At 50.3% G+C, this 243,113-nt stretch overlaps 5 protein-coding genes, 3 long non-coding RNA genes and 2 pseudogenes across 53 annotated transcripts; 7 read left to right on the top strand and 3 right to left on the bottom strand.

Moving 5' to 3' along the window:
• Positions 1 to 6,862: 6,862 nt before the first annotated feature.
• On the top strand, positions 6,863 to 10,344 carry LOC101701730 (neurofascin pseudogene; annotated as a pseudogene).
• Positions 10,345 to 28,419: 18,075 nt separating this feature from the next.
• Etv3 (ETS variant transcription factor 3) lies at positions 28,420 to 43,250 on the top strand. Of its 2 annotated transcripts, none has more exons than XM_004871264.3 (5): positions 28,420 to 28,701; positions 30,463 to 30,518; positions 31,190 to 31,427; positions 32,655 to 32,770; positions 38,659 to 43,250. In XM_004871264.3, the coding sequence occupies exons 2-5, from the start codon at positions 30,473 to 30,475 to the stop codon at positions 39,795 to 39,797; spliced, it is 1,539 nt and encodes a 512-aa protein (XP_004871321.2). In that variant the 5' UTR covers positions 28,420 to 28,701; positions 30,463 to 30,472; the 3' UTR covers positions 39,798 to 43,250. The 2 variants fall into 2 exon arrangements, with proteins under 2 accessions (XP_004871321.2, XP_004871322.2); XM_004871265.3 differs by having other exon boundaries at positions 28,563 to 28,701; positions 30,460 to 30,518; positions 38,659 to 40,456.
• Positions 43,251 to 54,172: 10,922 nt separating this feature from the next.
• Positions 54,173 to 66,152, top strand: Etv3l (ETS variant transcription factor 3 like). Of its 2 annotated transcripts, XM_004871263.3 has the most exons (6): positions 54,179 to 54,700; positions 61,375 to 61,471; positions 61,544 to 61,781; positions 61,970 to 62,159; positions 62,480 to 62,597; positions 65,083 to 66,152. In XM_004871263.3, the coding sequence occupies exons 2-6, from the start codon at positions 61,411 to 61,413 to the stop codon at positions 65,556 to 65,558; spliced, it is 1,083 nt and encodes a 360-aa protein (XP_004871320.1). In that variant the 5' UTR covers positions 54,179 to 54,700; positions 61,375 to 61,410; the 3' UTR covers positions 65,559 to 66,152. The 2 variants fall into 2 exon arrangements, with proteins under 2 accessions (XP_087059502.1, XP_004871320.1); XM_087203376.1 differs by lacking the exon at positions 65,083 to 66,152 and having other exon boundaries at positions 54,173 to 54,368; positions 61,970 to 62,724.
• Positions 66,153 to 85,958: 19,806 nt separating this feature from the next.
• On the bottom strand, positions 85,959 to 89,093 carry LOC110347029 (uncharacterized). The gene is made up of 3 exons (XR_002391363.2): positions 88,905 to 89,093; positions 88,639 to 88,732; positions 85,959 to 86,253 (listed from the first exon to the last, which is right to left on the bottom strand). It is a non-coding gene; the product is annotated as an uncharacterized LOC110347029 (long non-coding RNA).
• A 273-nt stretch (positions 89,094 to 89,366) lies between these two features.
• Arhgef11 (Rho guanine nucleotide exchange factor 11) lies at positions 89,367 to 207,451 on the top strand. Of its 15 annotated transcripts, none has more exons than XM_087203413.1 (42): positions 89,368 to 90,636; positions 155,877 to 155,909; positions 157,393 to 157,484; positions 158,420 to 158,518; positions 161,355 to 161,404; positions 162,156 to 162,213; positions 162,950 to 163,122; positions 163,838 to 163,909; positions 171,324 to 171,443; positions 173,803 to 173,848; positions 174,422 to 174,498; positions 175,517 to 175,654; positions 179,888 to 179,962; positions 180,162 to 180,263; positions 182,169 to 182,267; positions 183,404 to 183,446; positions 184,784 to 184,880; positions 185,016 to 185,138; positions 187,042 to 187,065; positions 188,274 to 188,418; positions 188,729 to 188,828; positions 189,593 to 189,622; positions 193,453 to 193,579; positions 195,956 to 196,135; positions 196,221 to 196,268; positions 196,384 to 196,571; positions 196,823 to 196,969; positions 197,223 to 197,302; positions 197,424 to 197,549; positions 197,970 to 198,087; positions 198,789 to 198,967; positions 199,472 to 199,547; positions 199,807 to 199,974; positions 200,683 to 200,773; positions 201,372 to 201,497; positions 201,925 to 201,986; positions 202,944 to 203,165; positions 203,335 to 203,694; positions 204,486 to 204,581; positions 205,342 to 205,547; positions 205,754 to 205,937; positions 206,399 to 207,451. In XM_087203413.1, exons 1-42 carry the CDS (start codon positions 90,605 to 90,607, stop codon positions 206,455 to 206,457), a joined length of 4,671 nt encoding a protein of 1,556 aa, XP_087059539.1. In that variant the 5' UTR covers positions 89,368 to 90,604; the 3' UTR covers positions 206,458 to 207,451. The 15 variants fall into 15 exon arrangements, with proteins under 15 accessions (XP_087059541.1, XP_087059539.1, XP_087059546.1 ...); XM_087203420.1 differs by having other exon boundaries at positions 202,947 to 203,165; XM_087203418.1 differs by lacking the exon at positions 89,368 to 90,636 and adding an exon at positions 93,966 to 102,662.
• LOC147820816 (uncharacterized) lies at positions 102,670 to 143,019 on the top strand. Its single transcript, XR_015448140.1, has 2 exons — positions 102,670 to 102,859; positions 110,902 to 143,019. It is a non-coding gene; the product is annotated as an uncharacterized LOC147820816 (long non-coding RNA).
• On the top strand, positions 176,500 to 176,632 carry LOC147820817 (U2 spliceosomal RNA; annotated as a pseudogene).
• Lrrc71 (leucine rich repeat containing 71) lies at positions 207,310 to 217,793 on the bottom strand. Of its 30 annotated transcripts, none has more exons than XM_087203427.1 (15): positions 217,487 to 217,766; positions 216,918 to 217,256; positions 214,496 to 214,865; positions 214,223 to 214,298; positions 213,747 to 213,824; positions 212,274 to 212,342; positions 211,961 to 212,120; positions 211,770 to 211,853; positions 211,601 to 211,690; positions 211,063 to 211,203; positions 210,829 to 210,901; positions 210,384 to 210,472; positions 209,113 to 209,224; positions 208,711 to 208,832; positions 208,230 to 208,486 (listed from the first exon to the last, which is right to left on the bottom strand). In XM_087203427.1, exons 1-15 carry the CDS (start codon positions 217,496 to 217,498, stop codon positions 208,370 to 208,372), a joined length of 1,932 nt encoding a protein of 643 aa, XP_087059553.1. In that variant the 5' UTR covers positions 217,499 to 217,766; the 3' UTR covers positions 208,230 to 208,369. The 30 variants fall into 30 exon arrangements, 25 of the variants coding, with proteins under 25 accessions (XP_021105033.2, XP_021105030.2, XP_021105029.2 ...); XM_087203426.1 differs by having other exon boundaries at positions 209,113 to 209,227; XM_021249383.2 differs by having other exon boundaries at positions 209,138 to 209,224; positions 210,829 to 210,928.
• Positions 217,794 to 217,922: 129 nt separating this feature from the next.
• On the bottom strand, positions 217,923 to 228,402 carry Pear1 (platelet endothelial aggregation receptor 1). Its single transcript, XM_013067966.3, has 22 exons — positions 228,249 to 228,402; positions 227,618 to 227,722; positions 227,043 to 227,143; positions 226,144 to 226,236; positions 225,713 to 225,956; positions 225,060 to 225,180; positions 224,763 to 224,899; positions 224,471 to 224,683; positions 224,214 to 224,388; positions 224,021 to 224,141; positions 222,828 to 222,991; positions 222,636 to 222,738; positions 222,368 to 222,514; positions 222,039 to 222,164; positions 221,094 to 221,222; positions 220,855 to 220,983; positions 220,525 to 220,737; positions 220,255 to 220,343; positions 220,038 to 220,158; positions 219,783 to 219,857; positions 219,451 to 219,696; positions 217,923 to 219,020 (listed from the first exon to the last, which is right to left on the bottom strand). Exons 1-22 carry the CDS (start codon positions 228,347 to 228,349, stop codon positions 218,869 to 218,871), a joined length of 3,105 nt encoding a protein of 1,034 aa, XP_012923420.2. The 5' UTR covers positions 228,350 to 228,402; the 3' UTR covers positions 217,923 to 218,868.
• On the top strand, positions 224,001 to 226,291 carry LOC147820818 (uncharacterized). The gene is made up of 3 exons (XR_015448139.1): positions 224,001 to 224,102; positions 225,397 to 225,524; positions 226,113 to 226,291. It is a non-coding gene; the product is annotated as an uncharacterized LOC147820818 (long non-coding RNA).
• Positions 228,403 to 243,113: the final 14,711 nt, after the last annotated feature.

Below are 243,113 nucleotides of genomic sequence, written 5' to 3' on the forward strand. Positions count from 1 at the left end.
CAGGCAGCCGGGGTTCCGGGGAGGAGAGGACCCCGCCTCAGCCTCTTCTCCTGGGGGCTCCTCAGTGTGAGCAGGGCTCCCCTTTGGAGGATCTGTGGAGAGAGAGCAGCAGGCACTGAGTGCTGTGCCCCTGCCCACTCTGGCCCCGGCCGCCCTCCCAGGGCTCCACTCACCACCCTCCACGGCTGCACCGGCAACGTTCTGGGTGACTGTGGGCCCTGCAGTGGGCTCCTCACCATGGCTCTGTGCAGCGGCCCCAAACTCTCCGTGAATGGACCTGGGATCGTCCTCCAGCCCCAGCTCCACGTCCTGCAGCACAAACAGCTTTACCCAGAGGGCCAGGGGCTCAGTGTGCGCCCTGATGCTGCCCGGGAGATGTCCAGCCCTGCCTGCGCTCTTCCTGCACTGGGAACAGCCGGCTGCTCCAGTGCTGCTCCTTCTTCTCCTCCTCCTCCTCGTCCTCCTCCTCCTCTTTCTTTTCTTCCTCTTCTTCCTCCTTCTCCATCATTTTCTCCTCCTTCTCCTCCTGATGCTCTGCTTTTGCTACTACCAACTGTATGGGACACATGGCAGTGAGCTCTGCAGTGGGGAGCAGGACAGCACTCAGCCATCCCTTGCAGGGACCCTGACCCCACACCTTCCAGCCTCTGCTACCTGGCCCTGGCCCGGCTCACCGATGTCGCCTGTGTCCCCACAGAGCTCCAGCCACTGATGCTTCAGGTCCTCTACCACCTCCTTGATCACTGCCTCCTCCTGCAAGACCTCCAGCACAAGGAGCCAGAGCAGCAGGGTCAGGGCTCTGTGCCCACCTGCCCTGCCCACCCTTCCTGGCCTGGCAGGACAGACTCACCAGCAGCTTCCCCATGGACACACGGTCACCGCTGCTCCTGGGGGTGCGAGCCTCATCCTCAGGTTTGTCCTGGGTTGGGCTGCTAGGTGGGTCAGGTAGCAGCGTTGCCCCTTCTGCTGCCCCAGGTCCCTGGGCAGCAGAGCCTGATGTTCCTGGACCGGGGTAGGACCAGCACTAAAAATGCCATCTAGGCCAGGGATTTAGCTCAGTGGTTTCACCACCTACTGGGCAAGTGAAAGGACCTGACTTTGCTCCCCGGTACCAACAGAAGAGCCATCTGTAGAAGTGGTGTGCCTTGTGGGGGGACTGCTCCTGACAAAATGGGGAAAGGAGCAGAAAGGAGCTCCCCTCTGTCACTGGCACCCGAGGGTCCCAGGGGACAATGTCTGACCACAGCTGGCCAGGGAAGCTGTGAGGTCCGTGGAAATAAGAGGGTGGGGAAAGCGAGAACCTGGGGTGTCCAAAGGGACCACAGAGGGACACAGGGAAGGACACACGGAGAAGGGATGAAGTGGAGACCTGCTCACCAGGGCCTCTGAGCTGCCCGAGTCTGCAGGGGTGGTGTCGTCAGACGGAGGAGTCTCCACACTCCTTTCCTCCACATCGCCTTCATTTCCAACTGGGAGCAGCCAGGAGGTCCCCAGTGAGCCACACGGGAGGCAGAGCAGCCCAAGGCCCCCTCTTCACCCTCCTTGCCAGGGCCCCCTGGACCACCGCCCTCTGCCAGAGAATGAGCAGCACTCTACAGGTCTCCTCCCCCTCAACTCTCTGTTTCACAGCTCTGCTCAGCCCACCCTGCCCTAGGCATCTCCACTCACCTTCCCTGGGCTGGGCCAGGACTCTCTGTGGGGTTGACTGCTGATCTTGCAGCCTGGAGGCTTCCAGGCCCTCCTGTGGGCAGCATGGAAAGTGAGAAGTCAGAGGCATCCAGGGGAATTAATACTGCAAATACAGCCAGCCCCAAGACCCACCCTCATTGTCCCAAGGGCAGGCACAAAGGAGAATCATCCCCTGTCCCCAGCAGATGCTCCAGCAGGGTTCTGCCTCACAGGACACCTTCACAATTAAGGTCTGCAGTGCCCCCATTGAACTGAGGGGGTAAGGACCCTGAGGGCTAAGTGTTCGGCTCTGCCCTAAAGGACCTGGCAGGGAGGAGACCAGTGAGCAGTGGCCACGCACCAGCCTCAGGACACTGTCCTGCGTCTGGGCCAGCTGCTCCGCCTGTTCCACCATTCTTACACACAGGCTGCAGTTTTCTTTCTTCTATGAATTTAGCTCTTCCGACACAAGTTCCAGCTAGTGTTTGAGCTGCTGGAGCTCACACTTTAGCTGCAGTTCCCCCTCAGAGGGCCTGGCTGGGGGCTCCAGGGCTGGGGCCCAGCTGAGAAGAGAAGTAGTAGTAACGGTCTGGGCCTCTCAGTGCTCAGCCCCCAGTTCAGGCTCCGCGCCCCACCTCGGCTTCCTGATGAATGATTTCCCCTACCCAGATGAGGGCCAGTCTTGAAGCCACTTTTCCCTGAGCTTCTCAGGGGGGTTGGCAGTGGGCACAGCACCCATCTCTCAGATGGGGACAGGAGGCTCAGACAGATGAGAGGATTGCCAGCTCCTGTCACAGACTTTCTCTCTGCCCCATCCTTTGAGTGTACGTCACTCCTTAGGAAAGTGCAGGCCACAGCCACAGCCACAGCCCAGAGACCGGGCCCAACTCCCAGGTCAGCCTTGTGCTCGCTCACCCATGTCTGCCTTCAGGTCCATCAGGCTCCTCTCTAGCTCCTGGACCTTCCTGTCCTGCTCCTCCTTCTCTTATTTCAACTTTGTCAGCTGCCCAAGGCACAGGGGACAGTGGACGGGGGGGACTGGTGACCTCAGGTACATCTATCACCCAAGTGTCCTTCCCTCTCCCCACCTCTGGCCCCAGTCTGCAGTATCTCCTTCAGGACACTCTGGATCTCGGTTGCAGAGGACTTCCTAGGGATGGAGACACAGGGTCAGGGTAAAGGTAGCTGGATGGGGAAGAGGCTCGGGGCAGTGGCCGGCCCTGACCCCTCAGCCTAGGGACAGCTGCCCCAGTAGGAGACACTCACTTGTTCTGAGCCAGGACCTTGGGGCCACTGGTGGCATCCTGGCTCTGCTCAGAGAGAAGCACAGGAGGTGGTGATTCCTCTTCCACTAAGACTCCCCCACCCAGGGTGGCCTGAGCCAAGCTCCCTGCACACCCTGCCACCTCCCAGACCTCACACCCTGGGCTCGGGCAGAGAGCCTGAGCATATGTGGCTCTTCTCACTGGCCTGGCTGCCCTTGAGGCTGAGCAAAATCAAACAGCAGCTACCATTTACTGAGTGCTTGATCTGCACCAGGCCCGAGGGCATTCACATAAAAATGTGTCATTCAAACATCACAATTGTACATAAAATCCTCCCCACATATTTAATTGCACTGCTGTTGGTCAGACCCAGGACTTGTCATAAGCTTGTCACACACCAGACCGCTAAGCTATCACAGATCCGGCCCTCCAATGCAGATTTCTTGTCCTGCACCTGACCCTATGCTCATGTGAACCCTGACCCCCCCCCCCCCACTGCCATGAGAGCCCCAGCCCCAGCAGCCTGGCCAGCTCTGACTCACCTCGTCAGGTGGGTGACATTTGCCACCAGTGGATATCCCAGGATTTATGCTTTTCTTCTCATCCAGAGAAGGACCCAAAAGAGTGTTTCTTTCTTGAAACTCTCACAACTGCATAAAGGAAAAGCAATAATACTGATGACAATGATGAGCCTCTGTGTTCACATCCTCCTGCATAGCTTCTACAGCACACTCTTAGGCACACCACCTGCTCCAATGCAGCAATGACCGACACAGTGCTGTGATGAGCAATTAATGCCTGAGCAACGGAGCAGTTACGTGGCTACACGAAAGAAAGAAAAAAAGAAAGAGAAAGAGAGAAAGAAAGAGAGATAGCACTGTGGTGCATGCCTGTCATCCCAAGTACTGGTGACACTGGGGCAGCAGGAGCACAAGACTGGGACAAGCCTGAGGTAAAATAGCATTAAAAAGTGTCTGAAAATAGAAATAATAAACTATAAAAAGTATTGGGCATGTAGTTCTGTGCCTCCTGGAATCAATCCCTCAGGCTAACACAAGAAAAAAGCAAGAGGGCTGGGGTTCAGCTCAGCAATGGAGAGCTTGGCCCACTGATGAAGGCTGTTTGTGTAATCAGCACTACACACACACACACACACACACACACACACACACACACACGAGAATTCAAACGTGAAGCAGAGAATTTAGGAGATATTTTGAGTCTCTCTGGAGACAGAATGCTGGGAGAAAACCAACCCAAAGCTGGGGTCACCAGAGACACTGTCAACCTTTCGAGTTCTCTGATAATGGTTTCCTGTTTTCAGTGTCCAAGTTCAGCAGCAGGGAACCTAAAGCCTCGCTGCACCCCTTCCCATGCTCCCACCCCTTCCGGGTGGAAATCTGCGTCTCCACCAGAGAAATTGGACCGTGGCTAAGGACACTTTAGGGCACCCGGTGGGAAGAGCGAGGGCCAGGTGAGGGGTGGTGATGACACTGTGAGGGGACTGGGCCTTCAGCACATCCTACGCCTGCCTCCCTGTCCCCCGAATCTGACTGTGCCCCTGCCCTCCTCTGTGTTCAGAACAGGGAAGCGACGAGGCAATCTGAGGTAGGGCTCAGGGAGGAATGGGGTGGGGTGACAGGAGGCCCCAAGAGTGATCGCAAGGGTCCCCGAAGCCAGGAGGGGGCTGGGCTGTGAGGCCCGGGTCTGTGGGAGGACCTGATGGGGGCACTGGGGCAAGGAGGGTCCCGCCCCATGTGCCTCAGGGGCGCCACAGACTCTGACCGAGGAGCGGCCATCTGGGGACTCAGTCCGGGCCCAGGGGCTGGGATCCTCCCTGTGTGCTTTACCTTTTGCCTAGCTCTGGCCAATTTCTGCCTACGGGTTTCTTCTGAAATCCCGGGGCAGGGAGAGGGAAAGGGGAAGGGCCACTTGTGCACAGTGCCTTCCATCACTTGGAAACGCTCTCCAAGAGTCTCAGTGCCGCTCCGCTGGCCGCCTGCAAGAGGCGTAACCAGGGCGGAACTAAACTCAACACAGAGGGCGTGGCCTCAGCCCCCCAGTCCCATTGGTTGAGAACGTTGATGACGTCATAAGGGCCCTGGTGAGGCCGCCTCCGGGGGGTGGGGGATGGGTGGTGTCCCACGCAGGCTGCAGGCAGCTGCTGGTCCTGGCAGCTACGATAGGAGCTATGATAGGAGGGTTCCTGAAATGCCCCCGATAGCGGTGGAAAGGGTGTGCATTCCATGGAAACAAAAACGCCATAGTTTCCCAATTAAAATCATTCTAGGATGAAAAGTCTAAGGAGTGTTTCTTAAGTACAGGGAAAGGATTCTACATAGCCTTCATCTATAGGCAGGACTAGAGTGCAGTGATGAATACGTGCTTAACTCTAAAGAATCAGTTAAATAAAAGCACTAAAAGAAGTCACAGAGCAAATAGAAGTGGAAAGAACATATATAAAAGGAGAATTAAGTAGAGAGACCAAACTGGAATGAAAAAATCAAAAGCTTCAGTGTGAAAATTAGGAAGAAAGGGAGAGTTAAACAGAAACAAAGAATGGCAGCAGAAATAAAACAGACAGAATCAAAGCCAGATGAATCAGTGAGCACTGTAGATGTAAGCTTCTCAACTCCATGTGGAAAGGAATCATTGTCCAACCTTATCTTTGAAAAGTGAATTCACCTTCAGGAGGAGCTGCATCTGAACTAAACTGACTACAATAGGACTGAGAGGAACAGCATGGGAAAAGAAGTGTGGCCCACTTAAGGAACGGCCACGAGGCAGCCATTGACACTCACTCAAAACAGGCTTTGGCCAAGGGAATAACCCCTCACAGGGCCACGTTAGTTCAAATGGGAATCTCATGAGGCTCTTAGGGCAATGCTACGTCTCTATGACCTTCCTGGTCTCTAGATGAATCCTCGTCTCCTGCCAAACCTAGAATGTCTTGGGACTTGGTTCCTAGCGTTTCTCTGTGATGATTTTTCTCCCGGTAGTCACATTCACTTGCACAACACGACAATCCAGGTGTTCACTAACTCTAAAAGTTACATCTTCAGCCAGCACCCGATGGTGAACTCCAGACTCATGACATCCATGGTCTGTCCATGTGACATTCCCCGTGTGTGTCTAATCGTTTCTCCAGCCTCCTAGGTCCAGCGTCCAGCCTGCAGTCTCACTTCTGCCACAGGTTCTTCTCCTAGGCATCAGCATCTCACATACAGGAGACCCCACCTCTCCATGCTTAGGCTGAAAACAATGGAGGCATCTGACAGATCACTTCCCCTCATATCCTATATTCTACTGGCAAGTCTAGTAAAATTTCTTTCTGTCCTTCTTTTTGTCTTTTTCTTACTGTGGGGCTGAGGATTGAATCCAAGGCTTTTATACTGAACTACTGAGTTCTTAGCTTACTCATTTATTCCTTCCTTCCTTTCTTGCCTTTTTTGTTTGTTTTGTTTTGGTCATTGGATTCCTTCTGTGAAAAAAAGCCAGAACCTGATTTCTCTCCACCCCTACTGTGGCCACCCTGACCAAGCTACTGACACCTCTCCCGGGGCTATTGTGTTTGCCCCTGTCACTGATATCCCTGCTTCTGCCTCTGATTTCCATGTTTGCCCAGATCCTCCTAGAAGTTGATGCCTGACAGGATCCAACGTACACACGATTTATTGTGTAAAAATCCTGTGGGAGGAAATGACACCAGGAACGGGAGAGACTGACACAGCTTCCAGACTGTGAAGCAAGGGAGATGTCAAATGAGGGAGGGGAGGCAGGTTAGGTGCAAGGTCATAGGCTTCTGTGTGCTCATGAAAAGTTGAGCAGGGCTGCTAGAGGGTCCTGAGCCAAAGCCACCTGCAGGGAGTCCTGTGATTCCCGGAGTGGGCTGCCTTGGTCTCCCTCCTGGGCTCTGCCCTGACTTGAGAATGGCCAGTGGGAAGCAGGGCCTCAAGCCCTCCCTCTGGGCCTGCACTGAGTTCTACCTCCCGCACATGGCCATCCGGAGTGCTACCACTGATGCCATCTCCAGCCCTTCCATCTGTTCTTCTGTTGTACTCAGCTTTGTTTTCATGTTAAGAGAGGCTCTTGCTATATTGCCCAGTTTGAGCACAGCCTCTAGAGCCTCCTGCCTCAGCTTTCCAATATTGGGTTCCATGTGTGCAGCACCACACCCTGCTCAGTCAAAGAGTCTTAAGGCTGATGTCCATTAAACTTTTCTCCTGGTCTCCCAGCCATCACTCCTAAAGGCAGTAGATGATTTTCTCTGGAATCAGTGATCAGAAAAGTAAAAGCAACAAGCACTTTATGGAGCAGTGTGGGGCATCACGGTCACGTGTGTGGTGAAATGGCAGATTAAAGCACTCAAGCTGATGTTCCTACTGCATGAGGGACCGTGAATGTTGCAGAAGGAACCTGTTCTGGCATTTCCCAGATTCAACTGAACCTTCCCCTCTCCTCCTTTTTCGAAAAGTGTCTCTCAGAATACATGTCCACTGGGTCATGCTGAGAACTCCTATGTAGGCTCTAATGGGGTGATCAGTTTGATGACAGAGAGGCCAGAACTGAGCTATGTTCTGTTTTAGTGTGTCCTCATCTGCCCACCTGGAACAGATCATCTGCTTATTGTCACCCTCAGGGAGGCCCTGTTTCAGTCACAATGGCTGCGCCACATCTCCACACTAAATACCAGCTACTGGGGTGGACCTGTCTTTCCCCAACCCAGACCCTCCACAATGGTGTCCAAATAGTTAAAGGAATCACACAACCCCCTGCCCTCCTCATTCCATTAAAAGGAGAAGGGCTCATCACAATAATCACAGTAAAGAAGGAACGGTGAGTCCCACCCCTTCCTTCCCTGCAGCCCCATTTGAGAAGCTGGGTCTCTAGAGCAGGGTCTTGTGCACACCCACTTGCCTGCGTGCCCAGGGGCTCTCTAAGCTCATGATGTTAGTGTCCCCCAAGCCAGGACCGGGACAGGCCGAGAGCCTGACCACCCCTAGCTGCCTGTCACAGTGACCCAGGCTCCAACCATTACCACGCAGTCAGTGAAGCACCACGTGTCACCCCGTGACAACATCCTGACTGAGCGTAAAGCAAAGGGGAACCCGGCCCCCAGCTGCCCGGGACTTGAAACACCAGATTCTTCAACACTGCCAAGGACCCATGGGTGTCCATGAGCAGGAGATCTGGGACCCCGTGATCACCTTCCAGAGTAGTGGGTGGCCCGAGGATCACAAGGGCGGATACGAGCCCTTTACCCGAAACAAATAAGGCACAGCCCTGTGCAACAGGATGCACCTGCAGGTGTCCAAATCTCCCCTGGGGCCCAAGAAAACCTGGACCCTGCTGTGGTTCAGGACACGGCTGTGCAATCCCCCTCCGGGCCTCCCATCCGTCATCATCGGGATGAGCAGCCCCACGGAGCCCATCACCCAGAGCAAACGTGTCTCCCGGGGCCACACAGGAGACCTGCACTTCTCCAGTGCGATGCTGTGGGACATGCAGACTGACTACAGCTGCAACACCTGCTTCCATTTCACCCACACCATCCAGCAGAAGGACCCGTTCACTCTCAAGGTCCTCACTACCCCGACAGCTGCAGAAGGGACACCCAGCTTCGCGTGTCCTCAGGGTACCTCAGGCAGTCAGGTGGTGCTCTGAGGCATGGACCCCTGCTGGAGCGTGACGCTTCTGGGGTCCCAACACCCAATGCTGCATGGTACATGAAAGGCAAGGACCTCCCATGTGACAGTGTCAAGTTTCAGAACTTCAACACGTCTCTGCATGTCACCAGTGTCTCAGGGAAGACTCTGAGGAGTGTTTCTGTCTGGCCTCCAAAGAGGGGGGCCGCACCTGGCACACGATCTCAGGTTGAGTAAAGCCTGCTTCCTACTGGCTAGATGAACCGAAGAGCCCGATCCTGGCTCCTGGAGAGGACAGAAGAGTGTGCAGGGCCGATGGGAACCCCAAATCCAGTGGATGGTGAATGGGAAGGGAGCCTTTGCAGTCAGGACCACCTGACCCAAAGCGTGAAGTGTCCGGTGACACCACCAACTTCCAGGACAGGCAGAGCAGTGGCAGGGCCCTGAGCCAGCGCAGCATCTCCAATGAGCACGGCCACCTGCTGGCCAACGCCTGTGTCGGCGTGCTCATGCTGTCACCGTGGAACCAGCTCTTTCGGTGAGCTCTACAACCAGACCCAGCTGCACTGCCCTTTCTTTGTGTCTCTCATTCCCACCCTCCGATGGCTTAAGAATGGGCAGGAAGCAGCCAGAATGGTGGCAACTACCATATCTGTGAGACTGGCAGCCTGGAAATTAAGAGGATCCGCAAAGAGGACCAAGGCACCTACACCTGTGTTGCCACCAACATCCTAGGCAAGGCTGAAAACCAAGTCCGCCTGGAGGTCAGAGACTCGGCCAGAGCCATCTGATGTCCGAAGACCAGGAGGGGCACCACAGTGCAGCAGAGTATCATGTGAAGCACGGCCCCTGGCAGAGACTCAGCGTCTCCTGGCTGTAGGACACTGACCAGCTCTCATTGGAAGCAGCCTGGAAGAAGCAGATGACTCCCTGCCTCACCGTGCTAGCTGATCAGGCCACTGGCTGTCCTGCCCAAGGGACGGCCAGACCCCCGGTGACCTGGAGCAGGGACCTGGCTGAGCAGAGCGTGAGGCTGACCTGGATTCCAGGAGAGGACCACACAGCCCCATCAAAGACTATGTCATCCAGTTCCAACCAGGGTCTGGCCCGACCATTCCAAGTGCAAGACAGTATCAACCCAGCTGTCCTCAGCCTTCCCCGTATGTCAACTACCAGTTCCAGGTCATTGCCATCAACGAGGTTGGGATCAGCCACCCCAGCCTCTGTCCGAGCACTGCCAAACCAGCAGAGCTCCCCAAGTCTGATCCCAGCTATGTGAAGGAAGAGGGGACCAGGAAGAACAACGTGGACCAGATCACATGGATGCCCGTGAATGCCGCCTCCACCTCTGGCCCCAGGCTGTGGTACACCAGCAAGCGGAGGTGGAGACTCGAGAGACCTGGAACAACGTGGCGGTGTGGGGCTTTCGCTGTGTGCTGGGGCAGACCCCGCTGCGTGCCCTGTAAGATTGGAGTCCGGGCTGAAAACGGCATTGGGAAGGGCCCAGAGCCTGACACTGTCATCGGCGACTCTGGAGAAGACCGTCCCAGGCTGTGCCCACCGACCGTGAGGTCGCAGTCGTGAACAGCACAGCCATCGGCCTGCAGTGCAGCTGCATCTACTCCGACGTGGTCCAGGGCCAGCTCCAGGAGTACCGAGGGAGGAGGCCGCTCCTGACCCCCTCAGGCCCGCCGTGCTAATGCGGGTGAGGGGTAACAGAGCTGGGACACAGGGCACTAGGGATGTCTAGGATGAGCTGTTCAAAAAGTACCCAGAGGAAGATATGGACACAGCCATGGATCCCCTAACCACAGGCGTGAGTCCTGAGAAGTGCAGCATTAGGCCATCTTGTCATGGCACCAACAGCAGAGTGCGCTGATCCAAACCTCCCCAGTGTAGATGTCACTCAGGGCGGCCTCGGTGCAATCAACAGACACAGTAAACACAAGCTATGTGCTGCCAGGTCACACAGCACACTGTTGCACAGGAAATGCTTTTTAGAGCAAACGGATTTTTTAAAAAAGAAGAAGAAGCAATGGTGTGGTGTGTTAGAAGGAGTCAGGGGCATGGGAAGGAGTGGGGAAGGGAGGAACAGCATGGGGGATCAGAACAGGCTCCAGGGAGAAAGAGGCCTTGCAGCAAAGAGGGACCTCAGCAAGCGGCCAGCCAGACACGGAGGGAGCAGCGTTCCAGGCAGAAGCGCAGTCCAGGTGATTGTCCCAGGCAGGACACGGCTGGTGTGTCCCAGGAACAGGCGCCAGGACGCCAGGAGAGGTCAGGAGCACAGGAAGGGGAAGGAGTCTGAGATCAGGGAGGAAGCGGAAGCCAGATCAGCGCCTCCTGACTCAAAACCTCAGATCCCAGAGCCAAGAGGCGCCTCAGAGACAGTGTGATAACCATCACTTGCCGGGCAGAGGCGCTAACCAGGGGGGCAGGGTGGGGCCGACTTCACCCACACATGGGGCCCTCGTCAGCCTCTCTCCAAGCCACTCCCCCCAGAGTGCACCTCGCTTGGGCTCGCGCAGGCTGTGCTCTCTCCTCCCTCTGGACTCAGCCCCCGGCCGCACTACTCCCTCCTTCTCCATCACCACCACCACCAAGACTTCCACCACCTCCCACCCGGTGTGTTAGAGAGGGAGCTCAGGAGACCACGACAGCGGGGCCGGAGGCCTAGCTCCTCAGACTGCCACTGCAGGAGCATCCACCAGAGGGCGGTGACGCCACACACAGCTTCTCCCTGCAGCCCCCAAACTTGCCATTGTGGACTCTGCCTTGCAGACTGCGCACACTCTAACCTTGTACCCAGTGCATACAAGGTCCTCTCCCACCAACTCCTGCCCACTACCTCGGTGTCTCTTCCCCTGTGCCTGGAGTAGGAGGTGGGAGAGCCCAGCCCTAGGAAGAGCCCGGAAGGAGGGTCCCCAGCCTGGGTTTTGAGGGCAGGAGAGTGCGGGGTAGGAAAAGGCAGTCCTGGCCTGACGCCCCGGGAAATGTGCCCATCACAGGGCCCCCCGCTGTCCTCCCTGGGGGCTGCTCTTGCTCTTCCCTTGTTGTTTGCTGCAGAGGTTCCCCGGGGGCTCGTTTGGAGCCAGGGAGCTGGGGGCCCAGGCGAGGCAGGGGGAGGCTCGGGCAGAAGGAGGAGCCCATGACCCCTGTGAAGCCGGTGCCAGGACAGGGGTCCTGCAGCAGGACGAGTTCCTCCACAGCCCGTTCGCAGCGTTAGCCCTGCCGCAGCAGCGACCCCGGGAGGGGAAACAGAGGCATAGATGACGGACGGCCCCTGGACACGCTCCTTCCTGCCCCTGAAGCCCCGGGGTGGGACCCCCTGTGGACTGTGCCCACAAACCTGCTCTCGTCTAGGGCCGCACTGGGGATCCCCTGGGTGGGGGGGTGGGGCTGTGGAGTCCCCCCATCAGCCCCAGGATGAAGGCGCTGTGTGCCCAACCACACGGCCTGGCACGTGTGCCCCACGCAGGACAGCAGGGACGGTCCCGGGAGCCACTGCCCCGACCTAGGCCGGGCTCAGGGACAGCGAGAGCGAGGTCTGGGGTGCGGCAGGGGACCAGCCTGGGTCCGTACCCCACAGCGCTCCGTCGGCAACCCTTCCCTCTCCCCTGGACGTGACCTTGCTCTCCAAGTGCAGAGACCTGAGCCCCGGGGCCTGGTACACAGGGCAGCAGGAGTCCTGGGCGGGCCAGGGCACAGGCTCCACCTGAACTCAGGACCGCTTCCTGGCTGACGCGGCCGAGAATAAGGCTTCGCCCATCCCAGTCAGACTTCCCGGGGCTGAGCTGGGCAATCCCAGGAGCTGGGCGGCCCCTGCCCCAGGGACTCTGGGCACCCAGGCATTAGTACAGTTGCTCTGTCCTCCTGGCCCCAGAGATCCCATTCTGGCCCTCAGTAGCTGCCAAAGGCTCCTCCTCCCGTGCTCCCCAGTGGAGGAGGGGACAGTGCCAGGCCCGGCCCAGGGCAGCAGCCTCATCTTCCCCCAGTGCGCAGCCGCGCCTCTCTCTGCCCTCCTTTGCGGCTGCACCGCCCCCTCCTGGCCAGAGCCAGGCCTCCCCTCCTCCCCTGGAAGCTCCGCCCTGACCCCTCCAACCCAGCTCACCCCAGGGCTCCCCATCCTCACCGCCTTGGCCAAAGCGCTTCTCCTGCTGGGCACCACAGGAGGCTGCGCTAGAGCTCCCCACAACGCGGGTCCCGGGGTGCGCCCAGGCCTCTCCCTGATGTCGGGTCACGAGTGAGAGCGGGGCCGCTGTGGGCGGATTCTCACAGTACAGACCCTGGGGACCTGGCCCCATGGCTCCACCAAAACTGCCTGTGCCTGACCTTCCCGTCCTGCCTTCCCACTCCCCGGACGCTGCGCCCCGGTTCCACCCCTCTCAGGGCTGCCAGACTGGAGACCTCAGAGCTGTCTGTGTGAGTCGCCCAAGGGCGGACTCACAGGGGGCCCTGCCTTTGGCAGGCTGCGACCCCAGCACCTCACTGAGCCCCAGGCCCTCCGGCTCCTGGGCACTTCCGGGGCCTGGGTGAGTCAGGGACGGGGTCACAGAGGAGGAGTGAGACACCAGCCTGCCTGGATGAAGTCCCAAGCCTCAGACTGAGGAGCACTGCACTGGGGCGCAGGGCTTTGGAAGTAGCGCTGGACCTAACTCAGGCCAGGGCAGGTGTGCTGCTCCTGTGTCCTCCTGGAAGGAGTGGAGCTCTGGCTGTCTGGGTGCAGCTGGGTGGCCTGGGACAAGTTCCCCAGCCTCTGGGCCTCTGTGTCCTCAGCAACAAGGTGGAATGACAACAACCGTGCAGGGTCTGGGAGGATTCGCTGTAATATCTAGCATTTAGTAGCTGGGGTTATGCGCCAAGCCCTGTCCTGAATATTTTACACATATCCTGTCATTTACCCCTTGCAACGCCCCTACAAGTGAGGTGACACTGTCATTCCTGTTTTCAGATGAAGAAACTGAGACTCAAGGAAGTTAAATAGATTGTACTAGCTGGCCCAGTTAATAAGGATTAGAGCCAGGATTTGATGCAAGGCAGTGTTTCCTAACCTGCTCCTATTCACCCATGCAACCTTACTTTTGAAGCATTTGTAATAATAGCTAACTTTTTTGAGCACTACTCTGCGTGGCTTTCCCATGTCGATTTTGCTTTACTTGCATTTAAGCCAAGAACAACCCTGATGGTAGCTGCTATGATATTATGAGGGGAAGGGGCTCAGAAAGGGCAAGTAACGCCCGGTCTGGCAGCTAGTTCCCTGCAGAGCCAAACAGACTTGAGTCCGTGGACTGGGCAGCCCTCTCCTGCTGTCACCTCCCCAGTTTGGCTCACTTTCTCACCTCCCAGGGTCACACACACATCTCCAAGGTGTTCGCCCACTGCCTGTCCACACCTCCTCTGAATTTCCCCTCCCCTTCTCCATGTGCCACCCCCATTCAGTGCCCAACAGAAGGGTCCCGGCTCAGGAAGCATGCAAGCTGCCTCCTGCTACTCAACTCCAGCTCTTCTTCCTCCTGCCAGCACAGGTCCGGCAACACTGATGCTATCTCTTTTGATCCTTCATCATATTTAATTGACAGCATAATTATGCATTATTTGGCTTTGTCTTCTAATTAAGTTTAGAAATCTTACATCCCCAATCAGAGCACAGAATTCTTTTGGGGTAAGAAGAACCTTGACTTTTCCTTTATTCATTCTGCCTCCTCCTCCATCACTTGGCAGAGTGAGAGCACATAGTATGTGTTCCTTACTGTAACAGAGATGTAGAAGGCGTCGCTGGGCCAGGCAGTCTCAGAACCCCTCATGTCCCTGTCTTACCGTGCATGTCTCTCCCTTTTCAGTGTGGCTCTAACTTCAGTGCAGATTTCACCTGAAGGCAGCTCCCTCCTCATCCTCCATCCTTATCATTTACGAGAGTGCTGAGGGGTTTGCCTGCAAGAGGAGAGAGAAAACAGTGGAGCAGGGAGGGAATACCAGGGATCACCGGCAGCACAGTAAGCCGAGTCTCTGCAGCGGCCCCATGATCGGGTCCAGCTTCCAAGGCCAGCAGCACATCCAGTCACACAGGGCCCCTGTGTCACACTCAGACCTGTGCTTACTGTCACCTTATCAGAATTCTTGGTGATTTGTAGCCCAAAGGACTCACTTTCATTTTGCACAGGGCTCCACAATTTATAGAGGTGGTCCTGCATAAGACCCTTTCCATAAGCCCAAAACCCTACAGATGCAGGTGAGACCACAGCCTGGTGTCCAACAGTCTGGGCCGTTACCACTAGCTCTGCCTCTATGAGCGATGATGGATTCATGGGGCAAATTCCAGATCTCTCTCAGCCTGGGCCAGGCTCTGTCTCAGTTGCCTGGATTGCTCATCTACAAAGTGCAGGCTCCCTCCTAGCATGAAGAGCTTCATACAGTGCTTGGCACAAAGTCAACCAACACTCCACAAAGTGTGGCTATCATCAGTGCTGTTACGGTCACTGCTGAGGCGGGACATGCAGGTGGGAGTGGGAAGTGTGGATGGAAATGGGAAGTTCTGGACACTCGGTCTTCAGGTCAGAGGACAACCCGGTCCATGCGGAGGGGAAGTCCAAGATTCAGGGAAGGAAACAGCCTGAAGAACAGCCCTCCTTCGTTATTAATAACCCTTTCTTTCCCTCCACTTTCCTAATCCTAGCTCATCCAGCTCCTCTGCTCTATCTCAAGCAATGTTCTTATCACATCCTGAACATGACTATTGCTTGTCTCAGCTTCTGGAACTTTGCACATTTGCTCCCAGAATATTTTCTCTCACTTCTCCTTCTCTTTTCATACCTATCCTCTGCTCTGAGAGGTCTTTTTAACATGCCCCTTCTCTATTCATCGCCTAGATTGTGATGCAGGGTTATATTACAGTTGCTCAGGCCTTGCTTAGTCACGGCTTCCTGCCTTCCCCCACTTAGAGGAAGCCTGTGCTGTATCCCTAACTTGAATGTAAATGCCTGAAGCCAGACACCTGACCCCTCAGAAATTCTCCCCACCACGCCAGACTGCCTCTTTCTCAGCTGTAAGTTCTTTGTAAGCCCACTTCTCTGTGTTCAGTTTCCATCTTTGTCAAGACAGTGGAACGTGCCCACTCTTGCTCAGAGCCCTGGAAGGTAACCCCTGGGTTGAACTGCTAGGAATCAGGGTTCCAGAGAGCTAACCACAAGAACATCCTCACTTAAATGTGCTCTGTGATCCACAGCATGGGTAGAGGAAACACCACTGTGTAGAAGAAAAATCTCTCAGCCAAAGAGCCAGGAAAGCCAGCATCTGAATTCCAGCTCCATTATTTGACAGGGTAAATGACCTGAACAAGAAATTTCTCCATGACTCAGTTTCCCTGATTTTGGTCCTGAGCACTGGAATAGGTAGACACAGCCCAGGACAGACAGATAGATAGATACCCCTCCCAGGTGCCTTTTTATTTGTCTACTTATAAAGGAAGGAAAATGCACCTGATCCTAGGCAACACTGCCAAGGTCTAGAAACAATTTTTCAGTCCTTTTTCCAGTCCCTTCATTGCAGGTCCCTCCCTTCTTCTTCCAAGATTCAGTGGGAAGAGAGGGGTGAGTATCCCCATCCAAATAGTCCCTTAAATTTTTTTGTTTTGTACTGGGGATCAAACTGGGGTCCTTGCTCTTGCAAGGCAGGCGGCAGAACCACTGAGCTAAATCACCAGCCATCCCTTAAATTTTTTCATATTCACATGAGTAGCCTGCTCTTGCATGAATGAGTTTTAATCAGCTGCTCTTCCCCATTCATTTGAACTTTGGGTCTTTTATCTGCAGGATTCATGTTATTGACTATGTTTCTTTCGTCAATAATTATGTCTGAGGATGTTTTTGCTAGAGACTATGGTGGGGCTCTTTTTCCCTGAAGTTTCCTTGTTCCCACCCCAAAAATTGTAATATACCTTATTTTGTTCTGTTAAGAGTGGTGGCAAACTTATGGCACGTGTGCTGCAACCAGCTGTTTGTTATCATTGAAAGCTCTAAAAGGTTTGCCATTACTGCTTTATAATAACCCATCTCTGAACTTAACTGCCTAAAACAGAAACCAGTTTATTAGATTTTATGATTTTTTTTTTTTTTTTTTTGTGGTACTGGGGATCAAACCCAGGTCCTTGCGCTTGCAGGGCAAGCAGTGGAACCACTGAGCTAAATCCCTGGCCCTAGATTTTATGATTTTGTAGGTCAGGAATTTGGAGTAGGCTCGGCTGGATAATTCTTCTGCTCCTTGTGGCCTTGAATGTGGCCTTGAATGGAGTTTCCCAGTGGAATTCAACTGGTGGCTTAGTCGGGTATGACAACCCAAGATGGCTCTGCTGTTGTGTCTGTACCTGGCCTGCAACAGCAGAAAGGCTGGGCTCACCTGGATACCCTTCCCTTCTCAAGTAGTTGTGGGGTCTTTGTAAGTGTTTCTCTAGCAGGAGGAATGGACTTCTTAGATGTCAGCTCAGGGTTACAAGAAAGTAAGGTGGAAACTGTGAGTCCTGTCAAAGGTAGGCTCAGCGCTTGCACCAATCCCCTACTGCTGTATTCTATTGTCAGAGGCCAGCCGAGATTCACAAGAAGGGGAAATAGATCCCACTCCTCAAGAGAGCCCTAACACAGTACTTGTGGCTATCTTTAATCCATCTTACAGGGTCACCTCCTGGATACTTAGATGGAAAGCTGTGTTAGAGAACAACAGGAATGCCTGGTAAGAAGGCTAGGAAGAGTTTCTTGATGTGAAGCTCAAAGTTTCAGACCTAGCTGGGATTCCTGGCGAATGTACTAACCACCTCAACTCCCCCTTTCTCTATACTCCAAACCTGGCTTAGCCTGGTCAGATCCCATGATAGTACTCACTAGATAATTCAAAATCCAGCCTGTGATCTAGATCCCACTCTATTCAATACCTAACCCTCCGCTATCCTACAATTCCTGTCTTCCCCCTTTGGTCCTAAGGAACCCAGACTCTTCTCCCCTTAGCTTTACTATCTTCCAGAACTGATTTCTCCAGGTATATGGTCACCTTCCACTTAATGGGCATCTACTTTGTGCCAGGCTCTATGCTAAGTGCTTTACATACATTAATGCATTGACCCCTTGGAAGAAGCAATTACTCTTATCTTCCAGATGAGTAAACTGAAGCCCAGGGAGTTATGCAACACACCCAAGCTCCAGTGGTCAAATGTCCAAGTTCTAAACCCTACTCTGTACATCTCACATAATTAACAAAGCACCCATGTACTTATGCCTAGGGCTTATTGGCAAGGCTCAAACAGTCAACATGCGGCCTGAGAGCCCCTCAACATGCTGGCAAGGACCCAGGCCAGTGGAGGGGAGGAAGGAACTCAAGGATCCTAAGTCCTTAAAGAAGGGAATACAAGAAATCTCTATCAAAAGTTATAGTTTCTGTCTTAATTTATGTCACTGTGTGTGGGTCAGTGGTGAGGATAAACCAGTATATGACATCATTGCAAATGATTACAAAGAGATAAAAAGAGAAGTAACTAAGCAGGAAGAGGGGAACTGAACAGTTCATTGCTGTATAAAGTCACCTTAGGTACACCCCAATTAACTGGAAGTTAGGCTCTGACAACCTCCAATCTGTAAAATGCAACACCAAATCTGGAAGTGAAAAAGACCTTGAAGGACCAAAAATAGCTGACACAAATTGAACCAAAGGCCAGGTCCTTAGACCTCCACCTTGCTGGGTTCATTGGCCAAATCATTTCAGAGGTTTGAGCTCTAGCTTCCCAGCCCATGGCCCTTGGAGAAAAAGGTGGGGTGTGGGTGGAAGTCCTTCTAAAGAGGGAAACACGTGGGGAGCAAAAGCAAAAGGGCAACAGACAACCTAGCAGTAAAGGACAACAGGACTTAAAAATAGACAAGCACTGGGCACGGTGGGGCACACCTGTCATCCCCGCTCCTCAGGAGACTGAGCCTGGAGGATCGAAAATTTGAGACCACCCTGGGCAACACAGTGAGACCCTGGCTCAGGAGAAGATTTAAAACTAAAAGGACTAGGGACAGTGGTAGAATACTTGTTTAGCATATGTGAGCCCCTTGTACCACCAAAAGAAAAAAAAGGCAGATAAGCATGTGCCGTGTGTCGCTTCACCGTAGAGACAGACAGTGCTGTAACGGCTCATTGTGGGGTGCCCTTGCACACACGTCATCACACCTCCACAGGAAGCCTGGGAAATAGGCAGCCAAGAACAAAACAAACACTCAGAGAGGTTTGTGACTTTTCCATGACCACACAGATTAGCAGGGGTGGAACTGGAAGTAACCCGATCTCAGGATGTCCAGTGCGGGCCTTTCCCTCCCAGCCACGGCAAGGCCTTTCGCTCTACACGGGAACATGTCTTGTTTTCATAATGGTGGACATGAGTCATCAAGAAAAGCTCATTTTATGTCTAATAAACTTTGTTGAAGAAGACAGAGAAGTAGCTAGTAGGTTTTTAATTTTTTAAAATAGAAAAGTCTGGCATTCAGGATAAAGTTCAGGCTTCTGGTCTCCACTATTGTATAAATGAAAGGCATGCACCTTTCATGCCCAGTCTCCATACAGCACGGTGATACTGGTACACAGCAGTAGCCAGATGCTTCTACTGGATTTTCTGGCATCAATCATTCCTCCCTAGCTCTATCCTACTGCCTTAATTCTATTCCCTTTGCTGTCTCCTGAACTCTCCTAAAATTCCTGATTGGGCCGGGCATGATGGAACAGACCTACTATCCCGGCACTCAGGAGACTGAGGTAGGAGGATTCCAAGTTCAAGGCCAGCCTAGACCACATAGCAAGACTCTGTCTCAAAAAAAACCCAACAACTTGGGCTGGGGATTTACCTCAGTGGTTCTGGCGCCTGTCTGGAAAGCACAAGGTCCCGAGTTCGGTCCCCAGTACCAAAACCAACAACAACAGCAACAGAAAAATCCTGATTGGGTTCTCTGCCTCCAGTTCTGACCCCTTAAATTTATACTCCATACCCATCCAACAGGAAGAAAGGAATAGCTCCTTCGCAGCAGTTAAGGCCTCACCCCACATCCCACCCTGCCACCTTCTGTAGCCTCCTGTCTTGCCACTGCCAGATCCTACTACGTCGAAGGCTTGTGACTACTATGTTTCTTCCACATATCTGGTGGCCTCTGCTCTTATTATTCTCTCTTCCTGAAATGTCCTTTGTCCAGCCTTTGATTGATTTCTGCATGTCTTTAAAGACCCCACTTAGTTGTCATCTGTCACCTTTTCATGGTGTCCCTCTGGGATAGCAACACCTCTACCTCGCATGTATCAGTTAGGATATGTGAGCTTGTAGCAGAACTCCCAACACCTAAAGCAGTTGAAGCAAAAGGGCTGGCTATGTTTTCTTTTTTTTTTTGGTACTGGGGATCGAACTCCGGTCCTTGTGCTTGCAAGGCAGGTGGCAGAACCACTGAGCCAAATCCCCGGCCCCTTAGCTATGTTTTCTTGTCATGAGACATCTGGAAGTAGATGGTTCTAGGGTTGTCTTAGTGGCATACATGTTCTTAGTTAGCACTGGAATTCTCTTAGTCCTTCTGCAAGATGCTGCAGCACCTCCAGACTCCCATGACAACATTCAAAACCAGGGAAGGCAATTAGCCTGCTTGGGCCACCGTAACAAAGTACCTGTCTGGGTGGCTTAAACAATCAGGATTTTATTTTCTCAAAGTGGTGGAAGTTAGAAGTCTAAGACCAAGGTTGACAGGGTTGGTTTCTTCTGAAGACTCTCTCCTCACCTTGTAGCTGGCCATGGTCTCCGTGTCCTCACATGGTCCTCCCCTGTATGTGTCACTTTTCAATGACTTCTTTTTTTTTTTTTTGGTACCGGGGATCGAACTCAGGTCCTTGCGCTTGCGAGGCAGGCGACGGAACCACTGGGCTAAATCCCTGGCCTAAAGTATGTCATATTTAGTTTATTTTATTTGTTTTGTTTTTTGGTACCAAGGATCAAACTTGGGACCTTCTGCTTTCAAGGCAGGCGCCGGAACCACTGAGCTAAATCCCTGGCCCTCTTTTTTTTTTTTTTTTTTTTTGGTGGTACCAGGGATTGAACTCAGGACCTTGTGCTTGCCAGGCAGGAACAGTACCACTGAACTACATCCCTGGCCCTTCAATGTCCTCTTCTTAAAAAAGACACCGGTCATACTAGATGAGGGCCCACCTGAAGGGCCTCATTTTAACCTAATTACCTCTTCAGAGACTCTGTCTCCAAAACACTCCAACTCTCAGGCACTGAGAGTTAGAGCTTGAACAATTTTCGGGGCGCACAATTCAGGCCATAGTAGGGCATTTGAGGATAGAAGTCCCCTTCTGAGAATAGCTCTTTTCAGGTGAGAAATCTTTCCCAGAATCCTCCCAACAGACTTATAGGCCAGAATTTGCTAACGTGCCCCTTTCCTAGTTATAAGGGAGGCTAAGAAAATATATTTCCTTTATAATGGTAAGAAAGCTCTGACAACCAGAACGAAAGGGTAGGACAACTACTGGGTAAGTTACCAAACTGTCTTTTACACTGTGCTCCTGCACTGTGTCATGTTTACCTCTACCTCTCCCGGAAGCTCTTTGAAGCAGAGAGAAGTGTTTCAATCATCTGTGTACCCCTAGTGACCCAAACAGTGCCTGGCTCACAGTAGGTGTTCAACCACGGTCTACTGAAGGAATAACAAATAGAACTTAATGAACTAGATGAACCTGTTTGTGTTATATTTGATTACAACATTAGACTTTGTTCATATGTTTGGCTTGTAGTCTGTGGTTCACACCTTGAAATAATTGTAGGGAGTATTGCCCATGGAACTGTTATTACACTCAGAGGAGACCAAGCTCCGTGAGCTTCGTCTCCCCAGAGTATGGCAGCATGCAGTGCATGGCACACAGTAGCTGCTGCATGAATTTTTGTGGAATGAATAAATTAACAATGGATGAATGAGTGTCAAAAATATGTTGGACAATATGGTTATACAGATCTAAAGGGTTGTTACATTTTTGAGAAAAATGTCTTACAGAACTGGACATCTGCTCTCATCTGCCAATACTTGCAAAGGTGGTGTATCAGCGCATAACTATATCACCAGGCCACTCCAGTTTTTCTTCCACTGCTGAGGATTTAACCCAGGACCCTCACAGTGAGCTACATCCACAGCCCTTTATTTAATTTTTTATTTTGAGACAGGGTCTCACGTAGTCACTCTGTTGCCCAGGCTGGACTCAGTGTGCTGGGATTGCAGGTGTGTGCCACCACGCCCAGCTTCACCAGGCCATTTCTGTGCTAATAGAGAGTGATCTACATGTAGTTAGCCAAGAATTCCACAGTGCTCTGTTACACTGATAGTAATTTTAGCTGAGAAGTAAAAATACAATAACAACTACAAGACTGAGCTATCTGAAGTAGTTTTTTACTTTGGTACTGTGGAGTTGCAGAAAGCATGTCACAAATCCACACACAACACTATTAATGTATCACTTTTAACCCACAAAACCCCACTCATCTGACCTTCCAGGTTCCACAGAATAGGGAAGAACTAAGCACCTAACAAATGAAAAGGATTAGTTGTAAGGATGAACGACTGGTTTTGTGGTGTTCCCAAAATTCGGGCCACCCACCCCCATAGACTCATGATGTCTGTCGAACTCCTACTTCTCCCTCTGCATGTGGATGAGAGGACTCAGCCATGTGGGGTAAATAAGGAGCAGGAAAGGCAAAAAAAAAAAAAAAATCAAAGTTGCCATAAGTAACTGGGTTCCCAGAGGCAGTGTATTTTGGCACCATGAGACAAATTGTGTAAGCGAGAGCTGAGTCTCCTCTTACCCTACTTCAGACCCAAGGGACCAATGCCTCCCTCACACAGTTCAAGTAATGAGGTTCAATTAAAACGTTCAGGTTCAATTAGTGTTTCAGGGCTTCAGGGCCAAGCTCAGGGCAAAATATTTTCTACAAAAACCTCCAGAGAAACTAGCACTGTTCTGGACCAGCTTGACATGCAGGGGCAGGAGAGGACTTGGTCTGCAACCAACATCTGCATAATGGAGAAGCTGAACAAGATGGCACTTGTGTTTGTGCTGCTCAGAGCCCTCTCTCAGTGCCCCAAGTGCTTCCCTAGCAGCCAGGAGGAGTTGAATGCTGGGGTGTTTTCCTCACAGCTGTCTTTTGCTTCTTTCCTTAAAGCACTGACAGCCCAGATTTTTGCTGCAAAAATCAAGACCTGTTATTGTAATGGTGGTGATTTTCTTTTTATTGTGCCAATAAACCTGGTTTTAACACATTATTGCAAGCACATCGGGCAAACCCATTGCAATAATCTATTGTTGAGAGAAAACTATCCTGGCATCCATGTACCTAAAAGTTCCACCTTCTGAGTTGATGCCAAAATATAATAGATTGCCAGTTCCTTGTCTAATTGCTGTACGTGAACTCCCACCCCCTCTGCCTGCTGCCAATGTAGTGACTAACTTTACTTTGATGTTCCCTTTGGTCTACGGGCTTCACCTCTCTGACAGCCTCACACACTCAGCTCTCTGCTATTTTGAATCTCATCACGTGCAAAGCTACTAACTTGCAGCTCACAGATCAAAGGCACAGCGACTGACGAGATCCTGTGAGATCCTGCAATGACTTCTGCACCATTTGGAAAATATTTGATTATGTTTAGAATAAATCGACATTAGTGTTTTAATACATATCCTGTAGAAGTTGTTTTCATGACTGCTCCAAGAAGAGTCTATCAGTAAGTTACACAATAATACATTCTAATAAATCAAGATGATGCAGACAGCCTGGAATGAGTAATAGACCAAAATCAACAACAAAAAATAGATAGGGATTAATGTAACTAATGTCAAGCCTTGCATTTAGTATTAAAAACTACTTAAAAGAAGAGACCTGGATTAATAGCTGTTATAAGAAAGTCATGGGGATTTTGACTACCAACTTAGCAGTGTACAAAGGCCTCTGAGACACTCGATCCTATCTAAAACTATCCTTTTTTTCCAGTACTGGGGATTGAACCCAAGGCCTTCACATCAACCTACATCCCCAATCCTTTTTTTTATTTTTTACTCTTGAGACAGGATCTCAATAAGTCGCTAAGTTCTCCAGGGTAGGCTCAAACTTGTTATCCTCTTGGCTCAGCTTCCCAGAGTGCTGAGATTACAGGCCTGTGCCACCACACCTGGCTCAAGGCCACCTTTTTTTAAAGTGTCTAAATCAAAGAGAAAGTTTCACTCTATACCTAGCTAGTCAAACCAGGTCTATAGAGGACTGTGTTTGGTTATCAAGGCCACATTGGAAAAAGAAAGGAACTAAGAACATTCATAAAGAGAATACAGTGAGAGCTAGATACGAACAGTGAATAAATACAAAAGAAAGTAAAAAGTGTTTTGTGGTAAGCAGGTCAAGGCTGCAGGTATTACAAGGGTAGGAAGTGAATGCCAGGCCTGGGGAAACGAATCCTGGAGAGGATAAGATCCGAAGCTAGCCCTCTGCTCCAATTAACTTCAGCAGGCTTCCTGGAAGATGTGAGCCTTCAGAAATATATAGGTTCTGGCAACCAAACATTTGGTTAGGGGAATCTTTCTCCTGGGCTGCCAGGAAAAAAAAAAAAGCCAAAATAGTTTAAGTAGTCATTTCCTCCTGTTAATCCTGTTCTCCCATTCTGTTCCTTCATGATCTCTCATCACTGCTCCTCTGTGCTGATCTGAGACAGAGGAACCAAGACCCAAAATAGGGAAATGAGAGGAAGGGGCATTTGGGGACTGTGATAGATGTGGAATCTGGGAGAGTCCTCAAGTCCCCAAGTTGCTGCTAGGTAAACAGCCAAGCTCCCTGCTGCCTCCGGCTGAGCTGTAACTTTGGGTGAAGTTACTTCTGCTTTAGACTCACTTAACCTTTAATCTGGGGATTCCCAATCATGTTACTGACATTAATTCCTCTATCCCACAACAACTGTAGGTTGATGGGAAAAATAAACCAAAACACAGGATCTTCCCAGCTATGGAGTCCCATGTGGGAACATGCAAATAATATTTACTCGTTGTTTATTCTTTCATAATTTACCTTCACTTTACTGGACGGGAAACCAAGTCATAAAGGGTGTAAATAAGGCAATTTCATATATACTTTTCAGTCTTTGAATTCATCAAAATCAATAATGTTTTAAAATATCTTTCTTCCTAGAAATCCTCATAAATAAATTCAGAACTTGAGATGTGGCCATTTTACACATGGAGAAAGTAAGATGTGGAATGATTAAAATGCATCACCTCAAGCTGAGCCTCATAAAGTAGTGCCTCACCAAGAAAACCAACAGCCCTAATTTTCAGGACAAAAATGTTCTCATTAGAGTCCTATCCAACTTTGAAACATTGAATCCACTTAAAGTCTGAAATAATGTGGCATCCGCTGTCAAGTTGGAGTTCTTGATACCAAGAACAATGACGAGTCTGGGATGGTAGCATGAGTAATCATGATCCTTGACCTTTGCCTAGGGTTTTATGGTTTACAAGAGCTCCACAGCCACAATTACTGTCTTAAACAAGGACATCAGTTGTGTCCCTTTTAGATACGAGGACAGGGGAACTCGGGGAAGTTTACTGGCTTGTCAGAGAACAGAGTTAGCAATGGGCAAAACCGGGCCTGAAAGTCAGGTTTTCTAAATCCACGTTCAGAGAGAACACACTTTTCAGGAAAGAGACTACCTGCCTTTTCCTGAGCAACTTGAAGAAGGCTGAGACAGGGGAGAATTCACTGTTGTCAGCGCCTTGGCAGATGATAGCAGAGAAGGAAACTCATCACTGGGCACTTCAGATGGTGACACAGAACTGCTCTGGGCACCGTAGGGCCTGTGGCTCTAACCTCTGACAGCCTGCTGTGTAAGACAAACACACCAGAAGAACAAATATGTACATAACATACAAATGATGGAATAAGAACAGTCAATTCCTACAAGAACAGACAGGAAAGCATGTATATCACACCCGTGGCCAGGTAGATTTAGGGTGTGGAGAACATAAGTGCATAAATGAAAAGGGGAGCAATAAAGAGCACAAGTCAGGGAAGAGACACACACCCTGATCCAGGAAGTGTATTTGGAGGAGGAGGGGATCCAGAGTTGCTTCTCTTTTCTTTTCTTTCTTTTTTTAATTTAAGAAAAAGTGAAGTGGCTGTACTGAGGTGAGAGTAGAGTTGAGACTATGAGATTTGGAAAAGAAACTTATCCTAGATCAGAGATGGCTCGGGCTGGGGATTTAGCTCAGTGGCACCGTGCCTGCCTTGAAAGCACAAGGTCCTGAGTTCGATCCCCAGTACCGCAAAAAAACCCAAAACAACAACAAAAAAACAGAGGTGGCAAACCTTCTACAGCTTTCAATACATACAGCCAGCTTCAGCACACATGTCATAGGCTCACCACCACTGTCCTAGACACATGGAACAACTATAAAGATGGGTGGGAAGGGACAAGAGGGCAGTGTTAATGGACAAAGAGGGCTTTGAGCAAGTGAAATTCAAGACTGATTACAGCCCGTCTTGACTCCTCGGCTGTGTCTGTGTCTCCACCCCCGTGTTTCAGAAGGCACATGCTCCCATTTCAAAGACACAAAGGATTTCCCAGCTATGAAAGCGTTTTCAGCACGTGGAGAAGGCAATAGCTCATGGTGACAGAGAAAGTAGACAGGGATTTCAGAAAAGCTGAACTCTCCAGATGTCTCCAGCCAGGCCAAGCTCCCCAGGTTCCACCACCATGGGAGAGGTTCCAGCACAAGCTCATTTCCCTAGAAGAGAGGGAAGTTCCAGCTTGCTTCGTCAAACCCAAATTTACCCGCTGAATTTCAGGCCAGTGATTAAATAGATTCTTAGTGTGAAAACTCTGTTGACTTCTGCTGGGATATAAACATTTCCCAATATATCAATTCAGACACCAGCCAAGTAGAGAGAGACCTGTTTATCGCTGTTAATTGTGTTTACTCTCGAGTCATCCTTTGTGGCCTTAATTAGAGTAGCAGCAGCCAAGAACCATGAGGAAACTGGGCAGAGGAAAAACAGGCAGAAAGTGTCCTTATATCCTGTTTCCTGGCCCTTTGAGGAACGCCGGGTCCTTGGAGTTGATAATGCTAGGTCTAACCATGACCATTTAAGTTGTAAGCCAAAAAATTAGCAATTTCAGACTTTCCCATGGAGCTGTTCATTTCATTCCTACCCATCCTGGTTCCTGATTTGACACAAGTACAAGGATTTGTATGGGTGGTATGAGGATTTGCGGAGTTTAGTGATAATGATTCTTATGATTATTTTGCTAACATTTATTCATCTGACACATTTACAATGTGGCATCTTTTTGGCTTTAAACTCTCTACATATATCAACACATTTAATACAACAAGACACCTACAGTGTCTATGATACAATGAGATACCCATAGATAACTGCAGGTGTCCACATAAGTAGATTGCATAGCTATTTTGCTTAGACAGATGAGGAACTAACACAGAAGTAACCAAGATAACAAAGCCATAATCAAAGAATGAGGACCTAAATATAGTCTCCATCATTTATCTAAACCCCAATTTTTTTTTTTTTGGTACTGGGGATCAAACTCTGGACTTTGCGCTTGCAAGGCAGGTGGCGGAACCACTGAGCTAAATCCCCGGCCCTCTAAACCCCCAACTTTTTGATCCATTCAACCAAACATCTGACATTTATATTTAAGACATTGTTCTAGATACTGCAGAAGATACAAGATATGTACAGGGTTTCCACACTCAAAGGGCTCATGGACTATTTGCATGTATCAGTAATCCTCTCTATGGCACTTAAAGTTAGCTTATTCACCAACATGGTTAAGATTTTTCTAACTACACACGACCTTGTATCACCAATGCTATTCTTTGTTTTTTAAACACGTAAAGCAACTTCAGACCAGAAGAAAGCAACTTACTAGTCACTTTATCAACATCTAGAGAATGGCTAGCAGCGTGTCTGAGACTGGAACCCAACTTTTCCAACAACTAATGATATTTTTTTACGTGGCAGACAGGATGTAAGGTGCTACTAAGGCAGTGGTACAAACTTTTGATCACAACTGATGGTCAATTTTCCTTCAGTCTCATCTCTCATCTCGACCATCCCCCTGTTCTTTTTATTCCAACTTGTTACTGAGCCTCATTTTCTGGACTGAAAAGTACACCTGGACACCACTTGGATGGACTTACGGGGATACAGGTATGACTAAGATAAAGTTGAACTGCTGGAGGTCTTTTATTACTAAGCCTTAAAGATAGAAAAAAACCCCACCAAGTTTCAGTCAAGATATTTTAAGTACTCAAGAAGGAACAAAAGGTAGAGAGAATGGGATATGTGTTTGAACGACTTAGGGGAAAAAGACTTGCTAGACGCTTGGATCAGGACAAATTAAGACTAAACGCAGAGTGCGCTCAACAAGCAGGGAGGCGATGCTACCCCCGGGTTTGTACGGGAGGACCTGGCGGAGGCCACGTGCAGCACAGGAGCCCCGGGCCCCTTCGCTAAGTGTCAAAGGGCCCCGTCCCGGGGGTAGAGCGCCTTGTCCAGTCTGCGGGCCCCCTCTGGGAAAGCCCGGAGCCCTTCCCGGCGAGCCGTGGCCAGCTCTCCCCAGAGCCGAGCCTTCCCGGCGCTCCGCCAGGGCCCGGCGGGCAGCAGAGGGCCCATCACGCGCAGACGTCCCGCGGTCCACCCGGCCTCGTACCAGCCCCACGCTCCGAGGCCTGGCCCCTCCTCCTTGCGTGAGAACCCGCGAGCGAGCGTGCGTGACGTGCCCCAGCAGCGTGACGCACGCGCCGCACAGCGCGGGGGTGCGCTGCGGGCGGAGGCCCAGGGCGGAGTGCGGGAGGAAGTCAGTGTGTGCGTGTCTGCGGAGAAGAGAAAGGACAGAGCGGCGGCGGGGCGCGGCACGGCACGGCGAGGCCAGCAGCCCGCTGGGGGCGCCGCCTCCTCCCCGCCCTAGCTGGAGGATGGAAGTGACGACAGCGGCCGCGGAGGTCACTTCCTGCTGGGGTGGATGAGGAGGAGCTGGAGACGCCGCGGAGGAGACCCGACCGAACGCAGACCGAGCCGGGCAGCGGTGAGTCCCCGCGTCGCCCGGCCCCGGGGGCCGCCGCCACGACCACCCCGACGCGGATGGCGTCCCGAGGTCGCGCCGCCCGCGGGCCGGGCCTCAGCCGCTGCGGAGGGCGGGCGGCGCGTCTCCGCGGCAGGCAGGGACCTGGCTGCGTCTTGCGGTGGCCCCGCGGAGCCTGCGGCGGGCCCGGCGGGAGGCGAGGGCGGCGGAGCTGCGGGACTGCCGCAGGGCCCTCCGTGCCCGACTCTGCGCACCTCGCTCGGGGAAGAGTCGCGACCCAAGAAGGGGCAGGGGCGAGGCGTGCAGAGAGGCGGGGGCCTGTTTGGACCACGCGTCCTCGGCCTGAATTTATGGAAACCCCGCAGGGCTTTTGGAGCGGAGGCTCCGTGGGGCCCTGGAGTATCCAGAGAGAGCTTCCAGGTCAGGTCGTCGCTGCAGCAGGTAGAAGTGTATTCCTGTGGCGGGGGAAAGGGCTCGCGACCGGGCAGAGCAAGCCAGGAGTTCGAGTCCTGGACAGCTTCCTGGAGCTGTGGGGAAATGAGTGTTTTTCCTCTCTTATTGTCACAGAAATGACAGGAAGCTCCTGCCTCAGCCCTGGTGCCCAGTTGTTGTATGTCGTGTGTGTGTGTGTGTGTGTGTGTGTGTGTGTGTGTGTGTGTGTATCTGTATCTGTATCTGTTTTCGCCTTCCTTTGAGTTACTTATCGCCTCAACTTCTGGTAGTTTTGTAGACTGAAACTTACTGGTCTCCTGAATGTGTACAGTGAGAAAGAAAATTCAAAGACTGCAGGAATGATTAGGAATTTGTCCCCTCCCTACCCTGGGGCCACTGAGGTACCTACCTTCCCTCCAGCCTCTGGCTGATGTGGGTGCTGAGGGCCTGTCTTCTACCCCCAGGGAACAATGAAGGTAGATCTGCCCTCCTACCCCTATCACCCTCTGGCAGTTACACACACACACACACACACACACACACACACACACACACCCCTTTCCTGAAGGACTGACACAAAGCTGCTTGCTTCTGGGAACAGGAAATTTACTGAGGAACCATAAATATGAATGGATGAATTCAGATCATAGCACTCGTTGGCCAGAAGGATCCGAGAGATTTCATACCTGACCCGTCATTGTGTTAAGGGATAACATGTAAAGTTTTCTTAAAAAAAAAAATAGTATGTGTCTTATGTAGAATGACTGTATGTATGTTGTGTTTACTTCTTGTATCCCACAGTATGGGGGAGGCATTTTCTGACTAGGAGGCGTTTTTCTTCTCCCAGCTCACGTAATTCAGTAAAATAAATCACATGTCTATTCTTCAGTGGGAATCAGATGGATTTTGTTCTCCCTTTAAACTGGTACATCTGGAGAAACTCAGGCTTGTGTATCTTGGCATCTGGGCCTGTCTAGTAAGAAAAAGCAAACTGTTTGACTTGTTTTGGCTGCCTTTTTGGACTTGTTTCACTGTACCCTTCCTTTTTTACGTTTGAGGGTTGGTCAGGAGGAAGAAAGCAAATATTAAGGACAGTCTTTGCACTTTGTGGTTTGAAGTCAGGTGAGAGACAATTAGGGCTTTTGAAGCTAATGGCCTGAGGACCTGCAATCATTTGATGACTTGGGAATTAGCAGTTTGGAAGTGACATGTTTGAGAGACAGAAGGCTATATAAGGAAGTAGAGGTAAGGAAAGGTTGTGCCAGAAAACCTTGCGAGGATAATAAATAAATAGCATCTTAAAGTAATTGTGTGGCTTGTATCTCTCAGCAGGAGGGCAAAAATGAAAGCAGGCTGTAGCATCGTGGAAAAGCCAGAAGGAGGTGGAGGTGAGCAGAAGTTAATCATCTCTGATATGCCTGGAATGTCCCTGTCGGATTCCTGTTCTCTCCATTCTAGCTTTGTTCATAACTGACAGCCTCCTGACCAAGCAAATCTCGCTAAGACTGTTGTAAGGCTGTTTCCTATGGATATGTATTTAATTTTCTGGTCAACACACCTTTTCCTACATTTTAGGGACTCTTCCCTGTTAAGAGACATAATTCCAACCTGGAGAGTAAGGAGTTTTCAGCTGTATTTTCTTGAAACACTAGTTTATCTTACCTGTTTGTGCCATTTGGAACTTTCACACCCTCATAGAAAGCAGATGTGAGGGTTGGGAATGTGGGTTAGTGGTACAGCACTTGCCTGGCATGTGAGAAGCCCCAGGTTGAACACTCAGAATGACTGCCCAAAAAAGAGAGAGAGAAAGTATGAAATTTAGTGATGTATGAAAGGGTAGGCAATTAGGGAACCTGAGCATTGCTGCCCAGCTCTATCAGATTGCCACAAGGATAGTTCAACTCCCCAGTTGTGGTTAGCCCCAGCTGATTAAAAGGGCATCTGTGGCATGTTTGCAAAGCACTCTAGAGATTCTGAGCTGTGGAATGTGAAGTTGAGGCTGCTGGTATGTGTGCATCTAGCTCCTGACTACTTTGATCTTGCCCTTTTCACATTAAAGGGTATCAGTTTCCTGACTGGGCCTACAAAACAGAGTCCTCCCCAGGCTCCCGGCAGATCCAGCTGTGGCACTTCATCCTGGAGCTGCTGCAGAAGGAAGAGTTCCGCCATGTCATCGCCTGGCAGCAGGGAGAGTACGGGGAGTTTGTCATCAAGGATCCAGATGAGGTGGCCCGCCTCTGGGGCCGCAGGAAATGCAAACCACAGATGAATTATGACAAGCTCAGCCGGGCCCTCAGGTGAGGGAAAGGATTCCTGAACCTGTGGTGTTAACAGATTAGAAGGAAACTACATGTAGAGTTTGGTGAATGTCAGATTAACAGGATATTAGGTGATAAGAGACTACACTATCTAAATGAATCATATGTAGCTGCAGAGTGGCAGTTGAAGTTGAATTCTAGTAGCACAGGCACACAAGGAGAAAAAGCATATCTTTGGTTATATGTGGGAGGGAATTCCATTGTGGCTGGTACTGGGTCCTGACAGCTGACTGCTCTGTAGTAGGTGAGAGCGTATGGTGAAACAGGACTTGGAGCTCATTTATAATCTGAAGGATTCGTGTAGATTTTCTTATTGGGAGCTTATCAGAATTTCTCTTATTTGGGGTCCCCTGGGAGAACCTAGAAAAGAATGAAGCAAGCACAGAAGGAGGGCTTTCTGAATGGTATTGAGGAGCTACTCTGAACTGTATCTGTGAGCTTGGGTGTCAGTCCATGGCTTGCTTCAATATGTATAAAGAATGATCACCATGAGTTTCCTCAGGTTCTCTTTCCCTTTGTCAGTCTTTAAATTTTATAACCCTTAGTTCACAAGGACCAGTAGAGACTTTATGACCCATCTGCTTAGCAGAAGCCAGGGTAAAGGTTCTAGGTTCATCAAATTTCCCTGCCTTTCTTCATTCTTAGTGACCCTGAATGGAAAATCTGTGCAGTATTTTGCTGGCGCCTCCCACATCCCTTTGAGTCTTTGAAGTTGAAGCAGGCCAGTTTGGCTGCTGTTTCCCAGATCAGGGTATGCCATTGTCTCACTGGCCACTATAAAACAGTTCTGCATTCCTCTGTGCCTTGCACATCAGTTCTCCTGGGAGACTTGTCTGCCTCTACCTGGGCAAGACTGAAAGAAGCTAGGCAGTTTGTGACATAGAGTGGGGCAGGAAGGAAGTGGACTACAGAATTGAAATTGTAGAGAGAAGAAAAGTGGTTAGAGCTAGGGCAGGTGTTTAGGATCTTAAAGTGAAGATGTCTTTGTTGAACTCTAGCCAATGACTAAACCCTAGTAGAAAATTGAATGAGCGAAGTAAGCGCTCAGATCTCCCAGCTCTACCCTGGCAGCCAGGCTACAAAAAAAATAATAGTGATGTTTGCAAGTAATACTTAAAGCAAGAATTGTTATGCTTACTGATTATCTAAGTATACTGAAAGCTCGGTTGCTGGAAGATAAATTGACATGTGTTCCTGTCTTTACAGATACTATTACAATAAGAGGATCCTTCATAAAACAAAAGGGAAAAGATTTACTTATAAGTTTAACTTCAGCAAACTGGTGATGCCCAACTACCCGTTCATCAACATTCGATCAGGTGGTAAGTTGCAGACTCCTTCGGTTGAGAACGAAGTTTGAGTTTAAAAGTAATTTAAGGCCGGAGATTTAGCTCAGTGGTGCCGCCACCTCCCTCGCAAGCGCAAGGTTCCGAGTTCGATCCCCAGTACCAGGAAAAAAAAAAAAAAAAGTAATTTAAATGGGCTGAGGATATAGCTCAGTGGTAAAGTGCTTGCTTAGCATGATCAAGACCCTGGGTTCAATCCCTAGCACACAAAAAAAGAAGGGGGAAGGGGCTCGGGGGAAGAAAAGAATTTTAAAAACCAAAATCTAACAATTTGGGAGGCTGAAACAAGAGGATCACAAATTGGAACCCAGCCTGTGCATCTTAGGGAGACCGTGTCTCAAAAAGAGCTGGAGATGCAGCTCAGTTTGAAGGCCCTGGGTTCAGTCTGCAGTATCCCTTTAGAAGGTCTAAAACGTGGCCTGTTAAGAGGATTTAGAAACATGAAAGTAATATGATCCCTTGAATTGCCTCCATATTCTTCCTCAAGTCTTCCTATTCATCTCATAAAGAAAATTAGTAGGCTGTGGGATACCAAGATCTGTTTTGTTCATTTACCTGGTTCCCTTTTCTGCATATCATTGGCAATCTTCTGTTAAACTGTCCTCTTTGGGACTGATGTTCTGTAGTATCCTGTTGATTTGTTAAGCTCTTTGGGAGTCAGTTTTAACGCCTGCCCCAGTGGCTCTTCATAGACAAGAACCTGTTCCTACAATCACTTCCGATTTTCTATGAAACTACCACGCTCTCCCGTATCAAGCGAATATCGTGAAAACCACAGCATCCTTGATCGCAGAAGGGGAGGTGGTTCACATGTTTGTAGTGAAAAGCAGTGCCTTTGATCTGTGCCAGCAGCTCCTCAGACAGCAAGACTGGGGTTTCTTAGCCTTGTCTCCCTGTAAGTTGCACCAGGGCTTCCCCTCTGCACTCTGAGTTACAGCTTCCCTCACAGCCATTAGGCCTGCCTCTCTCTGGGAGCGGGAGGCAGTCCTTGAGAATTTTTGTTATTCTGGGTGCGGTTGTTTTTTTTTTAAGATGCAGATTATTCCCCTGGTCAAGAAAATAGATTGCATTTAATTACTTTCTGAGCAGTTCCTCATTGCTTTGTCTTTGTGGCCTCCTGTGTTAAAACAAAGAAAGCTGATTGTGATTCTGTGGTAATATAACTTTTCAGAGAAAAGTTTGAAGAAGGAGAAATTAGAGTGGGGGTGTCGTTGAGTACAAAGCCAAGATCCATTGCAGATATGTAATTACTACACACAACAAGTTAGGGCAGTTTTAGCTTGACTCTGCTATCATTATAGTTCCATCTCTCCCTCTCTAGCCACTCCCTCCTGTCCCTGGGGCATGCTTTTAGAAAAAAAAAAGTCTTACTGGAATGCATCTCTCTAATTACAACCTGTTTTCTTTCCTTCTGCCGGAGGGAGCGGCATTAGGAAATCAGACCTGTTCTAGCCACTGGACTCCTGTTTCCTCTGTTTCCCACTCTGGCCCCTTCCCTGAGTACCTACCTACACGAATTGGACTTTAGGTGGACATTCTAGCAACTTTGAAGAATGTATTGGTGTTCACACCTCTCGACCCCACATCCAAAATGCTTCACTGGTCTTGTTCTTCTGTCTTTGATCCATGTTTTTCAAGTTTAAAAAACCCCAGCCACTTGGACAGCCTGAAATGGAGTGTCTGTCTGTCCCTAGGAATGGAGTCATTGTGGTATTCCAAGGAAGGAAGGAAGTCTAGACTCTCGCTCTGTCAAGATTCTCTTAAATCTGACCTAGCGGCCTGGCATACCTGTTCTGCACGAAAGCTATGGACCCAACACTGATCCTAAATAGCCTCCAGATCTTAATCAGAAAGTCTCAGGGAACGCAAAAGTGTGCATTTCTTTCAGGCATGCTATTTGGTTGCTTACATCCTAGATGCTGATAGTGCCAAAGAACTGAGGTCATTTGTTTATAGACAGCTTTTACTCACATAGGCCAGGTGTGGGAAGGTTAACTTTATGATGACCAAGGTATGTAACATTTTCCAAACATCCGTCTGATTGTGGTATGTGCTTTTGCTTAGTGGTTTGGCAAGTTACCTCATTGGACCATTGTAGGCCAGTAAAATGTGTATCTTGATAATCACTGTATAAAGGTAAAATTAAGGATGAGTACTACAAAGACTAATCAGGCTAGATTGAATAGTAATCCGCTGAACAGTTTCTCAGGAAACAACTCTTGAGGGTTTGAACTGTTGAAATGTCTTATTTAATAGGTCATACATTCCAGGCCCCTCTTTCATTAATTCATTCATTACTTTGCTTGGTAGATAATGTGTTAAGCCCTACAGACAAAAAAGATGTTGGAGAGTTCTGTACCTCAAGGTACTTAGAGGTTAGAGGAGAGATAAGATACCCTATGCTAGGGTTAATACAATCTAAAGTGAAGTAAATGCTCAAAGAAGTAGAGCTGTGTGGATTTAGATCCTGTCTCCATTGTTTGTCGATATGGTGGAACTGTTTCTGTCTGTTTGTTTGGGGTTTTTTATTTTTTTAATTTTTTGGTACCGGGGATCGAACTCGGGACCTTGTACTTGCCAGGCAGGCGTGGTGCCACTGAGCTACATCCCCGGCCCTGGATGTTTATTTTTTGAAAGAAAGGAAATACATAGCCGATGGTACCATGTCTAAATAATACAAAAGTTGTAACATAACTAAATAATACAGTAAAAGAATAAATATTCTCTTTTCCCTTCCCCATAGTCATACTCACTGTTAACAATTTAGGATAAAATACTTAACATTTGGATAGTGCTAAAAGTACCTCTACATAGAGTATCTTATTTTTATCATTAAAAACGTTCTATAAAGTATGTTATTAAATATTTTAATATTTACTTACATTTGCATACAAAACATTGGAAAATACAGAGGATAAGTAGTAAAAAATGATTCTCTCTCAGTGGTAAGGGCTGGGCAGACTAGTTCAGGGATGGATTTGAGTCCTCTTGGTCTGTGCCTCCCTCCTTCCACCCGCGCCTCTACCGCTGTTTTTTATTTGGGAAAACTTCAAACCCACTGAGAAATTGAATTAAGGAGAGTGAACACCCCCATATCCTCTTATGTGGGTGTGTATGTCACTAATGGTTAACATTGTTACCACATTGCTTTATCTCTTTCTATTTATATGTACTTTTTAAATCTTTGAGATTAAGTTGCAGACATCATGGCACTGCACTCCTATGTACCTCAGCTTGTATCTCAGGAACAAGGACATTCTTTTCCATAACCGCAGTAACATTACATGCAGGAACTTGAACATTGCTCTCATACTATTATCTAGTATGTGATTTGTAGTTGATACATGCCTTTGTAAGTTTGGTTTTTGAGTTAAATTATCATCTAATAAAAATGTATTTTAACGAATACATCCATTTGCTGTGTTACAATACTATAAGGGCTTTATAATATAAACATCTATTCGTCACCACATTGGGTTTGTTACTACCTATTTTACAAATAAGGAAACTAAGGCACACAGAGATGACTGGTCCAGAGGCACACACCGAGGGCTAGGGTCGAATCTAAGCAAAAGCCCTTGTTATTTTCACTTTTGTCAGAGGATGGTTGAAAACTCATTTCTGACTTGCACTAGCTGCAGGATAGGAGGTACCAGCGCCAAGATTCACAGCCAGACTTCCCAGCCCTGCCACTCACCGTGGTTTCAAGGAGGAGGTCTCCTTCCAAAGCAACCTGTTGGGGAGCAGCACTTATTTTTTCAAGCAAAATCTTAGACTTGAAATCTCCATATAACATCTACAAGTGGGGTGACTCCAGTTAATCGGAGGGAGGGCCAGTGCCCTAGTCTCACCTTCCTTTGCTCCATGCAAATGCATTTGGGAGTGATGTGTGTCATCTCTCCGCACAGACTCACAGTACACCTCTGTATGTATCAAGACTCAGATACCTGCTGCTTTAAAAAAAGAATGAACTTGGGCCGGGGATTTAGCTCAGCGGTTCCACCGCCTGCCCTGCAAGTGCAAGGACCCAAGTTCAGTCCCTGGTACCAAAAAAAAGAAAGAATGAATTTCATTTAAGCAGTTTCCTAAATTGCTTAGGAGACCAGACTTTTACTTCCCTCCCACCTTAAGCTTATAATTTGTTCTGTCCTCCAGTGCATAAAAGAGATCTTCTGCTTTTGACTGGATTTAGTCTTAATAAAAAGCCAGGAGCCGAAAGAAGTAAAAAGGATAGAATTGTAGATGCTGTAGTACTCTGAGAAGTCTTTTGGCCAGGGACTCTCGGCTCTGCTCAGATCACACGCAGGGCGGTCCATCTGTTTTTCTCAAATGAGATTAAATCATGAGACTTAAAAATAAAGTCCCAGGGCTGGGGATTTAACTCGTCACAGAGCCTACCTCGAAAGTGCAAGGTCCTGAGTTCGATCCCCACTACCGAAAACAAAAAAAGTCTTGCTGAGGAGTTTTCTGTGGAGCCCCAGTTTGGGAGCTGCCTCTCTGACAGTGTCAGCCACATATACCTAGACACCCATGCCCTGCACATTTCAGCCGGCCCCAGAGCCTATCTGAGAATGACCGTGCTACCGAGAACAGAAAGTGGCAGCCACTCACTACACTGTAGCTTGTGCCATTTTTCTTTCCTTTCCTGGACCACCATACTTTCACTGACTTTGATTTTTCCTCTTTCTTCTTATCCCCTTTTTCCTTCTCATCTGTGCCTTAGGGTGTTTATTTTTTTAAAAAATGGGCTGGGGATTTAGCTCAGTGGTTCCGCCGCCTGCCTCGCAAGCGTAAGGACCTGAGTTTGATCCCCGGTACCAAAAAAAACCCCTCCCGACAGCATCTTCGTAGGCGCACTGGCGCCTCCCAGGATCCCACTTGTCCCGAGACTTCAGGTGGCACCCCATTGTCAGGCCTTCCTTATGACCTTTGAGGGAACCTGAGAGAGAGCTTCTGAGCCTCTCAAAATGATGTGCTTAGTACAATGTTAATTTCTGTTTAAAGCTTCGAGTTTTAGCAGTTGCACTTGTGACAGGGAGTAGGAGGTCCAGGATTTTCTTCTAGCCTCCTCAGTGCTTGAAAACAGAACAGGGATGGAAATCATTACATAGAATTTAGTAGGGGAATATAGATTTGGAGAGTTTGAAAAATATTTGAATCTCTGAAGTATATCCAAAATGATAAGAACCAATCTTAACAAATGTCTTCCTTGGGCCAGGGATTTAGCTCAGTGGTTTCGCCGCCTGCTGCGCAAGCGCAAGGACCCGAGTTCGTTCCCCGGTACCCAAAAAAAAAAAAAAGTTCCAAACAAATGTCTTCCTTTTTAGTACTCATCTAGTTCATGTCTGAATATGTGGGCTACAGGGTCTCGGGGTGTTGAATGCACTGCTTTACATACATGCTGTTTCCAGATTTGTTTTATACATAAGGCCAAAGTTACGAAAATAAAGGCTGTATGCAAAGCTGAGGTTGAGACAGGTGATGTAGGCCCATTATTTAGAATGGAGAGGAGAAGGCCGTTACACCCGTGCAGTCATTCACCTGATACTCCCTGAGCGCCGGGGAGTCCTGAACTGCTGAGTGTGGTGGTGAGCCACAGGCGGCCCCTGCCACGTAAAATGTGTATTTTAGAGTCCTGGTAAACAAGTGAATGATATTATAGGCAGTAAAGCACACTCTGGAGACAAGTGTGTAAGATGGCCACTCCGCTGAGTGGAAGGAGGAAGCTGAGCATCATCCCTGGTAGGACGGGCAGCTTGGGGTTCGGCCCCGTTGCTGCTTGCTGCACTAAGCCTGGTGCCAGTGACATGCCGGTGGTGAGTGACCAGACCTCCAACGCAGCTCTTGTCTTCTCCGCCTCACAGGTGTGGTTCCTCAGAGTGCGCCGCCAGTGCCGACCGCATCCTCCCGCTTCCACTTCCCACCGCTGGACACCCGCTCTCCCACCCGTGACATGCAGTCGGGCCGGTTCTCGGCCAGCTCCCTGACGGCGTCTGTCCAGGAGTCCAGCAACGGCACAGATAGGAAGGTGGAGCTTGCGGAGCTGGAGGACAGCTCCACTGCTGACTGGCGCCGAGGTGTTGACCTCGTGTCCTCCCGGAATGCAGTCGGAGGAGGAGGGATCGGCCGCCAGAAACGCAAGCCTGACATAATGCTTCCTCTTTTCACGAGGCCAGGGATGTACCCTGACCCGCACAGTCCCTTTGCTGTCTCTCCGATCCCTAGCCGAGGAGGTGTCCTGAATGTCCCCATTTCACCGGCCCTGTCTCTGACTCCTACAGTCTTCTCCTACAGCCCTTCACCAGGCCTGAGCCCCTTCACCAGCAGCAGTTGCTTCTCCTTCAACCCAGAAGAAATGAAACACTACCTTCATTCTCAAGCCTGTTCGGTGTTCAACTACCATCTGAGTCCCCGGACTTTTCCCCGCTACCCAGGCCTCATGGTTCCGCCATTGCAATGCCAAATGCATCCTGAGGAGTCGACTCAGTTTTCTATCAAGCTGCAGCCTCCACCTGTTGGGCGCAAGAACCGGGAAAGGGTAGAGAACAGCGAGGAGCCTGCACCCACCATGGCACCAGTGCCACCACGAATTAAGGTAGAGCCCACCTCTGCCATCTCTGAGAAGGATCCTGAGAGCCTCAGGCAGTCAGCCCGAGAGAGGGAGGAGCGTTGCCAAGAAGAGGGTGCTGTGCTGAGCAGGACCACAGAAGAGGGGCAAGGCGCCATCTTTGCCCGCCCCACTGCCCCGCCCGCCTGGCCCTCTGTACCCACTAGCACCCCAAGTGAAGAACCCCTAGAGGTGACCGAAGTCAGTGAGGACAGGCCTGGCAAAGAGCCCAGTGTGCCTGAGAAGAAAGAAGATGCTCTGATGCCCCCCAAGCTTCGGTTGAAACGGCGCTGGAACGATGACCCTGAAGCCCGGGGGCCTCCAAGTAAGAACAGCAAGTTCCTCTGGAATGGATCGGGACCCCAGGGTCTGGCAGCAGCAGCCGCTGATGCATAGAACTACAAGTGTGTTGGGAGCTGTTTCTGTTCTCATGAAATACATCTGTGTATTTATGTGGCAGATCTGGTGGCGGGGGGAGGGAGTTAGGCGGTTTGAGCACCCTGGGACGTAGACTTGTACCTTATGTTGGGATGGGATAGGCATCTTCTGTTGTGAATTAGGTGGGATGTGAACACACCTTTCCTGGTGAATAGGAGACGAGGCGGGTATTGAACTGAAAGGGGAAGGAACCTGTTTCCTGTCTGAGGCTTACATTTCCCCACAAGGAAACTCCTAGAAGACCCAGGTACTCTGCTCCTGTGGTAGTTCAGGTTCCAGACTTTCTCTCTCTTTTTTGTATTTATATATAAAAAGCCATTAATGAGTTTGTTTTGCTCTGAGGGAGATTCCTAAAAGGGAAAAGGTCATGGTCGGGAGGTTAGCAGTGAGAGGCCATTAATACTAAGTATTTTGCCTGAAATGTTTCATTATAATTAATTATTTCGGGGAGGAATAAGATTGTGTCAGTCCTACTGGAGCAGAGGCCTGTTCAAATGTTGGTCTTTTTTCTTTTTTTACTTTTTCTTTCCTTTTGTTGTTTTTTGGCGTTTTTCTTTTCTTTAAAAAAAAAAAAAAAAAGTGAGTCAGGACACAAGACACAAGAGCATCCTGCTAATTAGAGTAGGTAGGAAGACAAGGAGCTGCACCCCAGGCTGCAGAGCCGAGGCAGGAAGCCTGCTGTGCATGCCTTGGACCTTTCACTTACTTCACCTACTAAGCCATGAGGAGTTATAAACTCCTGTTCAGGGAAGAAAGAAGAGGGCAGGAGGAAGCAACCCAATGCCTTTAAAAACATGAAAAAAAATGATCCTCATTTTTCCTTTTCCATTATGGGTTTGGGGAGCCAAACCAAAGTGTGACTGAGCAGGCTCATCCAGAGGCGCGACAGTGTTGTCGAAGATGTCTGTCCATCCTGTCTGGGTCTCTCCTCGTTTTCTAAAGTCGAGCCTTAACTATGAACATACTCAAAGATGATACGGGTCTGTCAGCGAAAACCTGTACGGGGCATGGACAGCTTCTCAGATAATCCCGGAGCGCTGAGACATGGTTAAACTCCTAGCCGACACTTAAGTCTTTGCCTCTTGATGTTACTGGGATAGGTAGCAGAAGGGCAGGATTGTGGGAGCTCCAGGTGGATGGAGCTGGGAAACATGGAAGGTACTGGGGGAGCAAGTGGATGTTTGCGGAGCCTGAAGGGGGGCTGGAAAGAAGACACGGAGGCACCAAGTGCCATGAGGCCTGGTGTGCGTGAAGGGGTGTCCTGCTGTGGGGTGCCAGTTTTGCCATCCCCATTGGCCCAGGTTGTTCCAGTCTCCTGAGCACTTGACTGTCTTGCATAAGACTCCAGTTTACAAACAGCGAGGAAGTGTTTCTTCATGGGAAAAACCCTTCTAGCAACTTCAAAGAAGTGGGAAAGTATTGATCTTATGTGAAGCAAAAGACTAGGACTAGGAGCAGAGAGAAGCAGCAGCCACCGCTCTTCTGTGTGTGTGCACAGCTGTGGAGTCACCTAGCTGCGGCTCAGCTCCGCCTAGCGGAGCAGCAGGGGAGAGAAGCAGCTGCACATCTGTTGAGGGCAAGGCAAGGCATGAGAGTGGTGTCTAGGGATTGGAGAGGCTCCTGCCTCCACCTTGGCGTAAGAGAACTCCATAAAGTAACGTCCGAGGGTTATCCTCCAGTGGTGGGGTAGGTTTTGGTTTTTGTTTTAACTGGAGTGCATGCATAAGAGAAGGGCTCAGGAAGGTGAGAACAGGTGAGAGAGACACTGGATGGCCTGGGATGACTTGAGTCCAGCATGCTATTTCTTGGCAGGTGTCCTCCCCTTGGCTTGATCCAAATTCCATGAGTGACTCATCTTTCCCCAGGAAAGGGACTGAGACAGTGGTCCGTAAAGACTTGGGCTCGGTCAGGCTGCCTTGGTGGTTGTGGTTCTTTCAAGCCCCGGCAGGTGGAGGAGGGCTGTGCTTGGCATTGCCTGATCTAACCAGGGAGGCCAGCTGGCCACCCACTGCCCCCAAGGGGAGGCCAGCAGGTGTCGGTATGAACTCAGGAACAGAAACACGAGGCCTTTAAAATAGGAAGAGAGAAATCCATGATGCGTACCTGTAACCCCCTAGAACACAAGTGCCAGAATAAATTCTTAGATGCTGCTTCTGTTTGAACAAAAAGTCACTGCTTTTACACTTGAAAAAACACTCAAAAATTGTTCAACTCCATGAAAAATTGTTTTTGACTTCAAGAAATTGTTTGGTATGTAACTGTTTCCTTTGATTGCCATTCCACCAGTAATGTTGGCTGATTTGCACTGCGCCTGGGGCTGGGGTTGGGAGGAGGGTCCTCACAGGGCCACGTGGGCCTGCTCGGGAGAGCCAGCCGTGTGGAGGTCCTGGATACTTCATGGGTCAGAGGAGAGTTTTCCTTCCCCCAGCCCTCTCCTGGTGCAGAACCAGGCCTGTCTCTTCCGTCCGACAGCAGGTGGAAAAAGGGGGTGAAAAGTGGACCTACTTTGTTTCCTCCATTTTTTTCTGAATTTTGCTGTGCCAAATGTTTAAAACTTTACAAATATAAAATCTATTGAAATTTCGTTAATCATGAACTTGTTTGTGTAAACAGTTTGTTTTCTTAGCTGTAGAAAACAGCAGAGATCTCTTAGTGGCATCCAGCCTTGCTGACCTCCCCTTTTTCCCTAAAGGGTGAGTAGGAGCGGAATACAAACAGTTCACCGAGCTCCTACACCCTGGTTCTCAGACTGTACTGCATTAACCCCGCTCACTACGACAGGGAAGGACTGCACCCCAGTGACCCGTGGGCCAAGACACCTTCAGAAGCATTAAAAGCACCACTTCTCACCAACTGGTGAGAGTCAGTTGGCTGTTGGTCCCTTGTTTATTTATTCCATAATTATGTTTCTGCTTTTTCTTTTGCAAGCTGTAATGGAACATAGTTTTATATGGTTGGGAAGAAAACTTTGATTCAGTCTTTAAAGAACTGTTCCATTTTTAAGTTTCTTCTTTGGGGGGAAAAGTTAGCAGTAATTTGTTTTTAAATATTTAGGCATTCTTTGAATTATAAAATTGTGATGCAGGGATATCCGAGTGAGACATTCACATGTGAAAGACGACTTTGCTAGTTATCCGCTTAAGCAGAGTAGTGTGTATATGTAAATAAAATGTAAGTAATCTTAACTCCATTGTGCAGTGCCTTTTAGATGTTCCGCTTTCTATAAAGTCTTCAAAATTTTGCATATATATTATATATATGATGTAATGTTATAGAAATATATGTATAATATACATATTTTTTTCCAGGGGTATCTGATAGCTCTGTATTTTGTTATGGAAGTTGAAAGAAAAAAGTATTTTACCTCAGAAATTAAAATTAAATAAAAAAGAAAAAAGTACTTTTACGTAATGTTTGCTGAGTGTTGGTTTTGTTCACCACACCCTGTGCCGCAGACCGTGCCTGGCCCTCTTGACAGCTCCCTCTCCATGCTGCTGCTTCCTGTCGTGCTTCCCACTGTCGTGAAAAGTAGGCCTCCAGCCCGGAGAGCATGGCTGCTACTACGGGGAAAGGAAATGAGCCAGGCATGCGAGTTAGTAGGAGGTTTCTGTCTCGGCGTTGTAAGGTCTCATCAAGAGTAGAGGGCAAAGCTGAGCATGAAAGACCACACACTGGTTCTTTTTATGTGAAAAGTCCAGAACTGGCGGGTCCTGCGGACCAAGCAGGTCGGTGTTGCCCGGGGGTGGGTTGGGGAGTGACTGCTAATGGATCAGCTTTGGGATTGACAGATGTGCTCTGGATTTAGGAATAATAGAGGTACAATTTGAATGTCACAGAAACCACTGGGTTTCAACAAAAGCACGAACATTATGGAACGTGAATTGTATCTCAGTAGAAACAAAGTTGAGGTTGAGATTTCTTGGTTTTGTTTCCCAGTACAGGACAAGAATCCAGAAGGAAGGAGGGGCCTCTCCCCACCCCCACAGTACTGGGGATTGAGCCCAGGGACTTTGCCCTGAGTTGCATCTCTAACCCCTTTTCATGTTTTATTTGAGGCAGGGTCTCAGTCACTAGTCGTTCAAGGTGGACCTGTGTTAGTTACTTTTCTCTCCTTGCTGAGACAAAATACCCAACAGTCAGAGTTAAAGGGAAAGTGACTTATTTGGCTCACAATTCGTAGAGGTTTCAGTCCATAATTGGCTGGCTCCAAGGTGGGGGTGGCAAACAGGCATCAGAGAGGAGAAACAGCATGGCAGGCCACAAGGCAGCGAAAAGCAACGAGACCTTAACAGCATCTTTTTGCTCCTATTCAGACTACTGGGATCAGGGCAGTGCCAAAGCAATCACTCAGGTGTAGTGCTTTAGTAATCACATGCCCTTAATCTCAGCACCACACACTATACTTCACCCACCTATGACTGCATGAGGCTTTAGGGGGACATCTAGACCCAAACCGTGACAGGACCTCAGCTTGCAGGGCCGCTGATGGGAATGTCAAAGGGTGTTGGTCGTCATGCAACACACTCAGAGCCTGGCAGTCATCTTCCTATGGGAGACCCCCACGTGATCTGAGTGTCCCAGCGTGCCCATGTTGTTCCAGAAGGGTGCAGTTGAGTGATGAAGAGGCGAATGTATTAAGGCTCTTGGAAACCTAAAGAATGTGCACTTTATTCTGCTAGCCTTGGCTGCCCCATGTCTTAAAGGGGCTGGGCCAGCCCAGTGAGGAGTGTGGACAGCCCGAGCCCTGTGAACCCATCCTGTCCAGTCCCCACCATGTGGGCGGGAGAAGCAAGGTGACAGGCAGACTGGTGGGCTGGTCAGGAGGAGGGGATGCGTGTGCATGAATCCCTCCTTCAGGGAGCCTCACTGCAGACCACCCAGGGGGAGGAGCTTGGACCTTGCTTTGAGATCAACATCCCAGGCAACAGGCTCTGCCAGACCAAGCCATACAGTCAGTGATTAGACTGAGAATTAAACATTCACATTCTGAGCAGAGAAGAAAGTGACATGGAAGTTAACTGGTTTGAGCAGGGTGAGGCCCAGCACTCTGCTACAACCCTGGCCTCCTGTCCCTCGATGGCTGAACAGCCCTTTCCTCTGCTTCTCTTGTCCAGTGGTAACTTTAGACTTCAACCGGGACGTCTGCTCCAGGACAGCACGGGGCTCTTATCCGTGTCCCACTGCAGCCCTGTTTGCCTCTCAGCCTTGTCCACACCATGCTGCCACCGCTCCCTAGTCTGACTTCTCAGAGGACAGACATGAAGCCCAGGGCCAGCGTGGGGTTCACTCCATCCTCCTTTCTCCAGTGCCTGGAATATTGACTGGAGCCTACAGACGCTTGATCAGTGTTTCTCGAAATAAATAGCAGGAAACGTGAAGGGCATTTGGCCACTGAAATGAAAGATGCACGAGGAGAGAATGACCCTGCACGTGCAGTGTCTGCTCCAGCTTCCAGTCCCTGTCCAGCACAACCTTCTCCCACATGCAGGCCACCCTGCAGTCAGCCCTTTCTCCCCTGCAGCCTTCTCCCCTCTTTCTGCAACTGTGCTCGCTCCCTCCTGCAAAGCTCCCTCCCCTCCGGGGACTACAGGACATGTCCACAGTTTTCATTTACTCAAATATGATGTGGGCAAGAAAATAGGAACTGAAGCCATGGAGAACCTGCCTCTGAGGCTGTTTCTGCCTCTAGTTCTAAACAGCGCCACTGGGGATGTTCCCTTCTTGCACAACCTTTCTAGGATTCAGACTCATTAGTCCCCCTTGTCCTGCAAAAAGTAAAGTGAGCAGGAGCCCAACAGGAAGCCCAGCCCTGGCCCTCTCCAGCTGGTGGGGGGAGAGAGAGACACCTAGATGGGGCTCTGGTCTGCGGTCCCACCCTGCCACTCTGCTGGCTGTGAAGCAGTGGGCAGTTACAGAACCCGTGTGCTTCAGCTTCCCTCGGTACAGGGGTGTGAGGACTCCGTGATGCATGTGAAGCACTTTGTGACACAGTCATTCCTAGTGACTCAAACGCCTGGGAAGCACCCTGTCTCGATGACTGTCCTCAGAGGCCTTGTGTCTTCACATCCACTTCTCCCCTCTGGCTCAGGGGAGGTAGATACTGTGGAGAAAAGTGAAGCCCAGAGTGGATGAGAGTTGAGGGGCCTGAATTTCTCCCCCACAGCACCCAAGAATCAGATTTCGAACGAGAGCTGCGGGAGGCCAGCCCTGAGTCTGGCTCCAGGCCTCAGGTCCCAGGTCTCAGTCGGAAGTGTTGAGACCTTGACAAGAGCCAGAGGGGGAGGGGAGTCCGGCAGGCTCCAGGGGCTGCGCCTCAGGGCAGAAAGAGGCAGATCAAAGCATTTCCAGAAAGCAGAGGAGCCCAAGTCCCAGACTGCCAATCCCAGACTGATGGGGGCTGAAGGGAAGAGAGGAGCCCCACCCCACCGGCTCCAGCAGCTCCGTGATCTGGGGACCTGATTAGGCAGACAATGGGGAGTGAGCCGTGGATCCCAGGGATGCAACCCCATCCTTGGGAAGCGAAGGTTTGGGGCCGAGTAGCAGCAGCAGGCCTCCTCCCATCTCAGTCCTGGGTCCCAGAGAGTGCGGGCAGTGAGGCTGGAAACTGTGGCCTCTGACCTGGAGTCCTTCGGGGCCTCATGTGAGTGGGGAGGATGGAGACTCCTGTCTGCAGGGACAGAGGTCAGCCTTGCACAGGTTCACCCACAGGGGAGGGACGCTCTGTTCCAGTGTGTCCTTAAGACAGTTTGCTGTTTTCTTCCCAGGATTCCTCAGAGAGAAACATAAACGAGGAGGGGGGGAGGGTTTCATAATCTGGGAGTGCTTGAGATTGGAATGTCTTTTTGTATCAGTTTTGTCTCTTTAGTAGCCAACTCTGTAAGAAAGGGAAGGGGAAACTGAGGTACACAGGTATAGGCTATGGTTCTACCTGCAGAACAGGGCAGATCTAGGTTTGTTTTCGTTGCCCCATTCATTCGTGGCCTGGCTGAAAGAAATCTTGACCTTCTTCTCTGCTGACCCACCCCTTCTACTCCTGGGTCGAAAATGAACATTTCTGTGTTCTTCTCACCTAACTTTCATTGGTTTCCTGGATCCACAGTTACCTTCTCCAGAAGATGCTATTATTGTCCTCATGTTGCAGATGGAGGTTGACAGAGATGGATTTGCCCAAGGCTGACACCTGGAGCTGCCCACTCAGGACTCACTCGGCTCTTCCGGCTCGCATGCTGGCATTCCTAGGAGAGGTGGAGAGGATGGGCAACAGAGTTGCTTTAAAGAGGTCCCTGATTTCACGAGGAGGCTTGTGGGAGCAGTCGGGTCTAAGCCCCCGGAAGGACCTCGGGGCCAGGGAGGGAGAGTCGCACCTTCTCAGCCGTGAAGCAGAGCTGGCCAGGTGCCCGCCGGATGCTGGCCTGTGCTGAGTGAAGGACTCCCTGCTCTAGGGGGCTCAGCGGGGTTTGGGAACAAATCAGCAAATGAACTGAAAACCTGTGAGGATGGCCCTTCATTTATGCAACCAGGAGCAGCCCTGCAGTTGGAAGTCAACTAAGCACAGCCCTGCTCTCCAGGCTCCGTCAGTCAGCAGGCTCAGACTCCTCCAGTGCTCTTCCCGCAGCAGGGCTCTGCAACCCATCCTCCTACCCTTGGGAAGCTGTGGCTTTTCTGGTTGCCTTAGAATTTTCAGTGCTAACCTGGGCCCACAGCAGCTCAGGTGTCCCCTCCCTCCTGGTCAGTTCAAAGCCCCAGACTCCTCCTGCATTCAGGCTCCCCCAGGCGGATAAGTGCCCCTCACTGGGACCCAGCCCTGGTGCCACCACACAGCCACCTGGGATCCGCAGGAACCAGGGGCCTCCATCTAGTCCCCTGCCCTCCCGGGCTGCTGGGCCAGTGCTAGCACGGCATGTATCCATATCAGAGCAAGCACAGCGTCACGGTTATGGACGGAAGCAGGAGGCGCAGCCCCCTTTGGAGAGGTCCTGCGACCTCCTTGTGGCCCCAGCCAGCTGGTGCTGTAGCCCCCAGTGAGACGGGGGAGAGGGGAGGCCTCCACCCTGATAGCCGATAGCAAGCGGCCCACTGAGGAAGGGAGGGGGTGCACAGGGCAGCTGTATGGGTGGGGGGTCCGAGCAGCGGCCTGAGCTCAGGACGGGGCTGGCGTGGGGGGAGACGGAGAGAAGAGGGGGGGAAGCGGGTGGTAGGGGCGGGGGCTGAGAGCAGGGAGCACCCCAGCCTCCTGCCCATGCTATTGATCTGCTAGATTACTCAATTTCACCCGTATTGATCAGGTAATTGCTTTATCTCGGTTCTCATTTGAGGTCTGCATTCTCCTGGCTTCCCCTTCTCTCTCCCTCTTGTTTTTTCCAATCAACCTGACACAGGGCTCCTTCACACTCTCTCTCTCTCTCTCTCTCTCTCTCTCTCTCTCTCTCTCTCTCTCTATATATATATATATATATACACAAATATATATTTGGTTGGGCTGTCCTGGGTTGGTGTTGGGGGCAGAAGAGGAAGGGGCTAGGGTGGAGGGAGGAGGAGACCAGCCTCTCCTTCCGGCCCCAAATTCTCCTCTTCCACGAAATCCCCCCAGTTCCAGATGGTAGAAATGCCCAGAGGTCCGGAAGAGTGAGGGACACAGAGCCCTGGAGGGCCCCAAACTCCAGGGGCACGAGCCTCAGCCTCAGTCTGCTTTTCTCACAATCCCACTCGTCCTGTGCCCACACTGTGAGCCCTGGAGGACCTGCAGCTCCCCCTGGACCTCTGGGAGTCCTGCCTCGTCCCTCTTGTGCTCTTTTTTTTTTTTTTTTTTGGTACCAGGGATTGAACTCGGGCCCTTGCGCATGCGCAGAAGGCGGTGAAACCACTGAGCTAAATCCCCGGCCCCCTCTCGTGCTCTTCCCGGCCCTCTTAAACACGTGTGATGGATGCCAAGGCCCCTGTCGCCCCTGAGTCCTTCCTGCCCACATTCCTCACACTCCTCATCCCTAACACCATCCAGGAACCCCAGGTGCCCAACACCCACCGGGAGGAGCTTCAGCTCTGCCCTCAGAACCCCATTCTGAGGGAGCATATGCTGTTCCTCAAGAAGCCCCTAATCTGAGAAGCCACCGCTCTTGGCTCCTGAAAACCCCCAGTCTGAGGGAACAGTCAAGACCCACTGAGGACCAGACAACACCACGCCAAAGACAGAAAGACAAGGCCCAGAGGGAGGGTGAGTGGTGTCAGATCCCCTGCGTCCGGACAGCTCCGACAGCTCGCAGGCCCGCAGCTCAGAGGGGCCGGAAGCAGATTTGGTTGGTAATCCTCAGAGAATTCCTGCCCTCCGCCGGAAGCCAGGAAAACGGACCCAGCCCCGAGAGGGCTCTGTGGGCCAAGGGGAGGTGCCACCGGGAGCCAGGCCTCCTTCTGGGTCACACTCTGAGTCCCTGGCACCTGGCCTTCCCTGCCCGAAGGGGGCCACATCCAGGAACACAGGCCTTGCCGCCAAGCCGCGATCTGCCTGTAGTCTCGTGGCGTCTGTGAGGCCGGGCACAGTGTTAGCATGCCTCTCTGTTGTCAGAACTCCTCCTGAGCGTCCCCTCAGACTTCCGGCTGCTCCAAAGGGTCAGTGTTCAAACAATTCAAAAATTGCCTTGAGACAAAACCGCAGGAGAACGCAGAGATGGTCCTAGGCTACAGACAAGTCCCGTCTGGCCTTCCGGGAACTCCTGCAGTCTCGCCTGGGAGCTCCAGCCCAGTGCAGGAGGCAGGAGTGGGAAGGAGCAGAGGAAAGGGGCTGAGAGAAGAGGCAGCCAGAAAGCCACGGGGCCCTTTCTCAGCCCTCACCCCAGAGCAGAGCAGCAAAGCGTCCCGGGGTGGGGCTGGGCGCTCACTGTGGGCAAGTGAGTAAGGCTCAGTCGGGTCCTGCTCCTAATCCAGCTCCCTCCCCAGAGCCACCTGACCTCGCCCTCAAGGCCTCCCCATCCCAAGGCCCTGGGGCTCTGCTCTCCCCTTGGAGGAAGGGAGCCCACCAGGCCGAGAGAGGGAAGGACTGCAGGCCAGGGTCGAAGCTCAGTCACAGCACCAAGGGTCCCCATCCGTGTCCCCTGGGAAGTCCTTGCTGCAGTCTAACATTCCTCCACTGCCCCACGGCAGCTTCTCCCCCACTCAAACACCTTTCCCCTCCACCTTCTCCCTCGGCTCTTGGGTGCCCGCCTCCCTCGCCTCTCCCTCCCTGACAGCCGCGCTGCCCTCCTGTCTGGCTTCCTTGTGGGTCCCATTTTCCTGACACGCCCTGGTTTTAGCGCTGAAAGCCCTGCGCTGAGCACAGCCTGCAATCCCGCTCAAGGGGCCAGATTGGGGCAAGCACTGAGAGGCCGGCAGCATTTCCCACGCACGCACGCACGCACGCACGCACGCCCGGGGACACCCACTCACGTCTCCAAAGCGAAGCACAGCCACACGCCTAGCCCCGACCGGCACACACATAGGCCCGCCCATTTACACGCAGACAGGCCCCGCCGGGCTCACTGCCCTCAGGCCCGGAGACAGAGGGCACACACAGCGCGGCGGCAACACACCCTGCAAAGAAAGAAGCCCACCCACACACCTGCAGCTGCCAAGCGTTCTCAGTCAGACACCCCCGGGACAGACAGACACCCGCGCCCAGACACCAACATGGAGCTGCTTCCCAGAGACTGGGAGTGCAAACTGCATCCGGTTTGCTGCGCTCGGGCAGTCAGTCAACAAACACCAGGCTCTCCCCGTCTGACTGTGGACACCACCGGGTGTGGGAGAGGGGAAGGGCGAGGGTCTCAGACACAAGCAACAGGCCTGCCCGGTCCCAGCGCAAGGACAGTCTTGAGAACCACCTCCCCGGACAGCAGGCTGCTGTCGGGGCGGGAAGCCCTCTCCCTGTCTCAGGTCGGGTGCGGGGGTGGAGAAGTGTGAGTGAAATGGGTTTATTACTGGGAGTCTGTTCCCTCGATTGGTATCGATCCCCACATGTCACCTTCCATTGCTACTAATGGGACATGAAGAGTCTGCATGGCCACCAGCTACACACATCCGTGCACGTGCGCGCGCGCGCACACACACACACACACACACACACGGCCTCCCTCCCCTCCTTCAGCTCCTGGATGCAGGGTTCCGGCTCCGGCCACACACCCGGCCATCTTCATCTCCTTCAGTAAGATGTCCCCTCCTCCCAGTGTCCGCCAGGTGGCTCCTTCCCTCCCCCTCTGCCTCTGCCACCTGGAAACCCACCCTCTGCTCAGGAGAGCCCTTTCGCCCTTTCCTGCCCCCCCCCCAATCCGACGGGGCCAGAACCACTGCCTGGACCCTGCCCCGTGATGGGGAGCGCTGCTCCCGCTGTCTGCTGTGGGAAGAACCAGTGGGAAGGGCGTTCTCCCCTCTTCCTCCAGCCTCCCTTGCTTATAAACAGGTCTCTGTCGCCTGCACTGGCCAGACCGGCCCTGCGGGAACCAGCCAGGTCCCCAAAACTTCACTGCACCAGCTGTGACCAGGCCAGACCCTGGGGGAAGAGCAGCCGATGGTGGAGGAGGAGACTTGGGAGCCTTATTTTTGAGCCTCCTTCCTGTTCTTCCCGGAAGAGGATGGCGCCACCTTGTCTGCACCCCACCTGGCCACCCCCTAAGGTCTGAGCACACCTGTGGTCTCTCCAGGCCCTGCCTTTTTTTCCTTTGCACTAAGCTTCATCCCCAACCTTTCTTATTTTTTATTTTGAGACAGGATCTTGCTAAGTTGCCCAGGCTAGTCTCAAACTTGCAGTCCTCCTGCCTCAGCCTCTCAGAGGCTCACACCTGGCATTACAGGTGTGAGCTGCTATACCCGCCAGTTCCTGCCCACTCTAATGTCAGCTTGCTGTAAGACACAAGTGAATCCCAAAAGGACCCTTCAGGTGGTGAGGTCTCCACACAAAGCTAATAAGCTGTGCTCTTTACTCGCTGTCACAGGAAGGTTCTACACGGGGCTCACACAGAGCACTGTTTGGTTTCTCCCCAGAGGAGCCCCTGCCCGCCTGAGCCTGTGCCCACAGCCCCGGGGGCCCAGGCGGGGCTGAGCCACCCCAGGCGGGGAAGGCTGCACTCGGCCACCTTGGCCCAGGCCCGGGGCGGCTTCACTGTGTTAGGAAGGCTGAGAGGCTGCACAGGGCCAGGCCCCGGCAGGGGCGGGTGTGGGGGGGTGCTGGTGCCACCGCCTGTGGAGTCAGAGGAGCTGGGCGGTCTGAACAGGGAGCCGCCTGGGGCAGGGATGCCCTTGGCGTCCTCACTTAGCCATCCCTGGTGGGGAGGCCACACCCAGGCCGGGGTGGGCACTGGGGGGCCAGCTGCACACCAGCTGCCGGGGCCGGTCGGGCCTGAGATCCCGCCCCACACCCTCAGTGCCCCAAAGGCCCTCGGCCATTCCTTCACGTCTGGTGGAAGAAACAGGAGTGGCCCCCGGCCATCCCATGAGCCAGGCGTAAGTCAGGGGCCAGGCCTCCTAATCCAGGCCCAGCCGTGTCTGCCAGGACAGGGACTGAAGAGCAAACCGGACCACAATGGGGCAGAGGGGAGGACCACTGCAGGGGCACGAAGGGCCCTCTGGGGCCCGGTGACGGCAGAACGGGGACAGCAGGACAGCCCGAGCTGCAGCCTGGACGCCTCTCCAGGGTGGCTCTCCAGGGTACAGGAGGGCAGGAGGGCAGGATGGAGTCCAGGCCCCATCTCGCCCCACTCTGCTCCTGCAGGTTCTGCCTGCTCCTCAATGAGCAGGGCTTTCGTGGAGAGGAGAGAGGAGCCGTTCCTCCTGAGTGGTCCCCGTGGGCTCTGGCGTCTCCAGCTGCTCTCTCGGATGGTTCTGGAATTCGAGACCAGATGGGGTGAAGGTGAGCTGGGGGCAGGCCAGGCTCTCTGGAGGGGAAGAGCCAGGGACTCCGGGAGCAGCACCTAATGTGCTGGCTCCTGGCGCTCACCTGAGACTTTGCTGCATACCTGCCTTGCGTGGAGACCGTGTCTGCTTGTGTCCCCCACCGTGGGCCTTAGCCCCTGACACTGTGTTACCTCTTAGCCCTCTTCCCATGGCCCTTTCCTCTTTGCCCTCCTGGTCCCTTGGAGCCCTGTCCTGCCTGACTGTCCCATGAGCACCCAGCTCCTGTATCATCCAGTCTCTCTCTCTCTCTCTCTCCTCACCTTTCTATCACGTTAGCTTCGGTTGATTTAACCAGAAAACAACCCCAGAATTTAATTCCATGGGCCTCCATTCCCATCTCCATCAGCTCAGGGCCGGGGGAGGGGGCAGTGTAATGAGGGGGAGTAGAGGCAGCAGGAAACTTGGCCTCTGGGAGTCAGGGGGGGAAAAAGAAAATCATATTGATCCCCCCATGACATCCATCAGTCTCCTCATCCCTGCCGTGTTCGGGAGGCTGGACATGGGCTTGACAGCTCTGCGGGCAGCTTAGAAGGCACTGTCTTTGGTGTCCACTCCACTCCAAGGTCTCCCAGAATCCCACCCCTTCTCTTTCCTTGGCAGGCTATCTGGTGGCCTTAGCTGCATTTTCTTATTCCCCTGGCTTCCGTTAGTTGGAAGTTCATCTGGTTATCCAACTTCAAGTGAAATTCATAAGGAAAAGGAAAATTCATTTTCTAGATTTTTTTTTTCAATACTGGGGATTGAGGGGCTGGGGATTTAGCTCAGTGGTTCCGGCGCCTGCCTTGCAGGCAGAAGGACCTGAGTTCGATCCCCGGTACCAAAAAAAAAAAAATACTGAGGATTGAACCCAAGGCCTTGCACTGAGCTACATCCCCAGTCCTTTTTTGATTTTTTAGATTTTGAAACCCTAAGCTACCCATACTGGGCTTGAGCTCACACTCCTGCCTCAGCCTTGCAGAGTGCTGGGACTAAAAGGCATGTGCCACCATGCCTGGCTTCATTTGCGAGAATGCAGGGAGGCTACAGATATAATAAATGCTTAAACACCCTTTGAAAAGGAGGCCAAGTAAACTGTTAGTATCATTTTATTTGAGACTAAGAAGAAAAGTTACAAATTGCCAAGACCCAGTGCCAGTGCTGAGCAGAGTAGGGTAGGGGGTTTGGGGCTCAGAGGAAAAGCACTCTCGGTGTGAAGCCAGAGCCGTGAGGGGAACTGCTTTCAGGTGTGCCCTGGATCTGCAGGGAAGAGCTGACAGCGCGGGAGGACAGCTAGCGGGGAGGACTTCCCAGCAGGTCCGCTTCCCCTGAGGGAGCTGAGAAGAGAGCCGAGCTCCCTGTTGGTCTGATGCTTTAGGAGCATCTGCCCCAGCTGCAGGCTGTGGATGTAAGAGACCCAGAGGAAGACCTCCCCTGGCCCCCGCAGGCTGGGGTGCAGGCAGTGGTGTGCCGGGCCCTGAAGGGTTAATGCTATTGTCTGAAAAACCACCCCGCTCCCCTGGGAGCTTGGAGATCCTGCTCTCATTTTAAGTAACCCTAACGCGATGAGCACAGGGTAGTGGCTGGGCGAAGAGCGCACAGAGGAAGCAGGCTGCTTGGCTGCCAGAAGGGACTCTGGTAGGTCTGCGGCAGGGCTCTCCTGTGTCCCCACCCTGCCTGACTGTGGAGCCTCTTGTGGGGCAACTGGGAAGGGGAAAAGAAGGGCACCCCAGCCCCGAGTAGAGAGGGGAGTCCTGGGCCACCCTGACGCTGCCTGAGGAGTAGGGGGCAGCCGCAGAGGCAGCACCTGGGCATCTGCAGGAGGACATCGGCTGGGCTCGGCCACCAGCTCTCTGGGGCAGATGGACTCGGGGCTGCGTGCATGAAGGTCTTAGCATCTCCCTCTCCTGTGGTCTGTGGCATCCCCGTGTGCTCCCTTCCGCCATCCATTCAGCTGAAGCTGGAGAAGAGTAAGTAAGGACTGGAAGCAGCTGGGCACAGGGAGGCAGGCAGGGCTGTGGGCATCACTGCATGGCGATAGGAGGAGCAGGGACAGGAAGCGGCCACCAGGGCGGGGAGAGGGGAGCGCACTCCCACCTGAGCCAGGCTGGCACAGGGTGAACTGAAACCTGTGCCCACCCACCGCCTTCCTCCCTTCCTAGGCTCCCAAGAACCAGGACCAAGAAGCCTGAAAGCGTGGGTCCCCGCGCCCCGTCCCCCCTGTCTTCCCCACCCAGACAGGGTGCCCAGTGGCCCACAGCCCCAAGTCCTTCCCGAGGAAGGGAGAGGGCACGGGCCAGAGGAGCGTGGGAGCCGCAGCCCCTCACATGCCAGCCCCTTTCTGGCCCTGCCCAAGGGCGGCAGGACCCCAGGGGCCCGAGGGACCAGGGTACATGGAGGAGTTGGGGCTTGGCAGAAATCGAGTTTCATGTTCAGTCTGAGCGAGGACATGGGGACTGAGGTTGATTACTGAGTCAGAAGGTGCCAGAGGCCCGGGTTGGTGAGGGCCACTCAGGTGCTGGCTGCTGTCCCTGCGGTCCTGATCCTTATGACTCAGCCCCAGGCCCTTCAGCCGACTCATCCAGCTCAGCTGTTTGCTAGAACTTTCACTTCCTCTTCTTTGGGTCTGGCTTCTCAGCTACCTCAGCGTCCCCTGGAGGGGATTTCTCCTCCCGAGGAGGAGACTAAGGACGGGGCTGCCCAGGGTGCTCCCCCAAGGCACAGCTGTCGGGAATGCAGGGAAAGTTGAGGCTGCCCCTGGGGAAGGGAAGGGACACTGGAGGGTCTGGGGTGGAAGTGAGGGAGGGGGAGCCAGGCCAGGGCCGGGAGAGAAGTGGGAGGCTTTGGTTTCCACCTCTGAAGCCCAGGAGAGACCAGAGAGGAAGGACAGGAAGGAAGAGAAGAAAACAGAAAGTGACGAGAGCCAGCGGCAGCAGAAAAAGGGGTTGGGCAAGAAGCCTGAGACAGAGGCCACGCTTGACAGGAAGGAACTAGGTGACCAGAGAGACAGTCAAGTCAAGGGGAGCAGGGGAAGAGTAGGAGGACGTGCCCCAGACGAGTGAGGACAAGTGACAGCAGGGGAGAAAGAAAACCGAGAGGAGGAAGGAGGGAGGCTGGAGAGAGCAGAGCGGAGGGAAGGGGGGAAGGGGAGAGACTGGCAAGGAGGGGGCAGCAAGCAAGGAGGAAGGTCAGCGTGGGACAGGAGACCTGCAAGGGCCGCGGGAAGGCCCCGAGCCTGCCGCTGGACACATGACCGGGATCTGGGGTGGGACGAGGGGCCTCAGCTTGGACTTCTGCTCCGTGCAGGTTCACAAGCTTTTGGAACCCCACAGCCCCCGGAGGTGCAGAGACAAGCGTCCCTGTTCGGTGGGCCCCAGGGGACTGAGGCTGGTGCAGGACCCCTGGGGAGCCTCTCCCTGGAAGCTGAGGCTGCAGGAGGGAGCTGAGCTGAGAAGGGGTCCTCACCACCCCAGGCCTCGGCCCGCAAGCCCCTCGGTCAGGGAGGAGGGAAAGGAGCCCAGGGAGAGGGCAAAGGCGCCTGTACTCCCACCCTCCTGCCTGGCCCAGCCCCCCGGAGGAAGAGGTGGCTGGCTTTGTCCTTCCCAGACCCCAGGCCCCAGCCCCTCTGGCTCTCCTACCTCAGAGGCTTAGTCATAGCATTATGGAGGCCTCAGGACTCACCACTCTCCTCCCGGGCTGAGATCAAGACAGCAGCAGAGGCTTCTGTGCTCTGAGACTGGGGTGTGAGGGAGGGGAGGGGCGTGCACCTGGCCCAAAAGTAACAAACGTGGGGAGGCCAAGCTGCGAGGGCCTTCGCTCCCCTGTAGCCTGGCTGTTGGTCCACTCTGACCTTAAGGAGCCCCCTCACCCCAAGCTGTACCCCGAACCTCACTGGTGCCGGACTCTGGCATCTGAGTCACTGTTGCGGCCTCGCTCTCTGATCCACTGTCCTCGGACTGGACTCTCCTGGCCTGCTCCCTCGGCTGCCTCTGTGTTCGTAACAGTTCTATTTTCCCACTGAATCAATCAAGCGGTCGCTGAGAAGACCTGGTTTGTCCTCTCAATCAGATTCCGCAGTCAGCCGACACTGGTCGCCTAGAGGCCCACAGCAGCAAGGTGACTTCCATACAGCTCTGCTTTGCATGAGGGCCACACTGGGCTGAGCGGGCTGAGGCTCTGAGCCCTGTGCTTCATGTATGTGCGCGTGTCCCTGTCTTTCTCGGCCTCTCTATTGGCCTCTGTCCACCTGGCTGTCTGGCTTCTGGCTGCCTGGGGTTTGGCTGACATTTTCTCTGGCAAGGAGCCCACATCTGAGGTGCAGACCACCTCCTCTGGGGTCCAGGGCCCTCGGCCAGCCTCACCTCTCTGCTCCAGAAGTTTCACCCTCAAATCTTCTACCCTGATTGGCTGATTAGAGCCGGGTGCCCGGAGTCAGACAGACCTGTTTCCATCCGGCTCCACCACTTGGTGAGGATCTTATGCAAGTCTCTTAATCTTTTGAGCCTTAATTTCCTCACTTTGCAAAATGTAGCTCATGCCCACCTGGAAGGGCTATTGTGAAGAATTGATGAAGTAACACGTGAAAAACCTGCAGCACCCAACGTGGGGAGCGTCGTGGGGGCCCCACTCACATCAGTAAAAATCTTGGAGAGGTCAGGTCTGCTTTGCATGTTTCTTTAGACTCCCAACCTGGCTTAGGACTTGCTCTCTGTTGTTATCCTCATCATCTATATTGCCTTTATTAAATAATGACCTAAAACCTACATGTGTTGTAATGCGCTCTTCCCCTGGCCGAGGGGATTAACCTTATTAGTAGTAATCTGAATGGTGCTGCTGATGACAGTAATAATCGCCTGCTTCCACAGCCCTTCCAGAAACACAAAGTGCCTTAGAGAAATGGCACTGATCATTCGAGATTGAGTTATGACCTCTTTTGATTTATGATCTTCGGTTCCGCTGTGGGTCATGGGGGCTGAAGGGGCTGTACAGAGCCAGTGCGTGGAGCCTCCCTCAGAGGCCGCGTGGGACTTGCCCCACTGAGCATGCATAGAGTGCACACGGGGTTAAGGTTCAATGCCCAGGACAGGTCTCAGGCACGAAGGCGGAACTGAAGCCCGCTCTTCCCTGGGGCACCCAGGGGCTCAGGCAGAAAAGAAAGCACTTGTGGGTGGGTGTTTGGCAGGACTTCCCAACAGCAAGGCTTTCCACACCCAGAGCGCAAGCTTCTTTGAGAGCAGAGCACCTGCCAGGGTGCCCACAAACCTGGGGGCACTGGGGGAGGAGGCTGTTCCCTGCCGCTGACCGCACTTTGGGTTTCCTTTTCAGGCTGCCTCGGTGGCCAAATCCCATGAACATGGAGCCAAGGTCTCCCTGCTCTTTCACTTAGTTGTGCAGCCACTCTGGTGGGAGGTTTTGCTGCATTCAGTCTTAGGCCCTCAGCCTGTGCTGGGCACAGGGCAAGTCCGGGCTGGTAGGAGGCAGGTGTTTGTCATCTTCTTGCAGGATCCTAAATCTAGGCTGGGGGGCCAGGATTTAGCTCAGTGGTTCTGCCGCCTGCCTCACAAGCGCAAGGTCCCCAGTTCGATCTCCGGTACCAAAAATAAAAAACCAACCCCAACTAAATCTACACTGAGAAGCAGCATCAGATCCAGCAGGCAGCAGGAATTCTATCAGCTTAGTCCCGGAACATTCCTGCCCAGAAACCTCTCCCCTCGGCGCACACTCCTTCATTTCCCAGCCCACCACGTTCAGAGGCTGAGGCAGAGCGCTCCCGAGCTGGCTGAGGTTACACTAAGGAGCTTTCTACCGGGTGGGCCTGAAGGAGGGCGAGACAGGAGAGGGCCCTCTGCTTCAGGAGAGCAGGGAAGGTGGATTCCAGAGGACAGCTGTCAGTTTAGGCTTCTTGCTCTCTCTCTCTCTCTGTTTCTTCTTCATGGTGCTGTGGCTAGAACTCAGGGTCCAGAGGCCCATGCCTGTAATCCTACCACTTGGGAGGCTGAGGCAGAAGAATTGCTGCAAGTTTGAGGTCAGCCTGGGCTACATAGTGAGTTCAAGGCCAGCCTGAACCACATAGCGAGACCCTGTCTCAAAACAAACAGACAAAAAAAGAACCCAGGGCCACGGGAAGACTAGGCCAGTGCTCTAATCCTCCATCACTGAGCTACTCTCCACCCCAGCTGTTGGTTTAGGAACTGCAATTTCGCGTGGAGCCGTACTTTCCAGAGATGCTCTTGGCCCAGGCCAAACGGGACTTCAGTGGCCTGTCAGGTTCACTGACCTCATGGCGCAGAGCAGGCCCGGGGAGGAGAGGATCAGCAAGAGGCCACAGGACCTTTTGGTGCTGGGAGTGGGAAGAGTCAGGAGGCTCCTACAAGCTGAGGTGTTGGTGGGGCTTTAATTTCTAACGCCTATGGCTTTTTTTCCCTGTAGCCCAGGGGTTCTTACCATGCGAAGTATGGCCCAAGGAGCAGTAGCAGCAGCGTCTTTAGAGCTTGTTAGAATGGAGAGTCTCGGGTCCACCCACTCCACCTGAATCCAAATCTGCATTTAAAGAGACTCTGGATGATCACTGTGCACATTGGATTAGAGGAGCCCTGGATGATTTTTGGTTTGTTTTGGTTTGCTTGCTTTGAGTCAGGGTCTCTTTAGGCAGTCCAGCCTTGAACTTGCTGTGTAGCCCAGGCCAGCCTCAGATTTGTGATCTTCCTGCCTCAGCCTCCTAAATCCTGGGATCACAGGCTTGTGCCACCACGCCAAGCCAGCAGGTGACTTTCTAAAATGGGTGCTCCAGACACAGCGCCTCGTGTCCTCCACACACAAGAGCCTCCCGAATCCCTGCTGAGAACAGTGCTTCCCTCCTGCCAGCTGCCCTGGAGAGGACAGCCTGGTGCCTGCGCCTGCTGCTGCATGGTCCTACGCAGCCAAGGATCTCCCAGCCCAAGGGCACCTGAGTCCCGTGTCCTCCTAGCAGCCTCTGTTGTTGCTTCCCATGGTGACCGTGGAAAGCAACCTCTCACCCCAGCATCCTCTCTTCCACTTGAGGGTTTTACTGCTCCTTCTGTTGCATCAAGCAAGTCTACCTCAGTGGGGCTCCGTGCAACGCCCTTCCCTGCTCCCCGGGACAGAAACCGCAGGTCCCCTCTGCCTTGCCTAGGGTTCATTAACTGAACGAATACTTCCAGAGCACCTGGGGGTACAAGGCCAGTGCCAGGGGACTCCGGGTGCCAGCAGGAGCAAGATGCCAGTGCTGCTGCCCTGGAGCTGACTTGTTAGTGGGAGCCACAGTCAGAGTGACACCAGCGATGAGCTCATCGCTGTTCAATTACTCTGCCAGCCATCATTTGTGAAGCACCTCCTGCCACATTTCCTCCAAAGTAAGGCCAGGTCTTATATTAGTTTTTGCTCCAAAAGATGCAATAGGGGGCCGGGAATGTAGCTCAGTGGTTCCGCCGCCTGCCTCACGAGTGCAAGGTCCTGAGTTCGATCCCCGGTATGAAGGAAAAAAAAAAAGCATGACAGTCCACACAAAATCGACAGAAAGTTACAAGCACCAAAATTCAGAAAACACTTCTTTATTTGACACGAGGGCCTTAAGTACGTCCAATACACATGACGTATGGAGTATGAAGATGCCTGTTAGACACTGCCATGTCTCCTCATTGTCAAGTGCACACGCTACTCATGCATTGTGTCCGTGCTCCCACTGGTCACCTGGCAGTAAGTCTCAAGTTCATCTGTTTGAATGGGTGTTTTTAAGTATTTTACAAATACTTAACTGTAATCTAGGCTATCATTTTAAGTATTAATGTCAATATTATTTATTTATATTATATTATATTTATATTAAATTATATATTGATAATATTCTTTTAATGCATCCATCGTGTGTTGCAATGCACATCCTAAATGCACCCACGTGGCTGAATGTCTTCTCTTTCTTGGAGGCAGGATCTCACTACGTAGCCCAGGCTGGCCTCAAACTCAGGGCAATCTTCCTGCCTGAGCCAAGTGCTGGGATTACAGGTGTGTGCCACTACACCTGGCGCTGGCTGATGATCTTAACTAGGGCTTATTTTGGGGGTAAGGTTTATATTATGAGTGTCCTGAAAAATCATGCTAGGGCTTATTTTCCAGTTAGGTCTTATTTGGGGGGAAATACGGTATGTGTCAGACACTTGGGACTCACTGGGGAAAATAAAACACAAAAGTCCTGTTCTTCGCACATGTAAAGTTATCCTAAGGTGGCTGTCAGGTAGCAGTGCTTAGATGTCACCTTCTCCCACTCAGGATTTGGAAAGACCCAGTGATTAGTTGCATTTCCTCTTGCCTTTTCTTGGGGAAAACGCCAGTCCTGCCAAGCCCTAAGCAGAGATCTCCCTCTTTGCCTAAGTCCCCCAGCAGGGCCAGAACACGGGGCCCTGGTGTACTTCTCCCTCTGTAAAGTGGCTCGTCCCCAAGCTCCAGGCCTGGGTCAGCCTCAGGACCGTGAGGTGGTCCCCAGAGGAGGCTGAGCCCTGCGCTGCGTATGAGGAAGCTTCCTGCCTCCCTCCCCTTTTCTCCTCTGCACTCTGTTCTCTTTCCCTCCTGGCCTTCTCTGTTCCGTCTTTCTTTCCCTTTCCCTTAAGAGGTGACTGTTTCCCCCCAGGACTCAGCCTCAACCCTCCCTCACCTGCACTGGACCATGCACTGTAGCTGCTTGGCCGAGGGCATCCCGGCCTCCCCTGGCAACTACTGGATCTCAGGTGAGCCTGGCAGCCACCTGGGTGGGGCCCTGGAGCCCCAGGGCAGCCCTCACACTCCCTTCCCCATGCCAGGCTTGGCCTTCCCTGACTGGGCCTACAAAGCCGAGTCCTCCCCAGGCTCCCGGCAGATCCAGCTGTGGCACTTCATCCTGGAGCTGCTGCAGAAGGAAGAGTTCCGCCATGTCATCGCCTGGCAGCAGGGAGAGTACGGGGAGTTTGTCATCAAGGATCCAGATGAGGTGGCCCGCCTCTGGGGCCGCAGGAAATGCAAACCACAGATGAATTATGACAAGCTCAGCCGGGCCCTCAGGTGAGGCGAGCCAGCCCCACAGCCAGATGGGCGGAGTTTGAGGCAAGGGCTGTGGCTCTGGTTCCCTGGTGGGGTTGGTTCCCACTCCCCCGTCCTTGGGAAGGGGGCCAGCTCAGGTGGCCTTGCTGGCTGGGGGTGGGGAGCCACTCTGACTCTGTGCCTGCTCTACTCTAACCTCGCTTCTCCAGGTATTACTACAACAAGAGGATCCTGCACAAGACCAAAGGCAAAAGGTTCACTTACAAGTTCAACTTCAGCAAGTTCATTGTAGTCAACTACCCGGTGTGGGAGGTGCCGGCACCACCCTCCCCCTGCCTGCTGCTGGGGGGCCCCGTCCGGGGCGGGCCAGCCCTTGTGCCCATGGGTGTGCACAGTGAGGTAGGCAGTGAGAGTGGCCCCTGTGCCCAGGGCCCCACCAGCACCTGTCCCTCTGTCCAGGAGGCCCCAGCCCTGCACTCCACCTTGAGGACCATCTTCCTCCAAGGGCTCCCACATCCCAGCCCTGAGCAACCCTGGGCAAGGGTGCTCAGCTGTCTACCTGGCACACTCCCACTGCTGGGCAAGGGACGGTTCAGCACTCTGCATCCGTCCCTCAGTGTGGAGCCAGGGAGCGGGGGCTTGTTTAACCCGGACATGGTATGGGTGTGCTGGAGGACAGATGCCAGGGAGCAGACCCCACTCCACCTCTCGCTCCTCAGCTCCTGCCCAGCATGCTATTCACCCATCAGGCCATGGCAGAGCAGCTGGTCAGACAGTGGACCCTCCGGGAGCCCCCAGAGATCTCTGGGGAGAAGAAGGGGAGCAGCGGCCACTACCGTGAGTGTCTAGGATGGGCGGGACAGAGAATCCTTTTATAAAGACTGTGGAAGGCCCCAACTCATGATGTTCTCCTTCAGAATAGTTTGACTCCGCCAGAGTCCAAAAACAATCTGTATTCAGTAGAAAGCACACTTGCAATTTTGTATTTTGATATTTCCCTGGGCTGGATACAAAGTACACCGGTGAGCCTCCTTTCTGGTCCTTTAGGATCACGTGAGCATTCAGTTGATACTTTCCAGTGTTCTGTTCTGTATGCTAAACTATGATATTCTGTAGCTTAGGTACAGAATAGCTCACATACTAAGGGGGTGGAGCTCAGGCCTCACACATGGTAGGTAAGCACTCTAGCAGTGAGCTACATCCTCAGCCCTTTCAAAATTTTATTTTTAAAAGAATCTCTCGAAGTTGCCTAAGGCTGGCCTAGAACTTCCGGTCCTCCTGCCAGGACCTCCCAATTAGCTGGAATTATAGGTGTGTGGAATTAGAGGAGCCACACGCCTGGTGTCACAGGCTTTAGAAGACTATTTAGGCAGTGATGATGAGGCCAGAGCCAGGCAAGGGTCACAGGTGAAGAAGGAGGCTCAGCTGGAGAGAGATGGGTAAACGAAGTTCGTCCTTATTCGCTTAGTCATTTCTTTCATCCAACGTTTAATGTGCCCAGCATTGTCCTTGGGACGGGTTGCCACCGGGAGCAGGACTGCCTGTAGTCCTGTAGGCAGACTCGGTACTAACAGATCTGCTGCTAGAGCTGCACCCCTGCTACTGAGGGGAAGTGGAGTGCTGAGGCATCAGGGAAGGAAGACTTCGTTGACAAAGTCACGTTTGAGCTGAGACTCAAAGTACACACAGCTGAGCTCAGAGGGAGTGGGAAAGCCCCTGGGACAGAGAGAGGCGCTGGAGGAGGGCCAGGATGGTGGCATGTGGGACGGAGTGGGAGAACAGGGTGGAAATGTAGGCAGATGCCAGTCAGCTTCTACAGCAAGGCAGAGTTCCTGTGGCGAGATCACGGGGCCCCTCCACCCCCTAGGCTGCTGAGCGAAGCCCCAGGAACTTCACTCCAGCCCATTCACAGACTGAAGACCCTGGCCTCCACCCGGCCTGCATGCAGCTGCGGCCCAGACCCTGCGCCCCTCTGCGTGGAGCTGAGGCCGCGGGTGTGGGCAACCAGGGGCAGGCTGGGGCTCGCTGTGCCACCAGTACGGCAGCTGGGATCTGAACAGCCGCTCAGCGCTCCTGGCCCTCCGCCCCAGCACCCCTCCCAGCTCTGGGAGTGTCCTGGGCACCCAGCGCTCCTCTCCGGGAAACCATGAAGGGAGGAAAGTGCCCCTCCCAAGTCCGCACACGCACGCACGCACGCACGCACACGGCAGCCTGTGCTGCGGCCCTGAGGGACGCAGCGCAGGTTTAGGTCACCAGCTCAGCAGCCCTCCAAGCTCCCGGTTGAGCACTGAGGCTCCAGAATGCGGCGGCCGCCCCTCCATCCTGAGAGGCAGAGCCTAGGAGACTCGGCCTTCCTGGGAAGCCGCGCCCCACCTCACGAAGGCCCAGGGATGCGCTCGGCAGGGGCCGCACCCGGATCCTGTTCCTCCACCTGCGTGCGTGGCCGAGTCCTAACTAATTTCCTAGGGGCGCTCACCACGGCCCCAGGGACCATATTAGGGTGCCATTCGCTCTCTGAGTCCAGTGACGTGGTCTCACTGAGGAAAACGCGGCTTGAGGGAGGATTCTGGGGGTGCAGAACGCGGGTTGGAGCCCCAGCTAGTGGGCTCGGGGATCCGGGCAGGGGCGGGCGGCAAAGGGGCGCATTTGGAAGGATGGGAGCAGGCAGCCTGTGAAGGGCCCACGGCGCCTCTCCCGCCGGAGCCGGAGCCAGAGTCTTCGCTGCAGGGCGGGAGTGAAGAGTGGGCTCATGGCAGGGAAGACCCTTCGTTCCTCCCCCCAACACTTTCGTTTCTCTCAGTAGTGGGGACTTGAACCCAGGGCCTTCTCACTCACCTACATCTCCAGCCCTCTTTTCATTTTTTATTTTGAGACAGAGTCTCGCTAAGTCTCCTTCGCACCTGGGCCTCCCCGAGTGCAAGCACCACCACGTCCAGGTCTTTGTGCTGTATTTATTTATTTATTTATTTATTTATTTATTTATTTATTTATTTTTGGAGCAGTAAATCTGTCCCAAGGTGGGCTGGATTCAGGTGAGAAGGGAGCAGATATAGATCCTGCCCCCGCAGAGCTGCGGACACAGAAACTAGGTAAACAGCGCAGGAGAGACTGGGGAGCCCGCAGAGCAGGCGCGGAGGGAGGGCGGCAGGCAGCAGCGGTCCCAACCGGCCGCCGAGTCTGGAAAGCTCCCCCGAGAAGGACACTCCGGAGCGGCCGCGGAAGGAGGGTCAGCCCGGGGATGGGAAAGAGACTGTCCGCGGGAGGCGCAGGGCAAGGCGCAGGGGCGGCGCGCGCTCCTCACCCTCCCTCTGTCTCTCCCCAGGACTCGGCTCTGCCCCCGGCCCCTCCTGGCTCGGCCCATGCTGCCATCTCGGGGGCCTCCGAGGCGAGCTGCCTGGCTTTGGCTCCTGGGCCCCGGCCCTCCCACCCCTGCCCTCCCCGTGGGCCCGCCTCTCGGGGCCCTTCCTGCCTCTTCTCCCGGCACAGCAGCAGCTGCCGAGCATCTCAGAGCCCGACACCCTGCTCCCGGGGCCAGGGTGCTCCCCGGGGCCCCAGCAGGCTCCAGGGCTCCCCCTGACGGCCAGGCTGGGACAAGGCGAGGGGGAGAGGCTTCCGGGGCCACCGCTCAGGCCCGGGGAGCTGGAGGTAAAGCCTGACCCCCTGGCGGGGGCTAAGGGCTGTCTGAACCCCAGGGAGGGCTTCTCCCCAGAGACCTACAGACCGGAGCTCCGGGAAGAGAGCCCCGCGCCCCCCAGCCTGGAGCCCCTCAAAGCGGCGTGGCCCTCGCATCCTCCCTAACTGGCGCAGAAGATGGAGGGGTCTCCAAACTCCACCCTCCCTTGCCCACCTCTTCTCCGGTTTTGTGCCTCTTGGTGACTGGACGCAAGCTGAGACTCGGAGGATTTGAAGAGGTGACTTGCACCGCTACAGAAAGGCACAAATGTGGGGGTGGGGGAAACTGAGGCCAGGCCCCTCCTCTCCCACCGAACTGCTCGTCAGACTACGAAGCCTTGGTCTCCATTTTCTGAGAGAGAGAGAGAGAGAGAGAGAGAGAGAGAGAGAGAGAGAGAGAGAGAGAATGAATAGGGTTTTCATCACTCGAACCATCCATCCCATAACCTACCCAGGTGAGGGAGGAATCAAGGGCCTCGATGGGGAGGGGCCCGGGGCGCCCCTAGCAACGCCCTTCTTCTCTGGGCTCCTTTCACTGTCTAAGTTACGGTCTCCCACCCTGAGCCACGCTCCAAGCCCTTTCTTCTTCCCCTCTGACGCTCCAGTCCCCTTCAGGAGCTTCCTTCTACCTCCTTTGCCCCAGGGATGTGGGAGGAAGGGGCTGCTTCCTGCCTCTGTAATATTCCCCGCTGGCCAGGAATAAAATCCCCTCGGCAGACAGTCCTCTCGGCTGCTGACAGCCTCCCTTCCTCCTGCCAGTGGGTCCCGACCGCCCACCGACTGCCGGGAGCTCCTGCTTCTAGTCCCAGACAGAACTGAGCTCCACCCACGAGTACCGGAAGGGGTTGAGGGCTCCAGGGAGGGCCTGGGCTAGGACTGAAACAGCCTGTCTCCGCCCTGCCATCTCTTTGAGAGCGATAAGGGCTAACGCCCTGGCCCCAGGAGCTCGGAGAGGGAGGGAAACCAGCCTGGGGAACTTCAGAAGAGCAGGGGGTCTTTGGGAGCCCCCGGGCCCCTGCTGAGGACTGCTGAGCAGTTCTGAGGGCTGGGGAGAGTAAGGAGGTCACCAGACACCCAGGCCCTAAGAGTAATAAGCTGAGCAGACCTGAGGTGGCAGGTGGTTTGGGGAGTGGGGACACGTGAGAGAGAGGTTATTGCTCAACCAAGGACGTGCAGGCAGCCAGGGACGCTGCAGGAGCCAAGGCCCGGAGGCACACTGCCCTCCCTCCTCCAGGTGGCAAACCACATGCTAGGATTTCTCTCCAGTCCTTCCTAGGGAGGCACAGAAGGTCCCTCTGCCCATTCCTTGTCCCTGTCCCTCCAGTCCTCTCTCGGCAAAGGCTCCCCTTGCCTTTGCTTGCTGCTTGCTTTTTTGCTTTCTTTCTTTTTGTATTTTTTTTTCTTTTTTGATACCAGGGATAGAACTCAGGACCTTTGGCTTTGGAGGCAGGCGAGGTGCCGCTGAGCTGAATCCCTGGCCCTGTTTTTGCTTTTTGAGACAGGGTCTCACTATGTAGTTCAGATTGTCTTTGAGCTCACTGTGTAGCCCAGGCTGGCCTCGATTTTGGGGCAATCCTCCTGCCTCAGCATCCCGAGTGCTGGGATTACAGGTGTGCACACCCCCCCCCCCCAGCTGCCTTTGTTTTCCTAGCTCCTCAGCCCTTCCTGTGGTGGACACGCTCACAGAGAACTGATGGGCGAGGAGAGACCCAGAGTCAGGTAGGGGGAGGCCCCGGCCCACAGGAGTTTAGAGACAGGCAAGGAGCCCAGCCCTGGGTTTCCAAGCTAGGCCGAGGGCAGGGGAAAGGCTCTATGAGAACGCTTCGCTTCGTCTCAGCCTCCCTTCCTCAGCCCACATGCCAAAGGACACCCCAGACTCTTTCCTGGTAGTTCCCATCTGTCCCCAGAGCCATAGCCCCACCTCCCTCCCCACAGGAAGGACCAGCCCCAGGGGCTTTGCTGTCACCCTGCTAGCGGGGAAGGCAAAGACCCAACACTGTGACCTGCACCAGGAAGCGCTGGTGCTGTCCTGGGGCTTGGGTCCTGCTCAGACGGGCGAGCCCCAGGGCCAGGGTCTTCTCCATAATGGGGACCCTTGCTCGCCCTGGGCCTGACCCTACATCCTCCTCAGTGGCCGTGTGGTGTCTGTGACCCCCGGCATTTTAGGCAACGAAAACGCTTTGAGGTCACTATGCTAAGATTTCCCTCCAGGCTAGGTGCACGGAAGCCATGGCAAATTCATCCGGAAGGACTTGCTTCCAAGTGACTGTCTCTGTTTTAGGCGACAGATCCCAGTAGAGCAGATTTCCCCAACATCCTCAGAGGCTAATTCCTCGCTGCCCTGTGCTTTCCTGGATTTCAGCAGCATCCGGGGCCTCTCCCCGAGTTGTCACAACCCAAAATGTTTCCGGACACTGCTAGATGTCGCCTGGGGGAGGGAGATCACGCTCAGCCGAGAACCTTTTCAGTCGAGAATGGCTTCGCAACCCTCGATGTTCCGCACAGACCGACAGCGGTTCGGCGTCCACATCGCAAGAGTGCCCTCTGGTGGCCAGAGTCAGCCCCGGCGCTCAGCTCCGGAGCTGGCTGGGGCGCAGAACCCACGGGGGCGCCGCGCGGAGTGAAGGCGACCACGCGAGGGAGGAGGATGGGGAGGAAGGGAGCTGCCGTGCGCGGGTCACCAAAGGACCGACTGGTCTGGCGAGACCGCAGACGGGCTCCGGGCGGTCCGGCCCGACGGCGCACCCTCCGGCCTGTGGCCAGCGGCCTCACCTGGGGACAGCGGGCGAGGGGCGGGGGCCAGGCAGGGCCGCCGGGGACGCAGACCCAGCGACCACCCCAGGGCCTCACGGGTCCCAGGCAGCCGGATTCCCGGGCTGCACGAATCTGACACCGTTGAGAGCAGAGCGGTGTCTGCGACCGAGTTCAAAACCCCTAATTTGACGGGCCTGGAGAGAAGGGACTTTGTCCAAATCATACACGGAGAAGAGCCAAATTTAGAATATAAATTTCCTAATTATCAGTTAATGTTCTTTCCACCTCACCATAATCACTCAGCTAGAGAATTTAAGAGGTATTTAAAATTCCTTAGAAATAAGAGTATATTATATGTAGGCAGGGAAGTTTAAAGTTTTTTCTCCCCTCCGGTACTGGGGATTGAACCCAAGGCCTTCACACTGAGCTACAGCTACAGCCCTTTTTATTTTTTATTTTGAGGCAGGGTCTCTAAGTTCCCAGGCTCCTGAGAAAGTGGGACTAGAGGTGTGCACCACCAGGTCCACCTTCTGTGTGACTATTAGTGGCCGCAGTGGGAATCATTTTCCCTTCTGTGTGCATTTGGCACCCAATTACGTACTGTCTGGTGCTGACCCCTAAATGTCTGGTGGGCATCACAGTCCTGTGCCCACAGAGCTGGTACTCTCTTGTGAGAGGGAAGGAGTTTGGTCACTAGAATACTTGATTAGCAAGTGCAGGAGGCTCGGAGAGTCAAACACTAAAGCAAAAGCAAAATATCGTTGTCCAGAATTACTGGCAGTGAGGATAATCCAGCTGTCCTCCATTCCTGAGTGAGATCCTGACCAGCGAGGAGGGAAACCCAAGCACTGCGGGTCACGTGTGTACAGTCACCCGTCGCTCGTGCCGGGGTGGGCGTGCACTGCTCAGCAACACCAGCTTGGTTCGAGCACTGTAGAGTGCAGTGCGGGAAGCTAGACCCAGAGGCTGGCACTGCCCTCAGCCCTGACCCTGATGCGAGAGACAGGCTGAGCTGCCACCAGAGCAGCCCGCACACTGCCCTGCTGTCCACTTTCTTTGTAAATAGCAGAATCCACGGCAGAAGGACCAAGAGTCTAGTGTCTTAGTATGTGACCCAGTGACACATCCGTTCACTATCATGGTTCTGTGCATGCTGTGCATAAGTCTGGGCTGTACTGTGCTCCACACGATTGGAAGGCATAGGTCAGTGCACACCAGTGTTACCACAGACACGTGAGCGATGCCTGGCATCATATGTCACAGCATTGTCAGCAGGCGAGAGGACATTTCCAGCTCCTTTATAATCCTACCAGACCACCACCTCACATGTGGCTTAGGCTGTATGTATATGTAGACACACATAGGAAAACATATGCATAATCCAACAAACATTTATTAAATCCCTACTCTGTTTAAATGGGAGCGATGCTGCCAGGTGCCAAGGGGCAGAATGAAGTGACTGGGTCACAATTTTTGACATTTTAGCCAGGTGTGATGGTACACACTTTCAGTCTCATCTACTGGGGAGGCTGAGACAGGACGATGGCAAGGTTGAGGCCAGCCCGGGCAACTGAGTAAGACCCTGTCTCAAAATAAAATCAAATAAAATTTAAAAGTTTCAGGGAAGTAGCTCAATGATAGAGAACTTGCCTGGCATGCATGAGCCCCCGAGTAAAACCCCTAGTACTGTAAATATATATATATATATATATATATATGACATTTTAATGGCTTTAGATACGTATCACTCAACTGTCCTCCAAAAGGATTATAAAATTTTTTTTTCAGTACCGGGAATTGAACTCAGGACCTTGCACTTTCGAGGCAGGTGTGGTGCCAGTGAGCTACATTCCCGACACAGGATTATAATTTTATTTACTTATTTATTTATTCTGATACTGGGATTGAACCCAGAGCCTTCACACTGAGCTTCTTCTCCAATCTTTTTTATTTTTATTTTTATTTTTGGTACCGAGGATCAAACTCAGGACTTTGTGCTTTCATGGCAGGCGCTGGAACCACTGAGCTAAATCCCTGGCCCTCCAGCCTTTTCACTTTTTGCTTTTTAGACAGGGTCTCCCTAAGTTGCTAAGTTGCCCACGTTGGTCTCAAACTGGTGATCCTACTGCCTCAGCCTCCCAGAGTGCTGGGGTTATGCTTATATTACTTTAAGAACTGCATTGACACACCAGGCATCTCCTAAGTGCTTCAATCTGTTGGACAAGTACAACAGCTTTGGGAAGCCACACGGTTACCATCACACTACAGAGGAGGGCGTGGGTGAGAGAGAGGTGGAGCCACCTGCCCAAGGCCACCTTCCTTCAAGCTCAGGAAGTTCAGGCTCAGACTCAAGCAATCTGTCGCCACCATCGCTGCCCAGGTGCTGGCCTATGGTGCCAACCTCTAAACACCAGTCCACAGGGCCTCAGCAGCTGTGGCCTTTCCCTGCCTTTGGCCTCTTTTATTAATAAGAGTAAACTATTAAGTCATTACTGTCTTTTATTGGTGTGTTTTAAAATAGATGGTGAGAGAAACAAAACATTTTTGCATCCATTTGCTATTTATAATTTGGACTCCCCTGTTTTAAAATTAGAAACCCTGGTATCTCACTAATGTAACATTGAGAAGCTGTTTTAAACTTAGGGCCAGGGGGGGATGGAAGAAGGAAATAGGGGAGTGGGCTCTCTAGAAGGTTTGAAAACCATTCCAGCCACTAGGCTGAATGTCACTCACGTCATTTCATGTTGAGAAGATAAATGATGTTTTTAGGGTCCCCTTCTGGTCACTTGGGCCCGAAGTTATAATTTCATTTAAATATTAGTACCATAGCTAATGAGTCACTGTGATAACTCTTTCATTGTTTTTCCTAAATACTTCATAGGCTTATTCTGGACAGGGCAGCCACCAGAGGGAAACTGAGCAATGTGCTAGTTAAAGTTTAAGGCATTCAGCCAGCGGGCAAACAGTTCCATGAGCACCCTAATGTGACAAGGCCACAGCACGAAGTCACTGGACCACCGCCAGGAGCTCCTAGTCTGAGCCACTTGTTTTTCAGTTCCAGGTTCAAGGGTTCCTGAGAGAATAAGTTTTTGGAGTCACGGGGAACCGCAAAACCTGTACACCCACCCCATATGCCAGTCACACACACCTGACTGAGGGGAAGAACCTCACAAGGCCAGCTTGCTGCTCCCACAAAGCAACCTCACCTTTTGCTAGTCTTGGTTCAGCTCCAGCTTCTCTCTATTCCAGGCTTCACTCTCCCACTTCCTGCTCCTTCCTCTGAGGCTCCCTCCCCTGCTCAAGTTCTTTCTCCCTGTCCCAGGAGAGGTCAGTGCCTCCTGCCCGTACCGACCCAGGACAGTCATCAGGTGGCTGGGCAGGTGGGTCTCTTAGAAGCAGCTCCAGTTAATTGGGGCCGCAACTGTGGAGAGTAGGGTTGAGAAGGATTTCAAACTGTACTGCAGCCTAAGAGTGGTGCCATATTTTTCCATGACTTCCATATTTTCAAGTCCAGTGAGGCACCTTTGGGTTCTGGTCTTACTGAGCCCCTGCTATGTGTGACATTGTTGATAGTCCTCTGTTCCAGTAGTCACCAAGACCCATCCTTTCCCACCTCGCCCATTCCTAAGGCTGTTCCTTTGCAAACTCACACCTGGGCTTCCCTTCTCTGGAACTCTGACCTGCCTAGATACAGTGGGCCCTTGAGTTACAACCGGCCTGACATACAACCCTGGGTTATGACCGAATGGGTGCCGCTTGCACTTCCAGATGGTCTCAGATACAGATTTTACCCTTAAAGAGTTCTGGAAGGAATGTTGCAACAGCCTTTCCTCTGTGGGATTAACTGAGAAATCCTGGGCCAGTGTCTGTCTAAGGACACTGAGATCTGTCTGAAAGAAAATGTGACCTAAAATTAAACAGCAGAGAGACTTTGAAGGCAATTGACCAACTTGAGTTGCAACTCTGAGTGCGTAAGTCCACTGAATTTCACAGGAGCTTTGGCAGCAGGAAGGCAGGGCATGGCTAAAACTAGCTGGGGAGGGAGGCCTGACAAAACTCCTGGACACAGGTGCAGAACCAGTCCCAAAGCCCTGCACGTGGACTTCCCAGGAGAGCTCCAGCGTCTGGTAGGGTGACCTGGACCGGAGGCCAGTGTGGGAAATATGAAAAAGGGGCCCTGGCCATTAAGCGCTCGCTGTCTGACCCATCACGGGAGCCCACCCCACGCTGTGGGGGGTGTTTTGTTTTGTTTTTTCTCCTTTCTCCTGCTTTTACTTGCCCAAAACTGGCTCTGCAGAGCCTGGTTGTTTTCTGTTTTTTGTTTTCCACTGCCTTTAATAAATGTGAAACTTTGGCACTGTTCATGCTTGTTTCGATCAATTCTTCGTTTGGGACAGAAAGAACCTCGAAATCACCTCTAGGAGAAGACTCCAACACCCTCAAACTCATAACAGCTTCAGTGTTCTCTCCTTGCCCAACCACAACCCAAATCCTGATTCTTCCCAGGTTTGCAAGACCATCCCTGACCTCTGGCTCAAGCTTCAGGGTCATTGATCCAATGGCCTAGATGTCCTGTACATATCACAAACCTCACCTGCCCAAATGGGGCTCCCTGTCTCCACATCTGCTGCCTTTTACTGCCCTTTCCTTTCTGTTTTCTTCACTAGTTAATGAAACCACAACATATCCAATTACAGCCACCTGGGAACCAACGGCTGGGCCCTTGGGCAGGCTTCTTCTCCTTCACCTGCTGTGCTCGCTCCCTGAATCTTGTCAGTGGCCAAGTCCTAGCCATTTCTCAGATCCCTCTTCTCCTGGACAACACTACCCTGACCTAGTTTAGGCCTCATCAGCCTCTTAGTCTTGTTTTGTCTCCTCCCAAGCCCTATTCTGCAGAGCCAAGATGTTCTGTTTAAAATGCCAAGCCGATCACATAACTCAAAATGCCCCAGTGGCTCCCTGAAGGGAAAAGAAAATCTGCATCTCCCCATGATGATCATTTGTTTGTCTGTACTATAATGTCATTTAATAGATACAGGGAGAAAACAAGGAATAGATCTCTATTCATGCCACATAAAACTATAGAAAAGCAATGACAATTTACTGTTCACATAGAAACGGAACTATCAAACCAATACACTTTAAAATAAAAACATTCATTCGTTGTGGCAGATGATGTCAGCTGAGACCAAGCGCTGCCTACAATGTGCTCCGGAGTAGTGTGTCCTCTGGCGTGTGTTGTGTGAGGACTCAGTGCCTGGCTTCCCCACCAGTCTCTCTGGAGCTTCCACCAACTCTTTGTTTGTCAGCCTGCTGGGAGGATGTTTGTTTGGCCTCCTCCAGGCAAGCGCATCATTTACATATTAAGTCCCGATCTGTTCTCATTAGCAAGACGATTAAAGCAGCACTACCCAGTGCCAACACCCACACAAAGGCAGCACGGGTGCTGGCATCATCGGGAGGCTCTATGCAGTGCCTCCCAGGTGATCCAAAGCTTGACTTTCTCACATACTTTTGAGATGAGCATCAAAAGCAAGACACAAAAGTGAATGTTTGCCCAGACACTCCATGGCCTCCAGAGCAAGACCAAAAGAACCACGTCCAAGCCCCACAGAGCAAGGATGCAGAGCTCACCACTGCTCTGCGTCTGCCTAGAGACCCTCTGCAGCCTCAGGCGGGCTGCCCACTCCATGCCCTGGTGGCACCAAACTGCTGGTGCCCTGAGCTTTGGGTGCCTGCCCCCCCTCTTCTGGGGCTGTGCTCAGAACCTTCCCCTGCCAGCGTGGGGGCGCATGACTATAATCCCTGCACTCCAGGGTCTGAGAGAGGAGGATCACCTCTAGTTCGAGGTCAGCCTGGGCTGCAGAGTGAGTTCAAGGCTGCTTGAACTACATAGCACAACCATGGGCCCGCCTTCCCCTATCCCTTGCATTCTCAGACCACGTGGAGATGACCCTGCTGCGGGATGGACCAAGTCCCATCAACCTCTAAAGAATCAGGGCCTGGTGAGTGGCAAACGCTGCTGCTGACTGAAGCCAGGCTGCATGCTGTGATGGAAGGAAACTATAGAGCTCGCTTTTGTGACCTTACCCACATCACTCCTTTACCGTGAGCCTCAGCTGCTCCAACTATGAAACAGAAACAACGAAAGCACACTAGCACTGCTGCAGAACTCTGAGGAAATGCACTGCAGCACTGCTTTCAAAGCCCACCCTGACACTCTCACAGGAACCTCAAGGCTGTAAAATCCAAGTAGCAACCTGCTGGCGGGCTCCACACCAATGCCCCGGATACAGACCCCCAGGAACACGAGGCAGCCCTGTCATCAGGATGCGTCACTACCTCTGATGACCTTCCTGCTTCTCAGCCTTGCTCTCTTTTGTCAACTGCTTCCAAGAAAGCAAAGCAAGAAGGGAGAGGTGTGAAGATTGGCTTTTGTAGAGCAGCCAGGAAATAGGACAGAGATACCCCAGGAATGTCCATATGGGGTCTCCTATGGTAGGGAATTCTGCAGTGATCAAGTCAAAATGCAGCTGAAGGGACCTTAAGAAACTGATTAAACACATGGTCTTTGGTATTGTGTTAGCAAATGTTGACTGAATATCTACTAAATGCCAGGCATTATGCTAGATAATAGCATGCTGCACCTTGAGCTCCACAAAGGAAAAATTTTAAGTGCTTATTTGAAGTGTTTGCCAGTTATCGTGGTGTGAATACTCTTGCCACAGCCAGTATTAAGCTGCATAAATGTGGAATCGGGAAAAGAGATCCACAACTGGCTTTCCCAAGCCAGTACAAATGGGCTCCAACACACTGCCAGACAAGGAACAAAACACACACAAACTACAGTCATGAGCTTAGAGCAAATAACTTTTATTCAGTGCTAACTACATGCCAGATAATATTCTAGACCATTACAGTTATAAACTATACAAGGTAAGCTGGGCATAGCAATGCAGACCTGTAATTCCAGCACTCTGGAAGGCTGAGGGAGGAGGATTGCAAATTCAAGCCCAGCCTGGGCAATTTAATGACTTAGCAAGGCCCTGTCTCAAAAAATAAAGAATAAAAAAGAGATGGGGATGTAACTCAGTGCAAAGGCCCTGGGTTCAATCCCTTGTACCACAAACAGTATGCGAATATTATAATCTGACAATAGAAGTTTAGACAGAATCTCAAACTGTGATCAAGTGCTGTGAAGCAAACAAACAGAGCGGTGGGAGAACTGTTTGACAATTTTCACAGTGTAAATACCTCCACTATCGCTAACTTCAAGCTACCAATGTGACATCTCCGGTGTGAAAATTCCTGGAAATTTATCATCGGCCCTCATGAGCCAGTGTGCTCCAGGAAAAGCCAGGCCAGACACATCCATGGAGACTGGAGGAGAAGCGGCAGGAGAGGCCAATTTGGAATCACGATAGGCCTCTCTGAGAGACAGAATTTAGGCAGAGGCACGAAAGACAGCAGGGAGACAACCATGAGCAGAGCCAGGCAACACTCAGGAGAAGAGGCATGAAATGAGGCTGGGGAGGAAGGGTGAGCCTCACTGCAGTGTCACGTTGACTGTGGGCAGAGTTGGAAATTTATTCTAAATGCCCCAGAGAAGTCTTACATCTCAGGGCTGTTTGTTTGTTTGACACAGAGTCTCACTGTGTAGTCCCCACAGGCCTTGAATTCACTGCATACTGAGGGCTGGCCTCAAACTCATGACAATCCTCCTGCCTCAGCTTCCTGAGTGCTGGGATCACAGGCCTGTACCTCCGGGCCAATCCTCTTCCCAGTGTTCTGAGAGAAGCAGAAAATGAAATGACAAAGACCCTGGATCTCTCTCTGCAGGCCAGAGCACACATAGATCCTGTGGCCTGACCTCAGTAACCTTTTCTCCACCCCATGAAAGGTTCAGGTTCAGAATTTAATCAGAATGAACTCTGGGACAGGAATGTCTGCCGGAAGCCCCTGAGATGACTCAGCACCCTGTCAATCATTCCTGTCAACCTCACCCAGAAACTCAATGAGAGGCTCCTAGGCTGGGGTGAACATCTTTGAAAATCCAAAAGCCTGATTTATCTGTGTGCTGTGCTTTTTAGTTCCCTGTCGTCCCAGCACCACTTTTCTGTTCATCCCTTTTTTTTTTTTTTTTTGGTACCGGGGATCGAACTTGGGACCTTGCGCTTTTAAGGCAGGTGCTGGAACCACTGAGCTAAATCCCCGGCCCTGTTCACCCCATTTTTGTTTCTGATGGCTCGGATCTGCCCAGAGCACATCTTCCTGTTATCTTCTAATGCTCTTTCTTTCACCATTAAATGTCTGCTTGCAATTCTTTACTGGTTGTACCCAAGTCCCTGGAATCTACCTGTCAGATGGATCACTTGGTATCAAGGCAAACAGCTACATACGTATTGGAGCTATTATTATTACTGAACCAAATGAATGAGCAGAGAAGAGCTACTGGGTCACCAACCCTGACTGGGTGGCAGTACCCTGCTCTAGGACTTTCCAGCCTCAAGAACTGTGAGCTAAGTAAACCTCTATTCTTAGTCTCAGCTCTTTTCTAATAGGAAGAAAAAAATGGACTAACATACTCCCCCCTCTCTATCTGCCATGTTTCTTTCTCCTTCTGTAGGCTAAAAAGGTTTTTTTCTGGCCAATCTTCTGATTGAGTCACATCTGTTATTAATTTGTCCCTGAAGTTCTAGAATTTCTATTTGTTTCATTTTTGGGCCAGGGATTTAGCTCAGTGGTTCCACCGCCTGCCTTGCAAGCGCAGGGACCTGAGTTCCAGCCCCAGTACCAAAAAAAAAAAATTCATACTCTGTTTCTTTTTAAATCTTATCTGTCACTGTGGTTTTCAGTTTCATGCTGAAATCTTCAAGCTTAATTTTTTTGAACATAGTGAGCATGACTGCTTTAAGGTGCTTTATAACCCCAATAATTGAAGCTTTTAAGGATGATTTCTATTTTAAGGACTGGGGTCTTATTTCTTTGTGTGCCTGTTAATCTGTTCATGGGACATGAAATCTGAAATTTTATTTCTACAAATAACGTCAGATCTAAGATTTTAGTTTATATAAATATTTCGAGGCCTAGAATCTTAGTTTACTCTGCCAAACATCTGGCCATTTCAACATAAGTTCAAGTTGAGGATCTCCTGGCCAACCTAATGGAACTGGATTGGCTCACCCTTACCTAAAGATACACCCTAGAGACTCAGTTCTAAATGGAGGTGGCCTGTCAGCACCTCAGCTCTGGAAGGTCTTGGGCTTTGACCCTTGCAGTTTTAGCCTCACATGGTCACAAACCATGAAGCTCAATCTAGGGGTAGTCTTTGGTCCTAGCTACTCAGGAGGCTGAGGCAGGAGGATCACTGGAGCACACAAATTCAGACAAGCCTGAGCAACATAGCAAGACTCTGTGTCAAAAAAAAAAAAAAAAGAAAGAAAGAAAGAAAGAAAGAAAGAGAAAAGAAAAGAAAAACAAGAAAGTGCAGTTTAGTTTAAAAGCTAGGAAATGGCTTCAGGGCCAATATGGCTTGAAATGAAAGGCATCTCTTCCTGGCTTCTCACCTTCTCCTAGATGCTGGCCTATATATTCCTATCTTTATTACTTCCTTATGCTTTTTAAATATTTAATTCATTTCACTTCTATCATCAGTGGGAAGATGATTCTGAATACTTTCGTCTTCATTACTGTAAGGATTCATTTTCTTTAGAGCGCTTTTCCTAACCAATCCTCACTCCACGAATCACATATACAACTCTAAATAAAGCCAGGTGTACACGCCTATAATCCCAGCACTCAGGAGGCTGAGGCAGGAGGATCACCTCGAGTTCGCGTTCAGCCTAGACTACAATGAGAGGTCCTGTCTCAAAAAAACAAAAACTCTCAACAGTCTGACCTGAATCTACCTCTACAGCTCACTACCTGCCCCAGTGACCGGCATAGTCAAACCCACAGACTCCTCTCTCCTCTGACACTCTGCTCTCCCCACTTCCTGGCCCCCGCACAGACTGCCTGGTCAGAACACCTAACTTCCTCCAGTAATGATTAAACCCTAATGATCAAGCTCCCTATGCTCCCCAAATATTATACTCGTTCCTCCATTTCAGAAATGTGTGGTGCTGTCTACAGAGCTGTGCTGCACAGTGTGGAATGTCACAAAGGAGAATGGCGGTCACAAAACCGTGCCTCCTGGATCTGGCCAGGTGGTGGCCCTGGGCAGCTCAGCAGTACAGCGAGGAGGAAACCCAGGCAAGAGCGTGGAGGTGAGGAGCCTAAAATACTTCTTCACAGTGCTTGGCAGGAAAGAGATGCTGAAGTGAGAAGCTTTTGTCCTTTGTAAATGGAAGGTATTCCTGAACATGAGAGAGGAAAGAGACAGTAAGGAGGGGAGGCAGAAGACACAGGAGGCAAAATGATTTTTGTCACAACTGAGTCCTCGCTGAGACTTGAGGACAAAATATAAAGTGGAGAAGTGGAGAAGGAGAGAGTAAGCTCAGGGGTGGAGGTGGGTAATGGGGGTGAGTTAGGGCTTCATCTTTTTTATACAAAAAGAGAGTGAGAAGGTAATGGAGGGGACATGTGAAGCAACAGCTCCTGAGAAAGGGGAGTGGGCGCCGAGGCCTGTCAGGAGCACACAGTGTCACGGGAAATCAAGCAGACCACGGCTTTGTGGTGATATTAAATTCCATGCTTGGGTTCCTGTCCCAGAGTCCTCAGCCACACACATGCAAGGTCAGAGAAGGTGAACAGGTTGACTTCCTGGGGCTGAAGTTCACAAGGAAGCAACTGGATTCACGGCTTCCTTCCCTCCCCCTTCCCTCCCTCCCTCCCTTCCTTCTCTCTTTCCTTCCTCCCTACTCCACCTGCCCTTTTCCTTCTTTCTCTTCAGCAGTGAGGATTGAACCTGGGACTGCTAGATGATCTGGTAAAGCACCACTTCAAATATGTGGTGATACACATGGGCAAAACTATGATTTGCTTCAACTTCTTGAGTACAGGAGTTTCCCAACAGATAACAACCATCTGCTTCTTGGGGACTAGGTAGGCAGAGGGAAGCAGTCCTTGGAGATTATCTGCGTCATACTAGCCTACAACATCAAATATCCCAAGAATTCTTTTCTTCTCAGAGGGAATGAATGTGCTGGCATCAGTGGAACCAAGGACTATGATGAATGTAAGAAAATACAACATTAAACTGCGGGAAACTCCCACAGACTGAGCGCACGCCTGACGGCAGCCATCACACTGGGAACATATTTGGCTGTCATGGAAGCTTCTCACCAGATCTTCCACCTGTGGAACCGATCTGGAGAACTCTGTGACCACCCGACACGCCAGAACAAGGTTGTCTTTGTGACCTTCTGGGTCTGGATTGGATATGGCCATTAGGCTGGAGTAAAATGACAGGAGTGCCCTTCACATTTGCTGTAGAACTCATTGCAAAATTTTTCCCTCAGCCCAGTCTGGAGCTTCATGTTGAGTCCATCGGGCGCTTAAAGATGGAAATGAGGGGGCCAGGGATTTAGCTCAGTGGGTTTTGATGCCTGCTGCGCAAGCACAAGGACCCAAGTTCCATCCCCGGTACCAAAAAAAGAAAAAAAGATGGAAATGAATTATTTTGCAAGAGGCAGCTGGTCATGCTGCATGCTGCACCCAATTATTGTGGAGAGTTTGATACAAGTGCCACGATGATTTGTGGAGAAACACTTGTTCCTTTCAGATTTTGAAGCCTCCAGAGAAAGAGAAGCCAAATGCCACACCTGTAACACATCCCAAGACTATGATCATACAGCGAGCAAGAAACTGATGTCATCTTGACACTGCCTAACTGGGACGTGTAACACAGGATATAACCTTCTTTTTTTGAAATATTGGAAACTGAACTGGGCCTTCTCCCTAAGCTACAGCCCCAGGCTGTTTGTTCTTCACTTTTTACTTTGAGATGGGGTCTTTCAAAGAGATGGGGTCTTGCTGGCACTAAGTTGCCCAGGCTGGGTTCAAACTTGCAATCCTCCTGCCTCAGCCTCCCAGAGTGCTGGGATCACAGGTGTGCACCATCATATCTGGCTTGTTTTAATTTTTAAATTTTCTGTTCTTTTTTGAAAACAACTTTAATGATGGTGCTAAAGCTGTGTACACCCCAAGATATATCCCAAAGGGTAAGTGTACAACTGATCTTTTAAAAAATTTAGTACAAGTCATGAATAAAGTAAATGCTTATGTAGCTCAGTGGTAAAGTGCTTGCTTAGCACGTATGAGACCCTAGGTTCAATCCCCAGTATGGGAAGAAAAAAACAAGAACGAATGAAGAGAGAAAAGAGAAAGAACCCTAAAATGCTCTGAATGTGTACATGTTATTGTTATAAAATGCCTACTGTTGAGAGGAACACAAAAAAGAGTCCAAATTAGACTGAAAAAGCCTCCCTCCTAAAATGATAGTGTGACCAGTCTGCCTTTAAAATGTAATTCTACCAATGGGAAAAGACAGAGTTTCTGCTTCTGGCCAAGATGGAATAATAGGGACTGGATTCAGTTGTTTTAACTGGGACAATTAAAAAAACGTAGAAAATATATTTCATAACAATTCTCAAGACACTGGGCCCCAGGCAGGAAGGGCAGTGAGATGGTCTAGGTCTGGAGGGAGGTGCCTGGATCATGTGACACTGCTCAGTTGGGAGTCGGGGCCTCGTGAGGAGGAAGCAGCTCTCTCCCTAGCTCCTCCCTTCTCCCTGCTTCCTGGGTACCCTGAGGTGAGCAGCTTTCCCTCTGCTGAGCCCCTCTGCCTTGCAGCCGGCGACTGCTGACTACTGTTGCCAATCAGTTCAAGGTTCTTTTGCTTAATTCAGAGAAAAATCATGAACTGGCAAAGTCCAGCTCTGCTAGTGGCCCTGATGTCGCTGGACAACACAGGTAATGCTGCTTTGCCTTTGGTCACGCAGCCGGCTTCCAGTCTCTGCTTCCGCCAGCTGCCACCATCAGGAGACCCTGCTGGGTGCTGGTTGGGGGCTGCCAGCCGCCGCTGCTCAATGTCAGTTCATGCCAGACCCCGTGGGTCCACTCTGCTGCTCTCTGTTGCTGATCTTCACTGGCTGCTGGTCTCTGGAACTCTTCTGGGATAACAGCCCCTAGGGTTCATTGCTAAAGTGACTGCTCTCTCTACATTACTTAGGACAATAATCCTGGGTAGATTTATAGGACATTCTGAGCTCATACTACCTGAGAAATCATGGGCAGATTTACAGGACCTTTGGAGTGAGTCTTTATTTTAACAGGACCTGTATGGCAGCACAGGGAGGTCAGCACAGCAGCGGGAGCCCTCTAAGACTAACTTAGGGAGAAGTGTGAAGGGAGTGCTACTTAGAGCAGCTGCAAGCCTGTCATTGCTCCTAGTGCAATTCTGTGATTGGTTCAAATTTGGGCCTGCTGATTGGCCCAAATGCAGGTCTGTGAGTGGTTCAAATGGTGCAAGGCTGCAGGACACCTCTAGCTGTCAGGGTGGTGAGTCAATGAGAGGACAGAGCAAAACCAGCTGTTTGATTGGGAGCTGTCACACCTCTACGAAAAATGGCAGGGCCAACCAAAATCAGGGAATCTTTGGGAGGGCTAGCTGTGCTCATTACAACTTACTGGGGGTTGTAGAGGTTGGGTGTGTTAATAATGAGCCCAGAGATGCACACAAGCAGACCTGGGCTAGACAGGCAGACCCCGCCCCCCCCCCCCAGCAAGCAGGCCCACACTGTAACGGAGGGTGCCCTGACACAGCACCCCCCACCAACTCCAAGGCAGCTCTCTATTTTGCTCTTCATAGCACAGAGCAGAGGGGTGAGGAGTAACCAACTGATGGATTCCGGACAAAGACAATTCCTGGAGAGGAAGACATTAGGCCAACAGTCTACTTGAACCTCTGCTTTGCAGCCTACATCCAGCAGAGACCAGAAGGCTAAACACACTCCCCACCTACCAACAGATGCAAGGACAGTGACCAGTCTGGGGAGACAACAAGGGCCTTGGGTGCAGGGAGGGCATCTCAAAAACCCACGGCTCTGGGGCTGGGGATGTAGCTCAGTGGTTCTGCCACCTGCCTCACAAGCATAAGGTCCCAAGTTCGATCCCCAGTATATATATATCTGTAGTTAGAGTGGGAGAAAAAATTACAAACACAACATCAGGAATAAAAGAGGAAATATCAGGTTTATACATATTAAAAGAATAATAGAGGAATATTATAAACAACTTTATGCTAGTATGTTCAATAACTTAGATGAAATAGACAAATTCTTTGCAAGACTGAATCTATGAGAGCTCATTCAAGAAAAAACAGATAGCTGGGGATTTAGCTCAGTGGTTCTGCTGCCTGCCTCACAAGCACAAGGACCAGAGTTCGATCCCTGGTACCAAAGAAAAAACAGATAATCCAAATAGATATACATGTATTAATGAATTAACTTGTAGTTAAAACTTTTCCACAAAGAAAACTCCCCGTCCAAATGGCTTCACTGGAATATTAAGAAATAATGCCAATTTCACACAAATATTCCAGAAAATTGGAAATCGAGGATCCTCACAACCTGCTGTATGAGGCCAGCATTATCCAAACACCAGGCAGACATCACAAGAAAGCAAAAGCTTCCAGAGTGACACCCCTTCTGTCCATAGATATAAAAGTGCTTAACAAAAGTTTAGCAAAATGATATATAATAAGGTAAGTACATCATGACAGGTAGAGTTTACCCTAGAAATAAAGTTTGGTTCAACACTAAAAATTCACCGACCACATCAATAGACTGGAGAAGGAAGGCCATATGATCATGTCAGCTGATATAGAAAAAGAATCTGATAGAGTATGTATTTGCGATAAAATCTCCAGGTAAACTAGGAATAGAAAGGCACATCCATGACCTGAAAGAAGGCCTCTGTGAAAAACCTATAAAATACATCACATTTAATGATGAAAAAAATGCTTTTCCCTTAAGATTAGAAATAAAACAGGTGGGCCAAGGGCCAAGATTTAGCTCAGGGGCACTGTGCCTGCCTCGCAAACCCAAGGTCCTGAGTTTGATCCCTGGTACAAAAAAAAAAGAAAGAAGGCAGGCATATCTGCTTTTCTGTTCTATCAGCTTTGCACTGGAGGTTCAAGCTGGTGAAATAACACGAGAAAAAAAATGAAACAATGCAGACTAAAATGAAAGGGATAAAATATTTCCTTTATTTTCATACAAAATGATTGATGTATTCGAATTTTGTTTGTTTGTTCTTTTGTGGTTTTTTTTTGAGACAGGATCTTGCTATACAGTCCAGGCTGGCTTTGAACTCACTATGTAGCCCAGCCTGGCCTCCAACTCTCAGCGATCCTCCTGCCTCGGCCTCCCAAATCCTGGAATTACGTATGTGCATGCCCACACCCAGCTTGAACATGATCAATTTATATAGAAAAGTTGAAGGAATCTATTATAAAATACTCCCTAGAACTAAAAAGTGGGTTACATGATTGCAAGATTCAAGATCAATATAAAAAATAATTATAGTTCTATGTTCTAACAGTAATCAGAAATTAGAAATTTTAAAATACTAGTCAGCAATAAATACTCTATATTCAATGATATAGATGAATCTAAAAATAATTATGTTGAGTAAAAAAGTCATACCGGGCCGGGGATTTAGCTAGGTGGTTTTGGTGCCTGCCTCGCAAGTGCAAGGTCCCGAGTTCAATCCCTGGTACCAAAAAAAAAAGTCATACCAAAAAAGTACATATTATATGATTTATATAAAATTCTAGAAGATGCAAACTAATCCACAGCAGCAACAACAAAACAGATCAGTTATTACCTGGGGACCAGAAGTGGGGAATGAGTCTCCAGAGGGAAGGGCCAGAAGAGAAGAATTAGAAAGCAGCAAAAGTAAACTGTGCAAGATAATAAATACATCATTCTCCTGACAGTTTCATGCAGGCATAAGTTTCAAACTTATCAAATTGCACATTTTAAATATGTGTAGTTTATTGTATGTCTGTAAATTTGTTTTTTTTTTTTCTTTGTATCGGGGATCGAACTCTGGTCCTTGCACTTGCACAGCAGGCGGTGAAACCACTGAGCTAAATCCCCGGCCCAATGTCTGTAAATTTAAAAAAACAATTTAAGGACATTTTTCAATTTTCAAGGCAGGTTTAGGGCAGTTTTTGTTTTTTAAATTTTCCTACTGGTGTCTGTTAGGGTTCAGATCTAAAATGTTGCCCGGAAGTCGTTTGGAGGTGGGGCCTGGCCCAGGGGACCTTGAAGACTGTCTCTGCTCTCCGCTCCCTGTGAGGGTGAGAGCCACTCCTCCGCCCAGTCCCTCCTACCGTGGAGCCTCTGCCTGGGAGTTGGTGAACCCTGGGCTGAGCCAAAAAATCGAGGACTGAATCCTGAGAAAACCACAAACCAAAATAAACCTCTCCTTCTTGAAGTTTTGGGTGTCAAGTATTTGGTCCCAGAGATAGGAAAGCAACTAACATAGCATCTCACCTTTTTTGCTTCTCACATTTGACCTTGGGAACTTTTTCTTATTGGGAGGGAGAAAAACACACAAACACACCCAACTTCCCAAAATATCAGTCTTCCATCTAAAACAGGTTTTGTTTCACACGTTTTCCTCACAATTTATCTTGGCACCTCCACTGCTATTCAGTGCGTCTCAGCCACCGGGGGTATGTCAGTGGAGAGCTGGTTTCTAAGGTAACTACAGACAGGAAGGTGAGGCTGAAGCTACACCTGGCCTCGATGCGCACCTCTCCTCAGCAGGGGTTAGGTGAGAAGCCCTTGAGATCTTCAGGAGGGAGGAGGGGAGGCCTCTCTGGGGGAAATGACTGAGGGACACAGAGAGGAGTCAAGAACTGAGAGCAGCACAGACAATGTGCTGGTCACAGCACCATGGGAAAAAGAACTCAGGAGGAGGGGCTGCGATGCTGAGCCGCTGGACTGCTCCTAATTCCATCCACCCCAGTCTCCTCGGTCAGCCTGGCAGCTCCTCTGTCTGTCTGAGAATCTGCCCATGCACTGTTCTCTGGCTCTCTCATTCCTCCAGTGCCTGGACCTGTAACAGAAGTGGGACAGCTGGTGGTCAGCACAGGCGCAGGCTCCGTGACTGGGACAACTCACTTTACCTCTCTGTGCCTCTGTTTCAACAACGTGGAAATGGGGATAACAACAGTACCTACTTCAACAAGTTGCGGTGGGATCAAGTGGTGATTACTCGTAGTTTGCCTACAGAAGTATTTTCGTAGCACTATATATGTTCAGGGTATTATCATTTAAATTTTATTGGGAATTCCCAACAGGTTGAATGAAAATATTCTGAGTGACAATGAAATGAAATCTGTATCAGAGATTTTAGCATTGGTTATCCTGCTACCCAGAAGTATTCTGGAAAAATCTAATTCAGCTAAAAAATAAAGCAATAAAAATGTTTTACCTGAGGAATAAATACTTTAAGTCTGCCACATCATCTTTGAAATTGATGAAGGCTTAAAGAGTAAAAGATCTCCAGTAAAGCCAGGTATAGTGTTATGTGCCAGTAACCCCAGCTACTCAGGAGGCTGAGAAAGGAGTGTAGAGAGCTCCAAGCTAGCCTGGATAACTCAGCCAGACTCTGTTTCAAAAACAAAACAACCAGGGCCAGGGATTTAGCTCAGTGGTTCCGCTGCCTGCCTCGCGAGCACAGGGTCCCAAGTCCCATCTCCAGTGCCAAAAAACCCCCACCAAACCAAAATGACCCCTAGTAAACAGAGGCACAATCTCTCCAGTAGCAGTTTTATTTTGCCAGGCCTGTCCCTGAACAGCACCCTGGAAGGAGAATGATAATAACTTAAAGAGTCATCTTTCTAGAAGAAACAACCAGTTTGGTCTTGGGATTTCTGCCCACAATTGAAAAGTTGCTTCTTCTGCTTCCTCCTCCTCTTCTTTCTTCTTCCTCTTCTTCTTCTTCTCCTCCTTCTTCTTCTTGCTCCTCCTCCTCCTCCTCCTCTTCTTCTTCTTTTTTCTGGTGCTGCTGCTGCTGCTCAAGCACAAGGACCCAAGTTCGATCCCCACTACTAAAAAAAAAAAAGAAAAAGAAAAGTTGCTTCTGTAGAAGTTAAACTGTGAACCCCCTCACGGTTCTGCATCAATCTGGCTATTTAGTCAAATACTGAGTTTCTAGAATCCCTCCCAGAAAATGAAAGCCAACCAGACCTGCCTTTTCCTCTGCTTCTCATTGCTTAAAGATGATCAGGTATGAAGCCTAGCCTCAGTCTGTCAGTTCATGGGATTTTAGGCAAATCTCCCCAAACCTTCTTGGGCCAGTCTCCTTAACTGTAGTGACCGGAAGGGCTGGTGCTCACCTACCACACAGGATGTAGGCGGAGGGAAAGGATTCATCTGCAGAGTCCTGCAGAGATAGTTACAAGGACCATGTTGATTCAAGGTATCGCTTCCTAACCTTAATTGTGATTTTCCTGCCTACTGTAGTTGACAGAGCCCAGGCCTGCTCTTATTAAGTACTCACAACCTGCAAACAGCAGGTCCAAAGCTAGTAAGAAAAACAGTCTAGAACAAGCTTAGTTCTTTGGACTCTTAGTTTAGTGCTGTTTCTTTTCTTTTTTTTTGGTACCAGGGATTGAACTCGGGTCCTTGCGCTTGTGCAGCAGGCGGCAAAACCACTGAGCTAAATCCCCGGCCCTCTTCCTGTTCATCAACAACTACTACACTAATACATAGTCTATCTTGTGCACAATCTCTTTTCCTCTCACTTAAGTGGGCCACTGACTCCTCCTGGGAAAGCTACCCCTGCGGTCTTCAGGGTGGAGTGTGCAACATTGCTGAGCATGAGTGAAACAGGTGAGCGCTGGCACTCTGAATAGTATTTAACCACAGCAAAATAATTACCTAAGCTTTCCTCATATGAATGACCTGGCATGGTCACTCGGACACTGTGTCAGAAGTCACCTGTCACATGTAGTATGTGAGGAGTTTCTAGGAAACAAAGGTAACATCACAGTTGCCATTCATTTTCTTCATAGTTATGCCACCCACTGCACAAATACAAATCTGTTCATTGCTACAAATTTGTAATTCTTTGCAGTCACAGAAAGAATGAGTATGAAATCTTTGCCCTGTCATTTAGCAGTCTCCTGGAAAAGGCCTAAAATGAGACGCTGTATTGAACACATAGGAAATGGCCATTTTTATTTCCCAATGTTCTACAAGAAATAACTGTCAAGATCTGCTACCTAGCACTTATTTCCAAAACCAAAAACAAACCATAACCAAAGAGCCCACTACATCTGTGCCTTCAAGTCTATGAGTGAGAGTTACTGCTTTTCTAAAGAAACAAGAGAAATCAAGCGCAAAGACCTGAGTTCGATCCCCAGTACCAAAAAAACAAAAAACAAAAAACAAAAGAAACAAGAGAACCCATTTTGAAACTGGATTGTTGAAAATGGTTCTAGCATTGCGATTTTTAAAAAAAATTACCCACTATAAAAACTTTTGTCTGCACACTTGAAAAGCTAGGAAGCAGCATTTTAAAACCTGTTTTTACAGTCTAAATGAAACTCCTTGGTGGGTTTTAACTTTTGTTACACCTTCCAATCATTCAAAAAGGACCAGTCGGCTTCAGATGTAAATTTGGGTTAATTTGTTAGTTGAATGTCCATTAAAAGCCTTTGCATCATTGGTAAATGGGATGGAAAATGAGTATCATGATTTAAGGACTGCAATCAAGGAAGTATTGTACTTCTGTTTGAATCTACCAATCTTTGACAAGTATCTTTTGTAGTTAAGACAGCCATTAACTTTCACTTAAAAGTGACTTTTAGCTGAGTGTGGTGATGAATACTTGCAATCCCAGCATTCCAGGAGGCTGAGGCAGGAGGATCCAAAATTTAAGCCCAGTCTGGCCAATTTAGCGATTCAGCAAGACTGTTTCAAAATAAAAAATAAAATAAAAAGATCTGGTTGGGGGTGTAGCTCAGCAGGAAGATCCTAAGTTCAATTTCCGGTATAGCAAAAAAAAAAAAAAAAAGGTGATGAAAAAATTTTTTGGCTTAGTTTTGGAGGTTTCAGTCCTCATTGCTTTGCGTCTGTGGCAAGGAAGAGCATCGTGGTGGGAGCCCATGGCAGAGCAGACCACTCTCCCGTCACCAGGGAGCAGAGAGGAAAGGCCCGGGTCCCACAGTCCCTCTGAAGGCCGGCGTGTTCCCAACTCTCTGGAGATCTTCCACTAGGCTCCACTTATTTTCCACCGTGGGCCGGCTCTGGGGCCCAAGCCTGCACTCCACCGGCCTGCGGGAGAATTTAAGATCCCCGTCGAAGGGAAGTCTATTTGCCAACCTGTACCTGATTCAACTGAGGGGCAGCTCCTGTTTCTAGTATACGCTGAATAAATGCTACTTGCACACGTAGCACACCCAACACAGGCAAGGCCACTCAGAACTTACCTGTGTGTGTGTGTCTGTGTGTAAATTTGCAAGCTCATACATCGCTCTCCGGGCAATCCAGGTGGTGCGGGAGACCCTAAGCAAACACCGCCGCCTGCAGAGGAAGGTTTCACCTAGGTGCAAACACAAGGTCCACCTCCCCCAGCCCCCCATTCCCCTTTTATCTTTATTTTTAATCCTAACGCTTGGGACCTCCTGGCTAAAGCCGCGTTACTTCGAGAGATTTAGAAACTGCGACTCTCCGAGAGGGTCACGGACAGACTTGCCCTGGAAAGGCTTTCGCCGAACTCAGGCGCGGCGGCCGAGCCGCAGAGTAGGTGCGCGCCGAACCCGGGGGGCGCGAGGGGCGGCCCCCAGCCACAGACACGCGAGGAAACCGCCTCCGCACTCCCGACTCCGAAAAGGGGCCACGGCGACCGGAAAATGTGAGGAGAGAGGCGGGGCAGGCACGCGGGACGCACCCGGGACGGCGCGGCCGGGCAGGTCGGGAACAAAGGTCGGGCCTCGCGGGGAGACCCGCGCGCCGGACCAGCTAGGCCGCTCGGCCGCGGAGGGCGGAGGGGCGGGGCGGCCGAGGCGGGAGGCGGAGCGAGGGCGGAGCCGGGGAGGAGCGCGGCCCCGCCCGCCAGCGGGGAGGGAGCGGACGGCGGCGGGCGCGGAGCAGCGGGGAGGGGGCGGCCGGCCGAGCCTGCGCCAGCGCCAGCCAGCGACGGGGGGAAGGGGCCCGGAAGCGGGAGCGCGGCCGCGACGCCGGCGGACCCGCCTCCAGCAGCCGCGCTGCGTCCGGGCCGCGGAGGCCGAGGGCGCGGGGCCGGGCGGCCGGGCCGGAGCGGCGAGAAGAAGCCCACCTGAGCCGGCGCCACCAGGCTTGGCGGAGCCGCGCGCGTCGTCCCCACCGAGAGCAGCGGCGCCGCCGTGCGGGCCAGGCGCCCAGCGAGGGGAGCGGACCCCGGTTCATGGAGGCTGAGGCGAGGGAGGCTTTCGGAGCCTGGATGTGGAGGAGAGAAACGGCAGAACTAACTCAGGAAATTGGCTGTCGGAGAAAGGCCGAACGAGGTCTGGGGCTCAGAACCAGGCTGGGGTAGGTGTGGGAAACCTGCGAGTTTGAAGGAAAAAGCAGGGAATATTTTCAGAGCTTCTCTCTGGTTTTGGCGAATGCTCTCATTTTAAAGGTAAAAAAACCACTGCATTTCAGGTGTTCTGTGATTTTTTTTTTTTTTTTTTTTTTTTGGTGTGAATGGCTCATTTCAGAATTTCAAAACCTTTAACTCTTTAATGTAAAAGCTTTTTTTTTTTAAAAATCCACAGATTTTGTTTCCCGAGGTTGCACTGAACCTGGGAGGAGTGCTGTTGTGTACATACTATTGTATGGTTTTATTTATTTATTTTTTTTACCGTGCGGATCAGCTGGAAGATTTTTTTCCAAGTGCCATTTCGGATTTATTCAATTTTTTTTTTCTGATTCGCTTTCTTGAACATATTACCTGCTCTTGTCATTTTAAGCATTGAAGACCAGAGAATTATTCCCCCACCCCACCCCGTTTGGAGCTTGAGGCTCCATTGCCAACAGAAGGACAGCTGGGAAAACTGGATTAAAAGGATGGTTTTTATCTGTGTTTTACAGTTAAGACTGATATTTTGAAGGCACGTTCTTTTTGTGATTCATTTTTTTAGCGCATAGTGCTAACCTTGAAGAGATTTGTGGTTGGGATTTTGGTTTCCAAGAGGTCATAGTTTTTCCTCTTTCAAGAAGGGGGAGGGGAAAGGGGGCTGAGGAAGGAGACCATGTTAATTGGTAGAAGTAGAATGGAGCTTCAGTTGCCCGGGTCCTGAGAGCTGGAAGAAAAAGGATTCAATCTGCAAGTTAGGAGGTCCTCCTCTCATCTTTCTTAAAAATTGCAAGGGATTCAATTCCAATCAAGACCAAAGCCACAAGATTCTGGAACCGTGAAGACACTGAGAAACCATGAGTGTAAGGTTACCCCAGAGTATAGACAGGTAGGTGTGCTAATAATTTGGTTTTTCACCACTTACTGAAGGAAGGGCTGGGAGGAGGGTGTTGCGTTTTAATGAAGGGTTACAAAAAAAGTCGGGGTGGGCTGTGGAAATTGGTGAGGTAGGAGCATTGATCACTGAGGATTGTTGGCATGTGTTTATGTGGCCTCTGTATGTGTCCATGTTCAAACAAACCTCCTGGTGCAGTGTCTTTTTAACGTAAGCAGTAAGCTACGAAGCCAGAGCGGGGAAGGAAGGAGAAATGCTTCCAGTGGCTTTTGACTTGTCAGGCGAGAGGCTGAATTTGGATCCCCAACTTGCCAGCCTAGGGCCGGGAGGCAGGAGCAAGCCTGGTCATGTGAGCTCGCAGGGGTGGGTAATGGAAGGGCTTTAGGTATTGGAGCTGCTGGGGGAAGGGCCCTGGAAGGGCTGTGGGCCTCCACCAAGCTGGTTGGTGGGGCTTGGTAATGGGGAAGCTCCCCTTTCTAGAATGAGGAGGATGTTTTTGGCCTGAATGGTGGGATAGAAACGCCCTTTGCGCCCATACAGGGCTGTATTTTTGCCGTTGACTAATATGCTTCAGTCGCCTTTGAATTTCCTATGCTCCAAGCTTAGAGTTTGAGTTTAGATCTGCCAAATGGCTGTTGCCCTGGGCATATTCTTCCAAACTGTTGTTAATAAGCTTGATTCTGCAGAATGGGCCTTCACTCTGCCTAGAGCTGGGAGCAGTTGTTTGGGGCTCTTAGGCCTGCCTGATGGGCAGAGGCGCTGGCCCTCAGTCAGAGCACATGATGCCCCTCCCTCTGGGAGCCAGCCCAGCCTCCCGTGTCATCGGCGGCATTACAGTGTGGTCGCAGTTCTTTCCTCTAAAAGATTGTTACAACTTTGTAAGGTGCCTGCCTTTTCCCTTCCTCCTGCTTCTCCACCCTTCCCTCCTTGAGACTCTGAGGGAGGTGTGTTTTGTAGGTGTGTACATAGCCTAACTAAATACGTGGGTGGTTGGAGGACTGAGCAAGCAAATGAAAGGGCCAGTCCTGGAAAAAATATTGGAGAGATAGGGAAGAATATTTGCCTGAGAGCAATTGTTCTCTCGCTGTCCGATTAACCTTTCGTTATCCATGCTAAGAATAATTTCCTTTTGACTGCAGAATGTGACATAACATGCATGTAATCTCTCTCGAACATTAATCTCCATATTGCTTCAGGGTCCCATTTAGATTTGTTCAGCAGTCCCCAGATAGGGAACCGACTTGGCAGTGGAGAAGAGGAGGCGGCCAACCAAAGGTTGTAGGACTGGATTGGACCTCTTCCTCTTTCCCTTGACCCTGGGAAAGGGGTTACTGAGGCATGTCAAAGCACAGAGTCAAAATGGTGTACGTGGCTGCCCTTCTCCCCTTTTTGTCTGTCAGTGTGACCAGGAATTGTGAGGAGATAGAGGCCCAAGTGTTAGAGAAAACGAAAAGGAGGAGGAGGAGGCGGTGGCAGCGGTGGCGGCCTTGAGGGTTCCTGAGTTGACGTGAGATGCTTCTTTGGGAATTTGGATGTCTTCATAGATACAGATCTCAGACTCTGTCTCATTTGAGCTTTATGATGTTTCTGTGAGGTAGACAAATCTGAAGTCATTATTCTCATTTTGTAGAAGTGGAAACAGTCTCAAGAGAGGATTCCTGGTTTATCCAGTGCCATCTTGACTGAGTAATGTCAGAGTCTGGAGTGAAACGTGGTTTTCTTTGGATTCTGGGTCCCTGGCCCTTTCCATTGCCCCATCCTGTCTAACTAGGTTCTCAGACTCGCCCTGTAGATTGTGGGAGGTGCCTTTTTGCTCTTCTAGCAGTAGATAGGGTGCTCTTCAGCAGTCAAGGTATTCCCTGTACTTCATACCTGTAATTTCAATAGTTAAAGCACTGTTGTCTCCTGTGGGATTATATAGCTTTGCAGGATCAGGGCTTTCCTTGCCTTCACCCCTGCCTGATTCTGTTCCCTGCTCAGAGGATCAGTTCTGGGACCTAGGCCCCTTTCTGGGCATCTCCAGCTAGCTGTCCTGGGTGGTACTGTGCTCCCTTAGCTACAGGCTCATTCTGTTGGACCTTTTGACACCCTAGAACAGAGCTGGCGAACCTTTTGGAGCTTTCAGTGATAACAGACAGCCCACTGCAGCGCCCGTGCCATAGGTTCACCACCACTGCTCTAGAATTTTAAATAATTCACGGTTTTATGCTATCCTGGAGGGACTGATTGGAGGGAAATACTGCAGATTATGGAGTGAGGGAAACTAGTCTTGTTTAGCTTATCAGTTTGCTGTGTACAGTCTCATGTAACATGCTTTAAGACTGTTTTTGATTTTTGGTTTGTTTTTTGAGACAGCGTCTTGCTATGTAGTTCAGTCTGGCCTTGAACTCACAGTGTAGCTCAGGCTGACCTGGAACTAACGGCAGTCTTCCTGCCTCAGCTTCCCAAGTGCTGGGATCACATGCAGGCATCACCACACCTGGCTACATAAGAATGTTTTTTGGTTTTGGTTTTGGTTTTGTTTTGGTACCAGGGATCGAACTGGGGTCCTGGCACTTGCGCAGCAGGTGGCGAAACCACTGAGGTAAATCCCCGGCCCTACATAAGAATGTTTTAAAATTAAAATATATGGATCTGGCTCATGAAGAGTACACAGTCTAATTGGGGACCTAAGCAACACAGTAAGATCCCCAGAGACGACATACTGTAAAAGCAACGCTAGTCTCTTAAGTTCTGTGAAACCAAGGCTTGTATTTGGTTTGCTTTTTTATTACTCTTATCATTATTATTTTTATTATCATTATCATCATCATCATCCTGTGTGCCCAGCTTAGTGCTTTGTAGGGAATAAGTGCTCCAAAATATTTGACAAATGATGTTAGGATGAGTGAACACATCATCAAGTGTAAACTCTTCCATTTCAGGTTGTTTCAACATTCATGTGTTAATTTCAAATGTAGTCAAAATAAAGTCAACTAGAGAAGGTTTCTCAGGTGATATGTAGTTTCCAGAAGACAAGCAACAGCGTGGAGGACTATGCTTTTGGGGTCACTTCAAGAAGACTTTGGAATACCTATTTGGCAGTCTTTTGCCCCTTTCCTCCTGTTGGGTATTGACTCCTAGGGCCATATAAAGCATGCAGTATTTGCAACTAATGTTTATCTTTTGGTGTTAATAAATTGTTACTGAAAGATGAGCTAATGTGTAGCTGATGTGTAGCTCTTAATGTCTTTTTTAGGTTTTCTACATGGACAACTTAGCATATATTTATATATATATGTTATATATGTATATATATATGTTATACATATATATGTTTTTTAAAGAGTTTCTAGGCTGAAGAGTTTTCGGGTAGAGTGCTTGCCTAGTATACCCTGAGTTCAATCCCCAGCCCCCTCCAAGTTCCTAAACAAATTTTTTCTGGTACAGAGGTTATTTTCTAGTACTGAATTATTTTCACAGAAAGCATGAGTTGTGCTAGGCCATCTATATCTGTTTGCCTAGTTCCCCATGGCAAATGTTTCTAAGATGGCCAGATGGCTCAGGAGTTTGTTTCCATGAAACAGTTTTCCTCTTCACAGAGTTAGCTCACGTTAGCCCCAAACCAGAGAAGTGTTACCAAAGTTAAACCAAAAGTTCCTGGTGTGAGCCCTGGCTTTCCCATTGACCTTTGGCAAGTCACCTGCCTCCTCTGCTTCACCGTGTGTGAAGTGGTAGCAGCTCATTCACATAAGATACTTTTCAGTTCACAAATACTGTCCTTTTCTTTGGTACCGGGGATCAAACTCGGGACCTTGCACTTGCGAGGCAGGTGCCGGAACCACTGAGCTAAATCCCTGGCCATACAGATACATAGACCAGGCTTTATTGTTACCAAAGTACACAAGGTTAGAAAGAAGGAAGCCAGGTGTGGTGGCACACACCTGTAATGCCAGCACTAGGGAGGCAGGGGCAGGAGGATTGCCCAGAGTTCAAGGCCGGCCTGGGCTACATAGTGAGTTCAGGGCCAGCCTGAACTACAAAGTGAGACCCTGTCTCAAAAAACAAAAGGTTAGAAAGAAGAAATACTTTTCCAGTGGTCATCATTGGAAGATGATACTGAAGACTGTGAGAAGACAAAAGTGATTGAATTTCCTTCCCAGGAATTTGATAAATGGGAGAGACTGCTCACCTTCATTCACCTATATGTCATTTACTTAGTGGCCAGCGTGGAGGGGTGGGTGTCCTGGAATTGAACCCAGGGCCTGATGCATGCTAGGCAAGTGCTCTACCGCTGAGCTACATCCTGAGCTCCAGAAAGGATTTATTTTGTGATCTCTGGCCATTCTTTCTCATAGGACCATATGACTTTCCTAATTCAAAATAAATCCAGACCCACCAACTGTTCCCTGTCAGGGTCTCTTCCCACCTGGATTCTGGTCTCTGTTGAGCTCTGAGACAATCCCCAGGCATTAGCTGAGCTTCTGTCTAGGTTGAAGGGTGACAGGGATATAAAGCTACAAAGGTTAGATCTTGAGTCTTTCAGAATATATTCTTATTCCCATCTAAGGCTGAGATGAGAGATGGCAGTGGATTTGCAAATGAAACAGTTGGAGATTAATCACCGTTATAGAGCAGAAGCAGGCTCAGCTTAACTTCACATACTCAAAAACATTTCTAGTAGCACACTCTTTGCTTAATAAATTTTTAAAGCTTTTTTTTCAGAGTGAAAATACTGGCAGGCAGAGCTCTGTTCTCCTGTTCAGGAGCATAGACAAAAAATAAAAATGACTGAGTTCACCAGAAATAAAAGATTTTGTGCAGGGCACATACCTAATCTCCACATGAGTATAAAGAAAAACGAGGAATATTTCTCTATGGAGTAGAGTTTGGAAACTATGGAGTTTGGAAGTTTGGACAGTGTTCCTTACTAGATCTAAGGGTTTTTTTGTTTGTTTGTTTTGTTTTATTTGGATCTAGGATTCTTATGTATGTGTGAAAGGATTTGTTAACTGTAACCTTGTATAAAACATGTTATTTTAATCTATACTGACTGAGTCTGCTTCACATCTTCACAGTGGCATTGCCATTAAATATACTTTATTGGTTTATTGTTTTTAAAACTTAATTGGAAGATTTACAATGTGGCTTGGAAGCTTTTCCCTGTGGACTGTGCGTTCTTCCTTCTTTTCTTAATCACCATATTGGGAAAAGACCTAAGCACAGACCTTCAAGGGCATCCAAGGTCACCCCCACCCGTACAGCAGACGGGCTGAAATGTTTCGGGTCTGGGGGGCATCTTTAAAAGCTATGTTAGATTTCTTGTGAATGAGGGTTTGAGTTCAAAATACAGACATTGGTGTCTGCATCAATAGATCTGGGTGCTGGACCAGCTTGGCCGCCAGCTGAGTGAGTGAGCTTGGAACGAAAGGTCCTTACCTGCTCCAGACCTCAGCGTCCTTACTGGGACAGTGAAGTGGTTAGGCTGAAGTCTCTTCAGATTGGACTCTTCCTAGCTAGCTGTTACATTGGTTGGTCCTCTGGAAACAGAAGACCTTTCTTTCATCAAGCCAGAACTTTTTTTTTAATCATCCGGCTTTCCTGAAAACCAGTGAGAATGAAAATTTAAAAAGACCAATGAACAGAGCTGCCCGATGAGAGGGAAGTGGAAGTACAGGGATGAGGAGACTTGGGGGAGCTGGGAAGTCTGTAGCCCCCAATAGAATTGAGATAGAATTTGGAAAGTATTTTTAAGGTCTAAAACACCACAGATTTTTGGTACTGAAAAAACAACAAAACAAATAAAAAAAAAACTGGGTAGATTTGAGAGGAAAATGACAGGAGTCTGATAGGACCTGAAGGAATCGCCTTGCGCCTGCCTCTTGAGTCCAAACACAGTAAAGATAGTTTGGCATCGCTCCCATCTCCGAGGGTCTCTGCAAGGTGGTTCCATGAGCTTAACAATTACAAGTCCTTTTGGACGCCAAACTTTCCTTCACTACATTGAAGACCATCTTACTGTCTTTAATTCTTTTTTTTTTTTTTTTGAGTAGGAAAAATTTATTGGGAGAAAAAAAGCTCCTGCCTAAGAGAGACAGAAGGGCGACCCGAAAGTGGGTTGCCCGCCCACCCCACTTTTCAAAGATGTTTTATACAGCAAGGCCATGTGGTGAGGTGGGTACAAAGTGGGATGAAACTATAAGACCCAGTGGAAATTTACAAGGTGGGCATGAGGTAGGACAAAACCACAACTAACTAATAAAATTACAAGTTACTGTCTTTAATTCTGACTTCAGTGTGGGCCCTAAAGTTATAGTATCCCTCTTGTTGTCTTTATTTACTTCTTCAAGATTTTCCTCCACATTCTAAAGAACAGTAACTTAACACATGCATGTGTGAGGAAAGACCTTGAAAAGCTGGAATGAAGTCCTTTCAGCATCTTGGTTCCCAGCCCTTTCTTCTTTGTCTCCAGTATTTGGGGAACAACAACTACAGTGTTGTGTGATAAAATCTATAGTCCCCAGTAATGGCTTGGCCTAACATCACTCAGGAAACCAATCTGGTAGCCTTGGTGGTCAGTTGATTGGACTGAAAGTTTTTATCAAATGGGCTCCATGTTCAGTTCTTGGTGTTCTGGTAGATAACATACAGGAATGTGGCACTTGCATTCTTGTTGGGAAACGTTATCAATGAAACAACACAAAACAATAAAAGAAAAAACCCTAAATTGCTGAATATATAATCTGTATGTATAGCAAGAAGGTGCATTTAGAAAAGATGGAAGAGAATAGCCAGGGAGGGTAGATACTCTTGGGGGTGGGGGACTCAAACAGGAACCACTTGAGGGAAGCTAGAGTAGGGCCAAGCGTGGCAAGGGCTGGAAATGGCAAGACTGTTGGCCTTGTAGAGCAGAGAGAGATTACGCTGACAAAGTGGGCATGGTAGGGGACAAAGGTATTCAGACTACGCGGTAGGAAAAAGGAAGAAAGTAGAGGTTTGTGTATTGCAGGGTGATTTAAAAACCAGTGTTCAAAAAGAATTCTGTTGATCAGTATGGAGCCTGGAAGAGAGCTTGAGGTCTGGAAGGCCAGCCAGGAGGTTTTGTCGCAGTCTTGGCAAAAGGTGGTGAATGTCTGGATCGCGGTGTTTATAGCGGGAACGAGGAGGAGAGGCAGGATTCAGAAGACATTTAAGAGCAGAATCCACAACATATGTTAGGGCTGAATCGAACTTGATTCGCAAGAGTTTGAGACTGGTTGATGAGGGGAAAGGTGTTATTAATAGAATAGGATTTTCATTAAAAGCCATTTTGTTTCCCACTGGTACCCAGTGATTTTCTTAATGCAGCATATTGAATGATACTATCTTCTAAGAATATTAGGTTAGGCCATTTTTACCAAGTAGTGTTAGAGGTCTTCAGTGCAAAGAGGGGAAGGAGAATCTCTTCTAGGAGAGCTTTTAGGAATTTGGGCCATGATTCGAGATGATCAGGGTATATTTGATGGATCTGATTCATCAGTGATACTCCATTCCCACATAACAGACCAAACTCCAAGAATTTAGAAACCATTCTAGTATCATAATAAAGAAAATACTGGACTTTAAGCGTGTGAGCCCCCATTCAAGCCATTAACTACCTGCAATCAGGAAGATTTCTGTAAAAGTATTTTGTGCATTCTATCGTGCCAAGCATAAGGGTCACTGTTGTTGAGGCATTTGGTTTGGCAAGGACCCCAGACCCCTGAGTTCTCCTCAGCTGCCACTGGAAGACACATGTTTGGGTTACCCACAGCCCTGTGCTGATTCTCCGCTGAGGACCGACAGGCATGGCTCTGGGGACATAGTGAACAAACACAGGACAGTGGTTAAAAATTAGGTGCCTAAAATCTCAGGCCAAGGCACATCCTTGCTTTGCTCGAAACCCATGGTGTCTTTGCTTTCCAGCCCCAGATGCCTTCTTGGGATTCACGACTTCTTTCTTCAGCTCAGCCTACATCTTGCTAATTGCAGATGTTATTACTGCCCCTACCTCCCTGCTTCAGAAAACCGACCTGTTTTCTGGGCCACATCATCCTCTCCACACCTTTGTGTCAGTGTTTTCTGTCTCCCCTCAATCCTTTAGCCTTACTTCCTTCAAGGAAGCCTTTTCTGGTTAACACCAGAAGACTACACGTTTATATTACTCAGCCTTCCTTTGGCACGCGAGTATAGCAGTTTGACTCTATTATGTTTTGTTTATATAAAATAATTTATATAAAAGTTCTAGCAGAATTTATATAAATATTCTAGCACATGGTAGGCCATTGAAATAAGTGGCCTTGCTGTTCCCCTTTTCTCAAGTCTTGTCTGGTTATTGAATCTCATCTTATTAGTCAGGGTTCAATAGCAGTGCTGGTTTTCTAAGCCTTTCTCTAGCGGCCAGTGTAGTTCTCTTTCTATGAGGTATTCTCTTTATGCAGGGTTTCCGTACTTGAACTGTAGCTCACTCTTGATATTGCCCAGCTAAGAGGTTTCAAGAAAGCAGCTCTGCACGCTGCTGCCAGGAGCCGAGGCCAAGGCTTCCCCTTTCTCTTGGGTGCTAGGTCTTGGGCACTGGGTGTTTCTTCCAAGGGACAGAGCAGCCTTGTTGCCTTCAGCGCCTGGGAGTTCTGGGGATTTCCCCACTGGCGGCTGGGTTTCCGGGCTGCCTTTCCCCGAAGGGGTCTGAGGGCACTGGGCCCACCCTGCTATTGTCCTGCCTGCCCCAGCCTGGCCCCATTCATTTCCCAGAGCAGGGCCCTCAGAAGCTTCCCTCAGAGAGACTCCTGCCTCAGAGAAAGGCCACTGTTGTTCTGGGGGAGGGTGCTGAAGAGAGTGCGCTGAATAGCTGTGTGAATGGGACCTTGTTTGAGGCTAGAACCACAGACCCTCTTCTCTGAGCCCTAGAGGCGAGGGGAAAAACCACTAGGGTTCGTGTGTTCCCGCATACAGGGTTTCAGGTTTAGGAACCTTCATGCTATGCCTCAAATAAGGTTGATCCACTTAACAGATGTTCACATGCTGTGACGCCACACGTTTGGACTCAAGGTAAATGAGTTATGTTCCATCCCTTCAAGAACTTGTGGTTTTGTTGAGGGACACAGAAGTCACCAGGAATTGTATGACAGCACTTGAGCTTCCATGATCAGAGTGCATGGTCGGAACATCTGAAAGAGGTTTCCAGGAGGGAGGGACCTTGAAATGGAGGCCAAAGATCGGAGCTGGGCAGGAGAGAGGGAAAGTCCAGGCAGAGAGAGCAGCAGGTGCAGGAGGAGCCTGAGGCAAGAAAAAGCTCATTGGAGTAAGAGTTAAAGTAGCTATGCGTCTTTGTGAGCCCAAGGAACAGTTAATTAAATCACCCAAGGACCATGAACCTCTAAGTTAGGGGTTTTGGACTTCTCCTGAGGGCAGTGGAAGACCATTGTGAGATTTTCAGCAGGGGTTGACATCAGGTTTTCGTTGTTGCTGCTGCTGCTGTTTGACACAGGGTCTCTGAACTCTCTGTCAGTGATGGCAAGCCTTTTAGAGCTTTCAGTGATAACAGACAGCCCCCTTCAGCACATGTGCCATAAGTTTGCCACCGCTGCCTTATGTGTAGCCCAGGTTGGCCTCAAATTGTGGTTCTCTTGCCTCAGCCTCCTGAGTCGTGGGATTATAGGCCTTGCCATCAAGCCTGGCTCACATAAGTGCTTACCGAAACAAAATCACCCTGGCTGCAGTGTAAACACTGGGTTAACAGAACAAAAGAGTGCAGTGAGGGAAAATGGGTTAGGAGACCATTGTTGTAAACTGGTTAAGAAGTGAGTGTGGGCTGGGGATTTAGCTCAGTGGTTCCGCTGCCTGCCTCGCAAGCGCAAGGTCCTAAGTTCGATCCCCGGTACCCAAAAAAAAAAAAAAAAAAAAGAAGAAGTGAGTGTGGCCTCTCCTGTGATGAGTGACACTTCAGAGATGGAGAAAAATGAGGGTTTGCGGATAAGTGGTTGTTTATAAGGAGAGGGAGGAATAAAGAGGTAAAGAGAACTCTTATTCTTGGCTTTGCTGGGAAGTATTATTCAGTGCGAAAGAATGTAGCGAATACAATTGAAGGATGAGATGGATCAGCATCCTTTTTAGCCATATTGATTTGAAATATTTGTGGGAGACCCAGGCTACAGAAAGTGAGGAGCATGTTCTGGGATAAAGAATCTCAGTGGCAGCTCAGCATCTGGACAGAGCAGTGGGAGCAAAAGACTGTCTGGGACAGGCATAGAAGAGGAGAGGGCTGGGGCCGGATCCTGAGAGGCACTGTATTAGCCCACATCACCCAGCACGCACAACTTAAAGGAGGAGAGGTGTAGGGCTTGTGATTTCAGAGGATCCATTTCATGGTTGGCAGGCTCCACGGCAGGAGCGCCATGGTAGGAGAACATGGCATAGCAAAGCTGGTTCCCAGCAGCCAGGAAGGGAGCAGGGAACAGCGCCAGAGAGGAAGGGATGGGGAACCATATACAGTCCTGGAGGTCGCACCTCGTGACCATCCCAGACACACCCAGAAGTGTGTTTCACTAATTCCCCAGGCCTCTCCCAACCCAATTAAGCTTCATCACTATATCACTTTTATTTACTTTTGGTTTTGTTTTGTTTGTGGTTTCTTGAGACAGGGTCTTGCTATGTAGTTCCGACTGGTGTGGAACTCAAGGATCCTCCTGCCTCATCCTCCCAGGTGCTAGGATTGCAGGCATGTGCCACCTGGCCCAGCTTACTATATTATAGTTAAAGGTCAGGAAAAGGATCCTCCAGGAGACTGGCAGGGAGTCACACGTCACAGAGGGGAAAAAAAGTCAGGGCAGTGTGAAATCTTAGAAATGAAGGGCACGAGTAGCTAACAGTTCCATGCTCCCAGAAGTCAAGGACAGAGAAATGTCTGGATATCGTAAGTAGGGGGGCGTCCAGGGCCTCCGTGAGTGATTTCTGGCCCATAATGATGAGAAGAGGAGCCGGTTTGCAGTGGGTCAGAGTGAGAAGAGGTGAGGAAATGGTGATAGTCTCTTCTGTGAAAGTCAGTCAGAAACCAGGAAAATAAGCACCGTTCCTGGTTCCTGTCAGTAGGACTTTGAGTTTTATTTTTCCAAGGTAGGACTGTGTTTACCTAGGTCAAAGGTTCTTAATCTCAGCGCACATCAGAATCACCTAGAAAGCTCATTACAACAGGAATTGCTGACCCCTCCCCCCAAAAAGTTCTGATTTAGTAAGTTTGGGTGGAAATCTGGGCCTGAGAATATGCATTTTTGTCAGCTTCCTCAGTGAGACTGACAGCCAGCATCCCACACTTTGAAAGCCACTGCATTATGACATCTGTGCTCTTAATTAGCTGTGTGTTCTGGTAACAAAATTTTCATTGTTAACTGTTCCAAAACTTACATATCAGGGGTTATACTGTTTTGAGTAAGTTTCCTAAAATGATTCCGCAAACTGATCCCAGGTTCTGAATTTCCTGGTGTCAAGGGTCTCTGGAATGTGTTACTGCATTGAAAGAGCCCCATCTCTAGAGCACCCTTGCATGGAGTGGTTTATCATTCTACCCTGTGGTGACCCACACAGCTACCTGTGGTTCCTGAGCTCAGAGGTGGCAGTGGGGTCCCATGCTGCGCTGGGGTTCTGCCCGAGGGCCTGTGTCTGTTCCCTTGAAATCGGGTTCAGAAGCCACACAGCTGGGTTTCCAGGAGTGCCTGAGTGTCTATCTCTTCCTCTTCCTCTGCTTTTCTTTTTGCCCTGTGAATCAGTGGGAAATCCCCCTAGAATCTCCAGACCAGTGGCCCTGTGTCTGAGCTGTAGATGCGGGTCAGAGATAATGGTAGGTTCAGTGCAGGGCCTGGCAATTCCCGGGCCAGAGGGTTTCCTAAACATCACTCCAGGCCTTAAGATCCTTAATTAAGCCACCAGAGGCCCAGAAGACATGGCAGTTTTCCCTGAGCTCTCTACACTGAAGCTGTAACTACACTTCTGCTTCTGCCTGGGGACGCATTCCTTTGCTAGTCCTGAAGGTAAGGCCTGGCTGCTTGGGAAAGGGCTGGACAAGGTATGTCAGGAGAGACCATTCTCTTCGAATCTGTTAGTCTGGCTTGCGGGAATTCCTTATTCATTCAACAACACATGTATTAAATACTAGGCAGTGTTGTGGGCAGCCTGCAACTGGGGATACACCGGAGCTTACATTCTGTTGGAGCAAGACAGGTAACAAGTAAGTATAAAGTATTATTTATCATTATTAAAAGTGCTTGTGATCCATAGTGTGGATTTATTTATTTATTTTATATATATATTAATTGGTACATTTTAGGTATACAATACATTTACATTTATCATTGGGTGTTTGTACCTGAACATGATGTATCTTGGTTCTTATTTTTTCCCCATTACCTGTGCGCCCTTACCTATTTACGTAGACTTTGTTTCCATTTTTTTTTTCTTTTCTCATCATTTTTCCTTTCCCTTCTTCCCTTTCCCCTTCCCCTGCCGCTACCCCCAAACCCTTGGACCTTTTCCTCTTTCAAATGATCAGTTATTCATTTTAATCCTTTTCATCCTTATTTACACTTTCAGTTTCTCACACTAGAGAAACTATTCGGTATTTACACATGGGTGTCCTGTTTATTTCACTTAAGAGGATGGCCTCAATATGCATCCATTTAGCTATGAATGTCTCTAGTTTCTCATTCTTTATGGCTGAGTAGTACTCCATTTTATAAAAAAACCACATCTTCTTTATCCAGTCTCCAGTTGATGGGCACTTGGGCTGTTTCCAAGCTTTAGCTATTACAAATGGTGCCGCTAGGAACATGGGTCCACATATATCGCTGTGGTGTGATTCTTTTAATTCTTTGGGGAAGATTCCCAGCAGGGGAATAGCTGGGTCAAATGGGACCTCTAGTCCTAGTTCTTTGAGGTATCTCCATACTGATTTCCACAGTGGTTGGACCAGTCTGCACCCCCACCAACAACGGAGAAGGGTTCCTTTCTCCCCACACCCCCGCTAGCACTTGTTATTGGTCGATTTCTTGATAGCAGGCATTCTTTGTGGGGTGAGGTGGAATCTCAGCATTGTTTTCATCTGGATCTCTCGGATGACCAGTGATGTTGAACATTTCATATATTTATTTGCTGTTTTTACTTCTTTGTCTGAGAAATGTCTGTTCATTTCGGATGCCCATTTTTGAATTGGGTCTTTGAATTTGGGGGGGGTCTGATTTTTTTCAGTTCTTTATATATTCTCGATAGTAGACCTTTGTCTGAGGTACAGCTGCTGAAAATTTCTTCCCACATTGTCGATTGTCTCTTAGCTCTGTTGGTAGTTTCTCTTGCAGTACAGAAGCTTTTTAATACGTTGAGATCCCAGTTTTTGATTCTTTGTGCTAGCTCCCGTGCTACTGAGATTTTGTTCATAAAGTCTTTTCCTATGCCAATGTCATCAAGAGTTCTACCAACTTACCTTCCAGCAAGTTTAGTGTTTCTGTCTTAATATTTAGATCTTTAATCCACTTTGATCTTAGTTTAGTGCAGGGTGATAGGTATGGGTCTAGTTTTAACCTTTCGCAAGTTGAAATCCAGTTTTCCCAACACCGTTTATTAAATAGGCTATCTTTCCTCCAATGAGGGTGGTTGGCTCCTTTGTCAAAGATGGGGTGGCTGAGTATGTCTGGAGTTGTTTCATAGTGTGGATTTATAACTGCTGTGGGAAGGGCAGGAGGGGAGATGTGACAGAATTTACGGAAAGATGACACCCAGGAGGAAAAGTCAGGTTTGTTTTTTGTTTTTTGTTTTCGTACCGGGGATTGAACTTGGGTCCTTGCGCTTGCGCAGCAGACGGAAACCACTGAGCTAAATCCCTGGCGGAAAAGTCAGTTTTTAAATAGGGGAGGACATGATTGACAGGGAAAGAGGGAGGAAAACCTTCGGACTAAGACAGGAAGGCGATGATGAGGTGCGCCTCTGTCCCTGTGTGCCAGTGTGGTTAGTGAAGCATTATTGTCTGTATGTGACTGGGGCAGAGTCAGGGTAAGGGTTTTCAGTTCTGTTTGACCAATGGGGAAACAAAGTGCAGGGAAGCTTTAGCTTCTTGCCTAAGGTCTGGAAACTAAGAGGTGACAGAGTTGGGATTTTTTTAAAAATGTGTGTGCCGGGTCAGGGATTTAGCTCAGTGGTTTCGCCGCCTGCTGCGCAAGTGCAAGGACCCGAGTTCGATCCCCGGTACCAAAAAAAAAAAAAATGTATGTGCCTACAAACCCCTAGCCTAGTGCTGTTCCATTTTCCTGTCCTCCTGGTAAGGCTTGGGGTAAAGTGTGTAAGACTGTGAGGAGCCAGAGATCGTATTTGCTTGATGGTAGTGAGGTGACACTTAGGAAAGAGACAGGTAAACCAAGAGTCAGGTCTCGCGAGTTTTCCTGTCCCTTCCCTGTAAAATCTCGTCCACATCCCCTGAGGACCTGAGGTTTGGATTCACTATCCAGGAAGAGGAGAACTCTGGTTTTGCCTCCCCTTTGGTTAATGATGGGAAAAACTGGCACTCTGAGGCCTGGAAAGTTTGATCAAGGTTGGGAAAAATAAAATCCCCCAGAAGCAACTCATTACTCCATCACTAAGGAGTGTGGTATCTTCAAGCTGCCCAAGGGCTTCCTCTTTGTGTACAGTACCCTATAGTGCCTGGAACTGTGCAGTGGATTTAGTAGATGTTCAGTAAAGTTTTATTGAAAAATAGACACCATTTGTTAGGAACAGCTTTGACGAGATACAATTCACATAGCGTAAAATTCACCACTTTACAGTTTGGTGCATTTTTAGTGTATTCTGAGTTGTGTAGTCATTGCCACTAATTCCAGAAGATTTTAATTATGCCCCCAAAACCGTGTGCCCATTAGCACTTACTCCCCATTATCTTCTCTCTGTAGCTCCTGAAACCACTGATTTACTTTCTGTCTCTATGTGTTTGCCTTCTCTGAATATTTCATATAAATAGAATCAAACAGCCTAGGCTTATTGTGTCTGACTTCCTTTACTTAGCTTATTTTTAAGTTCCACCCATGTTGTGGCATGTGTCAGTACTTTTCTATGGTTGAAGAACATTCCCTTGTATGAGTCAAGTGTGGCAGCACACACCTGTTATCCCAGTACTCAGGAGGCTGAGACAGGAGGATTCTGAATTCAAGGCCAGCCCAGGTTACATAGCAAGTTCAAGCTAGCCTGCAGTACACAGCAAGACCTTGTCTCAAAAAAAAAGTATTATGTGGATTTGCTACCTTTTGTTTATCCATTCACCAGTTGATGGGCTCTTGGGTTGTTTCTACTTTTTGGGTACAATAGGTAATGTGACTATGAACATTTGTGTACAGTTTGTTGCATAGATAGGTGTTTTTATTTCTTTTAGGGATTTGGGTAGGAGGGGAGCAACTGATCATGCAAAAACTTTATTATGTTGAGTAATTGCCAAATAATTTTCTAAAGTGATTACATCGTCTTACATTTCCACCAGTATTCTGCAAGGGTCTGGGTTGCCATAGCTCCATCAATACTTGTTACCATCCTTTTTCTTTTTCTTCTTCTTCTTCTTCTTTTTTTTTTTTTTGGTACCTGGGATCAAACTCGGGACCTTGCGCTTGTGAGGCAGGCAGCGGAACCACTGAGCTAAATCCCCGGCCCTCTTTTTCTTCTTGATTGGTATCTCACTATGTTGCCCAGGTTGGCACCAAACTGCTGTGTTCAGGTGGTCCTCCTGCCTCAGGCTCCTGAGTAGCACCCAGCCTCTGTTTCTTTTGGATAATAGCCATCCTAGTGAATGTGCAGTGGTATCTCATTGTGTTTAATTTGCAGTTCCTTAGTAACTAAAAATGTTTATCTTTCTATGTGTTTATCAGCTGTTCGCATATCTTCTTTGGAAAAATGTCTGTTCACATCTTTTCCTTATTTTTCTCTGATTTATTTGTGTTTCTATTGTTGAGGAATGGGTACAGATTTTAGCTAAGTCATTTAATCTTTGTTGGCCTCCATTTCACTGATCATAAAGTGGGAAAGTTGGATTTGATCTCTGAGACCCATCTGACTCTAATGTTATTTCATCTGTGCTCACTCTTTTTAGCTTGTACTCCTCACCACATTTTAGTAGTTTGGATGTTAGACGTATCACTTTGTGTCAGATTGTCCTAGCTTTCTTATTATTCAAACCTTCTAAGCCTGTTTCCACCTTTAGAGGATGAGACAAATACCATTTCTTTCATAGGGTTCTTCTAAAAATGAGTTGAAATAATGCACACAAAATACTTAGCAAAATAGCCGACATAGTTAAGAATTCGGCACTGCCGGCTATTACTGTGATAACCTTACCTTGTGGTCTCCAGTTGAACCAGTCAGTTCCCCATCCAGTTTACCTGTCCTCATCTTGGAGCCTTTGTGCCTGGCCATTGGCAGGTGGTGCTAAATACAGTGCGAGACTTGCTTTCGAAGGAGGTCTGCCCTGCAGTTGCAGTCTGTAGGAACAGGGCCGGCTCCAGTGCTACCTCACTGTGATACCTGTGCAGAGAGGAGCCAAGATTCGGGGGCTTGAAATACCTGGCATCTTCAGGCATCTCCTTTTCTCTCTCCCTTTCTCTGCCCCTCTTTCTCTAGGATCTCCAGATTACTTTTCTGCATGGTGGCTTAGAGCAGCTGGATTCTTATGTGGTGGCTGTGAGCTCCCAGTTTCCCAGGACCCTGGCAGAGGTGACAAGCAGTCTGTTAAGTTACGGGAGTTACAGCAGTGGCCAGGGACCAGAGAGGGCATAGAGCCTCCACTTCGTGGTGCAGGGCGACCAGAATGGGAAAGTTACTGTGGTTCCTGTTGGATGACTCAAGCTTTCTCATTTGTCCTGTAGAGATCCCTGTGGATTGCTTATGACTGCTGATGGGGGTGGGGGCCTCTCCTCTGTAAATACTCCCAAGGTATGTGCTGCTGGGCTGTGTGAAATCCTTCACTGAAACCTCCAGTCAGGGCTTTTCCAATAACTGATCGGCTAGTGTTCAAGTGTTGACTGGTTCTCTTTGATTAAAAGTTCTTGGGGTTTTTCAGGCTGACTGAACCCCTAACCCTAGTCCATTCCTGCACTGTGGAGAAGCCCAACCACCACATACCTTTGCTGTCCTGGTGATACTACACCCAGCCGTAAAAGCTGCTAGCAGGGCAGGTAGGGAGAGACCCACAATAACCATCTGCCCACCGCTTTGCTGATCATGGGAAGTGCCGTAGCGGCCATGCTGGTACATAGCTGTGCAGATGCTATCCTTATAGGTGAGGAAACTGGGGTCATAGGAATTGCGTCTGGAAGCCAAATGGTAGTAAGCTCTGTGCTCTGACTGAGTCCTTCTTTGAGGAGGGATCTTCTGTGGCCCCTGCTCCAGCACTCCTATCAGCCAGCAATCCGAAGTGCCCCATAGTACTTACCTCAGAAGTCGCATTCTGCCTTCTAGCCTCAGCTGAAGGAACTGAGCCCAGATGAGGTCGCCGTCTGGCACAGTTGTGGCCTTGCTCCTCTGTACTCGTCCTTTTGGTGGTGTGGACCTCGGAGCTCCTTCCTCCCATGGTCCCGCTTTGCCTGCTTTGATTATGTTCATCAGAGATTGCGTTGCTTAGGAGCCCTGTGAGCTCGGTTACTTTGGAAAAGTACACTCTTACTAAAGGCAACTCTGTGTGTGTGTGTGTGTCTGTGTGTGTGTGTGTGTGTGTGTGTGTGTGCGTGTGAAGGGTCTGAGAAATAGTGCTTGGTAGGATAAAAAAGCACAAAATGAGCAAGAGGATGGGAAGGTAGCTAGAGAAGAGAATCTCCCAAAGTGGTAGCTTTCAATTCTCGTTTCTTCATTTGATTATTTTTGGCGGCGGGTGTGTGTGTATGTGTATGTGTGTGGTACAAGAGCATCTCACTATGTAGTTCAGGCTAGTCTGGAACTCACTAGGTAGCCCAGGTTGGCCTAGAACTCGCTGTGATTCTCCTGCCTCAGCCTCCTGAGTGCTGGGATTACAGGTGTGCACCACCTCTTCGTTTTTGAGAAGAGCACTGACAGATGCAAAACTGATGTTCTCCCAGCTTCTGCTCCCCTGGAGATCTGCTACTACTTTCAGATCGATACTTGTGATACATGTGTCATCAGGCTCCTCACAGTCTGCTCCTTTCATTTTCTCTCCTGGTGATCACTTTCTGAGTTCCTTTAGGTTCTGTTGCAAGGACCAGGGTATACCAGGCAAAGGATAAGAATCCACTTGCTCTAAAAACGCTTGCAATTCTGAGCATTATACACTGCTTTTGTCCTTCAAAGCCCTCTCCATCTGTTGCACTTTATTCTCATCACACTTGTGATGCTGAGGGAGGCAGGTCTCTCCAGGTAACTTAGTTTCCCTTCCTCCTCACCTTCCTGTGCCTGGACTCCCCTAGGACACTGTGGCAGCTCCTCCTTGCCCTGTGCCGACACAACCTCTCCGCTCCACCTTTCCTCCCACGTTGGAGTGCCTTCCCTCCCTGGTAGCAGCGAACAGCAGAGCTCCTCACCTTTGTGGCCACCTTTTTTTTTTTTTTTGGTACCGGGGATTGAACTTGGGACCTTGAGCTTTTGAGACAAGCAGTGGAACCACTGAGCTAAATCCCTAGCCCTGAGCAGCCTTTTATATAAAAGCTACAAGATTAGAACATAAATTGGCTAGGACGGAAAGATTACTAGCTCTGAGGCTAGGAACCTGGAGATTTAGGATGATGTGGGGGTAGGGTGCTGAGGGAGAACGGAGGAGAAAACTAGCTGGAAACATGAGTCCTAGTGGAATCAAAGGTCCTTTTAACCCTCTGGCCCAGACTTACACAGTGGCTCATTTCCACAGCCATCGTCTCCCTCTCACCCTGAATTGGGTGCTCCTTGCTCTTCTGCATGTCTTGGGAAAGATAACTGAAGTGAGCGTTCCTTGCCTTTCCAGTACCCGAAGGCGAACTGGGAAGCAGCAAACCCCAAAACCTGTAAGCAGCATAGTGCTGTACTAGAAGGGTAAAGGCTCTCAGCCCACACCCAGAGTGCTTACTGGATACCCCATCAATTTGGAAGAGAAAAGGAACTCCTCTTCTTTCTGATTTTACTTTCAAGTCTTATTTGACAATTAATTGGTTTTGATAAGAATGTTCTCAAGTTGATTGGCCAGCTAGAGGTTGTGGGAGTTTAATATTTATAAGCATGTGCTTAGCCCAAGATACGTGTCCAAAAAATATGAAATAGCAGTCACACAAGATGCCAGAGGAATGATGCAGCTGACACAGTTTTTCAAAGTTTTCCCTGGTGTGAGGACTTGTATTAGTTACCTTCCTGATGCTAGGGCCAAATACCCAACACCGCGACTTAAAGGAGAAGTTTACCGTATTATGGCTCGGGGTTTCAGTCCATGGTCAGCTGTCTCCAAAACAGAAACGGCGTGCCACAAGGGCCTGGTGTAGGAAAGCTCCGTGCCACGCCATTTCACAAGTCCACCACCATTTATTTTGTGTTTTGCAGCATTTTACAATTTTATAGTTTGGGTGTTTTTAAATATATTTTTTAAACAGCTTTATTGAGATATAATTCACATACTATGAAATATACCCTTAGGATTGTGTGTTCATTACTATCTAATTCCAGACATTGTCATCACTCCCCAAAGCAGCTTTGGGCCATTAGCAATCACTTCCTAGTCCTCTCTCTGTACAGGCCCAGGCAACCATGCATCTATTTCCTGTCTCTGTGGATTTGCCTATTTTGGACATTTCATAGAAATGGAATCGTACAATATGTGGCTTTTTGTGTCTAGCTTCTTTCACTTAGGATGATACAAGTTCTTGTGTTTAGCATACTTTGTTCTTTTTGTTGTCAGTTAATATTTTATTGTATAGATATACCAACTATGTTTATTCAATTCATGAGTTGATAGATATCTGGGGTGTTTCCAATTTTTGGCTGTTATGAGTAATACTGCTGTGAATGTTTGTGTAAAAGTTTTGTGTGGACATTGTTTTTATTTTTCTTGGATATGTATCTTGGGGGGGGAATTGCTGGATCACATGGTAGTTCTGTAATTTCTCCCCATGCTCTCCAACACTTGCTATCTGTCATTTTTATTATAGATATCCTCATGAGTATATAATAGTATCTCTTTATGGTTTTGATTTTCATTTTCTTAATGATACTAAACATCTTTTCATGTGCTTATTGTCCATTTGTATGATTTACATTTCTTTTTTCTTTTTGAGATAGGATCTTGCCATGTAGGTTAGGCTGACCTTGAACTCACAGTCCTTCTGCATCAACATCCGCCTGTAGAGTGCTGGGATTACAAGTTTGTGCTACTGTGCCCACATCACCATTAATATATCTTTTGCAAAATAGCTTTTTTATCTGGGTTACATTTCCTTTTACTATTGTGTTTTAAGAGGTCTGTATAGACTCTGGATGCTACACCTTTATCAGATATAAGATTGACCATTAATTTCTCTTATTTTTGTGGATTGTTGTTTTACTTTTTGGTTTTTTGAGATGGGCTTGCTATGTGTTCCATGGTGGCCTTGAACTCACTATGTAGCCCAGGATGCCCTTGAACTCATGGCAATCCTCTTGCCTCAGCCTCCCAAGTGCTGGGATTACAGGGATGCCCCACTGTGCCTGTCCTGTTTTACTTTTCTGATGGTGTGCTTTGCATGTACAGTCTAACTTGATCCTTACAACAATCCTGAGATTCTGGTCCAGGTATAAATTAGGCCACTGCCTCTGGCTACATAGTGTCAAGCCTGGAAGGGGAAGACATTTGGGTTCAGTCTTCTTTCCAGGGCTTCAGTTTGCATTTATGCAACACAGGTGGCCCACAGCTGAGTTCACTTATTTGGCTATTTCCATTTTTAAAACACTGTCATCGTCTCTTACATTGAAAGCTCCCAGAGGACAGCCTTGCTGGTGTCCTCATCACAGCACCACACAATTAGGAGTTAAAGCTGGCGCATTTGGGATGATCATGAAATTTACACCCCTGGTGTTTGCTTATTCTGTGTCCTTGTCATTGTCTCTCTCTTTTTTTTTTTTTCCGGTACCAGGGATCGAACTCAGGTCCTTGCACTTGCAAGGCAGGTGGTCTTTTTTTGAATAATTAGCATTACAGGACTAGGACATGTGTGTGATTCTGCTTTCGTTTAGCCCCCGAGTAAATGCTTGATAAAAGCTTTAGGATGTGGAAGGCTGCGTCTCTGTAGAGGTGGCCTGAGAGGATCTAAGCGTAAGTGTAGTTGCGTCATCTCCCCTGGAAGCTGCTGTTCTCTCGAGCTGCCTTCAGCTGGGACACCCGGATGGTTACACAGATGTCCATATCATACATTCTCTTTCCCTCTTTCCTACACAGCAGCTGACTTGTCAGAGGTATAATTGCTGAACCAAAGTCTTAGCATGGAATCTTTCTCCTTTCCCATCTCTTCTGATGAGTGCTCAGGCAGGCTGTTAGATACTTCATGTTGTAATACAAGCATTTGGAGACCCAGAGAAGCTCCTTGGGGCAGCTGGGAGGAGTAAGGGAGAACATATGGGGACAGGCATATGACTTTAATTCATGTATATGAATTCTCCCTGTCTACGTGTAACACAATTGCTTTATCAGGATCCACGTTGAGGCCACGCTTGGTAGTGCAGGCCTGTAATCCAGTTTCTGCTTGTGAGAGGCAGAGAGGCAGTAAGATCACAGGTTCAAGTCCAATAGGTAGCTTAATGATTTAGTAAGAGCTTGTCTCAAAATAAAACATAAAAAGGCTCTGAGTCAAAACCCCAGTACCAGGCTGGGCGTAGTGGTGCATGCCTGTAATCCCAGTACTGTGGAAGCTGAGACAGGAAGATTTCTGCTGAGTTCAAGGCTATCTGGCTACATAGTGAGTTTCAGGCAAGCCTGGACTAGGTAGTGAGACCCTGTCTCAAAAAAATAAACCAGTACCACCAAATGAAAGAAAGAACAGCACTGTAATTTATCCTTGCCTAGTACTTTAAAAAAAAGTTTATTTTAATGTTAGTCACATCCCCAAGAGAATGTCTGCAAAACAAAGTCACATATTTTATTACAAAGGCAAATGAACATGCTGTTTTATTAACTGTTTTTGTGTTGGCTCTCCATTAATAGGTGTGTTTGGAATTTGTGCATTAGTTGATTAATCACTGTCTGTACAAACAGATAAAAGGCAAGTGTATGTGAACATAATGTGCTTTTTTACCCCATTTTAAATTCAAAAGCCCCATTTTATGATCCAGCAGCACTCTGGCTTGGACAGGAAACAGCAGGCATGTACTGCCAGTAAAAAGTGCGTGTGCCTGTGTCTCCCTAATTGTGGAGGGGAGTTTTTAACTTCTGGTGTGGGCCCAGGATACTCTTTTGTCCTCAATGCCTTTTTTTCTTTTAATAGCACTATTAAGGTACATTTAGTATATATACAATACACACATTATATAGCTTGATGGTTTTAAGTCATGCGTGCATCTATGACACTGTTCCCACAAACAAGGTAAAGAACCCAGACTCCCAAAAGTTTCCTTGTGCCCCTTTGGATTCCATCTCTCTTTTTCTTCCCAGTCCCCAGGTAATTTGTTATCTCCTTTCACATTTTCTGTAAGTTAATGTAAATATAATCATACAATCTATACTCTTTTTTTTTTTGTCTTCTTTTATTTCCCAGTTATTTTGCAGTTAATCCATATTGTGTATATCAGTAATGTTTGTTTTCATTGGTGAGTAGTATTCTGTTTTATGGATGATATGCTTACCATTCATTCACCTGTGATGAATATTAGTGGTTTTTTTTTCTTTGTATTGGGGATCAAACTCTGGTCCTTGCGCTTGCGCAGCAGGCAGCAAAACCACTGAGCTAAATCCCTGGCCCATCTGTGATGAATATTTGGATACTATACATAAAGCTGTTATGAGCATTCATGTACAAGTTTTTGGGCAGGTATATATTTTCTTTTGGCTTGTTTAGATCCTAGGAGAATGATTGGGTCATATGATCATTGAATGTGTAGTGTTAAAAGAAATGCCAAATTAAATGGGCATAGTAGAGCATGCCTGTAATCCTAGCACTCAGGAGGCTGGGGCAGGAGGATCACTGCAAGTTTGAGGCCAGCCTGAGCTACATAGTGAGTTTAAGGCCAGGTAGGACTTACATAGTAAGACCCTGTTTCCAAAAGAAAAGCCAAATTGTTTTCCAAAGTGATTCATCATTTTACATCTACACTGGCAGTCTATGCAAATAATAGTTATTGTTTGCTATGGTCAGTCTTTCGTTTTAACCATGTGTGTGTGTGTGTTCTTGCTGGGGTTCTGCTTTGCATTTCCCTGGTGAATAATGATGTGAAATACTTTTATGTGCCTGTTTGCCATGTGTATAACCTTTTTTGATGACATGTTCAGATCTTTTGTACATTTTTAATTGAATATATTATCTAGTTACTGAGTTGTAAGTCTTCTTTGTGTATTCTAGATGCAGTTTCTCTGTCAGATATACTTCTGCTACTATTTTCTTCTAGTCTATGGCTTGCCTTTTCTTTTTCTTTTTTTCTTGTTTTGGTACCGGGGATCGAACTTGGGACCTTGAGCTTGCAAGGCAGGCGGCAGAACCACTGAGCTAAATCCTCGGCCCTGCCTTTTCATTTTTTTGATAATAATGTCTCTTAAAACTTATTTAGGGGCCGGGGATTTAGCTCAGTGGTTTCACCGCCTGCTGTGCAAGGGCAAGGACCCGAGTTCGATCTCCGGTACCCAAAAAAACCCAAAACTTATTTTAAATTTGCACACAATAAAATGCAGTATCTTTTTTTTTTTTTTGGTACCGGGGATCGAACTTGGGACCTTGCACTGTGAGGCAGGCACCGGAACCACTGAGCTAAATCCCCAGCCCAAAATGCAATATCTTTTGAAGAGCAAGTTCTTAATTTTGATGAAGTCTGACATACCAATTTTTTTCTTTATGGTCACTGAGATTTTCACTTTTGCTTTCTTTTAGAGAGTTTATGGATCCAGTTCTTAACTGTAACTCATTTTTAGTTACTACTTGTTAGTGTATGAAATAAGGATTGAGGAGTTGGCAGATGTTGTTCTTTTTTGCATGGGATGTCCAGTTCTAGCACCATTTGTTGAAAAGAGTGTCCTTTCCTGATGGAATTATATTGGCTCCTGTATGAGCTTCAGTTGCTCGTGTATGTGGACTCTACTCTGTTCTGCTGCTCCGTGTCAGTCAGTAGCACACTTTTTGATTCTTGTAGCTGTATAACACAGATAATGCATATTTTGAAGTCAGATGATGCAAATCTTCCAGTGTTCTTGTTTTCAGCAATATTTTGCTTATTCTAGGTCTCTTTGGTTTCCATATAAATTTTAGAATCATCTTGTCAGTTTCTACAAAAAAGGCTTCTGGGCCGGGTATAGTGATGCCAGCCTGTAATATCAGCTATTTGGGAGCCTGAGGCAGGAGGATCAGAAGTTTAGGACCAGCCTAGGCAGCTTAATGAGGCACTGTTTCAAACTAAAAACATTTTTTTTGTTTTGGTTTTTATTTTGAGAGAGGGTCTTGCTATGTAGTTCACTCACAGAAGTCCTGCCTCAGCTTTCCAAGGGCTGGGATTACAGGCATGTGCCACCTCGCCTGGCAAAAAATAAAAATTTTTGAAAAGGATTGGGTATGTAGTTCAGTGCCAGAGTACTTGCCTGCCATGTGTGAGCCCTGAGCTCATCACCAGTGCTGCCAAGTAAATAAATAATTAGATTTTCAGTTATTTTTGTTGATAACATATATATCACATTGATTTTTATATATTGACCTTGACTCCTGAAGCCTTGCTAATCTGTTTTGTAATTTTTTTTGTTAATTCTAGAATCAGCTTGTCTGAGTCTAAATCATTTTATTTACAAGTAAGGACAGTTTTATCTCTTCATTTCCAATCTATATGTTTTATATGAGTTTGGCAGAAAAATCAGGATTTTAGAACTTTTTGCTAGCCTTGTGGGGCAGATGTTGGATTCTCACTAGAAATTCTTTAAAAATAAAAACAAAGGAGACTACTGTGTCTTTCCATCCATTCCTTTATTCATTCAGTGAATGTTTAGTTTCTGCTGTGTGTCAGACGCTACTTGTGGCTACTGGAAGACAGAGTGAACAAGTACGGTCATCAGAACCTCACAGGTGAGTGCAGGTGCTGCATAGCTGTGACCCAGCATGCTCTGGAGACCTGGAGGCCTGCTCGGAATTGGGGAGGAGCTGGTCTCTGCATGGCCCTGTAGTCCTGGAAGGACACGGTTGACAAAGAAATGCATGGAGGTTGTTGGTAGGTGACTGTTGTGACTGAGGTACTAAATGCAGAGCAGTTCTACACCTTCCCCATCCAGCTTATCCCTGTTTACTTTATTATTGTGGAGAGTCTGAACAGAACACATCTTTTCCTCCCTCCTTTGCGCCTGTCTTTAAATCTCTGACCGGAGGCCAGGAGCAGTGGGAGCTGAGTAGTTGACATTAAGACCTTGTGAGCTGAGTCATGGCCCCATTTCTTCAGTGTTTTGTTTGGATTTTAGAATCCACTTTAGCATGTATTCTTTTTTTGGTTTTTCATAGCAGTCCATGAGGTCCTCACATTTCTCCCCCATATACATTTTGGGGGGAAACATGCATTAGATTTCGTACCCCCATCGTATTTCCCGAATCTGGTGAGTGGGAAGTGCCAGATAGTCATGAACGTGTGTTGGTGTAATTTCTCTTTAGCTAGTGTCATGCCTTGGGTTCCTCCAGATAATGAGATCAGTCCCATTTTACAGATAAGGAAACTTCAGGCCACCAGAGAGCAAATTATAGTAGGTCTTTAAAAAAATATTTTTTGTAGAGAATTTAGGATTTTATTGGTTTATAAAATTATATAATTTAGGAAATAGCAGTGTAGACCAGCACACTTCATTTTAGAGGTGAGGAATCTTGCTGTCAGAGAGAAATAGCTTTTAAAACAGTAATAGTAAAAGTAGCCACCTTTGATTGATTGTTTAATGCTTGCCAGGCCTGAAATAGGTGCTCTGCTGCCTTATCTCCTTCAGGCCTGGGGGCACTGGGTCTCATTTGTGGATGGCAAGCATATTTACTGTTTTTCTTTTGTTTAATGACTGAACACTCAGAGATAACCACACTCCACTTTGTTTCTTTTTTTTTTTTTTTTTTTGGTACCAGAGATCGAACTCGGGTCCTTGAGCTTGTGCAGCAGGCGGCAAAACCACTGAGCTAAATCCCCGGCCCTCCACTTTGTTTCTAAGACCCTACTACTCATCACCCTACCACACACCCTGCTCCCTCTCTCGCTGAGAATCCCTGAGAGCAGGGCCCAGTGTAGCAAAGCTGCGGGCCTGCGGTAGGAAGTGCTTCTGACTGAGTGGAGGAGTGTCTGGAGGAGTGTCCAGCCCCCCATGGAAACAGTCCCAGCAGGCAGGCCCTCAGAGTCCAGCACTGGTCTCCACCCCCTGCTCCTTCCTCTGTAGGCTGAGACTAACTTGCACAGGCTCATGCTGCATGCAGTCGCAGACATGCACTCCGCATCGCAGGTACCTAGAGTGCAGGTATGGCGTGCTCTTCAGGCTACAGAGGTGAAGGAGACAGTCCCTGCCTCGAGGAGCTCATGGACCATGAAATAACCACAGTGCAAAGGAGGAAAGTACGCACTGTGAGTTACAGGTGCAGTTACAGAACTCAGCCGTGTTACTTGTTTAATATTTATATAATGCTAATGACCCAGGCAGTGTTCTAAGCACTATACACATAATTAATCCCTTAATCCTCATAACAACCCTGTGAGGTACTACTATCGGTCTCATTTTACAGCCTAGGGTTATGAGACATAGTTAATTTAAGTGTCTTACCCAAGGTCACATAGCTGGTAGGTGGTAGAACTGGAATTCATATCTGGGTGGTCTGGCCTCAGAGTCCTTTTTCTTTTCTTTTCTTTTCTTTGTTTTGGTACTGGGATTGAACTCAGGACCTTGTGCTTGCAAGGCAGGCGTGGTGCCACTGAGCTACAACCCTGGCCTAAGTCCTTTTTCTAGATCACTGTACCATGCAGTCTCTTAGAATTCCTGAAGTACAGACAAAAATGAGAAAGCAATGTTTTAATCAAATTGGCTGTATTAATTGTTGAAATGACTGTGTGGCTAGAGAAAGGGAAGAGTCAGATTGTTTGCCAGTCTCTACCTTGGGGGTAAGAAGGAGTGCAGGAGGGGCGGAGGCAGGCTCTGTGGAGGTGGTGTTTTGATTTATTGAATCTGAGTATCTATAGTTCAAGATGTCCCTCAGGAAGTTACACAAAGGGGAAATGAGAGTAGTCACTGTGTCTTAAGAAGGGAATGAAGGGTAAGAGACCAAGCCTCAAGGTGAGTGGAATCAGTATTTGTGGATGTACAGAGAGGTCCAATTAGCTAAGATCTGAAATAGAAAATCCCTTGAAATTTTCAGTTGAGAGACTAGCTACTAATGATCTTACCGGAAAGTCACGTCCGAGTTCTGGAGGCAGAGGCCAGGTCACATTCGTTGAGGACTTGGTAAGAAGTGAAGAAACAGGGAGGGCAAATATGGAATATTCTTTCTGGAAGTCCGGGTGAGAGTGGTTGGTAATAGCTAGAGGGGCTTACGGGTCAAAGAAATATTCTTCCTCAGGTTGAGAGGGATTTGGGTAAATCTGTGGGCTGAGTAGGTAAACCCAGTAGAGGATAATGGGGTCAGGGTCATGAGTGGGATTTGAACTTAATTGAACTAGAGGAGTAAAGCTGAGTGTGTCAATCCCCAGTACCCCCCCCCCCACAAAAGCTGAATGTGATTGTAGGGGAGGAGCTCGTAGGAATGGATAGAAAGTTGAGGCAGAAAAATGCATAGGGCTCCAGTTATTTTGATGAGATACGAGGCAAGACAATCCTAACAGTAGAAAAAGGGCAGGTTATATGTATCAAGTTGGGGAGAGCTAGGAAGTTCTGGAGTAGTGAGAAAGGTTATGGAAGAGAGAATTGACCAAGCCTGAAGGCTGGAGACCTTGGATCTGCCTGCTCCATTGCACAGCAGTGTGATTTTTTTCCCTAGCTGGGTGCAGCTAACTGGAAGTCAGCAGTGCCTGAGAATGGGAGCTTCGATGCAGTGTTAGTTGGTTGGAGGAAGGATTGGGCATGCAAAGGAATCAAGAACTGTGATAATCAACTGTGGAATCCAGGCTGGAAGGAAGAAAAGCCAAGAAAGGGCTGATGTCTGGGAGGAAATAAAAGAATGATCTGATGAGGTCACCAGAAGTAGCAAATTTAGTGAGAAGGCATGTATGAGGGAGGGAAATTGGTCCGTTTTTGAAGGTGGAAGTATTCTGAGCAATCCCAGGACCCAAAGTGTAGATCTGCACCTGAGTAGCAGGGGTGGAGTAGAGATACAAATCATCAGAATTGAGAGAGGAAAAGACATGCTTAAGGAATTCAAGGAGGGGTGTGAGAGAGACCCATAAACAGACCTGCTATATACAGAATGAGAGGTTCTGTAATAGAGGTAGGAAGAGCACAAAGAAAACCAGGTCTACAAGAGGACCAAGAAGTGGCCATGGTGGGAAGGAGGCAGGGGAGTCTTCACCAGGGTACTAGTGCTTGATCAGAAGCTTGAGCAGTGAGCAGGAATTCACCATGCACACAAGAAGCAGGCACAAGAGGCATGGCTGTGGCACTTAGAGCAGGATAGAGAAATACAAATATTTGTATTGTAACATTTGGATTTTGAACTAAACCCACCGACTGGAGAAAGCTGTTGTGGAATGTGGGATAGAATGGGAGGGAGGAGTTAGAGAGAGGTGCAAGTCCAGGTGATGAGAGGGAAACGGAATCCCACCTTGCAAACAAGCTAGGTTTCTGTGGGGTAGAGCAGCCCCGGCCAGCAGTCCAGGCAAGTGGTCCGTTTTCATAGGCATTCAGGGCTAGATAGCAGAGCAAAGGTTGAGGAGCACCCAGGAGCATTGTACCCCTTCCACATCACTGACCTGTCAGCCACCGAACTCAGAGAGCCCTCATCTAAAGACCTGCTGCGACTGCACCGGACAGGAAAGGAGAATCTGATGTGGCTCTTTCTGCTTTTTCCCTAAAACCTTTATTGACAATATGTTTCACGTATGATAAAATTAGCCATTTAAATTGTACAGAAAGTGAGTTTTGGTATAGTCATGTTGTGCCATTACCACTACCTAGTTCACAGAAACTAGGTACTAGTTACCTAGTTTTCAGTACCCCAAAGAGAAACTTTGCTCTTTCCCTTTCCTGCTCCCCCAGCCCCAGCCCCAGCCAGCTACAAATCTTTGTCCCTGTGAATTTGCCTATTCTAAGCATTTCACATACATGGAATCATACAGTAAAGTCTTTGTGACTGACTGCCTTTATTCAGCATTATGTTTTAAAGGTTCATCTAGATGCAGTGTGTTTCGTTACGTTGTTCTTTTCTATTGCCAGTTAATGTGTCATTGTAGGGATATAGCTTTTGTTTTATCTGTTCATCAATGGATAAAACATTTGGGTTGTCTCTACTTTTTGGCTGGTGTGAATATTCACGTACAAGTTGTGATTGGTTTTCAGTTCACGTGGGTGTATACCCAGGAGTGGAATTGCTGGTCCATATAGTATCTCTGTATTTAACTTTTTTTTTTTGTTGGTACCGGGGATTGAACTTGGGTCCTTGTGCTGTATTTAACATTTTAAAGAACTGCCTGTTTTCCAGAGTGGCCACACTAGTTTACATTCTCACTAGTGATGTATGAATGTTCCAGTTTCTCCACAGCATCCATGACATTTGTTATTTTACATTATGTATTTTTGTTTTAGCTTTCTTTCTTTTTTTTTTTTGTACTGGGGATCAAACTTGGGACCTTGTGCTTGCAAGGCAGGTTGTTTAGCTATCCAAGTGGATGCAAGGTGGTATTTTACTATCTTGATTTGCATTTCCTAATGACTAACAATATCTTTTCAGATACTTATAAATCCTTGTACATTTTCTTTGTCAAAGTGTGTATATAAAAATTTGCCCACTTTTTGGTGTTGGGGAAACTGGCTTTCCAAGTGCCAAAAATTGAGCCTGAACCCATGTCTGTCACCATGCACTAAACTAAAATCAAAATGGATCAAAGATTAAATATTAAAACAGAAACACTTAATCTGCTGAAAGACAAAATAGGTAAAACTCTTAAAGACAGGTGTAGGCAAAGACTTGATGAACAAAACCCTGATTGCACAAGAAGTATTCAAAGAATCAACACTGGGCCGGGGATTTAGCTCAGTGTTTCCGCTGCCTGCCTCGAAAGCACAAAGTCCCAAGTTTGATCCCCGGTACCAAAAACAAAACAAAACAAAAGAATCAACAAATGGGATCACATCAAATTAAAAAGCTTCAGGGCCAGGAATTTAGCTCAGTGGTTCCACTGCCTGCCTTGCAAGCACAAGGACCTGAGTTCGATCCCTGGTACCAAAAAAAGGAAAAGCTTCTGCACAGCAAAAGAAACAAACAACAGAGTGCAGAAACAACCTATAGAACGGGAAAAAAATTTTGCCAGCTGTTTCTCAGATAGAGGACTAATATCTAGAGTATATAAAGAACTCAAAAAATTAGGACCCCTCCCAAATTTAAAGAACCAATCCAAAAATGGGCATCTGAAGTGAATAGACACTTTCCAGATGAGGAAGTACAAATGGCCAGTAAATACATGAAAAAGTGCTCAACATCACTGGCCATTCGAGAAATGCAAATTAAAACAACACTGAGATTTTATCTCCAGAAAGAATGGCTGCTATCATCAAATCAACCAATAACAAATGATGGCGAGGCTGCCAGGCAAAAAGGAACCCTTTTCCTTTGTTGGTAGGAGTGTAAATTGGTACAACCACTATGGAAGTCAATATGAAAATTTCTCAAAAAACTAAAACTAGAAGTTCCATTTGACCCAGCTCTTCCCCTCTAAATATCTTCCTAAAAGAGTTAAAAGGCATCATACCAAAGTGATACACACACACTTGTGTTTATAGCTGCACTATTTATAATAGCTAAATCCTAGAAGCAACCCATATACCCATCAACAGATCTGCGGATAAGGAAAATGTGATATTTGTATACAATGGAGTACCGCTGTACTGTAAAGAAAAATAAATAATTGGGGAGGGGGTGAGACAGGGTCTCACTGGGTAGTCCAGGCTGATCTTGAACTTATATGTAGCCTGTGGTGCCCTCAAACTTGCAGTATTCCTCCTGCCTCAGCCTCTCAAGTGCTGGGATTGCAGGCATGAGCCAGCACACCCAGCTTCGAGACCATAATTTTAAGTGAAATAAATCAGACATACAAGTTGAAATACTGCGTTGTTTGACTTGTGTGACACACTCAATGTATAAATAAGGAGAAAAATGGGGGATAGATATTAGGAGGAACTTGTTTAAATGGGAGGGAGAACAAGAGTTGGGGCGAAGGGGAAAGGGAAGAAAGGGAAAAGAATTGAAAGAAAAAATGGAAGTAGACCTTTTGTAAAAGGGAAGGAGAAGAAAGGTTGGAGAGGGGAGGAGAGGGCCCCCAAAGTTAAGATGTGTTATGTCCCTGTACATGTCTCCATGATGAATGTGATCATTGTGTACTGCGAACACGCATGAATGAAAAATAAAAAATTTGGCCATTTTAAATTGTTTTAAAATGTATTTTAGTGCATATTTATTTTACAAAATACTGGATTTCAGTGTGGTGTTTTCATACATACAGATAACATACTTTGGTTATTCTACTCCTTGGTATGCTCCCTTACACGCTCCTTGCCTCTCCCCCTTCATTCCTTTTCTCTTGTCTAATAATAGAAACCCTTCCACTTTCGTATCTTTTTTTTTTTGATACATACCTCTCAGAGTCTGGCGTCTTTTGCTTAACATGATGATCTCCTGTTTCGTCCGTTTTCCCACAAATGATAAAATTCTGTTCTTTATGGCTGAATAATACCCCACTGTATGTCTGTGTGATTTTCCTCATCCATTGATGGGCATCTAGGCTGGCTCCACATCTTGGTTGTTGTGAATTGTCCACAATACGCATGGCTGTGGAGGTGTCCCTATAGTGTACTGGCTTTAATTCTTTCCGACTCATGCCTGTGAGTGTATGGTTCAGGAGGGTCATATGGTAATGCTATGTTTAGTTTTTTGAGGAACTTCTATACCGATCTCCATAGTAGCTATAGTAATTTACATTCCCACTAACAGTGTAGAAGGGTCCCCCTCTCCCCCATCCTTGGCAAGATTTATTTTTTGTATTCTTGATGATAGCCATTCTGACTGAGGTGAGATACAGTTTTGATATCCATTTCCTTAATGACTAAAGAATTTGAACATTTTTTCATATACTTATTAGCCATTTGTACCTTTTCCCACCAGTACTAGGGGATTGAACCAGGGGCTCGCCTACTGAGCTATATCTGCAGCTCTTCCACCTTTTAAAAAATGTAATTTTTTTTTTTGAGACAAAGTTTTACTAAGTTTTCTCAGGTGGGAGTTGCAGTCTCCCTGCTTCAGTCTCACAGTCTTTAGTGTTGGTGTTACAGGCGCGCACTACCATGCCCAGCTCTGTTTGTGCTTCTTTCTTTTGAGGAAGTGACTGTTCAGTTCATTTGCCTATTGATTATGTGCACAGGAGTTTTGTTTTGTTTTTGGTGTTCTGTGATCTTTTTTTTTTTTTTTTTTTGGTACCGGGGATCAAACTCGGGTCCTTGCGCTTGCGCAGCAGGCGGCGAAACCACTGAGCTAAATCCCCGGCCCTGTTCTGTGATCTTTATGTATTTTGGATATTAGTCCTCCGTCTAAAGAACGGCTTGGAAAGACTCTCCTATCTTGTACTATAGGCTGTGTCTTGATTCTGTTGTTTCTGTTGCTAAATAGAAACTTTAAAAAGTTTGGTGTTGCTTCAAATGTTGATTCTTGCTATTATTTTCTGTACTGTTGGAGTTTAATTCAGGGAGCCTTTGCCTGTGACTGTGATGTGTTTTTTTTTTCCAGTGGTTTTAAAGTTTCACGTCTTATACCTGGGTCTTTGATCCATTTTGAGTTGGTTTTTGTATGGCATGAAAGATAAGGATCTAGTTTCAGTCTTCTACAGAAGGATACCCAATTTTCCCAACTGAACTGGATAACAGCTAACAACTGGATACCCAGTTGTTAAACAGGCTATCTTTTTCCAACATATTGTATATTTTGGCTCCTTTGTCACAAATAAGATGGCTGTGACTGTGGGTTTGTTTCTTTGTCCCCTCTTGTTCTGTGGGTGTACATGTCTATTTTTTGTGCCAGCACCATACTGTTCCTATGGCTTTGTAGTACAATTTGAAATCAGGTATTGAGATGCCTTCAGCATTTCTGTTTTTGCTTAGAATTGCTTTGGCTATTTGAGGTCTTTTGTGTTTCTATATGAATTTGAGGATTGTTTTTTCTGGTTCTGTGAAAAGGGCACTGAACCTATGATTGCTTTCAGTAATATGGCAGTGTTAACAATATTAATTCTGAAATGGGAGGTTTTTCCATCTTCTAGTGTTTTCAGCCTCTTCAGTGTTCTGTAATCTGTGTATTTCATTGTAGAGGTCTTTCACTTCCTGGGTTAGGTTGATTTCCTAGGTGTTGTTTTTTTTTTTTTCTTTTTTCTTTTTGGTACAGGGATCGAACTTGGGACCTTATGCTTGCAAGGCAGGCAATGAGCTAAATCCCTGGCCCTTCCTAGGTATTTTTAAAAAACTATTGTGAATGGAATGTTTTTCCTGATTTCTTTCTCAGCTAGTTCATGATTGGTATATAGAAAAGCTGTGTTTTATTTTTAATGTTGATTTTGTATCCTGCTCCTCTGCTGACTTTATCAGATCTATAAGTCATTGGTGAAGTCCTCTAAGTACTATATAGGATCAGATTGTCTAGGGCTAGTTCAGCTTCTTCCTTTCTTGTTTGTATCTCTTTCTTTTGTCTAATTGCAATTGGACAAAAGTTCAAGTGCTATATTGAATAGGAGTGGTGAATGTGAATATCCTTGTCTCATTCCTGATTTTAGAGAAAATATTTTTAGGGTTTTTTCCCATTCAGTATGATATTGTTAGTTATGTTTTTTGTCAATTTATAAGTTCTTTATATAGTCTGGCTATAAGTTCTATATCAGATACATGATTTGTAAATATTTTCTCCATTTTATGGGTTGCCTTTCTAATTTCTTGATGGTATCTTTTGAAGCACAAAAGTTTTTAATTCTTATGGAGTTCAGGGTTTTTTTGGTTACTTGTGCTTTTGATGTCCTATATAGGAAACCATTGCCTGACCCGAGAGCACAGATTTATGCCTGTCTTTTCCTCTAAGAGTTTCATGGTTTAGTACTTATTTAGGCCAGTGGGCCATTGTGAGTTAATTTTTGTGTATGATATAAGGCAGAGGTCCAGTTTTATTCTTTTGTATATGGATGTCTGTCTGTCCTGGCACTATTTATTTTAGTGTTTTTGAGGCAGTCTAACTGTGCAGTTCAAGCTGGCCTTGAACTTGCAGTGATCCTTCTGTCTCAGCCTCCTGAGTGCTGGGAGTACAGGTGTGTACACTACCATGCCCAGCTTCTGGCACTATTTATTGAAAAGACTGACCTTTCTCCTTTGAATTGTCCTGTCACCCTTGCAGAAACAATTGACTCTGGATGTGAGGTGTATTTCTGGGTTCTGTGTCCTTATACCTGTCCCATTCTGAGTTGTTTACCCTCTGTGTAGTGTACATTTTTCTTTTTCTTTTGTGTGAGTGTGTGTGTGTGTGTGTGTGTGCGTGCGTGTGTGTGTCTGTAGTAGATTTTGAAATCAGGAAGTATGAATCTTCCAACTCTGTTCTTTTTCAAGATTGTTTTAGCTATTCATTTTCATATGAATTTTAGGGTAAACTTATCAGTCAATCTCTGGGGGGGAAAACCTGGAATTTTAATAGGGGTTTCACTGGATTTATGAATCAATTTACAGAGTTTTGCCACCTTAATGATCTGTCTTCCACTCCATGAACATGAATATCTTTCCATTTAATTTCTTTCAAATGCTGTTTTGTAATTTTCAGTACACAGGTCTTCACATTTTTGTTAAATTCACTCCTAGGTATTTTATTCCTTTTTGCTGCTTTTAAAAATACACTTGATCTTAGCCAAAAGGCTGAGAAGCGATTGCTTTTAAAAATAGGACTGTTGGGCCAGGGATTTAGCTTAGTGGTTTCGCCGCCTGCCTCACAAGCACAAGGTCCCAAGTTCGATCTCTGGTACCAAAAAAAAAAAAAAAGGACTGTTTTCTTAATTTTACTTTTGTATTGTTCATTGCTAGTATATAAAAGTACATTTTCATGTGGTGATTTTGTACCCTGCAATCAGGTAAATTAAAAACCTTTTAATAGTTTTGTGTGAATTCTTTAATATCTTCTGTGAACAAGATCATATCATCTGTAAGAAGAGACTTTTCCTCCTCCTTTTCAATTTGGATGCCTTTTATTTTCCTTGCCTAATTATCCTGACTAGAACTCCCCAGTTCAGTGTTGAATAGAAGTGACAAGAATGCACATTCTTATCTTGCTGATCTTAGAAGCAAGACAGTCAGGCTTTCCCGTTGAGCTGTTTCAGTTAGCTGTTGGTTTTCCCTTGTTCTTTTTTTTCCGTACTGAGTATCGAACTTGGGACCTTGCGCTTGCGAGGCAGGCACCGGAACCACTGAGCTAAATCCCCGGCCCTTTTCCTTTGTTCTTGAGGGAAGAGTACAAGATTGAATTTATAGGTGTTCTAGGCAGCAAGTTCCTGTTGAGAGAAGACAAGAGAGGTTCCAATTGAGATCCAACTACTGCACATTGAATATGGGGGGTTATGATTTATTGAAATGGCTGAGAGCTATGATAAGTCCTGGATAGCCTAATGTATTTCAGATATTCCAGCCAGGTAACTGGCTTCACCCTCTGCAGAAGTTTTCAACAGCTAGCTTAGATGAGCTTATGAATCTGTGTTGATGAAGGTGTACTGTTTTTAGGTCAAATCATGGTTCAGACACAAGTTTAGAAACTAGAAGAAATAAAAGAAAGGTGTTCATCCTGGGAACCATGTAAGGGGTTGGCTGAATACCACTAACCTTAGTATAGTTCATCTTGATGATCCTGGTGACTTATTCAGTACATTCTGTGTGCACTTGACGCTGCGTGGAATTGAGTTTGATTTCTTTCATCTGTACACTGCACATTGAGGTGGTTTTGCCCATTTCTTAACTTTTCAAGACTGCATTTCCCAAGGACATGTTTGTACCTTAAGTTATGTTCCAGATGTCCAAAGCATTTCTTTGTACCAATAAATAGTTGTTAACTATTAGTAAAGGTAAATTTGGTGATAAATACAAAAATCTCTGAGCCATTTGGGAGACATATTAAGTATAAATCTTTTTGTATTTGATAAACAGACATTTCACAGAGATGAAGGCAATCACCTGAAAGTCATGATTTTAAGGTTAGAAACAGGCACATTTGAATTTTCAAAGGTGTGCAGGAGTGTTAGTACTAAACTAGAATTTATTCAAGTTCAATCTTAATTATGTACAGATAACGTACCATGTAATCTGACTTCCACTTCCTGCAGACTTGATCACTGTCTGAGTCCTACAGTGCAACCGTATGGCTCAACAATAGGTAGGAGGGAAGGCCTGGGAAAACAAAGCCATGCTTGGTTTTCTTTGTGATGGTTAAAGCACGACTTAGGGGAGTAGCTCCCCTTTTATCCCTCTCAAAGGTGAGGCATGAGGCTCCCAACAGAGTGTGGGAAACTCAAGCTGAATAGAGTGAGATAGAGACACTCAACCCATTTTCCGACTAGGTTGTTACTTCTGGAATCACTGACAGCCTTCACTGGCAGATAAGCACACTCCAGGCCCGGCTTCTCACTCCGCCACTAGGGGACCTTACAGGCTGTCCTAGTCACCTTGGACTCCTATAAAAGAACGCTACGGACTGGATGACCTAAACATCAGACACTTATTTTTTACAGTTCTGGAGGCTGGAATTCAGACTGTGTGTGAGCATGGTTGGGTTCTGTTGGGGACCCTCTTCCTGGCTTGCAGATGCCACCTTCTCATGTTCAGCAACCTTTCCCCAGCGTGTGCCTGTGAAGAGATACAGCAGGCTCTCTGGTGACACCTCTAGGGCACTAATCCAGTCATGAGGGTGCCCACCTCATACCTAACCTAATCTGGTCACCTCCCAAAGTCCACTTTTCCAAATGCCATCACACTGGGTCTTGGTGCATCAGCACATTGTGAATTTAGGGCAGGGGTACGAAGATTCATTCTTTAAGAAAGGCTGTGGCCCCGAGTTTCCTCATCTGTGAGTTGAGGATTTTGAGGCTCTCTGTAGCTCATAACAGTGATGATTCCCTGAGAAGTGGATTTGCATTCTTTTCTGGTTTGAGTTATATGAAATGTTCTCCCCTACATCCTCTCAGGCAGCTAAGAATTAAATAGGTTTGGTCTAGAGATAGATTTATTCTTCCATTTAATAGGTCCAGTTCAAGGAACTGTTGTAAGCACTGAAACTATAGAAGTAAACAAAAAAGACCAAAGTCTTTGCTTTCCTGAAGCTTATGTTTTAAACAAATTAGAGATTAAATTATAATATATTAGATAATAATGGCGAAGGAGACAAAAATAGGAAGTATGACCAATGTGGGGTTGTAATTTTAGATAAAGTGATTACTTTAAGTGGTATATGAGTCGAAGGAGGGGAGAGAGTGTTTAATTCTTCGTGGCCACGTTTCTGCTAGGGAAAGTTCCTTAATCCAAAGTCTCACACAAGCCTGGCTGCTTCTCCAGATGCCAACCGCCCACTTGTCTCTACACTGACTCCTCTCCCCCACCTCTCCATCATCCTGTTTTGTGCCACACACTGCACTAATTAATGATTTCACAGACCTTTTATAAATCTCAGCTGAGAACTGTAATAAGAGTTCCATTTAACGTGCCTGCTGCCAAAGTCTGGGAGGATCTGGCTGGTCTAGCATCTACACCGATGCCTCAGATCATTTGATGTTTAGTTCTGCAACTCCTTCCTGTCCTCTTCTCAAGGCTTACTCACTTTTGCCCGTCTCCCCTCCTTTCCACATAGTCCTCTATCCCAGTCCTTATTCTCATTCCCTTGTTATTGCTCTTCCTTTTCTTTTGTGACATGCGTTTTCTCCCCATTTCATTTTGTGTTTTCGTCTTACATCTGTGTTTATTTCATCTCTGGCTCTTCCCTCTTCCTGTATTTTTTTCTCCTCCTTCCCATCCTGTCATCCCCCTGTACCCTGTGATGTGTGTCAAGGGTGACACAAAATAGGACCTGTCTGGATGTTGCTGCTGCCTCCTCCTGACGCTGAGCTGCCTGTGCGTGCAACACCTCTGGGAGAGATTCGTAACCAGCCATTTAGGGTTGAAGTGCTGCTAATCCTGGCCAGCCTCACTCTGCAGAGCCACGTCCCCGCTGGGCCTGTGGCACAGAGCTCAGCCCTACATCTCCTGGCTCAGGCCCTTGGCACACTCACCCTTACTGGATTATGGAGGTGGCATCACATATCAGTCAAGTCATTAAAGGTTCAGTGTAATCCAGGGAATGATGTGCCAGTGAGTGGTGAAACTTCATCAGTCATGCTGTCTTCTCACTGCCTCTCCAACTTGAGCCTTGTCCAGCTGTGCAGAAAATCAGAATCTCCGGACTTCCCCTCCTGTTAACACAAGAATCAGAATATTGAGTCCCAGTCCAGAGCAGCCTTCTGCACAGGGGCACACAGGGTCCGAGAGGAATTCTCTTTTTGCCTTCAGAATCCTGTTTTCCTTGGCCCTGGAAAGAGACAGAGAAGTAGATTTGTGCACGTGGTTGTCCTGTGTCTGCACTGCTTTCGGTGGGATGCATACTGGTTCCTTCCCTCCTCCCTCCGTTCTGTTCCACCTCACTTCAGAGTCGGAAGGACTCTTTTAGTCATCCAGTTAACTGACCTCGATCCTTAGCCCATGTGAGTGTGTGCTTCATCTTCAGTATGTCCAGTTTCTCTTTGGCTATCTGGTCTCCTAGATTTGTGACTTGTGCTAGTTGCCATTTGTCATCTTGTTTGCCAGACAAATGGATTGGACAGTTCTGTGCTGAGTCCTTTATCTTACGACAGGTGCACTTTGGTAAGAGTGTGTGTGTATGTAAAAGAACAAACAAAAACACAATAAACTGCAAAAAATACCTGTTTTCATCCAGCTAACCAGTAGAGGAGGAGGGGTACGGAGATATTTCATAAGTGGAAGATGCATCCTTTTCTTTCAAGGAATTTAGAACCTCATTGGGAACACCAAGAGATGCCGAAGTATTTTGATTTAAGAATATTTAGAAAAGGAGTGTCAAGCAAGTGCCCTTAATAGTCAGAGCAGGTCTTTTCAGAGTGAACTCCAGGAAATGTTCATAAAATGATGTGCGTGTGTGTATGTGTGTGTGTGTGTTGTCTCTTTTTCATTTGATTTTGTTGTAAGAAACTAACCAGTACTACAAGGGCCAGGGATGTAGCTCAGTGGCAGTGCGCCTGCCGAGAAAGCGCAAGGTCCTGAGTTCGATCCTCGGTGCCGCAAAAAAAGAAAAAGAAACTAACCAGTAGTACATAGTAAATTCCAAACATTGACGTTATGTCATCCTAGAGGTAGAGGTCAATCAAGATGCTAAATCAAGGGAAGTCTTGAAGGATTAATGTGTTTTAAGTTGGGTCTTGATGAAATTGTGTCACTACCGGACTGCTGGAGAGCTTTTCTCCAATTGCTGTGTCAGGCACAATTCTGGGGGCTCTGGAATGGCCTCGCAGAACTCCCCTGCCAGCTTTCTGCTCTGGCCTCCCAGCCATCATTGTTCAAAAGCTCTTCACGATGTTAAAGTCCACCTCCTACTTTGGATGCCACTCCATCCTTATCTTTCGCACCACCCAACATTAACGTTGCTTCCTGAGAGTCCCTGGAGGTGATGGGGTACCCAGCCCCACTGCAGCTCTTTAGTATTGTCTAGGAAGTAGGGGGAAATGGGACAGCTCTGAGCATACTGGCAGCAATGGGGAACTGTAGTCTCTTGTCATGATGTATGTGAGGCAGGCATTGAACTAAACTGAGCAGGCCAGGAACCCTTTAAGGAAGAAGGAAAGTACTGCACAATGCATCAGTGCGCTGTAGTTTCAGATAATGGGGACATCAATCCCATATTTCAGGACAGAAGGACAGCATATTTAGAAAAGAAAGGAGGGCCCAGTGTTCTTCAATGAGCCAAGATTAGCAGAAGCTGGGGGGGCGGGTAAGTTTATGCCAGGGTCTCCTCAGTCTTGGAGATAATAAGATCCTAGATTCCTTTGCCTTCTAGATATCATCTTTTCCACATCCTGTCATTAGCCAAGACTGTTCACTTTCTGTAGAGATTAAAGTTGCTGCTTCTTATTTCCTGAGATCCTTTTTATTTCACATTTGGTTATCTTATCCAGGGAACCCCTTTCTGATGTGATCTTTGTAGGATATAAGGGACAGGACAAGGGAAGGGGCCCCGGCATGCTTTTCTTCCTGGGAAACTGTTTTCAGTTCTTGCTGCCATTCAGCATTAGTTCTGTCTGTGTGATGGTTTCTTTCTTCCCTCATCCCACCCTGTTCAGTTTCCTGGAAATGGAGTAGGGGCTGGAAGAGAGAAAGGGTGGAAATTCCCATTGCATCTCTCTGCTGTGCAGTGACTGACATTGGCTTGGGTGAGGGGGAGGGAGAGGGAGAAGCCAACAGACTGCTGAGCTGATGGTATGGGCTTAATTACTCCTCTGCCTTGAGCTTGCCTGTAATTGTGGTTTCTGGGAGCCAGCGTGTCCTGGAAATCTGCTAGAACAGCAGAGATTTCGGGTTTCCGCTGGGATGGAGTTGAATTTTCCACTTGGAATAGCTTGCCTGGCACCCGTTTTTGGTTGGGGGGACAGAGTGAATCCCTAAAGCTCAAAGGGGGCAATTAGAAAGTTGTGGGGTTGTAGGCCTTCCCTTGGAACTGAATGAAAGGTTGTATAGCCTGGAATTCTAAATGTTTTTCAAGTCAGTAGTAGCAGCAGGTGGCAGGGTCTGGTGAAGAGCTACATGCTGAAAGTTAGATTAACTCTGTCCTTAGCCTTTGTCAGTTGACTTAATCTGTCTGGGCCTTAGTTTCTCCATCTGTCCTTTGATTTGAACATCTGTTTTTATGGGGATGTTCCTAAGTAATAGGTGGGAGAAATGTTAGACCAATGTAAAGGAGCGACGTAAGTCCCCCTTTTGTCTGTGGTGGTAGTAGTGATAATAGCTAACATTTTGAGTATTTATTATGTGCTCTGTGCTGAACACTTTAATGAATTTCATCATTTAATCTCACAACAGTCTCGTGAAATAGTTGCCTCTGGTATTGAAGAAGTTGAGAGGTTAAATATCTTGCCTAACGTCACAGAGCTACTAAGGGTTAGTCAGCATCACAACTATGATTCCAAAGCCTTTGTGTTTGGCCAGCAGATGTTTAAGTGTAGCTTGCACCGTGCTTTACACTTGTGCCAGGAAGCACCCAGATCCAGGCTGGCTTAGTGAGTACACATGGTCAGATTTAGAGTTAGGGAATCTGAGTTCGAGTCTTAGCTGTAGCTCTAACCAACCCTGGGACCTCAGGCAAATCCTTCATCCTGGAGTTTACCCATTCATAAAATAGATATTCTTAGAGCTTCTCTCAGGATCAAAAGAAATACTACCCGGCGCAACACTTGCTGCCCAGCAAAGACGTGGTAAATGTAGGATAACTCTGAATTTGAGTACAGAGAAATAAGCAGCTAATTCTTGCCCTCCTGAATTTGAGATCTGAGATTTCAGAATATTGAAGCAAGGACAGATCTGTGGTGAAGTAAAATCGGTGGTGAGGACTCTTAACGATGCACTAGCAGGGGAAAGGCTCTGAAAGTAAAATACTCAGATTCAGATACCAGCTCCATCTAACTTGCTGGGTGCATGAAGCTAAGCAGTTACTCGGCCTTCTCATAAGCCCAGTTTCCTCATCTATAAAATGGGAGCACTAATAGTACCCATTCATGGAGTTATTGTGAGGGCTAAGTAAAAGAAATAAGAGTGACTAAAATTTATTGAGTTCTTACCAAGTACCAGACCCTGGTGTGAGGTTTGTTTTTTTTTAAACTAGTTTTATGTAATTCATTCCTAACAGTTCCATGAAGGGGTACTGTTACCCACATTTTGTGGATGGGGAGGCTGAGGCAGAAGGTTAAGTAACCTTCCTAGGGTCAAATGGCTAAATCAATGGCAGGGCGTTTGTGCCAGGAGGTGGCTCAGGAGCCGACACTCATAACCACACTGTTTCGTCTCAGTGTGGTTTACAGAACATGCAAGACCTCACGTCTGTATCATCTTTGGAGACCCATCCTCAGTCACAAGTATTTATTGAGTACCTGCTTAGCACAGTGGTAGTATTAGTGGACTCTTGTCTACAAAGTATGTGACAGGGTTTCTCTTGTTAAGGAGTTTGTTACCTGGTTGGAGGGAGACATGATCAATACTGATGAAATAATTTGAAAACAGTTAATTGCTAAGTGGTACCGTAAAGACTCAATGCAGTAGAAATGAATTTGGTTACTGAAAAGGTCTTGGGGGCTGGGGATTTAGCTCAGTGTTGCCACACCGCCCTAGCAAGCACGAGGTCCTGAATTCGATCCCTGCTACCAAAAATAAATAAATAAACAAGCAAATAAATAAATAAATAGATAGATAGATAGGATTTGGGAAAGTTGGACTTGTTAGGAAAGTTTATTAGAGAATGTAATATTTCAATTCAGCCTTAAAATATTGGGCTGAAGAGCAAGGGTGAACTATTGGAGCACTGGAGTTTGGAAGGAGTTCAGATTTCAAGTTTGATCATTCATCATTCAGCATGTTTTTATTATGTGAACCATCATGCACTGTATAATGACATTTTGGTAATCCATAGACCACTATATGATTGTGGTCCCATAAGATTTTATTGTCTAGTGACATTGTATAAGCAACTGTGTAAGTATGTAGTGTGACATTCACACAACAGTGGAATTCCCTAATGGTGCCTTTCTCAGAATGTATCCCAAGGTAGGTGACAGGGGACCATATCCCATGTGCCTTCCCTCGGTGGAGACTTAAGATCTAATTTGCTTGCTCAGCTTCCATTGTTTCTGTCCTGGTCAGTCCAGATTTGTCCCCTACAGATTATGCTCTGCAAATTGGCATTTTCCAAATTGAAATAGTGTTGTTGCCTACTCAGGGTGCCTGTTGTTGACATAATAAAACCTCGTCATAATGGAGTTTGTGTCTAGTGGAATCAGTGTATGTGTCCAGGTCCTTGGAAAGGAACTGCAGGGACCATTTGGTTCATTCATCCCTTCTCTCCCAGCACTCTTGTCTTAGTTACTTTTGTGTTGCTGAGACAAAATACCCGACACGCAAAGTTAAAGGAAGAGAGGTTTATTTGGCTCACAGTTTGTAGAGGTTTCAGTCCATAGTCAGCTGGCTCCAAGGCAGGGCAGCATGGCAGAGGGGCATCGCGCAGGACAACTAATAGTCCACAGCAAGCAGGCAGGCGGAACAGGCTACCTGCCCTGGGGCAGGTCTAGTGCCCACACCCTTAACCCTAGCCAGAACTATGCCAAACCAATCATGGATTGCTTTAGTAATCAATTATACACCCTTGACCTAGCACCACACACTCTAGATCCAGCCACCCCTGAAAGGCCTGTCTGTAACCGCATGAGGCTTTGGGGGACACAGAGATACAAACCATAGCAGCTCCCTGTACACAAATGTGCATCTGCATTTAAGACCGAGACTCTAGTCCAGTCCTCAAAACACCGCCACCCCCACCCCCATGTACATAATTTAACCTCCTCTTTGTTGCCTATAGTAAACTCTGAGTTAAACTGCAAGCTCTAGAATAGAGATGTCCAGGCATTTGGTTTGTATGGACTGCAATGAGTGAAGAGGAATTGACTTGAGCCACGTATAAAATATATAATATAGCCGGGGATTTAGGTCAGTGATTCTGCTACCTGCCTCACAAACGGAAGGACTCGAGTTTGATCCCTGGTACCAAAAAAAAAAAAAAAATATATATATATATATATATATGTGTGTGTGTGTGTGTGTGTGTGTGTGTGTGTGTGTGTGTGTGTATATGTGTGTGTGTGTGTGTATATATATGTGTGTGTGTGTATATATATATTATAGGTAATGTATATAAGTAATAAAAGTTCCTTTATTTTTTAATATTTATATTATAACGTTTAAAAAAAGAAAGCAGGTAGCCCACAGCCATGGGTTGTGCTTATCATTCCTGTTTGCCTACAGAGGGTATTATAAACCCATCTCCAGCACCAGTAATTTCTGCCTTAACACCCGTTTCACTGTTCCATCAATGTCAAAGATTTCATTCAGGAGGAAAGAACGTAAGACACAGCAGCATTTGCCAGAAGTGGCAGCAGCCACTGCTCTAAAAACCCCTTGTCTTCCGTAGAATGGCCTGGCATCTCCCCCAGAAGAGAAGGCAACAGCGGGTTTCCTCTTTGTGTATGATCTAGCTCTGCAGGCCCGAAGAGCCTGGACAGGGAGTGCTAGGGGAGCATTCTTTTGGTTTGTGGCCTGCCTGCGCTCCCTCCTGTCAGGCAGGCACATGTCTGAGTAGTTTGTTTCTTGGGGTGGTCTGAGGTTGGCTAAGTGTTCTACAAACAGTGGCTTGTTCCAGTGGTCCCAGGCCCGTTAGTCACCACAAAGGGGTGCAGTAAGGGTCACAGAGATCCAGAGTGGATCCCTTGCTCATGAAATTGTGGCAAGAGCTATAGGGATCCAGCTACTAGAGAAGATGACTCAGATTTTCTATGGCTGGCCTTGTCAGCGTCCTACCCATCTGTGTGTTATAAAGCATCCTTTTCAGAGCCCAGTTTATTAGTTGGAGACATGACGAGTGCCAAAGAAACACAACATAAGGAGCCACTCCTTTATAACTGGCATTTTGTTAGAACACAGAGTGTGCGAGAGGCCTTTTAAAGTACTATAAAGACAGGGATATGTGATTACATCGCAGGTGAAGCATAGAGGCTAGAAGGATGCAAAAAACAGTAATCAGCATTAGTTGTCAGCTCACATCACCTCCACACATTGCTCATTTTATGGCTTAACCACAGTTGTTAAATCAAAGATTAACTTTCCTACTAACTCAGAACTTTTCTACCCATTTTGGTATGAACAAAGGGAAAGGGAAATTAATAAAATAATCTTAGTTTGTTTGTTTAAGTAAAATAATGACTTCTTTTTTTTTTTTTTTTTTGGTTCCGGGGATCGAACTCAGGACCTTGCGCTTTCGAGGCAGGTGCCGGAACCACTGAGCTAAATCCCCGGCCCAACAATGACTTCTTGAATTGGCTGTTATTTTGAGTTACCTGTTGTATGATCTGACTTTATTTTTGCCAATAATCAAATATTGACCCAAATAATGCTTCCACTTATACAGGGTATAAAGCAAAGCTTGCTTTGAGGAGACCTAGGCTTTAAAAGTTTGTATTTAAGGTATTATCATCTCCTTTAGGAGAATTTCTTTCAGTTTTCTTTTTTTTTTTTTTTTTTGGTACTAGGAATCAAACTCAGGATCCTATGCTTGAGAGGCAGGCAGCAGAACCACTGAGCCAAATCTCTGGCCCTCAGTTTTCTTTTGAGGAAAACTTTAGGTAGAGTGATTTTAATATAACAAGTCATTTAGTTTCCTGCAAAAGCACAAGATGTAGGGGCCAGGGATTTAGCTCAGTGGTTCCGGAGCCTGCTGTACAAGTCCAAGGTCCTGAGTTTGAGCCCCGGTACCAAAAAAACAAAAACCAAAAAGCACAAAAACGATGTAGTCTTCCCATTTTGTCACTAAAGCTGAAGCCGAGTGTGGTGGTGCATGCCTCCAAAGCCAGCACTCAGGAGGCTGAGGCAAGAGGATCGCTGTGAGTTCAAGGCTAGCCTAGGCTACATAGTAAGACCCTGTCAAAAAAAAAATACATAAATGTGTACACACATAAACCTGAGCCTTAGAAGTGTCATGTGGCTTTTTCAGCATCACATCACGTAGTGGGCATAATGCAGCAAGGAAGAAACCTCATGCCACAAAGTGAGGCCTTTTTATCCAGATCTGCCAGGTCTTTGGCCCCCTGAGGGTTGTTCATTCTTTATCTTGTGTATTTAGGGGCTGTTCCTCTTATCTCTTTTGCCCTTTGTTAAAACCAGGAAACTCAAATAAAATATTCTTGCCCATTCTGTGAACATCAACAGGGCAGACACTAAATTACTTCCAGATCATTTTTGGCAATCATGTTTCTAGGTTTTTCCGGTTGAAATGAATTTGGCCATGGCCTGCCCTCCTTTCTTCTATAGAATCTATCCTTTCAGAGCATGGAACTAGTTTTACCTGACCCCTCTCTGGAAGTACAGACCTGACATGCAGAAGAAAACCTGTGAGGGACAAAGAATCAGGTGATGTAGGAACGGGAAAGGGTGTGAGGTCATCTGGTTCACCCCCTTACTGCAGGGAGAGGAAGCCAGGGGCAGAGGAGGGCTGAACTTTGTTATGAGGTGTACTTGATGCGCCTCCTGGCTGTGCCAGTTAATAGCTGTGTGACCTCAGGTAACTTGTTTAATCTCTGTCAATATCATTTTCTTCATCTTTGGGGAAAATAATAGTGTTACATCACCAAGTTGTCACGAGGATGAAATGAATGCCTCTAACCTATTAGATGCTTATTATGTATAATTTTCTTCTCCCTTTTCAAGGGCACACAAAAAAACTCAAGGGCAGCATTAGCCCAGAAGCCAGCAGTCTAGACTGCAGCCCTGCCCTCTAGCTGCCTGGCTTGCCTCCTGCTCCTGCTGCGGCAGCCTCAGACCCCAGACCCCAGGCCTTGCTTACCTCCACCTTCCCGCCGGGCCTTGGTCTTCCTGCAGCTGCTGTGACTCTGTTGTGTGGAGCCTCACATAGCATCAGTATCCAATCTTCTGCTCTCCGTTGCTGTCTGGCAACATTGCTCTTTTCCTTGAAGGTAACGGTTTGGTGAAGGTCATGTTAACAAAAACAAACAAATGTGGTTAACCATGGTGGTCAGCAGTAGGTCCTCTACTTCAGAGGAGACCTATAAGATTGAAGTGTCTATATTAGATAACTCGGAATTTGCGTCTTTTGGCGTTACAAGCCAGGTTCTGATTGCTTCTGCAGTCCCTTACTAATTATGCTTTTCTTGGGGCCTTATAATGAGACTAGCAGCCATTTTTAAAGTCTTGCCAGGCATTGACTAGATACATGTACTTCGCTCACTTTACACCATTCCCGCAGCAGCCCTGCAGGACAGGAAGCTCCTGTTCCAGTTTTGTAGATGAGTAAACTGAGGTTCACAAAGTAAGTGATTTGCCCTCAGTCACATAGGTGATCAGAGGCAGAGCCAGGACACAAACCTGATCTAACCCACACTCCACATGCTTCTCAGTGCCACATGTGACGAGTGAGAAATCTGATGTGAGTGCATGCTGATGGCGGCTGGTAGGCTGACTTGTGAGTGAAGAGAAGGCGCATGGGCAGCGCAGGTTGGCTTCTCCACTAAGAGAAGGTGGCTACCCCCTTGGAGCCCGGCTCCACCCTTCCGCACTGGGGAGACAGGTGGATTTGCCGTGTCTCCACGCTTCAGGAATTCCCAGTCCGGCAAGAAGCAGGGAAAGTCCACAATCATTTGGGAGATGCTTGGGAAAAATATATACCAGGAAAATAAATAAGTAAAAAAGTAAAGAATTTTTAAAAAGAAATACATACCAGGTGCTGTGGGAAACAAGTCACTGGATGGGTCTACTGTACTCTGACTGGCCTGAAGGTCTGGAGACAGTATCAGTACTTATTGAGACATCTGACTTTTTCTACTAAGTCCTTGAAACCTGGTGTGTATTTTATTTCGCAGCATATTTCCATTTTAACAAGGCAGAGTTCAGGCACGTGAGACAGTGAAGGGCCACTGGTGTCCCTGGTGTCACTCTTAGCCCTCAGCAGCAGCCCACTTTTAGCGCCCCTGTCACTTGACCTACCTGGGCCCTGGGCCTCCACCCTTTTCTCTTCCAGTCCACTCTGGTACTGCAGTTAGATTTACTTTTTTAAGGCAAAATCTGATCCTGCTAAATACAGCTCCCCACCTGTAAATAAAATTGATAATCTTTAGATAGTGTTTAAGGCTTTCCATTCTCTGCTTGTCTTCTCCTTCTGTCTTCCCACTTCCTAGCATTGACACGTTGCCTTAGCATTTGCAGAGGCTTTTACGTACCGTATCTTAGTTAATTCTCACAGCGTCTCTGCGAGATGTGTAGGGCAGGGAGGTAAATCACTCATGTTTCTCAGGCAGAGAAACTGCACCCGGCAGGACTCAGCTGGGGACCCAGGTCTCTTCAGTTTTCTCCTTGGTTGGATCCTCTTTCTCCCCTGTGTTGCACTAACAGCCCTCCCGCATTCACTGTGCCTTTTGCCCGCTTCAGTGCCTCTGCAGATGCTATTTCTTGCCCTAGAATATCCTTCCACAGCACAACATCATCCTGCCCCTCCTCCGAGTGCTGGGTAGAGTCCTCCTCCTTTATGATTCCTTCTTGGGCCATCACCTCCTGAAACCACTTTATAGTCACTGACATGCTTTAACACGAATTTGCTTGTTTAGTGGATGCCTCATTGTTTGTACATAGGACAGAATTTTAGAAATTTGGAGATTGAAAAACTTTGAGGTTGTATAGAGAGGCTGATATTACTCCACTGTAAGTCCATGAGTAGGCTAATGCTGTCCTACTTTATTAATCTTTGTTAAAGCTGTAAAGTTGTGACTGCAGTCCTAATGTATGTGCATTCAGGTCTTTCAAAACTGCTTCCCTTAAGCTCTGGTCAGTATGTGCTTATGATTTTTTGATGTCTGAAATTGTGTCTCATCTATTATCTGATTTTAATATACTGTATATGGTGTTCTGAGGCTGCTATGTACTCTAGAGAAAAAGAGACATGAAGCTTATTACTCAATTGGGAAATCAGACTTTAATCAATCAGGAAAAACACCTCACACAGTCAGTTAGTTACTATTGAGCTAGGCATCACCAAGGAAATTTTCAGGGAAAACCAGCATCATGAGGTATCAGAGAAGGCTTCCTAGAGGAAGGCACTTAAACTGAACCCTGAAGATTGACTGGGGTTCACCTGGCCGTGGAGGAACAAAGGGCTCTGGGGTGAAAAACAGTGAGCCAGCAGGGAGTGCCAGGAGATGAAGGCCTTGTGAAGGACCTGTGAGACGTGTTCAGGATTAAAGCTTCATGCGGGTTCAGTGGGAAAACGCTGAAGGTTACATCTTTGGTAGAGAATGGATCCAGCTGCTGGATGAGTCAAAGCTGGAGAAGAGGTGGGAGCCCAGCTCTTCTAGTTGAGAGATGTTGGTGTCTCCACCAACATGGTGCTGCAGACAGGGAAAGGTAGTAGTAGGCGGATTCCAGAAACCCTAGGCGGTCCTGTCAGTAGAACTTGGCACTTGATTCGATTTGTGGGCCGATGTCAGAGGTAACTCGGGTTTCTAGCACGTGCAAGTGCACAGCACCGTTTGCCAAGGTGGAGAATGAGCTTGGGATGGGGAGACTGATTACAGGGTGAATATTCCAGCCTTAGGTGAGAGTGAAGGTGATTTGGTCCTTGCTGTTACACCCTTTCAGAAAAGTGGTATCACGTCACCCGCGTTATTTATTGGGAAGCTGGCTTGGCAAAATCAAATGACTTGCCCAAGACTACCTTGCCAGGAAAGGACTGAGCCTGACTCCTAAAGCTGTGCTTACGTGTACTCACCACTGAGCCGAGCTAACGCACCCCTCAGTGGGCTCACTCAGCTGCACTCCTCCATGCACATGTGTCCTCCAGGTTGTCTGCCCTGATAGCTGGAGCCTGGCTCTCTGAGACCTTCGTGGAAGTAGAAAGGAGAGCTTTCCTGGCCCTTTCCCACCTGGGATTTGAACACTCCAGAAGTCTTTTCAGTTACCGTCCACTCATGCATTCTTGTCTTGTTCCTCTCACCCTTACCCCTGACATTTCTTGAACATAGGTTACTCAGCGTGAACCTGGAAAAGACCAGAAAAGAACAGAATAAAATCTTTAGTATAGGACTTGACAGTTTCAAAGCATTTCCTCTTTAGTCTTCATATCAGCTCTGGAAGAAAGGACAGGTACTGTACATTGCTTTAGTGAATGTATTTGGAGTGCGGACCCAGTATGGACAAGGCATGGCTACAGCTGGGCTGATGGTACAGGGATGGATAAATCATGGTCCATGGAAGACAGAGAAAGGGAAGATATCAGTATGTATTCATTACACAGACCAGAATGCTGGTGAGAGATTAAAAAGTTAAGGGACTTGTTTTTGTTTTTGTTTTTTGGTACCAGGGATCAAACTCAGGTCTTTGCGCTTGCGTGGCAGGCAGAGGAACCACTGAGCTAAATCCCTGGCCCCTAAGGAACTTGTTTTGAGAGTTTCTCAAAACTTACGTCCTCTGAATAAGGAATCGCTTGGACTGTTAAATAAAAATAGATTCTACATCATAGACTTGTTGAGTTGAATCCCTAGGGGTAGGGCCTTGGGTGATTCCTTGGCTGCTGTAAGCCAGTAAGTTGAACAGTTGAGGTGTGTGCCTTTTCTAGCTCCCTGCTGCCTGTCTGCCCCTCGTTCCAGGGATGAGGGGACTAACTAGCAGATCAGAGAGTAGATGCATCAGCCTTTACTGCGGGGATGTACAGGCAACAGAGGGGGTGTTTACCAGCCACAGACCACAGGGAAGACTACCCCAAGGCAGAGTCTTTGGAAAGGCAGGGTGCCAGGAGTCTGCTGAAAGCTCCATCCTTGCAGATAAAGGGAAATAACCAGTAAGGCAGGTCAGGGTTCAGAGAGTGGACTTTATGTGGAGTGAAGGTCCTGCTAGGATGACTCTTTCCAAGATTATAAGGGGCTTGGGAATGTTCCTTTGCCCCAGATCTCAAAAAGACCTATCCCAGCCTGTGTGTAATGCACCTTTTTATCTTTCCCCCTCTACCTACCTGTCAAAAATGCATGCATATTATGTATTTTGTATACATAAGTATTTGTGTAATCATATTTTTACATGTCATACCTGCTTGGGAACCCATATGGTTTCTATATTATATGTGTATTGTATATATGTGTACATATGTGTGTGTACAAGCAAGAAAATAAAGGCTAGTAGATCTACATATGGCCACAGATCATTTAACTTTTTGTTTAGGAGCACAGAACCTGACGTCAAACTAACTTTATGCACGTCTTAACTACATTTTCTTAACCTCTGTTTACTCATCTAAAGATGGGGATGTGCTGCCTACTTCACTGGGCTTTGGGAAGATGAATTGAGGTGCTAAGACAGATGCTTAGCATGGTGCCTGGCAGGTAATAAGAAAGTTGTCCATGTTCACACAGAACGTGGACATCTAGACCTCGTCCTCATTACGCAGTTGAGTTGTGGGTGTAAGGATGAAGAGAAGCCTCCCTCTGAAAGCTAGAAAGGAAGTGATGTTTGCCTGTTATGGCTCTTTTAATTCTAGAAGCCAGTCCCGGCTGACCACTCTTGAGTGCAGATGCCTGAGGGTCTGAGTGGAGCAGAAAGGGTTATAAGCTGTGGGCAGTGGTGCTGGGCAAAGGTGAGTCTTACCCCCATCTGGAGAGGCTGATACCACTTGGCTTCAGCTGTCAAAGCCATTCAAGACTATGAGCCCAGCAGGATCAGAGCTTCTGCCTTTCCAGGAGAAAGCAGAAATCTGTATTTTTAAAATGCAGATTTGCTTAGCAACTAATCTTTTTTTAATGCATATATACATCCATACATCCCAACACATCCCAAGCTGACAGAAAAGATATGTGGTCTCCGGAAGGCCGCTGAGCCTTGCCCTGCTTTATCACCCCCTTGTAGGCGAGGAGGAGGAGGGTTTTCAGCGTGTAGTTACAGAGTGCCTGTCGTATGCCTGGTGCCGCACTAGGGTGTACAAGGAAGTCCATGGGAGCAGTGTGGAAGGGCCAAACCTGAGTTGGAACATGTGCTGCACTGGAAATAGGAGGAGGGGAAAATGGAAGCTTTCAGTTACTGCACAGATATCATGAAGTGAAAAGGGGCAAAGTGCAAACTAATATAAGCAATAAAGGAAAATAAGAGTAATTTATATGTATGTGTTTATTAGAAGAAACAGAAAGCAAAAATTGGCTGGAGATTTAGCTCAGTGGTTCCAGCGCCTGCCTCGCAAGCACAAGGTCCCAAGTTCGATCCCCGGTACCAAAAAAAAAAAAAAGAAAAGAAAGCAAAAATTAATGAAAATGGTTACTTTGGGAGGAGAAGAGTGAAGGGATAGGGATCCTTCTGAATATACTTAAATCTTCATTTAGGGTTTTCAACCATGTAGATACTTAACATATTCAAAATATGAAATTAAATAAGCCTGAAAAGGCAAAATCTAAGTACAAATATAAAAAGAAACAAATATAATAAAAAACCACTAACATAAAAAAGAATCTCGAGTACTGTAACTTCCTACACAGGACTTGTAGTGAGATATTGTCTAAGAGCAAAAAGAACTAAAGGAAATCTTCAACTTAGGTTTATTTTTTCTAGTGACATTGATAACAACTCCAAAACCATTTTTTGTTTCTTTTTCTCATTGAATTTATTGGTACATTTTAGGTATAAAATACAGTTACATTCATTGTTGGGATCTTGAACGTTTACATGATGCATCTTAGTTCTTAATTTTTCCCCCTTCCCCTGCCCTCCCTTCACCTCCTCCACCCTTCCCTGTTTACAAAGACTTTGTTTCCATTTTTTCCTTTTCTCAAATTTTTTTCTTTTCCCTTCTTTCCTTTCCCCTTCCCTTCCCAGTTCCCCAACTCTTTTAGACCTTTTCTTCCTATTTCACATTATCGATTATATCATTTGAACCTTATTTACACTTTCAGTTTCTCACACTAGAGAAACTATTCAGTATTTACACACGTGTGTCCTATTTATTTCACTTAAGAAAGAGGATGACCTCAATATGCATCAATCTAGCTATAAATGTCTCTAGTTTCTTATTCTTTATGGCTGAGTAGTACTCCATTTTATTTTTAAAAACCATATCTTCTTTAACCAGTCTCCAGTTGATGGGCATTTGGACTGTTTCCAAGCTTTAGCTATAACAAACTGTGCCACTATAAACATGGATGCACATATATCACTGTGGTACGATTCTTTTAATTCTTTTGGAAAGATACCTAGCAGAGGGATAGCTGGGTCAAATGGGACCTCTAATGCTAGTTTTTTGAGGTATCTCCATATTGATTTCCACAGTGGTTGCACCAGTCTGCACTCCTACCAACAATGAAGGGTTCCTTTTTCCCCACAGCCCTGCCAACGTTAGTTATTGGTTGATTTCTTAATAGCAGCCATTCTTTCTGGTGTGAGGTGGAATCTCAGTGTTGTTTTCATTTGCATCTCTCGAATGACCAGTGATGTTGAACATTTTTTCATATGCTTATTTGCTGCTTTTACTTCTTTATCTGAGAAATGTCTGTTCATTTCAGATGCCCATTTTTGAATTGGCTCTTTAAAGTTGGCCAGGGGATCCTGATTTTTTTCAGTTCTTTACATATTCTAGATAGTAGTCCTTTGTCTGAGGTACAGCTGCTAAAAATTTTTTCCCACATTGTCGGTTGTCTCTTAGCTCTGTTGGTGGTTTCTCTTGCAGTGCAGAAGCTTTTTAATAAGATGAGATCCCAGTTGTTGATTCTTTGTGCTTGTTCCCATGCTACTGAAGATTTGTTCATAAAATCTTTTCCTAAAAAAAAAAAAAATCTTTTCGTATGCCAGTATCTTCAAGAGTTCTACCTAACTTACCTTCCAGTAAGTTTAGTGTTTCTGTTTTAATATTTAGGTCTTTAACCCACTTCAATTTTAGTTTAGTGCATGGTGAAAGATAGGGGTCTAGTTTTCATCTTTGGCAGGTTGAAATCCAGTTTTTCCAACACCATTTATTAAAGAGGCTATCTTTCCTCCAATGAGGATGGTTGGCTCCTTTGTCAAAGATGAGGTGGCTGAGCATATCTGGAGTTATTTCTTTATCTTCTAATCTATTCCATTGATCCTCAGGTCTGTTTCTTTGCTAGTACCATGCTGTTTTTAATCACAGTGGCTTTGTAGTATAGTTTCAAGTTGGGTATTGTGATACCCCTGTCATGTCTCTGTTGCCTACAATTGCTTTTGCTATTCTAGGTCTCTTCTGGTTCCAAATGAATTTTTGGATTGTTTTCTCTAGTTCTGTGAAGTATATTGTTGGAATTTCAATCGGCATTGCATTGAGTCTATATAGCAGTTTTGAAAGTATGGCCATTTTCACTATATTGGTTCTTCCTACCCAGGAACAAGGGATGTCTTTCCATGTTCTTATATCCTCTTTGATCTCTTTTTTCAGAGTGCTGTAGTTTTCAGTGTAGAGGTCTTTTGTCTTCTTTGTTAGATTGATTACTAGATATTTCATTTTTTTGGATGCTATTGTGAAAGGAATTGTTTGCTTAATTTCTCTCTCAGTGAGTCTGTTATTTGTGTACAAGAAGGGTATTGATTTTTGAGTGTTTACCTTGTATCCAGCTACTCTACTGAATCTGTCAATTAAGTTTAAAAATATTGTGGCAGAATTTTGGGGGTCTTCTATGTAGAGTATCATATCGTCAGCAAATAATAAGTTTAACTTCTTCCTTTCCTATTTTTATTCCTTTTATTTCTTTCTCTTGTCTAATAGCTGTGGCTGATGTTTCCAGAACTGTATTGAACAGGAGTGGTGATAGTGGACATCTTGTCTTATTCCTGAGTTTAGCGTGAAAGTTTTCAGTTTTGACCATTTAGTATGATGTTGGCTGATGGTTTTTTATAGATAGCCTTTATTAGCTTGAGATAAGACCATCTATTCCAATTTTCTGTAGGGTTTTTATCATAAATGGGTGTTGGATTTTGTCAAACCCTTTTTCTGTATCTATTGAGATGATGATATGGTTTTTGTCCTTGACTCTGCTAATATAGTGTATTACATTTATTGATATACATATGTTGAACCACCCCTGAATCCCTGGGATAAATCCAACTTGGTCAGGGTGTATGATCTTCTTGATGACCCTCTGTATTCTGTTTGCCAGTATCTTATTGAGGATTTTTGCATCTATGTTCATTAGGGAGATTGGCCTGTAGTTCTCTTTTTGGGTAGGGTCTTTTCCTGGTTTTGGAATCAAAGTAACAGTTGCTTCCAGGAATGAATTTGGAAGTATTGCTTCCCTTTCAATTTCATTGAAGAGTTTAAAGAGTAGTGGCAATAGATCTTCTCTAAATGTCTTGTAGAATTCAGCAGTGAAGCCATCAGGACCTGGGCTTTTCTTTATTGGTAAAGTTTTAATTACATTTTCAATTTCACTGATTATAATTGTAGTGTTTAGACTTTTTATATGTTCTTTGTTCAACTTTGGTAATTCATATGTATCTAGGAACCTGTCCATTTCTTATGTGTTTTCCATTTTATTAGAGTACAGGTTCTTGAAGTAGGTATTGATGGTCCTCTGGATTCAAAACCATCTTGTCTGTAGTATTAGAATAGAGCAAAAAACCAAATATTTTGGTATTGTGTGGGACCAAGGATGTTACTATAGGAAAAGGAAGATAAAATATGGAATGGGGGAAATGAGGGAGAATTCTGTCATGTTGGGTTCAAATTGGAAATACCATGTGATCTCAGAATTTTGTGCTTATTTCTTAGCTGTTCATTGAAAGGGCGCAGCTCAATACCAGGGAGCACCCAGCAGCCAGATCTCTCTGCCAAAGGACCAGAGCTCCTGAGAGGGATGCCTGGTTTCAGGTCTGGCGAGGGGTTAGTACAGGAGGACCTGTAGTATCTTTTTGTGACATAGAGCCAGAAGATAATCAAATACAGATGGGGCCATGTTAAAAAGACAGGAGCTGATTTGTAGAAGTTCCCATTGGCCAAATTGGGACATTTTTAACATTAAGAAGAAAAGGATTGTGGACTATAATGCATTATTTTGGGAGAAGAAAACAAGATCTGTGAGTTCGTAGCACTATTCTAGAAAAAGAATGAGGTTACCTGCTAATAGCTACAGAAGGAATAACCAGAAATAGCAGATTTCCATTTTGTAGCCACCAGTGCAATAAGTGGTTCAGTAAAACTATTGGGTTAGAGGTTGTTGTTGAACAGGGTAGCCTTTTTTGGGGGGGGGTACAATTTAGTTATACAATATAGTGACATTCATCATTGGAAATTTGCACCTTTACATAATCTCTCTTGTTTCTTATTTTTCCCCCTTCCCCTGCCCTCCCTTGAACCCCTCCATCCCTCCCTATTTACAAAGACTTTGTTTCCATTTCTTCATCTTCTCATATTAATTCCATTCCCTTCTTTCCTTTCCCCTATCCCTCCCACATCTGCTTCCCCTTTGTGCCCATTCTTCCTATTTCACATTATCTGTTATACCATTTTGAATACAGCCCTATGGATTTTCATTAATGCAGAAGGGAAACTAGACCTTTACTTTACCATTGCAAATTCTCAGAAACACCTGAGTAATCAAACTTTACATCCCCAAAATGGGACAACCTGGATAACATCACTTACATAAGTCTTTAAAAATGCTTAATCTGAATCTAATCCCTATTGCAGGCCATTCATTAAACAAGATAGCTGGCCTGGACTCATCAGAATATTGTTGTTACAAGATGCCAGGTGTGTTGATGAATGCCCATAATCCCAGCACTTGGAAGGGTCATTCAAGGCCAGCCTGAACTACATAGTGAGACCCTGACTCAAAAAAGAAAGGATAAATGTTATTGTTGTAAGAGACCAAGAAAGTGGCTGTTGGGAGAAGTATATTAAATCTGTAAGTCATGATATAAATGTAATTTGAGAGCCTTGATTGGGTCCTGGATTGAGACAATTGGGAAACAGCTGTAAAGAATATTGATAAGATGGGCAGGGGATTTAGCTCAGTTGTTCCACCATCTGTCTCACAAGCGCAAGGTCCTGAGTTCAATCCCCGGTACCAGAAAAAAGAAAAAAAAAAAAGAGTATGGCCTCAATATGCATCCATTTAGCTATAAATGCCTCTAGTTTCTTGTTCTTTATGGCTGAGTAGTACTCCGTTTTATTAAAAACCCACATCTTCTTTATCCAGTTTCCAGCTGATGAGCACTTGGGCTGTTTCCAAGCTTTAGCTATTACAAACTGTGCCGCTATAAACATGGGTGCACATATATTGCTGTGGTGTGATTCTTTTAATTTTTTTGGGAAAATACCCAGCAGGGTAATGAATAGCTGGGTCAAATGGGACCTCTAGCCCTAGTTCTTTGAGTTATCTCCATACTGATTTCCACAGTGGTTGCACCAGTCTGCACTCCCACCAACAATGGAGAAGGGTTCCTTTCTCCCCACACCCCCGCCAGCATTTGTTATTGGTTGATTTCTTGATAGCAGCCATTCTTTGTGGGGTGAGGTGGAATCTCAGTGTTGTTTTCATCTACATTTCTTGGATGACCAGTGATGTTGAACATTTTTTCATCTGTTTATTTGCTGCTTTTCCTTCTTTGTCTGAGAAATGTCTGTTCATTTCAGATGCCCATTTTTGAATTGGGTCTTTAAATTTGGGGGAGGGGTCTGAATTTTTTCAGTTCTTTACATATTCTCGATAGTAGTCCTCTGTCTGAGGTACAGCTGCTAAAAATTTTTTGCCACATTGTCGGTTGTCTCTTAGCTCTATTGGTGGTTTCTCTTGCAGTGCAGAAGCTTTTTAATAAGATGAGATCCCAGTTGTTGATTCTTTGTGCTAGTTCTCGTGCTACTGAGGTTTTGTTCATAAAGTCTTTTCCTTTTCCTATGGGTGGCGAACCTTTCAGAGACCGAGAGCCAAACTGCAACCCAAAACCCACTTATTTATCATGAGATGCCAACACTGCAATTAAACCTGAATACTGAGGTTTTAGTTTAGAAAAAAACCCAACTCTTACATTAACATCTTTTGTCCTAAAAGAAAAACACAGTAACTCGCGTGCCATAGGTTTGCCACCCCTTACACAGAGGAAAGGGGATGGAGGCCATCATAAATGCAGAGCAGGGATGAGCACAGCGTCCTTAGGTCCCGCAGCCAGGTAGCATAGCCATGTAGTAAGGGACGAATTTGAGAAGTCTCTTGGACCCACATGATGAAAAGCCTTTCCTGCCAGGCTGTTGCACCCCTGGTTGTATAGGTAATAAGAAGAGAAACTGTAGATTTGATGAGAGTGGAGAAATAGTGTTGTAATGTAGCTGCCTGGACTGGACCCTAGACAAGAAGTTGCTTTACTTTTGTTTGGTTTTTAAAGTGATGCATGTCAGTGATACTGTAAAGAAAGGAGCAACCCGAGAAGAAGATTATAAAGAATTTGCAGGCCTCTTTAACTCAGGGGTCCCTAGCCCCCGGCCACTGACGGTACCTGTTAGGAAGCAGCTGCAGAGCAGGGTGTAAGTGATCTGCCTGTGGTTGAAGCTTCAGCCACTCCTCATCTCTCAAACTACCTCCTGCGCCCTGCTTCCTGTCAGGTCAGTGTTAGCATTAGATTCCCTTAGTTTTTATAATTTTTAAAATTACTACATCTTTTAGAACATGCAGTTCATAGTACAACTCATTTCCTTTTTAATCCCTTCCCCTTCCCTTCCACCCCTAAGCCCTCTTCCCATTTCAGTCTCATGGATACCATTAATCTTATCTCATGTTTATGGGATATAATGTCTACACTCACTGAGGCTGTTAGGTCTCTATGCTTGGCACATATTTATTCTGCCTATTTCCCCTTCCCCTCCCTGTCCGTCCTCACCCTGTTCTCTTGGATCCTTTTGCAAGAGATCCATCCCCCTGTCTCCTTCTGTCTATCCTTTATTAATCTCTTTGTACTTTGCCTTACTCAAATGAGAGATACAGTATGTATTAAAGCTTGTGTGTCTGGTTTATTTCACTCAGTATTATTTTCCAGGAATATCCATTTTCCTACATATGTTTGAAGTTTGTCTGTTATACCCAAGTAGTATTCCATTTGTATGGATATATTTTCTTTATCCAGTCGTCTGTTGATGGGTACACAGCCTGCTTCCAGGATTTAGCTATTATGAGTTGTGCTGCTATAAACATTGGTATGCATGTATCACTGTAGTATGATATCTTAAGCTCTTTGGGGAAGCCACATAGAAAGGAGTATAACTGGGTCATATGAAATTTCTAATTTTAGTTCTTTAAGAAATCTCCATACTGATTTCCATAATGTTTATACTAGTTTACATTTCCACCAACAGGGTTCCTTTTTTACCACAGCGTCACCAGCTTTTTTTATTTCTTAATGATTGCCCTTCTTTTTTTTTTGTTTTGTTTTTTTGGTACTGGGGATCAAACTCGGGACCTTGGGCTTGCAAGGCAGATGCCAGAACCACTGAGCTAAATCCCTGGCATGATTGCCCTTCTTTCTGGAGTATACTTTACAGATCTAGAGAAAGGAATTCTTTTTTCTTTTTTTTTTTTTATGGTACTGGGGATCAAACTCGGGACCTTGCGCTTTCAAGGCAGGCGCTGGAACCACTGAGCTAAATCCCCGGCCCTAACAATTCTAAAATTCATATGGAACTAGAAGAGATCCAGAATAGCAAAAGCAATCTTGGGCAACAAGAGCAAAGCAGGAGGCATCACAATATCTGACTTGAAGCTATACCGCAAAGCAGTAGTGATAAAAACAGCATGGTTCTGCAACAAAAACAGATACATGGATGGGTGAAACAGAATAGAGGATACAGAAAAATCACTAGACACATTGAGCTGTTTGATCTTTGACAAAGGGGCCAAAAGCATATGTTGGAGGAAAGACACTCCATTCAAAAAATGGTAAAGGGAAAACTGAGTAACTGTTTGCTGAAGGTTAAAACTGGACCTATATCTCTCACCTGGTACTAAATTAAAATCAAAATGAATGAAAGATCTAAACATTAAAACAAACATTGAAGCTACTGGAAAATAAAATAGATAAAATACTTGAAGTCATAGATGTAGAAACAAAGAATTTTCTAAACAGAACCGCAGTTGCACAAGAAACAACTGGAATAATCAACAAATGGAATTACATCAAACTAAAAAGCTTCTTCTTCTTTTTTTTTTTTTGGTACTAGAGATTGAACTCAGGACCTTGTGCTTTCGAGGCAGGTGTCAGAACCATGGAGCTAAATCCCCAGCCCTCAGTTAAAAAGCTTCTCTACAAGGGCTGAGGATTTAGCTCCATGGTGCCACACCTGCCTCGCAAGCGCAAGGTCCTGAGTTTGATCCCCAGTACTGGAGGGGGGGCACAAAAGAATCAATTAGTAGAGTAAAGAGATAACCTACAGAATGGGAAAGAAATTCTGTCAGCTATTCCTCAGACAGGATTAATAGTCTCTAGAATAGGGCCGGGGATTTAGCTCAGTGGTGCCACCGCCTGCCTTGCAAGCACAAGGTCCCAAGTTCAATCCTCGGTACCAAAAAAAAAAGTATCTAGACTATATAAAGAACTCAAAAAACTTAGACCACCTAAAATAAAAGACCCAGCAAAGAAATGGGCAAGTGAAATGAACAGACACTTCACAGAGGAAGAAGTACATGTAGCCAACAAACACATGAAAAGATGTCCAACATCTCTGGCCCTTAGAGAAATGCAAATTAGATTCTCATAGAAGCACAAACCCTACTGTAAATGGCAAGTGTGAGGGATTTAGATTCTGTATTCCTTATGAGAATCTGGTCCCAACGCTACCCCAACCCGGTCCTGACTGGCTGGATACAGGGGGTAAATAAGAGGTTGAGTCAGAAAATCTGTCTCAGTGGTGTCATTTAGACAGCACAAATTTGGAGGAAAGCTCTCTCCTCTCCAGGGCTTTCCCTATGCCCCCAGGGTTTATGCTGAGTGGAATCTGAGTTCTGCTGCCAAACTTGGATGGGACGAGGGAGACGCCACCCCTGTTTCCTGCCAAACTACCTTCCTTTCTCTTTTGTCTTCTCCTTCTCTCAGATTATAACCTTCCAAGGCCCTCCTTCTAAATGTTGTGCTCAGATTCAAAATTCAGTTGACCCATCAGTGAAGCCATTCTTTCCATCCATCCTTCTTTAAGCTCTCAGAGAGAAAAAAAAATCAAATTGCCTTTGTACCTGTGTTGTAGTCTGCTTGTTCCCCCTGTGCCTGCCCCAGCCTGTGATTGTGTCTTTCAAAGGAACTTCCAGTGACTGTTGGAATGCTCTTTGTCCAGGCCCCTGACAGTTTTCTATAGCTAGATACATGGATACTCGGTTCATTTGCCTTCAGTTATGTGGAGCTCCTCATTTTTCAGCTCAGATACAACCCAAACCAGGGTTGAGCTCAGTGATAGAATACATGCCTAGGGTGTGCATGGCCCTGGATTCACACACCCCAAAAAAATACCAAAAAGAGGTAGGAAGGGGAGGTAAAAGAAGGAAAGAAAGGGAGGAAGGAAGTGAGGTACCAGACTTTTTTTTTGTATATCCTTTAATTGGTACATTTTAGAGTACAATATAATGACATTCATCATTGGAGATATGCACCTTTACGTACTCTCTTGGTTCTTATTTTTTCCCCCTTCCCCTGCTATAACACATTGTTTCCTGAATTGCAAGGGACAATAATTCAGCAGAGCACCAACATAAGTCAGTGAAGTAAATTAAATATTTGTAATCCAACTTTATTAATAGATGGATGGCAGCTTAGTGTAGTCAGTTTGAAGATCAAACTCCTATTCCACTATTTGTTTATGTAACCTTGGGCAAATCACTTATTCTTTCCAAACTTCAATTTTTCTTTTTTGTTTTGTTTTGGGTTCCAGGGATTGAGCTCAGGACCTTGCACTTTTGAGGCAGGCATGGTGCCACTGAGCTAAATCCCCAGGCAAAACACCCAAACTTTAATTTTCTTAACTTTTTAAATATATATTAATTGGTACATTTTAAGTATACAATACATTTACATTTATCATTGGGTGTTTGTACCTGTCCATGATGTACCTTGGTTCTTATTTTTTCCCCATTACCTATGCACCCTTCACCCCCTCCACCCTTCCCCATTTACATAGACTTCATTTCCATTTTTTTTCTTTTCTCATAATTTTTCCTTTGCCTTCCTCCCTTTCCCCTTCCCCTCCCACCACCCCTACACCTTTGGACCTTTTCCTATTTCAAATTATCAGTTATTCATTTTAATCATTTTCATCCTTATTTATACTTTCAGTTTCTCACACTAGAGAAACTGGTATTTACACATGCATGTCCTATTTATTTCACTTAAGAGTATGGCCTCAATATGCATTCATTTAGCTATAAATGTCTCTAGTTTCTCATTCTTTATGACTGAGTAGTACTCCATTTTATTAAAAAACCACATCTTTTTTATCCAGTTTCCAGTTGATGGGCACTTGGGCTGTTTCTAAGCTTTAGCTATTAAAAACTGTGCCACCATAAACATAGGTGCACATATATCGCTGTGGTATGATTCTTTTAATTCTTTGGGGAAGATTCCCAGCAGGGGAATAGCTGGGTCAAATGGGACCTCTAGCCCTAGTTCTTTGAGTTATCTCCATACTGATTTCCACAGTGGTTGCACCAGTCTGCACTCCCACCAACAATGGAGAAGGGTTCCTTTCTCCCCACACCCCCGCCAGCATTTGTTATTGGTTGATTTCTTTTCATTTTTTTTTTTTTTTTTTTTTGGTACTGGAGATTGAACTCGGGACCTTCTGCTTGCGAGGCAGGCGGCAGAACCACTGAGCTAAATCCCTGGCCCATGATTTCTTGATAGCAGGCATTCTTTGTGGGGTGAGGTGGAATCTCAGCATTGTTTTCATCTGCATCTCTTGGATGACCAGTGATGTTGAACATTTTTTCATATATTTATTTGCAGTTTTTACTTCTTTGTCTGAGAAATGTCTGTTCATTTTGGATGCCCATTTTTGAATTGGGTCTTTGAATTTGGGGCGGGGGGTCTGATTTTTTTAATTTTCTTGACTGTTAAACCCAACTGTGTGGTATTATTGTGAGAATTAGAGATTACAGTATGATAACTTCTCCATCATACTGGCTAACAAATTAGTAGAGTCTCAGTAATTTTTAAGTCCAAGACATTGAGGAGGCCACATGATTTTAAGTATGTTGAACCATCGTTGCATCCCTGGGATAAATCCAACTTGGTCAGGGTGTATGATCTTCTTGATGACCCTCTGTATTCTGTTAAGGCCAGATGATTTTGAGGTCCTGATGAACTTGGGGTAGGTGTGCAAGGGGTAGGTCAGCTGACAGGCCCAGTGGCAGGACACCGTATCGCCCAAGACCAAGTCGATCGCTTTGGCCGAGGTAGTCCCTGAGCCTCTGGCCAGAGCTATGGTCAAAAGTAGCAGCGGCGGGAGCCCCAGTTGGGCCCGGACCCAGAGGTTCCCCTTCAGTGCCGCCATCTTGTTCCCTCTGTTCAAGGTACCAGGTTTAAAAATGAATCTTCTTGGGGCTGGGGATTTAGCTTAGTGGTTCCGGTGCCTGCCTCACAAGCACAAGGTCCCAAGTTCAATCCCTGGTACTAAAAAAAAAGAGTAAAAATGCATCTTCTGGACTTTAATATGGGTATAGGAAGCCAGCTTCCTTCCAGGGCCAGGAAGAGCAAGGCAAGGAGGAGTCTTGAGTTGTCATGAGGTAAAATAGGCTTTCTCTGGAGGTAGTAAGGAGGAATTCAACCCCAGCACAGGTAACCTGGGGAGACTGAAGACAGCAGGTGATCAACCAGACCAAGAGACTGTTAGAGGTCACTTCTGGGAGTCCCTTTTTTTTTTTCTTTTTCGTTTTAGTACTGGGGATTGAACTCAGGACCTTGCGCTTGCTAGGCAGGCGGCAGAACCACTGAGCTAACTCCCCAGCCTTGGGAGTCCCTTTCTGATCAGGGGGCTTCTGGTCACTAAGTATTTGTACTAAAGATCTCCATGTTTTCCTTATCCACTTACATCCCTATTGCCAAACAGTATCTGGAGCAACGCTGTCCAGTAGAACTCTCTGCCATGATGGGAATGTTCTAAAATACACCATCTGGCATGGTAGCCACTAGCCATATGTAGCTGTTAAGTACCTGAAATGTAGTTAGTACAACTGAGAAACTGTTTAATTTTACTTAAATATTAAAATTTAAATAGCTACATGTAGTTTATGGCTCATTATATGAGATAGGTCTAGATTCTAGAGTATAGTAGAACCTCTATTCCATGAGCAAAGCTGAATCTTTACTGTGATTGGGGAAGTAGGGATTAGACAGAGAATGATGGAATAGGTAATCTGAAGAAAGCCAAAAGTTCAGCTTCTGAAAATTTTCCCTTTCTGGCTTGTAGGTATAGTAACAGGGAATAATGTAGGAGGAAGGACCAGTGTGGGCAAAGTCAGAAACCAGAAATGATCACAAGTGAAGGGAGAACGGTAGCCAGGAGGGATCAAACATAGGACTGAGCGAGCACCTGCCGTGTCAGGCATGGGGATCCTGGGCAGCAACACAGCCTCTGCCTTCACAGACCACCTGGCCTTGTCCTGGCAGCTGTCCTGGCAAGTGGACAAGCAGTACCATCAAGTGTTCGTGCTGCGGGAAGGCTGGGTGCTGGGATCTGTGGGAGACACCCGAGGGCTGCTCCACCCGGCGTCGGGCTAACGGCCCAGGTTGGAGACACAGGAAGGCCTTTCTCCTGAGTATAAGGGAAGCTGAAGAGAGTTTTAAGCTACAAATGACCTGGGTAAATTGGCATTTTAGTGGGCTCATCTGCTGTGTTGCGGTCAGTTCCACCTCTGGGTCCGTCTTGGCACTGTTGTCACTTTTCTTTTGAATCAGTTATCTCCAGTGTCTTGTCTGCCTGTCTGGTTTATGTCGTGTTTTGTTTTTCTTCCTCCTTCCCTGCATCGCTGTCTGCTGGGCCCCACGCCCTGTTCTTCTTTGATGTCCTTCTCTCTCTGATCCAAAGATCAGCCAATAAAAAGCAGTCTCACCTATCCAGGTAAGAGGGGAGCCACAGTGAGGAGGGAAGAAAATCCCCTCCTATTGTTTTTTTGAATAGATAGTATCTTCACATGATTCAGAACTAAAGTACAAAGGAGAATGTAATGAGAAGTCTGTCTCCAGGTCATTCATGCCCCAGCCATCCACTGTCCCCCGCAGAGCCAGCCTGTGTTGTATTTCTTTTCTATCCTTCCAGAAACATTTTTGCATGCATAAGATATTTCTGCATACATAAATATGTAAAATATATAAACAAATAATTTATTCTCCCTTTTATGTACTGTTTTCAGTATACACATAGTTCTATATCTTGTTCTCCCCCCAATAAAATATCATGGAAATCATGCAGTATTACATAAAGTGCCTCCTCATTGTTTTATGTGACTAAAGTCTGTGTCATTATATTGGCATAAAATAATGGATTTAACCAGCTACCCATTGTGAACATTAAGATTATTTCATGTTCTGCCATTACACCCACTGATTCCATAACCTTCTACTTGGTCATTTGCTATAGCTAGGATGGGAATTGCCCCTTGGCAGCAGTCATTCATTTGAAAACTGGCAATATATACTGTTTTCTAAAAGCGAGAGCTACAGGAGTGGTTTGAATTTTTTGTGTTCCTGTAGAGGCCCTAATTAAGGAAGAGGTCAAGCAGTGAATCTGGTTTGGTGATCTGCAGCACTTTGAGGGGTTAGGGTCTAAGTAAGGTGCCTCGGGCTGGCTGGGGAATGGGGCTGATTATGAGGTTGGAATGTGCTACCTACCACCAAACAAACCAGACTCCTGTTCTCCCATGGAACCCAAAACATAAGTGGAATTTCCAGAGGCACCAGTATTGCTGTACCCCTCCTTTCTAAAATAGCATGCAAGTTGCCCGTGACCCTGTAGGTTAGAACTGAATGGCCTGCCACCCTCCTGGAGACGGCTGAGGTGCGAGGAGATGAAGCTGAAGTGGGGAGCTTGTTTCTGCCTCAGCCATTGCAGCCTTCTGCTATGTCTATGCGGGCCTCTGTATGTGTTTGACTGCAGCATCTTCCCTCTTCCTTTGCAAACCATCGCCTAACACTAACTAGCTGTTTGTTTTTTGTCCTGTCTTTTTCTTGCATTCATTTTCTCTGCTGCTCCGTTCTGTTTCATCAGCCCCATTGCAGCCTGGTAAGACCCAACAAGTGCATGCGTGTGCGTGTGTGTACGCACATCCCCTTGTTATTGTCTCTATCACCCGACTCCATAGAAGCTGCTTCTTTTCACTCCTTGCTGGGTATTAAAGACATCATGCTTGCCCTGCCAGGCCAGTTTTCCATAGATGGTATTGCCTGCAGTGTAGATGTAGCTAATCTCTTACCAGACTGAGCAGGTTACAAGGTGGGCAGATCAGCCTCTCATTGTCTGAGATTCAGGGTCCCTTTGACAGAGCCTCCTTCTACTGGTACTCCCCAACCATCTCACCCATAGGTTTTCCTTACTTCTTCTCCAGGTTAAGTACCCTGTCTTCCCTTGGAGATTCTGCACCTGAGCGCAAGTCCCCTTCTCACCACCACCAGCCCTCTGACACCTCTGAGGCAACAGGTAACCACCTTCTTGGTATCAACACATAGGTGTAGCAGAGCACGCATCCTCACACCCCAAACAAAGCACCTCAGTCTTTACATTGAGTACTGAATGTGTCCCAGGCCTTGTGTTACTGGTTTATATAAATTGACCCCTTACATCAACCTAGACAGTGGGTTTTATTGTCTTCATTTTACAAATGAGGGAGCTTTGCATTTAAGAAGCCTGCCCAGCTGTCCAAACTTGTTGGGGACAGAATCAGGATGTAGCCCCCATTCTGTTTGCTCTGGAACCCGTTCTGAATCATTACAGAATGCAGTCACACAGGCACAGTGCCTGTCACACGACCACAAGGATGGCAACACTCAGGAGTCATCGCCTTGGTTTCTTTTCATTGTTCAAAGTTCCATAGATGGTGTTCATGTGAATAAAAAGATTTCCCCATGTCATTTGTCCTTCCCTGGACTTGGCAAGGGATCAGCCCTGAATCACCTGGGGCAAGGTGTCCAGCTCTGCAAGAAACAGTCAGCAAGTGTTAGTGTCCCACCTGCTGGTGTCATTGGTAATGACATGACGTAAAGTTTTCAGTCCACCCAACAGAATATTCCTTTGCTGTAATATTAATGTTTAGGAGGGTAGTTGGACTTGGCTCTGCCCCTTCTTTGACCAGTCTCACCCAGACAAACCAAAAGGGGCTGACATGGATGAGAGACAGCATCTTAGCACCGCAGAGAAGGGCCTTTTCTCCTACGGGATTCCGAGGAGACTACAGGTGCTTGCCCAGTCCCTGGGAAGCACATTATGTGTTTGAACAGGATGAGTCGGTATTGGGTTAGTTTGCGAAGGCTTCTCGGGAGGAAATGCACTGGGGCTTTGCGGAGTCGGCCTTGGCTTGTATGCACCAACCTTCAGAGACTGCTGGCCCAGCCTCTCCTCTCACTCATTCCCGCCAGGTCTTGTCCAACGCTGTGTCATCATCCAGAAGGACCAGCATGGCTTCGGCTTCACAGTCAGTGGGGATCGCATTGTTCTGGTGCAGTCCGTGCGGCCTGGTAAGTACTCCCCTCTCCCTGACAGTGAACGCCTCCTGAAAAGGCTCGTGTATGTGCCAGTGCAGGATGATGTGGGTCAGCCAGGAGGAGCCCTGTGGACCAAGAATGAATTACTCTAGAACTGCTCCCCACAGATGTCTAGGTCCATCACCACCACACCAAGCCATGAGGCAAAAGCTCTAGGGATCACACTAGGGAAGTGTGAAACCCAACAGGACAGTCCTTGAGTCATTAGACCGATACCTGATTCCACCCAGGTGAGTCCCTCATACTGGGTCAGAAGACATGAGGAGGAATCAGAGGCCTCCTTTCTTCACATGACCTCCTCGTTACCTGGCTGAGTGCTCAGACGATCAGCTACTGCCCAGGTTTAGTTACAGACATGCTGGTCCCAGTGGTTTTAGAACACATTTATTTGCAATCAGTTAACATTAATAAATTACCAAAAGATAGATGACATGTACCAAGTATTGTGTCAGATGAAATGGTGTTTGGAAGTTTGTTTGGGCAGTCTGATTCAAGGGGCGTAGTCACTTCCCTTCTGATCACTTTGAAAATTCTTTAGAAGAGGATTTCAGCGTGAGAAGATTTTCAGTGTGGAAGATGGAAATGAAAACAGCCCTGCCAATGTTAGTGCCCGGCTGAAGAAGACAAGCAGGAGAGAGGATGCCAGACAGTATAAAGCGAGTATCCCTCAGGGATGAACTTTAGGTGGTAAATAGGATCAGGCCAGGAACACGGATCATCTGTCGGCTTGGCCTCTTGGAGAACACAGGAAATGCTAAGAGCAGACTGGCCTTTCACCCCAGGGAGAAGGAAGAATATACTTGCAGTAATTTTGGAGAAAGACTTGGGATATGTTTACAGGGAAAATGAAAAGACAATTATAAATGCCTGACCAAAATGAAATATGTGGCTCATACAAGGATATAAATAATTATAGCATCTTATGTTTGGAAGCTAACTTTTATCAGTGGCAGGTTTGTTTTTCATATCCTTGAGTAAAGCTCTGAAAAGATAGTTTTATTCTTTGCTTCCCTTATTTTTCAGCGTTCCTGGACTAGGATGAAACAGAGCTAGTAGAACAACCAATAACATGCGCTTTGCCTCTGCCATCTATTAGATACAGAAAGTATGGGGTCCCCTCCAGTGAAATGTGGGTTCAGCTCTCCTTCACTTTTTCCACCTCCTAGGTTGAGTAGAGTTAGAATCAAAGAGTAAAGAACAAAAAAATGACTTGCAATAAAATAAGGTGTGTACGTGTGTGTGTGTGTGTGTGTGTGTGTGTTTCGGGGAGAAGAGAGAAGACTTAATTTGGATGGGCACTGGAATCACAAGAGTAACAGCAATTGCTGTTGTCCTTTCCAAATACTGAGTTTCTTTAGTTCACTATTTGTGTTTTGGCTCCATCAGAATCACACATAGGTCCTAGGATGATTGAAGTCCTTATTCCTAGGCCCAACCTTAGTACTGAGTCACCTTTCTGACAAGGGGCCAAGGATACACATTTTAACAAAGTGCCTTGGTGATTCTCATCTAACAGAAATCTGAGAACTTTTGCTCAGATTCCTTTAAAGAGTTTAGTTTATAGTTTATTTTAATCACTTGAGTTATTAGAAGTCACCTTATGTGTTTCATGTATTCAAGCAAGATAGCTTTTTCCTTTCCAGCTTTCATTTCTACAAATGTGTAAGAGAGAATTTCAAGCTATTTGCAAGTACTGTGCCATAAATAGCACATTTTGGATGAGAGGAGTCTTAGTACCCATATTGAAAAGCCAAATTGGAACATAATCATCACTGTACTTTTTTGGGGGTTTTTTGTTTTTTAAAATATTTATTTATTTTTGGTATGGGGGATTGAACTTGGGTCCTTGCGCTTGCGCAGCAGGCAGTGAAACCACTGAGCTAAATCCCCAGCCCTTTTTTTGTTTTTTTAGTGTACTAGAAACATCTAGATGTGCTTTTCGGGAGTTTTGTTTTGATCAGATAAATGCAACTTTTAGATTTAATAATCATCTTGGAGCAAATTTACAAAATATAATTTTTATGCCTCTCATTAACTAATTTCTGTTAATTGCTGTTATGTTTCTTGTGCTTCCTGGGTATAAATTAAGCTAGCAGTAGAAGCCATTTAAAACTACATGGAGGTCAAAACCACCATAGCCACTGGGTGAGTGCGAACCTGAAAAGATCAGGAGCATGTTCTTCTAGGCGCGTTCTCATCAGCCAACGTCAGAAGCCCTTAATCTGGTCCGTTTTAAAGGAAGAAGCTATAAATAGTTTAAAAGTTTTTTTAAAACAGAAAAATATAATAATCATTTTTAAAGGCACGAGTCCTCAATATCTTTATGAACCTCTCACAACTTATGAATAACCAATTTAAAAATTTGTTTTAATCCTTTTTCTCCATATTTCTCTTAATAATTATTATTATTTTACCAATTATACTTAATGCCTTTAACTCACTTTTCCCACTGGATAGTAACAGTGTTTATCCGACCTTGGGTCATATCTAGATGCTTCACATGTGTCAGATGAACTCTCCCTGGGGCCTGGCCCTGCCTGTCTCCCACCTTGCTGGTCATCAGAAGTCGGTCTTCTGAGCCAGGACAAAGGAAGGCATGAGCAGCAGATGTGACCTCAGGAAGTCTGCTGCCGATTGAAAATCACTTGTCATTGGGGCAAAATGGGATGTTCACCCAGCAGCTGAGGTGCTTTGTGCAGAAACGTGTGGTGACACTTCAGATGGAGCTCTGACAGTGACCGTGGTGTGGGCTCAGTGGCTTCTGGGGGAGGTTGTGTGGCGCTCTGTTGACCAGCCCTTCTCCTTACAGGGGGTGCAGCCATGAAAGCTGGAGTGAAAGAGGGCGACCGAATCATCAAAGTGAGTGACCCTGATTCCCATCCCCTGGAAAAGACACAGAGGTGCAGAGGTTCTGTGGCCTTGGCCTGTCCTACCTGTATCCATTACTATACGCCAAGTCTGGTGTGGCACCACGAGAGAACATGATAATATAGTGAGAGCAGAGAATTAAGATAGGAGAGGGTTCCAAGTTCTGGACCCTTGTGACTCTAAAGCAGCCAAACTTTTACAACAGGTGTTGTTAGCCCCACTTCATACACGATAAAAATAAGATTAATAAAGAGGGGATGTAAGCCTCCACATTCTCAGCTTGTAGTTCCCGGTACAGTACTGACCTTAGATGCTTGGCTGTTCTAAACTACTAGAATCCACCCTGCCCATTCAGGTCTGTCTTCTGCGTAATGTGTCCTAGAAGCACTAAAGAAATCCTGATGCACAGACTCCTGGTCTTCTAGAAAGGAGGAAATACACTGGGCTAGTTGATAAACACAGGTGTGAGGCAAATGGGTGAAAAGGCATTAAAGAAATAAATGACTAAATGAATGAATGAAAAAACAGGTCTTGTCCCCAAAAAGTTGTACACTGGCTGGGAAGAAAAATCACATGGCACATGTAAACAGGAACAAATTTGTAATGTGGATTTGAATAAGCAAGTGACCAGAGGTATCTAGAGAGCCCTGGAAAATGGCTTCCTAGTGAAGCGACATCAAAAGCTTAGAGGAGCGCCCAGGTTTCCGTCACTGTTACTCAGTGTTCTTTGTCCCTCCAACAGGTTAACGGCACCATGGTGACCAATAGCTCACACCTGGAGGTAGTGAAACTTATCAAATGTGAGTTGGAAAGGGGTGAGCACTAAGGAAAATCAAGGGGCTAGTGAGCTGAGGGAGGGAGGAGGAGCAGGCCCACTGACCCGGGAGGCTGCCTTCCTAGATGTCTAATCTCAACTTGGAACAGTCACTCAGAAGGCCCCAAATTCCTATTATCGTTCTAACAGGGACACTGCTCACGTGGCTTCATTTTTCCACACCCATCTTTGCCACTCCTATTTAGACCACACCCCACTTAAATACCATTCTGTCCTGTCTTCCATTCACAGACATTCTTCCTCATCTAGTTCCTGTTTTGAGGGTAGGGAGAAGCAAAACACACTTGGTCTGTAGACAGGAAGAGCCTGCAATTGAGTGCACAGATAATCAGATAAAAGCAGCAGATGTTGAGGGAAGAAGGGGGGGAAGTCTTGGGCCTGGGGTGGAGGGCTAACATTCGAGTGCCTGCTGTTTGCCAGGGGCTGTGTGCTGGTGCTTCCATTGGTTGTTTCTTTTAATGAGATAAAGGACCAAACAAGGGTGGATGCGTTGGCTCGTGTTTCAGGTCTCTGCAGGAAGGAAGGGAGACTTGGGTTGATGCAGGGCAAGAAGGCAGGACTCAGAGAGTGGTTGGGGCTTTGCAAGTGAGAACTTAAACCACAGGATTACAAGTAATGGAGGAGAAGAGAAGAACCCTCTCCTTTGTAGCTTGCTCTCCCGAACAGTGCCACCTGAACAAGCCTCTCCTTGTCTCCCCCAGCTGGTGCCTATGTTGCACTGACTCTCCTGGGCTCCTCACCCTCATCTGTCGGTGTCGCTGCACTCCAGCAGGAGCCGGCAGGACATCCCCGAGTCACCCCCATGATCCCACCACCACCACCTCCTCCACCTCTGCCACCCCCACAACGCATCACAGGACCCAAACCTCTGCAGGTAATAGTCTTCCTCCTTCCCTTCCACACTCTGGTCCCTTTGAAGAGTTCTCCGGTGGAGATTAAATTGAACAAGGCTGTGTTAAGCAGACGAGCCAAGAGACAAATGAACAGCTTCAAACAGAAATGAAAACTACATAAAACGTATTCCATGACTGAGCATCCTCCTCCTGTGTGAATGTATGTGAGGTTTTTTCTAAGTATCTGAGAGTGTTCCCTCACTGGAGAGAGCGCCCCCTCCAGGCATGAATGGAAGGCATCTGTTACAGACTGTTGCCAGTCAGTATTATAAGGGAGTGAGAGAACAGCATCCAAGAGAAAAAAGACTGCCTGGAAGAGTGAGATACTAATCCCAGTTGGTAGAGAGGCAGACAAGGACAGAAGCAGGGGAAGCACAGCCTTCAGTGTGGGAAAGCCTGTGTGAAGGCTTAAAAGAGGACAAGATGCAGACAGTTATAGGAAATGGGATTTTCCAGTTGGAAAGAAGACTGAGCCAGCAAGTCCCTGGAGAAACCCTGAAAGTGGTTCATAGTAAAGACTTCTAGGAAGTTCAGGAACAAAATCAAAATGAGATTTTGTGTCGACTGCATCCCAGCAAGGTCTTGCATGTATACAAAGCACCGTGAGCCAGACTCTGCCCTCAGCCTTCCCTGCCTGGGGACCCATGCTGCTGAGCTAGTCCCCAGTGCTCACTTGGTTCTGTCTTCCATCCCTAGGACCCTGAAGTTCAGAAACATGCCACCCAGATCCTCAGAAACATGCTGAGACAGGAGGAAAAAGAGCTACAGGTGAGGTCACTGCTGAAGATAGCCTGCCCACCGCCTTAGTGAAGCAATACTAGCACAATCTGCCAATGTATACAACCCAGTTTGCAATCCATAGCCTCTCACTATAAAACCTTAAAAATAAAACTTCAGGATTACTGAAGAGTTGTCATTTGAATTTGTTAAAGCAGGGCTGTATACAGTGGTGCATTCCTGTAATCCTAGCACTCAGAAGGCTGAGCCAGGAGGATTGTTGCAAGCCAGCCTGGGCTACTAGTGAGTTCAGGGCCAGCCTGTACTACACAGCAAGGCCCTGTCTCAATCCACCCCCACCAAAAAAAGAATTTGTTAAAGCAGAGTTTTACCAATAGAGTGCATAGGATAATTGAATTCCATAGGTAATAGATTAGGCTAGTGAATAGGTGATGAATCGGGTCCACAGAATTGAGGAACATTACAACTGAGGAACATTGGAGAGGTTGAGATTGATCGGAGAGGTTTCCAAAGAAGGGTAAGATGCATGGCGGGTGGGGGTGGGTAGCAAGTCCTGGCCAAACTGATAGGGTCAGGCACAGGCACTGCTGGTGGACGCGGTGAAGAACGATTTTGGGGCCAGTGAAGTGATCTGCACAGAGGACAGTCAGAAGATTGATGTGGCTAGAGCGGAATAACCAGAGTCCCAGCAAAGCAAGGCTTCCGGCAGTCTCCTCACCCCATCTTCTCAGCTCCACACGTTTCTTTTTCAGGGCTTATTGTATGTATTGCCCTTGACGTGTTTAAAGTCTAATGGGGGGAATTCAGATTACAGAAGGAGCGAGAACGGGAAGAACAAAGAATTGGCTATAAGAGAGCAGTTAATTTAGTGATGGAGCATGCGGGAAAAGGCTTCACAGAGGAGAGCATTCCAGTGGACCTTGAAGAGTGGGGCTTCAGCATTCAAAAGAGACGAGGGAAGAATGCTAGTGAGTGTGCAGCTTAGGTTCAATACATTCATTTACTTAACAGGCACAAAGTCTTGCTGTGTACTAGGGACTGCGTGTGTTAGGGGCAAAAATTAGAAAGATAGATGAGAGGTGAACCTTTGAGGAGTTAGCGATCCCATGAAACATGGATGGATGAGTGGAATGTGCTGCATTATAAGTGATGATACTTATGTATATATATCAACACAGAGTAATGACACTGGTACAGGTGCACAGGTAGACCTACAGGGCCATGGGATAGCATCCAAGGTCCAGGGCTTAACACCCACATCTGTGGTCAGTTGATTTTCAACAAAGACACCAAGACAATCCAATGGAGAAGAAATTCCCTTTCAAAAAATGGTACAGGGACAACTGGATATATACATGCAAAGAATTGCACTTACCTCACGCAGTTAACAAAAATGAACTCACTAGACGTAGTGGTGCATGCCTGTAATCCCAACAATCAGGAGGCTGAGCCAGGAGGATTGCTGTGAGTTCAAGGCCAACCTGAATTACAGAGTGAGACCCTGTCTCAACAAAACAAAACAAAACATCAACAAAAATTAACTCAAAATGGGTCAGAGTTAAATGTAAGAGCCAAAACTTTTTGAAAACTAAAGCTCTTAGAAGAAAATATGTATAATTTAAAAAAGAAAGAAAGAAAATATGTCTAATTCTTCGTGACCCTGGATTAGGCAGTGGTTTCTTCAGTGTGACACCAAAAGCACAAACAGGGCTGTGAGCCTCTGACAGAGCACTTGCCTAGCATGTGTGAGGCCGGGGTCCACTCCCCAGCACCGCAGGAAAGCAAGCAAAAGGTCCAAGAACCTGAACAAGATAATTGGGTTTCATCAGAATTAAAAACTTGACCAGGGATCTGGCTCAGTGGTTCTGGTGCCTGCCTTGCAAGCTCAAGGTTCTGAGTTCAATCCCTGGTACCAAAAAAATTAAAGACTTGTCAGACACAGTGGCACAAGCCTGTAGTTCTAGGCTGTTTGGGAATGAGGTAGGAGGGTCACAAGTTTGAGCTCAACTTAGATAACTTAGTGAGACCCTATGTCCTAGAGCTGTACCCTGGGTGTGGTCCTCACTACCACAAAAAGAAAGGAAGATAGGGAGAAGGGAAGGAGGGAAAAGGGAAAGAAAAAGAGCTAATGGCTAATACGCATGTGAAAAGATGCTTGACATTGTTAGTCATGAGGAGCTTCTAATGGAAAGGACAGTGGATACCACTTTGTAACCAAAGTAATGGAGAATATCAAGTGTTGGTAAGGCTGGAGACAAAGCTGAGAGAGATTATTTGTTTATATTTTGCTTCCATATGCACTGTCCTGATCTACTTTCACCATTGAAGGGGAATATAAAATAGTGCAACTATGCTGGAGATAAGCAGCTCTTCAAAATGCTTTGGGTTTCTTTCTTTCTTTCTTTTTTTTTTTTCTTTGGTTTTGGTTTTGGTTTTTTGAGACAGGGTCTCACTATGCAGTCCAAGCTGGCCTCAAACTCACAGTGATCTTCCTGCCTCAGCCTCCCGAGTGCTGGGTTATAGTTGTGCACCACCATACCTGACCAGTTCTTCAGAATGTTAAACCAAGATAGTGATGACCCAGCAATTCCACTCCTGGATGAATACCTGGAGGAATTAAGAACATATGTTCCCATAAAGCTTGTACGTGAACATTCAGAATAGCTTTATTTATTTATTTATTTTTTTGGTACCGGGGATTGAACTCGGGTCCTTGTGCTTGCACAGCAGGCGGTGAAACCACTGAGCTAAATTCTCGGCCCCAGAATAGCTTTATTTTTATTAGCCAAAAAAGTAGAAACAACCCAGATGCCCATCAGGTAATGAATAGACAAATATAAGCGAAGTGCCATAGATCCACACAGTAGGGTAGTATTCAACCATAAGAAGGGTGAGACACTGGTATGTGTGCTGTAGCCTAGCATACCCTGCAAACATGCTGACCCAGAGACCCCAGACAGAAGTCCACGGACTGTGGCTCCTTTGCACAGGACGTCCAGGCACATCCAGAGACGGGAGGTGGAAGAAGGGGCGGGGGCAGTGACTGCTCACAGGTGCTGGCTTCCTTGTTGGGTGTTGGGAGCGTTCTGAACTGGACGGTGGGGATGGTTGCACAATTGTGTGAGGATGTCAGAAGTCACTGAATTATATGCTTTTAAATTGTGAGGCTTATGTGACATGAATTATACCTCAGTGACATTTTTTAAAAATTTTAATGCCATGATAGCTGAAATGAGGGAATAATTACTTGTGCAGTTATCAGAAGGCTTCATGAGGCGATGCTTGAGCTGCGTTCAGGATTAGAACATTGAGAATGGCAGTGGCTACAGTTGTTGAAAAGCGATTTGGGCCATAAATATCATGAGGGCTTGGACTTTGCCCTAAAGGCAATGGCAATTGATCAAAGGATTTTGAGTAGGGAGTGATTTCAAATCAGTGTTCTTTGGAGGAGTATGCTAAGTGGGCTGGTACTGTGGAGACCTAGGAGGCTGTTACACAGATGAGGATAGATTTAACAACAGGTTTAACAACACCAGCAAGAGTCAGAACAAAAGGGAAGGAACAACAGTGGGAGACATTTTAGAGGTCAGGTCTCGAACTACTGGCCAGAGAGGGAGAAGAAAGAATTGGGCCGGGGATTTAGCTCAGTGGTTCTGGTGCCTGCCTCACAAGAGCAAGGTCCCGAGTTCAATTCCCGGCACCGAAAAAAAAAAAAAAAAAAGAATAAAAAAGATGGCACTCGGGCCGGGGATTTAGCTCAGTGGTCTCACTGCCTGCTGCGCAAGCGCAAGGACTCAAGTTCGATCCCTGGTACCAAAAAATAAAAAAAAAGATGGCCCACGTTTGGATGCCTGAGTAGGTGGTGCCGTTGATGGAGCAAGTAGTGGAAGGGAGCAGAGTTCAGGGGAAAGAAATGAAGGTCAGCTTTAGGTATGCTGAGTTTGAAGGTATCAGATGAAGCTTCTCCACACATATGGCAGGGACAGGGCTGAAGCTGAGGAGAAAAGGCTGATTCAAGTAAAGTATCCTCAGTATACAGATCATTGTTGGAACTGGGGTCTGGATGAGATCTTCCAGGGCATCACTGCAGAGTGGAGAAAGCTGAGGGTGGATTTGGGGAGAGTTAAATGTGCCTCCACGGCGTGCTTTCCTGTCATCCCTGTCCCTTGAAAGAGTAGCTATTTATCCAAAAATTCATTTGGAACCACAAGAGACCTAAAATAGCAAAAGCAATCCTAGGCAACAGAGACATGGCAGGGGGTATCACCATCCCCGACTTATACTATACTGCGAAGCTACTGTGTTAAAAACAGCATGGTACTGGCAAAGAAACAGATCCGAGGATCAGTGGAAGAGATTAGAAGATAAAGAAACAACTCCAGACATGCTCAGCCACCTCATCTTTGACAAAGGAGCCAACCACCCTCACTGGAGGAAAGATAGTCTCTTTTTTTTTTTTTGGTACTGGGGATCGAACTCAGGTCCTTGCGCTTGCACAGCAGGCGGCAAAACCACTGAGCTAAATCCCTGGCCAAGATAGCCTCTTTAATAAATGTTGTAGGAAAAACTGGATTTCAACTTGCCAAAGATTAAAACTAAACCCATATGTATCACCATGCACTAAACTAAGATTGAAGGGGATTAAAGATCTAAATATTAAAACAGAAACACTAAACTTACTGGAAGGTAAGTTAGGTAGAACTCTTGAAGATATTGGCATAGGAAAAGATTTTTTTTTTTTAGGAAAAGATTTTATGAACAAATCTTCAGTAGCATGGGAACAAGCACAAAGAATCAGCAACTGGGATCTCATCTTATTAAAAAGCTTCTGCACTGCAAGAGAAACCACCAACAGAGCTAAGAGACAACCGACAATGTGGGAAAAAATTTTTAGCAGCTGTACCTCAGACAAAGGACTACTATCTAGAATATGTAAAGAACTGAAAAAAATCAGACCCCACCCACCCAATTTAAAGAGCCAATTCAAAAATGGGCATCTGAAATGAACAGACATTTCTCAGACAAAGAAGGAAAAGCAGCAAATAAATATATGAAAGAATGTTCAACATCACTCATCATTCGAGAGATGCAGATGAAAACAACCCTGAGATTCCACCTCACCCCAGAAAGAATGGCTGCTATCAAGAAATCAACCAATAACAAATGCTGGCGGGGGTGTGGGGAGAAAGGAACCCTTCTCCATTGTTGGTGGGAGTGCAGACTGGTGCAACCACTGTGGAAATCAGTATGGAGATACCGCAAAGAACTAGGACTACAGGTCCCATTTGACCCAGCTATTCCCCTGCTGGGAATCTTCCCCAAAGAATTAAAAGAATCATACCACAGCGATATATGTGGACCCATGTTTATAGCAGCACATTTTATAATAGCTAAAGCTTAGAAACAGCCCAAGTGCCCATCAACTGTAAACCAGATAAAGATGTGGGGTTTTTTTATAAAATGGAGTACTACTCAGCCATAAAGAATGAGAAACTAGAGACATTTATCGCTAAGTGGATGCAAATTGAGGTCATACTCTTAAGTGAAATAAATAGGACACCCATGTGTAAATACCGAATAGTTTCTCTAGTGTGAGAAACTGAAAGTGTAAATAAGGATTAAAATGATTAAAACGAATAATTAATAATGTGAAATAGGAAGAAAAGGTCCAGAGGGGTGGGGAAAGGGGGAAAGGAAACATTATGAGAAAAGGAAAAAATGGAAACAAAGTCTTTGTAGATAGGAAGGGATGGAATGGTTGAAGGGAGGGCAGGGGAAGGGGAAAAATAAGAACCAAGATGGATTATGTAAAGGTGCAAATTTCCAAGGATGAATTTCATTATATTGTATACCTTAAATGTACCAATAAAGTTAATTTTAAAAATTAATAAGAGTGGGCCAGGTATTTAGCTCAGTGGTTTTGTCGCCTGCTGCGCAGGCACAAGGACCCAAGTTCAATCCCCAGTGCCAAATAAAATCAATAAGAATTTTAAATTATTAAAAAAAAAGAAAAAGAGTAGCTGTTTGAGGTAATGGGGGAAACGCTAGGTTGTGTTTGTTGAGGACTGACCAGAAGCCAGAGAATAGGGACTCTGAATGCTGGCTACCATTCTGAAACATTTGCCTGGGAAGGAAAGAGGAAAAAAAATGGGGCAATGGCTTGAGAAATAATTTGGGCCGCTAGAAAGGACTTTATTGTGGTGTATTTATTTTAAGTCAGGAAACCTGAACATATTTGTAGGATGAAGGAAAGGAGTCGTTGGTAAAAGGAAACTGACTATATATGAAGTGTCTAGAAAGTGCCCAAAGCAGTTGGAGGGATTGACTTTCGATGTTCTCTCTTCTAAGGCAGGAGGGAAAGTGGCCGCAGATGTTTGGAAGCTAGGTCTGAGGGAAGGGTTGGGGCTTGATAAGCATAGAAAGAAAGAAACATTAAATATAAGGATTGCTGAACATAGTGGCACACGCCTCCAATCCCAGCATTGGAGAGACTGTGGCAGGAGGATCACTGCAAGTTCAAAGCTGCTCTGAAGAAGTTTTTTTTTTTCTTTTTTGGTACCGGGGATTGAACTTGGGACCTTGCGCTTGTGAGGCAGGCGGCGGAACCACTGAGCTAGATCCCTGGTGAGGCCCATCTGAAGTACATACCAATACCCTGTCTCAAAAAAACAAAAAATAAAATAAAATAAATGTGAGGAATTTTTATTTAACCAACAAGCTTTATCAGCTGTCTCCCTTTATAGTGCAGTATGAGTAGCTGCTGTGCATTGTGCTGTAACCATGCCCCAGACACTCTGCAAGCACTTTAGGTTATCTCATTCAGATCTTACAGCCATCCTGTGAAGCAGGCACTTGTGTCTCCATTTTATCGGTGAGGATGTGTTCAAGCTTGCTCACATCTGCACAGCTAGTAAGTGGAGGAGCCAGAATTCAAAGCCAGGTCTACTCAGGCCCTCTGCTCCACTCTGCTAAATGCTATACGCAGTGGTAGTTGGGGGTTAGGATGGTTCAGCTCTCCAGGAGCAGCAGGGATGGTGGCTGCTCTCGTTGGCCCCTTCCTCTCCTTGCCTAGGGTTCTCATTGTGTGCAAGTTTCCTCTTTAGCACTCTTTTGTGGACTGATCTGGACAATCACTTCAATTTTTCACACTTGAGTGGAAAGATCTCCCTTAAGATGAGGGACTTGAACCAGGCCTTGAAGAATGGATGAGATTAGGGCAGGCCCTTGTATTTTATCTTCTTTCTTCTGCTGCCTCATGTATTCTCTTCCTCATTGCTTACCCTTTTTATGATCGTAAGTGATGATGCCTCCACTAGAAGACAAGCAGCCTCTTCCCTCTCCTCCTTGTTGTGGGATAACTGCCTGTTTTCCCCACTGGTCAGTTGGCTGTTCTCTACTAACCACCCCTCTGCATTCTCCCTCCTCCTCCTCCCCGCCTCCCCAGCGTATCTGTGAGGTGTATAGCCGGAACCCCGCCAGCCTGCTGGAAGAGCAGATCGAAGGTGCCCGGCGGCGAGTCACTCAGTTACAGCTGAAGATCCAGCAGGAGACAGGTGGCTTAGTGGTGAGTGATTGCAGGCATAGATCTAGGAAGGGCACCATGCAGTGGTCTCGGCTAGAATGAGGGAGAAGGCCACGGCAGAAGGCTGCCCAAGTCATGGCAGCACCTGAAGCCTGAGGTTGTGTGTAGTACTCTACAAAGAAACAAAGGTCAGTAGTTTTTTACTGAGCATCAAAGAGGCTGAGCGCTGTCGCACACGTGGGATACCACATAAAGGAAAAGCTTATTTCTTGCCCTCAGAACTCATGGTTGCCTTGGAAAGAAGGAAACAGGAAATCAGACTGCCAGCTTTCCCCCCCTAATGAGCCTTCCCTTCTGCATCGTTTGCTCATGGCTGATGTATATTCCTACTCTGGCTTTACTCCAGACTCATCTGGCTTTCCCACCACCTGTCCTTCAAGTAACAGATCTCCTCAAAGAAATCCAAGGATATTTTAAAGTCAGCTGAGCAGGTTCTACAAACTAGTGTTGAAAATTCTAGAAAGGGGATTGTTCTCTATGTGTTCTCAACAGGGACTTTACTATTAGTTTCTGTATTTTTTTTTTTTTCGGAGACAGGGTGTTGCTGTGTAGCCCAGGCTGGCCTGAACTTCCAGCAATCCTCCTGCCTCAGTTTCCCAAGTGCTAGATACTAGCTAGCACTCCTAGTGCAGGTATGCACCACCACACCTGGCTTACTATTAGTTTCTTATCTCCATCCAACCTCAGTAACTCTCCAGAAACTTTAAAATCTCGAAGAACAATAGTTGCCAAAATAAGTAGAAATTATTTAAGGCTTATCTAGTTGAGATTTAAGGGGTTTTTGTTTGTTTATTTGTTTGTACCAGGGTTCAAACTCCGGTCCTTGGGGTTGTGCAGCAGGCAGCAAAACCACTGAGCTAAATCCCCGGCCCTTAAGGCTTTTTTAAGACTACAGTATCCAGATCAGAAAGTCTGGGAAAGAGACAAAGTGTTGGTTTTTCTGAAGGATTTCTCATGTTATATAGTGAACCAGTCTCAGGTTCCAAATCCTAGCTCTAGTTACCATTAGCCTTTTGGACAAATTACTTAATCCCTGGGAGGCTGCATTTCTTTATTTGTACAATGGAGGTTACAGTAGTATCCACCTAGCTGGGCATGGTGGTGTGTGCCTGTAATACTAGCACTCTGGGAGGCTGAAGCACGAAGATTCCAAGTTTGAGCCCAGCCTGAGCAACATAGCAACTTAGGGAGAGCCTGTCTAATGGGGGCAGGAGGGTGTGTGGCCAGGGATGTAGCTCAGTGCAGAGGCCTTGGTTCAGTCCCCCGTACCACACATGCGCGCGCGCGCATGCACACACACACACGCACGCACGCACGCACTGGTGTTCACCTAACAGGGTACCGTCAGAACTAAACCATGCCCCAGCACAGGGGCCAGTGTGTGTTCACTGCTGCTACCATTGCTGGGCTCCATGTGCTCATGAGGTCGTGAATCTGAGGCATGGAGCTTGGAGTCTGGAGATGAGCTCCAGGCCTGACATTAACGTTGTCCATCTGTGTGGCTTGGACAAGTTACTGAGGATCTGAGCTTCCAGTCATTTCCAACATGGAAGTGATCTGCCTCACTCAGAGTTGCTGAAAAATCAAATGCAGTCCAGAAAAGCACTTTGTTAACAGTTAAGTACTGTCAGCATCACATCCTCTGCACTGCCTGGGGCTGTCAGTCCTCCCCAGTGAACTCAGAAGTAAACCTTCTCCTCCCTCAGCTTTTTGTACTCCTTTTTTTTTTTTTGGTACCAGGGATCAATCTCGGGTCCTTGAGCTTGCAAGGCAGGCAGTGGAGCCACTGAGCTAAATCCCCGGCCCACTTTTTATACTCCTTGATAGTTAAGTTCTTTCAGGTATCCAACCCAAGGGAGACAGGTCCAGGGTAACAGTGGAGTGAGAAGTTTGCATTTCACTGAGGGTAAGGCTCTTTCCCACCATTAGGGGTCGCCATCTCTCAAACTGTACTTGAAGAGATCTCTTCTATCTGGGCGTTCCTGAGGCAGTGAAGGAAGCAGAAGTGACCACTGTACAGGCAGATACCCTCTGGAGGAGGGAGACACAGGGGAGAGGCTCACAGAATCTGCCTGCCCTCGGAGCTTTTCTCTTTTTTTTTTTTGGGTACCTGGGATTGAACTCTGGACCTTGCGCTTGCAAGGCAGGCGCCGGAACCACTGAGCTAAATCCCCAGCCCAAAAGGGTTATTGTCTTTTTTTTTTTTGAAATTTTAAGTCTACTTTCGATGTTGGTACTTTTGTTTTTTTGGCACTGGGGATCAAACTCGGGTCCTTGCGCTTGCACAGCAGGGGGCGAAACCACTGAGCTAAATCCCCGGCCTGGGGCTTTTCTCTTTCAGGACATACTTCCCCTCTATGGTGATGCCAGCCAGAAACCATCAGAAGGTGAGTACCCCCCATCATCCCTCTTTTTTCTGGCATATAGCACAGACTCCTTATCTCTTGTCCTCACCCCATGGGGCAGATTCTGGGAAAGAAAATACATAATATCTGCCCTCTTGGAAATAGAGTCACGGGAAGAGGCAACTGAGCATAGTGGAGATGAGCATCTGATCAGGAGCACTGGATGGCTAAGGACCAGGCAGGTCCTGGGATGGCTGTGGTCCTGACAGCAGCTCACCTGAGAGCACCTGGGCCAGCGACTCGGCAGATACTCCTTGTGAAAAGAGATCAGTGGCCAGAAGAGGGCTGGGAGTGAGTTCAGGGGGCAGACCAGTTTGAGACAGGCTGCAGTCTTCCTTCAGGGGGTGATGTGTCCGGTGCACAGGGGCAGAGGTAGGTGAGAGTGCAAGGGAGTTGGACCCAGAGAAGCTCGGGGCCACGAAATGAGAGCCAGAGGAAAACCAGCAAAAGAAAAGACGGTGGCAGCACCCCATTTTGCCCTGGACACAGGTGCCCGGAATAAGGGTTCTTTCCCCCAGCCCGAGCTCCTTCCCTACCTTCTAAACTTCTTTTCAGGCCGCCTCTCTCTGGATTCCCAGGAGGCAGACAGTGGCTTGGACTCCGGAACAGAACGCCTTCCCTCACTCAGTGAGGTGAGTGTCTGGAGGGGTGAGGCCTGTTCAGAACTGTCCCCTGGGCCCCTCCGTGGACACCTGGGCACCCTGGCTGTGGCCTGTCCCCTGTGTGCCTCTTCCTGAGCTCCACTGCAAGGATTTTAGTCACTGTGCTCTGGGCTCCAAAAGAAGGGTTTCGGATAATGCCCTGTATGCCATCTCCTCAAGTCTGGCTCTGTTCCATCACAGCCAACTCCTGGATGGCAAGTAGGGGGGAGAGGGAAGCCAACTGTGTCATTATGATGGCAGGCCTTAGCGAGTAAGGGGGTGCAGCACAGATCAGCAGTCCTACAACCAAACACAGAGTGAACCCACAAGCGATGGCCTTACTTTGCTGTCGATCTGTTTCTACTTGAACGGCTTATCTTTTCTAGAGTGGTCAGAGAATTTTAGGTTTTGACCCCAAAGGTCAAAGGTGTTCTCAGTTTGCATGTATAAGCTGTAAATATGAACTTACGGTCTAAGTGGAAGGGCTGATGATGGTAATAGTAAAATACGCACTTAGCCAGATAATCAAATAGGTGAATAAGTAGTTGAAAATATATGAAAAGCCTAATTATATATTTGGAATTTTATTTCCTCACTGCTTCTGTCTGTCGGTGGGAAGATGATCAGTGTGTGGGAAAGTGAAGAAGGAGAGAGAGTGGTGCAGGGTGGGGAGAGTGTCCTTAAGTAATCTCTGCCGGACATTGGACATTCTGTAGGAAGTGAAGTAGCTGGCAATGGGGAGAATGGGCTGTGGGGTGGAGCTGCCTGACTGAATCCATTCTGAGCTCTCTGACCTTCAGCAGTCCTCACACCTTCCCAAGTCTTAGTGGCTGTGTAGAAAAGTGAGATAAATGATACAATCTATCTCAGAGAGCCAGTGGAGGCATTAAATGAGACACTGTAATCCAGGGTGCGGTATTATGCACATGTGGACCTCATCTGCACCTTAGCTGAACCCCAAGAGTCTCCTGGACCAGGTTCCTTCTCACAGAGTTCTCTGTTCCTCTAGTCATGGGTGAATCGGAACTCAGTACTGTCAGACCCTGGACTGGACAGTCCTCGAACCTCCCCTGTGATCATGGCCAGGGTGGCCCAGCACCATAGGCGGCAGGGCTCAGACATCCCAATCCCCCTGTCCAGTGAACAGGTGAGTGACCGGAGCTGTCCTGCAGCTTTCCTTTCCCTGTTCAGAACTGCAGTTTGGGGGCATTGTTACTGCACTACATGGTCTTGAATAGTCAGACTAAACCCTGCTCTGGCCACTCACAATTTGAGAAAGTCACTTAGAGAACAAACAGTGAAGAAAGACTGTGGTAGAAATAGGAAAGCGAGGCAGTCTCAGTTCCTGTGTGAAGAGTCAGTGGATGCATCTGTAAGGATGTGGCAGCTAAGGAGCAGATAGCTGGTCTTCCTTTTAATGAGTGGATAGAATAGATTTTTTTTCTTTTTTCTTTTTTTTTTGCGATATCGGGGATTGAACTCGGGACCTTGCACTTGCAAGGCAGGTGCGGCGCCACTGAGCTACATCCCCAGCCCAGAATACTGATTTTCAATGTTCTCCTGCTTTAGCAAGAATCTTTTTCTCAAATCTTACTATTTGTAACTCTACTGTAGAAAACATAAAAATTTAGCATTCCTGGGATCTTCCTGATGAGCCTCCCCTGCCCTCAGGGCCACTGCATGGAGCCCTAGGTTCTGCAGGGTCGGATTTGAAAGCCCCACAGTCAAAGGCAGAGCTGGGTCTAGGGGAGTTTTCAGGAAGATAGATTTGGGCTCAGTATAAAAACTTACAAAGAATCTGGGCTGCCTGGCAGTGGAATGCCCGGCTTGGCAGCCAGGAAATGCCTGTCCTGGTGCAGACAGAAGCCACTACACCTGTTACAGACACTGGGAAACAGTCTTCTAGTTCTGTCAAATGACATTTTTTAAATTACCACCATGATGCATTCTAATCACATTCCAACTGTGTAATGTTACTTAATATTTTTCTTCATCACTTCTCGGCCTTTTGGCTAAGATCAAGTGTAGTATATTTTTCTTCAAGCTTACCTTTTAATTTAAAGGTACTCTATTAAATTAAAGCCAGTATTATCTTGCTATAAATGCAAGATAAATGTAAAGCTAAATATACACTTAGAAGCAATTTTATGTAGTGCTAACTAGAAAGCCTCTACTTATATTTAAAAAAGGAGTTGTCTCCTTCCTGAGGTGTCTCTGAATAAACACATGAGAATGTAACCGTGTGGCCTCTGAGAGACTGATGGGTTGAGGATAGATGTTGGATGGAAGCTTCTCGTTATATTCACCCTTTTGTATCCTTCCAATTCTAGACTATGTTAATGCATCACCTACTTTAAAAATAGATTAAATTGGGCCGGGGATTTAGCTCAGTGGTTTCAATGCCTGCTACGCAAGCTCAAGGACCTGAGTTCGATCCCTGGTACCAAAAATAAATAAAATAAAAAAAAAAATAAAAATAGATTAAATTTGAAACAAGCTGGAAAATAAACTCTAGTTGGACTCAATCTTTTGCTTGTCATCAACTTTAGTTAAGCCCAAGGCCAATTCTGCCTTTGTGAAAGGTAGTAAAGATAGGCTAGCAGCAGGCTAAAATCTTCTCTGGGTTAATCAAAAGGATTAATGAATTGAAGAGACACTGACTATCTTACAATATGATTCAGTGCTGTATGATACCTCATCCAGGTACCACCTAAAATTACTTTGAGCCTCGCCTAAATTATGAGTTCCACCAGTGGTGCACTTCCTATGCTGGAAGACATTGTTATAAGAAAATATACAGGTGGTTTTTGCAAATTGTGAGTTGCCACCTTTTGGTGAATCATGAAATCAATACTGGAGGTCAAGAACAGTGTTTATTTTAATGAAGTGGCGTCTAATACCTTGGAAAAGAAAATGTTTGTACACTGGGTATAATAAAAGTAAGTGCAGTTGAGAAAGTCCTTGTCTACACCTATTTTGTCTTCCACAGATTGTTTCTGTTTCAGTATTTAGATCTTTGATCTATTTTGATCTTAGTTTAGTGCATGGTGAGAGATATGGGTCTAGGTTCAGAATTCCGCATATGGAGAGCCAGATTTCCCAGCACCAGTTGTTAAAGAGGCTGTCTTTCCTCCAGTGAAAGATTTTTGGCCCCCTTGTCAAAGATTAGGTAGCTGGGCTTGCCTGGAGTTGTTTCTACATCCCTCTGTTCTGTTCCATTAACACACAAGGGGTTGTTTGTTTGTTTGCCAATACCATGTTTTTTAAATCACTGTAGCTTTGTAGTGTGACTTTGAAGTCCAGGATTGTGGTGCCTCCTACCTTGCTCTTGTTGCCTAGTATTGCTTTTGCTATCTTAGGTTTCTTCTAGTTCCATATGAATTTTAGAGGTGTTTTCTCTGGTTCTGGAGGAATGCTAGTGGTATTTTGATTGGGATTGCATTAAAACTATGTAGCCTAAGCTGACTTTGAACTCACGGCAATCCTCCTGCCTCAGCCTCCCGAGTGCTGGGATTACAAGCATGCATGCCCACCTTTATGTTTGATTTTTTTTTTTGGTACCGGGGATCGAACTTGGGTCCTTGAGCTTGCGAGGCAGGCAGCAGAACCACTGAGCTAAATCCCGGCCCCTATGTTTGATTTTTAAGTAAAGTGGATAGTCTACTTTTGTAATCAGAAAAAAAAATATGTATTTGTGAAGACTTTAAAAATCATCCCCCTATACAAGGAAATACCTAGGGGTTTTGGGGGGTTTTTTTGGTTTTTTGGGTGCTTTTCACTAGAAAACAAGCTAGAGCCAGAAGTACTCATTCAGCAACTCCTGGGGATCCTGGACCCCAAGGGTTCAGGGCCTGGGTATGTCTGAGAAGCCTGAGGACAGCACACCAGCCCTGGCTGCAGCTCAGAGCACAGCAGTTGCTGTCCCTGTGCCTCCCTTTTCTCCATTATAACTGAGTGTGAGACTCTCATCTCTGCCATATTTTCTGGGTCTTCCATGTTGTGTGATACAGTCATTCAGGCTGTGAGTTCCTAACTATCCAGGAGAACAGAAAGGAGTGAGGAGCATCAGAGAGGCGCTGTCAGGGAGAGCAGCACAAGAAAGCAGATGAGGAGGGCAGCACAGACCTCCATGAAGGCAGGTGTGAGTAAACTAGCTGAGCTCCAGACGCAGAGCCCTTGTTGTGGAGCCACTGGAAATGAGAGAGATTAAATCTAGGGGAAACATAGTTGGTAAAAAAGATTTGAATCTTTAAGAAAAACCTCAAGGAACTTATAGAAGAAATGGTCCCATGAAGTATCTGAAAAGTACATGAATTGTGAACTCTCTTTTAATACATTCACGACAGGGCTGTAATTTGCATGTCTCGTTGCCACACGACTTAAACCATCGGGGGTACATGTGTGACTGTCCCGTGCATGACTGCACCACCACCAGCTGTACAAGCTACCCACTGGGACAGTTGTGTATGTACCACTGGTGGTTCAAGCTGGCAGGTACGTGTTAAGTGATCAGTGGCATGTCAGTTAGAATTAAGTTTTTATTGCCAGGGATTTAGCTCAGTGGTGCCGCTGCCTGCCTCGCAAGTGCAAGGTCCTGAGTTCGATCCCCGGGACCGCAAAAAAAAAAAAAAAAAAGAATTAAGTTTTTATTTGTTTGTTTGTTTTGTTTTTGGTACCAGGGATTGAACTCAGGACCTTGTGGTTTCGAGACAGGTGGCAGCACCACTGAGCTAAACCCCCTGCCCTTAAGTTTTTATTAAAATTGACAGAAGGGGAAAAGTAAGGAAAGCCAGGCTAAGGAGTTTGGATTTTAACAGTTAATAGGGATCTACCATAGATTCTTGAGTAGACAATGGAAGTAATGCAAGTGGTGTTTGAGAAAGATCAGCCCTATTCCCTTTTGTTCAGGAAGAGACAGATCTGCTCCTAGACTCTCTGAGCCATTGGTACCTGCTAGGCACACAACTGAGCAGGGGCACCTCGGTAGGCACCAGATTTGGGAGGTGTGGTTTAGCCAAGCTCCATCCCAGCAGTCCGGGAGGCGCTGTAGGCTTTTATTTTGTTGGCTGACACTCCCTCCCCAGATCTTTTGCAAACAGGAAGAGAGCACTTTCTCCTACTTCCCATCTTGCTATGTCATGTGACCGGGCTGCTCTAGTCTGCTGTGCTTACCAGAAGCAGTTGGCGTTCTGCAAGTGGAATCCCTGCATCTGTGCTCTGAGTTGGAGGGTAGCAGTGAGGTGCCAGAATTTACCAGACCCCGTGGCTTTCTTTGTGAGTGTGATGCTGTTACTAAGCAGACCAGAACTACTCATCCTGAAGAGGTGGAATCCCTGTCCTCAGTAACCTTTCATCTCTACAGCTTGACTCTCTTCCCCAGGGTGTAGATCCAAGCCCAAAGCCTTTGATTATTGGCCCAGAGGAAGATTATGACCCGGGTTATTTCAACAACGAGGTAATCGTTTCCCAGTTTTCTCCTTTCATCACTCTCCTGTCATATACACCACTCTTGCCTAGAAGCAGCCTGACTGGCACAGCTGTGAGGGGAGTATGGGCAGCACCTGCGAGGAGGGGGCATGGGAGCAGAGCCAGAGCAGGCTGTGCTGCTGTCCCCTGCCTCAGTGCCCCGGTCACTCTCACCCTCTGCCTTCCAGAGCGATGTCATCTTCCAGGATCTTGAAAAACTGAAGTCCCGTCCAGCTCACCTGGCAGTTTTCCTACGTTACATCTTCTCTCAGGCAGACCCCAGTCCACTGGTAAGTCAGCAGCATCAGTCTTGTTTGAGAGCCGCTTGTTCTTAGCAGAGCGAATCTCTGGGCCCTGTCCCTGATCGCCAGATATCTGGCATCAGTCATATCCATGGGCATCGGCAAGCATCTAAGGACAGAGATGAAATAGAAAGCAGAGAGGGCCAGGGATTTAGCTCAGTGGTTCCGGTGACTGCCTCGCAAGCGCAAGGTCCCGAGTTAGATCCCTGGTACCAACAAAAAAAAAAAAAGAAAGCAGAGGAATGCTACCAGAAGTTAACTACATCAGTAGTTTAGGAAGTACGTGGACCCTCTAGTTATGGCTGGCCTGACATACAAGCAACTTGGGTTATGATCAGAATTTTAGTTTTAACTTAACGACCAAAGTCTTGAGTTTGCCAGATGTGGGCCACGTGTGCTTCCAGATGGCCTCAGGTACAGATTTAACCCTTAAAGAGTTCTAGAAGGAATGTTACAACAGCCTTTCCTGTGGGAGGGGGGATAGCTGAGAAATCCTGGGCCAGTGTCTCTGAGGACACTCAGATCTGCCTGTATACAGGAGAGAGACTTTAAAAACTGTATAGAGGATGGGCCAGGGATTTAGCTCAGTGGTTTCACTACCTGCTGCACAAGTGCAAGGACCCAAGTTCAATCCCTGGTACCAAAAAAAAAAAGTCTCTATAGAGGAGCCTGAGCCGTCAGTTGACCAACTTGAGTTACAACCAGCTCTTGGGAATGAATTGAGTTTGTAAGTCAAGGGTCCACTGAAGTGTCAAGATGCCAGGTATTGTGATGCATGCCTGTAATCCCAGCACTTGGGAGGCTGAGGCAGGAGAATCACCATGAGTTCAAGGTCAGCCAGGACTACATAGTGAGTTTAAGGCCAGCCTGAACTACACAGTGAGACCCTGTCTCAAAAAAAGTACTGGCAGTGGGCTGGGGATTTAGCTCAGTGGTGCCACCGCCTGCCTCACAAGCGCAAGGTCCTGAGTTCAATCCCTGGTACCAAAAAAAAAAGTAGCGGCAAGAGCTAGGCTAGGAACACTGTCATTCTTGATCAGTTTAGGAAGCCTTGTTGGGGAGAATAATCTGAGTTTTTTTAATAAGTAGTAAAGGTGGATACAGATGAGGGGGAGTTGAGAGAATGGCCCTTGCAAATAGCAGTAGTACTGCAAGAAAGCTGGCAGAAGGCTTTCCAATCTTCAGGTGATGGCAAGAAGCATGGGGTGTGGAGCCCACGGATCCCTGGGGTGGTACTCAGAGCCAGCAGCCTTGCAGTTTCTCTCCTGCTCAGCTGCTTAGAGGAAAGTGGATTGAGGAGAGTGTTGATGCTGTGTTCCCCATCAGCCTCTTGCCGGGGCATGGACAGCTGCCTTGTCTTTCTGGGGATGCGATGATTATGGAGGTCAGAATAAACATCCATTCGCTCAGTGTGGATTCACTGAACACCCACGTGTGGGTCCTGAGTCCTGGTGTCTCAGACGCATTTCTGAAAAAGACAGGGGACATCACGAAGAAAATTACAGTATGAGCCCTTCTAGAACAGTGTATAAACAGTACAAGACACAAGTATGGCAAGCATGAAGGGTGCAGTGTGGGGGAGCGATTGACCCTCAGGGCTGCAAGTGGGAAAGGGTGGCCATTACCTCACTGCGGGTTTCTGGAATGTTCTCACTGGGTTTCTTAGCCTCAGCACTGCTCTTTGGGACTTGACAGTACCTTGTTGTAGTATCCTGTCTTGTTCACTTTGAGATATTGAGCCACATGCCTGGACCCTGCCCATTAAATACCAGGAGCACCCACTTGCCAGAGCTGTAACAACTAAAAACCTCTCCAGACATTACCAGGCGTCTCTGGGGGTAAGTCACCCCTGGCTAGTACTGCTGCGCTAACCCAGTTCCTCTCTCCTCCTAGCTTTTTTACTTGTGTGTAGACGTTTATCAGCAGACAAACCCCAAGGATTCCCGGAGCTTGGGAAAGGACATCTGGAGTATTTTCCTAGAAAAAAATGCGGTAAGGCAGTTGTGGATTGGATTATAATTTTATTATACTATTTGGACCACTCGGACAGAGGAAAAACTAAGCAAAGCATTCAGGCCAAATGGAAACAAGTTTTTAAAGAGACGTCTAGGTTGAGAGATTGAGATTTCTGGATCCTGTTCCTGCCTCTCCTCGAAAAACTGACCACCTCTCTATATATCTTTTGTTCTACATAGAGAATACATACATTTCCTCTCCCCAGAATGCTTAGAGAAAGAGAGATTGCACTAAATTCTAGTTACTCCCCAGCCCTGGCTCCCTTGCCCTTCCCTGGATAAAGAAGCAGAGATGGTCTAATCAGTAGAGCAAGGCACACCTGGGTTTCGGAGGCTAACTCGCTCTCGCTGCCCAAAGGCAGGAATCGGGGAGCCTGTAGGTGTGGGACAGAGGAGCCTGCTGTCATCCGGACTTGGCTCCAGGATATGTGGGGCTGTACTTACTGGCAGAGGCTGCTACCTGCAGAGGTCAGTTCCATCCTGACTTTCTAATCCAATTGGCTAAACTCGTTCCAAAATGACTATTCTTCCAGCAGTAAGCTGCTTGGGCTAATAAGGTTAGAAAAACTGATCTTCAATATTTTTATATTCATTCCCATAAGTGGCTCTCAGTAAGGAGGTCACAGCTACCAGTGTGCTCTTTGGTTGTTGTGGAGCCACTCAGGTATCCAGGTGTCAGAAACTCATGCGGCAGAAGCCAGAACTCTGTGTCGATTATGAAGCTAGGCCATATAAGGGCAGTTTTCCCTTTGGAGTGATGAGGAGGAGCCTGTCAAATAGCCTAGCGAGCACTCACTTCCTCCTGCTGAATTACCTCCAGCCCACTTTTTGGAGCAACATGCCCTTCCCGTGCGCCCCAAGGTCTCCTGAGGATGGAGTCCCAGCTCGCCCTGCAGCCTCAGGCTCCTTTCCCAAACCTTGGCCTGCAGTTGAGGGGACAGTCAGAGAGAAGAGAGGAGGAGAGTGGATACAGGCGAAAAAGAAGCCTTGTCCTAGGTTCATCCACACAACACAAACGGAAAACAGACAAACAAAAGGAGAGCAGGTAGCCTTGTCAAGCCCGTGTGTCCCCTGGTGCACGGAACCTCACTGTCTCATTCTTGTGTTTTGCAGCCTCTCAGAGTGAAGGTCCCTGAGATGTTACAGGCTGAAATCGGTAAGTCGCTCAGCTCATCTGTCCTGAGCTGTCAGAGGCTGCAGAGGGCAGAGGAGATGTAACCTCTCTTCCTGGGCAGCTGTCCTCTAATGGGGAGAACAGTCCACAGTCCAGTTCTCCAAGTGCTTCACAGGAGTTTTATGGGGCAGGCACAAATGGGACAGACCCTACCCGAGGTCACTCTGCCTCTGCTTGCTGGAGCTCATCATGGGCAAGGCCTGGACCTGGATTTAGGACACCTGTGCCCTTTCTGGGCCTCAGTGGGCTCTGTACAAAGAGGAAGTGAACAAAAAAAGGGCTGAGTGGTGGTGCACACCTGTAATCCCAGCACTTGGGAGGCTGAGGCAGGAGGATCACTCTTGAGTTTGAGGTCAGCCTGCGCTACCTAGTGAGTTCAGGCCCAAACTGAACTATATAGCAAGACCCTGTATCAAAAAACCAAACAAATAAGAGGAAGTGGACTCAGTCAGGGATTCCCAAGCCAGGTCAATCATTAGAATCCCTAGGGAACTCTTAAAAGTACAGAGACCAGGGCCTTGCTCTGTTCCGCCTGCAAAGTCAGAATCTCTGGAGCATTTGGGGGGGGGGGGTTGTTTGTGTTTTGGTTTTGGTTTTGATTTGGGGAGGTTTGGTTTTTTGTTGTTTGTTTTCCTAGTTCACTAATGAACACTGACAGCAACTGGTCCAGAGGGAGGCCCAGCAGACTGGATGAATACATAGCTCTTTCTAATTCCAGAAGAATTGATGGGAGCCACCCCAAAGGGGATGGCAGCCTTCAAAGCAAGCAGCTTTTTAGAGGCTAGAAGTTGCAAGCTGTGTTTGGAAAGAGGCGATTTGTGGCACAGATGACAGGGAGGAGAGTGTATGGCCCAGAAACAGAGTGAGCAGCCGCTCACAGGGACTTATTCTCACTGGGTGGAGCCGGCACAGGCTCAGGACGGGAGGGGCCTCTCAGTTCCATGCAGTGTGAAACGCTTGTCTATTTAGTCCTGTGCTGGCCCTGGGTCAGTGGCAGGGAATGAGCCCCTGAGATGCACACTGATGGCAGAGGATAGCATTTGTCACATTCAACCAGGGGGCATTGATATTTCTCCTAACAGTGGAGAACACTCAGAAAATGTTTGCATCCTGACTTGGGCCTTGGACATCGGAAGTCTAGTCCTGAGTTCAGAAACAACCCGATTGGAGTCCAGGCCCCCATTTCCTTTAGGGTGATGGGGCAGAAAGCCCGCCTCTCCTCCCAGGATCACAGGGAGCTGAAACCCCTGAGATGCTCTGCAGAGGCAACCCCCGCCCCCCCTCACCCCTTTTTCTACCTCCCTGGGCTCCCTCTACAGACCTGCGCTTACGGAACAGCGAGGACGCCCGCAGCATTCTCTGTGAGGCTCAGGAGGCAGCCGTGCCGCAGATCCAGGAACAGATTCATGACTACAGGTTTGCCCCGCTCCCACCCCGTCCTCTTGGTGCCTCTCGTGTGTGTGTGTGTGTGTGTGTGTGTGTGTGTGTGTGTGTGTGTGTGTGTGTTTGTGTAGTGGTCATACATTGTCCTGCTATGTGTCATTGGTGTAGAACAAAGCGCACTCTAGGGCTGGGCAGCCTCTACGGTGAGAATGACCTGCTGGATCTGGATGGGGATCCCCAGCGGGAACGCCAAGTGGCTGAGAAGCAGCTGGCCGCCCTTGGAGATATCTTGTGAGTCTGAGTTCCACTCCCAACCCCTGAACATTGCTGGACAGGTAGACAGATCTTGCAGGTCTGTTTTCGGCCCCTTTCTTGCTTCCATCTCTAAGAGAAAGGGAGCCAAGCCCTGCTGCATTTCCCAGGCTAAGGGCCACTGTTGAAGGGGTTGCAGGGCCCCGAGCGCCTGACAGTCATTTGATGGTTATGACAAGCTGTGGCTCCCTTGGCACCGTGACCCTCCTGCTTCCCCTCTAGCCTTCTTGACCTTCCTCCCTCCCACCTCTGAGATTGTGTCTAAGGCTGAGAGAGACCTGTACTCCCAGGCTCCAGGGGATCAGGCTCCTTTTGGGAGGCAGCTAGCACTGGCTGAAGAGACGATCTAGACTAACCCTCCGGGGTGCTGGCAGAGCTGCCTTTGCTACACCCTCCAGGCCCATTTTCTGAAGTGTCACGGGCACCTGTGATTCAAGTCCCAGCACAGACTTGCCTAGGATTTTGCAGGCCTAAAAGCAGTTTTTCACCCCAGTATGCTTCTTACTGCATAGTTACATGACCTTGGTCAACCCTATCCATCTCTCTCTGGTCCTGATCTACAAAGTGGCAGCTGTATCAGTGATGGCAAACCTATGGCACGCATGCCAAAGTGAGCTGTTTGTATCATTGAACGCTCTAAAAGGTTCACCATCACTGACCTAGGTGATCATGACAGTCGCAGCTGTGGCCTGGCAGATGTCAGTGGCATTCCCACTGCATTCCAAACACTTCTGCACGGACATTCCTGAGGGTGCCAGTGAGCAAAGCAGTTCTTTCCCTTGTGGAGACAACTGTGTGGTATGTTATAAATAATAAGGATGTGCCCACTCAAGGAGTGGGAGCTGTGGGAGAGCTGTGGGAGGCAAGGTGGGCACAGCAGGGGAGCTTGGCTGAGTCAGCTGAGGTGGACGATTGCATGGGGCAGCTTTGTGGTGGGAAATAGGGCTCAGGTATGGGTGTGACAAATTTGGGGTTTCTGCAGGCCATCAAACTGGAAATTTGCAGCAGCTGCTGCATATGTGAATCTGCCATCTGATAAGAAACCACACTGAGTGCATAGGTTTTGAGAACTCACCCCTCTGACCTTCAGCCAGGCCCTGAGTCTTTCCGAGCCTTAGTTTCCCTGAGTGGTCAGATAGTGTTTATCACCCCAGCCACTCCAGGAGTGGAGCCAGATCTGACAGCCTGCTTTGAGACCAGGCAGCAGAAGGCATGACCATGGGGGCACATACCATGCTTATATGGTTTCCATTCAAAGCAGTGAGGTTTTGGCCTCACTAAGTGGGGACAGAATACCTTCTTGTGGCTATTTTGAGGTGGCTAATGCATGTAAACAGCTTAGAAGAACGCCTGTCCTGTAGTAACACCTGTTAGTGGCTCTTTCCCTTTGCCTCTTTCAGATAAGTTCCTTTGGCCAAGGTTCTCACCTTCTTTCCCCAGCCTCCGGGTCAGCACAGCCCTTCTTTTTTTTTTGTTACTGGGGATTGAACTCCAGTCCTTGCACTTGCGCAGCAGGCACCGAAACCACTGAGCTAAATCCCCGGCCAGCACAGCCCTTCAAACTCAGTCTTAGGAGGACGCAGAAAGGAGCCTTTTCTTGCATAAAAGCTTCTCACGCTGAAACAGCAAGCACATTCCCCACATCTCCCCCCGCATTAGCGAGAAAGGTGTCCTCCTCATTACCCTCACTCTGCTAGCCCAGCTCCTCGAGGGAGTAAGAACTCACCTTGTGAGCCCCACACTGGCTCCAGAGCTGTGAGCAGGAGTCTGAGCCCGACCTTCTGTTAACGCTCCTCCCACCCCACCAACCTTCCTCCCAGCCTCTCCCCAGACAACCGGCCCGTCTTGCACACTGAGTCATCTGTTCTTTCTTTTGTTTCAGGTCCAAGTATGAGGAAGATAGGAGGTGAGTGAGTTCATGGTGGAAGGAGGGGGTCTGAATTTCTGTGCTTTCCATTTCCACCCCCACAAGGGAGTCCCTAGTGTTGTAGGGCCGTGGGCCGTGCACAGGTAGTACCCGGGTGACACGGCAAAAGAACACACAGGGCTGTAAGATGCAGGCCCCTGGTGCTCAGCTGCCCCTGGGGACGTTGGTCTGCTCCTCACTGTGAAGGCACCAGGCTGCCCTCATGGCTGACACCCCGGGCCCGCTTCCACTTCTCTACCCAAGGGAGCCCTGAGCCTCCCTTCCCACTTCTTGGTCTAAGCCATTTCCAGAAGTGATGGTGATGGTCGGCGTCAGCCTGTGTTGGCAGCACTTGCACGGGGGAGCTGGGTATAATGCGTTTTCTCTTGGCACATACTTTTTTTTTGCATTCTATATACTTAACCTCATTTTCTCTCATTAGCTGGTGTTAAAATGAGTCTCCACTCTCTCAGCACACACACTTAAACAGAGAGAAGATGGGGTTACTTCTGTTTAAGAGAGCAGTAAAGAGGCCTGAAGCTTTGCTGCATTCACTCCACAAAGTGAAAAATCTGCCTGTGGAACTGTAGGCCAGATACATTTTTCTGCCAGGGCTTTTATTTTGTACAGGGGATTGAACTTGGGTCCTTGCGCGTGTGACGCAGGCAGCGGCACCACTGAGCTAAATGCCACCCTGCCAGGGCTCTGGACAGTATCATCTGTGGCAACTGGACGCTCTTTGACAGTTCCTGCTGTCTTCTCCCTATTCCTCGAGATGGGAGGGCAGTGACAGCATTATGGCTTGGCAGAGGCGGGTTGGCAGCTCTCCTTTCCCCTGCTAACCCACTGTCTGTATGCCTGAGGAGGTTAGCTGCAGGCCTCAACCAGTCCTGCGTCTGCCAGGGCTTCACCAGCTAGTCATTGCTGACATTTTAGGGAGCTGATGACCGTCATCCTCTCATTGAGGAGAGTTCTGTGTGGAGAAGATTTCTTGCAGGAGTTGTACCAGCCAAAACTTTGGGCTAGTATCTGCTTGCTCTCCCATTTGCTAATTCCAGACTTCCCTCTGAATGCCTTGGCCCATAACTATCTGCTCACCCTGTTCCCAGGTGGCTGCGAGGGGACTGTTTGGAGCAGCATTTGGCCCTTCTCCCCAGTGGTGGAGAACACAGCAGTCTTTCTGGTTAAGGTGCTGTTCTCTCTTGCAGTGTGCCCATGAGCTTTGCCCTCAACACGTACGTGAGCCATACGGGAATCCGTCTTCGGGAGTCGCGACCCTCCAGCACAGCTGAAAAGGCCCAGTCTGCCCCTGACAAGGACAAGTGGCTGCCCTTCTTCCCTAAAGCCAAGAAGGTGACAGCTACCCTGATGCATAACTTCTTCTCTCAGAGCAGCTCTCTGCACGGAAGTAGACCAGGAGAGCCGTTTTGTAGCTCTCTAGCCACCTCCCTCCAGCTTGGGATGTGGGGTCCGGCAGAACCCCAGAGTAGAGTGGTCTTCTGCAGCCCCTAAGCTGGCCAGAGGTGAACACGCTCATTCAGGCTCAGGCGAAAGTCCACTTTCCAGCCACTTGTTCAGGGCCAGTCTGGGGCAGGGGTAGAGTGATGAGCAGCTGTGTCTGGGGAACCAGGCCCCCTCCAAACGCCCATGTCTCCTGTCTCAGCAGAGCAGCAATTCCAAGAAAGAAAAGGATGTCTTGGAGGACAAGAAGCGAAACCCCATCCTCAAATACATTGGGAAGCCCAAAAGCTCCTCTCAGAGCAGTAAGTATTTGGGAAGCAGCAGCCTCAGGCTCACCTTGGCCAGAGACCCCAGCCCCAGGTCTTGGAAAGGGAGCTCAGAGCCCACTGCAGCCACTGGGCAGCCATGACATGGAAGATGTTTTCATCTGGGCAGAGGCGGTCTGGCCGTGTGCACTGCCTCTCCCTTCACCTGTGGGATTCACCTGTACTCCTGAGTTTTAGGAACAATTATGGGCCTTTCCTTGGGAATTTTGTCTATTAAGTAGAACTAGGTGAGTAGCTGGGCATGGTGGTGCATGCCTGTAATCCCAGCACTCGGGAGGCTGAGGCAGGAGGATCACGACAAGTTTGAGGCCAGCATGGGCTCCATAGTGAGTTCAAGGCCAGCCTGAACTACATAGTGAGACCCTGTCTCAAAAAAAAAAAAAAAAGAACTAGGGTCCCAGAGGTTTCTTTGAGCCACCAGAAACCCAAACCTCAGTGGACCCTGTCACTGGCTCTTCCCAGCTGTGTGCCCTGTGTCTGGGCATTGGTCGGTGCTGGCCCTCGCTGTCAGTGTCTTAGGTCTCGAGCACTGGGGAGTCTGTAGGGCACAGTAGAGCGGGCCTGGTGCCCTTTCTGAAGTGGCTGCATTAGGGGAGGGGGAGGAAGGGACTCTTTAGATTCTCCTTGAGTTTTGCCACTACCTTTTTGTTTTCCAGCTTGATGTAATTTTTATTTTGGCTCTTGAAGCATCAGTTTGACATTTCATGGTTTACTTTTGTTTTTCTTTGTTTTTCTTTTAGCATTTCATATTCCCTTGTCCCCTGTGGAAGGTAAAAGGACTATTTTATTCGGGTGTATCTGCATTAGCATCAAGTTTCCATCTCCATGTCTCATCATGCCCTTTCCGTCTCCTCTCCATTCTGCCCCCTTTCTTCCCTCCCTTTCTTCTCTCCGTGTCTCTTGTGTGTCCCTCCTTGTTGCTGTGGCTGCCCTGTGACACAGACCCCGAGCTCCTGCCCAGGTGCTGGCGGGAGGCCTTGTCTGCTGACCTGGGCTCTGGTGGGTGGAGCTTCCTATGGTTCTGGCAGAGACCAGCCTTCGAGGTCCTTCACGGTTTTCCCCGGGAGAAGCTGGGGCCTTTTTCCAGCTCTGCCACCTTTCCACGGATGAGCTTTCGAAAGTCGGGGCTCTGCATAAGTGAGGGAAACCCTCAAAGCCATGGTGTGCTGTGGTGAAGCAGAAGCAGGAGTGCCTCAGATTTTTATTGTCAACTGAAATAATAAAAGTCCTTGTTTTTTGAAGAGTTTGGGTTATTTTGGGATTTGGTAGGTTTTGTTTGGTTTGGGTTTTTTTTAGTAAATTTTGAGTCTCTCAGTTTTTCTTATATTTGTATGATCTACTTTGCTTAAACTCTTCAGTGTAGTGTAGTACATCATCTCTTTGGCTCTTCTTTTTTGGAGGGTTTGGTTTTTTCTGTTTGTTTTGTTTTTTTGAGACAGGGTCTCACTCTGTAATTCAGGCTGGCTTTCAAATCACCATGTACCCCAGACTGGCCTCAATTCTCAGTAATCCTCCTGCTTCAGCCTCCCAAGTGCTGGCATTACAGCGTGCGCCACCACACCCTGCTCTTGTGGCTCTTAACTGCCAGCACTGTGGAATGAAAGCAGCTGAAACCGAACAACCCTAACTATTTTAGAAGGCCTGACGTCATCTAGAATCTGTATACTAAAGAAAAATACCTGATGACAGGGCCAAGGATGCGTGTAGCTCAGTGGTAGAGCCCATCCCAAGCGTATGTAGGCCCTGACTTCTCTCTCCCCACCATCAGAACAAATAGTAATAGCACAGATAATCGAATGCACTAACCCACAAGGAGCTTAGAACCTGCATGAAAATGACACAGAATTGGACGAGTTCGTTCCTGTTAGTGAGGTCCATCTGTATGCAATTCAGTAATGGTTTTTAGGTTCTGTAGTAATTAGAACAGTCAGGAAACTGTTCTGTCGCTAGGGTTCATTGTGTTAGAGTCGCTGTTTGCACAGTTAGTGAGTATGGTATGTCCCTACACTCCTTACGCTCTCCCTTGCCAACTTTTTTCCCTAGTACTAGGAATCGAACTCAGGACCTTGCGCTTGCCAGGCAGGCATGGCACCACTGAGCTACATCCCCAGCCCCCATTGCCATCTTTTGTTTGTTTGTTTTGGGTTTTTTTGGTACCGGGGATCAAACTCGGGACCTTGTGCTTGCACAGCAGGCACCGGAACCACTGAGATAAATCCCCAGCCCCTGTTTTGTTTTTTGTAGTCCTAGGGATTGAGCCTAGTAGGTACTGAGCTATATCCCCAGGCCTTTTTACTTTTTGTGGGTTTTTTTTTAGTTTGGGGATTTTGTTTTGTTTTGCTTTCAAAGTATGACTTTACTAAACTGCCCAAGCTGGGCTTGAAATTTGTAATCCACTTGCTTCAGCTTCCCACAGTGCTGGGATTGCTGGTGTGCACCACCCTACCTAGCCCTTTCCACTTTTGTTTTTTATTTTGAGACAGTCTTTCGAAGTTGCCCAAGCTGACCTCAAACTGGCAAGCCTCCTGCCATAAAACAACAAAAATAATTACTTAAAAGTAATTGTTTTAACCAGGTTTGGTGGCATACGGATATAATTCCAGTTACTTAGGAGGCTGAGGCAGTATTGAAAGTTCACCAGACTAGGTGACATAGCAGGAACCCTGTCTCAAAACAGAAACTTAAGTGTTGGGAGTGTAGCTGAGTGTGAGGCCCCTCGGCTCAGTTTCCAGTATCACAGCAATAACAACAGCAAAATCGTCCTATAAAACAGTAGGAAAAAAACATAGCCTTGGAGTCCAGGCCCGTATTTCCAACCCAGGGTCTGGAGAATGCTAAGCAAACATTCTGCCACTTAGCTGTCCCCCAGCCCCAGGCCCAGGGTCAACAGGAACTTCTCACCAGCCCTGCCAAGGAGGGCCTGAGACAACAGCAAGCCATAGAAGCCAAGCAGATCCACCAGGAGCTTGCTTTGTGTCCACTTTTGTGAGGGAACAGGAATGCTCAGAGTAGAATTAGGTTGCCGACCCCAGGGTCAGGATAAGGATACCAAGTGTCTTTGAGACCAACCAACCATGTCACCCGATTGCATGATTTGATTTAAGATTCCAGAATCCCAGGGCATCAAATAAATACCTATCGTATCTGGAGATCAGACACATATCAATGCTAGAAAAAGCCTCAGTATGGAAAGTGCTTCAACTTTGAGGATCACTTATCACCTCTGCTCGTCTGATAGGCTAGCAACATAATTAATTCGCTTTTATTTAGTTTATTATCGTTCAGGGACTGGAGGAAAGGGAGCAGAAGCTACTAGTGAAACTTTGCCCCTTTAAAAATGTCTCTCCTGCTTCCCCTTGTTACTCTAGGTCCCTCAGTCATACCAATGTCATGGCCATTGCGTAACTCTGTCCAGAACACAGTTGGCCTGTGGGAGAGGGAGCAGTGACTCACCCTGGTGGCATTCAGTTGAAGGGTGCCCCGGCTTCCCACATCACCCCAGCCAGGGTGACTCTGGGCCGCCTTGGCATCTGCAGTGGCCCTGTAGCCAGATGCACATTGAGTCTGGGACCAGTATGTCTAGTCCTGACCTTCAAACGGTGGGCCAGTCCCTGTCCCTCAGGGATACACACAGCCACTCAATATGGTTGGGAAAAGTGCGGGTTATAAACTCAGAGGATAGCAGCCAAATGGTTTTTGTTCTCTGTGATTTAGAAATGTCCCTATGAAAATCAGATTTTGAGACAGGAAAGTGCAAGTCTGTATGTGTAGGTATCAGACTCTGAAGAGGGTTAGTGTGGTTACAGTCAGGCCTGAACCCCTAGAGTGCTTATACCAACCCCAAGCCCACCCCACTGGGCTCAGCCCTGCTGCTGTCTCACTGGACTCGGAGCCCAGCTCTGACCTCAGATGAGCTAGCTGCTGCGCCCAGGCCCCTGTCTTCTGTCGAGTCTCCTGTACCATGAGCGCTCTGTCTCCCTGAGCAGCATCCGTTTCCATTCCATCCGAGCTTGGAAAGGAGCTGACTTCGAATGCCACAGAGTGACATCTCTGCTCTGTCCCTCCTGGGTCACCTCTCAGAGCCTGATAAAGGGTCTTATTCTAACCTGGGTCCCAGAGTGAGGACAGAAAAGAAAGTCAGAGAAAGATAGAAATAAGGAAGTCTTAAAAGTAATAGAAGTTTGAAAAATGCCTAATAGAATTTGTGTGGATGTGTTTTTAGTCTTCTGTGGGTTTTTGTTTTTTGGGTTTTGCCCATCATGGGGCTCTTAGGAAAAATCTAGTTATGGTTTTCAAGCAGAAGCACTATTGTAATGAAGAATGAGAGCCAAAAGAGGACTTCATAGAAAATGTGCTTCTGACCCCCTCAATTCACATATGAGGAAAGAGTAGGCTTGGAAAGGTAGCGGAACTGCCCAGGGCCACTTCTGTGCAGTCATAGGAGAGCCGGAACTAGAGCCACGTCTCCCACCTCCTGGCCCCATGCTGTTCTCATCCATGCTTACTCGTTGCTGTCTTCCGGGCTAGAAGGGATTGAGTGCCCCAAGAAGTCATCCTGGAACAAAAGGCATAGTGTTCTTCATTTTCTTTTTGCCTGCAGTCAAGCCGGGCAATGTAAGGAACATCATTCAGCACTTTGAGAACAGCCAGCAGTATGATGCCCCAGAACCGGGGACACAGCGACTCTCCACCGGAAGCTTTCCTGAGGACCTGCTGGAGAGTGACAGGTAGCAGTGGCTGGATGGACTTGCCAGCCGCCCCAGGTGCAGAGCTCGGACAGGGTTTGGCGCTGAAGTTTCATTCTAGCTGCCTGGCCCCTCCCCACTGGACTGTAAGGTCCCCCAGTGGAACTTTCTCCCCACCCAGAGAGCCGCAGACCACACACCAATGTTGGTTATAGGCAAGTGGAGGAGCAAGCAGAGAAGCAGAGCCCGACCAGGAACCGCATGCTTTAAAGCTGTCCTTCAGACCCACCTCCTCCATCCCAAGACTAAGCGAGTGATACTGTGTGGCAGATAATCAGGAAACCCTAAATGACAAGGAGAAAGAAAATCTCTGCCTGCCAGTGAAAAAGAGCTGGAGAGGAGGTCCTGCTAGACTCACTAAGGACACATGGTATAAATGGGCACCAGGGGTCCACTTCAGCACAGGGACGCAGGTTGATTGGTTCAAAATACACTGCTCTTCCCTTTCCAAGCAAAAAAGGGGGAGTTGAGACTGGCATCTGTCATGTCCGTATCTCCACCAGGTTCTGGCTGGAGCTCTTCTCAGGTGCTCTACGGCTTACTTGCTCTTGAGTGTGGCTTAACAGTCAGGTCATGCTAACCCTTAAAGATTGCCTATGTCGGAATACCCGTGCAGGTTCCTCAGGTCACCCTGGGGGTACAGTACTGTAGCCACGTATACGGGAAAATAATTCTGTGTACAGAAACAAGTCAGAGCCACGGAGCTGGAGTAGGGGCGGGCGCAGCGGCAGTCCCTAGGTAACAGTGTGAGCATTCCAGCCATTTGCCTTTAAATAACTAATTATCAAATTGTAGGTCAAACATTCCTGCTGGAGTGCAAGGTTCTTCCTTTGTATTAAGCCTTTATAAACTTAGCACATGTTAAGATTGTGCTATAAGGAGAACTGATAATGATTGGATTTGCACTGTGCGAGGAGGCAGAGTCCTGAGATCAGTGGGTAAAGACACGAGTAACGTGCAGTGGTCATGGTCACTTAGCCGTGTCAGATATTTGAAGAAGACGTTGTTGATACTTTGACGTTTGAGACCTTTTACGGATTTGCACTCTTGGCCTGGCCGGGTAAATTTGCCCTAGCTAGTGAGGTTTCCCAGGTCCCAAAGCTATTCTCAGCAGAAGTGTTTAGAGTCGATGCTTGAAAACTCAGTGACAATCCTGGGGGAACAGTGTTAGCAGTGAGGCAGGTCAGAAGTTGTGGAGCTCAACAGGTGTAAAGCGCCCTAGTTCCAGAAGGCAGTACCCTCAGAACTTAGTCCAGAGGTGGACTGCCGTGTTTCTTGGGAGCGTTACTCACTTCTCACCTCTGCAGCCTAGGAACCCTCCAGGGGAGGCTGTGGTGCTGACCTGACCCACTAAGGGACTGGTGAAAGTGTTCTAAGGTTTCTGAGGGGGAGTTGAGTAGGGGACTGCTTGGCAGACAAGCTCAGTCCCCAGGAGATGAGGCAGTTTGGAGAGATGATGAGTGGAGACCGAGGCCCTTGCCTCCCGCCTCCAGCATCGTGCTGTGCTATTAAGAGCTCTCCAGACATCTCCAGGCCTTCTGTGGTCTCAGAACAGAGCAGGATGTAGATTAGTAATAATGTCAGCCAAGGAACAGCCCTGCAGGGCCACAGCAGGGGGATGGTGGCACCATCCAGGGCAACTAGAGGTCACCGATGCCAGCTGTCTCCGGGCTGGTGCACTGCAGGACTCTGCAGGACCGAGAGCGACACCCACTTGGCAGCGTCTCCTCGAGTCCTGGAAACATTGGGGAGCCACGCACAGCGGGCAGGGATGGGCTCCTGCCTCTCCAGGGCCAGGCTTTCCCCAGCCTGTCTGCTCGCTGGGAGCGAACGGAAGCTTGGGAAGGGTGCTGTTAGGATAAGGATGGGAAAAATCCTCATCACAGCTGGGCCAAAATCCAGCAAGAGATAGCATGTTCTAACAGGCAGTGTGGGGGATCCTAGACTTAGTATGTGCAGATGGTGACTCTGCTCCCCTGTAAAGATCTTGTCAGGAAAGGACTCACCGAAAGCAGTCAGAACGATGGCAGTGCAAAGCAGAGGCAGGTGACTGCCACTGGACAGCCCCAGGGCCGGGAGGTGAGATGTCCCTGACGAGGGACTGTGATGCCACAAGTCTGGTTCCCTTGGCCCCCAGTTCGGCCTTCCCGTTGTAACCCTTTCTCAGGCCAGAATGAGGAGAGACTGGCCATCGAGACAAGGAGGTGTTTAGGGCAGCGAGCATGGTTGTCACTGAGCAGCTTCTGCCCGGGTATTTGGGGCCGCACAGGGTGGGTGGAGCAGAGCCTGCGCCGTCCAGGCGCCCTTGAAGTGGGGCGGCAGTTGGAGGCTGAGCGGGATTTTCCTGGCCTCCCCCAGCTCTCGCTCGGAGATCCGCCTGGGCCGCTCCGAGAGCCTCAAGGGCCGGGAGGAGATGAAGCGGTCTCGGAAGGTGGAGAACGTGCCCCGCTCTCGCAGTGATGTGGACATGGATGCTGCTGCCGAGGCCACGCGCCTCCACCAGTCAGCCTCGTCGTCCACCTCCAGCCTCTCCACCAGGTGGGCAAGCGAGGCTGCTCCGCCCAGGGCACTCGGGCCAGGCTGGGACCCGGGTCCTGAGAGTCAGCACTTCTTCCCTCCGCAGGTCTCTGGAGAACCCAACCCCTCCCTTCACCCCCAAGATGGGCCGCAGGTGAGTGGTGAGCCTGGTGACTCACCTCTGCGTCTCCTTTTTGGGGATCAGGTTGGCAGGAGAAGGACGGGCCAACCTGAGTAGGAGTGAAGCTGAGCTGCCTGTCTATCCCCAGGAGCATCGAGTCCCCCAGCCTGGGCTTCTGCACAGATGCCCTCCTTCCCCACCTCCTAGAGGATGATCTGGGCCAGCTCTCTGATTTGGAGCCAGAGCCAGATGCCCAAAACTGGCAGCACACCGTGGGCAAGGATGTGGTGGCCGGGCTGAGCCAGAGGGAGATTGATCGGCAGGAGGTCATCAACGGTGAGAACAGGCCCGCCACCCTGCTTGCACTTCTGTGGGGAGGGGTCCGGGGCACCAGGACACAAAGCAGGAGGTGAATAGGGTAGGGCCGGGCAGGGGGCCGAGGTGCACAGCAGTTTCGGCCTTAAGGCAAGAGAAAAATAGCTGTGTGATCTGAAACCAGCACTCCAGTTCCCCCCAACCCGAGGGTGGTATGGGAACCAGATTGTGACTCCAGATTCTTACTGACCTGTTTTCTTTCTGCCTCTCAGAGCTGTTCGTGACTGAAGCATCCCACCTGCGGACACTTCGGGTCCTGGACCTCATCTTCTACCAGCGAATGAAGAAGGAGAACCTGATGCCCCGGGAGGAGCTGGCCCGGCTCTTCCCCAACCTGCCCGAGCTCATAGAGATTCACAGTGAGCAGCCCCAGCCCCTCCCAACCTGCCCGCCAGCGGCTTTCCATTCTGCGGGTTCCCCTGCCCTCCCCCTCACCAGATAGCCGCACTGGACATGAGAGGAAACTCAGTGACAACGTCATAGGAGCTCCCCAGGTCCCCCCAAAGTAAAACAGTTTCCAGACCATCCCCCTTGGGACTTCTGTCAGCGATCCTTTCTTTTCCAGTCACCAAGGGTGTCCCCGGGCATTTGTTTCTCCTCTCTTCGTCCCAGATTCCTGGTGTGAAGCCATGAAGAAGCTCCGGGAGGAGGGCCCCATCATCAAGGAGATCAGTGACCTCATGCTGGCTCGGGTATGGCTCGACCTTCCCCGCGTGGCTGGGTGGAGATGGGATTAGCAGGGGTGGGAGTGACCAGGGGCTGGACCCTGGTGGCAGCTGTGATGCCCGGGCCGTGTCCACTCTGCCTTTTCAGTTTGATGGCCCTGCCCGAGAGGAACTCCAGCAAGTGGCTGCGCAGTTCTGTTCCTATCAGTCAATAGCCCTAGAGCTGATCAAGACCAAGCAGCGCAAGGAGAGCCGCTTTCAGCTGTTCATGCAGGTATGTCCCAAGCCGGGCCTCAGTCCCTCCTCCCCAGCAAGTTCGCCAACAATCTCCTGACTCCCTTCCTGGCCCCAGCCTCCCCTCTGGCTGTGGAGGACACTCAGCAGCGTCCTCACCCCACGTGCCCCTCTGGTGTGACACACGGCACCCTCTAGAGCTAGATCACCTTGGTTGAAAAGGACATTGGATTAGCAGCCAGAGGGCCTGGCTCACCCACCAGAGCAGTCTACATGCGGCTGAGTCTCAGTCCCTCATCTGTAAAATGGGGACGAGACCTGCCCCATCTCTTTGAGCCCTGTCGCTTCCTCGGGCTGACGTCACCCTGCCAGCGCACCGCCATTATGGAGTGACCATCTGGTGTTGGGCCCATGTGCCACTAAGCCAGCCCAGCCACAGTTGCAGTTGTTCTGTGTCCAGGAGGCCGAGAGCCACCCTCAATGCCGACGGCTGCAGCTCCGAGACCTCATCATCTCTGAGATGCAGCGGCTCACCAAGTACCCACTGCTGCTGGAGAACATCATCAGACACACCCAGGGTAAGCATGGGGGCCGGGGCACAAGCCCTCGCCTGGCAATGCCTTGCAGCCTTAGCAAGCATGGGACCTTGTGGTCCTCAGTGCCTTCATCCTTGTCTTGTTTGACGTCTCCAAGAAAATGTTCATAAATGTGCTTCAGAAAATGCAAGGAGCTCAGCAGTGGAAAGCGTGAGGACCCCCACTGGCCGGAGTGGCCTCCATACAGATCACAGGCTGCCCTTGAGGGCGCCTTGGTTCTTCCCAAACCATCCATCTGGTCGCCGTGTCACACCGGGGCCCATGCTGGTGGCTTCAGCCCCTTCGTCCCCCTGCTGAATGCCTCTGCAGTGCACAGACAGCTGCGTGTGCTGACACTGAAGCACAAGGGACAGGCCGAGATGGGGATCTGACCCCTGGCTGTCACTCTTCTGTGAATTTTGCACAATGGAGTCAGGATAGAGGTGTTGAGAACCTCTGCCTGGTTTGAACAGGTTTTCCTAGAGGCATCTTCCTCGTTACCAGCAGCAGGGCTGGCTCTGGTCCAGGCAGGAATTCTCAAAGCCATCAGTGTCTGAAACCTAGGGATGCTTGGTAAAAGGGAACTGCCGCCTCGGTCCTCTGGAGAGGCGGGCACCTGCACGCGGGCTGTGAGGAAGCAGTGACTGATGGAGGCACGGCTGTGGTGGAGCGAGCCCTGAGCGCTGCCACGTCCTGTCTGTTAGCTGGCACTGCAGAACATGAGAAGCTGTGCCGAGCCCGAGACCAGTGCCGGGAGATCCTCAAGTTCGTGAACGAAGCAGTGAAGCAGACTGAGAACTGCCACCGGCTGGAGGGTTACCAGAGACGCCTGGACGCCACCGCCCTGGACAGGGCCAGCAACCCGCTGGCAGCAGAGTTCAAGGTAGGGGCAGAACCCGCGGCCCAGACAGCCTCACGCGCTTCCTAGGTGTCCTCAGGGCAAAACTCAAGTCAGGGCCTGGAGAGTCTCAGGCAGGGCCGGCTGTGATGGGTGACAGTGGGGCCCTGGGAGACACGCCCCGTCGTCATCAACAGCATCCTTGGATGGACAGGGCAGACACCTCTCCAAGTGAAGGCAGGTGGATGCCAGAGAGCAGAGCGTGGGTAGAAGTTAAGGCAGAGGGGCGATCGTTTGGGCAGGGGCAGAGATGGAGGGAGGAGGGCAGAAGGAGAGTGCCCTCTTGGGGAGACAGAGGGCATGTGGTAGAAGCTGGGAGGGAGACCCGGGCCAGAGCCATGGCCTGGCGCACTGCACACGGCTTCATAGTTGCCTTTTTACTGTGGGAGCATAAGGGAAGAGACTGTTTTCTCCTCACTGCTGATCCCCGGCGCACACGCAGTAGGTCCTCAGACGCCCGAGTGAACGAGTGGCGGTGTCTCCTTACAGAGCCTGGATCTTACAAGCAGGAAGATGATCCACGAGGGGCCCCTGACCTGGAGGATCAGCAAGGATAAGACCTTGGGTATGTGCAGGGCAGGTCCGGAGGCATCTGTGGCAGGCCGTCGCTCTCCGTGGCATAAGCCCTACAGGGATGTTGAGGTCGCCAGAGGGCACTAGAATGAGACTGGGATGGTAGCTCGGGAGCCCTTAAGCACGAGAGAAAGGACTTGGGATCCCTAGACTCCCAGGGCCGCCACACCCGGGTGACAGGCATCCAGGAGCCCTAGGGTCCCTGGTGCGGATGAAGAACAAGTGTGCAGCAGGGTCCACCTCGCCCCCAGACCTCCACGTGCTGCTGCTGGAGGACCTGCTGGTGTTGCTGCAGAGACAGGACGAGCGGCTGCTGCTGAAGTGCCACAGCAAGACAGCTATGGGCTCCGCAGACAGCAAGCAGACCTTCAGCCCTGTGCTCAAGCTCAACGCCGTGCTCGTCCGCTCTGTGGCCACAGGTACCTGCGAGGAGATGTCCGCAGCCTGGGCCCTGTGCCCAGTTAGCACTGACGCGAAGCCCGCCGGGGCCCTTGCAGGACCTCCTTGTCTGCTCTGTCCCTTCCCGTGACCCAGCCTACCAGGAGAATGTGGTGGACATGGGTAGTGTGGGACAGGGTGGGGACCAGGGCGAAGACGGATCAGGTAGAGTGGGGTGGTCAGTCCTCAGGGGCAGTGCTGGACGGGGCAGTGAGGATGCCCGAGCGGGTTGGGAAGAATGGGACAGGGCAGGAAGAGGAAGACAAGCCTTCCTCCTGCCCCAGTGCCCTGGGCAGAGTGGAGCCCACAGCCCTGAGCCAAGCCCAGCAGCCAGCGGTGAGCAGGGTGGGGTGTGGTGGACGGCCTGGGGCCTCCCTCCCTCTTCATCTAACCCAATGCTGCTGCCCACCCCTAGGTGGCGTCGAGGGACAGTGGGAATGGGGAGCTTTACACACCCAAGCACGGGGCACGCAGCCCTCCCTTAGAGAGGAGGGCAGAGGGACCGCTGTGACAAGGACATTAGGTGCAGACTGCCTGTCTCTTTGTAGCGGGGCCCCAGTGCTCTGATGACCCTTACTGGTCTCCGTCCATGGTAAACTTCAGCCTTCAGGTCTGCCCTCAGTCGCTCGGGCTGGGCCTCTGGCACCCCTGTCACCTTGTGCTGACTTCCCCTTTCCTTCCTCACACAGATAAACGGGCCTTCTTCATCATCTGCACCTCTGAGCTGGGCCCTCCCCAGATCTACGAGCTGGTCGCACTGACGTCCTCAGAGAAGAACATGTGAGAATTGATTGAGGGCTCCTGCGGGCCCACCGTCCCTCTGGGACCTGGGTGGTGTGTATGCAGGTGGCGGGCATGGGGCCAAGGCTGTCCCGAGCCATCCCTCACCGGGAGCTGAGGAGGAGGTGGGGGCAGGACAGGCACAGAGAAGCCCGAGGGCCGTCACCCCACCCTTAGCCAGGCCCTGCTCCCTCCCGGGCCTCCTCCCCACCTGCACCGCCCGCCCGCGTCATGTGCCCCACGGGCAGCCCCCAGAGGCAGCATGGCATGGCGGAAGGAGACAGGGAGAGTCGGGCAGTTTCTCCCCCCAGAGTCCTGCAGGATGTGAGTGATGCTCCCTCGGTCATTTAAAAGAGGGACACACAGAGTGCTTAGCACAGGGCTTAACAGAGGGCCGGCGTCCTGTAATTGGTGGCTGCAAGTCATATAAACCCAAGGGAGCAGCCGTTGGGAACCAAGGGAGGTGGGTGACTGCCAGGCAGACGGTCTCTGGGCGCAGCTGGGGGCTCAAAGCTTTGGAGCAGGGGGTCTGCATGGGACAAGCTGGACGCCTCGCCCTGTCCTCACCACAGTCCTCTCTGTTCCTGCTGAGCCACAGATGGATGGAGCTCCTCGAAGAGGCTGTGCGCAATGCCACCAGGCACCCCGGAGCTGCCCTGGCGCCTGTTCTTCCCCGGCCTCCAGGCCCCCAGGAGCCAGCTCACCAGGGCCCTGCCCCCAGCAGGTGCAGTGCTGAGCCCTCAGGCCCCATGCCACCCCCACTCTGAGCTGCCTGCTTCCTGCTGCTCTCCAGCCCCTGGCCCCTGGGGTGGGCAGGCTGGGCAGGGAGATGCTGTCTGGGAAACAGCCCTAGCGCTGGCAGATGGAGAACAGGGTTGCTCTCTACTCTTCGTCCCCACCCCCCATGGCCTCCCACCTGGCTACTGTCATGGAGATTACGCTAGAAGTAGAGCTGGGTGCAGAATGAGGGACCAGAGAGGCTGAGCAGCACCCACGCTCTGTCCCAACCAGACAGGTGAAGAGGCCCAGCCCTCCGTTCTTGGAAACTGCCTTTTCATTACCTTGCTTGTTCTGAGTCCACAGTGGCGCTTTGTGACACCAGAATTGCCAGCAGCTGCCTCCTCTCACCCACAGTGGGTTTCTTCCCGCAGGACAGGCCTGGATGACCCGGAAGTGTTCCACAGTGAAGCAGAGCCTGAGGAGCTGCCTGGAGGTACGGCCCACCCGCTCTGTTCTCCGTGGCCACAGGTCGGGTGGGGATGCAGGGCGACAGGGAGTCCATCAGGGCCTGAGGGGGAGGTTCTGATGAAATGAGCAGGCAAGAAAGTGCAGGAAGAGCCTCAAAGTGTGAGGACAGACTGACGGACAGGCCCTCTGCCTCCCACGGTGATGGAGATCCGTGCAGGAAGCTGCTGGGCTCAGGGCCCCATGCCTTTCCCCCAGGGGTCCGGCTCCGCTGGAGGTGAGGCTCGAGGGGAACAGGAGTCACAGGGGTTCTGGGCAGTCGTGAGGCGGGTGAAGTGAGCGTTCTCAGGGTTCTCATTGGAGTCTTTATGTTAGAGAGTTAGAAGGTTTGGAGGGAGATCTTGGTCTCCTTGGCTGGGTCCCTCTTCTGTGTCCTTTGGTGTCCTTTGTAGTGTGCTTTTCCAACAAACTCCTACACCTCCTTGCAGTCCCATTCTGAGTCCTCTCTGACCCAGGGATGCAGCTCAGGGACACCGCACCTGCCTTGCAAGCACAGGGTCCTGAGTTCAATCCCTGGTACCAGAAAGAAGAAAGAAAAAAAAAAAAAATATATGTATATATATATATATATATATATATATATATAGTAACTAGGATTCCCGGTGCCACATACCCTGCTCTGTTTTGTCGTCTTCCCACGGCACTAACTCAGCTTCTAACAAGCTATATGATCTGCCTTTTTATTTACCTGTGTCCTGTACTGGAGTTTAAGGCGCCTTTCCCCACCCCCAGGCAGGGGTCTGCTTTGCCCAGCTTTGATGTCCACCGAGAGCCTGGGCAGTGGCTGGCCACAGGAGGCGCTCAGTAACCCTGTGTAGACCTTAGCAGTGCTCCCAGCCCCTTGGGTCCACCGCGGGGTGTGGGCTCACCCTACAAGTGCCCTCGCCCTCCCTGGCCCTGCCTCACAGCCCCCTTTCCCTCAAAGCAGGCCCTGGGACGCAGCAGAGAGTCCAGGGGAAGCAGCCAGTGCCACCTGAGGAGCCCGAGCAGGAGGGCAATGCAGTGGAAGGGGAGCTGGCAGCCCTGCCTCTCCCTTCCGCAGCCCTGAGCGGAGAGAACGTGGGCGTCGGGACAAGGGACCCCATCGCCCTGGCCCTCCCAGGCTCTCTCTTCATGGAAGGACTTGCGGATTCGGCCCTGGAAGATGGTAAGTTCGTGGCCAGTGTGGCTCTCCTGGTCTCCCTGGTCAGACACCTACCGCTGGCTGGCCGGAGCCCCCCCAGCTGCACCCAGCCCTGCAGCATGGCCCGGCCCCCCACCCTGGCACAGTGTGAGTCCTGTGCTGGGGAGGCCAGCATCACCTTTCTCCCCTCCAGTGGAGAACCTGCGGCACCTGATCCTGTGGAGTCTGTTGCCAGGTCATGGCACGGACACTCGGGCCGCTGCAGAGCCTGAGGACGACCTGACACCCACACCTTCCATCATTGGCGTCACCACTCACCCCTGGGACCCGGGCTCCCCAGGGCTGGCTCCCACTAGCGGTGACGGGGACAACGCCGTGCTCCCAGGGCCAGAGGGAGGCCAGCCGGAGCACGAGGATGCAGCTCGCTCCCTAGCACTCCTGCCCCCAAGGACCAGGAATTCTGGGATCTGGGAGTCTCCGGAGCTGGATAGGAATCCAGCTGAAGAGGCCTCAAGCACAGAAGAAGTGGGGAGCTACAAAGTTGTGAGAAAAGGTAAGATACATTGGCATGTCCGCCAGGGAGGCAAACACTGCTTTTGCTGGGGTAGAGGTGAGTCTTGTAGATGCTTCTTCATCCCTGTCTTTATCCTGGGGACTCAGTGAGGAGAAAGGGGCACTGGGTTCTGGGGGAGGAGGCGCGTCCATACCATGCAGAGGCTTTGGAGTCAGACAGTTGAGGTTCAGAGCCTTAGCTCTGCTGTTAATGTCTGTGTGACCAGAGACAAAATTGTGATCGTCTCTGAACTCCATTCTGTAATATATGAGGACATTTCCTACCACCAGCAAAAGTCAGCTACCACTACAAGTTTCTATTCTTCCCACCCTCAAAACAAGATAGATGCAGCCGGAGGGGAGGGAGGGACTGCCTGAGGGAACCAGGTGAGGAAGGGTGCTCAGCTGGGAGAATGAGGATGGGCGAAGGGCCCTCACAGCAGGCCGAGCTGAGGAGGAGCGCAGGGCCGGAGTGTGGAGGGAAAGACACCGCACACTGGCGCCACAGCGGCTTCCAGTCCCCGTCGCGCCCCGTGCTGCCTCTTGCCCTGTCCACCTGAGGTGTGCCCACTCCTGGTTTCTGGGAACTGACCTTCTTCCCTCTGTCTTTCGGTGAAGTGCTGGAAAGTTCTCCGCAGCTCCCAGGAGCTGACCATGTGTGATCTTGTGCTCACAGTGTTCCTCCCTTTTCTTGTTTCTGCCACCCTACTGCTTCCCCTCCTCCTCGCTCACTCCCCTTTCCTTGCCTTCCGGCCTCTCCTCTCGCTGGTGGTGGTGGTGGTGTCGGTGCAGCTGAGGTGGCAGGCAGCGAGGCTGTCCCTGCACTGCCAGAGAGTGGCCAATCAGAACCTGAGCTGCCGGAAGTGGAAGGCGCAACAGAGGCTCCGGGTAATCAACTTCTCCTTTAGCCAGAGCGAGGCAGGGCCTGGGGCAGAGCTGGGCCTTGGGCGTCAGACCTTGCCTGAGGTGCCGGTGCCGGTGCGCACCGTCTGGAGTGGGTCAGGACCTGTACCACAATCGAACCTCCAGCTTTTGAAAACGGCTCCATCACGTCTCATCTCGTCCCGTCCCATCCTGTCCCGTCCCGTCCCATCCGGGAGCTGTGTGGCCCCTTTCAGAGCACTGGTTAGGCAGCCTGTCCCCCTTGTGAGGTGAGGCGCAGCAGCCAGCTGGGCCCCAGGCCCCGGGCCACTGTGCAGTCTGACTTCTATGGCCTCCCAGATTCCTCCATGCCCACTCACACTGCTTCTCTCGTGGCCTCTGGCCTCCCTCTGCTGTGACGGTTCAGGAGGGCAGCAATGACACCCATGGCAGAGCTTGAGCTGAGGCAGGGTGAATGAGGCCACTGCCACCTCTTCAGAGGGTCTGAAACCTGCCCTAGTCTTCCCTTCCCTTCAAGGGCTGGAGCCACTCCTGGCTCCCCAGATGGGACCCTGCCCCTCCCGTCTGTCCCATCACCAACACCTCCCTGGCATGTGGCCAACCTGAGCAGAGCTGCCACTGAGAGGAAGAGCCAGATGCGCTTGCGGCCTGCATGCTCACACTTGGCAGAGGAGGCTGCCCGGCCCACCCTGCCTCTGGCGACCTCGTGGGAGGGAACTTGGGTGTCTGCCTGCCTCCTGATCTCTCTCTCTCCTCGTGGGAACAGGGAACTGTTTCTATGTCAGCATGCCAGCAGGACCAGTGGACTCCAGCACCAACCCTTCAGGGGCACGCACAGGCCACCCCCAGCCACAAGCAGGCAGTGGGGATCCGAGACTCCCTAGCCACTCTTCCCCTGGCCTGGCCCTCAGGGACGTGGGCATGATCTTCCGCACCATCGAGCAGCTCACCCTCAAACTCAACAGGCTCAAGGTGAGGGGCATGGCCAGGGGTCCCTGGAGGCCTCCAGCCTGTCATCTGCGATCGTTCTCCAAGAGTGAGGTGTCCGTGGGAGCCCTAGACCCAGCCTCTGCCGGCCCTGTCCTGGGCCAGCTCAGCTGGGAGTGTGAGCGCCCTTCCCACAGGGCCTGTGAATGGAGGAACCTGAGCAGACCGCCCAACCTCCCCGACTCTTGCAGGACATGGAGCTGGCCCACAGAGAGCTGCTCAGATCCCTTGGTGGAGAGTCCTCTGGCGGCACCACACCTGTGGGCAATTTCCACACAGACACGTCCAGATGGACAGACAGCTCCCTCTCCCCTCCAGCCACCCTGGCCTCTGAGCCCCGGGATAGCCATGAGCCAGAGTCCCACCCTTCGGACGGTGAGTGAAGCAGCTCCGCTCCGCCACCGTGAGGGGCGCTGGCGCTGATGATCTGGTCCTTGCCTAATAACTCACTTCCTCAGCTCCAGAAAGTGATCCTTTTAAAGACACCCACAGGAGATCCCCTGAAGATGGGGCCAGAATTCCACCCTCTTTTGCCTTGTGCTATGGATTATGCACAGAGGGAGCCTGGTCTCACATCTATGGCCTTTCCTTATTAAACACTCAGAACCAGTTCAGTGGCTCAGAGGCACACCCAAGTCCTCACTCAGGAAGACAAAGCACGTGCCCACCTCATCTAGGGATTTGGGGGCTGGCGGAACAGGAGTGGGGTTTGGTACACAGCCTTGTTCGGGCCCTCAAAAAGCGAGGGTTTCTGAAGAGGGAGGAGGGCTTTCTAGACAGCACACAGAGGGCTCAGCTCAGGCAGAGCCAGCTCCTCACCCCTGCCATTCTCACAGGCTGTGACACCCCTCCGGAAGACAGCACTGCAGACATACCTGTGTCACCAGGACTGTAGCCACCATGACAGCCAAATCCTGTCCATCCCTTCTCAGCAGGGACGAGCCTGAGGCAGGGGCGCAGGCAGGGGGACCCCGGACGACCTCTTTGTGGACGGGGCAGTGGGGAAACAGATGCAGCCAAGGCTCGGGGAGACCTGCATGTTGCTTGGTGTGCACAGAGCGAAGTCTGCACACCAGTCTGTCTTCCCCCTCCCTGCAGCCCTCCTGGGCCTGTCCCCTGAGCATGCCGACCGCATGTGCGAGGCCCTGCTTGCCCAGCTGGCAGTGGTCTGCCTGCGTGCAGGTGAGAGGCAGTGGCTTCAGTGTAAATGCACTTCCTTCGGCCCCTTCTCCTCGGGACCCCAGGCCAAGCTGGGTACCTCTCCTCTCCTCTCGTCACTTTGGTTTCCTATAAATACGTATGTATTGTATGTGCATCTTTGCTGTTGTAAATACCTTGAGCTCTCTGTCTCTGTCCCTGAGTGCTGGGGCTGGTTATGGAGCGACTGCTAGGGAAGAGGGGTGGGGCTGTCACCCACCCAGGCTTGGGCCCTGTGCTGTCGAGGCCTCCTGGCCCCTCCTCTGGGCCCAGTGCTCAGCTGCCAGGTCTCCTAGAACTTGCAGGGCCCTCGGTCATCAGCGGCCGGGGCCTGTGGGGAACTCGCACCCTCGGTGTCCTCCCCCCCAGCCGCCCCCAGAGAAACCCGCGTAGCAGGTACGGCGCTGAAGATGGACCCCAGGAGGGCCGGGGACAAAAATGCTGACGGCCCTGGATTAACCCGGGACACCCTGGGGCCGCCGTGGCCTTGGGCATCAATCACCCAGTCCTCACTGCAGCCCCACCGATGACTAGGATACACACACTGCGCTAGGTGTATATATACATATATATAAATATATATAATATATAAGATACAGATATGGAAATGACTGTTTTGCTGTTAAGATAATGTATACTCTTATTTTCTTCCTTTCATGGTTAAGACTCTTTTTTAAGAAAAGTTAAATATTCTTCAGTTGTGTGAGTGATTCTTGGGACCGCCGTGATAAAGACACAACCGGTACTGCTCCTGATGCCTGGGTCCTTTCCCAGAGCTTCCCGTGTGGCTCGCCCAAGGGGGTGGGAGCCGCTGGCTCATACAGCCCCAGGCAGCTCACAGTGCACACACAAACGCAAAGGAGCAGCCGCCGGGCCTCAGGAGCTGACCGAGGTGCGGGTCGTGCAGGGCAGGCAGCACCTCTGCCTCGACACAGCCATGTCGACAGTGGTTGTGGGGGAGGACCTGGGCAGGGCTGACAGGAAGCTGGGAAGGAGCGAGCGAGCAAGCGAGGCGGGCCAGTGTCACCGGCCAGGGTGGGCCAGGGAGAGGGTCCTGGTCAGCCCTTGCTCTTGCGCTGGGCTCCTCACTCAGGTCGCACTCTAGGCACGGGTTACCTCACTCCAGATGTCGGCTGAGACTGCTGCCCGCTCTGGTCTTTGCCGAGTCGGTGCTGAGATACGTTGCGCCCTCTTCAGAGTGGCTGCCTAAGCTTTGCGTATTTCCCTAACAGCCCTGGCCTCTTCCGGGCCCATCAGGCACCTAGGTGAGCCAGCCGGGGGTCAGGGATGGGGCCAGCTCAGCACCCTCCTCCCCCAGCAGGGGCGAGAGGGGCCTGGGCAACCAGGAAGTAGCCCTCAGGAGGCAGAGGGGCAATTGCCCAGCCAGCTGGCCCGGAGGGGCTGAACTGGGAGGTGATTCGGATCATTCCTGACCAGTGATGTGAACAGATCGTGGCCGGATGTCACACGAAGTTCTGAAGCAAACTTTTCCAACACCCACAGGAAAGTACAGCAGCAGACTTCCTGGTCTGAGGTCTGCCCTGGGGCTGCCCACAGATGGTGACAACAGGACATGTCTGTGGCCCAGAGCCTCAGTGAAGGTGGTGGGGCTAGGGCCAGAAAGGCTGGGCCTCCTCGTCCCCAAGCTTGATCTTGATGGGGTCCTTCGGCAGCAAGAGCTCCTGGATCATGGTGTACATGGGACACTGTGGGTTGAAGCAATTTTTCTGAAGAAAGAAAAGGAAGGTTGGCAGCTGACAGGAAGGACGATTAGTCCTCTACGAGAAAAAAGATGCCCTGGAGCAGGGCAGGTGAGGGGCGAGCAGACTTGGAGTGAGTCACACTGCTGATCTTAGGGAAAGAGGAACATAGCTTATGCTGTAACTTCAAAAGACCCACCTCGGAAACAGGACCCAGAGGTGCCTGTAGCAGTGGGGAGGGAAGGACTCACCGCCAGGGACAGCCATAGCAGCCCCACTGGGCTCTTGGACACACTCTTGGACCTGGAGAACTGCGCCTGGTACTGCACTGCTGTGAGGAAGCCCTCCAGCCCCACCTCTGTGATTCGGTTTCCTGGTGGTGGGAGGTGGCCTGTCACACCCTCCGCAGCCTGCTCCTCCAGGCTCCATCCCCAGACCCCCGGCCAGCCCTCCACCCCAACTGCGACTGCTTCCTTCACCCTTCACCACCTGTCTTCCTGTCCTCGGCCTCCTCCCTGGCCCAGCACTTCCCCTCGCCCCTGGCCTCTGACATGATGCCCAACTGGAGCAGTAGGTGTGCCCCTGAGAGTCGGGTAGGCATCCTCCTGACAGGAACTGCACGGGGGGGTGGGCAGGGAGACTGGCAGACATACGGAGGAGATTGAGGTGCAAAAGGACCTTGTTCCCAGGCATGAAAACCTTCCCGTCTCGGTGCTCCATGGGCTCCAGGAGGGGGTTGATCATCTCTGTAGCTTCTGCAACCAGCTGCTAAAGCAGAACACATTGCAGCAGAGGAGAGGGGAGCTGCTCAACGGGCCAGTCATTCATTCATTCAACATAAATGTGCATGCTGGCTCGAGTCCAGGATCTGTCCTAGGTGCTGGGGACACCAAGATAAATAAGCCCATACTCTCCAGAAGCTGTTTGGTGTGTGGGACCCAGAGTGAAACAGGAACTCCGGATGGCGAGGCCCCAGAACAGGTAAGCTGGGAGTGCTATGGAGTGCAGTGGGAGGACTTCTAGCCCCATTCGGGGGTGGGAACAGCCAGAAAGATGTGCCTGTGAGCTGCAGTGTGCAGTGTGAAGCTATTGACACTTAGCTGAGGGGAAGGTGTTCAGGCAAAGGACGTGGCAGATGCAAAGGCTCTGCAGGCTGGAAACAGCGCACAGAATTTGGCGTACAAGTACTTCCTAACACTAGGGCAGTGAGGGCGAACAGGCAAGGGGACAGTGAGGGCACGTGAGAAAGGGCTGGTGGGAAGTAGCCTGCCAAGACAGGCAGAGGCCACAGTGGTTCTCCTCCATCCAACTTCCTGCTTGGAGAGCTTGTCTAGAGAACAGGGGAGACTCCCACAGTGGCTGGGGCCTTCCCTGCCTGGGAGGGAGGTGTCACCAGGGCTGGGGCTGCAGCAGAGAGGACAAAAATACAAGGTCACAGACAGAGCCCTGGTGGCCGACAGGACGGAGAGCTGGAAGTGTGAAGTCAGCTCCCCAGGCAGATTTCAAAGCACAGAGCAGGTTGGTCCAAGTTGAGCAGGAAAGGATCCAGAGGCAAGAAAGGTTCTGAAGGAGCCACTACTAAAACCTTCCCTGAGCAGCTGCCCTGAGAGGGCCAAAGCACACGCTTTGCTCCCTGTGCAACTGTCCAAGCAAACAGTGCAGCCTGTTGGCTTTGGAGAAGCAGCTTCAGCTGGGGCAGCAGATCCGTTATGGGCTACAGCCGGACAAGGCCTGGGAGGAAGACTTGTCCATGTCAGGAGGGCAGGGGAGTGCTGAGCTCCACTGCTGCCCCAGCACGCCCAGGCTGGGATGGAGGGATTTTCAGGTGTCAAGGGAACAGGAATGGAGGGCAAAATGTGAGAGGAAATGACAGCTGCCACAGCCCAGGGCACGAGTCCCCAGCCCCGCCTCTCCTGCCACTTACCTCGGGTTCCAAGAGGGTGCTGCGCTTCTCCTTGCTCCCTGCCTTGGCCCCCTTTCCCCTGCTCAGCTTCTGCTCGGGGACGCTTACCTCTGTGGCCAGAAAGGAGCCAGAATGCATAATGCAGCCCTTGGGAACCACCCAGGTTCCCGGGGAGAACGGGCGAGGTGAGGCTATCAGACTTTGGGTGTGGATTAACACTGCAAGGGCCCCCAGCTAGGTAGGCGGGCTCCTCGTCTGAGGACAGGGCCTTGGGGACCCAGCTCTGGGGTCCGAGCTGCAGAAGGGAGGGGAGCCACCATGTCTGGCTCTCCGCATCCTCACTGTGGGGAAGAGGTAAGGCCCAAAGAGGCATGAGCAAGACCACTCCCAGCAGATGTCCAGGCCAGAGCCTCCTGCGTGCGGCCCACTGCTTTTCCCTCCTCCACGCAGGGGTATCTGCACTTACTCCCCTTGCCTGGCTTTGTGGTGTCTTCTTTCTTAGGGGTTCCTTGTGTGGGCGACTTCTCCTTGACCACTTCCTGTGGAGGGTGGGATGAAAGCCCCACCTCCAGGGCATGGGCAGCCAGTGTGGGCAGCCCAGGCGAGGCGGACCTCGAGGCCCTGTGGCCTCCTTCCTTCCCCTCCCTCCAGACGTCTTGGAGGGGCCCCTGGTCCACCCAGCCGTCCCATGCACACCTACCCCTGGCTTCTCCTTCTTCTTGATCAGGCCCTTAAGGGTTTTCATCGACTGCATCTTCTCCACCAGAGCCACACTGCTGACCGCCCCCATGTGAGGCTGCCCCCGCTCCGTTTTGGCATCCGCTTGTCGAGAAGAGGTCGGCTGCGCTCACAAACGGGAGTGAAGGGGCAGCCTGAGCCCCTCTTCAAAGGCGGATGCTGAGGCGGAGCTGTTGGGCAGCAGGGGTTGACAGCACCTGCTAGCTTCTCCCCCGGAGGCCAGGACAGTGTGACAGGGGCAGCAGGGAGTAGCTGACTGGGAATAGCTGTCGCCAGTGCGGTCCATGAACTAACTCATTTAATCCTCTAAACCCTGTGAAGCATGTACAGTTATCCCCATTTACCAAAGAAGGAAACCGAGGCAGGGGCTAAGTCCGGGCCACAAGCTGGTGTGCGGCTCAGCAGACCTCAGGTCCGGGCCTGAGTCTGGTACTTGGTGCCTCATCCGCCTGCAGGGTGGCGCTGCTGGAGCCCACCGCCCGCAGAGCACCCCAGCTCACCGATCGCGACAACTCCTGCTCCGCCTTCTCCAGCAGGAGGCGCCGGCGCTCCACCACCTCGGGGTGCGTCAGCTCGAAGGGGCGCAGGACCTGGGGCGAGGGCAGGCCTCTGTTAGCCATCGGGCCCGGGGGAGCCAGGGGGCTCCCCGCACCCGGGCCGGCCACCCACCTCGGCCAGCCTCAGGGCACCCTTGTCCCGGACGCGGTTGTGCGCCAGGTTCAGCCAGAGCAGAGAGCGGTTCAGCCGGAGGCCCTGCGGGCAGCGGGCGAGGTGAGCGGGGCGGGCCGGGAGAACAGGGCCCCCCCACCCCACCCCACCCCACCCCACCCCGCCACCGGGCGGCCACCGCGCGCACGCACGTCCGCCAGGTGGCCCGCGCCCTCGTCCCCGATGTAGTTGAAAGCCAGGTTCAGGGTCACCAGGGTCCGGTTGCTGCCATGCAGCGTGGACAGGGCCTGGCCCAGGAGCTGGGCGCCGTGGTCGTCGATGTTGTTGTTCCGCAGAGACAGGTGAGCGAGCCTGGCCGCGGAGGAGAGGAAACTGGGCGCTGCTGGGCACCCTCAGCCCGGGCCTAGGGACACGGGTGGGCAGGGCCCAGGGAGATGGAGAGGAAGGGCGCTGGGCTAAGTCAGGTGGAGGACAGGCCCCAAGGGGTGAGGGCTGCGGCCTCACGTGCTGTCCATGGCCATGAGCTTGTGATACGACTGTTTGGGCAGTGGGTTTCCCTCCAGAGACACCTTCCTGCAGATGGGAACGGTTTGAGAGCCTGGAGTTCAAGACCAGCTGGGCTACAGAGTGAGACCCTGTCTCAAACACAACCAACCAACAAGCGGGTGTCTGGGAGAGGCCTCTAGCCAGCTACACAGTGGAGCTCTCCACTCTCACCCCAGCCCGGGACACAGCTGGGCTGCAACCTCCAGGCAGGCAGACAGCGCCCCGCCAAGCCCAGCCCTGCGATCTCAGAGAACCTCCGAGGGAACATGTGGCTGCTGTGGGAGCCACTAAATTTGGGAGCCACTTCATTACCCAGCGACTGATAAATTAGTGCTAGCCCCTCTACAGACTGAGGACTTCTTCAGTAGCACTGGGAAAACAGCTCTTTTTGTAAGTCACAACAAAAACTGAACCACCAGCTAGAATTTTCTTGAAGACAGGGTCTTGCTATGTAGCCCCAAGTTGGCCCTGAACTCAGTGATCTTCCTGCCTCAGCCTCCTGAGTGCTGGGATCACAAATGTGCGCTACCACGCCCAGCTGAAATTTCTCTATTTAAATGTTTTCTCCCATGATTTGTCATTTTTTGCACAACCATTCAGGCTGCCTTGTCTTTCACAGAAACTTACTGCATTTTAAGTTATAATAATGAGTTCACATCGTTCTTTCTCTGCTAGCTAAACTGTTTCTAGTTCCGGTGGTGGAATGAAATGTGTGCTTTACCGGGTTCTACCCAGTGTACTGGGGACCCAGCTAGAGAAGCCAATCCTTGCCCCCAAGGAGCATGAGGCCTGGCCTGGAGAGGGAGCCAGAGCCCCAGCGCACAGCAGCACCTAGGGACGTTCTGTGAAGCGAGAGAAGTCACGATGTCCAGGCCGGGCAGCCGAGTCAGTGCCATTCCTCCCACACCGACCACACCTGTAGCCAGCCCACCTCTCACCAGGCTCCTCCTGCACAGGAATGCGCGTTCAGTGCCCAGGTTGGCCTGCATCCAGTCCTCCAAGGAAAAGCCCAGCACCTCCTCCAGGCAGCCTTTGGGCTTCCTGACCCCTCCCGTAAGGCGGTGGCACCTTCACCACCACCACCCCACTGCCCTGCAAGGCCCACTCCTTCTCTCTGCCTCCCTGGCTGTGAGTTTCTGTGAGAGCAGAACGTCTTGCGGCCTCAGGACCAGACCAAGGAGCAAGGGCGTCGGCCTGCAGTGAGGGTGGGGTAGTGGGGCTGATGGAGGAGCGGCTAAGGCCTGGCTGGGCTCTTTGGATGCTGCTGAGGGCTGATGGGACTGGTTCTTGTCAGGGGAGAGCCTCATGACCCAGCAGACACAAACTGAACCCTATGCCTGCCAGGATGCCTGCCCCGGGACTGGGATCGCCACTCCACGGCAACTGTTCCCCCCAAGGTCCACCCCGCCCGGCTGCTGTCCCTCTGCTGACCTGAGCGTGGGAGAGCAGGAAGGCAGGAGGGTGATGAAGGTGGTCAGGGTTTCATCTGTCAGCCCCACTTTCCACAGGCTGCAGTCGGCAGAAAGGACAGAAAGAGCAAGAGGGCACCTGCTACAGGGCCACCTGCCAGTCCAGCCCTTCCTACAGTCCTGGTGTGTGCGTGTGCGTGTGTGTGTGTGTGTGCACGCGTGTGTGTGCGCATGTGAGCACCTGTGTGTTACTGGAGATTGAACCCAGGGCCTTTGCACCCAGACCTTTTTAAATTTTGTATTTTGAAAAAATAAATACATTTTATATTTTGAGACAAAGTCTTGTCAAGTTGACCAGCCTGGCCTGGAACTTTCCATCCTCCTGCCTCAGCCTCCCGTGTTAGGATTCGGGATCTTCTGTGCCCTTTTTTGTCTCTATCCCGAGCCACCCGGAGCACAGCCCACACATTGGCCTCCTCCCTCACCCAGTGTCCTCACTTGATGGCCTGCAGCTGGCTGAGGGAGGGCAGGCAAATGGAGAAGATCCCCAGGATCCGATTCTCCAACTTCCAGCCTGCCGAGAGGAGGGACCTCAAGCCTGGGGGCGGGGCCTCTGACCTGGGCGGGACCTCTGGTCTGGGGGCAGGGCCTCTGGGCGGGGACTGGTCTGGAGGCGGGGACTCTGTTCTATGGGTGGGGCTCCAGTCTGTGGGCGGGACCTCTGGCTGGTGGGCGGGGCCTAGGTCAGGGCCTCGGGCGGGGCGGTCTCACCGCGGATGTAGACCTCCTTCACCGCCTTTCCGTCCTCCTGCTCCAGCTCCACCTGGATGGTGGGCCGGAAGAATACGTACTTGCTCTCCAGGCTGTTGAGGCTGCAGGACGCCGACAGCCGCTGCTCGTCTGGGACCGGGTGAAGCGGTGGGAGGTTGTCACGCCGCCCCCAGCCCTGCTCCGCCCGCTGGCGGCCCCCTGTCCCGCCAGGACCTCTCACCGGGCGTGGGCTTTTCGGACGTGGAGGCCGAGGAGTCGGAGATCCGGTGCGGGCGCGGCCGGGTGACGACCTTGGGAAAGTCGATGTAGCCCGAGCGCGCGCAGAGCTCGGCGAAGTCGGCCTCCAGCACCCCGGTGCACTGGTACTCCTCTGCGGCAGAGGGCGCTGTCAGGCACTGTTCACCAGCAGCACCGCAGCCGCGGAAATATTCCAGTCTCAGAACGATTGAACGCCCGGAAATTTCACCACACTGGTCATTCGTGTTCTGTGCACGGGCGTGACTGGAAGGCTTCACGGTCTCACTGCTCAGGGGTCACTTCCGAGCGTGAGTCTGCCAGTCAGCTACAGAGAAAGGCTGGCGAGCTGCAAATGTCGCCTGAACCGAACAGTGTTCGCAGCATGGGATCGATCCCCTCAGCCACGTTCAAGGGCCTGCCTTTAACACACCTGTTCCGGAAGCTGTACCGGAGAGGGGCGGGGCACGGGGGCTTCTACACAGGTTAGAGCGCTCTATAGATCACCAGCCAGAGCTTTTGAGCTAGGAAAGTCGCTCTGTGGATTTCTTCCAGAAAAAGTCACACTGACAGCACATGTAGTGACACAAAATGGTTCTCAAAACTTGCTTACTTGTGTGACATTCAACCTGCTCGACAAACAGTCTACCACTTCAGGAGAGAACTACAGCTGTAGTCAAGCCAGCAGATAAAGTGACCATTTAAAGCCAAACTGAAATTATGAGGATGAGAGTTAACTTTGTTTGAGGCAGGGTCTCACTAGGCAGTTCAGGCTGGCCTTGAACTCACTGTGTAGCTTGGCTGTCCTCAGACTCACAGTGACCCTCCTGCCTCAGCTTCCCAAGTTCTGGGATCACAGGTGTGTGCTACCATGCCCGGCTTAAACATTGGGATTTTTGACAGGCTTCAAACATTAGCAGAAATTTTGAAAGAGACTGAGCCAGGGCCTTCTCTCTTGCAGCTGGTGCATGATCACCTATCTCAGCTTTCAAAAGTTGGAGCATTACTTCCCAACCACAAAAGACCCCCAATCTGGGAAGGAATGGATCTAGGACAAGTTTGTTAATTGGGGAATCCACTTTGTCCATGCTAGAACAAGATCAATTTCAAATCTCCATACATTCTGGATTAAAGTCTGAGATTTCCACAAAAGCACTGAAAAGCCTGCTTCCATTTCTAACATCTCATCTTTGTGAAACAGGGTTTTCTGCAATGACAGCAAAAAAAATGAGATTATGGAGTAAACTGGACACAAGCAACACACTTGGGGTATCACTGTCTCTCACCACCCCAGATGGGACTGTCTAGTTGCAGGAAAACAAGCTCAGGGCTCCCCCTGATTCTGCATTACGGTAAGTTGTATAATTATTTCACGTAATGCTATGCAGGAGGATCACTTTGAGGCCAGCCTGAGCTACATGATGAGTTCAAAGCCAGCCTGGACTACATAACAAGACCCTGTCTCAAATTTTTTAATGATTTCATGTAATAATGTAATAATAGAAATAAAGTGCACAATAAATGTCATGTGCTTGAATCATCCTGAAACCATCCACACCATCCCATCCATGAAAAAATAGTCTTCTATGAAATGGCCCCTTGGTGCCTATTCTGCTTGGGAGATTCTATCCTATCTGATCTTCCCTTCTGGAAGATATTCTTTCTCTAGCTCTCCTAACTCCCCAACCACGGTCGCTAGCACCTCCAGTCCAGAGACAACCTACTGGTCCCTCTCTGACGGCGGAGCTGTCAAGTCTGTATCAAGGAGCCGCCTCATGGACCCTCCCTCCTTTGCGCTTTTTTAGTTCAGGTTGAGGTTCTATCACTTGCAACAAAAAGCCACGCTCCTGTTCATACTACTCAGCCTTTGTTTTTTCCCCCTGGAGAAGGTAAATTCCACGAAAGCATGTGTCCGTCCTGTTCTCTGAATTATACCTGTCCTCGGAGCAGACATTCGAAACAATACTTGTTGAATGAATGAGCGAATATCTGTATCCCTGTTCAGACGCCTCCGGCAGACCCCGCCTCCCGATTTCCTGCGTCTTCCCCTCACTCTCTCAAATCTCATCACATCGCACTGTACTCGTCAGCGCCCCAAACACAGTCCAACGGCCAAGCCGGAGGCTCGGGGCTCAGCCTGGTGAGGAACAGGGCCCGCTTCCCCGACCCCGCCTCCCGCCCGGCGTACCGGGGTTTTGGGGCTCCTCCTCGCCCGTCGCCGGCTGGGCGGCCGCCGGCTTCTCCTTGGCCGCTCGCTCCCCTTTCTTGGTCGTCGCGCCGGAAGACTTCTGGGTCCCAGGACGCGGGGTCCTGACTGCTGTCCCCGGCTCGCTCGACATGCTGGGGCCTTTGCGACCCTCGTGGGAGCGGTTAGGCGGGGCGGGACTCTGGGAGGTTCACCCCGGTGAAGGCTGAATCCGGGTCTCCTGTCCGAGTGCGCCCGGGAACGGAGCGGCCTGCAGCGCGAGTCCTGCGCGTTCCTCCCCATGGCAACGGCGCGAGGTGGGCGGGGCTGGGGGGGCTTAGCCTATGGGCGGGGATTAACGGGAGGGGGGGTTGGCCAGACGGAGGGACGGGCTGAGCAAGGGAGGGGCGTGGCCCGGGTACCCCTGGGCGCCTGAACCGAGGGAGAAGAGCTAAGGTGGCCCAGAACCTGGGCTGGGCCTTTGTGGAGGGCGCAGAGTGGACCCTCCAGCCACAGCACAAAGGGCAAGGATGGGCGGGCGTTGGGCGATCCTAAGCCACAGGGGAACTGACCCGGCAGAGCATGTCGGAGAATCGGGGGACACAAGGGAGGGGTCAGGCAGGGGCAAGTCCACTCCCAGGGGTCCGCCCACCTGCCCTATAAAGAGAGCACAAGGAAAAGGTCAGTCCTGAGAATGTGGCGCTGGGCTCCTCTTCTCCACCCCATCTGTCTAATCTCCTGCAGGTCTGGGAGCTCAGGCTATTTGCCTGTGGACTGGTCTAAACCCCAGAAATTCTGCCCTGCCGGGCCCCTTCCGAGTGTACACTCTCCCAAGATCGTCCTGCCTCGGCCTCAGAACCCTGCTCTGTTCCATGCACCCTCTCCTGTTGAGAGCCCCGCTTTGGGGATCCTCTGATAGAGGCAGTCTTGGTGTCAGAGCACACAGTGTGCCACCTGGGGTAGCACTCGACACCGTGTCATTTGTACTTCAATTCACTCAGCCACGGAGCCTTTTGGGAAGCATTTATTGAGTGCCAAAGGTAAATAATACTGAGCATAAACACAGGAGTCCTGCCTTCAGGAAGCGTCCAGTCTAGTGGAGAGGTGGACAACAACGCTGTGACCACAAGAGGGAATAAGAAATCACAGTGGTGCTTGGCCCCCGCTGGCCTTGGGTAGGGATGTCAAGCGTGCAGGAGGGACACCCGGCCCATAGGTGACAGGAGGAGCACTGTGGCTTGCAAGCCCCTGGGAGGAGGAAGTGTGGCGGGCAGCAGGACCTGGGTGCCAGTGTGACCAGAACAGAGTACTACAGGACACAGAGAGACCAACAGGCCAGGCCTTGGGGCTTCGGAGGCCTTTGGGGCTTCTGACTCTGGCCCGGGGGCATCCAGGAGGACAGGAAGCCTTTTTGGCAAGCCATCCCCCCCCCGCCCCGGGTGTCTGAGCAGTGCATAGAGTAGCACTGAATGCAGGAGGCCAGGGAGGGCCCATTGCTAGAGCTAATTGGGTCAGCTGCTCCCTGGCTAAATGGTGAGTGCCTGAGGCCAGGACCTGCCCTCGCGTGCACACGTGGGCGCGCACACACACACACACACACACACACAGCGCCCTGCAGGGCGTGCACAGAAAAGATACCCATTACGTATTTTAAAGGTCAATCTGAAATCAGAGTCATCCAGCAGCATTCACCCACCAGTCTATGTACACAGGGCCCTGGGGCCCTTGGGGAACAGCAGGTCCGAGAAAGGGAAGCAGGCATCCTGCCAAGCACTGTCTCCCTGACGCTGATGGAGCGAGGCTCCTAGCTAGCTCTCCATCACTGCCTTCGGTAAACGTGTTCATGTCGCGGCCTGCCATCCTCTCCCCATGCCTGGCAGTGTACACAAAGCTCTGTCCCCGGCTTGGGCAGCAAGGGCCTGCGTGCTGGCCTCTGCCACACCATCTCGGCTCCTCAGCGGTCCTGGTGCCGAAGTGGGGGTGACGGGGGATGCCGTACTGGAGGTAAGTCATAGTGTCCGGGGATGTGGCTGTTCTTGGGTGAGTCATAGTGGCCAGGGGGCAGACCTGGAGGAAGAGGGGGCTGGGAGGCCACGGAGTCTCGATCTGGAGACAGAAGGGACTGAGTGAGAGAGGGGAGGCTCCTCAACCTCCCACCCATCACCTCCGCCTCCACCCCCTTCTGCCCAACCGGAAGTGGGCAATGGATAGGGTACAGTTAGCCCCGAGCCAAAGCCTCTCCAGCCCTCAGCTGCCCATGAGAGGCCACCTCAGCCTGTCCCCTCGCGGGATAGGAGGATGCTTTGTCACCTGACTGCTCCCCACCTGTCAGGCGCTGCCCCACCACCACTTCCACTCCTCAGCCTTCGAGTGCAGAGCACCCTACAGACGACAAAGCAGGCTCTGCAGGGCAACGTGATGTCCCCAGCATCCTCTGGCTGGAGCCCAAGGCTGACCACACCATGCCACCTCCTGTTCTCTCCTCTGCCCCTCTCCGTTCCTCTTGCTCCGGTCCCTGCACCCCGGGGGCACTCACCATGGGTCAGGGGGCTGGGCTGCTCGTAGGTGCCACTGTCCCGCTGTGGCTGTGGCTGCCACCGCTGCTGGCTGTCCCTGCGCTGGCACTGCCTTGGGGGAGAAGCTGAGGGAGGGCCTTTCATCTCCACGTAGCTGCTCTCCCGGGGGCCGCCTGGCAGGCTGGGCAGGTCTCGGATGGTGGCGTATGGGTTCTCACTGCTCAGGGAAGCCAAGCTGGCCCCCAGCCCCTCTTCAGAGACGTTCCCTATGGTTTGGGAAAGAATTCAGCTTCCGTGGAGATGCTGGCTCCTCTCCCAGGTTCACCCCTCTCTCACTGCCCTGTGTCTGTACCTTTATTGGAGATCGGGCCTGGACCGTTTCCATGCCTGTAGCTATAGCTGTAGCTTCGGTCCAGTTGGCTGCCACCTGAGGAGGGGGAGGCAACTTGCAGTCAGGCCCCAGTCCCCTCCCCAGGTTCTGGCCTTTGCTACAACTGGGCCACAGCGCCTTTCTGGGCACACACTCGGCAGGAGCGGCAGGTAGCCGCACGGAGCAGATGCGCCTGCTCGGAGCTATGGCCTCCTGGCCCCTCCCCTGTCCAGAGACCTGGAGGCCTCTCCTGGCGGTGCTTCCAGTCAGCAGGCAAGGTGGCAAGGTTGTCGTGCCTGTGGGCTCCACCTGGCCTCTCGGGCGCCTGGAGGCTGGCAAAGAGTGGACTGCCTGGAACCTGAGGGGCAGTGCCATAGGGAGCAAAGAGTCGAGGACCGGCTTCCCCAAGAGCCAGGTGCGCACCCCCCTTGCAGCGCAGGCCCCCAGCACTGACCTTGTTAGGGGGCGGGGGGCTGGGGGAGCACTGTGACAGGGTGTGGTAGCTGGGGTTGGAGTAGTAGTGACTGTAGCTCGGAGGGACATCTGCAGGACAGACAGGCACAGCGGGCCTCAGAGATGGCCCCTGCTGCCCCAGGAGAACAGTAACTCAGCCCCCTGACCTCCCTCCCTTGCTCCTCCCTCCCTCCCATCTTCCCATGACATTGTGCCCCAAACCCCACCTGCCCATGCTTCCTTTGTGCCGAACGCCCCTGCGCCAGCTCACCTGGCATGACATACTCTGAGCCATCCAGCCGCCCACTGCTGTAAGCCACGGCTAAGTGCTGGTGCTCCTTGCCCTTTTGCCAATGGCGGTAGCCAATGAAGAGGGCTATCAGGGCCACAACCAGGGACCCCAGCACTGCGATGCCAATCACCGCGCCCAGTGAGTTATAAGCCACTGGCGAGGTAGGTGTCATGGTGAAGGGTTCCTGGCTTCCTGTGTGAGGTGGGGGAGGCACTCAGGATGGCATCGGAGCCCTGCTGGTGAGCTCGGGCATGTGCCTGGGAGAAGTGCCCGGTAGGCAGCAGGGGCAGTGCCCTGGGGACAACTCACCAATCATGCAGGGGGCACCACTGTACCCTGGGGGACACACACAGCCCCCGCTCTCCGGGTGGCACTTCTCTCCAGGACCACACTGGCATGGCTGGGAGCAGTTGGCACCAAACATCCCCGGAGGGCAGCCTGAGGAGAGCTCCGGAGATGAGACAGGGTCACGGGGGCCAGGAAGCCACAGTCTCCTCCCCGGCAAGGGCTGAGTTGAGGCGCAAGCATGGAGTCCCTGCTGTGGGTACCTTCCAAGCAATGCTGTCCAGTCCAACCTGGGGTACAGATGCAGCTCCCGTCCTGGGGGTGGCAGGTCCCGCCATGGTGACACTGGCAGGGCTGGGCACAGTTAGCCCCCCACTGGCCTGAGGGGCATGCTATAGGAGACAAGGGGCCTGTTGTGGGTGGGTCCTCCCCTCCTGGACCAACTCTGGTCTCTAAAGTTTTTGGTTGTTTTCTTTTGAGACAGGGTCTCACTATGTAGCCCAAGCTGGCCTCGAACTCGTGGACATCCTCCTGCCTCAGCCTCCCAAGTGCTGGGATTACCGGTGTGCACCACTCCACCTGGCTCTGTTTTGTTTTTTTAACCTAAGGAAGAAGTAACGTCCATCCTATTTAATGCATTATTTTTGTGTGCTGGACACCAGCAAGTAACCTAAGAGTTGCTACTGAACTCTGTAGACAAATTCTTCACCAGGATAAGTTCCTTCTTTACTCTGCCTGCTGGAAAGCTTAATTCCAGCCTTTTGCATGGCAACAGCCTCTGTGACCCCTTTTCAAAACTTGCTTTAATTTCTGTTTTGTCTTTTCCATGGTCATCTTCATATATTTATGTGGGAAAGAGGCCACATATAAATACATACATACATACATAGAAAAATGGGAAATATACAAAGAACACGTCCAAAATTGACTTTAGGATTTCCCCTGCTTCCATAAAACAATGCTCTTCTCAGACTCCCCATCTCACAGGGCAGGGAGTGTCTTTCTCGACATTCATTGCTGCACCTCAGCACCTAGAACCAGTATCCAGCATGTAGGTGCTGCCCCATGGATATCTGTTCATATCATTTACATAAAAAATTGAATCAAGGTGAGACCACAGGCTTTTATGCCCAGGGGCAGGGAACTCCACTCCTCACCCTCCCTCAGCACACACGCACGCACACGAGGATATACGAGCCGTCACATACGTTGGGAGCAGTCAGGGCCTGTCCAGCCAGCCAGGCAGTAGCAGGTCCCATCCACAGGGTGGCAGGAAGAGTGGTTATTGCACTTGCAGGGCATGCAGCGTTTGCCATAGCGGCCAGGCTGGCAAGCTGGGGAAAGGGGGCACGGTGACTGTGGCAGGGGCAGCCCTAGCCAGCCCTCGGTGCCACTGCCTCCCTCCACCCTTCCCACTCTGCTGTCCTGAAGTCCGGAGTCAGGCCAAGAGCCCAGGAGGGGCAGAGCTGGGCTCTGGCTTCTGATCATTCACAGTACCCTGCTGCTGCTGGGATGGGGTGGGAGCAGGGAGCCTCACGTCTCTGGCAGGAGGGACCCCGGAAGCCAGGTGCACACACACAGTTGCCATTCTCGGGGAAGCAGGTGCCCCCATTCTTGCAGGTGCAGGCGTTGCTGCAGTTGACTCCCCAGAAGCCCTCAGGGCAGGGCAGGTGGCAGTGGGCGCCTGGGGCAGAAAATACAGGGTGAACCTGGCCAGGAGTCCTCTGTTCCACCGGGGCATTTCCTGTGGGCTGCATCCCCCAACTCTACAGAAGGCCCAAGACCTGAACATCTAGAATACTTACCTGTCCAGCCGGCCTGGCACTGGCAGTGTCCATGAACAGGGTCACAGCCATGAGCGTGGTCACAGTCACAGCGAGCAGCACAACCTTTACCAAACTGCCCCTTCTTGGGGAGGAGGCGGAGGGTGGGGGAGGCCAGTCAGCTGCGGTGCCGTGCCCTCCCTCCCCCCAGGCACACAGGCTGTGGGCTCTCACCGGGCAGGGTAGCTGGCAGTGGGCCCCATGCCACCCAGGGGTGCAGGTACAGGCTCCAGTTTGGGGGCTGCAGACTCCTTCGTTGGCACACTGGCAACTGGCATTGCAACCGAAGCCCCAGGTTCCGGGTGGGCAGGGCACAGAGCAGTTACCACGCTGCCAACCTGGAAGGGGCTCTGTAGGTGAGCAGCTGCCCTTCTGAGCAACCGCACCCTGAGCTCTGGCTGGGACAGGCTCTTCGCTATGAGCCAGGAGCAGGAGTGGAGTGCTCATGGCACCATGCAAGACACAAGCGTATGAACTATTAGATGTCTGAAGGAGGTTGGTGACAAGCCCAGATGCTGCAGAAGGTATGTAGCATGCACAAAGACCAGAGTCCAATGCCAGCACCACACAAACAAAACCACATCAGCTCTTGTGTAAGACAATCGAGAGATAAGATGTTTGTTAGACTGGGTAGAGAGCTAGCCAAACAAAACGCAGATGCATCAGAGTTCAGCCCAGAGGTCGGCAACATGCCACGCCCAGCAGATTTCAGGGCCCTATCTGGCACTGCCACTGTTTGGGGTTTTCTGGACGTGTGGGGGGTTTTGTTTTGTTCTGTTTGTGTTCTTTTTTCTGGGAGCTGAACTCCAGGCTTTGACAGTAAGCCATTCTCACTGAGCCACATCTTCAGCCCTTTTTATTTATTTATTTTTTCGGCCCTTTTCAAATGCTTCATTTTGAGACATGGAATCCCTAAATTGCCCAGGCTGGCCTCTAATTTACAATGTTCCCGCCTCAGCCTCTTTTTTTTTTTTTTTTTGGTACCGGGGATCGAACTCGGGACCTTGCGCTTGCGAGGCAGGCAGTGGAACCACTGAGCTACATCCTCCGCCCGTGCCTCAGCCTCTTAAACAGCTGGGCTTACAGGTGTGCACACATGGCTCACTGTGTGTATTTGTATAACTGAGGGTGAGAAATGTTTACCAGTAAGGCACATTGTGGCCTGCGCCTTTAAGGACCAGTATGAGTTTTACGATTTTAGAAAAGCAAAGTAAATATTCCAGGAAGGAAATAGCCTGGATACTTTCCCACAGTCCAGCTGCTGCCTGGTCAGCTCCGCCCTCATCCTGCAGCTGCTGCCCTCCCGCCGCCCCGCCCTCCCGCCGCCCCGCCCTCCCGCCGCCCCGCCCCAGACCCAAGTCGCTCACCCTCCTTGCAGACGCAAGAGCCGTCGACGGGCGAGCAGGAGAGGGCGTTTTCGCACGAGCAGCGCCCGGAGCAATTGAGCCCGTATGTGTCGGGGGGACACGGGCTGGCGCAGTGGGGCCCCTGAAAGCAGCGGGCGCTGGTGAGCGGCCCCGCCCGCCGCCGGCCCCGCCCTCCCCGCGGGACTTGGCTCACCGTGTAGCCGGGCCCGCACCGGCAGAGGCCGCTGTCTGCCAGGCACTCGCCGCCGTGCAGGCACAGGCAATGTTCCTGGCAGCCCGGGCCGTGCGTGTCCTGCGGGCAGCTCTCGTTGCAGTGCAGGCCCGCCCAGCCCGGCCGGCACGCGCACTCGCCGTGCATCGGGTGGCAGCTGCGGGGAGCGGGCGCACCTGAGCTCGGGCCGGGGCCAGAGCGGGGAGGGGGTCCACGCCATGGCCCGGCCCGAGGCCCACCTGAGGCTGTGCTCCGGATCGCAGGCGCAGTCCGCCTGGCAGCTGAGGCCGTAGAGGCCGTCGGGACAGAGGCGCTCGGCGCAGCGGTGCCCAGTGAAGCCGTGTTCGCACAAACACGCGCCGTTGGCGGGGAAGCAGCGCGCACCCGGGGCACAGTCACACGTCCCGTTACAGTCCTGCCCGAAGCTGCCCACCGGGCACTCCTCGCGGCACCTGGCATGGTGTGGGGTGAGGCTGGCCGTGCACACCTCCGGCCAGCCAACCCCTAGGCATCCCACGCCCGGCCACTCACCGATCGCCTGTGTAGCCGGGGGCACAGCGGCACTGCCCAGAGAGTCGGTCACAGAGGCCACCGTTGTGGCAGCGACATTCCTGGGAGCAGTTGGGTCCATGGAGGCCCTCTGGGCAGGGCAGGGAGCAAATAGTGCCCTGTGGGGGTGAGAAATCAAAATTCGGGGCACCCAGCCCCTTCGCCAGGGCCACAGGGCTCCTCTATCCCCAGAGTCCCCTGAACCTAGCCCCTTTCACACACCTGCCACACCCAGAACCCTTCCCAGACCCCCCACACCCACAAGCCCACCCTACATACCATCCAGCCAGGAGGACAGCTGCAGGAGCCCTGGCTGGCCTGGAAGACACCCCCATTTTGGCAAGGGTAGGTGGTAGGGCACAGGATGCCAGCAGTGCCCTGGGGACAGGACACATCACAGCTGCAGGAGACAGCAGGTGAGGTCAGGGCGTTGCAAGTGTTATAGTACCCACTTCCTCCCCAAAGGCTGGCCACTCGCACACACGACAGCCCCACGTGAAGGGCCTGCCTGGGCTCTTCCCTGCTGGGACTGCAGATGCCAAGGACCAGGGGTGCCCCTGCACCAGCAGGCAGGGTCCCCTCGAAGGGACACCTGTGCAGCTTTTCTGTCTTGCAGGGATCAGCCCCGGCAGCTGGACCCTCGATCTCCTCTGCACCTGCTCCCCCCGGGACTGCCCAGCCTCGCCCTGGAACACTGCCCATCAGACTCTCACACCCAGGCCGTCTCAGGCTGTGGCAGCCCAGGTAGACAGCAGGCCCTGTGCAGTCAGGACAGCTCCGTGATCTGCCCAAGGCCGCTGGGCCAGGGAGCAGCGGGGTTGGGACGAGGAGCCTGGTCTCCACTCCGTCCCCAGGCTTGGGACCCCTGCGCGAGCACCCCACCCCCAAGCGTATCTGTGTGGCCTTTGTCTGCCACTTCATCACATACGCACCTGGGCCCCGTCCTCCCTGGGGGACAGAAGCAAGCTCCAGTCTGGGGGTCACAGGGTGCCCCGTGGCACTGGCATTGGAATTGGCAGGCGGGGCCATAGTGGCCAGGGGTACAGGGCTGAAGGCAGTTGGGAGGCTGCAGGCCAGAGGGGCAGGAACACGCCCCGCTCACAGGATCACATGAGCTGCTGTTGCCGCAGTGGCAAGGCTGGTCACACTGCAGGCCCCACATTTCGGGGGCACAGGCTGTAGGATAAGGAGGTGGAGGGGGTCACCAGAGGGCTAACCACCCCCCAGCCTCCAGCTAGTCCCAATCTCTGAGCCACATCTCTGGAAAAGGCAGCCACTGCAATGGGGCTCTGGGTATTTGCCCTGGAGTCCTAAGCACCTGTGCCCCGGCAGGGAGAACATCTCTGGGCCACCGGCCACTCACCGCTGGAGCAGTCATTGCCCCGCCATCCTGCCACACACCGGCACTGATTGGGCGCCACGCAGCGGCCATGGACACACTCCTGGGCACAGACGGCTGGGGCAGAGACGGGTGAATGAGAAAAGGCTGCCACCCTTTCTCTCCGCATCCCAGCCTCCTCCCAACCAGGGACCGAAGTTCTCTGGCCCCACTTCTGTCCGGGATGGAGGATGGCTGAGAGCAGCAGCTCGGGTCAGGACGCTGGGCTCTGGGCCCCTGGTGTGAAATATTCTAAGCATGCTGTTAGGAAAGTGGGGGGCTCAGGGGGGTCCGACGCAGAAACTGTCAGAGAGGGTGTAGTGAGGACAGTCGGGTCAGGCTGGGAAGGAGTCTGCACGGGTGGGGTGGGCAGAGGAGGCCGGGCAGGCGCCAGTCGGGGCCACAGTGTGAGGGGAGGCAGTGGACAAGGAGGCGAGAGCGACAGGGCAAGAGCCGCAGAGCCGGGGACGGGAAGAGGTGGACGGGGACCCGACACTGAGCCCTGAGCCAGAGACCGCCGGCAGACAGCTCCAGAGCTGGGAGACAGCGGTGCGGTGGCTTAGCCGCAGACCACGTGGAGGGACAGCCGAGGAGGCGCTGCTCAGGCCCCTGGGGACCCCACTCCTGGCTGTGTGGACAGCTGGAGGCCCAGTCTGTCTCTTGCCAGTGCGGCTGGAAGATGAGCAGCCTCGGGGGCCAGGCAGCCCAGCCTCCACTTCCAGCTGCTTCTGCCCGGCCCCGCCGCTCCTGCCCAGGCTGCTGGCCAAGGCAGGCACCTGAGGGGGCAGAGGAGTAGCCCCACCCTGGTGGGGGCAGGGAAGGCTGCAGGAGGGTGGGCTGAGCCCCTCCCGCTCCACGCCAGCCTGGCCCAAGGCGGGACTCACGGATGCATGTCCCGCTACTCTCGTAGAAGCCCTGGCAGCAGCGCAGGCGCGAGCGATAGTCTGTCTTCAGCACTTGGCGGTACACGGTCCGGTAGAAGACCCTGGGGGACCAGGAGGAGGCCCTTGATGCTCCTGGCTGAGAGGCCTGGCTGCCAACTCTCAGCACAGCGGGGCACTGGGGGAAGTGGGGGCGGTGCCCAGAACTCTGGACTGGGGAGCCTAGAGAGTATTTCCTCCCGTCCCCTGCCTGCGCACACATGCGCACACACGTGCACACACACACACACACACACACATTCACACGTGCACCAGCCAGTGCTATCCACACACATGCACGAATTCATGCATGCATCCCACCCACACATGCACTCATGAACTCACACGCATCCCAGCCACGTGCTCTCTGAACACACCGTGCGCCCTTGGAGTGAGGGGATCAGAGTGCCCTGGCGCTAGGTTTCCTCTGAGAGCCACAGGTTCTGAGAAAAGCCTGGGGCTGGAGGCCAGTGCCAGGCTGAGGCAGTGACACGGAGATAGCAACAGTGCAGGAGCTCGGGAGGGGCCCGGGCACTCACGTGGGCCGGGGGCAGCTATGGAGGCCGGCCAAGGGCTTGTCGCAGGGCTCCGATGGGGGCAGACTGAAGGGCCGGGAGTGTGACTCCTTGGTGGTCGTGGTAAAGCTGCAGGAAGGGAAGAGGGTCAGGGCAAGGGGCAGGGAGGGAGGCAGAGGCCAGAGCTTGGCCCTCGTGGGCCCCACTTTGCAATCTGACAGGCTCCTCCCAGAACTGGATGTTCCTGGACACCTCCCACCCCAGCTCCCTGTGCAGCCCGCTCCTCTGTCCATAGGAAGACGGCCGGGCTGACTTCTGGGGTCAGCTGGTGGTGGCGATGGGCTGAAGCACTTCTGGCTAAATTTTGCCCTGGGTCTCACTGCTCAGCCCTATCCCCCTCGTCCCCAGGGCCAGCCCCGCTGTTCCACAGTGAATGGTTCCACCCTGCCCCAGGAACCAGAGCAGCAGACAGGGAAAGGGCAGGGACTGAGACAAGGCGAGGTGGAGAGACAGCCCAGGGAAGGAGAGAGAGATCAGAGGGCGGGGAGAGGCTGGAGAGCTGGCACAGGGCACAGGCGAGGGAAGGGGAGCCCCAAAGGGAGATGGGGGTGCTTGGGCATGTTCCCTCAGGCTCGCACGGTAGGGGCCCTCTCACCTCTCCCAGAAGCTGCAGGCGTTGGGATCGTTAGAGTTGAGAGTTCTGGTCAGCCCCAGGTCTAGGGCCAGGAGAAGGAGGGGACCCAGAGGTGGCAACATTGCAGGAGCCTGCTACAGGGCCAGGTGCCCAGGAGTGCAGCGTCCGCAGAGATCTGGGCAGTGGGTGTGCAGAAGAGGGGGCTCCCACAGCTCTGGATCCCACCTCACTCCGAGCAGGGGAAGGGCTCTGCCTCTGGGTTGCTCACGGTGGCTCAGACCCGCCCCCAGTCCTCCTTCTTTCCAGAGCACACATCTGCATCCATCGGGGCCTGGCGCAAGGGCCCCAGTCTTCGCCCGCTGTGCTCCACACCCCACTGCCCACTTGTGTCTCCTGGAGCCCAGCACCACTCAGCAGCACACCACTGCTCTGGGGCCTGTCCCCGCCTCAGTCTCCAGGAGCAAGGACCCAGGGCCCCTTTATCTCTGAGTGCCCAGCCCCAGCCCGTGTGCACCTAGAGCAGCCGAATGCCTGCATCAGGGCACCATGAAACTGCAGCTAATGAGGGGGTTCTGAGGGGCAGCCTCTGGCTCAGGACCTTCAGGGCAGCACCGATAGAACCCGCTTCCTCAGGCGAGAGCTCCCTGTCACTGATGTGCAGGCAGAAGCCAGGGCCACTCTGAAGACTGCTGCCCGGGCTCCCACTCAGGGTGGGAGTGGGGCTGGGCCCGGGTGCCTCAGGGATGATGAGGCCGGAGCTGGCTCGTGTGGGGCTGAGGACGAGTGTGCCCATCTCTTCCCGACTGCGTGGAAGGAAGCAGGCAGGGGAAACGGCCACCTACCCTTCGCCGAGGCCAAGCCCAGCAGCGTGCTGTAACATTCTCAGCACGCCCTGCACCGGCCCTCGGCCATCACCCTCGGAGGTCTGCTCCCCTCCATCTGCCTGGCCTCACTTCGAGGGTGGGAGGAGGGTCAGGACCTCGAGGACTCCACCTCTGGGCTGGTCCGGAGCCGGTGTTCCTGAAGCCCACCCGGCTAAGCCTCCCTGAGGCGCCCACATCTGCTTGTAATTTTTCCAGAGAAGCTGAAAGGTCGCCGCTGCTGGCCCCTAACCCCGCTGAGCATCTCTGGAATGCCGGCGGCCCACCCCACACCCCACCCACACCCACACCCACACTCTCCCGGCCCCTGGCCCCTGCAGGTCTCCCTACCTTAACCCTGTCTCCGCTGCTACCCCCACCCCGCTGGCCCCTAATCCGCCAGTGCGAAGCTTCACCCTCTCATCCTCAGAGCGCCTCTGCGCTCCACAGCCAAGCTCCAACAGCCCCCAGGGACAGGGAGGCAGAGCCGCTGCCCCCCACGGAGGCTCCTGCCTCAACCTACAGGCCGGCCCTGTGCCTCTCCCACCCTCCAAGTCCTGGGTAACTCACCCGGTGAGGCCCAAGGAACTCAGGCAATCCGGGGCCCCAGCGGGGGTGTGGGAGCCACAAGCGTCCTGGGGGATCCCAGTACTCAGGATTGGAACCTGAGAACAGGAAACAGAGCCTGGCTGGGATTGCCCCCCCCAGCCCCGGCATGATGGCAGGGGGTTTCCTTCCCCCACCACCCAGAACACCACAGGATGCGGGAGGGGCCAGGGCTAGAGGCCTTTTTGGTGGCCCACTGGGGCAGCTGGGGTGCCCTTCAGACGCCCTTCAGTCCCTCCCATCGCTAACCCACAGATCCTCCAGTGTCCCCTCCCACCCTGTCCTGTTCTAGTCCCCTTCCTGGCCCAATGCCCAAGCCCAGGCTCCTCACTGGCCCCAGGTGACCTCCCCCCTTTCCCCACGGTGTCCTGGGCAGCCAGGGCAGGACCCTGAGCTTGGTCCTGGGTCCCAACCAGCCTGGGCTTGGGGCCCCTGTCCCCTTCTGGATCCCTGGGTGAGCCTCATCTCCTAAGCCGCGCAGGGGCTCCAAGGCCTTCCCCTGCCCTGGAGTGGACAAAGCCTACAGCAGGAAGGACTTTCGGTCAGGTACATGTTGGTGGAGCTGCCAAGCCCACCGTCAGTCCCTCCCCATTCACAGGGGTGCCTGCCCCAAGGGGGTACGCCCACCCGACCTCCCGGTGCACTTGGGGTCTCTGTGGCGACCCTGCCGAGGGCGCAGTGGCATGGAGGAAGCAGCTCTGATGCCCCCTGCTGGCCACGGGAAGTGAACGGGCCGGGGGTGGCTTCGCTCCGTCTGGCTGGAGGTCCTCAGGGGCAGGGCTGCAGAGCGGAGGCGTCAGCTGCTCCGTCCACTGCTGGACGCCAAGGTGGGGCCAGGGGAGACCGTGGGTGGTCAGCAGAGAGGAGCGATGGGATGGGGGTCACACGGGGAGGGAAGCTTTGCCCTGAGGCCCCTGAGAGGGGAACACAGGCCAGACAGGAGCCCAGAACGCAGCCAGGCCTCCCTCGCCTGTTCCCATCTGAGCCTTGGTCGGGCCCTGGGTACCCGAGGCCCTGTCCAGCTCTCGGCTCCCATCCTGTCCCAGCAGCATGGGATCCACGTGTTACACAGAGCCCCCCAGCGGTTGCGTCAGTCAGTCCCGGCTCCCTGCCCTGCTCTGATCCTGGGGCCCACGCTGCTCTCCCTGAGGGAGCCCCCAGCCCTCCCCTGCAGCCTCGGCTCTCCCTCTGCTCAGTCACCATCTTCCACTAAGCCTCTTGTTTGGAGGCCCAGACACCTCCCCTCACATCAAGAATAGTGTGCCCGGCCCGTGGATTTAGCTCAGTGGTTTTGCCACCTGCTGCGCAAGCACAAGAACCCGAGTTCGATCCCCGGTATCAAAAAATAAAAAAAAAAAAGAATAGTGTGCCCACACTCACCGTCACTGGGCTGGGACAGGCAGGGCGCCAGCAGTCTGCAGGATCATTTCATTTTCAGCTCACGTTGGCGTCCACAGTGGTAGTTGTTGGGCACTGCTGTCCACTCCACAGAGGAGCAGTGGGCACGGGAGGGGAGAAGCCCGCCAAGGCCAGGCGGTCCGTGGTGTCAGAGCTGGGATCCCAGGCAGGCAGCTGCCAGAGGCTCTCGATTCCAATGTCTCCCTGGCTTTCTGTCTCTGTAACAGCTCAGCCTCGGGAGAGGGGCACTGGCGGAAGTGCAGAGAAGGGGAGTGGGTGGAGGCTGCCTGAGGACTCGGTGGAGGCGTGGGAAAGGCGCGTGTGCATCCCCTCCACATGCATGCTGGCTCGGCTCCTGGCCAGCCGCGGGGGTCCTCCCAGCCTCCAGGCCCACACAGCTGGGCCTCTACCTTCTCTGCCCCTGGGAGAGAAACTGAGTCTGGGGCTTCTGGGAGCGGAGCTCCTGGTGACCAGGAGAGGGTCCGTATCCATGGAAACAGTGGGGGTGATGGGTGAGAGCGGGGGCAGGGGGCCTTCCACGTGGGCTCCCTTCCAGCTCCTGGGGCGGTGGAGCAGCACAGGGGACCCCGTTCCACACCCTCCACCCACCCGGCTCCAAGCTCAGCTCCTCCTCTGAGATGGGACCCGTAACAGTCGTTGAGCGACTGAGTGGGGCGATAAAGACAAGGTTCCTAGCGCCGAGCACACAGGGCACAGCTCCGTGGACGGCAGCTGTCCCCAGCACGACACCCTCAGTCCTGCTCCTGCTCCCGCACCAGCAGGGCCCCCTCCCCTCCTGTGGGGCTGTCAGGCCCTCGGCATTAATTCCGGGAAAAACTGTTTCTTGTTTTTCTGAGGAACCCCCGGGATGATCCGGGAATGGGAAGGGGGCTGAAAATGCTGACACCGAGAAAGGAAGTGGGGACGGGAGGGGCCGGGCTCCACCGAGAACCTGATCCCCCAGAGCGGCGGGCGGGCGGCTGGCCAGGTGCTTCTTCCAGCCAGAAGCGGCAGGCAGAGGCCTGGACCCCGCCCCAGCTCCCTTCCCATCGTGGGGTCCAAAAGCTCCAGGCTTTCAGGACGTGTGACCTGGGTGGTGTCACTTGGGCCTCACAGCCTCGGGCTCCTCATCTGTAAAATGGGAGACGGCCCCTCTCCCAGGAGCCAGGGAGGTTCCAGTAATCAGCCTGGAACCCAGCCTCGGCTCACAGCCAGCATTGTTGCTTCCTACTCGACTTTTTCTTATGCTTCATCAGAAACTCTATCGCCGCCTTCTATCCTTTCTCCATCAGTCTCTTGGTCGCTCGCTGTCTTTCTGCCTCTCTCCCTTTTCTACACCAAAGCTGCCGTGGACAGTTGTGCAGTGTGCTCACTGACAAGGCCAGCGGCACTCAGCGGGGCGTGGCTGAACTCTAGGGCCTCCCTTCCCAGCGTGTCTGCTCTTTCTGTCCCGCCCTCTCTGCGGATGCTTCCCCGCGCCCTTCGCCCTTCGCTGTCTTCGCGTGCCAGGGAGTCAAGATAACGCGCGCTCCCACTCGGCAGCGAGGTCCCTGCCCTCCCCAGGCAGCTCCGCAGGCCACACTCCCGAGAGCAGAGCGCAAAGCCCCTCCTGCATCCGGAGCCGGCTCAGCTCCCAGGCCTATCTGCCGGATGGAGGGACAGGAAAAGCCTGCGTGCGCCAGGGGCGGGTGGAAAGGCGCAGGGGTGAGGGGCCGGCCTTGTGTTCTCTGCGCTCAGGAAACTGAGCCAGAGGGTCCTCGGTCCGACCTGTTTACTCCTCAGGAAACAGGGACGCCATGGGCTCTGATTCACCAGTCGCAGACCGTGCGCCCTCTAAGAGGGCTGGTGCCGGGCCAGACCCGGCCCTGGCTGCCGCCCTGGAAGATGCTAGTGGTTGTCACACGCGTGTCACATGGCAGGCTCAGAGGAGCCTGTGGAAAAGGACTTCCCCAAGCACTGCCCGACTGCCACAGGCCGAGGCGGGACTGGCGTCTGCTTCAGAGAGAGTATTGGAGGCGGTTATGTGGGACTGCTCCCCTCCACCTCCTTCTGGGGCTCCCGCTGCGGGAAAGGGCGGATAGAGGCCCTGTCCTCCAGTCCCACTGGGCAGACCGCTGCCACTCCGTGCCTCTCACCACACAGCCACCCCTGCCCAGGCCACCGGGGGGTGCCCAGTCCTCCCCAGCCCTGCCCCAGCTGCAGCCCCCGTTCCTCCCTGACCTCAAGGCCTGTCTCAAGGGCATTTGCCCAGCTGCAGCCCCCAAAGGCCCACACCCTGCCAACCCGGCCTGGCCAGCAGGGTCCCTGGGGGGTTGAGTGCAGCCAGTCCAGCTCAGCGGGTGCACAGCCTGCAGCTGCAGCCACTCCAACCCCACTGTGCTCAAAGGCTCCTCCAAGGGCTTCTGTTTTCCCCATGCTCATCCCAGGAGCCAGAGGGGTTTTCTGATTGTTTAGCAATGCTGGGGATCAAGCCCAGGGTTTCGCAAGTGCCAGGAGAGGGCTGCAGCCCAACCTGCCTTCCGTTAAGGTGTCTGCCCACTGGCCTGGGCTCCCGGGGCAGGACTCTCCCACTTCCCCAGCACCGAGGGCACCAACACACAGGGCTCAGCTCAAGCTGGGAAGGGCTGGACGGACACCCCTGGGGCTCCTGGGGCGTGAAGAGAAGCTGTGGCCCTCAGCTCACCAGGAGCAGGAGCGGGACTGGGCCTCCTCCCTGGGACTCCTCCCTGGGCTGGTGGGCAGGGGCGGGCGATGGAAGGTGGAATTCAGAAAGAATTCCCAAAGTCACAAAGCCAAAGCCAGCTCCAGACCTGCCTTCCGGACCTCCGCAGGAATTCCACGAGGCAGGCCTCCAAGTTCCTTGGGCGTGAGTGCACGGCTCACTCTGAGCCGCCTGGCCGGTGGGGTGTGGCGCTCCAGCTGGGCACACCTCCTCACCTGCCACCCCGCTCTGCTTCTACACAAAGGCGCCAGCCCTGCGCTGCCCTGTGCAGCGGGTGGGGGGTCAGAGGCGGTGTCGGGGCTGTTCCTCTCCAGTCTGTCTGGCACTGTGCAGGGCTCTTACACTGACTGCCGCCCACCTCACTGGGTCCTGTGGGCTTGATGCTTTCTTTCAGTCCTCTGGCAATCCATCAGTTGGGGCCTCATATGCACCCATTTTATAGATAGAGAAATACCCCAGAAAGGTTGGTCGTTTTCCCTGGGCCACGGCCAACATCGGCAGGACAGGGATTTTTGGACCAGGTCTGTCTGGCTCCTAGGCCTGCACTGGCTCTGCTTTCTACCCCTGTGGCTTTGCTTTGGCCCTCTGACCTTTCTGTTCTATTCCTAAGGTCTCAGGGGCCGGGGATTTAGCTCAGTGGTTCCACCACCTGCCTCAAAAGCACAAGATCCTGAGTTTGATCCCCAGTACCCGGCCAAAAAAAATCCTACATATTTCTAAGGTCCCTCACCCCAAGCCTGGCTGTTTCACTGAGTCTGTGCCCTGCCTGTATCTGCCTGTCTCAGCCTCCTTCCTCATTCCTCTCATTCCTGCAGGCTTCTCCCCCGAGAGTGAGGTGCCAGGAGCCACCCACTTGCCCCAAGCTGGCAGGAGTCCAAGCCTTCTTTCTCCCTGGGGCGCATGGAGGCCCTGCCTGGGACCCCTATCTGTCTCCGGGCTCCCGCTGGTGGATGAGGCTGCCTGGGGAGGGAGTTTCCCTCCAGGAAGGTCTGACAGGGAGCGTGGAGGCAGAGGGTAGGGAGAGGTCCACAGGGGGAGCTGGTGCCGCCTGAGCAGAAGGCCCCATCACAGAGGGGTGGTTTGGGTTCAGAGAAGGACCCTGAGGCTCCTGGGCCGGCCTAGGCCAGGGCTGGAGCTCACCCCTTGTCACCCCAGAGGAGGCTGGCCGAGCCTGGGAACCTCAGCCCAGTACAGACTGTTCCTGTCCCTCGGGGCCTGGGGTCACAGCTCAGCCCTGGCGGCCACTTCTGAAAGGCCAGAGCGGGGGAGTCAGAGCACAAGATGGGAGGCTGGGCTTGGGGCTTCCGGGCCCCACCCCACCTGCACACACACTCACACACACCCTGCCTGGCTGTGGGCGCTGACCACCCCCCCAAGTTGCTTTCTGAGGCTCCAGATGCCTGACACCGGGCAGAACTCCTGGTCCCCATTAGGGGCAAAGCCAGGGAGCTACACCGGCCCTTTCCGCACCAGGCACTGGGACAGGCGACTTTAATCACAGCCTCTGGGCGGGCTCCGATCTACGCGGGGACGCGGGCTGGCTCATCTGCCTCACAGCGACCCACGAACCCGGCGCTGTATTCTATTAGCCTCCTTGGGGGAGGAGAAACCGAGGCGCAGCCCTCGGAGGGGTACAGGGGAAGACCGGTCCCCTTCTCCAGCCGAGGCCAGCACCCCGTGAAGGCCCCGCCCTGTCCCCCCCCCGGGGGGTGTCTCTTGGGTCCGCACCCTGCCCAGGCAGGGTGGTCGCCGCTTCGCCTCCTCAGCCACTCACCTGCTCAGGCTGGGTCTGTGGGATGGCGACAGAACGCGGAGAACGTCCCAGCCGAGCCCCTGCGGGAACTGGGGACCGCTAAGAAGGCAGGCGGGGAGGGGCACGGGGCGGGCGAGGGGCAGGAAGGGGGCGGGGCGCTGGCGCGCGCGAGGGGCGGAAAGTTTTGATCAGGAAACCCGGAGCAGGGAGGGGCGGGATCTGAGGGCACCGACTGCGGGGACGAGGTCAGGGTTCCCGCCGCGCCCTCCTTGCTGTCCGCCAGCCCTGCAGCGCGGGGGACCTGACCCTCCTGCCTCGGCTTCCTGTCGGCAAAGCGAGGCTGTGCACAGCTCTGAGGAGGTTGTTCCTTTCGAGCACCTCCCAGCGCTGCCCTACCACCGTGACCTTAGTAGAGACCTGGCCGGGCGATCCCGCATCTCAGTCTGGAAGAGTCCCTGCTCCCGCCCTCGCTACCCGACGGCGCCGGCTCCTCCTCGGTCCGCCCCGTCTGTTCCCAGCGGCGCCACCTGGCGGCCAGCGGCGGTGTGCATCGCCTTCGGCCGGGATAGCAGGGAAGCTGGCGCCCCCTCGTCACCCCCTGGGGTTCCCCGGACCCCTGCCTCGCGGATGGTCCGGGCTGGTCCGGGCTGGTCCGTCCTTGTCCCCGTTCACTCGCGTTGAGCAGGCGTCCGTGCAGTGAGCAGGTCTGCTGACTCCAGGGCTCAGGCTGCGGACGCCCCGACACAGCCTGCGCCTTGGCCCTGAGGAGCAGGAACTCCCCGCTGGAGCTGGTTGTGCTGCGTGTGTCTGAAGTCCCAGCACTCAGGAGGCTGAGGCAGGAGGCTGGAGGGTTTGAGGTCAGCCTAAACTACAGAGCCAGACCCTGTCTCAAAACAAAAACAAACAAATCAGCTAGGGGCCCGGGGTGTGGCTCGGTGATAGAATGCTTGCCTAGCATGTACCAGTGCCTGGGTTTCAGCCCCAGTGCAAAAAAAAAAGGAAAAGGAAAAACATCAACTTTATTGAAGTGTAATTCATGTGCAATAAAAATGGACCCACTTAGTGTGCAGTTGGGGGCGCTGTTTGGCGCGTGTGTGCGTAACTGGGGATCGAACCCAGGGCCTTCGCACGGAGCTGCAGCCTTAGCCCTTTTGTATTTTTTATTCTGAGACAGTGTCTCAATAAGTTGCTAGTTTCCCTGCCTGGGCTGGCACTTGGTGACAGCCTTCCAGTAAAATATGCATAATACAAACGTTATCTTTTCTACCATTTTAAAGTGTACACTTCTGAGACAGGGAGATGGCAAGTTCAAACCCAGCCCAGGGAACTCAGCACGGCCTATCATGTGCAGCCTTCAGTTCTCCCCACTTCCAGAGCTGTTTGATAGTCCCAGACTGAAGCTCATTTGACAGTAACTCCCTGGCCCCTTCCCTGCCCCTGGCAACCACTGGTCTACTTCCTGTCTCTCTAGTCTGATGAGGTAGGTACAGGGAAGCGGGACGTGGTGTGCGCCCTCCGGTCCGGTCATGTCCCTCAGCTCGACCTCAGTGAGCACTGACAAATGTGCTCCTCTCTGCGCCCACTGCCACAGAAGCATTCAAACTTTCCACCCCTCTGCAGACCCTGAACGCCGCTCATCCCAAGCCCCGAGTCATTTCTGCCCCACTACAGACAGGCTTGTTCGGTCTGTAAATGGACCCACACACTCTGCTCCTGTCTGCCTCTTCGCCCTACGGGGCCTCCGGTGGCTCCTTGCCCTGTGCCGTGAGGGGGTCCCACTGTGTGGTCGCCTCTCGTCTCCACCCCAGCTATGGCGTCCGCTGCTGCCCAGCGTGGGGCTGCCCTGAACCAGGCTGCGAGAACGCCGTGGACGCGTGCCGGGTGACGCGGGCTGCCCTGTGTCCTGGGGGCTGCTGGGAGTCCGGCTGCCAGGGCCAAGCGTAGCCCTTCCTGCTCGCAGTTCGGGTGTACCGTTTGAGGTGATTTCAAGGCCTTTGCCTATGCCATGTCTGGAGAATCATTTTGGTCTGGGCACTTTCCACCTGAGAGGGGGCCTATTGTTAGTTGCTGCTTTGACGGAAGGGAGGTGTGGAGCCGGCAGACTGCGGAGTGATGGCTTGGGAGGAAGGGAAGAGGACCAGCTCTCGGCTGTTCAGTACTTTGGCACTACCAAGAGACTCCAGCAGGGGGCAGCAGAAACCAGCGCACAGCACCGGGGCCTGAGGACAAAGTCCCTAGAGCTGTGTAGTCGGTAGCCAGGGGCCTTGAAAGTCTCCTCCCCCTCCTCCTTCCCGCCCCGCCTCCTCTCCTCCTCCCCCCCCCCTCGTTTTTCTTTTTTTCCTGTTTCTTTTCTTTTTTGAGACAGGGTCTCACTAGCCCAGGCTGACCCCGAACTCACTATGTAGCCCAGGCTGGCCTCAAACCCACAGCAATCCTCCTGCCTCAGGCTCTGGAGTGAGGGATTGTAGGTGAACACACCCATCCCAACCTTGAAAGTCACCTGATCCAGCACGACGAAGGGGCAGCTGGAGAGACGCAGGCCGGAGAGGAGTCCTGCATGCTCTCCCTTCCTGGCTCGAGGGTTCCCGTCCTTCGCCTCTGGCCCAGCTGCCCTCCCTCTAGGTGCCTTTCCAGGCCCTGGTCCCTGCCTTCGCCCCTGCTTACAGAAGTCTTCCATTTGCTTCTCCCTGCCTGGCTCCCCCAAATTCTTGACTTAAAGGACTGACACCTGATGAAATCTTTGTGCTGCAGAAATGCAAGGGACCCAGGAACACCCAGGGCCACGCTCTTTCCCTCCTGGACCTCAGCTCCTCCTGGGCCCAGCCTTACAGCTAAAATGGACCCTTGTCTGGGGGAAGGGGCCAAAGGCCCTCACCCACCCCCTGTTCAGTAAGCCATTCAGTGTTTTCCTAGTGCCCGGGACACGGACGAGGTGAGGGGGTGGTGTTCTTCCACCGAACGAGCATATGCTGATTATTACTAGGCCTGTTCTAAGAATTTTACACTGAATCCTTATTTAGGTGATGATTTCCCTCCCCTAGAAGACCCCACATGCTAGTTGAGGAAAGAAGCCATTATTTGGTTGTCCAGTGAATAAAGATTTATCGAGCACCTACTATGTGTAGGCTTTGGGGCCACAGCTGTGAAAGAAACAAAACTTCTGCCTGGGGTGGGGGTGTAGCATGGTGGCGTCCACAGAGCCCCCAACACACACACACACACACACACACACACACACACACGTGCATGCGCACGCACAGAGCTTACATTCTAGTAGGGTGCTGGAGAATGGATAATGAAGCTCAGTTGGCACAATCATGGATGTATTAATAAAACAGGGAGGGAAGGGGCCAGGCAGCGCTGGGTGCAGTCTTTGGGAAAGGAGTCACAGAAGTTCTCACTGAACACGTAACACGGCTGGAGCCCTGCAATGAAGCAGGCAGCCGGGCAGCTCTGCAGACAGGCAGAGCAGCAACCGCAAGGCCCCAAGGCCAGAGCAGGCACCACGCTCAGGAAACAGCAATGATGGCTGTCAGCAGAGCAGGGCAAGAATGTGATAGGGAACAGAGCGGAGTTCTTAAGGACAAAGACATACAGGGTGACAAACCTAGCAGGCCTCCTAGATGGCAGTAGGGCTCTGGGCCTGCTCTGTACGAATGGGGAGCCCTGGGGGGTCTGAGCAGGGCAGACGCGTTGTCCAGCTCCGGCACTAAAAGAACGACCATGGGCCTGGTGTGGAGGCGCACGCCTGTAGCCCCAGCACAGTGGAGACCGAGGCCGGAGGGCCACAGCTCGAGCCCAGGCTGGCCATCTTAGCAAGACCCTGCCTCAAAATAGGAAATAAGAGCGGGGAATGTAGCTCAACTCGAGGCCCTATCCCCTGGGGGCATGCGAAGGGCATGCTGGCTCCCGGGAGAGAGCTCCCTCTGAGGCATCTCTCGGAGAGAGACAGGGCGGCTGGGGCTGGGCTCGGGCAGTCTTACCACCTCCCGCACACAACCCGGCCGGCAGCTGGAGAGTCAGCACACACCCAGCTCGGTGCTCTGTCTTCCCCAGGGCCCTGAGACGCGCCGGCCACCGCACCAGTGGGGAGGACTGGCCTCTGCCCCCATGCACCACACAGGGGCTGCCAGGAGTGGGGCAGGCCCACTAGGACAGCCCTGCAGGGACAGCCTGCTCCACGGAGCCAGCGTGTGTCTGCCAATGGCGAGGGTGACCCCCTCTGCCTTCACCCCCATCTCCCAGGTCCCAGATAGACAAGCCAGGACCCAGCTGCTCTTCTCCCAGCCTGGCCACCCCATTTCTATTTCAAGCCCTGGCCCTGCCCCTGGGAGGTCCCTGGTGTGAATCGAGCCCCAGCCCCTGCCTTACCCTGCCAGCCTGCCACTCCCGCCCTGGTCTCCTCCACCCCAGCTGCAATCACGGCGCTCAGCCCAGACAAGCGCCCATGCCTGTGAATAATTGGGGCTGACTTAGGGGCCGTGGGGGGGCTAATGGAGTTCGTGGGGGGCCGCCCTGGTGGTGAGGGGAACCTGGGTGACAGCCTAGGATCACCTGATGTGCCTGCCCGCAGGAGGGCAGGGGGCTCTGTCCCTCCCCATCCTGGGATGGACTCGGACTTGGAAAGGATCTGACCCCCTCTCCGCAGGAGGTAGGGGTCACAGCAAAACTAGGGTGGGAGGTCCAGAAAAATCAGAGCAAGGAGCAGGGGCGGGGGGGGGGGACTGTGGGAAGCTCGAGCTGCTGGTGGGCACAGCCCCCCCCCCACACACACACACACTGCCCAGCTGAACCCTACCCCTCGCTGGGGACCCGCTCCTGATTAATGCCAACATTAGCCCCGGACACTCGCCCCTCCTGGCTTCCCAGGCGTTAATTACCTCCTCTTCCACCCTGCGGAGGGGAAGCCAGCTCCTCTGGGGCGAAGGAGCGGGCTCCTGACCCAGCCCAGGAGCGCTCCGGCCCCTCCTCCTTGCTCTGGCAGGAAAAGGAAGAAGAGAGAGAGGAGTGGAGGGAGGCGGCTCCCCCTGCCGCCCCAGGCTCAGCGGCAGTAGCACGGAGGGAGACTGCCAAGCCCAAGCCCAAGCCCCTCCCAGGCTACAGACCTCACGTTTCAGGCTGGGGACAGGAATGTGCAGACCCAACCGAGGGACAGAATCATCACACAGACACCTGGGGACCAGGTCACCACCACCCAACGCGTGATCGCGTGAGAACAGTCTACTCACAGGCTCCCCAGCGCCCCCTTGAGACGCGGGGCGGTATCGCCCCGAATCCCGTCTGGGCGCAGCCTGCCTCCGCGCGAGGTCGGAAATCAGCGGGGTCCTGTGGGCCTCAGGCTGGGGACTCCTCCTTGTCCCCTTTGGTTGCCCCCTTGACGGGCTCCGGCTCAGCTGCGAGGTCTGTGTCACACACACACTCACAGACCCTCACACCTTATGCAAAGTGCAGGGACGAAACCAAGCCCTTTCCAGTCTGCCCCAGGCCCAGGGCACCGAGCCCAGCCCCTCCCCGCCCCGGGTCCCTGGCCCCCCAAGCTGCGTCCCTCCGTGTCTCCCTTTGAGCTGACCTGGGCAGCCCCAGTCACTCCCGGGTACGGGGTGGGGCCTCTGTGACACTTCCTGTGTCCCTCTAACACTCCCGTGTGCCCCGTTGCGAGACCCAGGGGCCTGAAGACCTGACAATCAATATCCCTCAAACATGAGAATGCTAATAACTTCATCCCCTCTTGTCCTCCAACTCCTGCCTACATTAGCCCTGACCACAGGCCCCAGGCAGCTGCGGCCTGCAGTGGGCAGCCCTGGAGCTGAGTAACCCCTTCCCATCCAGGTGGAAGCAGCATGAGGGGGGAGGACAGGCTTCCTGGCACTCTTGGGAGTGGAGGCTGCCGAGATCCTGGGTCCATACCCTGGAGGCCTGACCAGGGTCCTGGAGGATCTGTGACCCAGAAGCACCCTGTGGGGCTCCCTGCCTACTCCCCAGGGGCTGCCTGGAACCAGTGCGCACCACCCCCCAGAACGTATGGCCTATCCCACCCCAAATACCAGGGCCGGCCCTGGGCTGGGGAAGCCAAGGCCTGTGGCAGGCTAGAGAGGAGTCAGGCTAGGAGGGGAGGAGCAGCCGGAGAAGGGTGAGGAGGTCACCGGACACATCCCAGCACCGTGGGTGACGTGGGGGTGCTACCTGCCATCCCCACTTTGCAGGGCGGACACCGAGGGACACACAGCTAGTAAGCCGTGGAAGCAGGCTCCGGTGTGGAGAAGCCTCCCCAGCAGGGACACCATGGTCTCCAAGGAAAGGAAGGTGGGGGCCAGGGCTTCCTGTCCAGCCAGCTGGGAAAGCAGGTGCCTGTGGGCAGCTTCTGTGCTCCCTGGCCTTTCGGACCCTGCGGCCTTAGGCCCTGGCCTGCTGGGTGGGCCCTCCTCCCTCTGGCCTTCCTCGCCTCTGTCTGTGTGCCTCTCCCGGCTCCTGACTCCTCGTCCCATCACCCCAGAACCCCTGCTCCCTGCTCACACCATCCGGGCACTGGAGCCCATCAAAGCTGGCGAGGGCTGGGAGACAGAGAGGAACTGCAGTGCTGTTGAGCCACCTCGCCCCCCACCCTGTGCCCGGATGCCTGGCAGAGGAGTCTTGCAGCAGGCTGAAGGTCGGGATCCCTGGGTCCTGGCTTCTCCAGGGAATGGCCCTCTCTCCTGTCCCCACTGGGCAGCCTGTCCAAGGCCACTTCCGGAACCTGGCAAGGCAGGCTCCGTCCAGCTGGGCCCTCTCAGGGGCCCAGGGTGTGATGCCCTCCCCCAGGCTGCCCAGCACCCTGCGGGCCCCTTGTTTTCCAGAAGGTGAGCAGATTCGCTGCCCTTCTACTGGGAAGCCAGCCCCAAGAGACAGGGCGGGGAGGAGGCAGAAAAGGCTGAGGGCCTCGGGGAAAGTTTGGCCCCAGATTCTTAGAGATCCCACCCCAGTGCTGGGGCCCCCGGGGAGCCCATGGGCTTCTGCACCATGGATTCCTTCTCTCCAGAGCAGGAGCGGGCGGCAGCTTGCTGAGCAGGGAGTCGGGCTCTTCTGCAATGCTAAGTGCTCCTGAGGGGCCAGCACCCTTTCTGAGCCTCCCATTCCAGCCACAACAGATTCCCTGAGAGAGAACAGTAAGAGTGGAGAGCAGTCTGCGCCAGGCCCGAGGAGTCCAGACGTCTGAGCCACAGGGCTGTAGGTGGCTGTCCTGGTCTCAGCGCCCCCAGGGGTCCTCAGGGCGCATTCCACTGTCCCCCTGCAGTCATCCATCTCCTGGTGCTCAGCCTCTGGGGTGCACGTGTGGGGGGCTAATGGACTTGGCACGCCAGGAAGTAATTAACAGGGAGGGGGCAGGGGCCATGGTGGGGGTGGGGGCCATTAACGACAGAGGGATCCACAGCCGAGGAGCGGAGTCCTGTGTGCGCAAGTGTGTGCAGCAACCTGCGTAAGGCCTGGGGCCACACTGCTGGTGGGCACATGTGGCTCCAGCTCCTGCCCCAGACAGAGGGCACACCTGTCCCCTTGGCCTTGTCCCGAGG

The sequence above is a fragment of the Heterocephalus glaber genome, unplaced genomic scaffold (assembly GCF_053883595.1).
Source record: "Heterocephalus glaber isolate CG9 unplaced genomic scaffold, H.glaber_assembly_v1.0 deba00001795, whole genome shotgun sequence".
In the NCBI taxonomy this organism is placed as follows: Eukaryota; Metazoa; Chordata; class Mammalia; order Rodentia; family Bathyergidae; genus Heterocephalus; species Heterocephalus glaber.

Coding starts and splice junctions, on each gene's coding strand:
- Etv3l (XM_004871263.3), top strand. CDS start 61,411: ATGCACTGTAGCTGCTTGGCCGAGGGCATCCCGGCCTCCCCTGGCAAC. Junction 61,782..61,969: donor AAGCTCAGCCGGGCCCTCAG/GTGAGGCGAGCC, acceptor TCGCTTCTCCAG/GTATTACTACAACAAGAGGA. Junction 62,160..62,479: donor CCATGGGTGTGCACAGTGAG/GTAGGCAGTGAG, acceptor CTCGCTCCTCAG/CTCCTGCCCAGCATGCTATT.
- Lrrc71 (XM_021249370.2), bottom strand. Junction 211,854..211,960: donor GCGCGGGCCACCTGGCGGAC/GTGCGTGCGCGC, acceptor CGCTGCCCGCAG/GGCCTCCGGCTGAACCGCTC. Junction 211,691..211,769: donor GTGCCCTGAGGCTGGCCGAG/GTGGGTGGCCGG, acceptor CCCTCGCCCCAG/GTCCTGCGCCCCTTCGAGCT.
- Arhgef11 (XM_087203409.1), top strand. CDS start 89,595: ATGGAGGCTGAGGCGAGGGAGGCTTTCGGAGCCTGGATGTGGAGGAGA. Junction 173,849..174,421: donor CAGCCAGAAACCATCAGAAG/GTGAGTACCCCC, acceptor ACTTCTTTTCAG/GCCGCCTCTCTCTGGATTCC. Junction 197,303..197,423: donor GTGACCTCATGCTGGCTCGG/GTATGGCTCGAC, acceptor CTGCCTTTTCAG/TTTGATGGCCCTGCCCGAGA.
- Pear1 (XM_013067966.3), bottom strand. CDS start 228,349: ATGTTGCCACCTCTGGGTCCCCTCCTTCTCCTGGCCCTAGACCTGGGG. Junction 226,237..227,042: donor GAGTAGCGGGACATGCATCC/GTGAGTCCCGCC, acceptor TCTCTGCCCCAG/CCGTCTGTGCCCAGGAGTGT. Junction 222,992..224,020: donor CTCTTGCGTCTGCAAGGAGG/GTGAGCGACTTG, acceptor AGCCCCTTCCAG/GTTGGCAGCGTGGTAACTGC.
- Etv3 (XM_004871264.3), top strand. CDS start 30,473: ATGAAAGCAGGCTGTAGCATCGTGGAAAAGCCAGAAGGAGGTGGAG. Junction 30,519..31,189: donor AAAGCCAGAAGGAGGTGGAG/GTGAGCAGAAGT, acceptor TTCACATTAAAG/GGTATCAGTTTCCTGACTGG. Junction 31,428..32,654: donor AAGCTCAGCCGGGCCCTCAG/GTGAGGGAAAGG, acceptor CTGTCTTTACAG/ATACTATTACAATAAGAGGA.